At 43.0% G+C, this 288,358-nt stretch overlaps 2 protein-coding genes and 1 long non-coding RNA gene across 5 annotated transcripts; 2 read left to right on the top strand and 1 right to left on the bottom strand.

Annotated features, from left to right (window-relative positions):
- The first annotated feature begins 1,609 nt into the window (after positions 1–1,609).
- Positions 1,610–67,586, top strand: TOP2B (DNA topoisomerase II beta). Of its 2 annotated transcripts, none has more exons than XM_039251933.1 (36): positions 1,610–1,748; positions 17,366–17,536; positions 18,416–18,506; positions 19,841–19,904; positions 24,875–25,020; positions 25,889–25,986; positions 27,105–27,317; positions 30,065–30,238; positions 32,141–32,242; positions 32,325–32,462; positions 34,178–34,316; positions 34,667–34,824; positions 35,104–35,229; positions 40,309–40,419; positions 40,500–40,605; positions 41,800–41,909; positions 42,253–42,345; positions 42,437–42,551; positions 44,143–44,264; positions 44,466–44,614; positions 45,152–45,383; positions 47,089–47,223; positions 47,741–47,941; positions 48,937–49,132; positions 49,278–49,369; positions 52,143–52,298; positions 52,448–52,531; positions 54,359–54,553; positions 56,774–56,918; positions 57,372–57,533; positions 58,987–59,188; positions 60,102–60,181; positions 61,578–61,688; positions 64,447–64,569; positions 66,063–66,157; positions 67,090–67,586. In XM_039251933.1, the coding sequence occupies exons 1-36, from the start codon at positions 1,692–1,694 to the stop codon at positions 67,255–67,257; spliced, it is 4,860 nt and encodes a 1,619-aa protein (XP_039107864.1). In that variant the 5' UTR covers positions 1,610–1,691; the 3' UTR covers positions 67,258–67,586. The 2 variants fall into 2 exon arrangements, with proteins under 2 accessions (XP_039107864.1, XP_039107865.1); XM_039251934.1 differs by having other exon boundaries at positions 17,381–17,536.
- Positions 67,587–67,665: 79 nt separating this feature from the next.
- On the bottom strand, positions 67,666–236,265 carry RARB (retinoic acid receptor beta). 2 transcript variants are annotated; one of them, XM_039251936.1, is made up of 8 exons: positions 236,253–236,265; positions 207,028–207,176; positions 167,685–167,826; positions 93,730–93,890; positions 82,846–83,022; positions 71,637–71,841; positions 70,649–70,807; positions 67,666–69,127 (listed from the first exon to the last, which is right to left on the bottom strand). In XM_039251936.1, exons 3-8 carry the CDS (start codon positions 167,794–167,796, stop codon positions 68,931–68,933), a joined length of 1,011 nt encoding a protein of 336 aa, XP_039107867.1. In that variant the 5' UTR covers positions 167,797–167,826; positions 207,028–207,176; positions 236,253–236,265; the 3' UTR covers positions 67,666–68,930. The 2 variants fall into 2 exon arrangements, with proteins under 2 accessions (XP_039107867.1, XP_039107866.1); XM_039251935.1 differs by lacking the exon at positions 236,253–236,265 and adding an exon at positions 235,410–236,003.
- On the top strand, positions 78,587–82,076 carry LOC120245067. Its single transcript, XR_005531698.1, has 3 exons — positions 78,587–78,964; positions 79,065–79,237; positions 81,875–82,076. It is a non-coding gene; the product is annotated as an uncharacterized LOC120245067 (long non-coding RNA).
- Positions 236,266–288,358: the final 52,093 nt, after the last annotated feature.

Here is a 288,358-nt window from a genome sequence, read left to right on the forward strand (position 1 = left end):
CCCTGTTTTTATTTCGAGCCCATCGCTGAGCCTGGCACGGTTGGTAGGGTGTGCATCCAATCAATACTTGTTGAATGGAACTACATTGAAAAGCAGGGTGAGGTAGAGCCTTCTTCCCTCTGCCAGACTTCGGTGCGGCTATACGGGTAATTTTCTTTCTTAGAAAGCTTTACTGTGAATGATACTATTCCTTAGCGTGCGTCTGAAAATTCCACCGCAAGCAGCTTAATAAAAATTAAACATGCCCTCTTAGAGGCAGCTGGACAGATGAGAATGAAAAGTGACAGTGGCAAATCCGCATTGTTCAGCGAAGAGAGAAAGGTCAACAAAGAGCAGAAACAGAACCCTCAACCCACCCTGCATTCTTTCCCTGGAACGTTCTCTGCGCGTCCCTCCTCATTCAAGTTCTTTAAATGCAGTTTCCTTGAAACTGACCGTAGCCCTTTCGAGGGTGAGGGGAGGACAGGACAGGGAGGGAAAGAGATGGAGGAGGGGAAGGTCTGAGCAGAGGATTCTTTTCGACAGCAGCGTCCACTCGGGGCCCTGGGGAGGCCGGGGTCACGGGGCCCTCCTTGCACCAGTGATCTACAACGTCTTGCCTGCGGTTTACAACCGCTCTTTAAAAATACTTTCCCTTTGGGACTGCCCTCGGCTTCTTCCTGCCACCCCCCCACCCCCCACCCCTTCCCGCCCTCCTCCCCCCACAGCTGCCCTAGGCAAAGAAATGCCTCGGTTCCGCCGACCGGTCTTAGAGTAAACAGCGCACCCGGAGGATTACAATCGACCCGAGGCCAGGTCGACCCTTTCCCTTTGCCGCCCTCAAATGACCCTTGACAGCAGCCCCTGCTCTCCCCTCAAATGGAAAACCCACAGACACACACACAAACAAAAACCCCAAGTCTTCCCTTCGGTTGCTACCCGCAATGACGTTTCCCCCTCGGGTCCCGCCCCTCCGGGGGCTTGGAATTTTAGGATTGGCCGAGGGGTTGCGGCGAAAAGGCCCCGATTGGGCGCCGAGTCTCTGACTGACAGCGGGGCGACCGCCGCTCCCTCCCGCCCTCCTCGGTGTGCGAATGTGTGTGTGCGGTGTTATGCCGGACAAGAGGGAGGCGACCGCGACGGCGGTGGCTCTGTTTATTGTCCCTCTCGGTGTGTGGATGTGAGGAAGTCGGGGTGCAGCACGGCCGACGAAGGCGGCCTTTGAGGCAGCGGCGGCGGCGGCGGCGGCGACTCCCGCTACCCCAGCGGCCGGCCTTCGCGGACTGTGAGGAAGGACAAGGCGCCTTTGCGTCCCCGCCACGTCTGGACGCCCCGGGCTCCCCGGCTGCGCTCGCCGCGCGCGCCTCCCGGCCTCGGCCCGGCTTGTGCGGCGCCCGCGGGCGGGCGAGGAGGAAGCGCCGCGGCTCTGCCGCCGCCGGCCTCCTGCTTCCTCCTCCTCCACCTCTTCGCGGCGGCCCTAGGCCCGGGCGACGCGGCCGCCGCGCCTCGAGTTTGAGGGCGCCGCGCGGCGCGGCCTCCTCGGCGGGCTCGGCCGGGCGTCCGCCCGGGGTGTCGACGATGGGGCGCGGGGGGCGGCGCCGCTAGGAGCGCGACGAGCGGAGCGGTCGGTGCGGAGCAGCGGGGCCCGGCGGCCCGCAGGGAGGCGGGAGCGGCGGCCGCGGCCTCGGGGCCTGTGAGCGGAGGCACCAGCCATGGCCAAGGCGGGCGGCGGCGCGGGAGCCGGCGGCAACGGGGCGCTGACCTGGGTGGTGAGTGGCGGGCGACGGGGGGCGGGGGGGAGGGAGCGGGGGTCCCGGCCGCGGCATTGTTCCCGGCCCGCGGTGGGGGAGGAATTCCGCCGGGCGGACCGGGGATGGGGAGGGAGGGAGCCGGGAGGGAAATCCGGCGACCCGAACGGGCGCCCCGTCGGGGCTTCTGCCAGCAGAATCCCCCGCTCCCCGCCCCTTTTCTTTCTTCACCTCCGTGGAGGCTCCGCTGCGGGGGCTTAATGTGCACTTGAAACTTAGGGGGACAAACCATGGTTCTGATAGGAAGCCCTCGCTTCATCTTTTTTCCTCTTTCTCAAGACTCTTCTAGGTCAGTCAGGCATGAGATGATGGGTCTGGCAGTAATGCCCGTGTGTCTTTGTGGGTCAGCACTTTTATCTAAATGTGGCTTAAGAAAATCCCGGAGAAAGGGTGTGTGTGTGTGTGTGTGTGTGTGTGTGTATTGTAGATGCAAATGCAACCATTTCTGAGGCTCTAAGCTCTCAAAGAAGAATGGGTTTGGTTGGGGAGCGAGTCCAAGGCAATTTACACTGGAGTCCGGAGTCTCCTTCCCATGGAAAGCGCATTCGGCGTGGCAGTTTCCACAGCAGTTACTCTACTGTAGAGCGTCCATCTGTCCGGCTGGGATTATTAAAAGAAGCGTTCACCTGCGTCAGCATCGCAGGTGAAACGGGGCGGGGGCCAATTGGAGGGTGCTGGAGAGGTGACCGCAGGGCTCGGTTCTGGAATTAAAGGATTTCGGCGCTCGCTTCCTGCTGGGAGGTAGTAGGGGAGGCGAGACCTAGAGCGATCCGATTCCCACGGCAGATCGATAATTCACCGGCGTTTCACTTGCTCAGCATAGAGTTCAGAGCAGGGTCATTTCCTACACACACAAAAAAGCCCAGCTCAGCCGACTGACTTGGTTTCCAGGAGGAACATTTAAAAAGCCTTACTTGTTACAGGGACTCTCGATAGATTTTCCCTTTTTCGGAACACCCAAGGAAACTTTCATATTGGCATTTTTTCTTACTGCTTCTTCATTTTCTCTTCTCTTGGGCGACGTTTAGGGGGAGTTGGGTAGCAGTTCTGCTGTGTCGAAAAGTGTCCCTTGTAAAAAAAAAAATAGGTTACGGATAGTAGAAAAACATTTTAACCGTTTATGTTTGGGTGCCGCGGTGCTTTGCAAAGTAACTTGCCAGGCTTTTATTGTTGAATTTTCCGAATTTTGTATGTTGCTCCTATAGTGTAGTATGAACAGAGCCAGGATAGATAACCTGTGAGATTATAAATTATTGGTCCATGGGGTCCATTCCCGGAGGAGAGAATGCGTAAATGCAAAATAATGTTTTTAAAAATGGATGGCCCTTACCCTGTTACTAAAATTAAGTAACTTATGAAAATTGAGTTGGCCAGATGGTTCTCATTCACTGTTTGGAAGTACCCAGGCCTGATTGGTGTTTCTGAGGACTTCTGATTCTGTAATGGTAAATGTTTTGTTCCAGGGTTGAATTGGTTGACATTTGATAGCAATATTTTAATTTACCGTTATTTAACTTTGTAGATAACCAAATGACTGCTTTTTCTGTTAAGCTCAGTAGGAAACTTACATAAAAAATCTCATGAAACTTAGAGGGTCTCATTCAGTACTAAAAATTCATTTGATAATTTTGATTTATTATTAAAGGTTTTTTTCATACAAAACTAATGGGGAATATAGTAAAAGTTAATCTTTTACTTATAGATTATATATTCTCTTGTTGAATTAGAAGTTTATTAAAAAGCTAATCACTTCGGAAGTCCACTTTCAGGTTTGATGCTTGCTTTAAATTTGTCAGGTTATATGAGCATCTTTATGTCCGTAATCTACATCATTGATCATAGACTAATTTTATGGGAGGCAATATAGTGAAGTGATTATGAGGATGGATTTGATGTCAAATTGATGTAGATTCAGATCCTTTCTCCAACACATTGCAAAAGGGACCTATCCTTTCTATGCCTGTTTTCTCATCTATAAAATAAGGTTGTATTGAGAATTAAATGAGATAAACATAGGTAGCCAGTGCTGGGTTTGATAAATGTTTTTTGTTGTTGATGGTGAAGTTCAAGAAATGTACACTCAGAATAATGAAGTTGCTTTTACGTGAAATGCTTTTGAACCAGGGTGAAAGCAAATTATTCCTTTGAGAGAATTCAGGGGTGTGTTTCAGTGGTCATTTATTTCTGAAGAGGGGTAGCTTTGCCTGCTTTATTGAAACTGGTGTTATATTGCCACCTGCTTGTGGGTAACAGAAAGAAATAAAAATGGAATTAGTCCCTGATAGAGTTCTTTTGGGAGGGGGATGGGTAATGCCATGTGTTGCTGGTATTCTGTTGGCATGCTTGTCTGGATGTAGTATTAACACTGTTACTGCATGAAAGTTTACATTTTTTATAGGTATCTCTCATTATATATTTTTAAATGTTTGTTTATTTTGAGAGGCAGAGGGGGAGGGGAGAGAGAGAGAGAATCCCAAATAGGTTCTCACAGTCAGCACAGAGCCCAATGTGGGACCTGATTTTACAAATCATGAGTTCATGACCTGAGCCAAAATCAAGAGTCAGAAGCTCAACTGACTGAGCCAGCCAGGCGCCCTGAAAGTTTACATTTCAATACCTGAAACCACAAAGCAGAATGGTTTAAGACTGACATTAACTTCTCCATATAATACAGTATTTGGTTTGTGTTTGATTTACAGTATTTTAAGCAAATTTTTTGAAATTAAAAAAAGTGAAAAATATAGAACTATTTTGAGTTAACATTAACAACAGCTGTGAAGGCTTCCTGACCCCAGCAGAGTTTTCTTGAATTAACTTTTAGTTTGTAAAGCTTTGATTAGTAGACCCTCTAGTCTATTTCATTCTGTTATTTATCATTTGTAAGTGGTTTTAAGAACTTTTATGGAAATATTAGAGTATAGTTAATTACCATATGAATATTGATCTTTTTTCCTAGCAGTACTCTAATTTGGTAGATTAAAAGATATTATAATTAAATTTTAAGCATATAAATAAGTGGTAGCCAGAATAATATAAGAAGTCTTCCTCTACTTACCAAGTTTCAACGATTACCAACTCAAGGTTACCCAGTTTGCCTCTTTTCATTATTTTGAAGTAGGGCAAATCCTAGAATTATATCACTTCGTCTGTAAATATTTCAGTATTTATCTCTAAAACATAAGTTTCTTTAAAAAATATATAAAACCACAATTAACATAGTGTTTTAAAAAGTAAAATTCAATGAGGGGTGCCTGGGTGGCTCATTCAGTTAAATATTGTGTCTGACTTTGGCTCAGGTCATGATCTCACAGTTCGTGAGTTCCAGTGGTATGTCAGGCTCTGTGCTAACAGCTCAGAGCCTGGAGCCTGCTTTGGGATTCTGTGTCTCCCTCTCTCTCCCTTTCTCCCCACCCGGCTTGTGCTCAAAATAAAATTTCTCAAAAATAAATATTAAAAATATTTTAAATGTAAAATTAAATGAGATACAAAAAAATACTATTTTTTTGTTTACTGTGAATATTTCTAATTCAGGAAACATGATTGTATATTCAAATATTGTTTAAAGATTTTTATTAAGAACATTGCTTTAGGGGCATGTGGGTGGCTCAGTCAGTTGTGTGTCCATCTTTTGATTTCAGCTCAGCTCATGATCTTACAGTTCATGAGTTCAGGCCCCACGTTGGGCTCTGCACTGACCGTGTGGAGCCTGTTTTGGATTCTCCCTCTCTCTCTCTCTCTCTCTCTCTCTCTCTTTCTTTCTCTTTCTCTTTCTGCCCTGGCCCCTGTCCTTGCACACTCACACACTCATGCTCGCTCTCTCTTAACCAGAGTTTCAAACCAGTTCTTTCGTAAGCTATGTGCCTCTCAATTGAAATTTATTTTGTATGGTCCTCATAGTATCACCAAATTCTTACCCTCCAGTTTACACTCATCCTTTCCTGTTACTCTTATGGATCAAAAAATATAAATGTCTTTTTATATAACTTTCATGCATAATTTTGTCTTTAACGATTAAATTATAAACTCCTATAGCTAGAGACTGTCATGTATTGTACTTACTTGTATCCCTATAGGGTTAGCAAAAAGCTGGATTCATAATCCAACCTCGGTTATTCTTAACAAATTGGATAACTTACTAACCTCTTAAAAAGTCTATCATTATTAAGACAGTGGTCAAGTAGCAATATTCTTTAGATACAGTTTCAAGTAACATAAAGCAGCACTTAGAAAATATAGTTATAATTGGTAACTTTTCTGAAGGGAAGTGTTTACCTGTAGTTTTAGATCTGTTAGTTACTCCAGTGCCAGTGGCTGTATTTTACTAAGTACAGTTTTTAAAAAATAAGCCTTTTGGGGCGCCTGGGTGGCTTAGTCGGTTAAGCGTCCAACTTTCGCTTAGGTCATGATCTCGCGGTTCGTGGGTTCGAGCCCTGCGTCGGGCTCTGTGCTGACTGCCAGCCCAGAGCCTGGAGCCTGTTTCAGTCTGTGACTCCTTCTCTCTCTCTGACCCTCCCCTGCTCACACTGTCTCTCTCTCTCTCTCCTAGAAATAAATAAAAATATTAAAAAAAAATAAGCCTTTTTTGTAGATTTTAAAAATAGGGCCCTCTTTGGAGAAAAGGTACGATGGGTATGTTATTTTTATTTGCAGAGAAGGAAATGGGGGTGGGGCTGGTTAGAGAATTAGGTAGCAAACTGTTAATCACCCTACTGAGGCAGAAGTGGGATTGAAACCAGGTTTATCTTTGTAACCGTGATTTAATACAACCTCCCACTTTAAAAACATTAAAAACCAAAAAGTCTCATCTTTTATACAGTGATGTGACAAGATTAAAAATGTCTTCTGGGATGTACTTGTATCTCTTTCTACTAACTTTTCTTTTACTCTCACACAAAAAGCTAAGGAATACATTTCCTTTTTAGGGTATATGTATCTTGTGTAACAATGCTTTTTAAGAGTATGGGCTGTGAACTCAGATCACATAGTTTCATAATTCAGCTTCCTCAAGTACTAGCTTTATTAGCTTTGGGAAAATACTTCTTCAGACTTCCATTTCCTCATCTATAGAAAGAGACTTATGATAAGGGTATCTACTTTGTAGAGCTCTTATGAGGGCTGATTGAGATTACTATGATTCAGATAATGCTGCCACACAATAAGCTCTCAGATGTGTACATACACATGTGTCTTTTTTTTCAAATCTGTTGAAAAGAATTTTCATGTCTTTTATCTCAGAGAAAGTTTTTTTTAATATTGTGAAATCATAATAAGTCAACATCCATCACCACATTTTTAGAATTTTTTTCTTGTGATTGGAATTTTTAAGACCAACTCTCTTAGCAACTTTTAAATTAAATATACAGCACAAGTAGTATTAACTGTAGTCACCATGTTGTACCTTACATGCCAGGACTTCCTTGTTTATAATTGGAAATTTGTACCAATGGGTCACCTTCTGCCATGGTGCTCCCTTCAAACCCACCCAATTCAGGATTCCTGTTTTGTTTTTAGATTCCACGTATAAGTAAGATCATACAGTATTTGTGTTTCTTTCTTTGATTTATTTCATTTAGCATAATGCCCTCAAGGTTCATTCATGTTGTTGCACATGGCAAAAGTTCCTTCTTTTCTTATGGATGGATGGATATTCCTCTGTGTGTGTGTGTGTGTGTGTATGTAACATATTTTCTTTATCCATTTATCAATGGATGCTTTGGTTGCTTTGTGTGTCTTGGGCATTGTAAATAATGCTGCAGTGAACATGGGGGTGCATGTATCTTTCCAAGTTAGTATTTTTGTTTCCTTCAGATAAATGCCCAGAAGTGGAATTGCTGGATCATATGGTAATTTTATTTGTAGTTTTTAAAAATGTTTATCCATTTTGGGGAGAGAGCACAAGTTGAGGAGGGCAGCAGAGAGAGGGAGCCAAAGAATTCAAGCAGGCTCCCCACTGCTAGTGCAAAGCCTGATATGGGGCTTGAGCTCACGAACTGTGAGATCACAACCTGAGCTGAAGTCATCTGCTCAACCAACTGAGCCACCCAGGTGCCCCCTATTTGTATTTTTTGGGGGGAACCTCAAACTGTTTTCCATAGTGGTTGCACCAGTTTACATTCCTGGCAGCAGTGCATGACGGTTCCCTTTTCTCCACATCCTTGCTAACACTCGTTATTTCTTGTCTTTTTTTTTTTTTTTAATGATTTTTTATTTTTTGAGAGAGAGAGAGAGACAGTGAGACAGTAAGACAGTAAGACAGCGAGACAGCATGAGCAGGGGAGGGTCAGAGAGAGAGCGGGAGATACGGAATCTGAAGACAGACTTAAGGCTCTGAGCTGTCAGCACAGAGCCTGTCCCGGGGCTGGAACCCCTGAACTGTGAGATCATGACTTGAGCTGAAGTTGGACGCTTAAATGACTGAGCCACACAGGCGCCTCTCTTGTCTTTTTGATAATAGCCATTCTGACAGGTGTGAGGTGGTTATCTTATTGTGGTATTTATTATTGTTGTGGTTTTGATTTGCATTTCCCTGATAATTAGTGATGTTGCATGTTTTTTCATGTGTGTGTTGGCCATTTATGTCTTTTTTGAAAATATTTATTCAGAAAATCTGCCCATTTTTTAGTTGGATTTTTCCTGGCTATTGAGTTGAATGAGTTATTTATATATTTTGGATATCAACCCCTTATCACATTTATCATTTGTGAATATTGTTTCCTGTTTGGTAAGTTGCCTTTTTATTTTTTGTGGTTTCCCTGCTGTGCAGAAGATTTTATTAAAGTTTATTTCTTGGGGCACCTGGGTGGCTCAGTCCCTTAAGCGTCCGACTTCGGCTTAGATCATGATTTCACAGTTCGTGAGTTCGAGTCCTGCCTTGGGCTCTGTGCTGACACCTAGCTCAGAGCCTGGAGCCTGTTTCAAATTCTGTGTCTCCCTGTCTCTCTGACCCTACCCTGCTCATGCTGTCTCTCTCTCTCTGTGTGTCTTTCTCTCAGAAATATATAAAAAACATTAAACATTTAAAAAAAAGCTTATTTCTTTATTTTGAGAGAGAGTAAGGGAGCGTGAGAGTTGAGTGGGGGAGGGGCAGAAAGGGGGAGAAAGTGAATCTGAAAGCAGGCTCTGTGCTCTCCTGAACTCACAGACTGTGAGATCATGACCTGAGCTGAAACCAAGAGTTGGATGCTTAACCGAATGAGCCACTCAGTTACCCCTGTGCAGAAGCTTTTTAGTCTGATGTAGTCTCACTTAGTTTTGCTTTTGTTGCCTTTGCTTTTGGTGTCAGTTAAAACAAAATCATTGTCAAGACCCACATCAAGGAGCTTACATTGAAGTCTTTAATTAATTTTGAGTTAATCTTTGTGTACGGTATAAGAGAGCACTCCCATTTCATTCATGCATGTGGCTGTCCACTTTTCCCAATACCACTAATTTATTGAAGAGACTGTCTTTCTTCCTTGTATATTATTGGCTCTTTTTTCGTAAATTAATTGACCACATGTGTGTGGGTATATTTCTGGGCTCTCTGTTCCATTGATCTTTGTGTCTGTTTTTATGCCAATACCATACTGTTTTGATTATTATGGCTTTTAATATTGTTTGAAACTGGTGAGTGGGATGCCTCTAGGTCTTCTTTCCCAAGATTGTTTTGGCTATTCAGGGTCTTATGTGGTTCCATACACATTTTAGGATTGTTTGTTCTATTTCTGTGAAAAATGCTGTTGGAACTTTGATCGGGATTGCATTGAATCTGTAGACTGCCTTCTGTAGTATGGACTTCTTAAAGAGTGTGAATTATTCCAGTCCATGAGCATGGAATATCTTTCCATTTTTTTGGTGTGTCTTCAGTTTGTTTATCAGTGTCTTTGTTTTCAGCTAATAGGTCTTTCACCTTTCTAGTTAAATCTATTCCGAAGTATTCTTTTTGATTCAGTTGTAAATGGGATTGTTCATTCCTTTTTCTGATAGTTTGTCCTTGTACAGAAACACAAGGAGAGTTATGTATATTGATTTTTGTATCCTGCAACTTTACTGAATTTGTTAGTTTTAATAGTTTTTTAGTGGAGTCCTTAGATTTTTCTATATATAACATCTCATCTGCAAATAGTGACAGTTTTACTTCTTCCTTTCCAATTTGGATGCCTTTTAGAGAAAGTATATTTTTTATTTTTGCAGTGGACATTTAAACATTCCTTATGATCTTCAGTATCCCTCACCTGCCATCTCTTCCCCCATCCCTGGTTTGGGAGGGCATTTCTTGAGGAGCATAGATGGAAGACAAAGTGTTGGTTTTTGTTTTAGCATGGCCCTCTCTATTACATAGGTGAAATATGAGTGAAACGAACATCAAAGCATGGCAGTCTTGAGGGAGAAAAGAAGGGGCGGAGATGTAACAAAAGGGTAATGTGAAGTCTGAGGAGGTCATTTATAGAAGACGGGAGAAAAGGCTTGTTGCCAAGGTTTTGCTAGTGCCACTCTTGTTGGCTTGGTGATGGTGAGATTTTTTGTGCCGATTATGTGAATGACTGGCTCAGTTCCTTTTTAGCACCAACTGGCAAACCATCTCCTCTCCCCTCTTTGGCAGCAATTCATTCTCTCACAGAAAAACAGGAACTGTGGGTGATTGCCCCAAATTGCTATATCTCACGTGGCAACTCTGTAACTCTACATGGAAGAATCTTTTTTTTTTTTAACAGAATGATCTTGGTATAAACTCATTCTGAAATAAAAAGTTTGTTTTATTGGAATGTTTTTCTTTATGTTCTGGTGGTTGAGAAGTATTCTTGATAAGGTTGAATCTTGGATAAGTATTATATCTATATTCTTTCACTAGGAGTCAGCAATATTGGAAAAATGCTATAAAATAAATTGATATTTCAATATCAATTATATGAATTATTTTGATGTTTTTGTTACAATTTAAATATCCCTTACAATGCATTGTTTAATTTGGCAGCCAGCTTTTGAACTTCAGAAAAAGTCATTTATGGTATCATATGTGTAAACCACGAAGAATAGAATTAAAATGTTTTTAGATATGTGAAGAATATTTTCATATGGGGGTTACTTTGCATTTTCATTTTCTTTAGTTTTACATGAAAATGAAAATGTTACTCTGATTCCTTATGTTCCAGTGTAATTAGATGCTGGATTTTTACTATAAATAGCTTGGCATTTTGTCTGCATAAACAAATTTAGGCAGTAAACTAAATTACAAATAAATTGTAAGATGTCAATTTTATCAAACCTTAAAATTTACTTAGAAGTTTTTGGTAATTGATTATTTTTATGGGCATATTGTGAATTTTTATTTAATGTGGAACACTTAGTGCAAACACAATAGGACAAGGTATTTTACTACTATGAACATATAAGACTAAGAATAGTTTAAATCATCATTTTGAATCGAAAGATCCCCTTCTTTTCAATGTTTCAAATGAGCATAAGCAGGGGCACTTGGGTGGCTCAGTCGGTTGGGCGGCTGACTTCGGCTCAGGTCATGATCTCATGGTTTGTGGGTTTGAGCCCCGCGTTGGGCTCTGTGCTGATGGCTAGTTCAGAGCCTGGAGTCTGCTTTGGATTCTGTATCTCCTCTTTCTCTGACCCTCCCCTGCTCACGCTGTCTCTCTCTCTCAGGGAAAAAACAAAACAAAACAAAAAAACCACAAAAAACATTAAAAAAACCCCCAAAACCCCCAAAACTTAAAGCAAATTAAAAAGACTTAGCGAAACAAGGACTTGAAAAACAAAAAATGAATACAACAGCAACCACAACAGAAATTTAAAAATCAAAGCTCTGTGCCAACGTATACCTGTCTCAATTAAACATGAGGTTGAGAGGGCTATTGCAATTCAATAAGGATTTTTCAACTTCTCAACTTTTCAAATAGTGCTAATCACACAAGAGATTCACTGGGAAAACTTGTGAAGTAAACCAAATAAGTTGTAAGTGAAAACATACTGACATTAATATGGAAAGTTTAACACCTCCCCTCCCAAAATGAAAGAGCATAATTCTTTTATCCTACAGGTATCAAATATATATCAGCCTTCTTTATTATTTGTGGGATTGAGAGTGATTTTATAAACGTGTAGATATGAGTTTCTTGGTCCGTTTCTGTTCAACCTACTTTCGTGATCTTTTCTAAATATTATCAGTAATAGTGTTAAAACTGAAGAACCACTCGTGGTGATTTCTTTCCTTTTCTTTTTCTTCTCTTTCTCTCTTAGCCAGAGATAGTGGTAATAACAGCTGGAGGGAAGATGATCAATAGATTTTTCTCATTTTACTTAGTTCTCAGTCCCAAGTGTTTGTACTAGGGATAGGATCATCCCACTGAGGTTGGAGGGGAGTTGCTCTCTGTCCCCTCACCCCCAGATTTTTATTTTTAACGGTCTGGACGTTAGTCAGGGGGAAACTTTCTGGTAATAAACAGGACATTATTCCTGGTTTCTGTCAGAAAAACACAGACCTCTCAGGAGAGAACCTCCTCTTTCTGTTTGCAGTTAGTGAACCAGTCATTTCTTTTTTTTTTTTTTTTTTTTTTTTACAAATAGTTTATTGTCAAGTTGGTTTCCATATAATACCCAGTGCTCATCGCCACAGGTGCCCTCCTCCATGCCCATCTCCCCCCTCCCCCCCACACCTATCAGTCCTCAGTTTGTTCTTAGCATTCAAGAGTCTCTCATGGTTTGCCTCTCTCCCTCTCCCCCACTATTTCCCCCCTTCTTCCCCTCCATGGTCCTCCGTTAAGTTCTTCCTAATCGTCCTATACGTGCAAACATATGGTATTTGTCCTTCTCTGCCTGACTTATTTCGCTCAGCATAACACCCTCAAGGTCCATCCATGTTGCTACACATGGCCAGATTTCATTCTTTCTCATTGCCATGTAGTATTCCATGGTATAGATAAACCACCTCTTCTTGATCCATTCGTCCATTGGTGGACACTTAGGCTCTTTCCATGTTTTGGCTATTGTTGAGAGTGCTGCTATGAACTTTGGGGTACATGTGCTCCTATGCATCAGCACTCCTATATCCTTTGGGTAAATTCCTAGCAGTGCTATTGCTGGGTCATAGGGGAGTTTTATTGTTAATTTTTTGAGGAACCTCCACACTGTTTTCCAGAGGGGCTGCACCAGTTTACATTCCCACTAACAGTGTAGTAGGGTGCCCATTTCTCCACATCCTCGCCAGCATCTAGAGTCCTCTGATTTGCTCATTTTAGCCACTCTGGCTGGTGTGAGGTGGTATCTAAGTGTGGTTTTGATTTGTATTTCCCTGATGAGGAGGGATGCTGAGCATTGTTTCATGTGTTTGTTGGCCATCTGGATGTCCTCTTGGAGAGGTGTCTGTTCATATCTTCTGCCCATTTCTTCACTGGGTTGTTTGTTTTTCGGGTATGGAGTTTGGTGAGTTCCTTATAGATTTTGGATATTAACCCTTTATCTGATATGTTATTTGCAACTATCTTTTCCCAATCCGTTGGTTGTCTATTAGTTTTATGGATTGTCTCTGTGAACCAGCCATTTCTTGAGAATGGGAAAGTAAAAGACAAAACTGACTACAATGTTAATTTTTATTTTCAACTGTGCCACGCTGCCAGTCTTATTTGGTTTCACTTACCTTTTTACCTATATTCTAGTGAGAAAGTTGGGAGTGCAGAAGTAGTACGTAGGTATTAACAGTGCCACTAGAAAAGAGAAACCTTCAGGTTTTTTCTAGCGTATATACATTTTCACATACATGGGTTAATAAGCCATAAAAATACTTCTATCCATGTTCAATGTAGAAAACTAGAAAATATGTATCAGAAAAGAAAATGAAAGGGGCGATTGGGTGGCTCAGTTGGTCAAGCATCCGACTTCGGGTCTGGTAATGATCAGTGAGTTCAAAGCCCATGTTGGGCTCTGTACTGACAGCTCAGAGCCTGAAGCCTGCTTCGGATTCTGTGTCTCCCTTTTCTCTGTCCCTCCCCCACTAGTGCTCAGTTCTCTCGCTCACAAAAATAAACAAACATAAAAAAATTAAAAAAGAAAATGAAAATAACTTCTATTTCTACTTTCACAGAAAGTTTTGATTGATATTCTGTTGGGAATTTTTTATATTTTTTCCTATGTGTATATATAGTAATTTTTTTCTGATGAAAATGGGCTCATATTTTTTATATACTCTTGTAATTTTGTTCACTGAACAGTGTAGTTTTAATAAGCTACTCATTTAAAAATATTTCATTACTAAAATTTTCACATAAAAGTTTCAGCAGAAGTTTTTATAGTCAACACAAATAATTTTTGGTAAAGTTAATTAAAAATATTTACTCAATGAAAAATCTAGGATTAAAGTTTGAAATGCAAGTTTTAGAACTTATTTAATTGAGAGTTAATATTGAATTATCGACAGAGATCTCAAAACATTTGTTTTACTATATTCTATAAATGTGCTCTTTAATGCCTTTCATTACTTTAAAATTTTTTTTTAAGGCTTATTTTTTTTTTTTTAAATTTTTTTTTTAAATGTTTTTTATTTATTTCTAGGAGAGAGAGAGAGACAGCGTGAGCAGGGGAGGGTCAGAGAGAGAGGGAGTCACAGACTGAAACAGGCTCCAGGCTCTGAGCTGGCAGTCAGCACAGAGCCTGACGCGGGGCTCGAACCCACGAACCACGAGATCATGACCCGAGCGAAAGTCGGACGCTTAACCGACTACGCCACCCGGGCGCCCCTTAAGGCTTATTTTTGAGAGAGATAGAGACAGAGACAGAGCATGAGCAGGGGAGGGTCAGAGAGAGAGGGAGTCACAGACTGAAACAGGCTCCAGGCTCTGAGCTGGCAGTCAGCACAGAGCCTGACGCGGGGCTCGAACCCACGAACCACGAGATCATGACCCGAGCGAAAGTCGGACGCTTAACCGACTACGCCACCCGGGCGCCCCTTAAGGCTTATTTTTGAGAGAGATAGAGACAGAGACAGAGCATGAGCAGGGGAGGGTCAGAGAGAGAGACACACACAGAATCTGAAGCAGGCTTCAGGCTCAGAGCTGTCAGCACAGAGCATGTCACAGGGCTTGAACCCACGAACCATGAGATCATGACCTGAGCCAAATTTGGACGCTTCACTGACTGAGCCACCCAGGTGCCCCTGCCTTTCATTATTTTAAATAAAATGGTACCTTTTTTTCTTAACACTTGTCATATATTTAGGAAAAAATATTTAGACATAAAATATTTTAATTCTATTATCAGACTTATTAAAAAATTTTTTTTAATGTTGAAAAAAATTTTTTTTAATGTTGAAAAAAATTTTTTTTCTTAGAGACAAGACTGAATGGGACAAGGGCAGAGAGAGAGGAACAAAGAATCTGAAGCAGGCTTGAGAGAGAGAGAGAGAGAGAGAGAGAGACACGGAGAGGGAGACAAAGAATCTAAAGCTGGCTTGAGGCTCTGAGCTGTTAGTGCAGAGCCGCCCGACACAGGGCTTGAACTCATGAGCTGTGAGATCATGACCTGAGGCGAAGTTGGATGCTCATCCGACTGAGCCACCCAGGTGTCCCATCAGACTTTTTTTTTCTTTTTCCCTGAGTGAGCGAGAGAGAGAGAGTGTGTGTGAGTGGGGGAGGAGCAGAGAGACAGACGGGGGTGGGGTGGAGTGATGAATCTCAAACAGGCTTCACACTGTCAGCACAGAGCCTGATGTGGGGCTTGAACCATGAACTGTGAGATCATGACCTGAGCCAAAATCAGGAGTCAGACACTTACTGACTGAGCCACCCAGGCACCTGTGAAACTTATTTTTTAACATATGTATTATTCCTGTTGAAAATTACAAGTAATAATCAGAGAAAGTCAACTACGTTTTGCTTGTTCTCTGATTTTTGAGAAATTATCCTGCAAGAATGACAACTTTTGGTTTCTTGTTGTGGGATTTGGAGTAGTAGCCTGGGATCTGAAAACCTTTACTTGCATGGTTATTATCAGTTCCTAACCTTTGTGCCAATGGTTGCAAATAGTTCTAAGTTAATGCTCACTTTTATTCCATAGTATTTATTGCCTTTATACACTTTCTAAAAGAGTGATCTTGGTCCTTACTAACTATTCTGAGGATCCATTATCAAAAATCAGTTATATTTTTACCTTTAGATTTGTTTCTATAAATTAATGAGCTATCTCATGAAAAGCAAGGAACATGATTAGAAATTTGGAGACTGTCTGGTATTTTTAAAATACAGTTCATACTCTGGCCAGTTCATCATCTAACTCTTGATAGAAATAGAATATGAAGACTTCATGAAACAATTATTTTCTTTTATCCAAAGCTATTTTTGATTGAGCAGTGTAATGTATAAATGAGAGAATGTATAAGAATATAGTTTAAAATATAGAAAATGAGTCATTTATAATACTTTATTTTGAAATATTATCAAGTACCTTTACTTTTATGTAAAATTTATGGCACTGGAAGATTTTAATTAATGTTTGAATTTCCATAGGGATTATAATGTTACAATTCTTGTCCTGATTTAGGCTGCTCAGAGATTCTGCATTTGAGTTTCAAACATACATTACAAATATTCAAATATTAACTTCAAAGATAATGGTATTGCTGTATGTAGGACTTGAAGTGGCTTGTTCAAAGGCATAAAGTCTCCTTTTATTGTTTGTCTTCTGACCGCTTCATTTCTACTAAAGTTCAAAGATCTCTGAAGATATCTCAGTTTTCATTGTGTTTTATATGTGAATTATTTTTTGATTGTAAAAAAAAAAGTCATTATAACACCTTTCTTTTCGTGGGATGTCTTATTTGTCAACATTAGGGAAATCCAGAAGGAGAGAGGTGTTTCTCTGCTGCTATTAAGAAGACAGGGAAATCTGTAGACCTTGGGAATATGAGTTGGGGATCCTTATCTACTGTAGGAATGGTTAGGATTAGGATCACTAACCTCTGTCTCCTTGGAAGTGGTGCAGAAACTAGAATCATGAGATGCCTCAGTAATGAGGTACCCAGTACTGATATGTAAGGAATGATGGGCATGACCTCTACAAGTTGAAATTTGAGATTTTAGAAACCATGCTCCGTATTTTCAGCCATCCCAGTGTGTATTGACTACATAGGTTACTATTTTGTGTAGGTTACTTTTGTCCACTCTTTACTATAATCTTCAGTAACTTAATGGCAAGGAACTGGCATGTGGAAGATTTGGGGAGTCCTGTAGCTAGCCTGGTTTGGTCATTGTGAACCTGACCAGAACTCTTGTTCCTTGGAAAGTTTTTGAGGACTATAAAAATTATCTTGAAAACTTACAGAATTGGGAAATGTTTACATTTGTGGATTAAATAGATGCAGGCATATCTAGCTACTTGGGTGACTAGGCCTACGTTTTGGGCTGAGTCAAAACTGCAGTTTTACACTGTACTATAAGAATTGGACTGTCAGTGAATATACATGTGTTCTCTTTAAGACTTAAAAATCAGTGAGCTTGAGAGGTAATTTGATAATTAAAAAGAAAACCTATGTCATGTGTCCATATACATTTTAGTTTACCCCTTGGTAGGTTATTTAAATTTGATTTTTTGGTTAATTTTAGACTCTTTTTGATCAGAACAATGCTGCAAAAAAAGAAGAGTCAGAAACTGCAAACAAAAATGATTCTTCAAAGAAGTTGTCTGTAGAGAGAGTGTATCAGAAAAAGACGCAACTTGAACATATTCTCCTTCGTCCTGATACGTATATTGGGTCAGTGGAGCCATTGACACAGGTAATTATTTGTTAAAATTTGAGATTAGGAGATGTGTATCTATATCTACTTCCTCATAAAACTTTTGTGATTATATCCTTAGTACGTAATTTCATGTCTCTGTGGTCATGTGGAAAGTAGGGAGAGAGATTTAAGAGAGGTAGAAATATCTTCATATCCTGCTAAAGATAAAAAAAACTAGGAGACAAAAACTATCAGAGGTAACAAGTGTAGAGTAAAGTGGTAGTGTGTGAACATTTTAAAAATCCTTAAGTTAATGCTGTGGTTTGCTTCACATTGTAGAATGTGGATGTGTACACACATGTACATATATGGGTGTGTATATACATACATACACACACGACTCTTTATGAATGTGTCTTGCACATACTATCTGATTCTAACAATTTTGGGTTGTAGGTACTGTTACCCTCATTTTATAGACAAGGAAACTGAAGTTTAAATAAATGTAAATAACTTGCTTGGATCGCTCAACTAGTAAAGGCTGGGATTTAAAGCTGTTTTTGACTCTAAGGTCATGCTGTGTTCATATTATTTTACTCTGTGCTCTTTATAGAAAAATACGAAACAGAAGTTAAAGTATGTATATATTTTTGTCTTTTTCCTGTTTTACTTAAATACTGCTTCTAACAATTCTTGGTGCCTTATATTAATAAGCTGACTTAGTGTATTAGAATATAGACTCAATACAAAATGAATAATTTCTCAATTTTGAAACTTAAAATTGGATATAAAGATAGTGAGGATGATTGACATTGAAGTAGTGTATGTTTTTTTACTTTGAAGGTCTAAGTATTTACATAGTATAAACCCTGTGTAAAATTGATGTTAAATGCTTTTTTACTCAATAATTCCTTTTGAATTTTTCTCATAATGCAGCTAATGTGGGTATATGATGAAGATGTAGGAATGAATTGCAGAGAGGTTACCTTTGTGCCAGGTTTATACAAGATCTTTGATGAAATTTTGGGTGAGTACTTGCTTTAAGATTTTCTGTGTCTGTGTCCATTGTTGTGTGTGTGTGTGTGTGTGTGTGTGTGTGTGTGTGTGTGTGTGTGTTTGTATGTATATGTATATAAAGCTAGACTTACAGTCTGAATTCTAAAGGCATACCTTGTGCTTATATGCTGAATATAATAATCTTCAGAAAATTTATATCACTGGCTGTAATATTTTCATATTTGTGCACATATCTTTGAATTTATCTGTAAAATGAATGTGCTGTATTTGATCACTAATCCAAAGTTGGTTTGTATCTTGTATGTGTAGTCATTGAAGGTTGTGTGCATCCCTTTACTTAGGGGGGCATGTAAAAATAGAGATTACAGGGCCTGATCCTTGCAGATTTAGTGAGTTTGCAGTGAGGCATGTAAAATTGTGGTTTTTACCAACAAATCAGGAATTTCTTTTGGGCAGAAGCAATCATTGTTCTGAATGATATCAGTTTTTTCCAAATCACAGGATTAATTAAATCAATGAAGTGTGGATGCTTAATTGATTCCTAGGGAATGCTTGCATATTGGAAATACTTTTAGTCAAGGACTTTCCAGAGACTCTGGCCTCTGCCACCTCATCAGTGCAACTTGAGATTTCCTGGACAACTGGGTTGTGTGGGTCTCTCTGAGCTTCCTCTAGCTTTCCTCTTTTGGAGAAAGGATAGTGGAGTAAATCTGATTACTTGCATTTTATACCTTTTGCTCTTGCTTCCCAGCTGTCCACTCAGTTTTAGTTTTATGTTACACAGCATTTACCAGGAACATAGTCCTTCTGTGACTGAAGTTGAATTTGACAGCTAGCTTGTGTTCAAATTTGTGTAGTCATGTGTCTAACCACAGCAGCGGTTAATGTATGCAAATATTATATGGTGCATAGGATTTAGTTTTGATTTCTAAGGATGCTGAAGACTTTGTCTTTTTAATTTAAAAATAGCTTATTTTATCTCACCCTGTCTATAAAACAAACCACTAGTTTATTGGAGGAGACCAAGAGAGAGAGAGCTACAATATAATTAAACTCAATTTTTTTTCTTTTAGGTCTCACCTGGATTAGGGGGTTATAGCCTGAAGATATTTGGTTTTATTTATTTTTATTTATCACAAAACCTACCCTTACCCTACCTTCCATTTGTAGTAGATGACACAAGTAATTTAGTGTGATGTAAAATTTAAGAATCTTTTTTGAAAAATAAAGTTTTATATTAGAAGCTAGTAGTAATAAATTTCATTAACTATTACCATATGTAAATGTTTATACTGAGTTGGGATGCGCATGTATTTATTACTCATCAAAATATTTAATTTGTAGTTAATGCAGCTGACAATAAACAGAGGGATAAGAATATGACCTGTATTAAAGTTTCTATTGATCCGTAAGTATAGTTTGTTTAATTTTTATGCCAATTGTTTTGTTCTGATAGTTCCCAGCTTATGAATGTCTTCAAATGAATACTGTATACAATTAGTATTCCTGAAGTTTCCCTGTTGCATGAGACCTTGTTATTTTTGCCAGAATATACTATACTTTCACAGTTTTCTCTGTCATTCATGATCTTTTATTCCAAAGTACTTCCTTATGGGAACAACTGGAAACCATTTTTCTCTCTCTTTGGTGCTGTGGCTATTGTTTCAGGTGATACAGTGGTCACTTGATCTTTCCTTTCTTGTCTTTGCTTTAGGAGTTAAGGCTAAGGGCTATTGCTAGTACTATTCCACTTGTATTATGGGTAAAGTTTATTTTTTTGTGACCAGTATTTGGACTTTTCCATTGTTTATAACATCATTTGTAAATTAGGAACTGCTGGTATAGAATATGTACGAAGTGTTCAGCCCATTAGATCTCACTATAGTGATTTGTTTTAGAGAACTGAAAGGGAATGAAAAAAAAAATACAATTTTAAGATAGAAATATTACTGTTAAATTTATCTGTTTTTGCCAGCATGCTTTTGTAAAATATTGCATTACATATATCATTTATAATCTTATTAGTAATTTAGAATGATGATAAGGTTTTTCTCTAATGTGAAAATTGAACAATTCAGGTATTGTGTCACTGTAACTAATTTTAGTTGGTATGGTTAAGATTCTTGTATATATGTATATAAAAGTATAATTTATATTTGGTTACACTATAAAGTTAACTGTCTCTTATATTAAAATATTACCACATAACTATGCTGTTGAAATTCTAGATTTTTCTCTTTTCTTTCCTATTTCCCCCCCTCTGGATCCTTTCTATAACAAATACATTCTTGAGGATTTATGTGGTAAGGTGCATAGGACCCTTTTGAATTGAAATTTATGCAGAGTTTAAATTAAGACAGAAAACAAGCAAAAATTCATAGTTACTTCCAAGGAAGGTGTGAACTTTGCTTTTTTTGCTTAGAAATCATTGATGAGAGACTATTGAGTCTTTCTTTGGCTTTTAATTGAAATATGTATATTATACATTTTAACATGTTTAAAATATATTTAAAATTGGCAGTAGAGAACATTTTGGGAGATGTTGCTGGTCCTTACATTTTATTATTTATTTATATTGTATTTCTGAATTTTAACCATAACATTTTGTCTTTTGTGAATTTCCTCACATAAACTCATTCCTTATTTTTTCTTTTACTATGTATATTACAAAATTAATGTGATTTTTATAAATAAGAATTTTGTTTCAGAGATTTAAATTTTTAATCTTAGATTTCTTTTTTATTTTTATTAAAATTTTTTTAAATGTTTGTTTATTTTTGAGAGACAGAGAGATAGAGTATGAGCAGGGGAGGGGCAGAGAGATGAAGACACAGAAGCTGAAGCAGGCAGGCTCCAGTCTCTGAGCTGTCAGCACAGAGCCTGACACAGGGCTCAAACTCACTAGCCAGGAGATCATGACCCGAGCCGAAGTCGGATGCTCAACTGCCTGTGCCACCCAGGCACCCTTAAAGAAGTTATTTAAAAGCATAATTGAAATGGGAAAATGTGCTGTTCTACTATTTATTTTATTGACCCAGTGTTCTCTGCTGTTCATTTTTGATAATCCTCTGAGTTTCATTCTTTCTGTCATTTTTGTATAGCAGATTTAAAATTTTCTTTGTGCACGTGTGTACATGAACTCTTTGTAAAGGAGAGTTTAAATTTTGATAGATAATGGGTTAAGTGTAGAGGCTATACACATAGCTTAGCTCTTATACTTTCTTTTTCAGTAGTACTCTAACGTGGAGGTAAAGTTTAAATAACAGCCGTGGTTGTAAAAGGCAAAAGAATATATTAGCAAGGGGTGCCATGCAGAATTTGGGCAGCTTTTCTAGAATGTGGAGCAACTGTTTATGGAAGAATTTAAAACTCATTAAGTAATATAATATGATGGTTAGTATTGAAACAACTTATTTGTTGGCAGCTATCTGATTAAAAATAAAATGTGGAAAGCATGTTAACCAGAATTCTAACTGTTCCTCTAGTTTAAGTGTTCTTGTTTATTTAGGGTTAAAACTCTTAAATTCATAGCTTTACAAAATAGTACACACTCATATTAAAATGTGTATATAGATATATTTTTATTTTTTAAACAGTGGGATTATATACTTTTTCTATTTTTATTTGACATGTTGTGGACAGCCTTTGTTATTAACTTACATAGATCTACTTAAATCTTTTTAACTATTACTAATTATTATGTTTATATATTTAACCTTTTTCCAGTTGATGAATATTAGATATTTAGATTTTTTTCCAGGTTTCTTTTTAGCTTTAATTATTTTGAAACTTTATTTGTAGCTCATTCAAACATAGTGTTCTTTTTCCTAATATTTCCGTGAAGATTATTAATGGAACAAAGAATATAATATAGAACTCTGAAGCATTGTTTAGAGCTTACAGAAAATAAATGTCAGATCTGGGAAGTGATATGGATTGAGATTTTTCAATAGAGAAGTGACTTTGATAGAAAGTTCAAATTTCATACTTAGGCTTACTGAATGTAGGAGATGTGAAGCATATTATTATTTTTTTTAAACTGTGATAAGGATAATTTACAAAATGTTTGTCTTCATTATAGTACCATATATGATATGCTAAATTGAATGAAAAACATTTTAAAGGTTTACTCATGAGTGTATTGGCTTTTGTGTCATTTTGGGATATTTATGATCTGTAACTTTCCATTCATTGCCTTTCTTTATTTCCTTCAGAATTCTTCTCTATTAATTTTAAACTCCATAAAGTTTCTAGTAGAAAATAGGTACTTAATAATTACAGGTTTTAAGCTTAAGTAAGAAGTATTTGGAAGTCAAAAAAGTAGTGTAGTTTCTGGCCCTTGTTTCTAGGGCCCACTATTAACTCTGGAGGCAGGAGGCACGAGTGGAAGTACAATAGGCAATTTGAAACTGTTAGATACTTAAACGTTCAGCTGTGTATTCTGTAGTGTTTACCTACAGGTGAGATAATCTAAACATCTCCTAAGGTCCCCAATAAATAATGTAGATTTATTTATTTGCTAATTTGGTATATAAGGAGGGTTGGAAAACATTGTTATAGGCTGGGTAAAAGGCTTAATGGAGAACTGAGGTCATAAGCTGACTTCTCAAAGTTAGGGTGAATTTTGTCTAGAGAAAGATAGTAAAAAGACATTATAGGCAAGGGAAAGACCAGTAAACAAAGAAATGGAAGAACTGAGAGTGAGCATGGACAAGTATTAATAGTGATCTGAAGGAAAAATAGGATATGTGTTGCAGAATAGTGGCAATTAAATTTGATTATAATTAAGGATATGGCTGTGAACATGTAGTAGAGGACTTTTCAGCTTGATTTACAGTATTTAAGGTGATACCAGTCTAGACTTGTATATTGGTATTTGAAATGAAGAAAGGACTGAATACTGATATGAAATGAGTCTAAGGACACTGATAAGTCTTGATGACTAAGGACTCTAGAGAATGATCAGGGGATCGGAATAGAAAATGCTGTCAGAATTTGAGCCTAGGACATTGGGAGAGTTGAACCTGTATTGGAGAATGAGGGAAAGAAAAGTTGGTTGCTGATTTAGGGAAAGAAGAGGATGTGCTAACAGTTATTTTTTAGTGTCTTTTCTTTCTTTCTTTCTTTCTTTCTTTCTTTCTTTCTTTCTTTCTTTCTTTCTTTCTTTCTTTCTGCTTTGATTTAATTACTTGATTTCCCCTTGGATATATGATTTTAATTTTGGCTTTTATAACAATATTTTAGTCATAATAACTACTAAAAAATTCTTCCAAGATTAAGGTATATACATGTGAGTGAAACTCACATGAAAATCTTGGTATATCTAAGGATTATTATGAATCAGATTGGCAAATGGTAACATTTAGAACCAATTCTCAGTGTTGGTTATGAAGCTGTGTTTCCTTGCAAATTGGGCTCTTAAATGGGTAAAACATCATAGTATGTACTACTCAAAATGATAGAGTAGACAAAATTTTCCATCAGGACTATTGCCTGTGTCAAGTTGATGTTAGCTATAGGAGCCTCTACTGTATACCAATGGATGGTTTTGTGATAGGAAAACCCAAGAAACCTAAAATAGATAACATCCACATTTAAAAAAAATCATTAAAATTAGTTTATGACAATGATTGCTACGATGCAGACAACGCTGTAGTATTTAGTCTGAGAATGGAGTACATTTCAAGCTGTTTGTCCTCTTCCATATGTAGTGCAGCAGGAGTCAGGAGATGAGAATGGCAGTGGCAGCTGCTTCTGCAGAGCTTGTGATTCACAGGTGGTATCCTGGTAGAATGAAGCAGGAAGATCATGGCTAACATATTTGAGAAGGAACGAATCTGTAGCTGACTTTTTATTTTTAGGTTTATTTATTTTCAGAGAGAGCAAGCGAGCGATAGAATGCGTGAACAAGTGGGGGAGGGACAGAGAGAGGGAGAGAGAAAGAATCTCAAGCAGGCTCTGCTCTATCAGCTCAGAGCCTGACACTGAGCTTGAATTCCTGAACTATGAGATCATGACCCCTGAGTAGAAATCCGGAGTCAGATGCCTAACTGACTGAGCCACCCGGGTGCCCCTGTAGCTGATCTCTTGTAAAAGCTTCACTGCTTTAACTATTTTCTGGGAGGTTGAGAAGTTTCTTTTCCTGAGAAAATTTTCAGTATTACCTGCAGATCTTAGTGGCCCTGATCTATGACTAGGATAGAAATTTGTGTCCTCAGCAAGTATTTTCTTGAAAGATGAGTGTCTTCCAATTAGTAATGACCTTAGTTAGTTTTGCTTACATTTACTCAGGTTTGTTCTGGATTACTTTATTTTTTTATGGAAATTAATATATCTTTAAACCATTTTAAGCTGTAAACTCTGCTTGTTTATTTACAGTGAATCTAACATTATCAGCATTTGGAATAATGGGAAAGGCATTCCAGTAGTAGAACACAAAGTAGAGAAAGTTTTTGTTCCTGCATTAATTTTTGGACAGCTTTTAACATCCAGTAACTATGATGATGATGAGAAAAAAGTAACAGGTAAAGTCTAAATGGCTGATCAGAATTCTTACTGAATTTTTTATGCTTTCAACATAAAAATTAACTATTCCTGTATTAAATATTACAGAAAAGGAAACCTATGTAGTTTTATTGTGAGAAAATTATTTTCAGAATTAATGTCTATAAAAAACTATCATGTGTAAGTATTATGTCTGACAGAGCCATTTTAAAAGCTTTACTGATAGTACATAGACTCCTGCTAGAACTCCTGGAGCTCTAGCCTGGCTGGCACTTTGAGTTTTGAGTTAGAGTACTGATGAAAGTCAGATGTATGATTCCTGAAGACGTGAATTTCTTGTTGCATAAGCACCATGTCTTTTGGTAACAGTTAAATCACTTCTAAAGTGTTCTCTTTTAAGAGGGTCGAGATTACAAATCTAGGCTTTGTAAATAGAGTTTAAAGTGCTTTGATCAAAACCAAATGTTTCCCTACTTTTTTCCATTGCTCAAGTGGGTTAATTGTTTTTATTTATTTATTTTAAAAACCAAGTCTTTAGGAAGTGATGTCGATTATATCTTTGTAATAGAGAAGTAATTTTGATAGCTCCGATTTCATACTCAGGTAAAGTTACTTAATTATAGGAGATAGCAAGCTTATTTTTTTTGAAATTGTGATGAGTAATAAATCTACAAAATACATGTTAATTATATTATTACATGTGCTAAATCTTAACTGTATTTTTCTCTAAGTGAAAAAATCTAAATAAACTCTGAAATATTCAATTATGATTATTAAGGGAATGCAGTAAGTAGAACTATTTTGCAACTGATCTGCTCTATGGTAGATAAGTTAACCAAGTTCCCTAAAACTTTTCATTAAACCTTTCACTTTTAATTGTTCTTACAGGTGGTCGCAATGGTTATGGTGCAAAACTTTGTAATATTTTCAGTACAAAGTTTACAGTAGAAACCGCTTGCAAAGAATACAAACATAGTTTTAAGCAGGTATGATAGAAATGTGTCTAATTTTTTTTTTTTTGGACTGTGTTTTGTTGCTTTGCTAATAAGATAATGAGAACCTTAGGTAAATTGCAATGATGCCTGTATAACTTTTTTTTTTTAAAGCATTAAGCACATCAATAGAGTATAAAGACTTAAGAATGCGTAGATTTTTACATAAACCTTTTTCCTGTTCATTGAAAACAAAGTGCTTTATTTAATAGACTTTTCCTTTAACCTAGTTGAGCATTACTGAAAATGTCCTTAACCTTACAGATTAATTGAAATGCATCCACTTCGCATATTTGAAGAATTCCTCATTGATTAATCAAATTCATATTTCAGAGTTCTGTTTTATTTTACTCTGGTAGGCTTTTGAAAATAATTTGAAATTTTACATAGCTAAAATAGCTTTGTCAGGAAAAGCATCATACTTATTTTTGTAAAATTTTAAATAGTCATGTTGAAGAATTTGAAAGTTATTTTCTTAAGTGTATAACGTTGTGCAGTTCATTTTGCTTATTTTCAACATGAGGTTATTATAATATAGTGGTGTCCCCCCAACCCCCCTTATCTGTGGTTTCACTTTCCACGGTTTTAGTTACCCACAGTAAACTGTGGTCCAGAAGCAGATGATCCTCCTTCTGACATATCATTGGAAGGTCAGTAGTAGCTTCATACTAGGCCACAGTGCCTACATCATTCACCTCACTTCATCTCATGTAGGCATTTTTCATCACAAGGAGGTTGACTAAGATATTTTGAGAGAGAAGATGACCACATTCATATAACTTTTATTATAGTACATTATAATTAGTTTATTTCTTACTGTGTCTAATTTATAAATTGAGTTTTATCTTAGGTATATACATATAGGAAAAAGCACAGTATATATAGGATTTGGTACTATCCATGGTTGCAGGTCTTGGAACATAGAGAAAGGGGGATTACTATAGTAGTGTTTAAATTTTTTTCATCTCTAATATTATCAGTTTTTAGGAGTTGTTTATTGTGAAGCTGGAAAATGAGTGTAGTTGTGGTAAATAATTATATTTCATGAGCTGAGTCTTTATTATGAAATATAGAAGCATTATAGAAATACTTGAATATTTTTTCTTTTAAAGACCTGGATGAATAACATGATGAAAACTTCTGAAGCCAAAATTAAACATTTTGATGGTGAAGATTACACATGCATAACATTCCAACCAGATTTGTCTAAATTTAAGATGGAAAAACTTGACAAGGATATTGTGGCCCTCATGACCAGAAGAGCTTATGATTTGGCTGGTTCATGCAAAGGGGTCAAGGTCATGTTTAATGGAAAGAAATTGCCTGTAAGTGTCTTCTAAAATAATAAATGCTTTGTAATTTTGTGGGCAGCTTATAGTTAAATCTAACTGCTTTAACCCCTCAGTTATAGAATAATTAAAAATACAACAAAGGGTTCTGTTTTACCTTCATTTATTCCATTTCCAGTGCTTCTGATTTCTTGGTGTAGATTTAAGTTTTGGATCTTAACCATATTCCTTCTGCCCGGAGAGCTCTAATTTCTTGTAGATAGGTCTGGCAATAAATTCTCCCAGTCTGTCTGAAAGAGCATTTTTTTTCAGTTTCAAATGATACAGAATTTCATTAGATAAAAGTATTTTTCTTTTAATGTCATTTTGTTGTCTTTTTGTTTGTATGGTTTCTGATGAGAAGTCAGCTGTAGTTTTTATCCTTCTTCCTCTGTTGGTAAGGTGTTTATTTTTCCCCCTGGCTGACTTGAAGATTCTCTCTCTCTCTCTCTCTCTCTAATATGATATGCTTAGGTGTTAATTTGAGGGTTTCATTTTGTTTTTCTGATATTGTATATTTTTTTCATTCTGTTTTCTGAACTTCTTGGATCTGTTGTTTGGTGTCTGTCACTAATTTTGAAAAGATTTTGGCCATTATTTCTTCAAATATTTCTTTGCTGTTCGTTCCTTCTAGTATTCCAGTTACGCATATGTCATACAGTTTGGTATTGTCCTAAGCTCCTGGATGTTGTGCTCTACTTTATTCACTGTTTTATTTTTGTATTTCAGTTTGTTTAATTTCTGTTGCCCTATTTTCAAGTTCAGTATTTTTTTCCTTTAATAAGTCTGTTGATGAGCCTGCCAAAGGCATTCTTCATATCTTCTACTCTGATATGAAAGTAGAATTTGATTCTTAGCACATCCATTTGATTCATACACCTTCCGTTTTTCTGCTAAAGTATAGCTTTTCCACTAGATCCTTTAGCATATTAATCATAGTTATTTTAAAGGCCCTGTGTGATAGTTAAAACATCTGTGACACATCTGAGTCTGGTTTTGATGATTGCTTTGTCTTTTCAGTCTGATTTTTCTTGCCTTTTGGCATGTCTTGTAAGCTTCTATTGAAAATTGGCCATGTTGTATAGGATAGTAGATACAGGGTAAATTTCAGTGTCAGGATTTGTGTTTAATCTGTACAGGAAGTGGGTTGTGTTTATAGTTCATTGTTGCTGTAGTTGTTCAGTGTTGAAGTTTGTTGTTGTTGCCTATGGGCCAGAGACTTAAAATTTTTCTTGTTTTTGTCTTTTGTTTTGGGCCTTGCCTTAGAGCTGCCCCCTCAAGGAGGGTCTGTCTCTTGCGGCCCTTGCCACTAAAACCCCTAGTTACTGTGTCAGAGGCCTGTTAACGTCGTAGGTTGTGGAATACTCATATCTGATTGGGTCTTAAGACTTTGGAGTACACACTGGGCGTGTGTTTTAGGGGGTTCACTTTCCCAAGTGTTTCTACCTCTCCTCTAGAGCTAGAGACTTTTCCTCTGCCCTTTATTTTCTTTCCCTCCCTGCAGCAAGTATCCACCAGTATTCTCATTTAGTATTCTTCAGGCTCCCTGCTCTATAAAGTAAACCTCTTTTTCTATCCTTAAGTGAGATGGGGGTGGGGTGAGGGAGGGCTGGGTGGCATTTTATTCCTGTTATGGTAATGTTTTCCTAATACTCTCCAGCAGGAGCCTTCCCCCGCTCCAAATTAAGGTTTTGTTTTGTTTGTTTTTTTGTTTTTCCTGTGGATAGGATGGGGGTAAATATGAAGACAGTTCTGGGTAGACTTTCCAGTGGCGCTATTCTCTTCCCCTAACCAGCAGCACCATGGTGGGGAACTTTCTTTAGATTTTCTCTGCCCTTCCCTGTGAGAACCTGCTGGGGTTTCTGGAGGAAGAGCCTGTAAGTGTAGGAACCCCTTATGATGACATCCTTCAACTGCATCACAAACCCACACTGTCCACATGTGTCCTACAACACTTTGTCAAAATTTCTGGTTTACTGTTCCTTTTGGCTGCCTTGACATTAGGTAGCTTCTGCCTCACTTGATCAAATTGGTTAGTATTCTGTGTGTCCCTGTAGACACCTATTTCTCTTTAGAATCAGGATGACCAGTTTTTCGATGAATTCAGTTTTTGACAGTTCTTGAAAAATCAATGTGTTGTCTGACCCGCTATTTTCTTGTATGGGCAGAAATTTCTTTTCTTTTTTTTTTAAGAGTTTTTTTTTTTTTTTAAGTTTATTTTTATTTTGGGGGGCGGTGGCGCATAAGCAAGCAGGGGAGGGTCAGAGAGAGAATCACAGCCAGGCTTGGTGCTGTCAGTGCACAGCCCGATGTGGGCTTGATCTCAGAAACATTGAGACTGTGATGTGAGCTCATGATGTGACCCAAGATCAAGAGTCAGATGCTTAACCAACTGAACCCCCAGGTGCCCCTCTTTTTTTATTTTTTTAAGTCTTCTATATGTGACTTAGAACTAGAAGTCTACTTTGTCGTTTTCAAAACAAACTTTTGAAAGATTTTATAATAATTTACCTGTCCAGCTGTTCGTTTATAACTTCTCTTTATCAAGTACATGTGGAAATGAATTCCTTTTTAAAGGGCAGAGGTCAAGCAATAGAATGGGGGAAGTTTATGAAGGTTTGGGTCTGAGGAGTAAGAGCTGTTGTGAATGAGGGGAAATAAAAGTATAAGAGTATCTGATGGCATTCACCTAGTTGAGCTGCCAGTATAAGATTGTTTATTGTTTTTGGTTTTCAAATTAATAGGTAAATGGATTTCGCAGTTATGTAGATCTTTATGTGAAAGACAAGTTGGATGAAACTGGAGTGGCCCTGAAAGTTATTCATGAACTTGCAAATGAAAGATGGGATGTTTGTCTCACATTGAGTGAAAAGGGATTCCAGCAAATCAGCTTTGTAAATAGTATTGCAACAACAAAAGTAAGTATGCTAGTGCTTTGTTGCCAAGTCAGTGGTAGAACAGTGCTTCATTAAAAACAACAAAATAAACAACAATAACGGTATCAAAAACCCACAAATCTGCTTTTGTAAAATCAGAATTGGCTTCTGAAAATGAAAGCTTATTTTCTGAAAATAGCTGTCTTATAATTTATTTAAACATTCGCTGAGCATTAAGTTTATATGTTTAGTCTTTATAGTTGAATACGTTTATATTTTATGAATTTAGAATGTTGACACATTCCTTATTCTATGTTCCTAGTTTAGAATGTAAAAGAAAGAATAGTAGGAGAGGAACTTGTTTTGGAATCAGACTGTGGAACGTATTTATGCCATCCTAAGGAGTTTGAACCTTCTTCTGTAGGCTTTGGGATTTCACAAGCAAATGAAATTGTTCTCGTCTAACAGCAGTCCGTCAATCATAATACAGTCTTAGGCAATACAAACATGTATCATAGAATCTAAAGCAGTGATTTGATCATTTGTCACTCTAGTTCAAATTTGAACTTTTTTTTTAATATTCAGTGTTTTTTATAATCTAGCGTCATTTTCTCAAGTCAACAAATTTTGCATCAGTTATGGTTGCATTTTTGTCCTATGTAATAGAAACCTAATATACAGTGGCATAAAGGTGTAGAGGTTTTACTTTTCCTCTTATGACTGGGAACTGGGAGTCATCAGTCTTAGTTTGGTACTGTGACTCCACAGTATCATCAGGGACCGGGCTCTTCCTGACTTTCTTTTTTGCCGTCCTTAGTATGTGGCTTTCCTTCTCGTGCTTTTTCTTTAAAAAATTTTTTTTTTAATGTTTTTATTTCTGAGAGAGAGACACACAGCATGAGCAGAGAAGGATCAGAGAGAGAAGGAGACATGGACTCTGAAGCAGGCTCCAGGCTCTTAGGTAGCTGCTGTCAGCACAGAGCCCGATGCGGGGCTCGAACCCACAAACTGTGAGATCATGACCTGAGCCGAAGTCGGGCGCTTAACCGACTGAGCCACCCAGAAGCCCCTTCCTTCTCATGCCTTTAAGATGACTCAGTTCCAAGTTCTAGGGAGAGAAAAAGGGGCTGGGCAAATGTATATACCAACTAAATCTCTCCCTTTTTATGAGGAATACAGTTTAACTGGAAATCCCATCTGGTAGACCTCAGGAACATCTCTGGCTAGACCTGGGTCCTGGGTCAAGTGGCTACCCCTAGCTGCAAAGGAACCTAGATTGGTTAATATTTTCTTTTTTTTTTTAATTTTTAAAATATTCAGTATTTTTGAAAGAGAAAGAGTACGTGCACGAGAGAGAGCGAGTACGCATGCAAGTTGGGGAGGGGCAGAAAGAGAGGGTGACACAGAATCAGAAGCAGTCTCCAGGTTCTGAGATGTCAGCACAGAGCCCGACGCGGGGCTCAACCCATGAACCATGAGATCAGACACTTAACTGATTGGTGCTCCTAGATTGGTTAGTATTTTCAGTTGGGCATGTTGCCAGGTAAAAACAAATTGAGGTTTTTCAATAAAGGGTAGAATAGACATTGGATAGACAATTGACAATGGCTGCTACAGTCCCTAAGTTTAAATCTTGTGAGTTCTGTTACCACTGTCACACCAGTATTCATTCTCACTTCGATGTTTTTTTATTCAATTGTTTTTACTTTGTGTATAGTTTTATGCTGTTGTCGAATTGGCCCTATAACCAAAAATACCTTATTTTTTAAATCCTAACTCTGTAATTCTGAGATTCATACTATGCCTCTGCATAATTGGGTTTGTAATACTAACTCCACAAAGTTGTGAAGATTAAATGCTCATTTGAGTAAAATATGAATATGTAAGTATTTTGCTACCCTGACTATAGATGATTTTGGATTCTGTTTTTTTGTTCCTTTTTAGGGTGGACGTCACGTGGATTACGTAGTAGATCAAGTTGTTGGTAAGCTGATTGAAGTAGTTAAGAAAAAGAACAAAGCTGGTGTATCAGTAAAACCATTTCAAGTAAGTAATGCTCTGTATATTCTGTTGAATTATTAAATAATATCAATTCTGATGTTGACCATTTTTGGTATGTTTCCAACAGGTAAAAAATCATATATGGGTTTTTATTAATTGCCTTATCGAAAATCCAACTTTTGATTCTCAGACTAAGGAAAACATGACTCTACAGCCCAAAAGTTTTGGGTCAAAATGCCAGCTGTCAGAAAAATTTTTTAAAGCAGTGAGTAAACTTTGTATTATTTTTCAGTGTATTTTTATTGAGAGTTGATTGAGTAGTTTTCTTGATTTCTTTATTCTATTTGTGATTAGTTTGTCTCTTACATTAACTGTGGGCATAGGCACTTATCCTGCAAACTAATGGCTTAATTCTGAAAACTGCTAAAGATAGACTTTGTTTTGTAAAATAGTAGGTTGTTTTGCCAAGAATAAAATTAGGAAATCCTGTAACTAATTGTGTTTTAGCTCTTTATTGGTCATTATGCAGCCAGATTTTCTTCTAAACAAATGTAGATAGGTCCTTATAAGACTCTTGCTTTCATTCTTTCTACTCCTTTCACCTTCATATACTGATTTTTACCTTTATATAGTTTTTTTAAAAAGTTGTAACCTGTGCATAATATAAAATTTACCGTATTTTACATATTTTACAATTTCATTTTACTTTGCCGGTATTTATTTAGACTACTTTAACCATTCTGAAACTAGGTGAGAGTACAAATAAATAATCTTAGATTTTTAACTGAGCCTGGTAGCTGTTAATAGTCTCTCAGGATCTGTTGTATATCAGCAAGATTTACTTCACTTCCCTTGTTCTGCATTACTATCAGTAAACATATATTAAAGAAGCATGTGTGAAGTACCTTTAAATATATTTGCACTAGGAATGTAAAGATAAATAAATCACAGCCCCTCCTCTTTGGAAGTTTATAGTTTGGTGGAGTGCCACGCTATTGCCATGGAAATAACTTATTTATCATATTCTGATATTGGAAATTCAAAGGCAGGCTCTCACAAACAAAAACAAAAGTTGTTTTTCAGGTTCTAGCATAAAGTCTGCAGAAATAGTATTTTTGGATCTAATAATGAATTCTGAATACAAGGGACCTTGCATTAATGCTTCTGCAAATTTCTGCCCTTATATAACATTCGTTATGAAGTGATTTGATTTTAGATTTTATACTTTTTCATTTTGAGAGGATTAAGTTAAATTTGGCAGCATAGTCCATCTCTTTTTATATCTCAAACATTCCAAAAAGCTGTTTCATACACCTGAAACAAACTTTTCAGGATAATGAAAAAATAAATAGCTCCAACTTGGAGATTCTTCACTTTTTTCTTTTTGTGTTAACATCTTGTCCCACATTGACTCACTCCATGGTGACATACAATATATAATGTTGGAGTCCTTGTTGCTAAAATTTTTTTAAAGAATGAGGACTATTTATAAGTTCTTGAATTCATTGTAATGTTTCTTACGTATTAATAGTTTTTGTCATGGTGAATTCAGGATTTGTATTTTTGAAGGATACAAGAAATGTCAGTGTCTAGAATTTCCCAGCTACTAAATTTATGGTGGATCAGGTTTTACCTGTTAATTTAACAAAATTAACTTGTAACAAAAGCTATTTGTGTTTTTCATTGAGTTTGTTATAAAAGAGTTTTTTCATATTTAGGAAAGTTGCCCTTTATTCACGTTTACATTTCTGTATAATAGGCTATTGTGTATGGCTGCCTGAGTTAGCTTTACTGAGTTAGAGTAACATTTACTAGCATGTATCATTATTATCATCACCATTATTGTTTGGCTATATAACTGCACAGATTCCAAGTATTACGTTAGCGCGTTGGTGGTATAGTGGTTAGCATAGCTGCCTTCCAAGTATTACGTTAGCTGTAGCTAAATGTATGAACTTCTGGCTTGTTCTTTGTTTTTAGGCCTCTAACTGTGGCATTGTAGAAAGTATTCTGAACTGGGTGAAATTTAAAGCTCAGACTCAGCTGAACAAGAAGTGTTCATCAGTAAAGTATAGTAAAATCAAAGGTATTCCCAAACTGGATGATGCTAATGATGCTGGTAAGGTTCAGATTTTCTTTTAAGATTTTGATTTAAATTTTTATTTATCCAGTTACAGAAAGTATTCATTTTCCACATGTAGTTAGACTATATGATTTCATGTTCAGAATTTAATTTTACTTCATTAGAATTGTCACATGCATCACATATTATCAATTTCCTCAGAATAGGAATTCAATAAAATATACTTAATATTTAAACTATACTATTAGTATTTAAACTCTACTAATATATCATGTTACTCTTACAGTCTTACTGTCATCACTATAATTATTAATTTTTCTGGCTTCATTTTTTTCATTGGTAAAATTGAGGAATTTAGAGTATATGTCATTTTTAATACCTCTCAGGTGGCAAACATTCCCTGGAGTGTACATTGATACTAACAGAGGGAGACTCTGCCAAATCGCTGGCTGTGTCGGGATTAGGTGTGATTGGGCGAGACAGATACGGAGTCTTTCCACTTAGGGGAAAAATTCTTAACGTCCGAGAAGCTTCGCATAAACAGGTATCTATTTCTCTCTCTCTTCCATATATCTCCACATATATATGATATTTTATTACTTTATTAAAATTATTGAATTTTTTAATGTAAATTCAGACTCTTTTTTTTATGTATTTCAACACTTTTTTTAAAAAAAGGTTTTATTTTTAAGTAGTCTCTACAACCAGTGTAGGGCTCAAACTTACAACCCCAAGATCAAGAGTCACATGCTGTAGTGACTGAGCCAGCCAGGTGCCCCTCAACACTTTTAACATACTCTGAATTCTTTTTCTTTTTGCACAGATCATGGAAAATGCAGAAATAAACAATATTATCAAAATAGTTGGTCTACAATACAAGAAAAGTTATGATGATGCAGAATCCCTGAAAACTTTACGCTATGGAAAAATTATGATTATGACTGATCAGGTTGGTTTAAAGGTTGCCACATATTTAAAACTTACATCTTTTTCAGAGTGCCCTTTTGATATTTGTTTCATGAGACTTGCTTCCTGAAAGTAAAAGTGAAAATGATTGTACGTCAAAGGTGGGATGGAAAACATTTAATGGTACTGTTTGTGTGAAGCATATTATACATTATCTGATTTATTGGGCAACTGGCGTTTTTGGTTATTTTAAATGTTTTTAAATGCATAAGTATAAGAAGAGTAGAACACATTGTAGTATTGTACTATCTAGTATTAGGGGGTTGTAACCTATCTAAAAGTTGAAAGGAAATGGTGAAATTTATGAGCAAGAGAGATTAATCCATACGATAATTTTCTTTCAAGATTTTATTTAAATTCTAGTTAACATATATCTAGTGTTGGTTTTGGGGGTAGAATTTAGTGATTCATCACTTACATATGACACCCAGTGCTCATCCCAACAGGTGCCCTCCTTAATGCCCGTTGCCCATTTAGCCCATCTCCCCCTTCTACCTGCCCTCCAGCAACCCTCAGTCTGTTCTCTGCAGTTAAGAATTTCTTATGGTTTGCCTCTCTCTCTGTTTATTTCCCTTCCACTATGTTTATCTGTTTGTTTCTTATGTTCCACATATGAGTGAAATCATAGTGTATTTGTCTTTCTCTGACTGACTTATTTTGCTTAGGATAATGCATGCTAGCTCCATTCATGTTGTAGCAAATGCCAAGATTTTATTCTTTTGGATGGCTGAGTGATACTCCGGGGTGTGTGTGTGTGTGTGTGTGCACGCGCACACACACATCTTTATCCATTCATCAGTTGATGGATGTTTGGCCTCTTTCCATACCTTAGCTATTGTTGATAGTGCTGCAGTAAACATCAGGATGCATGTTCCCCTTCATATCACTATTTTAATATCCTTTGGATAAATACCTAGTAGTGCAATTGCTGGGTTATTGGCTAGTTCTATTTTTAACTTGTTGAGGAACCTCCATACTGTTTTCCAGAGTGGCTGCACCAGTTTGCTTTCCCACCAACAGTGTAAGAGGGTTCCCCCTTTCTCTGCATCCTTACCAACATCTGTTGTTTGCTGTGCTGTTAATTTTAGCCGTTATGACAGTTGTGAGGTGGTATCTCATTGTGGTTTTGATTTGTATTTCCCTGATGATGAGTGATGTTGAGCATCTTTTCATGTGTCTGTTTCTATGTCATTTATTTCTGCTCTAATCTTTTATTATTTCTCTTCTTCTGCTGGCTTTAGGCTTTATTTGCTTTTCCTTTGCCAGCTCTTTTAGATGTGAGGTTAGTTTGTGTATTTGAGACTTTTCTTGCTTCTTGAGTTAGGTCTGTATTGCTGTATTTTCTATATTGCTATATACTTCCTTCTTATGACCGGTTTTGCTGCATCCTAAACAGTGTTGTGTTTTCATTTTCATTTGTTTCCATGTATTCTTTTATTTCTTCTTTAATGTTCTGGTTAATCCATTCATATTGTAATAGGATGTTCTTTAACCTCCATGTATTTGTAGTCTTTCCAATATTTTCTTGTGGTTGACTTCAAGTTTCATAGCATTGTGGTCTGAAAATAATCATGGTATGATCTCAGTCTTTTTGTACTTGTTGAGACCTGATTTGTTACCTAGTGTGTGATCTGTTCTGGAGAATGTATATGTGCACTTGAAAAGAATGTGTATTCTGTTGCTTTAGGATGACATGTTCTGAATGAATCTGTTATGTCCCTCCAGTCTAGTGTGTCATTCAAAGCCACTGTTTCCTTATTGATTTTCTGCTTAGATGATGCGTCCATTGCTATAAGTAGGGGGTTAACATCCTCTATTATTGTATTATTGTCAATGAGTTTATGTTTGTTATTAATTGATTTATATATTGGGGTGCCTCCAGGTTGGGCGTGTAAATATTTACAATTGTTAGATCATCTTATTGGGTAGACCCCTTTGTTATGATATAGTGCCCTTTCCCATCCCTTGTTACAGTCTTTGGTTTAAAATCTAGTTTGGCTGATATAAGTATGGCTACTTTGGCTTTCTTTTGATGTCAATTAGCATGATGAATGGTTCTCCTTCCCCTCACTTTCAGTCTGAAAGTGTCTTGGTTCCAAAATGAGTCTCCTATAGGTGGTATAGATGAGTCTTCTTTTTTTTTAATCCATTTTGACACCCTATTTTTTTGATTGGAGCATTTAGTCTATTTACATTCAGGATGATTATTGAACAGTATGAATTTAGTGCTGTTGTATTACCTATAAAGTCGTCGTTTCTGGAGATTTTCCCTGTTCTTTGTTTCTTTGTTTCTTGTCGTCTTTCTTTCCCACTCAAAGATTCCCCTTGAATATTTCTTGCAGGGTTGGTTTAGTGGTCGCAAACTCTAATTTTTGCTTGGGAGACTCTTTATCTCCCCTTCTATTCTAAATAACAGCCTTGCTGGATAAACTATTCTTGCCTCTGTATTTTCCCCACTCAGCATGTTGAATATATCATGCCACTACTTTCTGGCCTGCCAAGTTTCTGGTGGAGAGATCGGCTGCTAACCAAACTTATTTGTCTTCCCTTGTAGGTTAGGGATTTCTTTTCCTTTGCTGATTTCAGGATTCTTTCTTTATCTTTGTATTTTGCAAATTTTACTATGATATGTCTTAGTGTTGGCCTACTTTTGATGATTTTCATTGGAGTTGTCTCTGTGCCTCCTGGATTTCGATTTCTGTTTCTTTCCCCAGATTAGGAAACTTTTCACCCATCATTTGTTCAAATAAACCTTCTGCTCCATTTCCTCTCTCTTCTGGAACTGCTATGATGTGAATTAACACTCTTTATGGAGTTGCTGAGTTCCCTAAGTTTACATTCATAATCCAATATTTTTCTTTCCCTCTTTTCAGCTTCATTATTTTCCATAATTTTATCTTCTGTGTGCATTTCTGTGCATCTTGCATCATTGTGGTCATTACATCCAGTCAGTTTTGCATCTCGGCTATAGCATTTTTAATTTCAGATCGACAAGTTTTTAGGTCTTTTATCTCTGTGGTAAAGGTCTCCCCGGTGTCTTCTATGCTTGTCTCAATTCCAGCTGGTATCCTTATGATTGTTGTTTTAAATTCTGCTTCAGGCATATTATTTATTTTTGTTTTGATTATTCCCTGGCCCTGGTCTCTTCTTTCTTTTGGGATGAATTACTTTGTCTTGGTATTTTGTCTAGGTCTCTGTCTTCTGTGTGTTAGGAAAGCCTGTTACTGTTCCTGGCCCTGAGAGTAATGGCTATAGTAAGAAGAGATCATATATTGTTCAGGGTCCGGCACTTCGGGAAGTGTTTCTGATGTATGCTGTATGCACTCTGCTCTTGTGTTCTGGCTGTTTTTCTCCCTTAGGTCAATCCTCTGTAGCGTTTCTCCCTGCTTCAGTGGGAAGTGTTTGGACCTTGTCTAGTGTATGGTGAATTTTAACGAAGTATGTTTTGATCTGTTTGTTTCAACAGGCTAGATCCTATTTCCTTTAGAGCTGAAGGCACTCTGTGGTCAGTAGTCTTGGTGGATGCAGTGGGGGGACGGGGATGTTGGCATGCTGGTTTTCTAGGGGTGGGGCCCGCTGTGCTGCTTCTAGGACTCTCAGGCATACTTTCCTTAGTAAAAAAGTACCTGCAGAGCGCAGAGGGGCGGAGCTTGGTGTAAACATTTCAAGCATCCGTTGTGGGCACTGTGCTGCTCACTAAATTTCGTCAGTGCTGATGGGCCAGGACAAAATGACCTCTCTGTTACCACCAGCATCCAGGTTAGCTGCCCTCAGAGGTGCCTCTGCTCCTGTGCTAACTGTAACTAACAGGGCAGCTCAGTGTCACCTGCCAACTCTTGTCCTCTGAGATGCAATGCCTCCTCTCCCAAATCACTCCAGGAAGAGGAACTGTCTCTCCCAGTGCAGTCCAGGGGATCCATAGGCTACGCTGTCTGCTTTCAGGCCTCTACCCTCCTCTGCAACTATACCCCTGGGTCTGCCAGCCTCCACCCTGGAGAAGGCACACACTTCTCTAACTTCGGACGTGGAGCTCTGTTGCTTATAAAAACTTGTAATAATCAGCCTCTCTCTTTTTCCCTTTCAGTGGTTTTGGGGAGGTGTTTTTTTCTTGTGCAGTCCCATGTGCTGTGTGCTCACGAGCTCTCACTTGCTCCCTTGAGCTCTCTCTCCTGTGTCTCTTTCTATCACCCCACCTCCCTCCTCCCTCCATGATCAGGGCTTCCTCCCCTCCGCAACACCCGCGATTCTCTTCTCTCCCAAATCACATGTCTCTGCACCTCCTACCTTCCATGATGTGGACTCTTTTCTCCCTTGAGTTATGCAGTTGCTTTCTCTGTCCTTAGATTAATTTCTTGGGTGTTTAGAATGATCTGATATTTATCTGTTGTCCAGAGACAAGAAAAGCATAGGATACCCTACTACTCCGCCATCTTAACCACTTAGGATATTGGTTAATATTTGTATATGATAATATAATTTGGGATGTGCAAAAAGTAGGACTTGAATAGTAAAATGTCAGTAATTAGGAAAGAACCAGAAAATTGAAAAGGAAAATTTTCATATGCATCCAGCTGCATGTCTCATGTACCCTAACTAAAAGCATTTGTAGAGAAAAATCTTCCACTGAAAAAGCTGCTATATAAGTTTAAGCAAAGATTTAGTTGTTTTTATATTAAGAGAATACTTGTGAATACCTGTACTCTGTGGATTACTACATCTCATTGCTCAGTGGCATTATAACCATGTTTTATGTATTTCCATCCTTAAATCATTCTTTTAGTGAAATCTGTATAAAAGATATAATGATAGTATATTTTGTCATGACAGGAAGATTGTCTATCACTAGCCATATTTGTTATTTGAATTTTAAGAAAATATTTACTGTAATCATCTAAAGGATAATCTTTACTGTTTTATAAAATGTAGTTCCAAAATTTGAATGGAATTTTGCGTGTGATGTGTTCATACTTTGGTTTGAATTTGGTTATGTAAATAATTTTGGTTATGTAAATAATTTTATTTCATAAAATTATTATAGCACTCTGTACTAACATTTATTTAGGATCAAGACGGTTCTCACATAAAAGGCCTGCTTATTAATTTCATCCATCATAATTGGCCATCACTTTTGAAGCATGGTTTTCTTGAAGAGTTCATTACTCCTATTGTGAAGGTACTATTCACATTAATTTATTTTTATACTGTTGTTTTAAAGAATAGCACAAAACTAATTTTTTTTTTTGTTAATTTAAGGCTAGCAAAAATAAGCAGGAACTTTCCTTCTATAGTATTCCTGAATTTGATGAGTGGAAAAAACATATAGAAAACCAGAAAGCCTGGAAAATAAAGTACTACAAAGGTTTGTATTGTAAAATACTTAAATTTTGTGACATTACTACTGACATAAAGATATTTTTGAGTTCAGTATAAAATAATTTGAAACTTTGTTTTAGAAAATCAGCAACAGCTCCCCCCACATCCAAAAGATGTCCATAATTTCATTATCATACCTTTACTTACTAACCTTACATATTTATTCAGTTGTTGTTAAAATTCTCCTAATTATTAAAAAAAAAATTTTTGTTAGAATCCAATCAAGGTCCACAGATTGTACTTCATTTGCTATATCTGCTAACTCGTAATTTATTGTGTCTCTTTCATTTTTTTTCCCCTTGTAGTTTATTTGTTCAAAAGGTTGGATTGTTTGTATAATTTTCCATATTCTGAATTTGCTGATTGTCACTGTAATTTTTTTTTTTTTTTTTTTTTTTACAAATAGTTATTGTCAAGTTGGTTTCCATATAACACCCAGTGCTCATCCCCATGTCACTGTAATTTTATTAAATATATATAGTATGTTCCTTTGTCCCTTATTTTGTGTTAAAAAAAATTGGTGGTTAAATCGGAGGCTTGATACAGATTTAGATTTATGTGGCAATAATATTTAATAGGTGACTTTGTATATTTATGTCAAGAGGCATGTAATATCTGATTTTTCTTTGTTAAAATTGACCCATTGCTATAGGTGTTACCAGCTTGATCTGTCAGCTTTTCACCCAATGGTTTTAAACAGCCATTAATGTTCATAATTCATGTAAAGTTTTTACCTTTATTGAAGAATAATTGACAAATAAAATTATACATACATTTAAAATGTACAACAGGATGATTTGATATATATATTGTAAAATGATTACCACAGTCAAGTTAATTAATGTATCCATCGCCTCACATAGTTAATTTTTTTCTGTTTATAGAACAAACGTTTAAGATTTACTCTCTCAGCAATTTTCAAGTATATAATAGAGTATTATTAAATATAGGCACCATGCTATATACATTAAATCCCCAGAATTTATTCACCTTATAACTGAAAGTTTGTATTCTTTGATGGAACTTTCCCCATATGTCCCTCTCCCCAGCCCTTGGCAACTACCATTTTATACTCTTTCTTTGAGTTCAACTTTTTTAGATTCTACATATAAGTGAGATCATGTAGTATTTATTGTTCTCTGTCTGGATTATTTTCAGCTTTATTTTTTAAATTCTGCAGGGTTGGGTACCAGTACAGCTAAAGAAGCAAAGGAGTATTTTGCTGATATGGAAAGGCACCGCATCTTGTTTAGATATGCTGGCCCTGAAGATGATGCTGCCATTACCTTGGTAATCAAGTTTATTTAAAACATTTTTTCCTAATATCCATCCTCCTACCCGCCCTTCCTTTCTTTCTAGTCTTGGTTTTCTGTGATAAGTCTCTTTTGAACTCTAATGCCCAAACTAGTTAATCTTAGTGTTTCTTCACCGCAGTCACACATAAGTTATGCTGTACTTTCAGAGTTCTTTAATTGAAAGACTTCTGTCCAGGTATATCTCTGATAAAAGCATATTTGAAAAAGCCTTAATTTCTGAGAGATTAATAATTAGCTATTTGCCTTTATAACTTGTAATGGTATAATGAGATTCATTTAATTTTTAATGTTTGAAATTGTTACCTGAAATCTTTCAGGCATTCAGTAAGAAGAAGATTGATGACAGAAAAGAATGGTTAACAAATTTTATGGAAGACCGGAGACAGCGTAGGTTGCATGGCTTACCAGAGGTTAGTCATAAAGAGTGGTGGTTGGGGGGAAGAAGGAGATTAAAAGTCATACAGGACTAATGACTGTATTGCTATGTAACTTTTTTCTTAGCAATTTTTGTATGGTACAGCAACAAAGCATTTGACTTATAATGATTTCATCAATAAGGAATTGATTCTCTTCTCAAACTCAGACAATGAAAGATCTATACCATCTCTTGTTGATGGTAAGTAGGTTTTGTTTGAAAATCTTTCTCACTTTTGTATGTAGTTATTGAGTATATTTTAATTTCATGTATGCTAAGCCATTCTTATAATGAATTTTAAAATTCTGAATTTGTTTTTGAGATCTTTGGTAGGACTGAAATCTTTTATAGTCCTTGAATCTTTAGAATCTTTTAAAACTCTTTTTAAGTTTTTTTAGGAAAATTAATTTTAAGGCAAAGTTTTAAAGGTTTTGCCCCAAGTTGATTGCAGATTTATAAAAAGTAAAATCAGGTTTTAATAAGTTCTAAAATATTTAACTCAAACTTATTAAAAAAGATTTCTTAATTTATTTTGAGAGAGAGAAAGTGGGGAGAAATCCCAAAAGGGCTCTGTGCTGACAGTCCGCAGGGCTCAATCTCCTGACCATGAGATCATGACCTGAGCTGAAATCGAGTCAGACGCTTAACTGACTGAGCCACCCAGGCATCCCCTGAGACAAAACTTTAAAAACACCTTTATACTTCAGTACCCCAAACCTAATACCTTATCTAACTTACCAAAAAATATTTAGAAACTGGTACCCAGTAGTTACAGCAGATTTTTGTCTTCTATCTAGAAATATTTAATTTTCATTTTATAACTTTTAGCAAGTTGATCTTTATGTTCCTTAGGTTTTCAGCTAGTAGCAGATGGTTCTACCCATCCATGTTATTCAGCTTTAAGTTACATCCTTTCTGTGAAGTCTTCTCTAACAACTGCAGTCTAAATTGGTTTCAGATGCCTAGACTTTTATCCCAGTATTGTGTGCCTATAATTTTACTTGTGTCAATTTTGCCTCCTCAATTAGATTATAAAATTCTCAAGGGAAGTGGCCATGTTTTGTCATCCTCTTGTTTCTACCATGCTCTGGGCCCACGATGATTATGATAGCTAGCATATACTGAAAAGCTTATTACTATGCTCACTGATCTAGAGCAAGAAGAATGATAAGGAAGCAGAATGCTTTGCTTGCGTTATCTCATGTAATCCTTATGATCACCCTGTTAGGAAGGTAATTATTTCTATTACACTGATGAGGACACTGAGACTTACTGGCTTAGTAATTTGCAAAAAGTCAAATGGTAAATGGCCAAGTTAAGAAGAGTATACAGATTAGTGGGATTCTAAAGTCTGCATTCTTAACTGCCATAACACACCTCTTCTTTATAAGGGTTTTCTGACTTGGGATACCCTAATATACTTCTTAAGATCACTGATGGTTTGTCGCTACTTTAGTTACAACTGACATTTGGGTGTATGGATGTTTGGCAACTCCTGAGAAAGGGATTTGGTGCCACTGAGCAATTCTTTAAGACCAGAAGGTGGGCTTTTACTTGGTACTTCACTTTTGGAATAGACAGAGATGGTATAAAATGTTACTGTGTAATTACTTTGTTAGAGAATCTCAGGTAACAATTTTAGTTATTTTTCAAAAGCAAATTGTATTTTTGCTTTTTTCTCTTGAATATATAGAACACTGTTGACATTGAAAGAAACATTGCAACTATATCTGGAACTATATTTTTAAAAGAGGGTTTTTTTTGTTTTTGTTTTTGTTTTTTTTGTAAACAGGCTTTAAGCCAGGCCAACGTAAAGTTTTATTTACCTGTTTCAAGAGGAATGATAAGCGTGAAGTGAAAGTTGCCCAGTTGGCTGGATCTGTTGCTGAGATGTCTGCTTACCATCATGGAGAAGTAAGTGTTAAGATTGGGGTCAACTGAGAACTATACTTACTGGCATGAAGAATGATAATTAAGTATAATAAAGTATTTTTTTCTTTTTAGAAGTTCTTGATTCTCTTACACATTTCCAAAGCATTTGGATTTTAATAAAAATTAGGGAATATGTATGCAGAATTTAGAATATTAACATACTATTCTGTTTCTGTGCTGCAGCAAGCATTGATGATGACTATTGTGAATTTGGCTCAGAACTTTGTGGGAAGTAACAACATTAACTTGCTTCAGCCAATTGGTCAGTTTGGAACTCGGCTTCATGGTGGTAAAGATGCTGCAAGCCCTCGTTATATTTTCACAATGTTAAGGTAACAATTTGCTTTTGCTAATACAGTGGTATAAAGTTCTGTTTGAAGTTTCTGTTGGAACTAAAGGTTTAACAGAATTGTAATATGGAGAGATGATTGGGTACTCGGTGAATGTTCCAAATTATTTGATTGCAAATAGAATGAAGTATTTTTGATCTCAGTGTTTGTGAGTTATTGGTGAAACCAGTCCTAATTAACGTAAGGATATTTTCTGATCCAACTTTACTGTATAGGCTGAAGAGAAGTTTTGGGGTTTAGTCAGAGTAAGACAAAATCCAGAAAACATTATTTACCAATAGTAAGAAATTATGTAGGCTAGTAAGTTAGCACATAAGTAAAATAGGGCTATTTTATTCTGGCTTTCTGCCTGAAAAATCTATTTGGTAATAAGTTTAGTAAATTATATTGTTAAGCACATATAATAAAATTTTTTAAAAAATGCGTTCTTAATCTTGGAAATGTAGTCTTTAATTATGTATAAAGTTTTATTTCCTAAAACCAAGCCATTTTTCCATATTTTTCCCCCCCTTTCATTAGCTCTTTATCAAGACTGCTTTTTCCTGCTGTGGATGACAACCTGCTTAAATTCCTTTATGATGATAATCAACGTGTAGAGCCTGAGTGGTATATTCCAATAATTCCCATGGTTTTAATAAATGGTGCTGAGGGCATTGGTACTGGATGGGCTTGTAAACTACCCAACTATGATGCTAGGGAAATTGTGAATAACGTCAGACGAATGCTAGATGGCTTGGATCCTCATCCTATGGTAATTGTTTAGAACTTACTGCTTATATTGTATATTTAACAAATGATAATACGTAAACTAGAAAGTCCAATCATTTTAGAAAAGTATTGGAACCATTTTCATTTTGGAACATATTGTAGACCATAAAGACCTTATTAGTGTGTAGCTTGATATGTGCTTATGGTAAAAGATATAAAGTTTGGAAAAAGCCTGGAGAATAAGGATTATGGAGATAAGGATTTAATTTTCTATTGAAAATTAAAAATACTTCATTTTCAGGCCTTTAAATATCTAAATTATATAGAGAATAATACTTTTATGACAATTATTTGCAACTTTGTTTTTGTTCTAAAAACAAATCCTATTAGAGGTATAAGGACACTTAAAAATACATTGTATATATTTTAATGTATCCTCATAATTTTTATTTTTATCTTTATATCATCCACTGTGCTTATTTTGTCCCAAGCACCCTCCAAGAAAAACTTCTCAACAAAGTGTCTTCCCTTTTTTGACATGATTTAAAATCATTTGGAAGTTTCACTTTATAAAGATATACTTAAATAAAAGTGTATTTATGTTTTAAAATTTTTTTTAAATGTTTATTTTTGAAGGAGAGAGAGAGCATGAGCCCATAAGAAGCAGAGAGAGAGGAAGACACAGAATCCAAAGCAGGCTTCAGGTTGTGAGCTGTAAGCACAGAGCCCAATGTGGGGCTTGAACTCACTAACTGTGAGATTATGACCTGAGCTGAAGTTGGATGCTTAACTGACTGAGACACGCATATGTCCCTAAAAGTGTATTTCCAATACAAAAATTCAAAAATTATAGTGCTCATTGTAGAAAATATAAATAAGCAGAGCAAAAAATACTTCATAAAACCATCTTATGGAAACAAAATATTTTTATGTATTTCTCTCCAAGTTTTATTTCATTTTTTAGTATACGTGTTGCCGAAGCAAGCACCAGGTTTTATTTTGTTCTTATATTTTAATATCAAAACATCAGGTTATAAGTATGATTTAAAATCTTTCCCCCCTTAAATACTTTAAAGTACTCTAAAATGTTTCTAATAGAAGCAAAAAAATGGTTTATGATTATTGTGTCTTAATTTTTTCAGATACATTTTAGAATATTAAGTCAATCTATTTGGTCAGTACTTTTCATGTGCACTCTCTCTCTTTCTATACATATCCATATATGTATCTATCTCTATCTATCTCTATCATCTATCTATCTATCTATCTATCTATATCTATCTATCTATATGTATGTTTGTATTTTAAGAATATTCAAAATATTGAAGGACCGTATGGAAGGAGAGTAGTGGCCTGGAAGGCAAATCATTGGAGAAAAGGTAGAAAGTCACATTGGGTGCAGGTTGTGGAAGGCTTTAAATATAACATCCGAGGAGTTTGATTTTAAAAGATTATTAATCTAGGGGAGAAGGAGGAATAGAGGCAATAGGCTTAAAAACAAAATCTAAAAAGACTAGGAAAGGTGAAGCTAAGGTTTTGAGATTGGGAGATGTTGAGATTATATTCACAGAAGATATGAATTCAAGATTGAGTGATTATTTGGAGACAGACTATTGAGGATGACGAATTTGGTTTCAGTCATGTTGACTGTCAGTAGCAGTAGACCATAGACTAAGGGTCATTCAACTGTGGTATAGGCAGTTAAGAGAGAAGTCAGGGCCTTAAGTTATTTTTATTTTTCTCTGCAGCTTCCAAACTACAAAAACTTTAAAGGAACGATCCAGGAGCTCGGTCAAAACCAATATGCCGTCAGTGGTGAAATATTTGTGGTGGATAGAAACACAGTAGAGATTACAGAGCTTCCCGTTAGAACTTGGACACAGGTTAGTATTCATATGTGACCTGCCTGTCAGGAGGGCAGTGCGTTACGTAATGCTGTCTGGGAAGAATATGATTCCATCATTGTTTGTCCTAAGTCTGTACAGTGTTTAAAAATTCCTTTATACATTTTTGATCCCTCTGATTGAATTTGTGCTTTGAATGTTGAAGTTTAATTTAAAATGTAGAGTGACTTAAGCTAGCTTTGAACCCTTACAAGTTTGTGTCCGTATCAGCTGTTACAGATCTAAAAGTATATGCGTGTCACCTCTTGTCAGATGTTGTTGATACTACCCTCTTCATACTCTCAGCCCTTTCCTTGCCTTGTAGTGTATGAGCAGATCAGAACCCTTACATGTATATCTTTCCCCACAGAGACCCCCATGTATTGTCCTCTGTAGAGCTGGCCAGGAGATGATAGATTCCCACCAGAATTGGGAATATTTTAAAAATTGCGTGACATAGTATGAGAGTACAAGTGTGTGTCAGGAAAAGAATTACTTATTTTTATATCTTTTGTAGGTATACAAAGAACAGGTTTTGGAACCTATGCTAAATGGAACAGATAAAACACCAGCATTAATTTCTGATTATAAAGAATATCATACTGATACAACTGTGAAATTTGTGGTGAAAATGACTGAAGAGAAGCTTGCACAAGCAGAAGCTGCTGGATTGCATAAAGTTTTTAAACTTCAAACTACTCTTACTTGTAATTCCATGGTAATTGATTTGATTTACTATTAATGTAATGTTTCTTCCATGCCATGAGTTGGAATTTTGCAGTTGGCTTCATGATGGTTGTAGCTATGATAAGTCTGAATGATCCCACCCCCCCCCCCCCCCCCCGCCCCGTATATTTGCTGAAGAATCTAGAGGTTCATTCCTTTTCCTCTCTGGTTATCCACTAACTCGTAATCCCATCTCTGCATTTGTGCACCTGGGCTTGAACACAAAGGATATGTACACTGACCAGAAGTTACGAGAATGATTGGTGCAAGATTTTCATGTCCCTTATGCTTGTATCTGTTAGCATTTTAATTGTGGAGTACTTATCTCCCCACAACTCTAACCTGCTTTACTAGTTTGTGTTTGTATGTAGTTGGAGAGGTAGAAAATGAACATGTGTGAGTAACCCTCATTCCATTCCAAATTAGCTTTTAGACCTAAGAAAGAATAAAAGAAAAAGTCCAGTAGCATAGCGGCTAAGACAAACTGCCATAATCTGCTAAGAAAGACAGAAAAAGGAGAACAAGGAATGGGAAGAAGTAAAATTTTCTTCCAAATTGAGGAAGGTTGAATGAATTCTAGCATATTGTAAAAAACAAAAAAGAGACAAATATACCTCTATTGGGTATAATGGGGAGAGAACTTTAACATGTGTAAACTCGGAGATAGAATATGTTTGTTTTTAGTTTGAAAAAAAATCTTAGATGGTTTTGTGTCCATTTGAATAAGAACCTTTTTTTAAAAGGACCTATTTATCTTTTAAAATTATGTTAAGTATTTTCATAGTTTTGAGAATTGAATGTATCAGTTTCTTGGAGTCACTGAAGGAATGTTTACTTAATAATTTTGGCTCTCTTTAACAAGCATTTAGTGGTGGTGTCTGTTCCTTTAAATATATTGTAGCTGTTTTAAATACTGTAGATGTCCTGCAAGTTAAAAAATACCAGTACAGATTTATGTCATCTTCAAAACCTTTGTGTTTTTCTTAGGTACTCTTTGATCATATGGGATGTCTCAAGAAGTATGAAACTGTGCAAGACATTTTGAAAGAATTCTTTGATTTACGATTAAGTTATTATGGTTTACGTAAGGAGTGGCTTGTAGGAATGTTGGGAGCAGAATCTACAAAGCTTAATAATCAAGCCCGTTTCATTTTAGAGAAGATACAGGGAAAAATTACCATAGGTAAGATGCAACCTTTAAAAATTTAAAAATTAGTTAAAATGGAAAAAAAAACTTTATTAATAGAAGACATTTTTATCAGTAGAATATAAACAAATACAAATTGAATCTCTTTTCTTGATCCTAACTTTATTTTTCCCTCACATAGAGAATAGGTCAAAGAAAGATTTGATTCAAATGTTAGTCCAGAGAGGTTATGAATCTGACCCAGTGAAAGCCTGGAAAGAAGCACAAGAAAAGGTAATCATTTGCAGAACAAGACGTTCAGAGAAGCTTTTAAAAGCAAATTCCAAAACAAAAAACCCACCCCCTAAATTTTAAATTTAATACTGCTGTAAAGGTGCTGAGTTCTCTGTATGGAGACTGAAGTCTTCTGTTTATCCACAGAACAGATACAGTTCAGGAATTTGCAGTGCACACCCACCACAAAGCACTTTGCCAGTGTGACTCAACCAGGCCCTGGAGAAATGACTCCAGGTGTGAGAAGGTAGCTCAGTCTTCTTGGCCTTTGTTCTGAGCCTGCCATTAAAGGGTGTTAGTTGTGGTGGCGGTTTTGGTGCGGTGCATGTGTACAACCTGGGAACTACACTGGTAGCACATAAATGATTTCACACTGGTCTGACTATTGCTGTAGTGTGGTATCCAGTCACCATTCGCTTGGTCTGGTTTCGGGTTATGCTGGGAAAACTAGAGACAAAATCTTCAATATTATAGTGTTATTGAGCACCAGGTGTGTGCTCTGTCCTATGCTTAGATCTTTGATTAGAAGTTTAAACCCTGGAACTTCAGATTAAAAGTCTGATATTTATTAGATTGTCCATTTCAGATCATAAAGTACTAGTATTCAGTGAATAGAATATTGAAACTTTGAGATTCTTCTCAAAAATAAGTTTCTGTTGTATATAATTAAAAGAAAAATTTAAAAAGGCAATACAACATTGTGATTGAGAACATAAATGTACAAAAGGAAGAACATTATGGAAATGATTCTTAATTAGAATGTTGTATATACATGACACTGATAATGGTTATGATATAACTTAAAGTGAAACTTGACACTTCCCTACATTTATGAATTCTCAACCCACAATGTTTTTTCCTGTTTTTTATAAACTACATTGAAGTGTTGCTTTTGTTTTTATTTAAGCTTTTTAAAATTTTGAACAGTCCATAGAATGCCAGATATTAGAGTGAATAAATTTAGAATAAATTATATACTTAGCAATTATATATAGATAATCGGCTTATTTATTGTTTGGGGAAAATGGGGGAGGACAAGATGGGGAGTGTTCAAAACTAAGATGATCCAAGTACTTTGCTTTCCTTTCAGAGGTTTTACTGCATTTTTAAACCCCAAATTATGGTTTACACACTGCTTGCCCTTCTGTATCATTGTTGGTTTAAACTATATCTTAAAACAAATTAGTCAGTTAGTAAATTTAATGCTTAGTTTTAAAAGATAAAGATGTTTAGGGTTTGAGAATGCCCTTCCAGTGGAAGTAGACTTCATGGGTAAAACTTGGTGGTTGGTTTTAGTAATTTCATGGTCACCGTCACAATTTTTTCAGCATCTTGGCCATGTGTTCACTTTGGGGGTGAGGGTAACAAAAGGAGCTGCTCTTACAAGAGTGTCCTGTTGTGTAGAGTTGGAGAAGAGAGGATTATAAAGCAGATAATTATAAGATTAAAGTTTTTATTCTTGATTTCTGAAAGTATCCTTAGTTATCTTTATGTTAACAGTGGTAGATACACATATATCCATAGAGTCTTGCCAATGTTCTGGGTGTCATCCAAACCTAGAACAAATAGACTTTTAGAGTGTGGATCTAAACAGGATTTTATGACAGCCTGATAAAATTTTAATAGTAGTGTAACAACCTAAATATTCAATAGAAACACACTGTTTCATGAAGAATTTTTAAAAACAGTAGAATTTACCAATTTATCGTAAGTACTATCTGTCTAGGTACTTTTTAATCATTTATTGGCTCAGCAACAGCATTTCTTATTTGGCTAATGTTGCTTAATTGAATTCATAATTCCGTTTTATAGTGAAGCATGTTGCTTTCAATTTTTATCTTTATCCCTTATTTTAAAGTACACTAAACTTTACTTTGTGTGTATATACATTATTTTACTGAAAATTTTAAACTAAATTGAAAGCATTTTTTTTTCATTTTTTGCTTACCAAAAGTGAACATTTTGTTTCATGGAATGTCATGGTTAACTCAGTCATTTTTTTACTTATCTGAGTGCCTTAAATAATTCAAATGCAGTTTTATTTAATGGTTCTTGTTATTTTAAAAACCTTAAAGGTGATGTCACCTATAATAACTTCTATTAACTTCACTGGATTTTGAAATTTAATATTAGCATAAGCGGATTTTTATTGCAACCATTTCTATGAAAAAAGACCTTATAAATTAAAAATTTAGAATAGTCCTCACAATTCTTACTCTAACTCACCAGCTGTTAGATTCTTAATTGAACTTTCTGTTCATTCTGACATGAATATTCTTGCTTTAGAGAATTTTTATTAAGAAATCCTGCTTAGTGATTTTACCTTAGCATATTTCTATTACAAGTATAAAACATTCTTTATAAGTGATACTTATTTTGGGTTTCAAATTATTAATTCACTCACCAATATAAAAATCTGACAAGATGCGGTGATAAAACATTAGTTCCACTCTATTAATTTCAAGATGTGGTGTCTTCTCATTTTATGACTCAATGCCTGGGCAAAGCAGTTAACTTTTCATCAGATTCCTAGATAAATAGGGACTGAATATACATTCCTTTTGAAGATTTATTGTGTATTTTAGAGACTTTTTATAGTAAATACATTTTTTACATTGTAATCCTGCAGATAGAAATCTAAAATCCCAACCACCCTGAAGATAATAGCATTAAGAGTATAACATTTGTGGAATTTTTAGTTCCATACTCAATAAAAGTCAGCATGATTTGATACTATCCAGGACTCTAATATAAAGTTTATTATTTTTTACAGGCAGCGGAAGAGGAAGAAACGCAAAACCAGCATGATGATAGTTCCTCTGATTCAGGAACTCCTTCAGGCCCCGATTTTAATTATATTTTAAATATGTCCCTGTGGTCTCTTACTAAAGAAAAAGTTGAAGAACTGATTAAACAGAGAGATGCAAAAGTATGAACTTTTGTGGGTTCAATAATTTGAAACTATTTCAGTATTATCCATTCCTTTGTTTTTCTTTTTACAAAAAGAAGTATTTTGATTTACCCTTTATACCTTATCAAATTACTGAATGTTTAAATTTTACTACTTTTTTATTATAGGGGCGAGAGGTCAATGATCTTAAAAGAAAATCTCCTTCAGATCTTTGGAAAGAAGATTTAGCAGCATTTGTTGAAGAACTGGATGTAGGTATCCCTTAAAATATGTTTGGAAAACTATGTTTATGAACTAAAATGAAAATTCTTTATTTCAGTTTCTTTTAAATCTGTAAAGGTTAATGTGTTTATAGGGTGCATTAGGATTAAGCTTCTAGCTCTATGAAGTTATAAAGAAAAGTTTTATTTGGTGTAGATGAGTGTAAAAAGCTATATGGAGTTAAAATTTAGAATAAATTGAATTTCTGTTAAATTTTCTTAACTTCAGAATATTTTATCGATTCAGTTTCTTTGTCCCCAAAGAGGTAAGAACAAAGTACATATGATTGAATATAAGTACTTTAACTTTTACAAAGTGGAATTTTGTCTTTAGGTTTATAACAGAGAAATTTTAATACTTTTTTATAATTTAGTTTTCTCCAGGTAGAATTTTAATTCTTAAAGAGAAAAAAAATGTAGAGAAAGATAAAAATGTAAAGTTTTTCTAAAATTGCCCAATTTGTTATGAAGCAACTGACTCACATAAAATCTTAGAGTTAAATTAAGGTTAGCAATATGATCATGTGATTTTGAGTAGCACAAGGTCAATTATTATTTATTATTACTCATATGATAGTACCTTTATTTTTTCCTTTTAATTGTTTCATTGATTTTTGTCCACATGTTGTGGTTTTATTTTCATGACCTAAATCAGAATTAGGACCCTTACAAATGAGGGTGGTAGCCTTATAGAATTACTGGAATTTTTTAGTGCTGTTGTCCTAGGTTTCCTTAATCATCTTTCAAGTGTCATAATATGACTTAGATTAATGAATTAGATTTTTAAAAATTTGACACTTTATTTTTCTGCTGACACATGAAATAGGCATACATTAAAAGGACATATTGTTTCTGATTAATATTAATGATAGTCTACTATTTTTTCAAGTTTGATCACTGATTCTTAACATAGTGAAAGATAGAAAGCTTTTTGTGGCTATGCCTATAAATTTCCTTGGTATTGAAATACCATCACTCAGAACAGTCCCAGTGAATAACACTATCCCCCCCCCTTTTTTTTTTTTACTATTTTACTTTTAATTCATCACCTTATTTTATACTTGATAATTAGCAGAATAGGTCCAGACAACTTATTTTTTCTGGACATGGTAGCTTTTTACATCTAAAAAGATTTAAACTTAAATTTCATATCCCTCTGTATCATTTAAATCTTACGATACCATTAATTGAATATTTATTGTATATTAGCACTGTGGTCTGTATAATCCTTCTAGATTGACTCCCATCACAACCCCAAATGAGAGAGTTTATTAAGTAGTTATTTAGATGAAGATCCTGAAGTTTAGAGAGGTTAAATAATTTGTTGAGGGAGGAGTTATATATCATTATGGTTAAGAGCAGTTACTCATGTTTGTAGAGTCCATAAAATGGGGATTACATGATTTTTAATCCCTAGAATTTAATAGGTGCTCTATAAATTATAACTTATTTCTTGTATTAGTTTAAGCTGATAAAGTGCTAAGATTGAAATCCAGGTCTGTCTGATTTCAAAGCTTATGCTATTTCCATTAAGCTATTATGCTACAAAGATTTCCTGTTTATCTGCAAGATGAGTGATGTCTTGCAATATGAGTAGTATGTGACACCAAACATCACATGATGACAACTGAACCAATGATTCTTGAAATTTGCTTTGATATACAAGTGCTTTGGATGACAAGCATGTCTTTGGAATGAATTATGCTCGCAAACCAAGGTTTTACTGTAGTGTTAATTTCTTATGCAGTAGGAATTCCTTTTCTAATGAGTTGTTTTGTGCACCCCCCCCACCCTTTTTAAATAATTACTATACTTTAGAAAGTAGAAGCGCAAGAACGAGAAGATATTCTGGCTGGAATGGCTGGGAAAGCCATAAAAGGTAAAGTTGGCAAACCTAAGGTGAAGAAACTTCAGTTGGAAGAGACAATGCCTTCCCCTTATGGGAGAAGAATAGTTCCTGAAATTACTGCTATGAAGGCAGATGCCAGCAAAAAGTTGCTGAAGAGGAAAAAGGTATGACATTTCTTTTGTTTTAGCTCATTGGTAGACTCCATCTTCCTAATGATATATATGTATATATACATATATATATGCATGTGTATATATGTATGTATTTCAGTTTTACCGTGTGCTTATTAAATCATGCTTTGTTTCTAATACATTTCACTGTGCTAGGAAATCATTTCCTCTATGAGAGTAGTTGGTCCATGGAAAGAAAACATAAGTCAAAGATCCACATATATGTAAAGAGCTACTTAGTTGATTGTGTTTTTAAAATGAGAGCTGGAAATAGTCTATTTAGCAGCATTCTGATTAAAATCCTGGGACAACCACCAAAAAAAGGATATCAGCTTTAAAATATAAACTTAAGTTCTATATCATGACCGATTAAGGAAGTTTTTAAGCAGAACGGTGTCTGTTTGGTTTTCAAAGTAAGCTTTCTTTTACTATTTATTTGTTATTTAGTTTAAAAATTATCAAGCACCTCCCATGTCATTGGCATTGATTGATTGTGTTGAGGAATTAAAAGTATGGACTTAAGCTCCTCTTAGAAGGTTGTTAGGCAAGAGGTAGCCGGACTGAGAAGGCTGTTCAGAGTTGAGGAAACAGGAGGCATGATGGTCTGAAAGAAGCAGATTTTTCTGGGTGGGTTGATTTTAGAGCCTAGGGGATAGATAGATATACCCAATAGTCTAATTAGAGCTTGGGAAATGAGCCTCAGAGCTGGGATGCTCTTCCCTTTTAAAGCATAGGAACTTTGTGATACCAGAGAGATCACTCTCTTCTACTGTTCTGATAAACTCATGTTGGTACTGTTTGCCTCCTACCTGGCTTCCCACCACACAAAGATTCTTCCCTAGGAAATGGCTTCTCTCCTTTTCAGTTGGTGTTTGTTCTTAGCACTCTTCTCTTCACCTTACATACTCTCAAGTAACCTCCTCTGTGCCCAGAGCTTTTTTTCACTCGCACCGATGACTCTTAAACCTACGTCCTTAAGTCGTAATGTTTTCAGGAGTGCCAGGTTAATACAGCTACCTGACTGCCCAGAGCCCCCTCAGACTCCATGTAAGTGAAGCTGAGGCCATTATCCTGATTTCAAAACCTCTTCCACATCTGTGCCTTATCACCCATCACAAACAGGCCAAAGACCTGGGACTTTCTCATTCAATCAGTAACTAAATCCTACTAACTGCCTAAGAAGCAGTTCCAAAATCTCTCCCCCACCTTTTCTTGGTCCCCATTGATATTGTCTTACGATTCTGTAAGTTTTCTTTAATGTAAAGTGTTCCTCTTAGTCTTCCTGTTTCTAGTTACCTTATCATGACTTCTACATTTTTGTACTTCATTCTTCTCTCTCTTGTCTCTTACTACCCAAGTGATATTTCCAAAAATAAGTCTGACTTGCACAAATGCTTAAAAGTTTTCAGTGACTCCCCACTGACTGCACACAGTTTCTACCAGTGATAATAGCAACTGTATACCTCCCTGTGTTTCCATGTGCCTACTCTTTTCTTTTCCCTTGAATCCTGGCAGACTATTTGTAATTTGTTAAACATAAAGTGGTGATCGTGCCTCTGTGTCTTTTCTCTAGGATGCTCTTTCCTCCTTTCCGTCTCTTCACTTGGCAAACATTATGATTCTTTCAAAACCCAGTCAGCAAGGCTCCTTTTCCATGAAGTCATCCCTGACCCTGCCTTGGGCAGAGTTGCTCACTTCTCCTCCTGGGTTACTTTTATACCTCCCTCCATATTTGTAATTTGTATTATAATGACTTGTCCTGGTGTCCTTCACTTAATAATCTTAGGGTAGGGAGACTTTGACTAATGCCTAGCAGTGCATGACATGTGTTGCTTATCTTCCTTCAAGAATCTGTGATTTTTTTCTGGTATGTAGAGACCTGAACTATAGGAACTTACTTTGCAGGTACTCATTGGTGTATTTTGCTATTGGTCTGAATGTCCCTTTGATAATCAAAAGCTGCCTTATTTTTTTTTATGGTTGCTTTTAAGTAGCTATTTCATAGAGTGTATCAGAATATTAGAGTGGTAAGCAATATCGTTTGCTCCAGATAAACAAAGTAGAAGATGGTCTGATCAGAGTCTTCTGGATTATTATTTTTTTACTTATCTGATATGAAGAAGTGATCTATTGTCTGGAGATGTAGCTCTAAAATGGATGGTGTTAATTTAATTTTTCTTTTTATTCCTGGTTATTTATTTGTTTAATGTATAGGGTGATCTTGATACCACAGCAGTAAAAGTAGAATTTGATGAAGAATTCAGTGGAACGCCAGTAGAGGGTACAGGAGAAGAGGTATTGATCCCATCAGCTCCTGTAAATAAAGGTCCTAAACCCAAAAGGGAGAAAAAGGAACCTGGTGAGGAATTGTTACAAAGTTTCTTTCTTTCTTTCTTTTTAAGAAAAAATTTTTTGTTTATTTATTTATTTAGAGAGCAAGCGTGAGTGGGGGAGGGGCAGAGAGAGAGGGGGAGAGAGAATCAGAACCAGGCTCCATGAACTGTCAGCACAAGGCCCAATGTGGAGCTCTGTCTCATGAACCTGAGCTGAAATCAAGAGTCTGTCGTTTAACTGATTGAGCCACTCAGGTGCTCCTACCTACATAGTTTTTTTGTGAGGAAGAAAAAAATATATATACAAGGAAGGTATTACTAGATTTTTTTATTGTGCTTTTTCTCTAGTAGTTGATGTAATGTCTTCAATTTTCATAAACATTTGTTATTTTATAATTAACCTTTCACTAGAAGTTTTATTTTTAGTAAAAACATTGGTATAAATATTGATACACATCTTACTGTTCCTTTATTTTTAGGTACCAGGGTGAGAAAAACACCTACATCATCTGGTAAATCCACTGCAAAGAAAGTGAAGAAGCGGAATCCTTGGTCAGATGATGATTCCAAGTCAGAAAGTGACTTGGAAGAAACAGAGCCTGTGGTTATTCCCAGAGATTCTTTGCTTAGGAGAGCAGCTGGTATTTTGATACATTTTATATTTATTTTCTTGTATATTATAGTTTGCCCAAGTTAGTATTACTCATGTAAGTTGGTATTGTTAGTATTCCCAATGCGATTAAAGTACTAAATTGTTAGTATTTCAGAAGTTATAGCTCATGAAGATAAAAAAGTTGCTTTAGAAAATGATTTTAGCAAAGTTGGGCACAGAATTCTCTAAAGTCAATCATGTTTTCTTACTGATTTTTATGTTTGGTTCTTGCCCTCCACAGTTTGAAGATGTTTGTTGAAAATTGTTTCTTGGGAGAATATCAACAGTGATAGATCAGTAGAAGTGCTTCATAGTTTTTGTTTTGTTTTCTACCCTATGGTAGAAAAATTTCATGGTTAGAAGTCTGATTATATGCACATAGCATAATTTATATAATTGCAGTGCTAGAGTTAGGATGAAGATACCATTTTGTTATTCTGTATTGCTGTTACCCATGCAATTTTATCCTAATTATTCATTAATTTGAAGTTTTCAAGTAGTTAAAAATTGAGTGTTCTATTTTAAAGATTCTTGTCAAATTTTATTAAGTCCTAATTTAGTTAAAATGAGTGATAACTTATTATGATTGTTTTATTTCTGGGAGATACTTTTAAAATTCTGTGTCAGGCTTTAAATTCGTTGGTTCTCTAATCACCAGTGATTGAATTTCTCTTCTAAATGTGCACAGGTAGTCAATGTAGGTGAATTTTTAATAAGAGTAACTTATGTGAAAATTAATCTATTAAAATAGATACTTCAAAATTGTATTTAGGACTTTTTCGTACGCCTAAAATGAAGTGTAAAATTACATAGCATCCAAATTATTAAAAAATTTTATTCCATAATATATGCTAGAAATGATAAGACTGACTTGCATTATACCAATGTGCCTTTCCTCATACTTGGTACCTTTTTATGCTTTATATTAACTTATTGTTTAGTAATATGTTTAGGTATTATCCCTATTTCTCATTCATCTAAAGAATTATTGCCTGTTATTTCATAATAAAACTATTGGGAATAGAAGAGAGAAGTTTTTATGTAAGAGCTTAAGAGAAAGTTCAGCATTTTCTAAGACTAGTAAAATTTGTCTTTTGTAATTGCAGAAATGGGAAATTTTAGTAGTCACTTTTACAATGGCCTATATTCCTCACTATTTTTGAGTAATATTTAGGTGTGACAAATTGCACCCTAACAATCTTAATCAGTTTGTGCTCCCATGTACCATGTGTAGCCTTAGCCTCCTGGGCAGCAGGACAAGATTAATCCTTAATGCCATCAAAATAACTGCGGCCAAAGTTGTTGGCTTTTCCTCTGAATGCTTGTCTTTTTTCCCTCTTTTGTTATTTTTAGAGATAGCTGGAATATTTTCAAACCCCGTTACTTGTAATATTTCATGTAGATAAAGCTGGATTTAACATTCATGGTTTTTCTCCTCTTAGCTGAAAGGCCTAAGTACACATTTGACTTCTCAGAAGAGGAGGATGATGATGCTGATGATGATGAAGACAATAATGATTTAGAGGAATTGAAAGTGAAAGCATCTCCCATAACAAATGATGGGGAAGATGAATTCGTTCCTTCAGATGGCCTAGATAAAGATGAATATACATTTTCACCTGGCAAATCAAAAGCTACTCCAGAGTAAGTAATAAAGTAACTACTATTCAGTTATATGGTACAGTTCATTATTTAGGCATCTGTCAAAGACCTCCTACTAAACTGTGTATAGGAATTTATCATCATTTGAGGTAAGGTCCTCACAAAGGAAAACCTCTGGGTAATGTCACAGCTGTTTACAGAACTGTTGTCTATAGTTTAGAGCATGGATTGGCAGTTTTTTTCCCCCCATAAAGGGACCTATAGTAAATATTTTAGGCTTTGCAGGCCATATGGTCTCTGTTGCAGCTACCCAGTTGTTGCCATTGTAGCAGGAAAGCAGCCGTAAGCTATGTGTAACTAAGTGTAGCTGTGTTCCGGTAAAACTTGAGAAAAATCAGCAGCAGCCCTATGGGCCACTGTCTGACAACATGGTTTGGAGAACTGGGAGGATTGAATTTTCTTCCCTAGCTTTGGCCTTGATTTTTTTTTTTTTTTTTGCCTCTGGAGAGTATTGAACATTAATGTGTAGGATGTGAAGTTTGTAAGCTGTTTTAGATTTTTAAAGGAAGTGTTTTACCATATGCAGTCTAGAATTAAAAACAGGATTATTGAGCATGGACACTGACAGAGATTCTGAGTTTTTCCTTAGGTTTTTGGCCATAATTTACTGATGTTGAATCCTGGAACAGTTCTGTTAATCGTAATATTTAATGTGATATTTTGAATAACTTTTGCTCAGTTTCCATTCTGTTAAATCATTGGTTTCTGGTGTCTCTGGGTGTATTTCTATGCACACCTATGCATATGAGATAGAAAAAAAAAATTTGGTTCCCATATCTTTGACAAAGAGAAACCGATGAGAGAACTGTAACTATAATCCTGCCGCACATTATATAACTTACCAAGGTTGAAACTATATTTAAACTATATTGTGATTAATTTTTCTTTCTAATAGAAAATCTTCACATGACAAAAAAGGTCAAGACTTTGGGAATCTGTTCTCATTTCCTTCATACTCTCAGAAGTCAGAAGATGGTATGCTCATTTAGTCTTTTCATTGATTACTTACTGTATTTATCGCTATGGATTTTTAGGAGTGGAAAACTTACCACCTTCTTACATTTCCCTCAATGTAATAAGGTTTATTTACTTTTCCTGAGATGAGTACCAACTAATTGGTCAAAATAGGCATTACGGAACCCATGAGGGTGATAGATAGATGTTGTGTGTATGGAGTGTATGGATGTGGATGTGGTGTTTTAATGAGAGAAAAAGATACCAGAAAAATTTTGGAAGATGAAATTTGATTTTTATGGCAGTGTGAATATATATGTGACAGTTTTTTTTAAAAGCTACAAGAGGCCTGATACTCAGATTTGTTGTGGTAAACTATAGTAGCTGAAAGACTAAAACCTTAATAGAAGCAAATTTAATTGGGGTGTATATGTTTTATTTCCTATACATTAAAAAATTTTTATAATGTTTATTTTTGAGAGTGAAAGAGATAGCATGAGTCGGGGAGGGACAGAGAGTGAGGGAGACACAGAATGTGAAGCAGGTTTCAGGCTCTGAGCTGTCAGCACAGAGCCCGACACGGGGCTCAAATTCATGAACTGTGAGATCATGACCTGCACTGAAATCAGACACTTAACTGACTGAGCCACCCAGGCGCTTCTATTTCCTATATTTTTGTGTGTGGAAGTTTTAAGGTCAAAATGGTCTAGTTACACTTAACAGTCTTGCATTTTTAAAATATACACATACATATAGGCAGAAAGACACAGATCTGGTACATGTTCTAAGTAGGTAGGTTAGATATGCATATTTGAGAGCATGTCAAAACATTTTTTAAAAGTATCACATCCAAGTAGACATATGAGGTCCCCGTTTTGGTTTGACAAAGGGAAGGAGAGAGGGATGGAGAGAGAATTGTTTAATTAATCAGCATTTAGTATAAGAGTAAATTGAAGGTGTAAGCCTACTGCCTTTTAAATTGATCTTCAGTAATTTAAAATTGGTTTTTAAAAGATGAAGTTACCACTTTCTTAAACATTATTACTGATATTCCTGAAATGGTTAACAGCATTAGATGTGTAGATACTAAAATAATCATAGTGAGATACCCCAGTTTAAAATAAATCGTATTTTAGAGTCGGTCAGTTATGTTTTAAATGATTAGCATTTGGGACTATAAAGAATTTTATTACTCTATACATGTCTATATTGTTTTACAACAGAGTTAACATTTTTGAAATATAACATTGTTATATTTGTTTTTAGCTGTTTGTATGTTATGGATTATATGATCACAAAATGGAAATTTATAAGATCAATGAACTAAAGAGAAGTCATCAGTAAAAAGAATCAAAGCTTAACTATTAAGTGGTCCTTGTAGAATCTCTTTATTGAAAGAAAGCTTTCTAATTTTTAGATTCTGCTAAATTTGACAGTAATGAAGAAGATTCTGCCTCTGTCTTTTCACCATCGTTTGGTCTAAAACAAACAGATAAAGTTCCAAGTAAAACAGTAGCTGCTAAAAAGGGTATGTACTTACTTTTGATGTTAAGCATTTCATTAACTACATGTAATTGGTATTAGAAGAAGTTTAATATAATTTATTTGCACATGGATTTCAGTAGAAAATAGTATAAATGTGTATAAAGAGAATCCCTCTTGTTTTCTAACTGTATGAAATAATTATTAAAATGTGTGTAAGACCTTATTGTGCAACTATTGTAATTATAAAATAATCCCGTGTTTTGATATCTAAAAATAGCTTTTTAGGTAAGGTCTCCTATAGTTTTTAGGTTGTAAAATAGATTAAAGTTTTGTCTTGCTAGTAGCCCGATGGTGTTATCTGCGTAGGTCGTCTTCACGCCCCATTTGGACTGGTCAGCTCAGTTCAGTTGGCATCTTTCTGAGTCATGTAGCTTCTTTATTTTCCATAGCCTTAGATTCTCCATAATTCTAAGTTGATTTGACATAGGAATCTGTTATTAGTACCAATACTCTTGGTGTTTTTGAAGGAGGCCAGTATTAGTGCTTTGTGTTTAAAAGATAAGTGCTTCTTATACAGCAAGTAAATAAACTTATAGTATGGACCATCTTTTCAGTACCTTAAAAATGTAAAACACCCAACCATTGTAGACACACACGTATTAGATGAAGCAGAACAATAACACAAGTCCCTACTTACTTTGAGCGCACTAGGATCATGGTCATATAGGAGCTTCTCTGGCCGGCACATCAGGTGCCCTGCCTGTATCCTCTCGCCCGCACCACTTTGGTATACATCAGCCAGTGTCTATGTTTCTTTGCCTCGGGACCTTTTGTTACTAGGTTGGAATATTAATATTTCCCCACCCCAGCCATTCTTTATCAGTAATTGATAAAGTATGTGCTGGTTTGCAGATATGTCAGTGCTCTTGCCTCTCAGGTTAGCTGACTCCGAGATGTATGATTTGCAGTGGCTCAGAGATTGCTCATGATGAAAGGTAAGAGAGAAGCTCAGAGATAAACCCTCAGAGTGATGATAGGCTTGATACTTTACGAGTTGCTGGCTGCTGTCTCTTCAAGGCCTCATTTTTGCACACCTCCCAAATAAGTACTTGTACCGGAGTCTTTGTTTCGGGGTAGGTGAGATCTGCTTCAGGGGAGCTCAAACTGAGACAGGCCTTATAGTTTTTCTTTTTGCATCTTATTTTAAATTGTCTTCATGTGAGCACTTTATAACCACCCTGAGAACTTGGGAGCCATATCACTTCTTTGACAACAACCTGTTTGCTTCACCAAGCCGTTCCCTCCTACTTAACCTAAGGAGTTGGTGTTGAGTATTAACTAAAAGGCTAGCATAGCACAGCAGCTGTCCTAGCTGGTTGTTTCACCAGTTGAACTAGCCTGTGTCAGTTGAATGGGTGATGCCTGTGCAAAACAGTTGAAGCACTCGTCTTCCTCCTTCCATACATACCATCCCCACAAAGTATCATTTCAAGGAGAGGATGTATCCTCTCCCCCATCCTCTGTGAGGTCATCTTTGTTACCTCCAAATTACATATATTATTATACAAGTTAAATTCTGTAGCTCCAGTAGTTGACCACAGAAAAGCAGCTCATGTGGCTCAGATAACCGGACTTACATTTGCTTGGTGGAGTTTTAACTGCCACCTAACACTCAGGCCTAGAAACTCTGATGAAGAAAAAAGGTGGTTCCTGGAACACGCTTCTGTGTCAAGCCTATTCTCTTGCGAGGAGCTGCCTGCCTTGTGGCTCGTGTGGTGGACTGAGGCATTCGGATTCAGGGAGAAGCCACAAAATCTGTGGCTGCCACTGCCAGGGGTGTGGCCTCTCTTGCTGTTCAAATGGGGCCTTTACCCTAGCATCTCAAGTTGGGCCCGGGAATACACTTTCCATATAATTAGCCTCTTCTGGTTTTTGTTTCTTAATTTTTACTAATCACACAAGTAAAGTCTGAGTTACCAGTTTTCACATAGAATGTAAATGAAGCTGGAAAATAGTCTATTTTAAAAGCAAAATTCAGGGGCGCCTGGGTGGCTTAGTCGGTTAAGCGTCCGACTTTCGCTTAGGTCATGATCTCGCGGTTCATGGGTTCGGGCCCCGCGTCGGGCTCTGTGCTGACTGCCAGCTCAGAGCCTGGAGCCAATTTCGGAGTCTGTATCTCCCTCTCTCTCTGACCCTCCCCTGCTCACGCTGTCTCTCTCTCTCTCTCTCCTAGAAATAAATAAGAATTAAAAAAAAAAAAAATTAATAAAAGAAAGGCCTTGGGTCTGTTGTCTTACCTGGAATTTTCATATTTCTACATAAGAGTGCCATGTTTGGATTTCAGCTTTTGAATTGAAGTGAATCAACTTCTATTCATAGTATTTGGGGGGTCCTGTAAAAATGTTTTTTTCTTCCTCTAAAACATTTTAGAAGTTAGAACACAGCATGCGGTTATACTTGAGTTGTAATTAATGTCAAATATGTTACTTTTCCGTCATGACTATACTGTATTTTTACTACTGCTTTTTAAAAGTTACTGCTTGTAATGGCCTTTGTTGAAAATAGCCTCCTATGAAATAGCAAAAGGCCAGTTATTCATAATTAAATAAAAAGCATGGTGTCATCCATGAGAAATTGTTTTGGCTTTATACTGGCACCAAGTGAAGAGAAACCATTTTGTTATATAAGGCTGCTTAACTTCATATCAGCAGTAAGAAATTCCATTGTTACAGGATTCACTTGAGCATGGTTTGTTGGTAAGTATATTACCTTGATTTATGAAATGGAAATTTGCTTAATAGGAAAACCATCTTCAGATACAACTGCTAAGCCCAAGAGAACCCCTAAACAGAAGAAAGTAGAGACGATAAACTCTGACTCAGATTCAGAATTTGGCATTCCAAAGAAGACTACACCCCCAAAAGGTGAGGATTATATTTAACCCTCCGATGTATGCCACATAGAAAATAGTCTCTTCTCATTGAATTTAGAAAGACTGTGTACAATTTTGTTTTCAATTGGTTTATTCCTCAATAAGTGATATGTCAAAGAATCAGTGCTGAATTAGCATCCCAGGGAAGTGTAATACTTTGTTTTATAAATCATGGAATTGAGACTCAGAAGTTAAGTAAGCAACCTGCATACCTAAGAATGGTCTAGAGAGCCCCTGACATGGACTCACCGGAAGTAGTTATTAAAAAGGCAGACGAGGGCTCATTGCCAAGTAGAGTGACATTCACAGGAGCCAGGACTTTTACACTGGGGCTGTTTGCTCATCTAGGAAATGGAATCCCTGTACTCAGGGACCTGTAAGGGCACCAGCACCAGTTCTTCATCCTGGAATCCCTCTTTCCTTCCAGAATCTAGAAAAGTCTTCAATGGTGCTTTTAAACAAGTATGTGTAAAACATAATTTTTTCTAAGGGTAGCTGCTCAACCTTTTCTCCCAGCCGACAGATTTACCATCAGTATAAAGTGGTGGTTGGGATATGGAGATACAGACCACATGGAAACAAGGGAGAATAGGGGCAAAAAAGAAACAGTGACTGAGGACCGGAGAACTTATGTTGTGACTGGTTTGAAACTTTTATAGACTCAGAAGTGCCATTTCATTGATTCATTTGATAAAATAGGACATCCCAAGATCGTTTAGGCTATCTTTACTAGTACAGTCTGGTTAGTCATAGCTCTTGAAGAATTTTTAAAGTTTAGAATGGCAGTTTAGTTCCATTTTCTCTTTCATAGGCATCATTGTGGGATGTAGGATATTTTGTCACCATTTGCATATTACCCTTTCTCCTCCAATGAGAATAAGAGGTTAGGTAGATGGAAAAAAAATAGCTGCATGTTGTGCTTTTAAGTCTGAGAAGGAACATGGATTTGAAAGATTATTGTATGATTAATATTGGGAGTTTATTCTAAGACTGTGCTGCCTTAAGTGGGATTTGCAATTGGTTGTTACTCGTGTATGATAAGTAAAATTTGGAGTACACACTTAAACATAATTTGTGCTAATATGTATTTTCTAGTAATTCATATTGTATTTTTAAAGGTACTGGTCTAGGACAAATATAACACTTTTTTCATCACACACAAGTTAAAAAGCACTCTTCTAAGACATTTTCTTTTTAGGCACATGTTCAAAATGCAAATGTTTTCTCTTGTGTATCAGGGGCTTGGTCATTCAAATTTATCACCAGGACCTTCCAACTAGTTAACATAGTTGTGAAATACTCTTTAGTTACATCAATCCCAGAATGAAATGATGCTGCCAAGTAGTTTCTACATCATTTATATTGGGAGACCAGGATTGCAGTACTGATTGGGGCATGCCAAAGAAGTGAAGTATAATGTTGTGGCAATTATCTTTTTATACTGTACTTAACCTTGGGAGAAAAACCCCATTGTATCATTTTAAGGTAAAGGCCGAGGAGCAAAGAAAAGGAAAGCATCTGGCTCTGAAAATGAAGGTGATTATAACCCTGGCAGGAAAACCTCCAAACCACCAAGCAAGGTAATCAGGAACATCTTTTTAATGCATTGTTTTATGATGATCTATAACTGGCTTAGTTGGCTTATTACTATAAGGTCTTCTAACAGCTTTAAACCTAGCCTCTCGTAGGCATAAGGGGCTTATATACAGTTAAAGAATTATCCACATATAAAATGCATACAATCAGGACTATTTTTTGGATAAAAATATGGCAGAAATTAGCCTCCTTAATTAAAAGCATTCTATTTCATCCACTGAGCCGCAGAAGTTACAGGCTATGTGTCTGAAATAATTATTTTTCAGACCAAATAAAGGCGATTTCTTTTTGACTTTAATTTGACCAGTCTTTGATTTTTTTCTTGTAACTTGAATTCATTTGACTATGGCTAATTTTCAGTCTGACCTTTCTCCAGAAGCACACAATCTTTTTTATAGGTAAAAGAAAAACCTCAAATGTCCCTGTATTTTTTTCTTCTCGCGCTTCCTGTTAAAACTTAAAAACATAAACATAGATGATTTTAACTTTATGCCGCTCTCACCTTGACCTTTTTCCCTCCAGCCTTCCATGCCTCTGCTCCATCTTGGTGACTCCTCTCTGCGTTTTATAATAAACATAGCGTGTACTCCATATTGTGCATAAGTTTTGTTTTCCTTTCATGAATTGATAGATACTTACAAATAAGTAATTTTTACTAATCTGGATACTGTGCATATTTGCTTGGCAATGTAGAAATTCAGAAAAAAAGAAAAAAATCGCCAAGGTGGCAGATTATTCTACTTCATTTCTATAAAGGGAAAAAAGGATTAGGTTTAGGTAACTGGTCTTAACACTTAAGTTGGGATTACAGTTCTGATTTTAGAAAGCCTCATTATCGTAATACTTCTCAAATGTAAGTATAAGGAATAATTCTTTTTAACACTAGTCTTTTTCTTTTTTCTTAAACCCCGTCTAGAAACTGAAGAAAACCTCTTTTGATCAGGATTCAGATGTGGACATCTTCCCATCAGACTTCACTTCTGAAGCACCTTCTCTGCCCCGGAGCGGTCGGGCTAGGAAAGAAGTAAAATATTTTGCAGAGTCCGATGATGAAGAAGATGTTGATTTTGCAATGTTTAATTAAGTGCCCAGAGAGCACAGAAACATTTTTCAACAGATAAATTGTGTTGTCCTTTTGTCTTTTCTGTCTCAGACTTTTGTACATCTGGCTTATTTTAATGTGATGATGTAATTGATGGTTTTTTATTATTGTGGTAGGCCTTTTAACATTTTGTTCTTACACATACGGTTTTATGCTCTTTTTTACTCATTGAAATGTCATGTACTGTCTGTCTGATTGGCTTGTAGAATTGTTATAGACCACCGTGCATTAGCACAGATTTTAATTGTCATGATTGCAGACTACCGACCTGCTTTTTGAAATGAAATTTAAACATTAAAAATGGAACTGTGTACTCTGTGTCTTTACTAAAGATGGAAGTGTAGTAAAAGCTCCCACTCTTTAAAATAAATATATTTTATTCTTTGCCAGGAGACTCCATGGAAAAAGGTAAACAGTATATGAACATAGAAAGCATTGTTAAACAATCTCAATGTACAAACAGAGCCAGTGAAAGTACATCACAGACTTGCTAATATATCAAAAAGAAAAAAAAATTCCACTAGTGCTTAAATGAGAACTAAGAAACTGACACTTGTATCTGTTAACCACTCTACCACAGCTTTCACTCTGCTTCATAGTGACTGAACAAGGTCAAAGGATGCAGATTCTCTGTCCATGCCTTTGGGAGCTCATATTAGGCCCTGGGCACCGAGGAGGTTAGGAACAACCGCCTCAATACCAGGCATGAATGCGGAAGGACCCTGGAGTTACATGGTGTTGGTGGTAGACCAGTCGGCTAATTATCCCATGAAATTTCCCTAATGGCTTGTGAACAAGTAAACAAAAACTTCTTAACACTGAAAAGTGTTTGTGCCTTGGAGGCTACCATTACTGTAAAAATGTATCTTTAAAAAAATCGTGTAGTTATGTCATTAAGATAAACCACTGTTAAAGTGACATTAACAATTGAACAAATGACATCTGATGATTAACTGAACTGGCAGTTACACGGATACAGAATTCTCTTCTGCTAGAGCAGCGAATTTGTATCTTTTTACTGGGCAACATGAAATAGACGCAGTTTGAGAGCGTCAGAGAGAGCAAGGACAAGCTTCTGTACTAACTAAATCAGAATCATCTCTAGCTTTATCTTGTCATACTGTACAACAGTCCCCTTTCCTTACCTTGATGTCCTGATTACTCTGTGAAAGCAAGACATTTATTTTTTTTGAGCCTTTCTTAGCTGGACGCGTACAGTAGTCTGTTTCACAACCTTGGTGTCTTGGTGATTTTGAGTATGCGAGGCAAAAGGAAAGCACCAAACATACAGTATAGAAAGAACAGAGCCGTACTTCTGTATGTACAAAGTCTTCAGAAACTTAACCGGGGTAAATCACTTCGACTGGGTCTTTGCCATGCAATCTTGAGTGTTCAAAGAGGAAAATAGAAGCTTTTAACTAGTTTCTGGTTGCACGAAATGGCTGATTTTTAGAATTTAAAAAGTCTGCATTTCTAGGTAAGTTAGACAGTGAGGAGTAAATATTGATTGATACATATGAAAACTTCTTGGTCCTTCTTGAGTTTTAATAGATTTTCAGTCCAAAAACTAAGCAGCAGTAAAAATGTTTCTTCCTTGCGGTTTAAATCCCGGAACTGAAGGTACTGGGGAATGTTGGAAGTGGCTGGAAAGCGTCTCATTGCACCAGCGGGGACTGACTGACCCCGCTGTTTTCCACTGAGCTGGGCGAGATGCTGGGACTGTGCTCCGCGGGGTTCCCACTCGAACTGGGGGTCAAGGGTTCATGTCCTTCAGAATTCTCCAGCATTTCCTGAATGAGAGGCGGCATTGATCCAGGAATTTCCATTTTCAAGGTAATGACACGTTCTGCACCTTTTAAAGAGAGAATAGAAATCTCGTAGAGACCAGGAGTGAAGCCGAAGACCTCGGAATCAACTTTTCACCTACTTTTACCGAGGGTGAAAACCATGCTCCCCGTGCCTCCCAGAGGCTCCCCTAATTGCACAACGTTTGAATACTTTACTCCATCTACAGAAGAACGGCACCGATGCGGTGACTTGATTAAATTTGATGATTCCATGCCCGAGTTGGTTGCAGGAAACAATATCGATATATATTTACTTAACATAACTTACAAAGAGAAGTTCTTGATAAAAGACCAGAAAGTGTATCTTCAGATGAGACAGTTTCAGAGGATACGGGTTACCCACAAATGAAGGAAGCGAGAAGTAACAAATGTGCAGCGTTGGTCAACTTGATGCAGCACCGCACTGTCCAGTACAATAGGCACTAGCCACGTGCGGCGATTTAAATTTAAATTCGCCAAATTACAATTAGGAAAAACAGCGCCTCAATTGCATTAGCCACTTTTTAAGTGCTCGAGAGCCACGTGTGGCTGGTGGCTACTTGTATTGGATAATGCAGATCATAGAGTATTTCCATAATCACAGTAAATTCTATTAGCACCGGTCTAGCTAGATCTAGAGAATGACAGTATTAAGTTAAACAGCCTCATTGTTTTTAAAATCAAAGACCTCATAATTCTAATGGCCGAGCGCTGGTATCTGCTGTTTGCAGAGACTCTGAACCCCAGGCTAGGGATGAGCTCAGGAGCGGCTCGTTGAGGAAACCTCTTGGAAGTAGCTCAAGAATCAAGGCTTCTCGTTCAAGTTCGCTGTGTTTTTTAAGCACTTTGTGAAAGGCAGAGTTTGTTCCTTGGCTCAGTCTTCAGGGACCGAGCACGCTAATGGGGAAGGAGGACAATAGCAGGCTCGGTACCGGGGGTACTGCTGACTTCTCTCTCTACACAGAAAACCCCCACGCTAGCACTCAACTGAGGTGGCCTCTGGCACTTCTGTAACTGCTCGAGTTGCCACACAAACTGAAACTCCCTAGGCAAAGAATGTTTGTACCTCCCAGGGAGGCAGGAGTTCCTTTGCTGAGAAGTGTGCGGAAGGAAATCTGCCCATACACGAGAGAGCACTGGTGACGCTGATTTAGAGAGAAGCTTCACCAATAACAACTGCCCTAAGTACTGTTCATTTTCCTGAGGTTTGGATGGTTAGGAAAAACCGGAGTCAAGTTTCTATCAACCGGAGCATATGTGTAGAGGAATGAAATGAAAAAGCCTGTCATACATTTTCTTGAACACAGTTTTTCTGTTCACTTAGTAATCTGAGTTATAAACTCAATCTATTAAGATCATTGAGTAGGGTAAGATTTGAGGGTTTTTCTTTTTTTTAAGGGTGAATACTGAATTCCCTTTGATTTCCATAAGAAATGAATCCCAGAACGACAAAACAAGGCAGCTATTATCAAACATCGAGTGAACACATCAGTTTAACCACAGGTCAGGACCTCTTCGCGAATACAACGGGGACTCCCAAGGCCTACCTTTCGCACTGATGCTGCGGAGATCTGTGATTTTCATTAAGATCTTTGGAAACATGTGGGGCTTGCTGGGTCTTCTCTTTCGGATATAAATTTTCAGTGCCTCCAGCAGCGGCTCTTGTAGCTTATCTACTTTTGTTGGTTCCTCAAGGTCCTGGCGGTCTAGAGAGCGGGAATAAAGGATTAAATAATTAGTATCAGGACAGAGAGCCACGCACTTGCCAGGTGAGCGTGTTTTTCCTTGTTCCTAGTATATTATGACTTGATTAATTTGAAGGACTCAGCCACACACACAAGTTTGAAGATACAGGGAACTAACTGCTTGAGGCAGTGATCCTTGGAAATAGTCCCTCTTGCTGGTCAAAAGCACATTTTGATGCCTTGGTTGCTTTTGTTCCAGGGAAAGAATTACTTCTTGTGACCAGAAGGTGTCACTACGGAACTGAATTCAAACAAGCCGCGAGCGGGATGGTGGTAAAAGCAAGGTAAACAGGCCCGGTAATTAAAGCCATTACTTTGTAACCACTTCTGATTCAACCTCCTGGAAGCCAGGAGAAGTACGAAGAAGAAGAAAGCCGTATTTTCTCCTAGCCCTTCAAGGTTTGGGCGTTGGGGAGGGAGGGGGAGGCAACCCAATGACTTGTAGTCCCAGCTGCTAAGTTAGCAAACAGCACGTTTGAGTCCCCTGCATTATCATTAACATGTCCCTGGGCAATTTATCTTACAACGATCTGATCCTACCTTTAAAATAATACCTGCGGCAACTGGAGAGATATTGGTATTTCGGAGCAACAGGATCCCAAATACCTTTCTTTAATTTATAACAGTATGGAAAAATGCAACAAACCCCAAGCATGCCTGCCTGGCTATTCATTCACAGTCTTTTTTTCATGCAAAATAACTCCACAATGGAGATGGGAATTTCCCACAAATGACAAGTGCACCGTTGTTCTTCATGGAGTCTCATGAGGGTTTTCTAGGTAGTCGGTACCTCCACAGATTAAGCAGATGGCACTGAGAAGGCCTGTTTCTGTGTCATCCATTTCCAAAGGCAGGAGCTGGTTGGCAAAGGTGAACACAAGGTCAGTCAGAGGACCAAATCCAGCATTGTGCATCTGAGTTCGATTTAGGGTAAGGCCATCTGAGAAAGTCATGGTGTCTTGTTCTGGGGTATACCTGGTACAAATTCTAAGAATCTGGAAGGGAAAAAAAAAAGCACATATTTGGTGGGTCATCAAAGCCAGCTTGTTCTGACAGCATCAAGCAGATCTAGTCACGAGGATTTCCAAGGACCTCTCGCATCACATGGGGCACAGCGTCCCCCTTTGGGATGTGGCATGTCTTCTGCAGCTCTTTCATTATAAGAACAGAAGTCAAAACAAGGGCCTTCGTTATTTAGGGAACAATAAATAGGACAGAAGAGTTGTGAGAAATACTTGTGCTGAAAGTAATTCATTTGACTCAAATAAACATTCACTGAGTACCTACTTATGTCCCAGGCACTGTGCCAGGTGCTGGAAATAAGAACAAGATTTTTTTCAAAGAGCTTACAGTCTATAAAACAAAAAAACAAAAAACCCAAACAAACAAAAACAAAAACCAGAAGGCAATATCTAACATGAAATGCCTAGTATGTGTCAAATGTTCTCAGGCCCTATGTTCAATCTTTCAAACAACTCACTAGAGTTGAGTATTTATTATTCCTATATTACAGATAAGGGGCTAAAGCTCAGCAAGGGTAAGCCACATGGCCAACGTCACACAATTAACCCGTGGCTGCACTGGGTTCAAACCCAGGTTAGGCCCCCTCTTCCATGACGCCTCTGGTCATACAGCTCCACAGACAAGCAGAGTACAACGAGCGGGGGTGGGACCGGGAAGGCGCTGGGCATCTGGACATCCACTGACACCACCGGGAGGGAGTCTGGTGTACACACACACAGAAGAGGCAACATTTCAACTAAGCTCAGAAATATGGCTGGGATTCCTAGGTGAGCAGCCTTGGTCATGAGGCTGCAGTCTCCCAATGCCACCCGGCATGGCCTTGATAGAAAACTCTGCTGGCCACCCACACCCCCGCTACCAGGAAGTCGTCTGCTCCGTGCTCTGGGCCTTCGGGCCTCGCTCAGCCATGGTAAACTCCAAAACACCCTTCTGTGTACAATCAACCCCGACCAGTGTTCCTGCTGCCCGATCAGCCCTCACTGCTGGCGGGGAGCTCTGTGCGTTCCAGAACACTCGGCCACCCAGGAGCACATTTCTGCACCAACAACTGTGAGGGGCCTTTCTGCCAACCAGGTTTCCACGTGTGACTTTTCCATCTAAACAGGTCTCAGAGCTGCATGAAGCAGAGAGACAAATTTATTCCATCTGGACAGGAGTGAATAACCCAGTAGGTTGAGGGAGCTGAGCGTTTTCTCCCAGATGCTGGTGCTCAGTTTGACTGGGTGTGGTCGCCATGAATCTCCACCGTAGTGTCAGCCGAGAGGAGGACAGACGTGACTAGAAGGGTCTGCGATCTTCCTGGGATGCGGCCGTGTGCGGTGTTGGGTGGGCGGCTCTCGGACAAAGCCACAGGACTCCCAGCTAGGAGGGAGTCCCTGAAGTTTGGCCCTCCCTACTCTCCATATTTTCCCCGAGACGCCTAAAGCAAGGACCAGGTCAGGTCTTTTCTCCTGCAGGGAAGTGCTGGGGGTTTGGGGCAAGGACAGCTCCCGTGCAGGAGCTAAGTGACCGCGGAGGCCTCATATCCACGGGGCCACAGTCAGCCAGGGGGCAGGGCTGTCACACTGAAAAAGTCACGTGTTCTTAGGACTTTGCTCTGGGGTTCTCTGAACCTCCAGGAAGACTGGGCTAGGAGCCAGCCCTCCTCTCACATGCTGGACTCGGCCTTGGACGAGAGCATGAGGGCGCCCTGTGAAGTGAGGGCACGGGACAGCTGTTGATTAAAAAATGTCTGACTCTTGGTTAGAACATCTCCTAAGAGGAGAAAGGTGAAGGATTAGCACTCCCACCCCAACTTAAAATAGCTAATGTCTTATTGATCCATGACTACATGCTAGTACCATGCTGTTAACATATTATTTAATTCCCGTATCAACCCAGGAGTTAGGACTATGTCATCCCAATTTACAGACAGGGAAACAAATACAAATAAATGGCCTGTCCTTGGTCACCTAACTACAAGATGGCATGACCTGCTTCAGGCTCTCTGTCTCCAGCACCTAAGCACTCCACTGTCCTGTGCTCTTAACCTCTGCCTCACGGCGGCCTTGATCCTCTCTCTCCAGGCCACTATCCCCCCCTCAGCTGCCCAGGGTGAGATGACATCTGGCCTAGCATTAATTTGGATATTAGCCTCATTTGTCTCCTGAGCCGGGTGCCTTTGGGCAGTGTGCAACCTGAACAGTTATCCATGGTGACCTACCTTGCATACAGGAGTGCACAGCATGTGGTCTGGAAATAGAAAATTTTACAAACTTTAGGCGAGAAGGGCACATCATCAGACTTAATATTCCTATTATGTGGTCACGTGGTACAGTGACCTGGAAAGCATCTGAGTGTGAGTGGTTACTAAAACATTACAAAGATTCCTCTCCATTGGACAGGTGGCCATTTTTGCTTTTCAGGTATTTGCCCAGGGACCTCTCTGAGCCATTTCCTCTGGGTCCCTGGGTGGCTGACCTGTTGTACTTCATCTCAGTAGCTGACGGGCTATGAAGCCGTTCCCAGGGTCAGAGCAGAGAAGGAACCAAGAGTTACTCGTTATAAAACTTAGCTCCGCTGAAAGCCGTGGCAGGGCTGGGGCGGGGGGAGTAGGGTGCCCAAGATCACACAAGCAATGGTGGCAGGGCGGACCACCCGACTCCTAGCCACCAGCCCGAAGGGTCTCGAGGAAATATGCCTGCATAGGGAGGTATCACGCGATGGGCAAAGCCGAGTAGGCTCGGCACTTATGGGCCTGAAATATCCAGATGCTTTTCCAGTTTGGAATCAAGGTGGTACTAAAGAAACCTTTGTAGCTGTAGCACGCTGCCAAGAAGTGAATGCTCCACAGCTGTCCCTGCAAGAATGAGAGAGACCAGCATTTGCTGGAAAGGACCAGAAGACCAAGATGTAGGCATCCACAAGCTGTCAACAGCTCACTTAGAAATCCAAGTCCAAACGGGAGCACACAGACTTCTCTTTTGAACTCTTCTATTCTGAAGGGGGTCCCTCCTCAAAAGTCGGAAAATGTTTAGATTCTAACAAAGTGTTGAAACTATGTTCTGTTGCCTCTCTCTCTAGAAAAGTTCAAAGCCAGAACCCAGTATTAATGGTTGTCTGGAGAGGAAGGCACATGGCCTGAGATGGAAGAATGGTCAAGGTCTTCTTTTATCAGAGGAGCCTCCACGCCCACCCTTCCCCGGCCGACGCAGTGGGCAGCGGGCAGCCTCCTCAATGCTTCCGGCCAGGCCTGCCTCTGGACACACACCAAGGAGTTTCATTTTGTTAAAGGCGAATGCCAGTGGCAACTACCAAGTGCTTCGCCAGTATTAAAAAACGCCCTTTGTTTGAAACGCAGGTATTTCATCTGGAAAGAGGAGCACGCAGGTCCCGTGAGATGGGTAAAATTAGCCCCAGCAAGGCTGACCCACCCACGGAGAGCCCCGATGGGCAGCACACAGCTCTGCGGAGGGGCAAGCCTGACGCTCTTCGGAGCAGGGAGGACTCCCAGCCTTCGTGCCTTCCGCAAGGACAACGGAGTATCCTGCCACTGCCTTTGGGTGCCCCCTGGGAGTAGACTGTCTGAGGTTGGAGCCGTGGGAGGATCTGAGCACGTGGGATCCCAGGGCCAGAGAAGGGACCTGTCCCCTACTCCCCTCATCCCTGGGACGGCTCTAATCCAAGCCACCATCGCCTCTCGGCCAGTGATGGCCTCCACGCCCGGTCCTACACCCAAAGCACGCAGTTCAAAACGTTCACCAGAGGGGGCCTCGCCCTTGCTAAGCTCCCTCCAATGACTCTGAGCCATTTTAGATCCAGGACATTTAAACTTCTTCCCACAGCAGCGTCGTGGCCTCTGCCTGCCCCCCACCTGTCCCCCCAACCCCGCTCCTCTTTCACTTGCCATGCTGGCCTTTCTGAATCTCTAGCAACTCAATGTCGCAGCAAAGCGTATGCACTTGCTGTTATGTTCCGTCTCTGATGCTTTTCCCTTGACCTTCATGCTTCTTCCTAGTCAGAGCTCAGTTCAAATGTCCCCTCCTCACAAAGCACAGTGAACGCACTTCCTTAAACCCATTACTTTCTATCATATCACCCCATTATTTTTTGAAATATAAAAATTGTTTTAAAACTGGGGTAGAGCCTGTGCAGTGGTTTTAAAACACGCCCACAAATTCTTTGCTACTACTCCTTTTAAGGAGTAGAGCTTCATTCCTCTGCCCCGTTGAGTGTGGGCAGGACCCAGTGACTTGATGCTACCACAGAATCCACTAGAAGCAATGGGTATGACTCTGGAGAGTAAGTCCTAGGAGGCGAGGCACCGGGGACTCCTCCTTGATTGCTCTCCTAAGTTTCCTTTTTGGTTGACGTGTCACAAGAGCACTTGGGCAGCCCCACGAAAAGGCCCACGAGGTGAGGAGCTGAGCCTTCCTGGCAGTGACCAGCACTAACCTGCCAGGCAGCTGTAGGAGCCACCGCGGCCACCCTTCCAGCGCGACATGCCTTCAGAGGACAAAGCCCTGGCCGGTGTCTCACCTGCAACTTTATGAATGACCCTGATCCAGAGTCCGTTCCTAACCCACAGGGACCCTGGGAGACAATAACGCTCCTTGTTTATCACTGCTCAGTTCTGTGGCAACTTGATATGCAGCGTAGATGATGAGCACAACGTACTGGCCTTGAGGGTGCACACGGCTCAAGTGTATGGCTGCGTGTATTCCCTGAAGGGTACCCCCGCCCAGATCAAGGGCACAGACAGTTCCGACTCCTACGGGCTCCCTTGGCCCCTCCTGATCCAATCCGCTCCCACAAGTAGCCATTATTTGGACCTTGATTCCCACAGATTGGTTTTGCCTGTTCTTGAACTTTACATAGATGGAACCCTACACTATATTCTCTCCCGTGCCTGGCCTTTACTTAGTCCCTATCATATCTGACATTCCCCGCCGTAGTGCGTGAAGCTCTGGTGCTTCTTCCTTGCTGGGTAGTACTCCAGTCTGCCCCATCGCCCTGCCTTCTTCCCCAGCAGCACTGGCCCTCTCTGAGCTTGCGACCCCCGGCCCTGGAGAAGATGAGCTTCTAGAGAGAGGCTGCTCTTTATCTGACGTGCTCCCCGCTGTATCTTTAGCATCTAGGGCAGTGTCGTCCACATAGCAGGTGGCTAATGAATATCTGTTCAATTATTAACAAGGTGGACGCCCTCCTCGGAATCTCTCCCACCTCGTAACCCCCTGAGGGGGGCAGCCAGGGACTGCCGAAGCTTCCAGGCAAAGGGGAACAGCTCAAATTGCTCAGGCATCTCAGGCTGTGCACTAATTGCATTTGGCGACGTGTGGGCAGATCCTGATCTGACTTGACTCTCCTCCAGTGCCTGTGGGAACGCTGAAGTGGCGACAACGACAGCAGCACACACACAGCTCTGTGAGGGCGTCTGCCCCGGCGGTACGTGGCACCTCTGATGCTGAGCTCGTTGGAACAAAACGTTTTCCCCAGTGACAGCTGCCACCGGCCTGCCTCTCCTGAGGAGGAAACGCCCGTGCTGGGAGCGGGGCCCCCCTCCCCTTGAAGCGACACCGGCACGTGAGGAGCCACCGTGGGGACGCGTTATGAGAGACGAGAGGAATTACGTTTAATAGTATCTTCTGGGCTACCGCATATACTCAAAATATTTTTCACACGAGTAGATACACAAAATCGTTAAGGAGGTGTTTTACGTTTTTAAATAGTAAGTGCTTGGAATGGAGTGTTGTGTTTATAATCACGGCTCTTCAGACCAGCCCCACTTCAGGCCCTCGGCAGCCACAGGTGGCTTGGGGCTGCCAAACCGGGTAGCACAGCTCCAGCTTGGGTGCGTATATTCGTATGCGCCCTTGTGGGTAAAGGGCTCACAGTACAAATTAGCGACCATCTAATTTAAAGGATGCTAATTTGAAACGCTTACTACGTGCAGGGCACTAGCTAAGGGTTCCACATGCATTAACTGAACTAATTACCCCAACAGCTCAACGAGGGAGGAGCTACTAGTCTACCCCTTCACTGAGCAGATAATGGAGGCGTAGAGAGGTCCCACGACCGCCTCAGTTCATGCAGCGTCTACATGGCAGAGCCGGGATTTGAACCCAGGGAGTCTGGCTCCAGAGCCCGCCCCCTTAACCACCATGCTGACTGCCTCGCGGGGACTTCCGGGGACGGTCAGGGCAATGGCTCTGGACCCACGCGTGAGAAAGCCGGGTGTCAGACACAGAGCCTCGTCGCGGCGGCACGGGTGACGGCGGCAACGCGGAAGCCTGAGCTCAGGCTGTGGGCTCCAGGACCGGAGCCTGCGCCTCTTCGGGCTGGGCCTCGTCCCTGCTGAGCCCCTGGCAGGGGGGAGGACGACAGAGCCACGTGGGGACGGCCCTCCCTGGCTGTGCAGCCACATGGTGCCCAGCACCCCAGGAGCCACAAAAGATGTTCCGAAGTCATGTGGGGCCATCACTTCTGCGTCACCAGAGCAAGCTGCTGCGGCTGGCGTGGGAACGTCTCCTCGGGGCAGGGAGAGCGGTGGGCGGCAGGCGCCACGAAGGCCCTGCGTGACCCTCGGGGAAGACCTCGCGCTGGAGCTCGCCCAGGTGCACCACGGGGAAGACGCACAAATATCCCGGAAGCCCCCTTGTGATCCCGAAGTCATGCGCTCGCCCGCTCACTGCCAGCTTCAACGAACGCCCCTAACGCGCCTCACTTCCGGCGCACCTCCCGGCGCAGTCCCCTCCTCGCCGCTCCTCAGCTGGGAGCCGCCCCGGCCCAGGGCCCTTCAGTCACACCTCCGGGTCCCCCTCACTCGCACACCGCAGTCTCTGACTGGTGCTGTTGACTGTTCCAGCTCTGTCTCGCCCTTCATTCAGGTCTCTTCAAAGGTCATCTGCTTCCTTAACCACCTACAGAAGTCAACTCCCGCCCACCCCAGTCGCTCCCGGGCTGGATCCCGCTCCTGTTCTTCTCTGTGGCCCCGGAAGACCTTGTCTATTCATGTATTACCCACCTACCCCCAACACAAGGTCAGCTCCACGAGGGGAGGGATTCATCGGAGCCTAGAACAGTGCCTGGCACACGGCAGGGCCTCAGTGAGCATCTGTAAGAGGGAGGGAGGTCAGCAGGGAGGAGGAGGGACGAGCAACCGGAAGGCCAGACAGCCTCAAAGGTGGGTTTTGTTTTTTTTTTAATGATTTTTAAGTTGAGAGAGACTTGATCCTAATTACCTGCAGAGAAGAGGCAGTTTCGAGAAGAAACAGGACAGAAAAGCAAGAAGGAAACCATGAGCAAGAGCTCAGCCGAGGGAGCACTGTGGGGCGTCCCTTTCTTGTCCTGAACCACAGACTTAGGACGCCACGACTCTGGGGTGAGAAGGTAAACTTCTGTCCACAAGGGTTTCAAAGATCTGGCCCGTCTTAGGAGAGTCCTCTGGGCTCCCTGACCCCCGTGGGAAACCGTGATGCTCAGAGCGGGGCCCCAGCCCTGACGGCAGCCTGGCTGTGGCCTCCACGCCAGCGGGTCCCCGTGGACAGACGCTGGGACAGATGAGCCCTCTGGAGGGCAGTGAGGCAGGGACCGCAGGCTGGACAGGCTACGGGCACTCTCCCCCCTCGGACCTCCATCTTGAGAGGCTCACACCTCATGATTATAAATCAATCCAGGTCCCCGCAGCTACAGCACAGGCCCCAACAGGCAGCCCTGCGTCAGACACAGAGGCCGGTCTTGGACCACATGCAGCCCGATGCGTGGTGGCTGTGACTGCGCGGTGCTGGGCCAGAGCTGCTCACCCTCAGGACAACCGTGACTTTCCTTTCCAGGAGCTGACAGCCACTTCGGCCTGTGTCTGTCTGTCTGTCGGTCCTCCTGGTCTTTCTGTCTCACTCTCTCCATACATCAATGGCTTAGATAAGAAGATTCTTCTAAATGGCTCAGCCGGTTGATAAAATTCTCATCCAAAAGATGCTCTTTGAAGTTGTGCATTTTTCAGGCTCTTGTGATTAATTGCCTTTGCTACAAATTCTTGGGAACGAGCTCTTGTCCGGGGCCAAGTAAGTACTCCTCCTGCTATGTCTCATGTGACCGGAGGGCTTTGCCCTTCCCCGGGTAGAGCTGTCTCCTCCTGCGGCTGCTCTATGCCAACCCCAAGCCCTCAAGCCTGTAGAGCCCGGGAGGGGTGGTTGACAGAGGTCCCGGAAATCGCCCCCATGTACTTATGACAGTTTGTCCCTGATTTCAACACCATCGACCGCAGATCTACGACATGTCCCGCGTTTATATTCATGTCTGTATTTAAGCCCAGGTCAAAAATTACCTTTACTTTAGTTAACGCCTTATTGATTTATATTGTTAAGTAAATGGCTGGGAGAGGTTGAGTAACTTGACAAAGGTCATAGAAACTATGTTCCTGGGGTCGCGGGTGGCTCAGTTGGTTAAACGTCCAACTCTTAATTTTGGCTCAGGTCATGATCTCATAGTTTGTGAGTTCGAGCCCCGTATCAGGCTCTGTTCATGGTGCAGAGCCTGCTTGGGATTCTCCCTCTCCCTCTCTGCCCCGCCTCCACTCATGCTCTCCTTCTCCCTCCTTCCCTCCCTCTCTCTCTCTAGCAAAATAAAGAAATAAACTTAAAAAAAGTTGGGGGGGGTACTTGAGTGGCTCAGTTGGTTGGACATCTGACTTTGGCTCAGGTCATGATCTCACAGTATGTGAGTTCGAGCCCTGCATAGGGCTCTGGGCTGACAGCTCAGAGCCTGGAGCCTGCTTCAGATTCTGGGTCTCCTCTCTCTGCCCCTCCCTGACTCATGCTCTGTCTCTCTCAAAAATAAATAAACCTTAAAAAAAACCAAACTGGTTCCTTTTCTACCTATTTCCACCAAGGGGCTGAGGGTTGATTCTTGGACCCACAGGCAAACCAGAGGACTGCTTAGGTTTCATTGTAAAGGTGGGACATGGGAAGATGGCTACTGGAGGTGGATAGGGATTTTTAAGGAGGGATAAGCACCGTGACCATTAAGCACTGGGTGTTGTAGAAACAGGATGCTCCACTGGAGTGTCTCAAAGTATCCTTCTCCTTCGACGTTTCCCACGGGGCTAGAGGTGAGGGAACCACAGCCTGTCACCACTGGGCAGCCACCCAAGAGGAAGACTAAGAAACGAGCAAAAAAGCGCAGTCAGAGGCCACGCATCAGGAAGGCTCCAGGCCCTGCCGGTGGGCTGTGTGATGCGGGGAGTCAGAATCCCACCACACACCGGGTGCAGACCCGACCTGCTGCATGCCACCTCCCAGGCCCTTCAGCCGCTGAGGCCTCGGGGCACCTCTCCCCATGTGCTGATAGCTCCAGTCTCCACTAATATCGCGGGGGTGTCCTGAGGCTTAGGTGACATTCATAACCCCTTTTGGTGTTAAGGATTCCAGTAGCTCATTATTAACCTTGTTATTGATTGGCTCAAGTGGCCTCTACCTACCTCCAGTGGTCTGGCTGGTTCTCAGACCAGTGCCCACCTTTATGCTCCTTTTTTTTATTTTATAATTTTTTTTTTTTTAATTTCTAGGAGAGAGAGAGAGAGAGACAGCGTGAGCAGGGGAGGGTCAGAGAGAGAGGGAGACACAGACTGAAACAGGCTCCAGGCTCTGAGCTGGCAGTCAGCACAGGGCCCGACGCGGGGCTCGAACCCACGAACCGCGAGATCATGACCTAAGCGGAAAGTCGGACGCTTAACCGACTAAGCCACCCAGGTGGCCCCCCACCTTTATGCTTCTATTCCTCTCATGGCTTTGAGGTAAAAAGATGTGGAACTTGGGTATGGTTCCAGCAATCACCCACCCAACCCGGGTGACTCACCCAGTCTCCAGCTCCTTATCTGTAAAATGGGCTGAATCACCATACTCAGCCAGGCTGACGGGGTTGTGCATGAGGCTCAAAGGAGCAGAGGTTTACAGCCTCTACAGGGCATGGGGAGGTGGCAGGTGAATGCTACTCTGATGGTTCATTTTTTTTCCTGAACGTCCCTAGGTTCGTCCCAGACCCCCTGATGTCATAAGATGAAAAAGCACCATATGAAGTCCAGCCAGTGAGCGGAAAGATGCGTAAACACCCACGCCTCCCGCACAACTGCCTCATACGGAGGCCTTCTCTCCTCCTGAACAGGACTGTGTGTTTAATTACAGTGAGTAACTATATTTGCTTTGCAGAACCGTTTATACCCAAAGCTATGAAAGACGTAATAAAAAGAGAAATCTATGCTTTTAAAGCACTTCAAAAGCTAATTTTACTTTCTCTATTTCCTGAAGCATCCCTGCAGGCCAGCCTTCCCTCCCACTTGCTCCAGAGGCCCAACAGCATGTACTCTGCTCCCCTCCCCCGCAGGCAGGACAGAGGCCTCCAATGGGAGCTGCTTCCCCGCCCAAGAAAACCAAGCCAGCCAGAATTAATCACATCGTCCTTAACATCCCCACCAGGAAGACAGAGGGTAGGTATCCGGCCAGCAGACCTGAACAGGACATGGTGTGACAGTGTTCTTACCCTCTCTAGGGCTCTAGAAGCCACAGTGTGAAAGAGGCCCCAGGGACTCATTCCTTTTGCACAGATGGGGACACTGAAGCCTATGGAAGGAAGCGATTTTCCCACGGCCACTGACCGGTGTGCCACCTCTAGTCCTTACGACTTGGAGAAGCCTCATGGCTTTTCAAAGATCTATGAGACCGGCCCACGGAAGGGGCTTTGGGGGAGCAAGCAAGCGTGACCGAGCCAGGCTGGGTCCTTCCCCGAGATCAGGCACTGGGGGCTCCCACACCAGGGTTGAGAAGGTGGGAGGTTCTGTCCAACTCGCGGGGGGCTGTCTGAGCCTTTGGCGGCAGACCTGAGGTTCTGGCAGGAAGATGGGGCTCAGTGTGCAGGAGGAGAGGCTGGGGCACAGAGCCTCTGGAGGTCTTCAAAGCCGCTCTCCCACCCCCACCCCCCAAAGAGTTCAGAAGGGCACATACCAGAATGTCCAGGCAGGCGGCCTTCAGCAGGGTGATTTGGTCTGCGATGGTCAAGCCGGTGAAGCCTGGCAGACGTTTAGCAAACTCCACAATCTTAATAATGCACTTGGTGGCCAGTTCACTGAATTTGTCCCAGAGGCCCAAGTCCAGTCGGACCCGATGGTCAGCACTGGAATTCTATGAGGGAAGGAAAACAAAAAACACTGTCAGGGGAAGTTTCTGGAAAGCTCAACAGAAGGCCAGGAACGTAGTATATTTCCGATTCATGTGCTCATACTTTGGTCTTGACCAGGAGGCTTCCTGCTGGGGTGGCTGAGAGTTTAGTTTGGACTCTTTCTCAAATGTTCAATATCGTATCCTTGAACCACTAGATCATCAAGTAACAGGATACATACATGAAGGAACCAGTGAAGTGAACTAGGAACAAGCTAATAAGTGAAGGAATGATGGAATAAAGACTTGCCATTTTAGAACCCTGAGGCATCAAGGGTTCAGGGCATTGCCCAAAGAGCCCATTGGTGGGGGCACCTGGGTGGCTCAGTCGGTTAAGCCTCCGACTTCAGGTCACGTCATGATCTCGAGGTTCATGAGTTCGAGCTCCACATCAGGCTCTCTGCTGCCAGCAGGGAGCCTGCTTCTGATCCTCTGTCCCCCTCTCTTGCTGCACCGCCCCCACTTGTGCTCTCTCTCTCAAAAATAAAAAAAAAAATTAACAAAAGAGGCCATCGGTCATGGACCCACACAGCACCACCTAGGACATACACCACAATCAGAGTGGACCTCTATGCTGAACCACAGGAAATGCACACAGCAGAGCAATGTGCTCAACTACGTGGGAGGCAAGTGTCAGCCCCCAGGATGCTAGAGACCCCATCAAACCAGTGAATAAGCTTCTTCAACAAATGCATTGCAAGGGGATAAAAAGAAATGGAAAGAGAAACCTGCAGACTAAAAGCGATTCAACCTAAAGGCTGAGAACCGGTGAATGGGTCAGTCGTGGACACCACTCTGCCCAGCGGGAATAGCAAAGGGAGCACCCACACAGCCGCGCAGCACGGATGAGCCTCAGAAGCACCAGGCCGAGGGAAGACGGCAGACACAGAAGCCTACACACAGGAGGGGTCCACTTGTAGGACATCCCGAAAACAGCAGCACTCTAGTGGGAGGCAGCAGATCAAGTGTCCAGGGGCTACGTAGGGACAGGGAGGGGACTAAAAAAGTAGGAGGTTTATCAATTACAACGTATAGGCCTTAGCTGACGTGTGATTCAAATAAATTAAAACCACTGACACACATCGCACGGGTGGGAACGTGAGACAGCACTGATCCGATGCTGCTCGAGATGTCGGCGCTGCTACTTTTATGTCACGAAAACACCGCTGCCATGCTTTTGTTAGTGGCAGTTCCCACCCTTGAGAACATTATCATATTTACAGGCCAAATAACATGCTTGTAACTGACTTCCGGGTAACACATAACTGGGAGACAGTGTGACGAGCCTGGAAGATGAAACAAGACGGGCTGGGGAGTGATCACTGTGTTCATTACTCTAGTCTCACTGCTTCCCTCTACTTCTGCGTTGTGTCTGCAGGTTTTCCTAATAAAGGTAAGAGAGGAGAAAGGGACAAGGAACGGTGTGAACGAGAACAAAATGCTACTCTGACAACAGCAGAGCATAGACTCTCTAGCGGACGTCAGTGCTGTGATGGTCACATGAACGCTTCCCTGGGGTGCCCCAGGTCCCACCGCCAGCCTGGGCTCCGGGAACCCGCGCAGAGCTAGGACACAGCCCCCTGAGGGGAGCCCTAGGAGAGCACCGCTGCTCCTCCAGGCAGGGACCAGCCTTCTCACCTCCCAGCAGCTTTCATTCTGGCCCCTGAGTCCCAGGCTCCTGGGGGAGCTGCAGAAATCAGCGGGAAGCCTTCCGCTCATTCCCCTAGAGTAGCAGATTTCAGTCGGACTCCGGGCACCCACTGGCCGGATTCCTCCATCTACCTGACTCCTCCACTGATTCGTGCATTCGCCTTCCTTTCCCGCTCCCGCCTCTGTTCCACCCACGTTTCCGGATCTGTGTCCGCGCAGCCAGGGGCTAGGGTCTAATCGCTGAGCACACCAGACACGCTTCCTCTCCTGGTGAGCTGAGAGCGCCTGACCCCCTGGGGACCTGTCACACAGCAGGAGCCATCCAGGCAGGCCCTGGGCTCTGACCCTAGTCCAACCCCACGGTAACCGGCCAGGACGGGGCTAGCTGCTGTTAGCTTCATCCTGAGACAGGGAAAGCCTTTCAGAGAGAAGAGCTAGCTTGTCGGTGAGGGCTGGAAGGGACTCCCAGGTCTTCCTGAGCCCCGGGGACGGGGGAGCCCTCCGGGAGCGAGGCCTTGGTCCTCCCATTAGGTAAAGAGGGAAGCGAGGCGGCTGCCCTGAAGGGCTGTAATGAGATGCAGTAGCGTCCCGGCTGTGTTCTGGGGACTCGGTGGGTGTCTGACCCCTTTCCTCAGCAGCGCCAATTGCCAAGGGCACTGCCGGAGAGTTCAGACAACAGCAGTGACCGTCTTCTCCTCTGTCCTCATGAGCAGAGGTAACATGGCCAGCAAAGGCCCCATACAGGTCCTCGCCACCTCCGTGGTTCATTACAAGCCTCAACCGAGCTTTCCTCATTTAGTCAGTGAGGAGGATGCTTAGAGTATGCACAGGACGTAGGACACCACTAAGAATTTGCCAGAAGTTACTGAAGGTCTCAGCTTCTGGCTAGGACCACACTGAAGCATACCCAAGAAAGTGGTTTTTGGTTTTTTTCATTTTCTTTCACTTTTCTTCCTCTACTCGCCAGAGCAGGGTCTCTGGTATGGAGTTGAATGACTGTCTTGTATTCTTGCCTTCTGGCCGTCCCTCTCTTCTGCCTCTGGGGTCATTTCAAGGACTGTTTCTCCCTCCCCTCTGAGCCCTTGGCATTCGGCCAGGGCTGTCTAACTGCCTCAAGTGCAGGGAGGGCACTTGACTCTGGTCTGGACAATCACAGTGGGCCCTCCTCCTGACCACAGTGACTGGTTCAGAAAAGAGCAAGTGACTGACAGCAGGCCAGCAAAGCTCAATTCTGAGACTCTGATTGGAACACTTGGGAAACAAAGCTCTCTGTCAGTGTGGGTGGCCAGGAGCTTTCAGGGGCTATCAGGTAGAGGTCTCCCTAAAACTGAAGCCAGATCAGAGGAAAGCTGAGTGAAGGAAAGAGGGAGGAAGAGTGGTCCTGTCCTGATGATACTGAGCTGCTGGATCAAGCCATGCCTGATCCATACCATGCTTTTTTTTTTTTTTTTTTTAATCTAAGTTGATTTGAGTTTGGGTTCCTGCCGCCTATGACAGGAAGGGTTCTGACCACTGTGCAGTTATAGCTAAGATAGTTAAGGTCTAGGAATTTCACATCCTGCCTCCAGGGCAACTGTCAAGAGGTAGAGAAAAGGTCCCGCCTGTACCACCACCATCCCCTGCTGCCTGGATCACTGCAATGGCCTCCTCCCTGGCTTCCCTCATTCCACTCTGGCTGCCTTATAGTCTATTCTTATCAAAGAAATGGACGGGATCCCTTTAAAACAAAAGTCCGAGCAAGCCACTGCACTACTGCAAATCTCCACTGATCGCTCATTTCATACCAAGAGCCAAAGTCATTTCATTGGCCTGCAAGGTCTCCCTGCCCACCCTCCTCCCGATCCAGCCTCTGCTCTCCGACCTCCCGTCTTCCCACTATTCTTCAGCTCACTGCACCCAGCCTCACAGGTCTCTTGCCTTCCCTGAACAGTGGGCATGCGCCTGCCTCTGGGTCTTTGCACGGGCCATTCCATCCACCTGGACTGCTGTTCCCTCAGCTACTGACATGATGCCCTCCTTCCTTCCTTCAAGCCTTCGATCAAATGCCCCGCTCTAGCCCACTCCACTGAAAACTACAGGACTCCCCCCACCCCAGCGGGCACCCCAGCTGCTCCCCATCCTGCGTGGTTTACAGTACTTGTCTCCTAGCCCACTAGCGTCCACTTACTTACACAGGGTCTTCCTGTCTCGTTTCTCACGGCTGTATCCTCAGTGTCCAGAATACTGCCTGCTACATAGCGGACACAGGTTCAATAAATAGGTGGTAAGTGAATCAAGGAGGAATGAAGTGTCTCCCAACCCTTGCTAGTTGCAAATGTCTCAGGAAGACTATCATTCAGGGGTTGAGGCTCTCCGGGCTGGGGTCCAGAACCGGTCATGAGGCCGCTGCTGCCTCCAGACGCAGGACTGAGCCACCCCGATGAACGGGGGAGGTTCCCTGGGCCTGGCGTTTGGGGCTCTGGCAAACGTCAATAGTTCCGGGAAGGATGCTGCGAGTCCCAGTCTTGAGTCCCTCACCTCCGTGAAAATCAGCCCAAGGTGTCCATAAAACAAGCTTTCATTTTCAATGCTGGGGGCGGGGGGGCACGGGGGGAAGCCAGAAAGGAAAATTTGCACAGGGGATGCCACATAAGTCTTTAAAAGGTGGCCGCCAACGCTGCCTTCTGCGACCCCCCCATCCCCTGCAGAAAGTAGGCACGCGGCGTCCAGATTGATTTCCTTCCTTCCTCAAGGACCTTGGTGGAATACGGTACACTCGGGGGAACAGAAGATCAAGATGCGCGGCCGTTCGGGCTGTAATTAAATTTAATAGGCAGTTTATCCAGTTTGTAGGAAGATGACACGGAAGAGAGGGACAGAGAGGCGCGCTGGCGGCGGGAAATCATTTCACAACAGAGTATCCATCTGGAAAAAAAGACATTGCCCCGACCCAGCGAGTGTGAACGCAGCCTTCATCAGCATCCTACGGGCCTTACTTCATCACGCTCCGGGCCGAGGGAGAGAAGCCTGTCGTCCCTTCTATTAAAAATAATGCACCGCCGTCTTAATGGCATGTAAATCTAACTCACAATTATGCAAACTGAAGGGAAGAGGCAGTTAATAAAACACAAAATAACCTGGTGTTTTATTATACTGGTTGCTCGATTCATAGGCGTGAGGTTTAAAATGGCTTATATATTATCTGTCAGCTGCCGCAAACGGAGAGCCCTGCTTGTTTGAGCTGGTAAGGAAGGCGGGTAGGCGGAGCGCGCAGACAAGCGTGGGTTTTCCGCAGCATGTCCGAAACTGGGGTGGAAGGGGCGTGAGAAGCTGGGGGTGGTGGGGGAGGCCCTTGCTGACAGCTGAGGAGCTCCGCCAAGACCAAGGGGGACAGGCAGGCCTTCCTCAAACCCTCGCTCCCCCACCCCCTTGTCCCCACTTCCCCTCCCCTGCTCTTCCTCAGTGAGGGGGCAGGAGGGAAGCCCGGGCTCTAGGTGGGAGCCCCAGCCTGCCTTCCCAGAATGCTGGGGGGGGGGGGGGGCTATGGAGGCCCCCTCCCCCCCCCGCCATCTTTAGCAGCAGCAAAGCCCAACCCTGCCACGAAATCCAATTATACGGCCATTCTTGTCACGCAGAGGGGTCCTCCCCCCTTTTTTTTAAATCAAGGAGGCGATGCAAAATCTTCCAAACAATGAGCAGTTGTGTCTCCCAGGGAACCGGGCCGCACCTGCCGGGGGCCCCCCTTCCCTAGGCCCGAATTTGCCCGTCGACCGCCCGGCAAGGCCGCTGGCCACGGCGTGGGTGCAGGACGCCCCTGTCTTCCACGCCCCAGGTCTGCGCCCGCGCAACGGCCCCCAGTCCGTCTCTCACCGCACTCTCATCGGGAGGAGCTGTTCTCACCCCATTTGGCTGGGGCGGCGGCTGAGGCCCAGAGAAGTCACGTCATTTGTGCGAGATGCCCCGCTGTGGAGTGGGGGGCACCGGAGTCCCAGGAGGCAGCCCCGTGGCAGTGTTCGCGCCGCCCGCGCCTTTACGCCACGTCACCCGCCCTCCCGCTCCAGGGTCACCTCGTATTCTGCTTCCTGGCCCGAACTTGCGGTCTTCTAGCGCCTGTTGTTGCACTTGCGATGTCCCTCCTGGCTGGAAGTGCTGGATGCTTCCGGGAGGCGGCCAAAGGATCCCTGGCACCATTATGAAAGGAACATATGCGCCAGGCCAGCCTCTCCCTCTGTACGGCCAACAAACACGCCTCTAGGCACTATGAGGACATGGCCTTAGGACTGTACCAGCTGGGGGACGTCCGTCGGTGGGAGGAGGGAGGCACAGAGGCCCCCAGCACACGTCTAACATTCTCTTAGAACTGGATTCTTCCAACAGGTGGGGAAAGGCAGCGTGGCAGCCTTCCAGCCCCGTGGGGGCAAGGACTGGCATGGCGCAGCCTCTGGGTAGACAGAGCCGAGTAACAGCCGTAGGCGGTGGGAAGGGGGCAGTGATAAGGATCTGGAAGCCAGGACCTCCCCAAGAGTTTCTTGGAAGTCGGCCTACAAGCAAGCAAGATCTCCCTGAAGGTGACGTTTGAGGGGTGCTCCTGCACCCCCATTGCCTCAGATTCTGGACATGAGGCTCCCCTGGACAGCTGCAGCCCCTTCAGGGCTGGTGATCTTAGAGATTCAGGGGGACCTTAGTGGAGTGTCCGGGTACAGCCACAGGAATATACCAGCCAGAGGGTGTGGATCAAGGTTCCGGAGTATGTCCAGAGAAGGATGGATTATGGGGTGGACTCAGCTACTCTGAAAGGCCACTGATGGCTTCTGGAACTCCAAGGGCACATCTGAGAAAGAACCAGAGCTCCGCCCTGCTGACTGGCCAGGCACGGAACGGCCAGGGCTCACCCTCTTGGCATTGCTTCTCCTGCCTAGAAACCTCGCTTGGCTCTCTATTGCTAATGCTCATACACTTATTCCGCCAGCCAGCCCTGACCTGTCTCCTTAGGCTCTGCCTCAAGTCCTTCCTTTGCCAAACTCCTGGCCATGCTCATGCGATTCCCTTGACCGAAAATGTCTTTTCCTTTCTCCACCACGCAGTGAGATCCAGGGAATGCAGCACAGTGCCTAGAGGGCATTTTTCATTAAAAGCCAAAGACTTGTGATGTGTACTGCCAGAGGTTTCTAAAAGCTCGCAGAGCATGTGACAGCATTGGATTTTCAGCCAGACTTCACAGAAGAGCTGTCCGCACGGAAGGGTAAACGTTGGTGCACTCCAATTCCATGCTCGGCAGGTGTTACGGGTTGAATTGCGTCCCCCTCCCCCCAAAGATATGTCGAGGTCCTAATGCCCCGGAACTTCAGAATGTGACCCTATTTGGAAATGGGGTCTTCACACAGGTTATCAGCTTAAAATGAGGTCATGAGGTCAGACTCCATCTAGTATGACCGGTGATGACAGGAAACGTGGACAGAGAAAGATGCGCGTGGAGGGAGGGTGATATGGAAATGCAGGGACAGGAGATGATCACGTGAAGACAGAGGCTTGGAGTAATGCTTCTGCAAGCTGGGGAGTGCCAAGAATCGCCCTCAACAGCAGAAGCTATAAGAGGCAAGGAAGGATTCTTCCCTAGAGCCGTCAGAGAGAGCATGGCCCCGCTGACATCTTAATATTGGACTTCCAGCTTCCAGAGCTGAGAGATAATAAATTTCCATTGACTTACGCCACCCAGTTTGTGGCACTTTGTTATGGCGGCCCAAGGAGATGAATACAGTAGGGATACAGTAAACGTGTGTCAGAAAATCAAAGTGCAGTGATACACACAGGGCAGGTATGTTTACTGGCAGGAAACAGGCTCACCAAAGATAAGAGCTGGTTCAAGGTCAGACAGCTGGGAGGTGGCAGAGTGGAGATTAGAACTCGGGCCTCGCAACGCCCCCATCATCCACCGCCACGAGGTATATCTCTCCTGGGGGGAGGAGGCTGACTTCCCCAGTGTCAGGTTCTGATCCTTGGGCTGATCCCAGTGTCAGTTTTCTAGAACGAAGGCCAAGTCTGTAAATGGCCGGAACCACTCACAATACCCTTCTTTTTCTTACGCACTCGTTTCCTGGTAGGTCTTTTGGAGGTCTGCGTAATGTTTCTGTTGGTGGTCATGTTTCTGAGTTGACTAAGGGCTCTGTAAATCTCCACAGCGCAACCACACGAGCCCCGTGGAGGGCAGCGTATGTCCACACCGTGTTCATCACCTGCTCGAGAGGGCACCTGCCCATTTCACAGCTCTCGCCACCAGGCCCTGCTCTGGGCATGCTGCTGCAGCCGTCTCACTTAGCCTTCCCAGCAACCCCGTGGGGCGGGCACTGGGCAAAGCCACTTCTACAGAGGAGGGGCCGAGGCTCCTGTGGTGGATCCAAGGTCACCCAGTGCTGTGGCCCAGGCAAGACCCCAGGTCTACGAAGCCCCCAAACCCAATGACACGGTTGCTGGAGTTGGACCTACGGAAGCAGAGGGAATATCCTCGGAGCTAGGACGCTGCCTCTGGGTTGCTTCTTCATTCTGTTTTGGAGATTCCTCTAGAACTAGGGGCCCCTGCCCTGTTTCCCACCCTTCCCCTGGGATCCCCTCCCACTCCTCCTGGTTTTTGCAGGGGTGGTCATTGGTTAGGAATCTTCCCAAGGACACTAACTCTGAAGCTTGGAGGTGAGTGCCCTGGCCCAGGCCGGGCGTGGAGGGCGGGGGCGGGGGAGCATATGTTCCCGCCTCCCCACCCATTTCTGTTGCCTCCTTAGGCCTGACCACTTGTCCCAAATCTACCCTAATTTGAGAAGAAAAAGAACTACTCTTTCAAAGGTCTGTCGGTGGGTGGCTAGCTGCCTTTTTAATTCCTCTCTGCCCACTTATTCCAATGGCATCCGACAGGGATGCCAGGCTAGTGAAGACGGCAGGAAGTTCCCTCCAGTGGGAGCAACTGGCTGTCTAAAAAAAGCTCTTTATAAAAAAAAAAAATGCTCAACTCGGAGCTAAGAGCTTGCCGAGAATGTGTTATGGCTGCTGTTATTTATTTATATCCCCGCCCACTTCCAGAAAGGATTTGAAGTTGCTTACAATAAAAACTGAGCTAGATCTGTGTATGGGGAGTAGAAATGAAGAGAAAAGCCAGATGAGAGGCTGGATCAGAGCAGCCTTGATCCTACAAATGGGCAGAGTGCTTCTGGAAGGAGGTCGGCTGCACTCTAGTTAAGGATCATCCTTTGGAGAGGGAAGTGTGTTTCCATTTTCCCTGTTGGATCAAAAGAGGTGCAGAAAGTTCCCACAAAGTGCTTGGGATGATGGGGATGGACAGTGTCTCCCCAGAGAGAGGTGGACGGGGAAGGGTCCTTTTGGATCCCTCTCCAAAGGATGATCCTTGTCCCCAAGGGTCTGGGTGAGCCCCAGAGTCCTCCCGGGTCTGGCTACTCAAGTCCGGCTCATGGCCTTTGCCATGCACAGCATGGTCACCGAGAAGCTGGTTAGAAACACCCCCGCACCCATCACTACCCTGACCGGCTGAGTCGGAATGCGCACGGCAGTGAGACGGCCAGGTGCTGCCAGAAGCGAGCACGCCGGGGTTCGGGGAGCACCACTCGAGGTCCTCCCTGAGCCAGAGTCTTCCGTCTGGCCCCGTCTAACGCTGCTGCCACCCCTGTGCGGCCTCGTGGGCACCCAAGAAGCTGCCCCAAGGTGTTCTTGAGCCAATCTCCAGCAAACCCTCCGGGCCTGCCCCTGGTTACTGCTCCATTTCACAGAAAAGCAGTGACAGCACCCCTCCCCCAAAGTCACGTCCGTGAGCTCCCCCTGTGCTCACTGCTCTTTCTCTCTCAGCGTCACTGTTTCCTCTTTATCTTCAGGAGCTCTCACAGTCTCCTCTTTCCAGCATGCCAGTCACCCACCGGCAAAGGCTATACTTGGGTTTAAAAATTTTTTTAAATGCTTATTTTTGGGGGGGGGAGGCAGAGAAAAAGGAAGAGAGAGAAACCCAAGCAGCCTCCATGCTGTCGTCATGGAACCCGATGTGGGGCTCCATGCACAACTGTGAGATCATGACCTGAACTGAAATCAAAAGTGGGCCTCTTAACCCACTGAGCCACCCAGGCGCCCCAGATAATGGGATTTTTTAAAAAAATACATTTTCCAGCATCTTGGGCAAGCCACATGCTACTTAAGGAGGCCAGAACAGCATTCTAGTTATATTCAATCATTCGTTCGTTCATTCATTCAACAAATACTTAATTGAGTACCTATTATGTGCCATGCCGTGGAAATCGGTATCAGTGAACATAATACAAGCAAAACCCAGTTTAAAAAAATTGAAGTACTTCCTGGGTCGTCCATGACACGTCCTGGACCAGATCAATATATGCCACCAATCCTTGAGCCCACATCCTCTCCTCCTACCTTCTCTGCATATCTACCAGCAGCAAAAGCCATTTCGGGCGCATCAGGCACTCCCGCCTTCTGGGGGAGGAGTCACGCCTGGGCCTTCCCCAGCCCTGGCTTAGGGGTTGGACACCCTCTCTCAAGCCAGGCCATGGCCCAGTCACGGGCCCCCATAATGTTGGCTGGACTGTATAGCTGGATGGGTGCTTTTACAAGCCTGCCCCCTTCAGGTGACACTGGGCTCTGTCCAGGCACCTGCATGATTGGTGCAACCCCTCACTGGTTTCACTGGTCTCCCTCACCAGACTGTATGTCCCTCCGAGGAGCGACCTTCTCGTAGTCACTCGTGTCGCCAGTGCCTTGCACACAGCCTACAGACAGGAAGTGCTCAGTCTGTGTTTCTTGAGTGCACACAGGCTTGTGTGACTGGAGCGGGGGAGACATCCAGCCTACTCAGGGAGAGTGCAGAGGCTGCCACGCGGATGGGGGTGACCACTGCGTTGCCCCGCTCAATCCACCGGCATGTTCTGGGCTGAATTTGGGGGGACATCCCCTCCAGGGCAAGGGGAGAGGGAAGGAGGGAGCGAGCATGCACACAAGGCACCTACCCTCCCAGCAGCCTCGGGCGGAAGCATCTCTTACCGTGGTGTATTTACCCAGCTGGCAGAGCGACGGGAAGGTTTCCTGGTGAGCTTTTCGGATCTTCTCTGTGAGATCGTCCAGCTCAGCTGTCATTTCATAGCTTTCCGTGCATTCCTGCTTCGAAGGCTCCTTCTTTTTCTTGTTCCTGTCATTCCTGACAGCTGGAAATGAGAGAGAAGTCAAATCAGGGGTCACAAACGGCCGGGCCTGTGTGGCCTGAGCTGGAAGCTTCCATCTCCTGATGCTGCTGGGACTCACTCGACACTTAGAATAGGAACAGTGGGAAAAGGTGCCATGAACACATTTCCCAAGAAGAGAGGCTTGGCGGCCAGAGGGGCCAGGCAGAGAGGAAGGTTTGTCTGTGTGTATAACTCCCAGGTAATTCTTAAAGAGTGACTGTAAAGATCACCCAAAAGGCTAAGAGCCTCAGTTCGCTTGGATAGAACTTTCTATGTGGACTAGTCCTCAAAAGATGGATTTTTCAAATGCCCCCTCATTCCCACCCCCTTGTTCCCCCACCAGGTTCCAGAGGCTCCGAGGGAACCACTTAGGCCTGGGAGACACATTGCTGAACAAAAGCCTTGTTGCATCGTGATTCATGATTCCTAGCTAAGCCTTCTGGTTTTGTTGTTGTTGTTGTCTTTTAGTTTTCTGAATGGACTGACGCTTCTGAAGAGAGTCATCTTAAAGGCGATAGGACAGTGATTTTTGTCCCTTCATGCTTTTCTGCTTCCTAGACTTTTGGTATTAATCATATAATCGTTTATTATTTGTAAATACTATACTAATATATTACATATTATACACATCACATATAATATTTAAGTAAAATATTAATACTCATTAGTTAAAAAATTATTTTAAAATAATCATTTGTGCATTATGAGCCCCTGGCCTGAAACACGATTTGTCCATTCATTGGCTTTTTCATCTATAGCCGCTCGATTCCACATCTTGTCTGGCCCACTGACCCCTGGGCAGGGGGTGTGTCTTTGCCTCAGCACTTTCGCAGCTGAGCCCGGTGCCAGGATGAGTCGGGGCCCAGGATCTGGGGCTGCGGAAAGCCACGCTTCCCCTCACAGCACGCAGTGCTCAGATGACTTCAAGCCTGACTGTAATGCAAAGCTCTGGCCTCTGGGATCTCCTGGGGCAGGAAACCGAAACCCAGGGAGGCCAACAGGTAAACCTAGACTATGCAAGCCCCTTCGGGGAGTCTGCGTTCCCCGGGGACCTGGAGGTGGCCAGGCTGGACACCACCTGGCCGTGTATGCCACCGCCGTGACCTGCGAATCTGTGCTGCAAAATGACCCGGGTCATAATCCGATCTGCCCTAAGAGGATTTGGCTTGTGTTGCCTCCCCTGAGAGCACCCACGGTGATCTGAGAAGTGGCCGTTCCCGGGTCTACACTGTGAGGATCCCGAGGCCCCATATGGGGCATACTAAAATGTAGGCTTGAGGAACGCAGCAAGGCGCAGCAAGGCGGAAGGACAGGGATGGGGAGGGGAGGGTGTGAATGGTACTGAACGATCCCAGTGTCTGCATAAGTCACTTACTCCTGACAGGAAGGGAGGGCAGCCAGGGAGAGGAGTCCCATTTCTTTTTTTTTAAATTTATTTCTGAGAGAGAGAGACAGAGACAGAGACAGACAGCGTGAGCAGGGGAGGGTCAGAGAGAGAGGGAGACACAGAATCTGAAACAGGCTCCAGGCTCTGAGCTGTCAGCCCAGAGCCAGACGCGGGGCTCGAACCCACGAACCGTGAGATCATGACCTGGGCCGAAGTCTAACACTTAACTGACTGAGCCACCCAGGCGCCCCTAGAGTCCCAATTCTTGAGCACCTTAAGCACTGTACTGGGAACTGTACACCTCACTGAATCCCCTTATCAGGTAGGCGATTTTAAACTCATTTTACAGATGAACACACTGAGTGTCAGAGAGACTAAGGAATGTTTACACAGTCGACAAGTTCTTTCTTCACCTGGATTCACTCACTCACTCTGAAGGGAGTGGACATGTTTGAGAAGAAAACTCTACCTCCCCAGAGGATTTTCTGCCCCCAGGACTCTGAAACGACACTGTTCTTTGGCTCAGAACATTTCCAGATTAAGGTGAGTGGTAAAGACGGGTGTGAAATAACTTGGCCTCCAATGTATTCCTTTTCAGTGTAGACTGGCCAAGTGCCCAGACCATTCCTAGCAGGTGTGGGATGCAGGGGGAGGGCAGCATGTGGTTTAAAGCAGTTAGAAAGCAAAGAACACAGTCAGCAAAGGAGGGAGCATGAGGGAGGAAGGGGGTAGCGCATGGCAGTAGAGACGCCCCCGCGGCTCTCCTCAAGGATGGGGTCTGGATCTGTGAGGGGAGGCTGGGGTCTGAAGCCTTGTGTGTTCACCCCAGGCTCTCCATGCCGGTCAGCGGGCTTTCCTGGCTCCTTCCCATGACCCTCCTCGTTTGCTAACACAAAAGTCCTATCTGAGCTGTGAGGGTCCTTCTAAAACAGGGCTCTGAGGAAAGCAGTCTGGCAGTCCCTTGAAAAGCTCAACACAGAGTTACCACATGATCCAACAATCCCGTTCCCACCCAAGAGAACAGAAAGTAAGTGTGCATGCAGAACTTGTACACAAAGGTTCATGGTGGCCCTTCTCGTCAACAGCCCCACAGTGGAAACAACCCACTTGTACATCAACTGACAAATGGATAAACCACTGTGCTACATCCACGCAGCAGAATATCATTGGCCATAAAGGAGTGACGCACAGAGCCCACGTCACAACGCGGATGAACTATGACAACATTATGGTCTGTGAAAGAAGCCAGCCACAAAAGGCCACATGTTATGTGACTCTATTTATATGAGATGTTCAGAGAAAGCAAACTCATAGACAGAAGGCAGGTCAGTGGTTGCCAAGGGCTGGGGCACATGGAAGATAGGAAGTGACTGCTAATGGGACTTCTTGTTAGGGAGAAGTGAATGTTCTGGAATTAGACAGTGGGAATGGCCGTACAACCTTGTGAATATACTACAAACCACTGAACCGCATACTTTAAAATGATGAATGCTTTGCTCCGAGTTATACCTTAAAATAAGAACAAAAACCCAGCCCCTTGAGGATGCCACAAGTCACTGAATATGAGGAATTGTTCTGACTAGAATCAGAAACCAAGATGGCACCTCTGACCGCTTAACACAGCAGTGACAGTAATGCCACTTTTTGATTGCTTAGCAAGGACCAGCCGTTGCCTTAAGCAATTCAGGAATTCTAGTTCACTAAATTCCACAGTGAACCGGGTGAGGTAGGCATTAAAATTCCACTTCTACACTCTCAGAAGCTTGAGGCCCAAGATCACCCTGTTTGAAATTAGTCAAGCCAAGATTTCAGTGGAATATACAAAAAAGCAGACAGAGGCACCACACACACGCAATTACCCAGAATCGCATTCCCAGGCAAGTCTGTAGGACCTTGAGAAGTGTCTGTGCTTCTTAGCATTCTGCTTCACTGTCCCTCATCCACCCATGGCCCCCTGGCCCATTCCCTGGAAAACTCATGTGGGAAAGACAGACCTGGAGGTTACCTGGGAGGCGGGAGGGGCACTCGTGAGCTGCCCTCATGGAGTATCTGTACCAAGCCCAAAAGTGAGAGGTGAGGTCAGGTGGGAAGGGGACCTTGGTGAGCTAGCTGTAGCAGGGCACCGAGTGGGGGCAGTTGGGTTGTGCAGACGGCACCCGCCATTTGCAAAAATAACAGCTGTAAAGCCAGAGCTCTGTCTTCTGCACTTTGAGGCCCAAACTCGGACCCTCTTATCAGCTGACTGGTTGGCAGGGGACAAGCATGTGACACCACAGGCTCCCTTCCAGACAGCTCCTGCCCTTCTGAGGCAGAGCACCCCTCCCACTGTCTCCATGACCAAAGGGCCCCTGGGACTCTTGGGTACTCCTCTCCAACTGCAAGACACGATGCCCCCCTGGGAATGACACCCCCCAGCATGGAAAGGTTCCTAAGTTGATGGATGCATCTCATAAGCATGTGGCTTCAACAACTGCTTTGCTCAATGGTTTTAAACTGGCGTGGACTGCAGATGTGGTATCTGGGCTATGCATGGGGATGGCTCCCAAGAGCTGCCGTGATCCAAGAGGTGATGCAGGACATGGGGCACTGTGAGGGCCTAGGGACAGTGGCTTCGTCCACCTTCGGGGGACTCATGGTCAGCAGCATCTGCAGCAGGGTAGGGGCTTAACCCCTTGTAGGGTACTGGTGCGGGGCAGGGGGTGACGCAGGTGCTGCAGGGGGCCAGCTACCCGGGGCATACGCTGGCTCCACCACCATCCCAGGGGATTCCGCCCCTCTCAGAGCCTCTCCAAAGGCAGCAGCGCCCTCCCAGAGATGCACGGACAGTCTGCTAGGCAGGAAACAGCAAGTCTACCATCAAGGTGCATACGGCCTGCCATACAGGAAGAAGAACTGAAGGCCCTTCCATATGCAAATGGTGGACCCGAACACTGACGATCCGTGGGCTTTATCACAAGGTCCAGGACTGCAAGTGGCAGTGATGCTTCTCAAGAAGCCACCTGGTAGCGACCCCCAAATGAACAGATGGACTCATTTCTTCATTTTCTGGCCATTCATTCATTCAAATGGTGTTTGAGCATCTAGTATGTACCATCTGCTGCAGGGATGAAGTAACGGTGGAGCCACACAGGTGGTCCTGCTGCCGGAAAGCTCACTTACGGTGACAGACAGACATTCATCACCCAACAGCAACATGAACAATAATAATGAGAACATGGCATCGCTATTAGTGTATGTACCGGGACTTATCCCAGAGAACTCTTTCAACACTGAAACTGTTAATTCCAGACACCCAAGCAGCTATGGGGCACTTCCGGAAGCTTTCTATTCATATTAGGCCATTCAACAACCTCATGCCTATCATTATTATGCTTATTTTGCAGATGAGACAACTGAGGCACAGAAAGCTAAGTACCCTGTCCAAGGCCTTGCATCTTATAAATGATGTAGTGGGGATCTGAACTCACAAAACTTGGCATCAGAGTCCTCATTCTTTTTTTTTTTTTTTTTTAACATTTATTATTGAGAAACAGAATAATAGAGCATGAGTGGGGGAGGGGCAGAGAGTAGGGGAGACACGGGATCCGAAGCAGGCTCCAGGCTCTGAGCTGTCAGCACAGAGCCCGGCGTGGGGCTCGAACCCACAAACTGCAATATCATGACCTGAGCTGAAGTTGGATGCTTAACTGACTTCTTAGTTAAGTGCCCCCAGAGTCCTCATTCTTAACCACTGTGTTTGGTCACGGCATACACATTCACAATTCTACCACATGGTGCCGTGAAGGATGGTGCATGTGTACCACTGGCGTGTGTGTGTGTGTGTGTGTGTGTGTGTGTGTGTGTATGTGTGTGTAAGGGCAGGGAGGCCTGATCCAGGATGGGGAAGCTGGTGCTGGGGAAGGAGAGGACCAGCTGAGGGGAGCGAGGGGAAGGCAGGTGGGAGCCTAGGGAGTCTGAGCTGCACAACTGGACAGTCAGCTCCAAAGGCTGCCTGTGATGTTGGTGGCTGGGCTCTGGGTCCACTCCCACGGAAGTAATGCTGGCTGGCATGGGCACCAATTTGCCTCTGACGGACCCAGTAGTTGACCGTTTGCTTTCACACACAGTGCATCCCTGGAAGGCATGGTGGTGGTGGGGGGAGCACATACCTCTGCTCAGAGCCCCTATCACAAGGTGGGGGCCAATTACTCTTCCACAGAGCCCTCCCCTCCTGGTCTGAATATCTGGATGGCCAAGGTCCCATTTTGTCTCTGACTCCTAAAGGTTGAATACAGTTTCTGGCCCACACTGGGGGCTAAAAAACTGTTCTGTGAAGGCCAAGGTGAGGACATGGGGTCTGCCCTGTGTGCAACAAGAGCTCCCCGAGCCTCTTCCTTCCAGAAATCAGAGGCCTCATCTCCACGTCAGGGCCCACGGGGCATTCGAGAACTACTCTCCACCCCTGCAGTGGGGCCAGCAGGCTGATGAAGCAGGAGGGGCATCTGAAGGGTCATGAGTGTGATTTACACACCTGCGAGAGCCGGGCCTGATGTCTGCAAAGCGCTTCTCGGACGCAAGGTGCTCCATAAATTATCAAGCATTCTTCTTGTGAGGGCCAAGCGCCACAAATCAGATTTGGTGGCGTAAAAGTAACATATTTATGATCCACTATCATATTGCAAATGAAATGAATGTAATAAAAGTGTCACTTATACAAATACCTCTGATGTACGGATCTCGACCTATGAATATGAAAACAGACACCCAAGCACTTTTATTTGAATGTCTAATCATGGAAATAAATGAAGTCATGTTCATTTTAATGTGTGCACTTGTGCATGTATCTAGAATATTGATTTCCACGCACATAATAAAAATGTAATGCGGAAAACATGCAAAAGGTGTGGATTTCACTTGGATTCAGGAAGAGATGAAAATCCTTCCCGAAAAATTCCATGACTTCAAAAAGAAAAAGAAAAAGGAAAATACAATTGACAGTGGTTTTGCCCATAAAGTTCCCTGTGTTCAGTTTAGCAAAGGACGCATAATGGTCTGTTTATTCTTGTTTGAATACTAAGGTCTGGAATTCGCTCATCTTGACTCTTCACCCCGCTAACGGCAGAAATAATGGGTCACGGTTGGTGAGTTGAGCTATCTGGTTGCTGTGCATGGGGGAGAGCCTGTAACTAACATACCCATACACTTAACAGAAAACCACAAACAGAGTTTAGTCTTGGTTTAAAAAGAAGTTTTCTGAATTAATTACGTAAACAAACTGCAAGCCAATGGATTTGAAGGCAGGTGGGTCTATGAGTAATAGGGACAGACATTTCCCATTATTTCAGGAGTCGGGGTTGGTGCTCAAGGTGGAGCACCGCCGGTCCCACGGTACACATGGGTGGAGTTGGGGTGAGTGAATATTCAAGATCAACATCTCCTTAAGGGTGGAGCCCGTGTCTTGTACATAACACACAGCACTTGCCATGTAAGCACTAGTAGAAGTTTGAGCAAATACACAGAGAAAGGTTAGTGAATGAGGCTGCAATGCAAGCCCCCTGCCCTTCTGCGCAGTGACACACGCCTTTGGGACCAGACTGAGGGCGGGGCACCCGAGTGTCTGTTGAGTGAATACAGTCCTGTGATTGGACAGCTCCAACCGGGGGGCGGGAGCAACACGTGGGCAGGGGCCTGAAAAGGTGCTGTGCTCCTCCAATTCCATCGCCACCAATGCAAAGTTTAAGGGATGGCCTAGCGGTCACAGTGACAGCGGCCGAGCAGGGATGCATACTTAGAATTTTTACGGAACATTAAATATGCAAGTCATAGGAGAAGTAGTTGGACATAGCATTCGCAGAGTTTAACAAGGATCTACCACCCTAGCTCAGCTGCTTACAGTTATTCAAAGCACTTACCGAAAATCCCCGAAATATCATAATGTACCAATGCCAAATACCTCTTTCTAGTTAAAGTGGTATATTATACTAATAAAACTTTCAAAACCATTTTAAACACATTTTTCTCTCCCCGGTCACTTTTCGATATGGAGATTTTACCTCCTCTCAAGTGGAGAGCCCTCCCCTTGTCTTTTATTTCCAAATACTTTCTTCCTCCTCTGTCTCGCCTGCCGTGGCCAGCCCTGTCGCGGCATGTTCTGTTCTGCGCAGGCCCGGCGTGGTGGCCATCCTTGCAAGGCAAGAGACTTGGAGTTTAAAGGCTCTGTTACAAGTGACAGATCCTTTCCTTTGGAGGAGAGTCATATGAACTCTATGAAACATTCTAAGTTCAACTGCAGAGATGAGGGACCGTAAAACATTCCTGCATGATCTATAAAAGCAGGATCCTTGACAATGAGCAGGTGAGAAGGTGCCCAGTGCCTCTAAGACACCTTCCTTTAGAATTAGTGGAGCTTCTTTGCATGTTCCCTTGGGCATCAATGGGCTACTATCAGTGACGGCTTTCCCCAAATCCTGTCCACTGGAGGCGGATGCGTCCATGGCTTTGTGCTTGTGGCAGAGGTAGCCCACATGACGACGGCTGAGAGGAAGGTCTTAACTGATGGTTTATAACTGAATGTTAAAAAATGGAAACTCAAGGGGCGCCTGGATAGCTCAGTCAGTTAAGTGTCTGACTTTGGCTCAGGTCACGATCTTGCGTTTTTGAGTTCGAGCTTCACATAGGACTCTGTGCTGACAGCTCAGAGCCTGAAGCCTAGTTCAGATTCTGTTTCCCTCTCTCTCTGCTCCTCCCTCCACTCACACTTTGTCTCTCTCTCTCTCAAAAATAAACAAACACTAAAAAAATTTTTTTTAAAAATGGAAATTTAAGACACAGAGGTTGTCCTCTGTGTCTTACTCAGGAGTAAACCCGTACACCTTTGGCATGATCAGCTCATGTTGTTTGTAAGTATCTCCAGTTTAGAAAAATGAGAATTCAGTATCTGTTCCCGTAACCCATACCCACAGGCAGGAAGTTCCTTGTTACACCAAGCTGAAGTTCACGCTGTTGAGTTCAACCTGCCCTCGTGTATCTGAAAGATGGGTGCCCCTTTTTTTTTTTTAATTTGAACTTCTTTGTAAAAATGCAAGCAATCTCAGATTCGGGAATCAATCATCTTCAAGTGAGGATCCATACATCTAGGGTACATGATGAGCCGAGATCCAGGCACACGGACTGCCTTTCAAAGCAGTACTGACTGGGGGGTGGGAGATGACAAAAAGAAATTTCTCAGTAGCAGACTGTTCCAGATGAACCTGTATCATGCCAAGTTACGTGCTTCCAAATATTAAACAACAATTTCTACCATGATAAATTCTAAGGGTCAAAATTTTTATTCCTGTTCTTTTCTAAACCCAAGTCATTTTCAGAAAATGGACTGCAGATGCTTGACATTTAAAAAAAATTTTTTTTGACATTAATGCATTTTTGAGAGACAGAGAGAATGAGCATGAGTGGGGGAGGGGCAGAGAGAAGAAGGAGACTCAGAATCGGAAGCAGGCTCTGGGTTCTGAGCTGTCAGCACAGAGCCCGATGCAGGGCTTGAACCCACGAACCATGAGATCATGACCTGAGTGAGCCAAAGTTGGACGTTAACCAATTGAGCCACCCAGGCACCCCTCTTTGACACTGTCATATTTTCCCTCTTAAAACATTTTTTGAAGGGGCATCTGGGTGGCTCAATTGGTTAAGCGGCCAACTTCAGCTCAGGTCATGATCTCGTGGTTTGTGAGTTTGAGCTCTGCCTCTGGCTCTGTGCTGACAGTTCAGAGTGTGGAGCCTGCTTCCGATTCTGTGTCTCCTTCACTCTCTGCCTCTCCCCTGCTTACTCCCTGTTACTCTCTCTCTCAAAAATAATAAACATTTAAAAAAAAATTTTTAAAATGGTGTTTAAAAATAGACAGAAGGTATTTTACTTAGCTTGGAGAAAGCTCTGAGAAGGAGGCTCAGCAATCCCTCTTGGGGAGTATGACCCTTTGACACACCCTGCGGAACTGGAGCATTGGATGGTGGGGGGGGGGGGAAGGGGTGGTGCCTGAAAACGGGAGCCATGTTTGCATGGTGGTTTGACTGCAAGCATGGTCCCAATCCTCTGTGCCTTCCTATCACGCCCAGTTGGCATGGACTTTGCAGGCTTTCCCATCAAGAGGTGGCAACAATGCCACAGCCCACATATCTGGGATGGCTTGTGAATCACTTTAGCCAACAGAATGCAGTCGAAGTTAACGCTATACCATTTCCAAGACATCTTGCACACTCGTGCCCACCCCTCTCCGAACCTCATCACAGTGTGTGAACAAGCCTGCTTGTGTGGGCTGACCTGCTGGAACGCGAGACACCATGCGGAGGAGAGGCCAACTAGTCCAGCTAAGACCATCTGAGATCAATCTAGAGCCAACCTGCCCAGAAACCTGGGCGAGTATTCAGGGAAGATGAGCAGAACTGCCTACCCCATCTGAAGCTGACTAGAGTCTCATGAGAGAGCCCAGTGAACCCAGAAGTACCACCGAGCTGATCAAAAGTTTTCTAAACAATAATACATGCTTATTGTTTCAAGTCACTGAGCTCGGAGTAGTTTGTTATACAGCAACAACTAGCTGATACAGTCTGGATAAAGAGTGTGTTTACGCAACTGTGGCATGTACCCACATATTCTCTTGCCCCGTGGTACGTCTGAATCAATGCTTGCTTTTATTCAGTGGTTAAGGCAAGAAAGAAGACAATTTGTTATCCTTCTAACACAAGGTTCAAGATCCTACCCATATCTGTTACAACACACAGAAATTATGAAAATTTTCTCTGTGGGTTTTAAACAAACATGAAAGGTACAATGGATAGGTGGGAAGGACTGGGCTAAAATTCCAAAGTCTTGCATTTTAGTCCATCATTTATTGCCTGTGCAAACTCAGTACGTTCCCTAAATGTTCCTGAGCCTCAGTTTCCTCATCTGAAAAACAGGGACATTCTTTTTCCCCCATCACACATAGAATTCTGAAATCTATTTAGACATGTAAATAACTGCCACACACTGTAATATGTACTAAAATAGTGGGAGCCCAACACTGATGTCTTATTCACCAAACATTTATTGGGTCCTGAAGCTACCGAAAATTCTAAGTCAAATAAAGCACATTTTATTTCTCAAATGAAATGCAAAAGGTATATAATATAGACTGTGAGTGTTTAATACACATGGAATGTTTTGAAATGTGAAATGTAATACAGCAGTGGAGAAAGAAAAGAGAAAAAAAATAAGGAAAATAAGGAAGGAGATATAGGGAGGAAGAAAGTGAAGGAGGGAGGGAGGAAAGAATTTTTAGCCAAGGTAAGAGCAGTGCTCCAGCCTGGGGCCCATGTGACTGGAGACTGAGGGGAGGATGGATGGAGGAGAGGTAAGCGGAGCAATCTGTAAACTTTCAATGGGTTCATCTCGATGGCAGGAACTTCCACGTGAACTTGACTTAGTAAACAGATGTGGCCATGTTCATCTCCTTGGGCTCCAACTTTGCCAGATACTGACTGACACACCTGATGGATCTCTGTCTGCACCATCCGTGTGTCAGTGAGGTATCCGAGAGAGAGCGAGACAAATGTCGGCACATTTGAGGATGTGTGCCAAATACCCTATTTAGAATATTACCGTAGAGAAGTGCCCGCATGTTGTCCAATCAATTTCAGAAACCCAAATCATCAGAGCAAGGGTCTACAATATGAATGTGGGGATGAACATATTACATGCCTAGTTTAAATGAAAGACTCTCACCTTAAGGTATTCAAATGATTGATGCGAGCCTATTTATCCCTGAGTGATTCTCACTGGTATCCCTGAAGCTGTAAGGCTTCTGAGGGTTTTCAGAATCACCAAATAAGTATCGTCCGGTACAGCTGGTGTTCTAAAAGCTTTCTATTAAACTTAATTTTTAAAGAATTGGCAATCCATGTATGAAGACATATGCTAGCCTACTATGGGATATGATTAGTCAGTTAACCAGAAGCATCTTTCCTATGGCACCGGGTGTTATATATAAGTGATGAGTCACTAAATTCTACTCCTGAAACCATTATTACACTACATGTTAACCAACTTGGATTTAAACAATTTTCTTAAAAAAAAAGAAAAAACTATAGCTAGTCAGTTCAGTTTGAAAGCAAAAAAAGATCCTGATATAAAAATTTCTGAATTAATTTAAATTTACCGTTAATGTTTTTGAAGGCTACCTTAGCTCTCAAAGTTATTTTAAGAGGTTTTCTTACGATGGATGGGAGGGTTAGCACGGAAGTCTCTCTTAACTGTAGGGGATTTTTCATCCATCCATCCATCCATCCATTTATTAATCCATCATCCACCATCTATACATCTGTCTATCCATTCAGTTATTCATCTGTCTGTCCATCTATTAGTCCTCCCTCACCATTTTTTCCCTCCGCTGAGCTGCCTATCCATTTATTCATCCATTTGTCTAGCATTTCATCCATTTATCTGTCCAGGCACCCATCTATTTATCGATCCAGCCACCTATCTATTCACCTGTTTATTTAGCTTTTTATCTGTTCAAATATGTTACTGAGTATTTTTAAGAGATTCCCACTCTAGTAAAAGATCGTCACCTAAGCAAATGAGTATCATGCGGTGAGTTCCATGTCAGAACATTAATTTGCTGACTGAAGCAGCAGGAATATGAATTCTAACGTATATGTTGTGAGACGGTACTTAGACCCACAAGACGAGGAAGCTGACAGTTCAGTCTGTGGGAGTCATGAAAACATCTCAGGGGAGAGGAGTCCTGAGCTGAGTGCCCTAGAGGAGAAGCCAGGTTCTTATTCATTCTGGTGTCCCCAGGCTGGTGTCTTTTCCAAGGACACTCAACAAATATTCAACAAAACTTCGATAAGGCTTAAAGGGGCAGGAGACACACTGGATGACGAGAACAGTCTGCAAAAGGCCCAAGCGAGGGCACAACACAGTTATAGGAGAGGAGTCTGACTGCCTTCAAAGGACGGGTCTCAGTGGGGAAGCAGAAGAGGTGGGAAGAACGTTCTGGATGGGGGACGGGGGGATACGAGGAAATGCTTCCAGGTTGTCTGTGTCAGGTTTGTAGGAGAGCAGGGTGGCTGGTGCGCCCGGAGGAAAAAGTGGAGACAGGATTGGTAGGGAGGAAAAATGAGATATATGTATCTCATCTATATCGGTATGCTGAGGAAGGGCGGGGGGAAGGGATACGCAGGAAACCCTGCAATGAAAACATGAGTTGGGCTTGGTAATGGGCTCAATATGGAAGATGAAGAAAAAGACTTGAAGCTAACGGTGCGATTTTAACGCTGGCACTGGTGTATGGATGGTATCCCAAACAAAAGGACACTGGGGAAGCCGATGGGGAACAAGGGATCCAGTGTGGGGCCGGAAGATAATGAGTCTGGCTTAGGGGGAGGGAACCAGCAATCCGGATGGCAATCCGGGAGGCTCCTGGAGTGACGGCACTGCGGATCAGGCCAGAGAACAGGTCTGAGGTTACATTTCTTAGGCTCTGAAATCTTAGGACCGGCTCAAGTCACAAGGGAGACAGACAATGTGAGAGAGAGGAAGGGAAAAATGAGGCTAAGGAACTGGTCCTTGGGAACTGCCAGTGGTTGGTGGGAAACGAACGGGACACAATGACACAATGACGGAGGCAGGCGAACGGCAGGCAGGAAACCTGGGATGATAAAAAAAAAAAAAGCATGGAGATGGATTTCCACGGAGAAAAGGATCTGCAGCAGCAGCAGCAGCCTGGCCAAGTGTCCACTGTGGCTGACAGTCAGAAAGAATGAAGAGGAAGCAGAGTTCACTGGTTTTGGCAATGGGGAAAGCGACGACTTTTTCACAGCAGGACCTTGAGGGGGGAAGCCAGACTGGGGGTGGGGAGGGTTAAGAGGAGGCCAGAGAAAGCCCTTCAAAACTCAACCTAGGAAATACACTTGAGTCCAGGCACTTGAAAGCTTGTTTTTCTATAATCAAACCTGGAAGAGAGGTCAGTGGAAGCACCCATGTTTACAAACACGAAAAGCTGTATGAATCTCCCGGGGAAAGTGAAATTGTTCGTTTTTGCAGAGGCCCACGGGAAGGGCAGGACGGAGCGGGGAGACCTTGGAAGATGCATTCGCCTCAGATCTGTCCACGCAGGGAACGAAAGCAAGAGGTGGCTTGAGCCGCGCGAGGCTGGAAGATGGGAGGGCCCTGCAGGCAGGGAGGGCGGAGCAAGTGTGGAGTTCCAGACAGAAGCGGCTTGGAAGGTCTGCACACAGGGCCAGGACTCAAGTTCAGACTCGGGCTGGGCCGCAGCCCACGGGATCCTGTGAACATCGCCAAGGAGACTTGGCTGTTAAGTTCATTTGGGGTGACAGCGGCAGTGATAGGATCAGACCTGCCTTTTAGGAAGGTGGCTCTGTTCACCTTCTGGGGATGGAGAGAGCACTGAGCGGCTACTAGAGGCTCCAAGTGCAAGGAGATGGCTGTCTGAGCCGGGGAGGGGCTCTGGGGAAGGGTCAGGTTAGGGATATGTGGAGACAGGTGGTGGGAAGGGGAAAGCGGTGGCCAACTCGTGTCCGGGTTGGAGAATGACGAGGGGACGAAGAAGAAGGAACATGACGTGAAGACTTCCAGGTGCCTGTGCGCCTTAACTGTCACAGAGTCAGTCACCGACAGGGCCAGAACTCGAGCACGGTTCCAGCTCCACACCGTACACTGCTCGCAGAGTAATTCCTGAATTGGTTGGCTTTTTAAAAAGATTAGTGTTCCCAAGAATGTAGCACAGACTATAATTATAGGAATTTTCCTCCTTGGCCTTGGCTGCCACGGACGCTAGCAAGAGGTCACTCTCAGGCCGCATGTGTGACTCAAGGAAAACCTTAAAAATGAAGCGGCAGAACTAAGCCACAGCCCCCAAGTTCATCTCAGCACGTGAAGTGCCGGCCAGATCGGAGCCAACTTAGCCTTCCCTCGAGTGAGCTTATCAGTTTCTCAATATACATAAATCATCCCAAATTGTCCTCATTTGTGAAGGATTGCTAACATGCTATTTAGTTCACAAAAAACCCTCTTTCTGGCCTACACTATGTTAATTCTCAGGTACTTATTTCTCCAGAGAGTCATTTGGAGAGGAAATAAAGCCATCTTCCCCGTCCTCTGCATACTTGGATGCCTGACGCAAACAGAGAACCAAGTCTTTTTCCTGGGAACGCTTTGGCTGAGGGGTCAAAAACAAAAAAAACAAAAAAAAAAAAAACCAAAAAAAAAATGCGAGAAGTCCAAGAAATGATACACAGCGTTCCTGCCAGACCTGCACAATCACTTCCCTCTGCCCTTCCTTTAACGCCCACACCCAGAACATGCTTTTACTCTCCTTTTAATCAAAAAGACATCTGCTCATGCCTTCTGCGGGAGACACAGGACTCAGCAGGGAGAGGAAAGCAGCGCCCAAAACAGAAAGCTAGACGGGAGTGGAGGAAGCCCACCTATTTCTTACTAATCCGTTGGCTGGGGTGCAACCATCAGGTCAAGACAGCGTTTGGGATCTATCAGGAAGGCAGTTCACACCCAAGAAACCGGGAGAGGACATACCAGCGTGCCCTGAGCTACCTGCTGTCAATTCTAAATGTCGTCGTTAATTTAAAAATATTTACCCGGTGCCCATTATGTTCCAGGCACTGTTGCCTCTGCGCTGACAGCTAGCTCAGAGCCTGGAGCCTGTTTCAGATTCTGTATCTCCCTCTCTCTCTGAACCTCCCCTGCTCATGCCATCTCTTTCTCTCTCTCAGAAATAAGTAAAACATTAAAATTAAAAAAAAAAACAAAAAACAAAAAGCCAAAACAAAACACTTTAATACCCACTTTCTCCCATGATTGCTTTCTGGGTTTATTTCAGTTATCAGGCAACATAGCAAGTGTTCACTGTTCTTTCTGCCCAGCCACAAACCCGTGAGCCATAGATGTTTTCTTCTAGGAAATCTTGCCTCCCTTGCCCTGATAATGGCCTGCAATGTTTCCAGACCCCTGGTCCAGAGGACATGCAGATGCTCGTCACCCAAGGACACATGGAATGATGGGTTATTATGCCCCACAGCAGTAAGGGCAATAGTGAAACAGAGAAGGGGAACATCGGCTTCCACTCAATGGGGGGGTGGAGAGGGGAGGGTAAATCTTTGCATGAGAAGGAAGATCTGAGCTGAGTGGCAGATGAAGAACATTCTAGGCTGAGGGGAAAGCAGGAGCAAGACCTTGGGAACATGCAGAGACCCAGGGCCCTGAGGCTGTGGTAGTAGGAGGTGTTCTGGAGATACAAGAATATTTCATTTCTTGCCAAGCCTCGTAAAAAGCTGGCCTCCAAACCTGCCAAGTTACAGTGACATCCAGATAGTCTCCTCCCCAAATTCTAATTCCTCTTCAATAAGCACTCACAGTTTGTCCAAAGTTATTGCATTATGTGCCGGTGTTCTGGAAGGCAGCTTAGTCAAAAAAGGAACCTCACCAAGAGCTAAATCGAATACACGCAGAGCTGGAGGGGAAGATGGAAAGATCCTGGGAATTCTCTAAAGAAAAGCGATCTGCTGCCCTGCCTGTCATCCTCCCGGCACTGGAGGCAAAGGCCACCCTCCACCCTGAAGACTCCCATCCAACGCAAAGTCAGTAGGAGTTCGGAGAGCCAGCTAAGTGCATACATTGCCACTGTTTTATTTACCCAAGTCTGTCCTGGCAAAGCCCACGAAAGATGGCAGAGAACTATTATCTCCCTGGGAGTGAAATTTTCAAAAATTTAAGCACTGTTGCTTGTTGTATGTTTCAGAAGATTCATCAAGTGAATTATACTTGCACATCCTCCTTTGTAAGGCTTCTGTTTTTATATTTTAAAGCTGCAAGACACAAAATCATACCTTAAAGTGTCCATCATTAACTTTTCCTATCCTGACAGGTGACAAATGTATTTATATTTAAGGATATCTTTTATAGGAAATTTCAAACCAAATTTCTACCAAAAGTAGAAAAAAAAATATATGAAATGAGCCCCCATCTACTCAATGCTCAGCGTCAATGATCAGTTTATGGCCGTGGTCTTTCAATTTCCATCCCTTCCTCCAGATTATTTTGAGGCAAATCTTTGACGTTTTCATCTGTAAATATTTCAAACTCCTTTCTTTCGTCACTTTTGATCACACCTTTGCTTCTTGTGGGGGAAGGGGAGATATTATCCTTCAAGTAGTTTTAGTAGCGGGAGAGGTCAAAGGTGAGAACTGATCGGTAAAAACGCATGAGGGAAAACCAAGGTTAAGGGGCTCGCTTGACCTTGATATACTCAGTGCAGAGGCAGCCATCCTGGAAACATCCAGAACATAAGCAGAGAGAACAGGCTGTCCTAACCACCATGGACATGAGGACGCTCCCCTCCTCTTTACCAAGTCCTGACCACATAACAACCAAGCTGCAGGGGCAAGGCTTGGCTGCCCCTGGCCCCACCGTCACCTGCCCCCTTCCTAGCCATTTTTATCATCTTGAGAAACATATGGCATAACTTTGCCTGCATCTAAGGATGGCCAGACCTTAAGCTGGAAAGGAGTGCTGTGCTCATAATCCTTTTCTCATTAATGGCACTGAACCCGCTGCCCGGCCTCTTCCCCCACTTACCTCGCAATCTTTTGACCGAATTCAGGAAATTGCGCAATGGTTGTTCAGTTCCAGGAACGGCCATTTTCAATCACGTAGATTGTTATTGCTACCATGTACCTTCACTGCAGAGGGACCCGTGCTCAGCTATGATTATCAGCCTCATCTTGTCCCAGGGCTCTAGCCAATGCCCACATTTATTTAAAAACAGCGAAAGGTCGGTGGGTCACGGGACTTTCTTAGGATGTATCCGGACTTAACAAAATAGCAAGAATTATGAAGCATGGTTATTAAAAAAGGTACTGCGAAAAGTACGTTGAGTGAACTAACTTCAAAAAGAAGAACGTTGGTGGACATGGATAGTGTTCTCCTCTCTGAGAGTTGCGGCTAGATCAGGAAAGCGAAGAAATGCTCTGCTCCGACGCCTTCCACCGGGGAGCCGCACAAGGCCTGCTGAACGGATCCCTACCGCTGGAATCCCTAGCCCTCCCTCACTCTTCATGGGTTACCAAGTCCATGCCCAAGGCCTCCTCTGTCAAGCGCACACACCCAGAAGGCTTGAATCCCCAGCACCAGCCCTGGCCTTTCTCCTACGCCTCAGATAGGAGCATCTGTCTTCCCACTAGACACCTCCCAGCCCCTCACATTGACTGGCTGGCTCCTCAAAGGGACCCTGAGCTGCCCTTCCTGACTCCTCCTCCACGGACGCCGCCATGTCTGTGACCAGAACCACAGTCCATCCAGGGGCCCAAATCCCAGGGAAAGAGGCAGGCCCATCCTCCTCTCTCCTTCATCCTGTGTGTCTACCAAGGGCCACCTAGTCTACCTGCTGTTGCCCAGGTCCCTTCTCTCTCTGAATGATGCTTTGCAGACACTGGCTGTCTGCAGGCAGCAGGAAAATACAGTGCAATAAGAAGTAAAAGTAAAAAATCTTACTGTTAGAGCTAAAACGGGCTATTTCCACAGCTGTATCCTTATGCTCTCTTGCTAGGGCCCCATAACACCCTGTGAACTCAGATAACCTTTGGTCCGTACCACAAGGACATCATTTAAAGCCTCTCTTTCCCACTATAAGCACCCAGCCCAGACTGTCACTAAAGCCTTTTAAAAATGTCTTTTCTCATTAATTTTATAGGCCATCTCTTTCTCAACACCTTAATATAGACAGACAGACAGACACACGTGCGTGTGCACACATACACCCTTTCCTTGGGGCTCCAGGAAATTTCATGGTGGTAAAGCAGCATCAGGAGCTGCCATCTGCAACAGTGTAGAGAATTTTACTGCCAGTGTAGACAGCTTAATTGCAAAGGTGTCTTCACTCTCTCATCCTACATTTATTTAAGCACCAAGTACTCCCAGATGAACCTCATCTTATTTTGGGTGCTATGAGAGAGTACTTCCTCCTTCTGCTTGAAATGTTTCCAAATATCAGGAAATGATTTTGAACATGTATTCTGAATAGAGACCTACCCAAATTACAGTTGGAAGGGAATCAGTAATCCTCCAGAATCAGTCAATGAAGAGTCACAGTTATGGCATTTCCCAAGTGACCACGACTGTGACTGCTCAGTTATGGTGATCACAGGGGATAGGCTTTCCTCTCAACTCTGTGGCACAACAGTTGTGTCCATTTGGGCAGGCGAGCTGCCATGACTATTAAAAAATGGCTCCTCTAACAGAAGCGTTGAAAAGTTCTAGCACCCAAGAAATGGTAGCAAACTTTTTGTTTTTGCTCATGACTTCTCCAACAGGTTCGAATAATTATCTTCTCTCAACATCTGGTTTTTCTCCACCCTATGACTTTCCAGGTACATCTCAGAGCAGATAGCTTGATGAAATCAGGCCACCCTAGTCATCCTGGTTTGGAGAATATCCAGTTCGAGATAAAGTAACTCTTATTTTTTAAAAAATAAACCTGGAGAGAAAAAGAGAGAGAGAGAAAGAGTGTGGCTAGGGGAGGGAGAGAGAGAGAGAGGGAGGGAGACACAGAATCTGAAACAGGCTCCAGGCTCCGAGCTGTCAGCACAGAGCCCAACACAGGGCTCGAACTTAGGAACCATGAGATCATGACCTAAGTTGAAGTAGGACCCTTAACTGACTAAGCCCCTTGGGTGCCCCATAAGATAAGTGAACGCTTAAAATAAGGTGCTTAGAACAAAAATCAAGAATGTCCCAAGATGTGCTCAGACCAGGCACAAACACAGAGGGTTTGGGTGGTCTTGCATGATCTGATTAGCCCACGGCTCTTAAGAAGGAAGACCCATTACTACCTGAGTTAGATCACAGCAAGCCTCGGCCATCCGGTCCTCACCGCTGGCTTCCCCAGCCTGTCCTGCCACCACTGACCTGGCTGAATCTGAATCAGGATTCAACACTCATCTCTGTTAAATGGTTTCTTGTTTGTACTGGCTTGTTAGCTGCTCCTGTCGAGATCTTCTGGAACCCTGGGATGGTTTGAGGTTCTCTACCAGGTTCATACTTGGGCCGATGTTAGGAGTGAACCCTCTGTCTGAAGCCTGTCCCTTTAGTCTCTAAATGTCTTGAGTCCTGCCAGCTCCTTGGCCTCCTGTGTTCCTCCTGCTGCCCCTGGACACCCTCGCCAAAGAGCACAGCACAAAAGGGGACACTCCTGAAGTGCTATTGCTTGTTAGCTGCTCGGGTTTTGACACCATTTCACACATGCCAGTCATCAAACTGAGCCACAAGATGTAACAGAGAAATTCATATAGTCCTAATCCAGACTGGGACATGACTGGAGTTGATGAGAAGCCGCACATATAAAAAGCACAACTTGCTTCCTATAGTGAGTCAGGCCTCTTAAAGAGGAAACAACACCATCAGGTAAATATTAGGCTCTAAATAGAGAGTCAAACCTCCTTAAATTTTGATATCCCGTGACTTACTGTGAAACATCTGTAATGTCAGCGGCCTGCTACAATGGATATTGGAAAAATATTTAGAACTAAAATATGGTATTTCTCCAGGGGATGTATATCAAGAAGGGGGGGTGGTGAGAGCAGCAATTACCAGAGAAATTCAATAAATAACTTGGCCACCTGTCACTTTTCTCCAGGCACACCAATAACATATATTAAAAAGATTCAAACCTTGTGGTTTCCTCTCAGATTTTTTTTTTTTTTTTGGTCAGGTCTGGCCAAACCAGGAAAAAAACTAAACACCTTTATGATGCAGTCAAAGACTCAGAATGTACGCCACATTTAAAGGACCGAGCCTATCTGAGACCTTCCATTGGCACTGCCTTAAAACCCAATGAATATGAATGCTGGCCCTCCTGTATTATTCATTACATAATTGCTGTGTTTTATTAGAAATATGATCTATTATAACCTTGAATGCAGTACATTAAATGACATTGAAAATTAGATTATTCTGATTATTAGAGAAGTGAGAAATGTGCTAAACATTTGTAAGACTGATAATCAATCAGGGTATCCATTTGAGTGTAATAAAAATCAATCTGGAGCCAGTGTGTTTAAATCTAATTTTTTAAGCATGACATTTTCCTCAGAGTTTCTTTCTAAAATGTCATCATCTTCTGCAACGGTGATGGATTCTGCCTCTAGGGAGAAGCACTCACTCCAATTACTTCATCCACTGCACACAAACCATAGTCCACTTCAAAAAAGCGTCAGATGAATCACAGCAATAACAGTATATTTGATGGGGGGGCACAGATTTATGTCACTCAAGGTAGAAAACCAACCCCATCTTTCCCCCCCAGCTGAAATGGATAAAATATGCTACTTAGATCATAAGATGACTCTACTTTTTTCCATCAGAAATGAGGGATTTTCATATTGGGTTTTTATTTCACCTGTGACATGGAAAAGACACTGGCTTGTGTAAAAATATTATTCCACTTTCATCTTTTCAGACAAAGGAAAAAAATATCATAAATGACTGTGTTGATTTACCCTTCCTTCAATCATCCACCCTCTCTCCTCTCCTTCCTTCCATCCATCCATCCATCCACCCACCCACCCACCCACCACACCTCCTCATCCACTCATTCACCAATAAACAATTATTCAACTCCAAATGAGGTTACTGAGAGACTGGCCCAGGCAACTTGGGGTTCTTTTTTCTCTAGAGTATATCCAAATATGGCCCAGGTGAGAAGGACGGCTAATGAAATTATATCGAAGGAAGATTTACTGAACTGATCCTACAGTCTATAGAGGGCTCACTAGATTGGCAAAAATAGAAGTGCCTATCCACTCACTCATCTTGTGCCTTTACACTGGCACATGTGAATATTTACTTTATGCAGTTTTGGTGTTTTCCTGCAGTTTTGGAATTTTCCTGACAATTGTAGGGGAAGGGAGAAGATGACATTTAGCAAACAGGTACCATGACCGAGAACTTGACATTCATTACCTATTAAATCCTCAGTGGTAGGAAGGTACCTCTGTTTCTCTGGCCTTGGGTTTCCATATGCAGGTCTTTCGGTAGGGTGACATTCTTGACCTTTCTCCCTATTTCTCTTTCTGCTTTCCCCAGGGAGGAGCAGCGATTGGTCTTGGTGAGTCTGAAGGAAGGCACTTAGTGCTTTGGGCTCAAGCCCCTCTGGGACTTCTCAACATCTACCTGCCTGCAGCAAAGGGCACAAGGCCGGGGTTCCATGATGTGGAAGTTCCCAGGGGCAGGCTCTGCCCTGGGAGGGGCCTTCAGGCATCAACCCTGCCTATGGTATAGTTGTGCTTATCTGCTTTGGGGGTGTAGTTTAGGAAGTCTATCAGGGCAACACAGGTAAGCCACAGCCTCCAGTAAGCAAATGACTATATAAATTAATTTAAAATCAAATGAAAGAACATTATGTTGCTATTTAATAACATGGGGGAAATAGCCACAATGTTAAATTTAACTAAAGTAATAAATATGTACACATATGCGAACAGAAAAAAAGGAAAGAATGAAATAAATCAAAATATTAATAGGGCTCATATCTGGGACATAAGATTTTGATTTTGATTTTCTTCTTTATAAGTTTTAGTACTTTCTAGATTGCCTGTAGCAAGCCTATGCTGTTTCAATTATTTTTTAAACCGCAGATTTTTTTTTCCTTTTAAAAGAAAGTAGCTTTTCTCCAGCACTGGCAAGCTTCTCAGACTCTAAGGGGACTCTTGGAAACAAGCTGCAGACATTTTGATCTCCTTCTGATTTATGCAGTTACTAGGCATGAATCCATGAGGGAAGAGAGCATGTGATTTCTGGAAACCCCGCCCCCACTTCACTGCCCCACCTGGTCAGAGCCGGCCAACCGCTCTCTCTGCTTCTGCCCTTAGCTGCCCCGTGGTCGAGTTTCAGCCTCCAGGCCATCTCAAGCCTCCTAAAACCCAAGTATGTCACCCTTCCGCCCCAGCACCCAGCAGCCTCCCGTCAAACCTGGGGTAGGAGCTGGTCCGTGCAAAGCCCCCTGGGGCCTCTCGGATTCTCCCTCCTATGTTGTGCCCATTTGTTTATTCCCCTCTTGACACATGGGCTTCCTCGTTGGTCTTCAAACATACAGGGGAAGGCTCCCACCTCAGGGCCTCTGCACTGGCTGCTCCCTCTGCCTGGAGCCCTCCCCCTCCCCCCACATATCTCCACACCTCTCTCCCTTGCCTCCTTTGAGTCTTTACTCAGAGGTCATCTTCTCAAGAGGCCTTCCTCAGAGGCAGTATTAAAACCCTAGGGAGGGGAAACCAAAAGCACACTGTAAACACTGTATGTTAGCCAGCTTGACAATAAATTATATGTAAAAGAAAAAATAAGTAAACATTTAAAAATTAAAAAAAAAAAGAAATAAACTTTTTAGATTATTTAAAAAAAAAAAAAACAACTAGGGAGGGGCATCTGGGTGGCTCAGTCAGTTGAGCGTCCAAACTTCGGCTCAGGTCATGATCTCATCCTTCTCGAGTTCAAGCCCCACGTGGGGCTCTGTGCTGACAGCTCAGAGCCTGGAGCCTGTTTCAGATTCTGTGTCTGTCTCTCTCTCTGCCCCTCCCTACTCACACTCTCTCTCAAAAATAAATAAACATTGAAAAAGTTTTTAAAAAACTAGGGAACAGTGTATCTATCCATAGTCAGGCGCCATCAGGCTACTTCATCAAAAATCACAACTTCTACCTCCAACCATCATATCGCCTTTGCTGGTTTTATGGATCTCCTTGCTGTATTCGTCTTCTGTCTTATCTTTCTCCTCCACTAGAATGGAAGCTCCAGGAGGGCGGGAAGTTTAGGAGTTGTTCACATGCTATCACCATCGTCCACAACAGCGCCCAGTGCCCTTGACGAATCTTGGCTGTCGACAAGGCTCTGGAATGGGAGCCCAGCACCAGGCCAGGAGGAGAGGCCCAGCTCGGCCCTGCGCGCAGGAGCTGTGGTGAAGGCGAGGGCTGCAGAGAGACAGTCTCTCTTGAGAGCCCCGGTCCTGAGGCCGCCCTGCTTTTCCCCTCGTCAGCCGGCCATGCGCCCAGGGGCACGATGGCGATGACGGCAGAAGAGCATGTGAACAGCTGGCCACTGGCTGGGCCCGTGGAGCAAGGCCCATCCAAGTCCGACGGTGCTGAGCAATCCCAACCCAAGTGCTCGTGTGGCTTCTGCTTTGGGAGAGAGGGACAGCAGAGCGAAGCGCTGTGGGCAGGTGCCCGAGTCACCCCAGGCACCTTTACTAGGCTACGCGCCCAGAACAGACAAGAGAAAGCATCCTCCTGGTTAGGAGAGCCCACCGCTGCCACCTTTCCTAAGAGCGCAAAGGTACGCCAGGTGGAAATGCGGAGAGAACGGAACCAAACCCTGGGCACGGTTGCACCTTCTTTCTTGAAACCAGCAACTCAGGTGAATTGAATGCAACTCGGACAACCACAGATCGACCATAGGCAGCTGCTTACAAAGGTGCCTTCCGTTCAGAAAAAAAAATCTATTGCAGAGCGAGGCCAAGAAGGAAGGCGGCCTGGACGTGCTCGGGAGGGTGGCACCTCCCGGAAAACACTGCCCACAACGTGTACGTGCTGGCGAAGCACTTCCAGGATGATCCAGTCAAAGGAGTCAGACAGCAGCGTTCATCTGTTTTCCAAGTTCTGGACAGCGATGTGATTCACAGGCAGGAGGAGGAGGGCTCTCTGCTGTCCAAATAAATACTAGTGTCGGCGCGACAAGGGGCGTAAGGCACAGGATAAACTGAACTTAATTTTTCAGGTAGAAACTGGTTTTTGGGGAAGGCAGCGGCTAAACTAGATTTTGGGCAACTAGTTTCCTAAAGTCTCCGCACAAAATATGAGGAACTGACTCTTTCCTTTGAAAGGAAAAGGGAGCACCTTTTTAAAAAGAGCAACAACAACAAAAATAATAAAATGAAACAAAGTAGAATAAAATAAAGAAAAGAAAAGAAATAGCAATAGAGGTTCACTGCAGATTATTTGGGAAATGAAACTGGCAAGGAAGAAAATATGAATTGTAATTAATCCGTGTCCCAGAAAGAAGCCCTTGTTGATATTTCGATTTATTTTATTCTGCTCCTTTTTATTCATTCATATATTTTTCAAAAAATTTACAGATCACAGAATACCCAAATTTTTAAATCTTGGTTTTCATTTCAACTCAGCATTGTGGATACTTCCCCATATCCTGAAAAAATTGCTTTTTCAATGGCAGCATAGTGTTCCTTTCTATGGGTGTGAATGAATTTAAATAGCGATTCTTTTCTTGTTAGTCCTGTGCTTTTTATAGATATACATATATATATGCTTTCATATATATATATATACATATATATATATATATATAATGGTGCAATGAGCATCTCTGTACATCTTCTGTGCACATATTTTTAAATTATTTCTTAGCACTGGACGTTGTACATTAAGTGATGAATCACGAAATCTAACCCCCAAACTAAGAGCACACTGTATACACTGTCTGTTAGCCAACTTGACAATAAATTATATTAAAAAAAAAAGCTTTCAGGAAAGAGACCATAAAGGCATTTGAAATACATGGCCAAATCACAGGCAGTTTCCAGTATTAACCTTGGGTCAATCTGCCATAGACTCAGTTCTTGCCCTTCCTTGCAGATCATGGGATACATTCTACAGAAGGAGGTTAATTCTGCATTTCCAATCTCATTCGCCTTTGTGGGGAGCAGAGCAGCTCTATTCCTGTCAGAGAGGCCCATCTGCCAACCCCCCGTTAGCAGGGCTATTACACAGTCTCTCTGGTCATTCCGTCGTTCCAAGGAACATTGCTATCGTCCATCTCACTTAGGTCAGTGCCGTTGGCTTAATAGTTCCCTATTGGGCCACAGATGGCCAATGGTCGGATATAGCAACATAATCTGATTACAGGACAACTGTGACCGCTTTGGCCAACCCTCAGCCTTGCTTTGCAAACAGCCACTGCCCAGAGGGAGTAGATTTGCCAGGCTCTCTGGCCATGGAGAGTTATTGAGACACTCACAGAGGGCCCGGCCCACCCTGAACACAGGGCTTCATCAGTTTCACTGCCTGGGCTGGCCCACCGACCCTTGCCTTCTTTGGAGGATGTGGGGCAAGGGAGAGTAGAAGCTGGGGGTCTTTGGGTGAGATTTAGCTATGGCAATTCATAGTTAATTAAGACAGTATTAGCAGCTGATTCCCACTCCCAGTGCGTTTTATCGTTGAAGAGCCAATTCATGTGCATGTTCAGACCCCACAGCACCATGGGTACTTCGTGCAATCACAGACCACGTGTCCACGTGTGTATATTTCAGGCTTTCTCAGCCTCAGCATGACTGACCTCTGGGACTAAATCCCTTGTCGTGGGGCCTGTCTTGTGCATGGTAGGACATTTTAGCAGCACCCCTGGACTCTTCCCACTAAAGCCAGGAGCACCTCCCCCAGCGGTTTGTAATAACCAAAACGTTTCCAGACACTGCCCATGTTCCCGGAGGGCAAAACTGCCCTGGGAGGAGATCCACCGGTGTACACAAATGTCATCATCTTGAATTAATGAGCGATGATAGCACCGGCTTAGGAAGCAGACCTGTCACCAGCACTATGTGCGCGAGCCACTTAGCTTTCCTTGCCTCTGATCCTCACCTGCAAACAGGGACAATAATATATACGTCACAGTGCTGTAAGGATTATGCCGGAACATGGTTGGAAAGGCCTCGGAAGGGTCCTTGAAAAGCACTGCAGAGACGGCAGGTACGAATATCACGGGCTTCTTTGCCGACGTACTCCGGGAAATGATGACAGAAGCTGCAAAGCTTCATTACATCAAATTTGGTAACGTGGCCAAATTTCACCTGTCTTGAGCCATTCTTAGATCTTAGATGTATCAAGACCCAACTGAACAGACCATTCTTAGATCTTAGATGTATCAAGACCCAACTGAACAGAACAGCATTTTTTTTTTTTTTTTGAACAGGAGACTCTTGATAGCACCCTGAAATAGACAGTAGAGAGCTGGAGGGATGGGGTCAGTTCTTAGTATCAATTTCTCCTTCCTATCATTACCTTGATTTCCCTTGGGGAAATTACCTCTGCCCCACCGGGTACAATTCTGATAGGAAGGAAGATTTAGGTACCTGCCCCACTGAATTATTATAGAGGATACAAAGACCCAGTCATCCCCCCGACTTTCCTCTGTAGGGTCAGAGGGGAGTGGTCCCAGTCTGCCAATGGGGCTGTCTTTCCTGGCGCCGAGAATCTGAGAGATGAAATAGGTGACCCAGGTTCAGTCTTTTTAATGGCGGCATTCTGGCCAAACTGTCCACAGCCCCACTTTGTTCCTTCTTTTCCAGATCTGGTTCTCTAGCCTCTAGTCCATTCTGGGAGCCTCCAATTGGTCTCCAATGAATTCCTCTTTGCTTAATGAAGTTGGCCTAGGTCGTTTCTGTTGCTTAGGACCAAACAGCCTTGACTGATACACACTCACAGAGAATTCTACGGTGGGGACAAAAGAAAACTGGGGAAATGGTTAAGGTGAAAGAGATACAAAAACACTTTCTGTAGAAACAGGAGCTGGTTTAAATGCAAGATAATATGGGAGAGGAATAGTACGATGAAGAAAACTCTTGCTTTTGCTACTGTGATCAGTCTTAAACTCCACATCTGTGGAGACCAATGGCACATCGAGAACAGGGCCATTGCTGTTCCCTCAATCAGTGACATCTGTTATATGTCTAAAGATTACATTTTCAACTGGAGGGCAGATGACCACAATTTCCAAGATTATATATATATATTTTTTTGTTTTTAAAAAACTTTTTTAAAGGTTTATTTTTTTGAGAGAGAGAGAGAGAAAGAGACAGTGTGAGTGGGGGAGGGGGAGGGGGGGAGAGAGAGAGAGAGAGAGAGTATCCCAAGCTGGCTATGCACCATCAGCACAGAGCCTGATGCGGGGCTCAAACTCACAAACTGCAAGATCATGATCTGAGCTGAAATCAAGAGCCGGAGGCTTAACCAACTGAGCCACTCAGGCACCCCGATCTCTATATATTCTTCTAAGATCAGTAACAGAAACAGCATGATTTCCGCCCCCCTTTGACTTGCTCTGTTCCAGCTACAATGGCCTCCTGGCTGTTCCCTGACTGCACCAGGGCCTTTGGACTTGCACTTCCTCATGCCTGGAAAGCTCTTCTCTTAGACACCCACTGGGCTCACTTCCTCACCTGCAGGTCTGTAGTCAACTATCACCTTCCCAAGGAGGCCTACCTGAGCTACCTGATCTAAAATAATGATGCTCCCCTTCCAGGGCCCGCATCATGCTCACTTTCTCCTTTGCCTCTTTTCTTTTTCTGGAAGCCACAACTCCCTTTCTTTCACACCTGTGCAGACACTACTAATTGATTATAGGTCTTGTTGACGCTGACCCTGAAGACAGCCTCAGAATCCTTCTCTGCAGTGACCCAAGTAGATACCAGCAACCACTACTAATTGATCAGCAGTAACACAGAAAGCAAAACCTCTCTGCCAACCTTGACCTTAATAATAAAAGACTTATGTTCGCTTCCCTTTCTCCTTCCCACCTTCTTTTTCTTCCTTCCTTTTTTCAGATGATGATTTGTTTGAAACCATAATCTAAGTCAGCTATACCAACAGGGAAGGCAAAACTAAAACACTTTCCACAACATGAATGGCAGAGTCACGTTCATCTATTTATTAGGGTGGTGGCTACAGAGAGACGCAGGTGTCTGAAGAAAGGGGCCAGAGAACCACTGTATGACACCTTCATGTGTTTCACTTTCTCTACTCGTGAATCTTATCGGTTCCAAGCTACTCTTCTCCTTTGTGTGATCTGAGAGACCAGACCAAGTGTGGACGGGAATAGAGGGGGATTTACAGAAGCACTGCTACCTTCATGCATCACACACACGCTCTATCAGAATAAGGGCTCGAATGCTGGCACCAGTTAAATGGAAAGCAGTGCCCTAAAGCCCCAGGTCTTGGCTGTGTAAGGGGGAAAGTTCATGACTCCAAGCTAAACTCTTCTCTTCAGACCCTTCCTGGGATACACCTGTTTACCTTTGAAGTCAACAAGACTGCTCTGGGGGCGCCTGGGGGGCTCAGTCGGTTAAGCATCCGACTTCAGCTCAGGTCATGATCTCACGGTTCATGGGTTCGAGCCCCACGTCGGGCTCTGTGCTGGCAGCTAGCTCAGAGCCTGGAGGCTGCTTCAGATTCTGTGTCTCCCTCTCTTTGTGACCCTTCCCTGCTCACGCTGTCTCTCTCTCAGAAATAAATAAAACATTAAAAAAAAACTTCAAACAAGACTGCTCTGCAAGGTGATGTGACCAGCAGAGCTGTGATCAACCTTTTTGTTTATTCATTCATTTATTTTTAATGTTCGTTTATTTTTGAGAGAGAAGAAGAGAGACAGAGTGTGAGCAGGAGAGGGACAGAAAGAGAGGGAGACCCAGAATCTGAAGCAGGCTCCAGGCTCTGAGGTATCAGCACAGAGCACAACGTGGGGCTCGAGTTCACAAACCATGAGATCATGACCTGAGCCAAACTCTAACACTTAGCCAGCTGAGCCACCCAGGTGCCCCTAAATAAATGCACTTATTATCACAGAACAAGGGTCAGCAAACTGAGTTTGGGAAGGACCAGAGAGTCATACTTCAGGCTTTGCCAGCTGTCCAGTCTCTGTTACCACTCCTCAGTTCCGTGGTTGTACTGGGACCACAGCCATAGACAATCAGATTCAACAAACATGCATGGCTGTGTTCCAATAAAACTTTATTTACAAAAACAGGTGCGCCACTGGCTTTGGCTGAGTAACACAGGCTGTAGTTTGCTGAGTAAACTTGGAAGAAGCATTTATTCCCTCTGTAGAGTATAGAGACCAGAATGTGAGGAGTCAGGAAAAGAGTGGCTCATGAGTGAGTCAGGTGGCCACGGAGAGAGGGGCATTCTATGGACTGAACTCCAGCCAACAAGCCAGGAGGATGACTTCTTTCTTCTTTTGTCTTTTCTATCATTACCTTTCTTTTATTTTTTTTAAATATTTTTTTATTTATTTCTAGGAGAGAGAGAGAGAGAGAGAGAGACAGCGTGAGCAGAGGAGGGTCAAAGAGAGAGGGAGACACAGACTCTGAAACAGGCTCCAGGCTCTGAGCTGGCAGTCAGCACAGAGCCCGACGCGGGGCTCGAACCCACGAACCACGACATCATGACCTAAGTGAAAGTAGGACACTTAACCGACTAAGCCACCCAGGCGCCCCTCATTACCTTTCTTAATTGCAGAAGTCATATATGCTTATTATAGCATGTGAAATGGTAATTTCCCTCCTACTCCTCTTCCATCTCTGGACCCCCCGAGGCAACCCATGTAAAATCTCTGGCGTGGTCCACAGATGCAGTGATCAGGCCATCAGAGGCTGGGATGCCGGGCACAATCAGAGGCAGCACATGGATGGTGTGGAAACAGATGTCACAAAGGTCACAGCAAAGAGACCTCCTTGATCAGTGTTTCTGAAAGGGGAGGAGGAGGGAGGCAGCTAAAACGAAGGGAGTGTCTACCTGGGCAGCTCACTGATAAACCCAGAGAGTTCAGCAGCTAGTTGGAATTTTGTCAATTAGCTAACCACACTCTAAGGCATGGACCACAGGCTGCTGCCTACCCAGACACTGGGACTCCAAATCAAGTTAACCAGGAGGATTAAATGACCTGAAACCGCTTTTCTTCTACTGAGCAGTAGTTTGTCCCAAAATAAATTACAGGATTAAAATCCTAGAGCAGGTGTTATGGATGTTCATATCAGAAAGCCATAGGATCTTTATCTCATTACAACACAGCCAAGTGATATGACAGCAAAAGAGGTTGTACAGTCTTAGACTACATTCTAGGAAACAAGGTGTGGATGGAGGGAAATGGTCCTTTCCCCGTAATCTCACCAGACCACCTTTGGAAGGCCAGGCTTAGTTTTGGGGTGAGGGGACTCACCCACTTAAGGATAGACCATGACTAAAGAGAAGGCAGAGCGTGGCTAGGATGATGAGGTTGGGGTGGGGTATTTTTGAAGTCCTACCAACCAATGAAGCCTTCAATCATCTAGAGAGTTTTGCCTTGGGTGGAAGAAGATGGTTCAGGAGTGGCGTCAAGCCTATAACTAAATACTGAGACTCGTTCTTAGGATCTTGAGGAGGTAGATGTGGGGCCAAGAGGCAAAACAGAGAAAGGGTAGCCAGGACACAAGGAGGGACTTCGTAACTGTCCCTGATTCTCCCAACAGTGTGCTGTCTGGTACGGCACATTCCTCCCATGGTGAAGGGCCATCCCAGGTGCTGTCGAGGGGTCAGTGCCAAGGCGCTGCATGGTCCCCTATGTGCTCTTCCAAACCTTGAGCTTCTTAGCAGTTATTATCCACTGACCACTTTGCAAAGCCCAGGAAATTAACCAGTCTGTTTTTCTAAATTAGGAGAACGCCAATGTTATCAAAGGTTATCTGTTCGTAGATCATTCAAGGTCAATGGTACACAGAGATACCTCCTTGAAAAAAGAGCTTAGGCACAAGTGTATGCAGATGACCCTGCTTTAACTGGTCTGTGATTAGCAGAGTGACACCTGGGTCAACTGCTGGCTCAGGGTAAGAAGAACTAGATCACAACACCACACATGTGATAGGCCAGGTGTTTTTACTTCTCTGAGCCTGGCCTGGCTTTATTTATCCATAAGATAGACCTTAATATGCGACCCTGACGTCCCTCACAAAACTGTAGGCAGCGTCAAATGAGATGCTGGATGTCTTAACCATAGGTTTTCTCAAACTATCTTTGGGGAAGGACCAGGAAGAAGAGAGACAGAGAGAGAGAGAGAGAGGATGGAGGGGGGGGGGTCCATTTCTAAGCGATGATAAATACTTTAATAAAGAGACATTGCTAGGAAAATGAAATGCTGCTTGGAGGCTATGGTGTGTGCAAAGTGCTAAGAGTTTCTAAGTGCATGTTCTTAATTTCTGTAGCTATCTTATCAGGTCTGGTAATGGTAACAGTATTTGTGGACTGACTCTGGTCTACAGGTACTTTGAGTGACGCTACTCTAAAAGGTTGGACAGTATGATTATAAAAGAGCATTACTATAATGTTGAGACATTTAAAAACCCAGTGGTGTCCAGATGGCTCAGTCTGTGAAGTGCTTGACTCCTGATGTGGGCTCAGGTCATGATTTCACAGTTTGTGAGATCAAGCCCTACGTCGGGCTCTGTGCTGACAGTGTGGAGCCTGCTTGGGGCTCCCTCTCTCCCCCTCTCTTTCTGCCTCTCCTCTGCTCTCTCTCTCTCTAAAATAAGTAAATGAATAAACTTTTAAAAAGACAATAAGAACCCATAATTATAAAGACATCTATCCCCGATGTAGAATTCAAAATGATGTTTATAGTAGCCAAAAGGATCCTTTTCTCATTTGATAATCAGTTTGGGTTTAATGATATTTACTGGGTCAAGTTACAGGAATAATAAGGACATTCCGTAATCATGAAATGGGTCTAAGCCTCCCATTCTGTCAGGTGCATTCCGATCCTTCCGGACATTGACGCAGAAGTACTGGGAATTTCACTTACAGCCCTTCCACCACGCCAAAGGCTGAATTGATTTAGTGTCTGACAAAACAGTTAAAAAGAGAGACATGTGTTACCGGGAAACACCATTTCTAAAAAAAGAAGGGTTTTCATTGTTTGATTTTAAATCTAAGTGATTACTTGGAGGCCTCTGAAAACTTCCAGAGAAAATGCCCTGGACACAAGGGACTCTGTTTCTATAAAGCACTGAGGCAGCAGTTTGTGCAGAGTTAACTCAATAAAATAACACTTTCTACTTGGATAAGCTGACCTAGATTCTCTGACTTCCATGGGGAAGCGCAATAGGCTGGTGGACATCTGGGGAGCTGTCCGTGAGGTGAGCAGAGGGGGCCAGACGCCGGGCAGCAGGGATGGGACAAGGTCCGGTGTGAAGAACAGCAAGTTTCTTCATGATGATTAAGGGAGCACTCCCATCCCCAGGTTTGAGAACTGAAGGGGTCTCTGCCAGGCTTTCCAGACGGGAGTCCTAATTCAAAAGGCATCACCGTCGAAGGCTGGCCGATGGAGGAGAGCCTCTTGTTGAAAGAGCTCAGAAATGCACCCTTGTCTGTGTGTTTCCCTCACCCCACGGCGTTTTCAGGACCCGGCGGCATGGGGTAAGGAAAGGAGGGCACCACAGCCAAACCGCCCTGTGAGCGACTCGGTTTTGACACCTGCACTATGGGAATCATACTATCTGCCACATTAAGTAATGAATTGTGAAAACCCAGTCCATCGGGGCGCAGTACCGGGAAGGCAGGCTATAATCTATGCGCCATGTGTGCACACAGGCCGCAACAGCCCACTCGGAGTCTATTCAGACACACAACCATTCTTGAACCACAGGGTAAGGCAATCTCAGGGGAAGAACTATATACAGTTGAAATAATTTACAAGAACATGTGCTCACATTACTCAATTAGCTTGGCATGAGTTTAAAGCATTCAATGGCCCTTTCCAGATGCTTCTTGTTTTCAGCCGCCTTTCTATTAGCAGACCTCTCTTGACCAACCTCCTTTCTTTTCCACTAGGGCCAAACCACACTTTCAACTCCCTGTGTCCCTGTGGGCTTGGGGTCTTTTCTGGACTCAGTTCCAAGCCTCCAACTGCAGCCGGCGCCCCCGTCAGCAAACTGTGGAGATCCCTTGGGTCAGTGTTTGATCTGGGTGCTCCCCAGGGAAGTCCTAGACTAGTTTTTTCCCGTGATTCTGGGAATTTTGTCTCTTACTCAATTCTCTGAACTGGACTGGGCCATCTTGCTCAGCAAAATGTGACTTTCTTTTCTTTCTCAATCCAAAATGTCACCGGAAAACTCCCCAACTTTCTTTTTCTCGGGTTTCAAAAGTTCTTGCCTCATGGTGATGCACCCCCCGCCCCTGAGCAGCAATGAAACTCCCGTGGACAGGTCCCCTGCCACCCCTGCCCCCCAGTTTACCTCACTAACCTCACCCCTCCTGCCTCCAGCCACCAATGAATTTCTGAGATACTGTTTCTTCCAGAAATACCCAGCCACATCTGCTCAGCATAGCAGGATATCTGCATTTTATTTTTCACTGCACTTCACCTTTGTTAGCTGTGCCAAACTAAATTCCCCATATTTGCCGGAGCCTAAAGATTTACAGAAAAAAAATCAGTGTTTTTTCTCGAAACCACACGTGTTATCTCGTTTTGCACTCCACTTTGTGAGGAATGGTTTGACTTGGAACATTGTTCACCCTCTAAACGTCTCAATTCCATTCTTTCTCTCCAGCCCCATGGGCTTTTGATAAGCCATCTACGTAGTGGATATGAATGGGTATAATCTAAATTCTGTTCCATTCTTGAAGAAACTGGACCAGTTAAGTCTTCTTGGGCATTTAGACTTTAAAACGCCTTATTCCGGGGGGAATTTGGCATCGCCGATGGGATTCGCACAAGAGGGGAATTTTGTAGACCACAGTTTTAGGCCTGGCTTTGTTCCTAACCGGCTGTGTAACTTTAGAAAAGACACTTAACCACTCTTTCTAGCCTCATGCCCTTAAAATGAGAGTAGATGCTCTTTTGTGTCCCCATAGGCCCTAACATGGGTGAAGCGGCAGGTAGGAAAAAAAAATTTGTGTAGTTGGAGTGAGGGTGCATTGGGGACCCCGGCGTCACCATCATGATCTCTGACAGTCTCCTCACTTTGGCTGAACACTTACAGAGGCTTCCTCGGTGCCTAGCACGCGACAGTAATTCCCATCATTTGCAGAGCAGCCTAATGCCATGGTAATCCCTATCCCCTCCTGTTAAGAGATAAAGACACTGAGGTCTGGAGAGGTTTATGGCCCCAGATCACATGGCCAGTAGGTGGTAGAGACGGGAGCTAAAGCAAAACCCCAAACAATGCTGTCCTCTCTGGCATCACCCCAAGCAAGTGACCACGGAGCTCAATGAAGAGATCTCTAATTCAGAACCCATCAGCACTGGTGGACAGGGGAACGAAAAAGAGGATTGAGTGCTAAAGTTACTGACCCAAAGCCCTGAGAAATTAAGTGACCAACAGCACATTCAGCTGGCCCAACTAGTGGCTAAATTAAAATCAAGCCTGCATCCTTACTTTTTCTCTTCCACTGGGAAACCCAAAAATGATTATTGTCTCCTACCCCCACTCTGTATCGTTAATACAATAAATCTAACCTGCTCTTATTTTCTTTTCTACCAGTGCAACAGCTATATTTTGATAATTTCATTTACATTATTGGCAAGCATAAAGAATATGGTTTTTGCTTCAGAGTAACACAGCTGGGCCCTCTAGTGAAGGAGTCTTTGGAGGGGCTAAGTAGGCCCCTCCCTCACCCCAGCTCAGTGGAAGGAACTTCTTCAAGTCTTCAGGGCACTGGCAGTCCTACACCCACCTGACCTTTCAGTTAAAGATGATCCACTTTGCCAAACCGATCTTGAGAAAGAAGAACGAAGCTGGAGATACCACAAGTCCAGATTTCAAGATACACTACGAAGCTACAGTAATCATAACAGTATGGTACTGGCACAAAAAACAGACATAGAGATCAATAGAACTGAATAGAGAGCCAAGAAATAAACACATAACTATTTGGTCAATTAATCTACAACAAAGAGGCAAGAATATACAATGGGGGAAAAGGTAGTCTCTTTGATACATGGTGCTGACAAAACTAGAAGCCAGAACTTTGTTTTTTAAATATTTTTAATGTTTATTCATTTCTTCTTTCTTGAGCGAGACAGAGAGACAGAGCATGGGCAGGGGAGGGGCAGAGAAAGAGGGAGACATAGCATCTGAAACCGGCTCCAGGTTCTGAGCTGTAAGCAAAGAGCCTGATGTGGGGTTCGAACCCATGAACCGTGAAATCATGATCTGAACCGAAGGTGGATACTTAACGGACTGGCCCATCCAGGAGCCCTGAAACTAGACCACTTTCTTATGCCATATACAAAAACAAACTCAAAATGGATGAAAAACCTAAATGTGGGACCCGAAATCATAAATCTCCTAAAAGAAGACACTGGCAGTAGTCTCTTGGATATCAGCCTTAGTGACATATTTATGGATATATCTCTTCAGACAAACAAAAGCAAAATAAACTACCAGGACTGCATCAAAATAAAAGCTTCCACACAGCAAAGAAACAATCAACAAAACAGAAAGACAATCTACTGAGTAGGAGAAGATATTTGCAAATGATATATCAGAAAGGAATTAATATCCAAAATATATAAAGAACTCCTATGAGTCAACAGCAAAAAAATCCAATTAAAAAATGGGCAGAGTAGCTAAACAGACAATTTCCCAAAGAAGACATGCAGATGGCTAACAAATATATAAAAAGATGCTCATCATCACTAGTAATCAGGGAAATGTGAATGATAACCACAAGGGCACACCATGTTACACCATGTCAGAATGGCTATTATTAAAAAGACAAGAGATAACAAGTGTTGGTGAGGATGTGGAGGAAAAAAAAACCCTTGAGCACTGTGGGTAGGAACACAAACTGGTGCAGCCACTGTGGAAAACAGTATGGAGGTTCCTCAAAAAATTAAAATAGAAACACCATATGTTCCAGTAATTGCACTGCTGAGTAGTTCCCCAAAGAAAATTGAAACATGAATCCAAAAAGATAAATGACCTACTATGTTTACTGCAACATTATTTACAACAGCCAAGATATGGAAGCGACCCGTGTCCAGCCACAGATCACTGGATAAAGAAAATGTGGTATATATACAATGGAACATTACTTGACCATAAAAAATAATGAAATCTTATCATTTGCAACAGCACAGATGGACCTAAAAGGTACTGTGCTAAGTGAAAAAAGTCAGAGAAAGACAAATACCATATTTCACTTATATGTGGAATCAAGAAACCAAATGAACAAACAAACAAAAAGCTGTTAAATTACAAAGAGCAGATTGGTGGTTTCCAGAGAGGACATGGATGGGGGCAGGGGGTGGGCAAAATAGATCATGGAAATTAAGAGGTACAAACCTCTATTTATAAAATAAATAAGGGAGATGAAAAGTACAGCATAGGGAATATGGTCAGAAAAATTGCAATAACGTATGGTGACTCTATTTATCATGGTGAGTGGTGGATAAAGTACAGAACTGTCAAATCACTGTGTTGTTTACATGACACTAATGTCACATTGCATGTCAATTATACTCCAATTAAAAAAAAATCCACTCATTGCTTAAAATGCAAACTTGAAACCTGGCTAGATGTGTTTATTTGTAACATTTTCTCTGAAAAGGAATATATTCTCTGACAAGAAGTCTGCATCCAGGATGGGTGTGTTTAGCAAAGACTATGCCAGAGGGACCCAGGAAAATCACACTCAGGACACTGGTTGTGTGCTTATTATACTCAGATACTTAATGGAAGGGGGGGGGACGGATGTGGAAAAGCACATGTTCTATTGTCACAGGATTTGTGAAACAGGGACTGTTCTCTGCTTTTACTTACAGTATAAAATCAAGCTTAAGAACCCAGAATACCCAGATCAGAAACTGAAGGAAGACCCATTATTAAAAATAATAATAGTAATAGTAATGATAAGTATTAACATTTCTCGAGTTGAGTAGTTAATCTAAGTCAAGTACAGAGAACCTACCCACTTTACACATGTTCCCATCTACCCTTCTATACCCTGGAAGTAGGTACTATTATTACTCCAATTTTACAAATGCTTTGGTTATTTGCTCAAAGTTTTATGGCCAGCAAATGGGGAAGCCTGGTTTCTGACTCATTCCAAAATCTATACCCACAACGTTCTTGCTTTCTGACAATTGGTTATAAAAGAATAAATGGAATGCTTAACACTACAAGAAGTTAGAGCTGAGTTAAACATGATCTGGGACCTTCAAGTAGCACATGGCAAAAGTGTTTCTCTCTTTTCCTTTTTTTGCATAAAAAATTTTTTGTTTACATTTATTTATTTTTCAGAGACAGAGAGACAGAGTGCGAGCAGGAGATAGCACAGAGAGAGTGAGACACAGAATCCAAAGCAGGCTCCAGGCTCTGAGCTGCCAGCACGGAGCCTGATGCAGCGCTCGAACTCATGAACCATGATGAGACCATGACCTGAGCCAAAGTCAGAGGCCTTGTCAACTGAGCAACCCAGGCACCCAAAAAGTATTTCTTAAATTAAGATACACGGAAGCCATGAGGAGGGACTTAACTTCGCTTCCATGGTGGATCTGTGAGGAGCCCCAGCAGGGCACCAGAAGACTCTGTGGCCATCAGTGTCCCTACCACAAGACAGAAAAACTGGGCACCTCAGTGACTCAGTCGGTTAAGAATCCAGCTCTTGATTTTGGCTCAGGGATTCTCTCTCTCCTTCTCTCGCTGTCCCTCCTCTGCTCGTTCTCTATCAAAACAAATAAATAGACACTTAAAAAGTAAAAAAAAAAAAAGAAAGAAAATCAATGTTTACTTTAAGATTACTTCCAAAGAGTTAACGTGTTAGAAGGATGGTATTAATTTTTGCCCATGAGCTTACATTTCTTTAAATCATGCTCTTGATTATACGACTTAATAACTTTTAAAGGAGACAGTCCCTCCTTTTAACCTAAACTTTGTCATTGGTTTTCTTTATTCATTTAGTACTAATCAAGTCCTATGGGTTACTTTTTGCTCCTCTATTAGATCATTTTATGATTTCTGCCAATGACTGAGCAGAATCAAACTGACCAAGTAGAAGCCTAGATATAGCACTGGTAAAGTAAGTACTTATTTATATAATTTTTAAAAATGCTTTTTTTTTTTTAAATATTTTTTTATTTATTTCTAGGAGAGAGAGAGACTGCGTGAGCAGGGGAGGGTCAGAGAGAGAGAGGGAGTCACAGACTGAAACAGGCTCCAGGCTCAGAGCTGACAGTCAGCACAGAGCCCGACGCGGGGCTCGAACCCACGAACCGCGAGATCATGACCTAAGCGAAAGTAGGACGCTTAACCGACTAAGCCACCCAGGCGCCCCTAAAAATGCTTTTATTTATTCTTGAGAGAGAGACAGAGAGATAGAGACAGAGTGCAAGCCGGGGAGGGGCAAAAAGAGAGGGAGACACAGAATCCAAAGCAGGCTCCAGGCTCTGAGCTGTCAGCACAGTGCCTGACACAGGTCTTGAACCTACAAACCATGAGAGCATGACCTGAGCTGAAGCTGGATGCTCTACTGACTGAGCCACCTATTTTATTTTTTAAGTTTACTTTTCTATGTTGAGAGAGAGAGAGCGTGCACGTTGAGTAAGGGAAGGGCAGGGATAGAGAAGGGGACAGAGGTAATCCGAAACAGGCTCCGTGCTGTCAGTGCAGAGCACAGTGTGGGGATCAAACTCATGAACTGTGAGATCATGACCTGAGCCGAAATTGAGCGTCAGATGCTCAACCAACTGAGCCACCCAGCCACCCCCATAAGTACTTATTTTATTTGCTGGTATATGAATGCAATCTCTCCTCTCAGCCTCAGAGATAAAATATATTCAAACATTAATCCATATTCTACATGCTTGTACTACCCATGGAAAACCAAAAGCACAAAATGTAAAATAATATTTTAATCCTCTTGTGAAATAACAAGCCAGGCAATTCATTAGACGTTAAGTTTGGCTCATTACTTTTGTAATGCTTTAGATTTCCTTTAATACTATTATAATCTTTCTATAGTCTATTATTTCCTGACATCAATATATTTATTTTATCTATGAGCTTGCTTATTCAAGGTTATTAAAACATAACCATATATCCAAAACTTGATACAGCTTGTTGAACTGTGGCAGAGAACACATTGTGTTTACATAAACACAATAATATCCCCCCTATAAGACTACATTATAATTAAGTTCATCATACTTATAAAAATAGGTAAAGCTTTCCAGGAGCACACATTCACATGGCCTTGACAATGAATGTGTTAGAGTTAAAAGTGGGGGCGACCTCTGTAGTATTTTTACCAAGTGTTATTTTTTCATAAAGAATCCTCTTTTGAGTCCTCCATACTTTTCAGCTCATAGCTACACTGAAGGATACCTACCTGTGCAGAATAGGAAATGTGGCATGACTTCAGGACGGCCTGCCACCTGGTGTCAGCATGCTGAAATTGCAGGCATAGGACTCTAAGCAGGTTCAGGAGCACTAAACCTGGGGAGGTCAGCCTCTAAAGTGAATTTTAAATGTCCTGGAGAGCAATGCCTCTTTCCAAAAATACTTAGTTGTGTTCCCTGGAAGGAATTCCCTCATCTTGTGGCTCAGTGCCTGGGCCACTTGCCACAAGAATGAAGCTAAATTCTCACTTCAGAGACAGTTATAGAAAGCCTCTTCAGCCATTTGGACCATGTTCTTAATCATCTGAGAGCTGGGTCATTAATGCTTCTTCCTGGATCGTGGCCAGAGAGCACTACTAACCAAATCGGTTGGTCAAGCATATTTGCGTGATATATCGCAGATTTCAAACATATATCACTCTTAGGAGATAAAGGGCCACAAAAAATAAAATAAATCATCACCAGAGAAACTACCAAATGCCTCTAAGGACTCTTTCCTCTTTTGCCGTGGGGAAGCAGTATCATAAACAGAAGACATTTCTTTTAAAATAAAAAATACTATTTGTTTTTTAACAGCTCCTCTCACCTGGTTCTGCCCCCTCTGCTGTTAATAACATCTGATCTTACATTTAAGCAGGAAGAAAATGGAGCCACATGATTTAAAAAGCGTGTGTTTATGACTTGCCATGTTTAAGCACTGCTGAATAAATGTATATTGAAAACATATTTCAAGTGAGAAGCCGTAATAAGGGGTTTGGAGATATTCAATATTACTCTACTAATTCATAGCACACCATAATTATGGAATATGTAGACTTTCTAGATGTAAATTATAATCCACGGCTCGGCGAGAGGCCTTTGCTGCTCCCCACCCCCCACCCTGCAACATTACACTCTTCAGGCAAATTGACACAAAATAGAATAAATTATGTCAAAAGCTATATAGAACCATTATTTCAGCCTTAAACATTTCATTAAAACGAAACAGCCCGAAATCTCCCCTCCTCACTCCTACCTCCCAGCCTCTGTTAAAATGAATTCAGTCCAAAGATCCTGAACAATGTCGCTTTTTCACAATTTTTTGGTGGAAAGATTATTTTTATCAACAAAACTCAATCCAGATTTCTGTTCTTGTCCCTTCAGCGAAGACCCTGAGAGCAATTAAACTGAGCTCTTCTTTGCTCCCCAAATTCCTACCTAGCAGAAAAGATTCCTGACACACAATTTTTATGGTTTGTAGGTCAAGAATGTGCTTTTCCTGTCTTTTCTTTCTTTTCTTCCTTCCTTCTTTCTCTCTTTCTTTCAGTGTCTACATCTTTTCGTTCTCTCAAACAAAATCTATCAACATAGAAAACAGAAAACAAGAGCGCTTCTGGTTGAAGCAGGGGTAGGTACGCTAGGGACTTTCCAGCAAGGAACCTTGGGACTTCTCTATATTATCTTTCAGAAAACAAGTTGGAAAGTTGATAAACTACCACTAAAGGAGCCCATTTAGTTACTCGGCGTCTTGATTTTAATACATTCAGATTTCCAAATTCCAATCCCAGTTGTAACAGACATTGCCAGTACCCCCTAATATATATATATATCCCAATATATATATATATATCCCTATCCCTAATATATATATATATCCCCTTATATGCAATATGTATATATATATTCCCTTGGCCTTGACTTTTTCAATGTATTCTGACCTGACTTCCAACTGCCAGCACTTTGCTCAATGGCTTTCTTTGGCCTGGAGTGTACATGGTCCAAAGGTCCTGGGAACTAAATTCCCCCAAGAGCAGCCTTGCACCAAAAACTAATGCTTGTTGAGGGGTGACTCTGAGGCTCACACTCCCCACTGTTCTCATAGCTCCCAGATTAAGTCCCACTGCACACACGATAAGTACCTTGATAACACACTCTTTACTGCAGTCTTTGCCTCCCTATCTCCCTTCACTTCCCATCAGTGTTTCTGGGGATTATCTAAAAACAAAAACCAAAAACAACTGTATGCACTCACAAAAACAAAAACCAAAAACAACTGTATGCACTCACATCTTCTGGGTCGGTTTCTCAGGTGCTCAGACTTAAGTCCAATGACATCCTGAAACTAGGAAGCAGGTGCTTTGCTAGAAGTTGTCACTCTCTTAAATTTCAGTGGACAATTTCACTAGTTCTTTACTACATGTGCTGGGGACGATAGTGTCCCCCGACCAAGCTCCCTAAAATGTCTACCTCCTAATCTGCAGAATGTGCGAATGTATTCAATTACATGGCAGGGGGCAGGGGGGAAGGCCAGGAAGTGAGGTTGCCGATGAGATTAAGGATGTGAATCAGCTGGCCTTCAAATAAGGAGATTAGTCTGGATCATCCAGGGGGACCAATCACAAGTCTTTAAACGTAGAAGAGGGGCAAGAAGAGTTAGAACCAGAGTGACAGAGACAGTGTGAGAGAGACACCACCAGCCTTTGCTGGCTTTCAAGATGGAAAAGGACCAGAAGTCAAGGAAGGAAGGCAGTCTCTCAGAGCCAGAAACGACAAGGAAATAGATCGTTCCCTGCAGATAGGACACCTTGATACGAGCTGAAATGCATTTCAGACTTCAGACTTCCAGAAATAAGAGATAATACATTTGTGCTGTTTTAAGTTACGACATTTGTGGTGGCGTGTTACGAGGGCCATAGGAAACCAATACACAATATAACCACGGAGCTGGCAACTCTGCAGTAAATGCCACCACGCGTCATTTTCCTCCCCCACCCATTTCTTCCCCTTGCTCCAGCTCCTACAGTATCGAAGGGGAGGCCTGAATCTTAACAAAACTACACAACTCTTTGAGTTCCTGTTACGGATCAGACCATGCGTCAGAACTGGGGGTGTGATGGGGGAGATCCTGCACAGGCAGCTCCTAGCTTAGTGGGAGACAGAGCAACCCGCGGATGATTACAGGCCAGCAAGGTCAGCCCTGCGCTCAGACAAGAAGGACTGTGTGGGCACGTGTGTCTGCGCAGGGCAGAGGGAAGAGGGGTAGCGCAGGCAGGCAGGGTGGGGTGAGACACGAAGAGACTCCTCGTCACTCATTGTAATGGTGTGAGGCTAACCTGAGGAAAATGGCATATGCTTCGGGGGTTTCAAAAATTGGTTTGGGGGGGTTGCCTGGGTGGTTCAGTCAATTGAGCATCTGACTCTTGATCTTGGCTCAGGTCAGGACATCACAGTTTGTGGGTTTGAGCCCTGCATCCGGCTCTGTGGTGATGGTGCAGAGCCTGCTTGCTTTTCTCTCTCCTTCTGCCCCTCCCCTGCTCACATTCTCTCTAAAAAATAAATAAGCATTTAAAAATTACTTTTGGGTAGACTATAAAAAAATACAAATTCCAATGAAGTATATATTTTAAAAAATCACACTATAATAAACATACCATGTGCCTACCATATGCTTTTTTTTAAAAATGTTTTTTATTTATTTCTGAGATAGAGAGAGACAGAGTGAGGAGAGGAGGGTCAGAGAGAGGGGGAGACGCAGAATCTGAAGCAGGCTCCAGTCTCTGAGCTGGATGTCAGCACAGAGCCTGACGCGGGGCTCGAACCCACAAACTGTGAGATCATGACCTGAGCCGAAGTCGGCTGCTTAACCGACTAAGCTACCCAGGTGTCCCCATATGCTTTTCTTTAAAAAGGATTGTTTTCGGGGTGGCTCAGTTGGTTAAGTGTCTAACTCTTGATTTTGGCTCAGGTCTTGATCTCACACTTGGTGGATTGAGCCCGTGTCAGGCTCCACATACTGACAGCGCAGAGCCTGCTTGGGATTCTTTCTCTCCCTCTCTCAAAATAAATAAAGAAACATTTTTTAAAAAGTGTTGTTTCAATGGAACTATCATTTACATACTAAAAATCTCACCCTTTTGGGTATATAGTTCTATACATTTCAACAAATACATACGGTCATGTAAACACCACCAAGATCAAGATATAGAAGAGTTCCACCCCCCCCCCCCCACGCCCATACAAATTCCATGGAGTATTTTTTAAGACAAAGCACACTTTGTCTTCCTTGGGGGTCTCCTGGGTGCCCCTCCTATTCTCTCTCATTCATACATGTATGTATATATATATGTATGAATGAAATATGTATATAAAAACATATATATTTTTTCTGTGATCTAATCCTATGTTAGGATGCAGTCTAGGATTCACTCAAGTTCTCTACTGTACAATTTCACTGCTGTACAGTATTTCACAGTTTGACTTTATTTATGTATTCTGCTGTGGAGAATGGGAATCCCTTCCAGCATTTTGCTACTTTGACTAGCAACATTCTTGTATACACTTTTCTAGAAGAAAAAATACATATATACCAAAGACATTTATATCCAAGAGAGAAAAAGAAACAATATGGTTGGGTCACCCCGTATATATACCTTCCAGTTTACCAAATGATGCTAAATTATTTTTTCAAAGCTGTTGCATTCACCCTCCAAGTAGTCGTGAATAATATTCCAGTTACTCCTCATCTCATTGTCCTATTGAACAATTTTCAGCAAGAGAGAGCCATAGTTGGGCTTTTTGCCTCAGAAAGACCACTATGACCAAGAGAAAATATGAGAGAATGAACATGGCGGAAGACTATAAAAGACAGACTATTCTAACTTGAGTGGGTCAGGTTCACAGAAGGGTTCAGAGTGAAGTGGGTCTTTCGGGTTCGGTTTTAAAAAGAGGACAACCGGGGCGCCTGGGTGGCTTAGTCGGTTAAGCGTCCGACTTTCGCTTGGGTCGTGATCTCGCGGTTCGTGGGTTCGAGCCCCGCGTCGGGCTCTGTGCTGACTGCCAGCTCAGAGCCTGGAGCCTGTTTCAGTCTGTGTCTCCCTCTCTCTCTGACCCTCCCCTGCTCACGCTGTCTCTCTCTCTCTCTCCTAGAAATAAATAAAAAAAAAAATTAAAAAAAAAATAAAAAAAAAATAAAAATAAAAAGAGGACAACCTGTTAAAAGTTGCTGGCCCGCTTCTATAAATGGACCCATTCGGGGATGCTATATAGAGTGGCCTACTGGAGATGAGAGAACAGCCGACTCAAAACCTTTCTCCTCTGTAAGCCTTCTCATTCCCAGCTTCACTAGCATAGGGAGTATGATGTGTGAGTACCTCAGCTCAACCCAGAAGAGGGCCGGTCCTAGGCTCCTGACCCACCACTAAAACGCCGTAACAGGGTCTCAGGCTAATGTTACGTGGAGCCGTATGGCCCCAAGAGGGCGCACCTGATACTCCACTTCTCTTCCTGCCTCACCCATCTTGTGGTCCCACTCCGCTGGAGCTCATGCTGGAAACTTAGGCCAGCTGCCCTTCAGCGGTTTAATTGGCTATTTCAAAACTGTTTGACAAACTTCCTTGAACTCCATGTTGGCCAGGCTCTTTCTCCAGAATCTCGATGCTTGGCTTCTAGTTTGTCTTTCTTCCTTCCTCAACATCCACCAGCCTCTCTACTTTCTTTTCTCCTGGTGCCAACTCCCCAGACATTACCAATTAGTCAAACATCAGCGTTTGGCAAGCGTTTTCCTCAGGCTTTTGGCTTGGCCTGTGGAGCACCTCATCGGCAGGCCTCCTGCCTGGCTTTGTGAGGAGCCTTGTTGTTGGAGCAAAAGGCTGGAGCCTTGTTGCTCATTATGCTCTGAATAGGAGAGACTGAGGTAAAGAAACAAACAAGCAAGAAATAAGGGGGAAAGGCCCTTTTTCTGAGGTTTATAGAGTTATTTGGTTTTTTTCTCTTAAGTTGTGTGGAGGAAAAGGTAATTACCTACAGTTAATTTTTATTCACTCAAGAAGAAATAATCACATTTAGATTTGTTAGAGGAATGCCAACAACATCGTTACCCTAAAAAAAACAAAACAAAACAAAACAAACCCTCCTTGCCTTAAGACATAAGAGTAATAGTTGTCCTTTGTTCTACTTACCCCGTGCTTGGAAGGCTCCAGACTAAACGCTTCATGTATAAGCTAATCCTGTTACACACTATGAGGTTGGCTTAGCCCCATTATGTACTTAAGGAAACTCCAATTCACGGAGAGCTTGGAGCTGGAATTGAAACCACAGCTGACCACCTTCAAAGCCCAGCTTTCTTGGGGCACCTGGGTGGCTCAGTTGGCTGAGCATCCGACTTCGGCTCAGGTCATGATCTCATGGTTTGTGAGTTCGAGCCCCGCACTGGGCTCTCTGCTGACAACTCAGAGCCCGGAGCCTGTTTCAGATTCTGTGTCTCCCTCTCTCTCTCTGTCCCTCCCTGCTCATGCTCTTCCTCTCTCTGTCTCTCAAAAATAAATGTTAAAAAAAAAAAAAAGCCCAGCTTTCTTGTCTTCTACCCTTTAGAGAACTGGTCTACTGGAAACATACAGTGCTCTTTCACTACCATTTTTAGTGCTTCTCAGCTGAGGGATTCCCAGCTAAGTCTCCCCAGGGAGGAAACTGTGTCACGGTGCCCACCACTGGGTTACATTGGCAGTGGCTCACGAAGATCTCTGAAGAACTTTGTCTCACTGAAGAATGAGCTAGAACGGTGAATGTTTAGGGCTATGGCTCAAAGCTGCGGTCCTTAAATTAACATGGAAAATCAGAAGTTGGGGGACTGGCACATTAGAATAGACACAGGAGGTTCTCAAGCACATAGCTGGGTTAGGGAAGGAATCATTCCTGCCACTGACCCACTGTGACCTCAAGCAAGTGACCTGCCTTCTTTAAGCTTTAAGGGTTCCTTATTTGTATAAGGGGCTGATGTCAACCTTATAGGCCAGTCCTAAGGATTAACTGAAGTAAGCCTACAAAACACAACCAGCACACCACCTGGCTCAATGCAAGCCTGCGAAAAAGCTGGCTCTTTACACACTTTGCTCCCAGGTAAGTACACACACCTGACCATTCACCCAGTTGCATGCCTAAAGACAAGTAAGGTTTTCTGGCAAGATCACTGGTAAGTAATACCTTCACCAGCTGAACTCCATCACTAAAATCATGAGTGAGGAATCATGGGAAACTAGGGACCCACATGAGGAAGGGGAACATTTCCAGAAACCAGCTTAAATATTACTCTGTCCTCTTGAAAAGGTTGAGACTGGCCTGTCAGAATTGTACTGAGGCCAAAGAACTAGTAGCCACCCATCCACCTGTCCATTCACCCCCACATCTATCCATCCTTTCACCCACTCACCTATCTATCCAAACACCCATCCATGCAGCCATCCAGCTATCTACCCACCCACCCACCCATCCATCCATCTGCCCACCCACCCATCTATCCAACATTCCCTGTGTCCCTTTTAAGTGCTATTATCATGTTGGGTCTACCTCTTATTTACCCAAATCCATTCGCTTCTCTTTATTTTCAAATTTCATTTTTCGTTTTCCTTTATCTTCACAGCCACCATCTCAGTCCAAGCCATCATCAAGCCTTGCCTGGACTTCTTAATTGGTGGCCCCAGCTCTTTCCCCGAACGCATTCCCCGACATAGTAGGCTGAGCAGTTAATATTTTAAAACCACAGATGTGAGGTCTCGCAAGTTTATCACGTATCAGCGGTGCCACGTCACAAGAAGGACAAAATCAAAGCCCGCTAACGTGGCCTCTGGCTTCCCCTCCAATGGCAAGCTAGATCACGTCTCCCCCTGCTCACTAACTCAGCCTCAGTGATCTTCTTTCATGTGGGCTCCCAGAGGACACCAGATTTACTCCAGCCTCAGACCACCTCTCCAGTGGTTCCCACAGTGCCTCCCCTCGAAATACATGATCAGCTCCTTTTCACACTTGCCTCATGGAGGTCTTCTCTTAACAGCCAATTCTAAGTCCCTTCTCCTAGTATTTTCTACTATAGTTTGACTTTATACTGTTGACCTTGAACAATATGGGTTCGAACTGTGTGGGTCTACTTACACACAGATTTTTTTTCGGTAAACACGGTACAGTATTTTCTTAACATTTTTATTTTCTCTAGTTTACTCTATTTCCTGTGAGAAGAGCGTATAAAATATATACAATGTAGAAAATAAATTAATTGACAGCTTATGTTACTGGTAAGGCTTTTGGTCACTGACCAGTAGGCTATTACTAGTTCAGTTTTGGGGGAGACAAAAGTTATACATGGATTTTTGACCATGCCGGGGGGGGGGGGGTCAGTGGCCCTAATCTCCATGTTGTTCAAGGATCAAATGTATATATACTTCTTGGCCTCTTAATGTCTACTTGACCTGCAGAATGAGAGTACAGACCACGACTGACTGAGTCAGTTGCATTTACCACCCAGTCTTCAGCATATAGCACAGAGCTTTGTACCCGCTCTTCCTCTGCCTGGCGCACTCTCCCAAATATCTACCAGGCTGGCTCCCTCATTTCCTGCCTGAAGAGTACCTTGCCGGACAGAGCATCCCTGTTCATCCTTTATAAAATAGCCCCGTCAACCCCAAACACACTGCTTTATATCTTTCTTTATTTGTGAAGTGCTCAGGAGCTGTATGTATTGGTGACCACTTTGTATGGCCCAGTTCTTTTTTTTTTTTTTTTTAATTTTTTTTAATGTTTTATTTATTTCTAGGAGAGAGACAGCGTGAGCAGGGGAGGGCCAGAGAGAGAGGGAGACACAGACCGAAACAGGCTCCAGGCTCTGAGCTGGCAGTCAGCACAGAGCCCGACACGGGGCTCGAACCCACGAACCACGAGATCATGACCTAAGTGAAAGTCGGACGCTTAACCGACTAAGCCACCCAGGTGCCCCTGTATGGCCCAGTTCTAAGCAGGGGCTACCATCTGATGTATTATGTAACACCGCTTGGGAGTAACATCTGTCTACCTGCTCCCCCACCCCCAAACAAAAGCTCCGTGACAACAGGGACTTTCTTCATTGTTGATTCTCACCACCTAGGACATCTGACATAGAGTAGGCACACAACAAACATTTTTTGTTGAAAGACAATGGTAAACACACAGGAAATATGTGAATAGAAACCGTATTTGCTGGATGCATGGGGGGAAGTATATGAAGATGATGAAGTTAAAATTTCCGACCTCAAGGACCTTACTGTTGAGGACAGGAGATGGGCAACCCGGTGTCACATCAATATTTGGCATTCACCCTCCTACCTGCATCCCCTCTCTGCTCCTTCCACATCAGCTCTATCTGCGCCTTCTGCCCCCTGCCTCTCCCTTCAAAATGGTATCAGGCTTTAATTCTGTGTATCTTGCTTCTGTTGTCATGTGGCTATTGGGTGTTTTACTCCAAGATGGACAAGAGAATTATATTTTCACGAAAGATCTGTGAATGTTCTTGTTGTGGGGGGATCCATGTAGCACCCGAATTTGGGGATTTTTGAAGAGCTCCGTCAGAATATTTTATGAGGTTGTGAGATAAATTGAAAGCTGAAAAATTTCCACATGAAACCTCATTCCTGATTATATTCCCGAGCTCTAAAAGCAAACCTTTCAAAATGTAGAAGAGAGGGAGGCGGAGAATGAGAGAACTTCTTTTGAAGGTGTTTGTTAGACGACGGTTTTAATGCTTGCTGGTAGGAGATGAAAACGATCTGTACTAAATTACTCAGAAGCTTCCTCTTTATTCCAGCCAAGATGGAGAAGATGGCGGGAACAATAGGGCTCTGGGCACTTGTCAGATCTGACCCTGATTCCTACTGGGAAAAGGCTCTGGTTAAATTATCCTTTGATCTTCCTTTTCTGGCCAACACCCTCACGAAAGGGACCTGAAATCTACTAATGCATTTTACCTTTTGTTCAATCTGAATTTTCAAGGAGGTCGTTTAAAATGAACACTGATGCTGGCCGCCGTGGTAACAAAAGTAGGTCACCATGATTTGGTTGCGTGTCTTTCTGACTCCATTAGAACTGTCAGGTGACTATCCAAGCTCAAACTCCTCAGAAAGCTAGGGTTTGCATCCGCCACACGTTCTACAGAGGGAAAGGCAGTGTTCCATTTAGCTCTGACTTCAAAATGCTTCTTAGAGATCTCAAGAATTCCCTTTACTTTTTAAACACATTCCCTTCCAGCTGCAATGAGCAGCCTATTCTCTATTGAGGGCACAGCAGTGAAACCCCGCAGAAAATTAAATGTGCATCAGCCTTAGGCACTGCCCATAGGATGCAATGCTACAACTATTAAAGAGACAGTTTTCAAATTGTACTTTATACGGCAATGGGAAGGAGACACGTTTTTCTTCGACTTCTCTTGCTAAAAATGGCCTGTTTTAAGAAAAATATGCAACGTTACTAATAGGTCCTGCGAAAGAGGAAGAGTGTAAAAATGATGGCAGAAGTTTTACGCCTGTTCTTTTCTCTCTTTTAATTCAGAAAGTGTAAGGACTGACTTTTTATTCAAAAAGGAAAGTGAAAGGTAAGCTTTTTTTCTCATTGTTTTCCAAAAGCACTTGTTTAAGCACTGTTTTGAGGAAACCATATAAAGTACATGGGGTAGACCTGGCCCCTGACTTCTAGATGCCCCTAATTTGTAGTTTATTTGGCTCGGCTGGTGACATGCTCGCCCGAGAGCAGGATGCTGCGGGATAAGGGCACTCCCCTCTGAATCAGGACATCCTCGTTCTATTTCTGGCATCCCTGCTATTAGCTGTTGACACCGGCCAAGTCATTTTCGTTCTCCACATCTTACACTCCTGAGTCTCACAGGATTTTTCCACAGCTCCCTTGCTTGCTTCACATGACACTTGCCAAGATTCCACTACTTGAAGGTGGTGATTGCTCATGCTCAGGACCATGCACTTCGTAAAACTCTACCCTACTCCTCCTCTGAACAGCGCCTGGCCTATCTCAATCACGTATCTGAAAATACTGTCTTCCTATTTATAAGGATTTGATTTATCCTCCAACAGGAAATCAAAAGATTAGAAACCAAGTAGAAACAAGGGTGGAAAACCATCCCCTCCCCCCCACAGACGTCCCTCAACTATTCACATGCAAAGAGAAAATGCTTCAGGTTAAGTCAGCAGAACTTACTGGAAACCGGAGATATTTCCAATATGTTGAGGCACATGTTTACTGTGATACCACTACATGGTGGGTGCTGGGTTTTGAGCAAAGTTGTCACCAAATGAAATATTTCCATGTGTTAAAGCTGAGGTGTGGTGACCAAGAGAACGTTCTAGATAGCATCATAAAAATGTTTTTTATTTTTAAGTTTCTTTATTTTGAGAGAGGCAGAGACAGTGCAAGGGCCAGAGGGGCAGAGAGGGAGAGAGAGAGAGAATCCCAAGCAGGGTCTGTGCTGCCTGATGTGGGGCTCAAACCCATGAAACTGTGAGATCACAACCTGAGCTGAAACCAAGAGTCAGACACTTAACCAAGTGAGCCACCCAGGAGCCCCAAGATGTGGACCATTTGTTTATTTATTTTTTCCTAATTCCTTTTTTTTCTTTCTTAGTTTATTGTTAAGTTGGTTTCCATATAACACCCAGTGCTCATCCCCACAAGTGCCCTCCTCCATGCCCATCACCCCCCTTCACTAGCCCCCATACCAATCAGCCCTCAGTTTGTTCTCAGCATTCAAGAGTCTCTCATGGTTTGTCTCCCTCCCTCTCCCCAACTATTTTCCCCTTCTCCTTCCCCATGGTCCTCCGTTAAGTTTCTCCTAATCCTCCTATAAATGAAAGCATATGGTATCTGTCTTTCTCTGCCTGACTTATTTCGCTCAGCATAACACCCTCGAGTTCCATCCACGTTGCTACAAATGGCCAGGTTTCATTCTTTCTCATTGCCACGTAGTAGTCCATTGTATAGATAAACCAAGGATGTGGACCATTTAAACTGGATTCTGATCGTGCATTTGTCTGAGGCCATGCCTCGATGGACTCTTGGAGACCAACCAACCTGGGTCTCCTGCTCAATGGACAGAACCCTGAGCCAAGAATGTGGGGCCCTAACTCGTAACATCCAAGCCACCTAAGTTTACTACAGGCGTGGGCATGGAGGGCAGGACAGAGGCCCCTCAGGAATGGGGATGCCGAGGGCTCTGTGAGGCTCTGCAGGTCTCTCACCTCCCCAGAGCTGGGCTTCCAGGCCAGATTTCCTGCCATGGTTGATTCTGGGCCAGACCTTCCTGGTGTTTTCCATCTCTGCGCCTCCTCCAACGTGCCCCGAACCCTCTTCCTCCTTTACTCCCTCTTCCAAATGTGCTCACAAAACACGAGCCAACACTTACTTCCTCTAAAATAGTAAAAGAAAAGCGCTTGAACTTGCCACCTTTCCCTGAGAAATCTTGCTTTCATGGAATGACAAAGAAAATCTTACTACGTGTAGAACCCTTCAAAATCAGGGATGGGAGGCCAGCGACCTAGTGGGCTTTGCTGCGACCTGGGGTGTGTGCGTACTGCCTCCCGCCCACAGATGTGTCTGGCTCCTCACACCGCCTCAGAGGTTGCGGACACCCATTCTCTTAGTTTCCTCCTTCCCAACCAGTGACTAAAGACAGTCTCAAGACAGAGCAAGCACAAATCTTCTCAGGAATTTTTAAATCTACATATTCACACCCAATCCCTACAAACTACAAAACACATAGTTACAACTTCACTTCTCTGGTCTCCCATGTCCCACCTCTTGACTGCTTCTGTTTATTATGTATTTTATATTATCTTGGGCATCGCAATTAACCCTTCTGTGTCTCAGGTATTTCATCTCTGACACGGTGTTACTCTGACAGGAATGTTCAGAAATCCTCACAGGGACCCCTGAGTCGCTCAGCGGGTGAGGTGTCTGACTGGGTTTGGGCTCAGATCATGAGCTCACAGTTTGTGGGTTCGAGCCCTGCGTCGGGCTCTGTGCTGACAGTACGGAGCCTGATTGGGATTCTCTCTTCCTCCCTCTCTCTCTGCCCCTCCCCTGCTCACCTTCTCTCTCAAAATAAATGGAAGGAAGGAAGGAAGGAAGGAAGGAAGGAAGGAAGGAAGGAAGGAAGGAAGGAAGGAAGGAAGGAAGGAAGGAAGAAGTCAATCCTCACAGAAAGAGGTGACCTATGAAAAAAAGGCAATAAGCAAAGTCAATCTTGTATGTCGTATGTTCCCAAACCACTTGACAATTCTCTATTTTATTGGGAGCAGGGCACTGTATAAATTGGGTTTCACCATAATTGTGTCCTGGAAGTAAGTATGGTTTTCAGTGAAGAGGTCTTACGGAGTCTAATGAAAGAGATGTTATAGTCTTCTGTCTCAGATGGGGCGCTGTCTGGCAAGGACCGTACCAATCACTGCCTCAGTGCCCCTGAGTTATAGATGTTCAGATACGAAGTTACAGATGGAAAGATCCATCAGTTACAGATGTACAGATGCTCCGGTAGGTGAGAAACTTGCACGTGGTCACCCAGCTAGCGAGGGCCATGGCTACTTTCCAGGTCTCACCTTTGAATTTCTGAGTGTACTGCTTTTTAACAGACTGTGACCTCAATAGGTTACGGAGGGTAGACGCACGCCCAGTGCGTAGATCTCTTCTCCATTTATTAATGAGTTAGTCCAGCAGAGCTGGAGCCCCTTTTGTTTTTTGGTTGGCTTGCTTGCTTGTTTGCTTTAACACGCTAGAAACTGTCAGAGGCACCAGGAATAACTCAAAAGCTGTCGGCTCCCTGCAGCAGCAAAGTGCACATGTAAATTCCCCCTGGAAGCAGAAACCTCTGTGATGAGTTCAGATGTGAGGCCATGTTCAGCATACCCCCGGTTTCATACAATTTGATTCTAGGAGGAAACTCTAGGAAAGATGGTTGTATGCCTTCTATGAGCCAAGTTGGAATGCTAAGTAGGTTGAGGGAGTTCTACTGGGTCAAGAATCTGCATAGAGTCCACTTCCCCATGGGAGATGGGCTCTGTGTTGCACACATGGGAAGTCGTGGGTGATGGGATTTCAGGAGAGAAGTACTGTCCTGTCCTCTGATGAGGGGTCCCTCTGTAGCCATGGGCCAGTAAAATCAAACACAATTATGTTTCCTGTTTCTCAAGCATTTTGATTCAGAGCTTTTCCATACTCTTGACACTTTATTCTCACAAACTCCTTAGATATCTAGTGGAAAGGGCAGAAATGCATACTACAGATTACAAGTTATACAAGAGGCAGCTGTCTGTCCTTCTGCCTTTGGGTCCATCTTTACAATGGACCAGGACACCATGCTAGTTTACTGAGTGTATTTAAGTTCCTCTCTGGTGGTTTATAAAAGGTGCCGGTGGAGAGGAATGGGTTTGTCACGGGTAGATACCAACGTTAAAGCATTTAGCCATATATAATGTATGAGGTTTAATGTAACATGGGACCATTTAGATGAAGAGACATCATCCTGGGAAGTTACCTGTCTCCTCTCTGATGCTACTGCTCACATTTCTCTCTCTCTTTCTAGATCTGCTTTCAGAGACACTTTCTAGACACGAAAACCAGGCTCATTTCTTCACTCGCCACTTATCTTACCTCAAAAAGAATTATCAGTCGCATGTTTAAGTTCTCATTTGTGTATGTTGAAAAAGATGAATGGCTTTATAGTTAGCTGCATTTCTACAGGGAACGAAAAAAATTTAATTTTCCTGCATCGAACATGAAAGGATTTTGGGGTGGTGCTGAGAAAGGATTTGTTTATGAATTCTCAGTCCAAAGCTGAAATTAGATGTGGTCTCTGCTGAATTATCGAGATACGACTGTAAGGCACATAACCACTAGTAGCTTATATGAACTGGACAGAAATGAAGGCGCAGTTATAAACTGCACATATGTTTGGCATGAAACTCAACTCCCATAACCAGTGCTTGAATTAAAGTAGAAAATTTAAAGAAAGTGAACGGCTTATGCCAGGGGTTGGCAAACTCCTTCTGAAAGGGCCAGACAGTAAATATTTTTGACTTTGCAGTCTGTACGATCTCTATCCCAACTACTCAATTCTGCCGTTATAGCATGGAAGCAGCTGTAGATAATATGTAAATGAATGTGCGTAGCTGTATTCCAATAAAATTTTATTGATAAAAATAGGCGGTGGGCCAGATTTGGGTTATAGGCTTAAGTTTGCTGAGCCCTGATTTATGGTCTATTAAATTGAGGTAAAAATGGATGTTGTCCTCAGAAATCAAGCCGTCTAAACGTAGAGAAATGGATTTGTTCCTCTCCAAAGAAACAAACAGACAAATGCAAAAGAGTATTGGCATCTATTTTCTCAACCATTTCTAAGGCATTGTCAATTACTCAATGTTACTTAGCCTAAAGTGCTAAACAATTAGGAAAACAGAAGTTCCACCTCGATAACTCTAAAGGTTAACCTCTTTAAAAAAAATACCTTATCTTTTTTATCACACAACTAACATGTGTGCGCAGAGGTTAAATAATAAAATAAAAATACAGATAAGCTAAAAAAATAACAATAGCTTTTTAACATCTTGAGCTATATTTTCCAACCTTTGTTTCTATAAATACGAGATCAAACTATGCCACGTTTTGTTTTATATTTTCTAATTTAACAAGAGATTGCACTTTTGCTAAATTAAAAAGAAATGCAGTATCATCAGTTTTTAGGAAAACTCAAACTAGAACCACAATGAGATATTGTTTCATACCCAGTATGATGTCAAACTTTTTTTTTAACTTTTTTTTTTTTCTTCTGAGAGAGAGAAATAGCATGAGCCTGGGAGGGTCAGAGAGAGAGAGGGAGACACAGAATCTGAAACAGGCTCCAGGCTCTGAGCTAGCTGTCAGCACAGAGCCCAACGCGGGGCTCCAACCCACAAACCGTGAGATCATGACCTGAGCTGAAGTCAGCCGCCCAACAGACTGAGCCACCCAGGAGCACCAATGTCAAACTTAAAAAGACTGAAATATCAAGGCTTGGCAAGGACACAGAATACCTGGAATTCGCATAAACTGCTGATGAAGTATAAATGGTGGGTAGAACCACTTTGGAAAACTGGACATTTTTTAATGCCCCAAGGACCCAGTAATTCTACTCATCAGTATGTACCTAAGAAAGGTAAGTCTATGTCCCCCACAAAGCATTTACAAGGATCTTCATGACAGTCTTAACTATAAGCACTCCAAACTGCAAGTAACCCAAACATCTACTGTTTGAGATGGTTTGGGAACACATATCTATCAAGCAGAATTCCACTACACAAAATAAGGAGCGAACAACTGATACTAGCACCAGTATCAAAAACTTCCACAAACAATGTTGAAGGAAAGACATGGGACACAAGTGAGTGCAGACTGTATGGTTCAATGCCTGTGAAGTTCAACAAGTAAAACTAATCTCTGGTGACAGACATCAGAACAGTTTACCTTAAAGCATAGCCACCACCAAAATCAAGATATGGAATGTTCCAAACCCAGAAAGTTCCCTTAGTCTCTTTCTGCAGTCAAATGCTCTACCCCTGAATTCTACCCCCTGAGAACTCAACCTTTAGTTTCTAATATCTTGACTTGAAAGGTGGTTAGAAGGATGTATACTTTTATCAAAACTAATTAAACAGTATATTTAAGGTCCGTACCATTAAGATATGTAGATTATACCTTAATAAAGAAAAAAATATTCTAAAATATTATTGACTTTTGCCTTAAAAGGGAAGATCAAACAGAAAACCGAGGAGATACTCAGAACGGCAATATTTGAAGGAGAGAGCTTTTATAATTTTTTTAAGTTATTTATTTTTGAGAGAGAGGGAGAGAGAGAGCACATGTGGGGGAAGAGCAGAGAGAGAAAGAGAGAGAAAGAAAGAGACAGAATCCCAAGAAGACTCCAGGCTCAAGAGCCGTCAGCACAGAGCCCAACACAGGGCTAGAACCCAAGAACCGTGAGATCATGACCTGAGCCTAAGCCAGACGTTCAACTGACTGAGCCACCCAAGCACCCCAAGGAGAGAGCTTTTTAATGATAAAAATTTGAAATGGAAGAAAGAAGACAGCCAGCCCTTGTTTTGAGGTGACTATTGACTCTTCAATTTCACATCCATAATTACCTCTTTTAGAGTCTACGGTCATAAAGATCGTCTTGCGTTTCTAGACTCTTTTTATTCCAATTTGCAAAACAGATGAGATTTAACTACATGGAAGGATGTCCTAAGGAACAGCAATGAAAAATGTCAAGGACACCCTAAATGACATCTCCCAGTATTCTCTTTATAAGGACCCACAGGAGACATTCATCTCCAACATCAGTGTCTGGAAAAATCTGTGATTCTTCCACGTAACGAGGCCGTTTTCATCTTGTAGACACCAAGAATCCTGCCACAGACTTCATCCCTGTTTTGCTCTACCAAGAGCACCAGAACCATATGGGGCCCTGGTCTAACCTCATCTGACTCCAAAGTTCATTCTCCTCTTTTCCCTTAAGTCAATTAGCCTAATCATTTTTCAGTGCTATGGTTGTTGTTGTTGTTTAAGATATAACTCACATTTTATAGAGCTCACCCTTTTAAAAGTGTGAAATTCAGTAGTTTTGAATATATTCATGAAGTTGTAGTACTATCTCTATAGTACTATCTTCCTCATTAGCAGTCACTTCCCGTTCCCCAGGATCTCCAGCCTCTGGCAACTATTAACATACTTTTTATGTCTATACATTTGCCTATTCTGAACGTTTGATAGAGGTGAATTCATATAGTACATAGCCTCGTGTGCCTGGCTTCTCTTGCTCGGCATAACGTCTTCCAGGGCCATCTATATTATGCCATGTATCAGTACTTCATTCTTTCTTATGGCCGAGAATTCCACTGCCCAGATGGACTACCCTGTATTGGTCTCGTCATTAATGAATGGACATTATGACTGTTTCTCCTTTTCGGCTGTTGAGAATAAAGCTGCTATGAACATGCCTGTCAAGTTTTTATGTGGATGCATGTTTTCATTTCTCTTGGGTACACATATGAGTAGAACTGATGGGCTATACAGTAAGCTCTAGGCTTACTTTTTTTGAGGAACTGCCAAACTATCTTCCCAAGTAGCTTTGCCATTTTGCCATCATTTTATATTCCCACCAGCAGCGTGGAAGGGTTCACATTTTTGCTTATCTTGGCCAATGTCTGTTATTGTCTTTCTGATGTGGGTGTGAAGTGACGGGTCATTGTGGTTGTGATTTGTATTTCCCCGATGACTAAAGATGCTGAGTGTCATTTCATGTACTTCTTGACCATCTCTGTATCTTTTTTGGTAAAATGTCTTTTCAAATCCATTGTCTGCTTTTTAATTGGGTTGTCTATATTGTAGAGGTGCACTCTTTTTTTTTTTTTTTTAAAGCTTATTTATTTATTTACAGAGAGCGAGTGTGAGTGGGGAGACGCAGAGACAGGGAGAAAGAGAGGATTCCAAGCAAGCTCCATGCTGTCAGTGCAGAGCCCAATGTGGGCTCTCACAGTTACTGAGACCATGACCTGAGTGGAAACCAAGAGCTTAACCCACTGAGCCACCCTGGTGCCCCAGCTGTAATCTTTTTTAACAATACTTTTTATTTTTTTAAATTTTTAATTAAAAAAAATTTTTTTAATGTTTATTTTTGAGAGAGACAGAGGCGAGTGGGGAGGGGCAGAAAGAGAGGGAGACACAGAATCTGAAGCAGCCTCCAGGCTCTGAGCTGGAGGCACAGAGCCCCATGCAGGGCTCGAACTCAAAAGCTGTGAGCTGAAGTTGGAAGTTCAACGGACTGAGCCACCCAGGTGCCCCAGCAATACTTTTTAAAGCTCACTTCCATTCTTGAAAGATGGCACTGAGAGATAAACTGATCTCCATAAAAAGGGGTGGAGTTTGTTTATACTTACCTATTTACAGAAAAGCTACTTACATTCATTTTGGTAGGTTTAAAGTCTTATTCTATATCCTAACTTAGCTCTAATACACTGTCCCACCAAGCCTATGTCTTTATGTCTAAATTTCAGATGCTGAATTTATTGTTCAACTGCCAACAGGTATTAGGAAAGGATTTGCCACTTTTACGGCTTTCTTTTCTGCTGTCACTATATATTAAACACTTTTTAAAAAGTAATAAAAAGGACAAGGAAATTAAGACAGGCTTTCCGTAAATCCAGAATCTTTTCTTCGATTGAACAATCTCACAGAGAAATTACTCTGATGGCTGTTAAAAAAAAAAAAAAAACACAACAGAAAAAGCATGTTGTCTATTCTATCCGTCAAGCCTTCTGTTCACTTTTCTAAAGCAGTCTCAATTTGATCACCTACTGAAGTACCCAGTTGCCTTTACTAGGAGTCAACATGAAAAGACATCTTATTTTGATTTTTTCAAATTATGGGGAAAAAAAGGACAGTCAGCTAATTCTTCAACTAGTAGCTAAACAGGCTCATACATCAACTTTGCTTATCCTATAGACCTGAGCGGAACTTACGGACACTTCTGATAATTTAACATTTAAAAGGAACAATTCTCATCTTTTTAAAAAACAGTTTATGGGGCACCTGGGTGGCTGAGTGGGTTTAGCGTCCAACTTCCGCTCAGGTCATGATCTCACGGTTCATAGGTTCGAGCCCCACGTCGGGCTCCGTGCTGACAGCTCAGAGCCTGGAGCCTGTTTCAGATTCTATGTCTCCCTCTCTGTCTGCCCCTTCCCCACTCACGCTCTGTTTCTGTCTCAATAATAAATAAATATAAAAGAATTAAAAATAAAATAAATAAAAAGCTGTTTATTATTTGATAGTCTTCCCAAACACAACAAGTTGTAAAAGGATCCTGGGTTATTACCGAGCAGTGAATGGGACCAACAGGAAAAAGCTCTTTAGGTGAATCGACAGGATTACAGGTATTACATAACCATCCTGGAGAACTCAGAGTAAATCGCGGATAATATCCCATCTCCGAGGCTCCTTGCGCACTCAAAGCTGCAAGTGAAAAAGGTCCCAAATGAAAAGAAAAGGTGGAGGGAGAAAGGTCAATATACTTTCAGAAGATATTTTAACGTGTTGAAAGGGAGAAGGATTCTTTTAGTGAGAGGATGTTACTTCTCATCTGTGATAATGCAATTTCTTTACGCACAGGATGGCGTGGCCCTCTCCAACATTCCTTCCACGTTTCCATCTTTTTTTTTCCTCTTTTGACTGAGGTAAAACATTACACATGTAGTTAAGTACCTACCAGTTAAGTATGAGAGCACCTAGCACTCCGCACGTCTCCTGGTGCCCCTTTCAAGACCAAGATTAACCACTGCCCTCATCTCTATCATGTACATTAGATTTGCTCATCTTTCATCTTTTTAAAAAGAAATTTTTTTTAATGTTTATTTATTTTGAGAGTAAGGGGGAGGTTCAGAGATAGGGGGAGAGAGGATCCGAAGATGGCTGTGAGCTGACAGCACAGAGCCTGACGCGGGGCTCAAACTCGTGAACCCGTGAAATCATGACCTATGCCAAAGTCAGACACTTAACCGACAAAGCCACCCAGGCACCCCCATTTTTAATCTTTAAACAAATGGAATTATAAAGAATGTTCTCTTTTAGGGGTGCCTGGGTGGCTCCGTCAGTTAAATGTCCAACTCCGGCTCAGGTCATGATCACATGGTTTGTGGGTTCGAGCCCTGCATCAGGTTCTGTGCTGACAGCTCAGAGCCAGGAGCTTGTTTCAGATTCTATGTCTCCCACTCTTTCTCTGTCCCTCCCCAACTCGTGCTCTGTCTCTCTCTGTCTTAAAAATAAATAAAACAAAAAAATTAAAAAAAAAGAATGTCCTCTTTTATTCTGAGCTTCTTTAATTCAAGATTATGTTTATGAGATTCACCTACGCTGTCCGCATTTACCAGTAGTTAGTTCCTTTTTTATTAACAGCTATGCATATTCCATCATTTGAATATGTCACAATTTATTTCCACATTCTACTACCGATGGATATATGAGCTGTTTCCAGCTTTTGGCTATTATGGGCAAGCTACTGTGAACATCCATGTATATATCTCTTTTGATGGGTCTGTGCACTCATTTCTTTTGAAGATGTTCCCGGGACTAGAATCACTGAGTCCTTGTGTAGCTTTAGGAGCCAAAATTCTGGCTCGATTTATACTTTCACCAGCCGCTTCTGAGAGTTCCAGTTGCTTCACACCTCGCTAACACTTGGTGTCGTCAGTTCTTTTCATGTCAGACTTTCTGGTGGAGTAAAGCACCACATTTCGATTTCATGGACGTAACTCTATCATTCAGGAACACAGAGCCGTGAAAAAGGCACTATTCATAACAACAAAATGGGGCTTTGCATTCTGTAGACCTGGATCCCATCGTCATCCTGGGGGGTGTGGGGAAAGCCATCTCCAAGGCTTTGGTCAGCCCCAGGAGGCAGGAGGAAGTCCTGATGTGTCTCTTCCAGAAACAACTCACTGGGCCACATCCACTAGGAGGGGGGAAGGGGGGAGGTGGGGAGTAAATTCTGGGCCTGCATGTTTTCACATTTCTGAGAGCTCAAAGTCCAAGGGCACCTCCACCGAGTTTCCATTCAGTTTAAAACCGCTCAAGCGCTTTATCGTCACTTCCAGGACACAAACTGGGATTCCTTCACTCATTACATTTTGCACCAGATTCTCTTCCTGTCCTCAGTAAATCCCCTGAGTCGGCAGAGTTTACTAGAGGCAACTTTTATCTCTCCCTTTGGAAGAGCTAGATCATATGACTGGCTCCTAAGCGGGTCCATTTTGAAGCGCCAGTGGAATTCCTTAGTGCTATTTTAAAACCAATTTAAACAACGCTTGCTGAATCAGAACACTGTTTCAGAAGTCTGACCAAGAAATGTCAGAAAACACCCCACCCCCCCCAAAACAAGCAAAGAAAAACGGAGGACTTGCATTCTCCAACATCAAAACGGAATATTTCTGTCCTAAAAAGTATTCTGAAAATCAAACAATCAGAAATTTTTAAAAGCCACATACGGATTTTATGCTGGTGAAACGAAGTGCGTGATTTCGGGTCACAAGCATTCTTTCTCACGAGGAAGTAGGGTGTTCATGCTCTTCAGTCCCAGTACTAAAAAGATGCCTGTCTCCATTAATCTAGTTCATCGGATAATTGCTCAACTCTCTGTTTTCCAGCTTTAAAGGGAGACGGATGAGAGAAATAACCTAACGGTGAGAGTTAATATTTTTCGATGGCACAGGGAGAAGAAACCGGTTTAAGTGCTCAATACCACTCGAGGAAGAGCAAATTCAGACTGTACTCTATGCACGGATTTATTGAGCAATTTAGGGAGCCACCCTCCAGAGAATTGCTGTCACTGGGAGAAGGTACTTAAAGGGCCATGTTCATCGCCCCGGAACACAGGGACTGCGGGGAAATTTCGGGTTGCTATTTTCATGGAGACATTTGTTTCCAAACAAAGGGCTCTCTGCCAGCTATTTTAGAAGCACTTGCATATTTATTCAGTCAACTCTGGGCTGGGGATTGTCCCTGGGCACTGAGGTTTTATCAATGTCTATTTAAAGCAGAATGAAACACCGCTCAAGATGGAAACACAGAGTATTTCCAGCCTAGAATGTGAGGTGCTTCCTTTTCTTACAGGGCTGGTATCTGGTTTCTCCCTCACTCCCTCTCTGAAATTGCCACCTGTCTCACAATCTTTGGCGCGTCCTTGTTTAATTGCTGCTGTTTTGTTTTTAGTGGCACATAAAATAATAGTGCGCCTTAACAAATTACAGAGTTGATGAAATGTGGTGTGTGAGTGTGTGTGTGTGTGTGTGTGTGTGTGTACCTGTTTGGGAGAGAGCAAATCTTCCCTGTTAGGACATACTGACAAGCTCCATCTGGTTATATCCACCATGGACCTAGACAAGAGTGAGACTTCCTGTTATGCAAGCGATCATATGCTAGAATTTGTATGGTGCAAGTTAGGGAAGGACGCAAAAGGGAAAAGGTAAAAACAGGCTCATTATGTCAGTGGGACCGAATTCAGAACTCGAACTCTAAGAAAAGATCAGATGTAAGTTCCTGACTCAGAATCTCTATGCTTCAATTTCTCTTTACCTCCAGTCCATTTTAGAAATACCTACTAGGTACAAGGCACCGGGCTTTCGGTTGCAGACTCAGATAGGAAAGCCCGTGCCTGCCCTCAAGATGCTTACAGTCAGTACAGAGAAGACCTGTGTATGTTCTCTCTTTCTATCTCTCTCTCTCTCTCTCTCAAACACACACACACATACCCCTACCTATTTCCTGGACTCAAAAACAAGTCTGACTTTTGAAGTCACCCAGCAGAGGGGTCACTACCATGTCACAGTGTAGAGAGGTAAGAGTGACCCACACCTGCCTCCTGTTGTTAGACAAACATGCACGCGGATTTAGGAGCAAGTGGGCTTGCAAGATGAGCAGGACGGAAAGCAGGGGACGGGCATCACAGGCAGAGAGGGCGCCAGGCACACCCTGAGGCTGCGTCACACGATGGGCATGCCGAGTGGTCAGCAGTGACTCATGGGGTTGGGGGACCTTTGGAGGAGCGTGACAGGAGGTCAGTGTCCCAGGCAGGCGGGGCCAGGATTACAGAATCCTCGAAACGGATTCTGTAAGTGATGCAAGGCCATGAGTCCCAGGGTCGCTTCTGGCTGACGTGACCCTTTGCTTTGTGGGTGTCAGGTCTGAGCTCCGAGGACAAACATCAAATTCAAGAGTACTTTCTGTTTTGAGTAGATGGACCACTGGGCCGGAAGGAACATCAGCTATTCTGCATAGTCACTAAGGACTAAACTGATGATCCAATCCCTGGAGGCCAGAAGGGGTCATTACCAGAGCGGACGAAGAGAAACAAGAGCTAACACAGAGCTAAGAAATGCCTTTAAGAAATGCCTTTAGTTCCTACTCTAAATTAACTCATTTATTCCTTACAATACCCAAGCGAGGGAGGTACTATCATCATCTCGGTGCTACACACACAAGGGACCCGAGGCACAGAGACGCTAAATCACCCGTCCAAGACCACACGGAGCTCCATGAGTAGTGGGCTGGGATCAGGACCCAGGCTGTCCATCAAGTCTGTGCTTTAAGCCACAACAACACCTTGCCGCTCGACGCTCTTCAGAAGAGGGAGCAAGCAGTACAGTTTGACGTCTTCCCTGTTTCTTATATTCCACCCTCCCCCCCCACCTCCCCAGTTCGCCAGATCCTTGAAATCCCTCCAGGGCAAATCCACCCACTCATTGGCCCTTTGTTATATCAGGACAGGATTAAATCCTGAGGATCCAAGAAAGGCAAGACCCAGCGGCCCATCTTCGAGGTGTGCACAGCTCAGGATGGAGGAAGGGCGGAGGGGACCTTGGCGATGCAAAGGGTGGTCAATGGGCTACCCACCACCAACTGTAGCAATACAGGGGGCTCTGGAAGGGACTGAGCCCCCCCCCCCGCCAACTCTCTCTATTCCTGTCAAGATACAAGAACACCTGACCAACTAACACATCAAACCAGTTTCTCTAACTTCTGTCCTTCCTGTCTAACCCTTATGAGATCCCACATTAGAGGCCGCTGTGCTTTCTACATTGATTCTTTTTTGCCTAAATAAAGTTCAGAGAATTTCATATTACTCCTATAAAGGTAAAAGCAGTATTGTTTGACATAAATAGGAGTTAAAGGTAAAAATAAACAGGGTTTTCAGGTTCATTGCCTGAAGTTTCACTGGAACAAAGCCATGCTCGTTCACGAAGCTCTTATGCTAAAACGGGAGAGCCAAAGGGTTGCGATAAGCAATGAATGGTCTGCAGGGCTTCAACTATGCAGCGTCTGGTCATTTCAGAAAGTGTGGATACCTCTGAAAGGCACAGTGCTTCGTCCTAACTAGGTATGGTTGCCTGTCTTCTCTCCATCAAAATGAGAGAGTAGCAAAGGTTCAAGAGGTACTAATTAAGGATGGACTGACATCAAACTAAGCTTTTCCCATTTGTAATAAATAGATGGAATGACTACTGGAAAGCGAATGACTTAATCACTATATGATCTGGTATTCTTGCATACTATGTTCAGTACTCCCCCAAACTGGGTTTCGTCCACTGTCTGCAGAATTTACTGTAGGGAAAATCCTGTATTAAACCAGTATGTGCATGAAATTAAATCATATGTACATGATAGAAAATGTGATTTCGGAGCAAAAGTGGGTGAAGGTACTGAAACTGTGTAGCATCAAATGCACATACGAACTGTATTGTTAGGGAAGCAAAGTGTAGTAGAAAAGATACTAGGAATTGGAATTAGGACCCATGGGTTTAAGCCAGCAGCGCGACTGCAGGCAGGTCTCTTAGTGTCTCTGAATGTCAGGACACTGAAGATCCAAGTATTCCCTTTCTACCTGCCATGTGAGATGACTCAAAGTCTTGGGAGGCTGTGCTGTTGGTAAAGCGCTTCATGACTATCAACTGTCATTTTTTTTTTTGGTTAATTTTGTTAATGTTTATTTATTTTTCAGACAGAGAGAAATGGAGCATGAGTGGAGGAGGGGCAGAGAGAGACACGGAGATGCAGAATCTGAAGCAGGCTACAGGCTCTGAGCTGTCAGCACAGAGCCGAGGCGGGGCTCGAACCCATGAACCGTGAGATCATGACCTGAGCCGAAGTTGGACGCTTAACTGACTGAGCCACCCAGGCGCCCCTACTGTCATATATTATCACCCATGTCCTCTGCAGCCTCCCACCATATGGCTAACAGCCTGGGGAACAGACCAGCGGGTAAGATTTGGGTTCAAGAAGGGTGATGGACTCAGGCAAAGTGGGCCACAGAGTCCCCAAATAAACGTTGGGGAGAGATGGCAGGTGTCACAGGGGCAAACAAAGGAGGAAGCAAGGAGTGAAAGAGACTTTGCCTCTTTGGTGATCTAGTGCGAACCGGACGCTGCCTGGGAGACCCGGATGGCCTCACCTCGAGCTGACTGACGCAAGGAGGGGCCCAGGCGTCCTTTCTAACACCCCAGTTCGGTTTTCCCCGTGGAGTTGGGTTCCGCGATACCAGGATCCCACCCCATTCTCTGATTACACATGTCCCAGCATCTCCGGGCAAATGAGCCATCTGCCTCCCAGTTTACAGTAGCTGAGGAAGGCGGATATTTATTTTAGAAACGATGCCTGCCAGCTTTATTTTTAATGCTGTGACATAATATTTGGGGCTGTATATCTACACCGTGGTGTTATAAACAATTCGAAACGAGTACTAGCCTCTGTCCTTCACTTCTCTCCTGAAGGAGAGCAGGGCTTGTGGAGTTATTCAAGTGAAAAGCAGCTGTGGCAGCGGTAACGATGGCACAGAGCAGAGCCTGGGTGCCCCACCAGCAGCAGAACCCTGAGAGAACACTCCGTGGGCCAAGGAGGGTACCAGACGCATCATCCTCATAAGGTCCAATGCACGAAACAATCCAGCAAGGTCGTCCCAGGTTGTAGTTAGCCAGTTAGCCCCGTTGCACTTGAAACAAAATTACACATCTTGCAAAGATGAAGCAGCTGGAGGGTGGAGCCAAATCTGAACCCAGCTCAGGCTACCTTCAAAGCCCTTTGTTCCTTTGCTCTCCTCTGTCCTATGGTGTCATGGAAAGTTCCTTTTCTAAGGTGAGAATGTGCTGAGCGTCCCTTTTCCAGGAGACAGGCTGCAGGGAGAAATGTGTTAGTAAAGCTGAAGGCATTTTAATACTTGCGCTGCAGTCTGAGTGTTAATGGGCTCGAAGTCCCATGGTGGTACTGACGTCACTGGGCTGCCAGCACCCAAATGGAACTCGTCTTTGGGTTTTTTTTTTAAACGCCCAAACAGATGCAGGAAAACCTTAACATCTGGCAAGTGGAAAGGGACAGCAGATTTGTACCTTCCAGCTTCTGTGACATTTTTAGACCGAAAATATAAAGTTTCCAGGCTTTCATTTACTTTTGGGGGAGCTCTTTGGGGATTTGTGTGTGGCGGGGTAAAAGGAAAGGTGGGAGTTAATGCCGCCTCTCTGTTGAGCAGAACAAAAAGATCACGCCGCACCTTGGGAACGTGGTGACGGGCGAGGACGTAACACAGGAACAAATGAAGAAATAAACTAAAATTAGAAAGACATTAAGTGCCCTGATGATGATTTTTATGTAATTTCCCAAGTACACAAGGCAACCTACGATATGAATTCCCTCGTTATAAAGCCAGTAAAATCCAGCCACAGAACCAACGAGCACATCGATATAATTTGTGCATCAACCAAAGTGATTTTAACCGAGGTTAAGTGCCTTTAATCCAAAAGGCTTGTTTTAATGTAAGTTTAACAGTAAAGGGGAAATGAAACACAGAACAACAAAAACCTCTCATGGAAGTATCAAAGTGTCCGTGCAAAGCGTATTCATTCCATCCAATCGACCCATGGGGACGTTCACGTCCAAAGTATAAATCAGAATTTAGAGACTTCGTAAAAAGCTCTTTTTGAGCTCAGTATGCCCCAAATGAGAAGGTGTCAGTGAGCACTTAGGGACTACTAAATTCAGAGATTATTCAATCGCTTTATTCTACAAATATACTTAAGAGACTGTCCTAGGGAAAAAATGCTGTGAAATTAACACTAAACCACATTCTCAAACAAAATCAAAGGCATGTTTTGCCCACCACTCAAAAGCATGGCCCACATAAAAAGAAGTTCAAAGGCAATTTGAAGAGGCTCCTTTGGAAATTAATGGCCAGTGGTTTTCAGAAAGAAAAGAAATAGAATGGGGGTGGCAGCCACAGTAACCTCCACAGAGTTTGTGTTACACACACGGGGCATAGGCATCCCATCTCTAAGCCAGAGGCCCAGGGAAACCTGGGCAAATGTGAGAGGCATTCAAAGCACACTATTTCCTCTTTATCAGGGCACACAGTCTTGCTTCTGACCTACTTTTTATCTTTCATTTTCCTACTGGCCTCCTGACCTCAATGTCTCGCCCATCCTTAGATCTCCCTTTTTGCCAGGGGACAACTGATAGCCACGGACTGGCCAGGTGGGCCCCAAATCCCACCTCTTACCCATGTCAGCCTCTCTACTTTTTGGACTTCAGCCATGCAGAGTTACACAAGATGCCTGCTCAGCCCAACCACTTTCCAAAGCAAATCCATGAGAAGCTCTAATGTCCTCTAGGGGAGGGAACCGGCAAGAGGAAGCTCATTGTGGAAATGCTGTTGTCTAAACAGGATTAAAAGCATCAGCTCTCACATCATGCCTGGGCTGTCCGTCAACACTCAAGTCCCTCTTACTCAGGTAGAAAACACAAGCTGAAAGAAGCTGAATAACTTGTTCTGGGCCCTCAGCAGTTAAATGAATGACTGAGAGTTCAAGAGAGGCATGCCCAGAACTGTTTTGCGCCTCACAATTTTTCAGGAAGTGAAGCTAGGGAGATGTAAGATTTAGGCGTTTTTTTTTTTTTTTTTTTTTTTAATAGCCACATTTAGGTGACACCTGGGTGGCTCAGTCAGTTGCACGTCTGATTTCAGCTCAAGGTCACGATCTCATGGCTCATGGGTTGTAGCTCTGTGCTGACAGCTCAGGGAACGGAGCCTGCTTTGGATTCTGTGTCTCCTCTCTCTTTGTGCCTCCCCTGCTTGTGCTCTCTCTAAAATAAATAAATAAACTTAAAATAGCCACATTTAAGGGCACCTGGATGGCTCAGTTGGTGGAGCATGTGACTCTTGATCTCAGAGTCATGAGTTCAAGCCCCACATTGGGCATAGAGCCTACTTAAAATTTAAATAAATAAATAAATAAGCTACATTTAATCACTTCCTTAATCTAACTTCATTGACCAAAAGATCAAGCTAACTCCCAGGGCTACAAAGTGAGGAATACGTGACGCTTGCCTTGCCTTTTAGGAGGTTTTAATCAAGAGAGGGAGCCTTGCAGGTATGTGGAGATTCACACTGTAATAAGTTGGCAGTTCATGGAGGTATATTTGAAGCTCTATAGTAACACGGGAAAGAATGAATTATGTAGAATGTAGGGTGTGGTTCAGGGAGGCTTCTCAGAAGGAGAGACATTTCTGCTGGCTCCTGTAACTCAAGTCAGGGCACAGCCTCTACAGAAACATGGAGCTGTGAGGCTTATGAGTCTGCCTGGTCCTGTGTGGCTGGAAGCTGGGGTGTCTGTAGGTAGGAGAGGAGCAACTGTCAGTGGGAGATGAGCTGACCATGAGATCCCAGAGCAGCCATGAGCGGCGTATGTGACCATTGGGTGAGCCACCTAAAGCAGAAGTAGGCAAGGTATGCCCTTTGTGCCACACCCAACTCTCTACCTGTTTCTGTATGTTAAGTTTTATTAGAACGCAGCCAATATTTGTTTACATACTTTCTATGGCTTTACAGAGATCACATGGCCCACAAAGCCAAAAATATTTTCTATTTGACCCTTTCCAGAAAGTTTGCTGATCCTTGGCTATAGATTCCACCCACTCATTTAGATGCCTATAGCTGACCCAGATGCATATTGCCAGGCCTTCTCTACTCCGACAGCTTCTAAGTGGCGTCGTCTTATATCTTCTTCTTCCCCATCATGGACAATTAGTGGTCTGTCTGTATCCTAAGCTCATCGGGACATCTCTTTCACAATCCCACATTTTATGTCTTCCTTTATTCTTTTTTATTTCTTATTTTAGGGCCACATACTCTCCTTTGTGGACATCATTTCGAGCCTACCTTCCCACCAGCAGAAGCTCATCACTCAACTTTGCGACATTTTGCTTCCTTTGCCTCCTCCCCAAGTTCTTCATAAATTTTTGTACCACTTCCAGAATGCTGCTGAAAATCGATTTTTTTCCACTTGCTGCCACCACTTTCGGATCTCATGCTTTGACAAATAGCTGTTTCTCTGCAAAAAGGCTCCCCTAGTTTTACAAAGCCCTTGGCAAGTATAAGGTATACCCACCAGCACTTATGGAACAGAAAAGCGAAGAAGTAATCCTGCTTTCCTGATTGCCCACACTCAAGGATTCCTTTTACTAGTAAATCCCCTTATACATTTAAAAGCAAATTTGGGCTATAAAAATTAAATTTGCACATGACTTTCTAGGAGGTACATCTCCAATATACAACAGGAGTGTATTATTGTTTAATTAACCTCTTGAAAGACAGTAGAGTCAAAAAGGGAAGTCAGAGTTTTAAAAGCTACTTTTTATGGCACGTAGTATATATTACTATTGGGATCCAAATCCCAGCACCGCTCCTTACTAAGTGTGTTACTCTAAATCAGTTAACCTCTCTGTACCTTTGTTTCCACATCTGTCCAAAAAAGGGGAAGAATGGGATTAGAACTAATCTTTCTCATATGGCTGTTGTTAGGATCGAATGGGACAAAGTATTAAAAATGGTGAAGATGTGTCCCTGGCCTATAGAACACACCTTGCTTATGTTAGCTATTGCTATAGTATGATCCTGAGGTTTCTTTCTTTCCTTCAAGGGCGGCACAAAGAATAAGTACATACTGGGAACAGCACTGTGGGACCAGAGAGGTCTTGGTGGGGACATTGTAAATTTTGGCCTCTGGTCTTTCTGATTGGCGACTTAGGGACTCTTTCCTCCCATACTGCTGGTCCACGTGGTTTGGGTGGGGTGGACCTCAAGGCCCAGCTCCTGGGACTGGTACATAATTGAGACCTAGCCAATCACAGCAGTCTACCCATCCACCACCCCCACGGGGAGACAATTATACAAGGGCACGTGACCCAAGTTAGGCCAATGAGAACCAGGGCCTGGGCACTCACGAAGTGATGGGGGACTGTACCTCTCTGTCAGGTTGAGTGCCATCTTGAGTTGCCACTTGTAAAATACTCCAGGAAACCAACACAGTAAAAAAAAAAAACAGCCATGGGACCCAAAGAGGAGCCACACCCCCCAAAAGGAATTTGAGCCCTTACATGCAATCATGTTACTGGGGACTGTCCAATTACATGCACCGATTTTTTAAGCTTATGCCAAGCGTGAGCGGAGTTTTCTGTCGCTGGCCCCCAAAGAGTTCTGACACAAACCAATGAATCGTCATGACCCGTGGCAAGCAATGAATGCAAATCTCGCGAATCTTGGGGACGCAGAGAAAGCATGGCGAGAAGATGAAGCCCTGAATTATAATCTTGGTTCTGTCTTTGGCCAGTTGTCGATTGCTGAGAGAACCGGTTCACCTTACTAGGTCCCAGTGTGCTTGGATGTCAAATGAGAGAGGTGAGTGAAAATCAATCTCCAAGATACCTTTTCAGTTCTAACATTCTAGGAGTCTCTCATATTCTTGGGTTCATTTCAGTTGCAAATACCTTGGTATAACTGCTTACTGATTCTCCTATTTTCCTGCTTCTTTATGTTTCAACTTAAAAAATCTTCCATCAGACCCTAAGTCTCTCTACCCCAAGTGTTTATTCCTTCCCCTTCAATTTCCTTCAAAGGAAAATATATTTATTTCTGTATACTTGGGCATAATGATCCCATTTTCTTCTCATTTCTATATTTTTAAATCTAATTAAGGTGATAAGTTCCTTGAGGGTTGAAACTAGAGTTTTCCTGTGGGTGTAAACATCATTTTTTTTTTAATTGGCAACCAAGCTGCCAGTTTTTACAGAGCAGCAGGATATGGGTTTTAAGTAATGTAAGCAGGAAATGGGTCTCCAGCCCACACAAAATAAATGCAAAAGTACTGATTTACCCCGAGTCCACATCTGGCTTACTCATTTATAATTTCAGCCTAGACTAAAATTCTCCCACAGAACTGCAGGGTGACATCCATGTCTACAGAATGTCACACCGAAAATGGAGTGTCAGGGGATCATCCTGTGAGGCTCACTTACACATAAAAAAAAAAAAAATCTGGCTATTTCAGGGCAACCCTGTGCTTTTCTCTTTAGCGGTAGGATCTGGGGCCTGAGCGAAGTGACTGTTAGCTCCGTGTCTTCACATTCGTTGATTTGAAGTAACTGAGTCACTCTAACATTTGGGGGGAGCAAAGAGAACTGGCTGAAATGTGGCCAATTGACCCATTATCCACAGATAGGACTTTCCAGAGGAAAAAGACCCTCCAGGAGGTGTGTGGTAGGATGCTACCCTATCTGATGGTCCAGTCCATTCTTGCCCACCGGGACCCTAAAATATGAACAAGACCCCAACCTCAACTGCCTCAGTGGCAGCTCTTGGCAAATTAGCTGGAGGCAGAGGTTGAAGGGCTGATTGGTTAGCAATTCAATAATGTCCTTCAGGGCCCAGTTTCTGTCTGTCTTTCCATTCTTTCATACACAGTGCCTTCTTGGGTCCGCAAGGAGTTGGAGGACAGCTACCAGGGGCACGTGTGCCTAGGTGCTTCCTTGTTCACATACATCAGAAAGGAGGGCACTTCTGTCCCGACATTCTAAGCATGCGTCTTTTGTCTTGTTTGGGTAATTTTTTTTTGATAAAGTTTCGAGTTTGCTCAAAAGTTGCAAGAACAGTACAAAGACCTCCTGTACAGCCTTCATCTAGATTCACAATTCTTCATGAGTAATAACATGCAACAGGATATTACAATGCTATAATCTATAGTCCATATTCAAATTTCACTCACTGTCCCAATAATGTCCCTTCCAGCTATTTTCCCTCTGATCAAGGATCCGATCTGAATTATGCATTGCATGTAGTTGGCATGTCTTTTTAAATCTGGAACAGTTTTCCAGTCTGTCTTTGCCATTTATATAATCTTGGCATTTTTGAAGGTACCAGTGTTTTTTTTTTTAATTTGGTCATTTGCTTCATTATTGAGTGTTCAGAGGTTCGTATATTTTAGATACAAGTCCTCAATCAGATGTGCCATTTGTAAATAATTTCTTCTAGTGTGTGACTTGTCTTTTCATTAATTCCAGAGTATCTACTGAAGAGCAGACACCATTTTTATTTTTGATGAAGTCTGCCTTTCTCTTTTTACTTTTTGTGGATGGTGAGCATGAGTTTTGAAATCATTCTCGCTGGACTGGCCTACATCACAGGGTCCACCATGAACCGGTGACACAGAATATGATGGGGAGGCTGGGACGCAGAATAGGATGCTTGACTTGAGTCAACAGAATTGTTCCCCGTCCTGCTATTTTTCCCCAAATACAGAAGCCCAAGAAATGGAAGAGTGTATTAAGCCCTGTACACGTTTAAGAGGGGTGAAGGGATGGAATGGATACTAGGCAGTAAGCAGCATTCCCTAGAAGCAGCTCCAGCCAAAAAGCTGGTCGACCAGCTAAGCAGAGCCACTAGGCCCTTGGGGCTTTCCATCCTCAGTCTCCCCACCACCCAATGGCCACATTTCCCAGTTCCCAAGTCCGAGAGCCCTGGACCTATAACGTAAGTCTCTGAACCAGGCTGCAAGATGGTGGCTGAGGTTCCTGGCTTTAGAGGGTGGGGGCCGTGTCTCCGCCTTCCCAGCACTCCCCGAGCACTAGTCCAGGGCCTCACTCACACTCTGCCTTCAGGAAACCCCAAAGTAAGGGGACGAATGAAGCAGCAGTGAACACATTCAGTGCTGCACCTGGCACACAACCCTCCGTCTTCCTTAGGCCGGCCCGAGCCAAGCCACTTCCCTGTCACTCCCTCGCTCCCTTCATTTGGAAGCACCGAAGAGAGAAATGTAAGTAAGAAAAAATGTGTGCAGCGTATATACTGTCTGTATTAAATGATGTATATTTCAAGTGCCCATTATCAGATGTTTTTGGACCACTCATTTTTGATTTATTAAAACGTTCTCTTTTGCAAAAAAAAAAAAAAAAAAAACCCCGCAGAATTATTTGGAGGAGGGGAGTGGCTGGGAGAAAAAAAAAGCTAAATCGAATTTGGAAAAAATGCCAACGCATCAAGTTTCTAGATATTTTCTCCACAACAAAAGTTTTACGCTCCCTTCCCTCGGAAAAAGGGCTGATTATTACTACTGTTAATAATATTCATGCCTCTCATCTCCTTTTGTCCTCACGGACACAGACACAACTCTGTTCCCACTGTCAGGATGGGGAAATGGAGTCTCTAAGTGGCGATGTGACGTGCTTGAGCTACTGGTGGTCCCGCACCACACGGGGCGTTAGTACTGCTCTGAAACACACATCTGCCGGCCATGACACACAGCCCCTGCTTTGTCCCCAACTGCCACTCAGGTTTGATCTGAAAATCCCCACGGTTATTCTGTTTTCAGCTCACCTCTGTTTACACTGGGCCTTGGCAATATATCCTTAGTGCCCGATCTGAATCCCACATTCTGTGTCCTCCACCGCTCGATTTCGGATGCTGAGTGCGTGCTATTTATAGGTAAGGCAAAGAAGGGGGAAAAAAAGTTTTTGAGATTCCACTTACATTCTTTGGACATTCCCACTTCAAAGCACTTCTGGAGTCGACAGTACTGGCATCGATTCCTGGTGACTTTATTAATAACACAGTTCTTATCTCGGTGACAAGTGTAAATCATGTTCTTCTGAATACTTCTGCGGAAAAACCCCTGCAAGCAAGTGAGAAGATGAGTAAGTAAGAAAACTGGGAAGTTTCATGAGAAATCAAAGCCAGCCTTATGGATGCATTGATTGCTTGGTCTGAGTAATGACGTGATGGCAGCAGAAAAGTTAACTTATTTAAGCCTTAAAATCCTTGTGAAATATTAATAGTCAGCTTGCCCTTTGTTGCAAATCAGAAAGCCCCTTTTAATCAAAACTAGACACAACAGTATCTTGCAATAGGGAAATTGATACCAAGCTGATTCACTTGAAAAACATAATGTAAGACCTGGGTTCCCTCCAAACAGGCTTAACTTCATAAGCAGCCCCCTTGCTGGCCAGGACAATTTCAGGTGCGCCCACTATCAAGAAACACAATATAAGAGGCATCACATTTGCAAAAGAAATAAGATTCATGAACGAATCTGGTCTTTTCAAAAAAGAAGTCTCTTCCAGTCTTTTTCCCCCCACATATTTAGCACATTATCATATTTAAAATATGATTTAATTGACAGAGTGTTTAGACAAATACTATCCAAGACTGGAAACAAGGCATCAAAATGACTGTCCATTTAATGCCACATGGGAGCTGTCCTGTCCAACATGGTAGCCACTAATCACATGTAGCTACTTAAATGAAGATAAAAATGAAATAAAATTTAGAATTCGATTCCTCCGTTGCACAAGCCACATTTCAAATGCTCCATAGCCAGATACAGCCAGTGGACAGCACACACGTAGAAGATTTTCATGCCGACAGAAAGTTCTATTCGGGCAGTGTTGTCCGGCAACATCGACTTTTTGACAAGCTTACCTAAGAGGCATCTAACACTCTTAGGAAATGTAACTTTGTTTGACTTACTATTTACTATTGATTGGACACAGACTGTGTAACGACTGTAGAAGACTGGTAAATGACAAATATATTTGTAACGATAGGTGTAAAGATTTCTGTCTGGCTGAAAAAGAACCAAGAGTATTGTTTTACTGTCTTGTAGGACATTAACCAGTATTGTATCCAACTTTGAAGTCTTACGCCGGCATTCTCTTTTCCTTTCACTCTACCAATCAATCGACCTGCCTACCTAGATATTTTGCTCAAATCCCTCTTTGAACCAGTTTTGTCATCCTACGATTTTTCCCATTGCTGAGTTCAATAAGTCTTCAAACACATGCTTACTGAATATTTGACGGAGTTACCACTTTTCAACCTTCTGAAAATTTTATTTTGGCAAAAGCAGCAATTTATCCTGATTTCTGTGAAATACTGGTGACATAAAGCAGACTGGTGGCTCACGAGCACACGGTGGCCACCATCTCCCCTGCGTCCTCCCCATTTCTACTGCACACTTTTGCAGCCAACGGATAATCGAGGGATGCTTATTAACACACAGACGAATGAGTGGTGAGTGAAGGGCATACCTGCAGTCTTTTCCCTCTCTAATTGCCCAACAAAAACCTCTATGTGCCCAGGAGGATTAAGAGCAAGGAGTTCTTTTGCCTTCTCAACTGTGATGTGACTTTTACCTACATTAGAAACAATTCTCTTGGATGTAAGAGACACACCAACGAATGTGCTAAACAGCACAGAAGACTCACTGCCTGAGTTCAACTTTCCCTGTCATACATTAACACTCCGAGAACCAGAGCTGAAAACATTTAAAGCTGAGGCACATGAATAAAGACAGCTCGTGTGACACACACTGTTTAGGATATTTACGTGGGCACCCTAGGATTTTAATGTCTAAATAAACATATTCTTACTGGCATGGTTCAACTGTAAACGCCTGGAAATCTTGCTTAAGGTTGCAACTCTAGTCACACATCCCAGACACATGCATTTTCCAAGAAAATGCAGTTTATTTTTGTACCCCTGGAGCTACAAGTATGGCCCAACTCTAAAATAACAGGTTACAAATACTCAGAACCTCTAATAGCATCTGTGCAGAGCGGTCACCTCAAACGTATCCTTTTATGCAAGAAATACACCTCGCAGGACTCTTTTGGCCGCCAGATGCACAGACTCAATTTATAGCACCTTTCTTGCCCTCCTGCCAAGAAACACGGACCCGATGGAAGATCCAGTCTTTTCTGCATGTGTGAAGCAAGTGGACAAAAGTGACCTCCTCCACTGATTAAAAACCAAGTATTTAGGTCAGCAGATGCTCACTGAGTGACCAAGAAGGGGTCAAAAACAATCTCACGATGCCCAAATGAAAGAAGAGAGAACTGAAGAACTTCATATTGTCACTACTTATAAAGTAGTGACAGTGTGGGTCAGTAACAACGATGGCAGAAACTAAATAGCACTTGGTTCTCCGAATCAGATTTTTGGCTAGATATCAGGAGAAGGTCCAAGTTTCAGTAAATCATTTCCACCAGGGTAGAATACTGGGTGACGAAAATAGATGCTAGGAGGTATTTTTACACATGGGCTGGGTAAACAGAAAACCCCCTGAGGCCAAAGGGATATTTGCATTCTACAAATTCCCTTCCCCGTAGGAATTATTAATTAAACCTCGTTTCCTTGACTGCTCGGAAGACCTAGTGTGTGCACGTGTGTGACACTGCGCCCCCCTCGCCACCTAAATTTTACTTGCTTAATGTTTTTTCTTAGGTTGACTCTAAATTCTCAAGTTGCTTAAATGGAGACCTTTCATCTTTGGCTTCATTTGAAAGCCAGCTCCGGCGGTCAATATTAAAAGGCAAATAAAACACAAATAAAAGTCCAACAAAACAATACTCAGATGTTATTTTGCTCTCACTGGATACTGGATCTCCTAGGGGCTTAAAGCTCCAGGCCTTCTCACTTCCTGAGACAGACTGGCACTGACCTGAGACTTTATCTTTGAGGAATTCAGAGAAAATGTTTCTCATTCAGTGATTCAGTGAGAGTTAAAGCCCATCTGTGCCACCTAAAATTGGAAGCGTCATACTTTGAGAAACAAAACTGTAACCTAAAACTTGTCATATGTAAAAATGGGCTTTAGAAGTACTGAATTCAGGGGCACTTGGGTGGCTCGGTCGGTTAAGCATCAAATGCTTGTATTCAGTTCAGCTCATGATTTCCTTGTTCCTGGGGATCGAGCCCCAGAGCCTCATGTCAGGCTCTCAGCTGACAGCATAGAGCCCGCTTGGGATTCTCTCACTCTCCCTCTCTGCCTCTCCCACCCCTATCCACCCTGCCTGCAAGCTCTCTCTCTCAAAATAGATAGATAAACTTAGAAGAAAAAAAAAAAAAAGGAAGGATTTGGTTCCATTCGAGGAGTAGCCCACGGTGGGGTACGGAGGTAAGGAGGAGGGGTAAGGAGGAGGCAGTGGAGGAGGGGCACTGGAGAGGAAGTCTAGGTGCTGGACTGTAGCCACCTCATTATCACTGTGTGGCCTTGACCAAGTCACAGCCCTAGGAGGCGAAGCTCTCTCATCTTCTAAGTGAGGGGCTGGGTGGCTTATTTCCAAGATCCATTCAGGGCGTACACTGCGGGGATTCCAAGTGTGTCATCATACCAGAGGGTGACAAATTGGGATGCCTTGAAAGTGAAGTGAGCAAAGAAAATGGCCCAGGAAAAGATGGTGTTTGAAGACTACGGAAGAAGAGCCCCTCCCCCTGCACGGGCAAAAGCTGTAATCTAGGGGGGACTAGTCTAGAGTGGCTGACACCACAATATTATTCCTACTTTCTCTGAACATTCTTTCCCCAGTAAAGCCAAAAACTTCTGTCAAGTCTTCATGATCTAGGTCACCTCATCCAGGAACCTTTTTCTGACTGATCCAAGCACACATGAATGCTGCCTCTTCTAGGTAACCTTGGTATTTTGCTTATCTTTCTGTATTATTCCTGTTCAATTATAATATTTAAAATAATAGACAATAGTACTGTTCACTGCAGAGGATACATGGGTGCCATGGGGGAATGCCAGCCTATGGCCAGTAGTCATGGCCTCAGGGAGCCAATGGGCATCCTAGTTTTCTACAACTGGGTGTCACAGTACCACCAGCAAGTGTGACATCTTCCTTGCTGGGACCTAGGATGTCCTGACAGAGGAAAAGCAGGAACATGGAGGCCGGCTTCCTGGAACTAGAGTGTTCAGGCTGGTTGGCTTCCAACGTGGCCTCGAGACAGTACTTAATGTGTCTTCCCCAGAACCAAGATGGTGGATGTGGGTGGGGGGTAGGGAAAAATTCAAGGCAATGGCTATTCTACAAATGTAGGCAAGTACTTCAGTATTTCTTTTTTTTTTTTAAATAAATTTTTTTAATGTTTTTTATTTAGTTCTGAGAGAGAGACAGAGAGACAGTGTGAGGAGGGGAGGGTCAGAGAGAGAGGGAGATACAGAATCTGAAACAGGCTCCAGGCTCTGAGCTAGCTGTCAGCACAGAGCTGGATGCGGGGCTCGAACCCACGAACTGTGAGATCATGACCTGAGCTGAAGTCGGCCACCCAACCAACTGAGCTACCCAGGTGCTCCTCATTGCTCTAATTCTTATAATTTTTTTTTCCTTTCACGGACCATGTTTTGACTTGTGGTTTTCAAAATCTTTTTTCTTTTTAACGATTATTTTTGAGAGAGAGACAGAGCAGAAGAGGGGAAGGGGCAGAGAAAGAGGGAGACAGTATCTGAAGCAGGTCTCAGGCTCTGAGCTGGCAGCACAGAACCCAGTGTGGGGCTTGAACCTTGAAATGTGAGATCTTGATCTGAGCTAGTCTGACGCTTAACCTACAGAGCCAACCAGGTGCCCCTCCACCATCTCCCAGATAGAATGATTTGAATTGGTTTAGACACCAGCCTAGAGATTAGGAATTGGGCTCTAGAGGCGTTTTGGTGGCTCAGCTGGATGAGCCTCTGACTCTTGATTTCGGTTCCGGTCACAATCCCATGGTTATGGGATTGAGTCTCAAGTCAGACTCTGTGCTGAACTTGGAGCCAACCTGAGATTCTCTCTCTTACTCTGCCCTTCTGCCTGTTCATGCACACATTTTATTTTTTTTTTTAATTTTTTAAAAATAAAAAAAAAATGATTGGGCTTTAGCTTGAGAACCTGTGGATTTGAACTCTGACTCTGCTGCTTACCATCTTTGTGACGTGAAGTGAGTTGCACCAAGGGCTGTTTCCTCATTTGTAATGTGGGGATAATGAAAACACCTATGCTTCATGGCATTAATGAGTGTCCCCAATTAGGAGACACATACAAAGTGTTAACCCAATGCCCAGCACACAGCAAGTACCCAGTGAATGGTAGCTTTTGTTAATGATGAGATCTCTTCTTTCCAAAGCTCTCTTCTGGACAGTTTCCAATATACATTTTGTATTTAAAATAAAGATTCTCAAATAGGATAGAACACTGTTCTGAGTTTCTGAACAATACAGGCTATTGTGGGTGGACAACCTCATGATTCCAAAGGCCGCTTCTATATATACTCATTCCTGTCCTGATTCATTCATCCAATGTCAGTGAACCGGAGTGGATGTGGTGGGCTCTCCCAGGGCACACAAAGATATAGAAGGCATGGTTGTTGCCCTTTCTCAACTTATCAAGGACATGAAATCAAGCCCTGGAGAGGCAGATGCCACCACATAGTGTGATAAGAACTTTTAACGGAAGCAGAAAAAGTGCCCAGGATAGTACCTGGCACTAAGTAGGCACACTTAAAATATTTACTGAGGAAAAGCCATAGGAATTGCAAAGAGTTGGAAGGGAATCAGCACTTGATTCTTGCTCTGATGAAGGGATAGGATTCGAACGGCAATTTTTCCCTCAAGGAACATTATGGGTAAGTGGTGAGATCAAGGGTGAGGAAATACAGAGAAGGACTGATGGCCCAGGCTGGCAGAGATGTAAATGATGGTGTGTGTGTGTATAAGACACAGCCAAAGCAGAGTGATTTGGATTGGGCAGGGTCTTGATGTCATTTACCGAGGAGACACTTATTTTTCTGTGCAGGAGAAGGCTACGTTCAGAATCATATTCTTCCAAGATTGTTCAGGAAGCTGCAAATCAATGAATCCATCAGACTTTAAGTTAACCATACTAAGGTAGATAGTTCTGGATATGACCACAAATACAGAAAACCCTAAACTGGCCCTCAGGTCTGGTCAAGAATGTAGCCCAAGGATCCATGATTTCTGAAATAACAGTGCAATCTGGCCCATATTTAATCATAAAGTTACTTGTGAGAATTCATGCTGCGGTGTTTTGAAGGCAAGTAGCTTTTTAGCCTCAGAGCCATTTACGTCAGGTCTAACTTGTGTGGAATGTGTTGTGACTGAAGAAAGGCACAGGGTAAAAACTTCATTCTTGTATTTTATTTATGGTACGATATTAGTCATAAAAAGCACTAGATCAGGAGAAACCCACCCGGAAAGTAATGTGGGAAGCAAATCTATTTGCACTGGGCTTTCGCAGAGTTAATTTCTATCCCATGCAAAGTTCCGAAGGGTAATTTCTCTTTCTTTTTTTTTTTTTTTAAATTTATTTCTAGGAGGGAGAGAGAGAGACAGCGTGAGCAGGGGAGGGTCAGAGAGAGAGGGAGTGACAGACTCTGAAACAGGCTCCAGGCTCTGAGCTGGCAGTCAGCACAGGCCCGACGCGGGGCTCGAACCCACGAACCGTGAGATCATGACCTAAGCGAAAGTCGGACGCTTAACCAACTAAGCCACCCAGGCGCCCCCGGTAATTTCTCTTTCTAGAGCAAAAGAAGAGAAAGACCGTGAGGAGTGCTAGTCCTTTTCCATCGGTCATTAAAGGGAAAATATTTAGGGGCACCTGGGTGGCTCAGTTGGTTGGGCGTCTGACTTCGGCTCAGGTCATGATCTCATAGTTTGTGAGTTCGAGGCCCTCATTGGGCTCTGTGCTGACAGCTCAGAGCCTGGGGCCGGCTTCGAATGCTCATCTCCCTCTCTCTCTGACCCCCACCCCTCACGCTCTGTCTCTCTCCCCCCAGAATAAATAAAAACATAAAAAAAAAAAATAAAGGGAAAATATTTCAACCCTATCTCAATCAAAAAGTAAGCAGGGGGCTGCCCCAGGTAGTCGTTCCCAGGGACTGGGTGAACCCCTGCCACAAGGCAGGGACCCGCTGTGGTGCGGCCCCAGGCCAGCATGGAGCTGCGATTCCCATCTCCAGCCAGAGGCAGAGAGGCCTCCTGTGGGAGGGGAGTATGGAATAATCCCACAGCTACTTTGGGAAACACGGTTTTCAGACCAGGAAACACGTTGCCTTAAACAAACAAAAAACACCCTCTGGAGCGAGTGGAAGCCTATGCGTGACAATGTCTGAAAAGTTATTAATAGCAAGATTTGTGGGGGAGAAAGAGAAAAGTGAAGACCTTTTCACCCCACTGAAAGACAATGGGTGAGAGGGAGGGAGAAAGTAGAAAAACAGCCTACTATTTTGATGACAAACAGAGTTTCCTCCTGAGCAGGGAAGGGTGGGCATGAACGAAACTTCAAGAACACAGCAAGTGAGGGAGGGGTCCACGCTTGGCCCCGCAAAGAGGAAAACAATGTAAGATTCATACTCCAAATAAGAAAGCTGAGTTGTCCCAAGGGGTAGAGGCTTAGAGTTGTTTATTTTTTTGTTGTTGTTTAAAAAAAAATTCCAACAGGATAAAGTTCCACTGTTGGGGATTCAATATAGATGAATGAATGACAACAGTGAAGCCTTAGTGCTCTGCTGTTTAATAGCCATGGCTTCTAGAAGGCCCATCAGTCCATAGTGCCTCCTGGCTGCTAACTCGGACAGTGTCTCCTGTCCTTGGGCTTAGAACCTGACCATGTGTCTTAGTCCTGTCTCAAGTCCCTTCGACGAGAAGCTTCCTTGACATGACTCTTCCCTGGATTAATGAGGAAAGCCTTTATTTTGGGACAGGTCTAGAAAGATGGTACTAAAAAGGCAATGATTACAGATGTAGTGAAAACAACATCTCTGTGGGAACCGGTCGTCCCGGAAGAGTGCGATGATGGCATTTTCCTGGACTGTCAGGTGAGCCCCTGAGAGCTCAACCCCTGTGGGACCCACAGGCCAATGTTCTCAGTCTTTTTAATCCCCAATTAATTAAAACTCCATGGGAAGAAATACCGGTGAATAGGCAGCCCGTGTTCTTAACTAAGAACCTGAACTCACGACATCAGAAATTAAGGTCTATCCTTCCCAAGTTTTCAGTGTCCCAGGAAGGGCACTGAGCCAATACCTTCAGCTCACAGTGTCCTTTATTTTAGAGGAACATGACCTAGGGAAGAGATGCTACCAGGTAACAGAAACTGGAAACCAAGAGTAAGGAGACATTAATCAGTTGGATAAAATGTCTTTCAATTTAGGTGAAAATGTGTGTTTTTTTATTTCTAGAACATGACCTTGGGTAAAATAATTTTTTGAAGTGATCAGCTATCCTGTGGGTCTAATTATTATAACACCATTCTGATCCATCAGGTTTTGGCACCAATGATCGCCAACCAAGATTGTGGGGGAGAGCATTTCATAAGGCAGGTACACACTACTAGTTAAGCTGGCTGTTTTCAGAAAGTGAAGGGATCTAGTCTGGGCAGGACCAGTGTCACAGGCAGGTGACCTGGGCACACTCAGAGCCTGGTACTTGGAAGGGCCTAGTGCTCGGTTTACTGGTCTGCTGTCACGGTCTTGAAATTCTCAATCACTTTTGAACAGGAGGTCAGCATTTTCAGTGTGTGCTGGGTCCTGCAAATCACGCAGCCAGTCCAGGCTCTAGAATACCCTCTATAGCAAAGGTCCCCAATGTTTTTCCTTCGTGAGGACGTGGAAGTCCTAGGTAATCTCTCTTCTTCTCTGGTTGACCTTAAGGGTATTTTAAGAGTGTAGAGGAGACAGAATTCTACAAGTCAACCACAGTCACACTATCCCAAGGACCTCCGTGGGTTGCTTCTCAACAATTCGACAAGCACAGGAAGAACCAGAAAGGAAAACCACCGGGGAAGCATTTTATGTTCTACGATTGGGCTTCATTTCCCAAATGGATAAGGGACTTTGGAGGGGGCTGGGAGGAACAGGAAGAATACAAAGAACTTTTTCACAATTGGATACAGTTCCCTCCCAAAGAGCATGTGTATTTAGGTGGAAGTTCAAGAGGGTGCCCAGCTCATTCATACACCTTCTGGAAGTCTCTGACTCCCCCCCACCCCCCCCCGCCCCACACACTTGGAAGCCACTGAAATAAAGAGTGAATTAGGTCAAGCAGTTCATCTGTTACCCAAAGAATTTCTGTACCGGGGGTTAAATATTATGAAGACTGGATCTTGGGGACCCCTTCCCCTCTTCTCAAGAATTCGAGTTGAGATAGGATAGGGAAAATGACCCTCAGACAGGAAAAAAAAAAAGTCTGAAATGGATGATTTAACCGAGCTCCACGTAGCTTTCTTTAGATCTGGTCCTGAGAATTCGCTTTAAACCAACTAAAGACATCTGTTTTCTAGATTACTTGGGTCAGTTATTTTGTGCCCTTCCATGGTGAAACCCATAGTTACCGATTTATTATCAGGATTACTCTAAATATAACTGGGCAAGAAGCCAATGCATTTTAAGTTTTCTAAGTCTCAAATATTTTACTGAGAAAATGCCCCAAAATAGCCCCTCAGCTACAGCCCAGGAGTTAGCAGACCCCAGGTGCTTTGCACATTAATTACTAAATCTCATCTGGACCCAAACTCAAGATCCTCATCTGTACTGAAAGACAAGGTGAGGGCAGGGGGACGCATGCAGAAGAAGACAGAGCCAAAACATGCTCAAATATGCTTCAAATGCTTGCAGAGGAGCATAAATTTTTAAACGTCTTTTAGGAGTTTGGTATGCAACATTTTACCATCAACAAAGCCGAGTCTTAGCTCTGTCATAACACGCGGGCTGATGACACCGGACATCACCATGGCAACTCTGCACATCACAGAATTCAAAAGCCTTTCACAGAACCCAATAATCATGAAGCACTTATATTATTTCATGATGCTAAGGAGGACCTACATTAGAAAAAAAAAATGCCTGTCCACAATTTGTTGCACTTTTCTTAAGTAAATTTAATTTCCAGGGCCATTCTGGGATCTTCTCACTGGAATCTTTTTTGCTTATTTTACAGGTGGTTACGTCCTGAATCTGAAGTGAAAAGGACGAAATCATAGAGATGTGGGAGCAGAGGGAAGCCAGTCAGGCATTTACATTTAAGTCCTCAAGAGACCGACAACTGTAAAATAACGGGCATTTATCGGATGTAGCCTTCTGCTTCTCCTCACCGCAGACACTGCTCTGCTCAGACGGTGCAAAACCCTGCTAACAGTTTATTGAGAAAATACTGCTTATGTTCCTGCTCTCAAAATGGATTCTGTCCTTGTATGGAAGAGCCATGGCAACTCCAGGCTAAGACCTGATCTCCCATATTATCCCAAACCCACGGGGTCTAAACAATGGTTTAGATCATCAGTGAAATGGTGTAGAGCCCGCCTGTCCCTCAAAGTCCCATGAGCCCTCTGTGCATCACACTTAGCCAGGCTGTCCAGTCTACAGTGCCCTCCTTTACCTCCATACTTTTACACATGCTGTTCCTTATGCCTGAAAACGCCTTTCCCTGCCCTGTCCCTTAGTTCAGGCCTGCTCATGCTGCAAGATAGGGTCAGGGACCTGTGGATCCCATGCCACCACACAAGCAGGGGCTGTTGTAACATTCACTGCACAACACTGTAACCATCCATCTTTGGGTCTCTTTCTTCCTCCAAGGAAGGAAAACTTTAAGGGTGGTATCTTAACCATCTTTGTGATGGAGCATGTGCAACTTTGATAACTGGTTAAGCATCCGACTTCGACTCAGGTCATGATCTCACGTTTCGGGAGTTGGAGCCCTGCGTCGGGCTCTGTGCTGATAGCTCGGAGCCTGGAGCCTGCTTCAGATTCTGTATCTCCCTGTCTCTCTGCCCCTCCCCTGCTCACGCTCTCTCTCTCTCCCTCAAAATAACTGAACATTAAAAAAAAGTAACATGTTGCAAGTTATTTTGCTTTTTAGATATCACACTGCAGTGGGTTCATGTAGAAGGGGAGTAAAAGGTTAGCAGAGAAACCTACCTTCAATAAATACAACCACCATCAAAATAAATTTAAGGGAAAGGAAGTTATACTTTCAATAGTGAAACTCCAATATCATAATTCAGACAGCAAGGCTAACTTCATGATTTATCCCAACCTCCCTTCTTTCTTATTCCAAATTAGCAAGAAATAGGCTCAAATTTCACCCATAGCTCCTCTTTCTTGATCTTTAAAATTAAAGTTGCTATATAATGTCAGCGCAGTGCCAGGATTTGAAACGAAATAGGTCCCCGATGAAAAAGGTAAAGTTCTTTTAAACAACATGAACTTGCCTGCAATTAAGCACATAATAGCTTCCACCTGCTATATAAAAATACACTCTTGGAGCTTCCACTGTTCTGAGGACCTTAACTTCTGTACTTTCTATACCTACTTTACAAGAGAAAATGTGGCGGAATACACACAATTAATTTCTAAGTGTTGCTTTTCGGCTTTTCCCATTCACACCTGTCTTTGGTTGATAGAGAGAGGAACAGTCTTTTGATTACACTGGAGAGAAGGGGAAAAATAGGCCCAGTAATAAAAGAAGTACCTGCCAATTAGTTAGATTGCTCTCCAGTTTTCAATTAAAGGCAACCTAATGGATGTAGGGGGGCCTGTTTTATTTTCCCTAACAGAGCCCTTAGTTTTAAACTCTTAGCTTCATTTTCCAAAATTGCTGGCTTTAGACAGAAGAAACATATACCCTGAGTGAAAAGCTCCGTGTTCTTCTTCTAGTTCCTGTATCAAAATAGTATTTGCCTCCTCAGTGGCTACTTCCCATTTGGCTTCAGGATGGGCTTGCTAATGGACAGGAGTCTCTGACATTACCCCCTGCTCTAGAAGATGGGGGGGGGGTCAGATCCGGCCCCCAGCCTATAAGGCTCATTGGGAGTTTTGGGGGTGCTTCACCTGATCTTTCCTCTCTTCAGATGATCATTCCCTGGAACTTCACTTCCCCTCCTCATTTTCTGCGAGAGGACATGAAAGCTAACTTGGGGAGGGCGTGCTTCTTCTGAGCCCATCTAAAAGAGCTTGCCTCTCTTAAGCATCGGCCTGTGCATGGAATTTGGGAAGGATTTTCCTTAGATCGAACAGGACTAAAAATTTCCTTGGACACGGTTGGCCTTCTTCCTTGGAACACACATGTTTCAAGACTGATATTTTTATCCAGAGTTTTCTCAAATGAATAATTAAGAGATGTCCACAGGCAGGTGTAGGAAAAAGAGCTGGGCCCCCATAAATCATGATCAAGCTATATTTAACCACCAAAGGACTGAAGGACTTTTTGTAAATAGTTCAGCAGTTTTGTTTCTGTGGGACAGCACTGCCCCTAGACCTCGGGGGTTTGTGGGGGCAATTCCCTTTGCTGCCGACAGGAGTTACAGCAGCTGGATAAATCCTTCAGGACTGGACCAAACACCCCTTCAGGGATGGAAAAGCAGCCATGAATCGCATGATCCTGGTAATTTGAGAGTTAATGTATCTACTGGGGTGGGGGGAAGACCTAATGTATCATATATTAATTCCTATTTGTGTTTAATATCACCGGACATTTACTTGGTTCAGACCAAATGCAGCTGCCAGAGACACATTAGGACTGAGCATGACACCTTAGCGGGCATTAGAATAGACCTTGTAAATACACCAGGCAGTGACACAAAAGTCATGTTTTAATCCTGCCAAGAAAACGGAAAGGGCTCTTAGAAGCCGCTCAGAAGGAGATCCTGAATTAATTTGTAATTTTAGGCTTCCAAATGGCTTTTATGAGCTTGCTCACCCAAAGTATTTCAGAGCATCATCTCTTTTAATTTTTAATTTTTATCCACGCGGCGCTCCAAAAATACGCCGATCTGAATCATTGCCCCCTCATCTTGTTATCTTAATGGGGGAAGGATAGAGTATCATGCCGGCCATTCCGCATTAGGTGTCCTCATTTACAGATTGGGGGAAAAAAAAAGTGCCGGACATAAATTATTTAAAATCTATTGTATCAGTGTGTGTTCTGTAAGCATTCACTACCGGCAAAGCAGACAGATTATTTTTCACTTTTAATTGTGTTGATACCTTATCTGCTTTGTTGAAAGTAGAGAGCGGTATGTGAAACCCTCTCACACGCTGAGAATCAGAGAAGCGATGGGGTCTATTATTTAAAGCCAAAGTAACCCATTTAGTGGAAGTGCCTTTTAACACACTGCTAAGGAAGAGAAAACCTGGAGTTGCTGTTTACGTTTGTGATGTGTGTCTATTACTGTGTCAAACAAAAACAAGGGTATGACAGAGCCAGCTTCTTAAAGAAGCTCTGAGCTAAGACAATCAGTGACAGCAGATGCGTCACACCAGCCTCCAGGCACAGAGGCACCCACTGCGGAGGAGTGACATGGGGGCTCACCCAGCATGCCCCCCCCCTCTGCCCTCCACCTCTCAAGTGGTTGGTAAAAAGTAACATAAATTAGATGAGATCATCTCTGTGCAGGCTTGAGGACATTGTCCTAAACAAAATATTCAGAGCAATGAAAATACACTTGGATAGTAAAATTACTAATCTGTGATTGGAGCCTGACTACAATGAAAACCCTACATAGGATACAGGGATTCATTACTAGAAATTCAAAATGAGCCCTAATCCTTCGCCTCCCTTTGGACCTTCAAAGGCCATCATTGGGAAGTGACCACAGGTACTATAGGTAGGTCAGCGTGTTGCCCAAAAGTATCTCACCCTTATCTGAATTTAAAATATTCCTCCAAGGGGCGCCTCAGTGGCTCAGTCGGTTAAGCGTCCGGCTTCAGCTCAGGTCATGATCTCAGGGGTTTGTGAGTTCAAGCCCCACATCGGGCTCTATTTGAGACTGCTTCAGATTCTGTGTCTCCCTGTCTCTCTGTCCCTCCCCTGTTCATGCACTGTTTCTCTCTGTCTCAAAAATAAACATTAAAAAAGTTAAAATAAAATAAAATACAATTTTCCTTCAAAAGATGGCAACTCGGGGGCGCCTGGGTGGCTTAGTCGGTTAAGCGTCCAACTTTCGCTTAGGTCATGATCTCATGGTTCGTGGGTTGGAGCCCCGCGCCGGGCTCTGTGCTGACTGCCAGCTCAGAGCCTGGAGCCTGTTTCAGAGTCTGTCACTCCCTCTCTCTCTCTGACCCTCCCCTGCTCACGCTGTCTCTCTCTCTCTCTCTCTCCTAGAAATAAATAAAACATTAAAAAAAAAAAAAAAAGACGGCAACTCGGAATTCATTTGGGTGAACCTCCAGATGAGTGGTACAGGATACGCAGATCATGACTCGAATTGTTCCGATGTAGCTTATTAAAGCTGGAGGCTTGTCATAACTCCTGAGCTTCTGTCTCCTCAGCACCAAATCCAGTATCTTACCCTGCTTTCAGTAAATATTTGCTCCGAGAGATGGGTGGAGGGTTGCGTGGGGAAATGACTCAGTGTGCCACAGATCCTCTGCCAGCACGGGGGACGGCCAGAGAGAAAAGCACCCAAGTGCACGTCCAAAGAGTTGTGGGCCAGCTTATGCTCTGCCTTTATCTGGCTCTGGGACGTCGGGGCAAACTACTGAACTGTCCCTGTGGCTCCATTTCACATGTTTGAAATGATCTCTGTGACTTCTAGTGCGGACACTTGAGATTTCCTCATCTCTGAACAAGGCAACACAGATTCCTACGTCCTCAGTATGAACCTTGGGTCTGTCCGTTTTGTGGGACGTGTCTGGTTTGGTAAGAAGTACAGAGCTGAAGACAGCCAGAAGTCTCCCAAATATGGGTCCTTTACACACGGAGTCAAAACCCAGCAAACACCTCCGAGCAAACCAACCAAGTCAATACCAGCCCACAAAAACGGCCGGCATCACACGTGATGTTTGTGAGTTGTGCTTCCTCGCTGTCCACTATAATCGGTGACAAGCCATGTCGTGAAAGCCCCAAGTGAGCCACCACCCCGCACTTATTCTCCAAACCCCACCACCCCGATGGGGTGTGCGCTTCGACTTGAACTCCTGACCTTTCCAGCAATTATCCCCGGAATCTAGACAGCCCCGTCGTCACCTCAAGTCAGTGTGTGAGAGGAGCAGGGCCAGGAATGTTCTGCCTCTGTTCCCGAAGGGAAACGGAGTGAGGGAGAGGTTCCTGCCTTCCTTTCCATCTGGTTTCTCCAATAAAAGGGAAAAAAAATAAATGGAAATGAAAAGTATACAATTAAAAAAAATTACATTTAACTTCCTTTTGCTAATGTCTGTAAGATGATTTTTGGCCTGGCAGGAGATTCCAGATGGGCCGTATAATGGATATAATTTAATACGAAAAACCGGAGTTCAAAGAAACACATTTTTCCTAGTCAGAAGGTTGTCTCACACTGTTTAATGCGAAACACCGGGGCAAGTCATTACATTTCTTTTCTTACTGCACACTGGCCTTTCAACCCATTATCGGTGTGGCCAGACCCGAAGCCATCAAAGCCAGAAGCTGTCACTCTCTCAGATAGGTGTGTACCACTACACGCTCACCTAAAGGGCCAGAGACCACTAACCGTGCAATGTGTTTCCCTCCAGGGTCTCAGAATTTATACCACCAATTAAGGCCATAATGAGTGCCCCAAGTTGACTTCCTAGGAGCAAGAATTAATTAAGCACAGTATTTCTTAGGAAAGAATGACAGTTTTCCAAACGAGTTCTATAAGGTGGCCGTATTTCTGGTATTACTGTGCTTCCAAGTACAATCCTTAATTGTGAATACAAATAAATAGAATGATCCAGGAACATGGCTTGGTTTATGTTTTTAATTTGACAATAAAGGAAAACAATCTTTACTCTTACCTTATTTTGGGGGCACAGAGAATGTTCTGAGCATATTGTGTGTATGCGAGGCACAAAATTATTTGCCTTAGTAATATGGTATTGCTTCTTTGAATTATCAACATCACCACAAAAGAAGGAAGCCAGCGCTCCTATTTATAATTTCTTTTTCACCTTTCAAAAATGGAGGGTTGTGTTTTAAACCCATTTGCCCCCCAAATTGCTTATGTTCCCATAAATCTTGTAGAGAGTTACACACACACACACACACACACACACACACACACACACACACAGGTTTAGGATTCATTTCATAAACTACACCTCTGGTAGTCTGATCCAGAGGCTGGAAGACTCCTATAAGGGGCCAGATGTAAACTTTTTAGGGTGTGGGCCATACGGTTTGTGCCACAAATATTCAACTCCATCATGGCAGCGTAAAAGAAGCCCCAGACGATTCATAAACGAATGGGCCTGGCTGTGTTTTGAGAAAACTATATTCATAAACACTGAACTGGAATTTTACATAATTTTCATGTGTCACAAAGCAGTCTATTTTTTGCATTTTTTTTTTCAAGTTTTAAAATGTAAAACTTATTCTTAGCTTTAGGCTCTACAAAACCCGGTGGCAAACCAGATTTAGCCTGTGGGTGGGAGTTTGGCAACTGCGAATCTAACACGTGTACATTTTTAAAGTAATCAGTAAGTTTGGGAAAACACAATCTCTGTTTCTCTCTCTCTCTCACACACACACACACACACACACACACACTGTCACACACAAACACAACTTTGCTCTCAACATCATGGTCTCTGAAACCACTGAGGTAGTATAGCAACAAGGCGGCTTCAAGCATGTACCTAGATCTGTGAACCAGAACGTGAAGAAAATCTCAGTGTTGAAGAAGCATGACCAGGGTGGCAGGAAAAAAGACCTCTCTTTCCCCACCCCTTCTTGTGAAGAAAATTCCCCTTCTAAAATACAAATCATGTCCTCTCCTCCTCGAAGGAGTTAACATAGCTGGCACAGATCTGGAAATCTCCATAGCCTACTTGCCAATTAATGTATTTAACTCTAAAGAGCAGGGGCTTTTTAATTTAGCTCATCCATCACTAACAGAACATTTTGGTAGAAAATATTAGGATTTCCAAATAACTTTATAGCTCTGTAAATTGCCAACATACCATCTGCAATTGAATTAACATTTATAACCAAACTGAAATAATAAATAAAGCAAATTACGCTGCAAATATTCGAGAGTGCCCAATATGCACTTGAGAACGATAATTAGCATTTTATAATCACGCTTCATTTTCTTTATCCAACTCCCTGTCACATTAATGATAAAATATTTTAAACTGTGCTCTATCAGCAAACGGCAGTACAATCTCTAGATTAGCCATTAACTAATGTGGAGAATGAAAACAGTTTGTGCTGCTGACATTATGTGTCCAAAGAAGTTTTACTCATAATCACATCCTCCAGTCTCCCTGGTTCTTATCTCTGTTATTTTTTTTTTCCCCTTGCTACCAAAGCTTTTTTGTCCCATCCAAGCTCAAAGCTCCATGAGAGCTGAAGGTGCGTGTTCTTGCCAGGGAAAAAAAAAAAACCCACTATGATTTAAACACCTAATATGCACATCTGATCCAGAAAACTGAAAGGGTCTGTCTGGAGGTCAAGAAGCTTAAGTCACTCAAACGGAATAACTCTGGTCCTCAAATAATTCTTTCTGGAGTTCTCTCTCATTATGATCTGACACCCTCAATTATGGTATGTGTAAGTTTTTCCCCTAGCTTCAAATAAAAATCAACTTGACCAAATAAATCGGTGAAGAGTGAATATATATATTTTTTCCAACTAGATTTTCCACCAATTGGCAACATTTCCCCAAAGTTTCTCATTATCTTCCTCTAAAATCACTCCTTTATAATTACATCCAGATGTTTTCTTGATTCTTCTCTCCTTTGTGGCTCCTCTCCCATTTGAACTTGACATTTCGAGGTTTTCTCATGGGGTGTGATTCCCACATCTCTTTGGGGCAGTACTGTCCTGGCTAATACAATAGCCATTAGCCACATATGGCTACTGAACATTGAAATGTGGCTGACTGAAACTGGGAGGTGCTGTCAACATAAAAGTAACCACAAATTTTGAAGACTAAGTATGAAAAATAAGGCAAAAATCTCTCTCTAGTTTTATATTAATTGCTGAAATGCACAGTACTGGATTGTGAGCTAGACAATATATTGATAATATAAATAATACATTGAAATTGACCCTATTTCCTTTTACTTTCTTAAAAATGTAGCTATTAGAAAATATTTATTTTTTTAAAATTTAAAAAAAAATTTTAAATTTATTTTTGGGAGAGAGAGACAGAGAGACAGAGCATAAGCAGTGAAGGGACACAGAGAGAGAGACAGAATGGAAGCAGGCTCGAGACTCAGCTGTCAGCACAGAGCCCAAGGTGGGACTTGAACTTATGGACTGCGAGATCATGACCTGAGCCAAAGTCAGATGCTTAACCCACTGAGCCACCCAGGTGCCCCTTTATTTCTTTCTTTTTAAGTAGGCTTCATACCCAGTGCAGAGTCCAAAGTGGGGCTTGAACTCACAAGCCTGAGGATCAAGATCTGAACTGAGATCAAGATTCAGATGCTTAGCCAACTCAGCCACCCAGGTGCCCCTAGGAAATTTGTAGTTATATATCTAAATTGTATTTGTGGCTAGTATTCTATTTTTATTTGGTAGAGCTGGCCTACTGGGTCCTAAATGCAATGATGCCTGAAATTTTTTATGGAGTACTAGCTATGCTACCGACCAAAATGATTATTATTTAGGGGCCGAACCAAGTAAAGCCTTTGATCAAATAAATCCTGCATGAGTCCCATCAGGCAACTCCAGACATTTCAAAGAGCGGTAAGCCTGGTCTCACACGGTGCATAATCACATTTTTATTGAGATAAAAGTTTGATGAGCCAGACGTTCACTTGGAGATACAGGGAAAGAAGGATGATTGCAATGGGCTGCAGGGGGCTCGGCCTCCCCACTGGTCCGGGTCCTACGGGACAAACAAGGGGCTGGAAGCCTTAGCACAGAGTCAGGCTAGTGGCTGCAGACTTCGGTCCTGCTGCTGGTTGGCCTGGAATAAAATCCCATCTCTTCTTATGATTAACTGTGTGATCTTCGACAAGTCACACAACTTCTCTAGGTCTGGTCTCCTGATCTTTATTTTTTTTAAGATTTTAAAAAATTCTTATTTATTTATTTTGAGAGAGGGAGAGGGGAGGGGCAGAGAGAGAGAGAGGGAGAATCCCAAGCAGGCTCCGTACAGTCAGCCCAGAACCTGACACGGGCTCGAACTCAGAAACCATGAGATTATAACCTGAGCCCAAACCAAGGAGATTCAACTGACTGAGCCACCCAGGCACCTCACTGTTTCCTTATCTTTAAAATGGGGATAGTAATACTTCCTATCTCGTGAGGCTGTTAGGAAGATTAAATAAGCAAACGTGGGCAGCCGAAAGCAGTATCATTGCACACAAATATTAGCTGGTGTCATTATAACTATTACTAGTCGAGCTGTAAGGGTAGGCAGAAGCTATCACAATGCAAATGGAAGTGGCAAACGGTGCAAAGGGAAGCTGAAAGCAAAACTAGAGCGAGATCAGGAAAGCAGGCAAGCTGGGTGTAGGTGGAGCTCAGGAAAGAGTCCCTAGGAGGCGCCGCAGGCAGGTCAAGGTGAAGATGAGAAAGACACTGGCCCATGAGGAACTTGCGCTGAGCCCTGCCTGGCGCTTGGCTGCATCCGCCTAACGGAGGGACTGATCTATTGTGCATTTTAATAGTTTATGGATTTGCATTTCAGGTTATAAAAGCAAAGGTACATGCTGTGGGTTTCTGGACTAGCTTTTCTTTCACTCTGCTAAAATTTTTCGTAAGATTTTTCATCACAGATATTTTTTCAAACTTTAACTCTTTTATTCTCATTCACTGCATCTTCTTAGCATCTAAAGTGGAAGTTGCAAGCGGCTGATCTGTAAGCTGAACTGAGCCAAAGGACATGTTTATGTGTGGCTGAGACAGCGGTGGCCGGCACAGACTTTTAAAGACTTTGAAATGCGTTGCCAACATTTAAAAAGTAGGAGATTTCAACTGCAGAAGAGACTGACTTGATGTTTCTACCTAGTGTTTCCTTGACTGATCACCGTATGGTCTGAGTGGTTTTTGGTAGTGATGTGTTTGGAGAACCAGAAAAGACCCTGAAAGAGCCACAGTCCTCAAGTAACAGTCTCATGTGAACTACCGGAAAACGTGGCAGTGCTAGTCCCACATTCTCACAGGGCACGACCTCTCAAAACCTGGCCCCTGGACCAGCACCCCGCATCACCTGAGAGCTGATACGTGCAAATTCTCAGGCTCTACCCACACCTCCTGAACCGGAGACTCTGGGGGGTGGAGGGGGGAAACCCCAGCAATCGACGGGGTCATCCTGGTGAGTCTGATCCATGCTAATGCTTGAACTCCACTAACACAGGGACGCAATCAATGAGGAGATAGCTGTTGTCTTGGTCACACTCCCCACCACTCTCTTATCTCCAATTAGCCCACAATGAAGTCCTAATGAATCGGTACTTCAAAGATGACAGTTAGCAGCCTCACTTATCATCTGAACCTAACCTGGCTCCCGTCACAGGTGCAGAATCAGGTCCACAAAGAAAAGGAGTGAGGGAAATGAGCTGGAAAATGTGAGCGGTAACCGTGCTCTCTTGACAGAGCTGTTGTGAAGATTAATCGAGTTAAAATAGATGTCCAGCACACTGTAAGTACGAGATGAGTGTTCTTCTCACTCAAGAAATATTGGATATACACTACAGTGTTTCTTCCTCAAAATGACACTCTGCTGTTATTCTCTTTATTCTACCGAAGATGAAACTAGGTTTCAGTGGCTTGTCCAAGAAGGTGGACCAGCCGGGATAAGACCCCAGCCACCGGATTCCCAATCCAACGGCAATCCCTGACTCAGGCTGAGGGGGTGCTAACCATTCATCATAAAAGCCAGTAAGAGATCTGAAGGCTTCCAAGATCTTACAGCTACCCAACAATGAAAAACACTTCGATCGTTCCACAGATCTCTTCAAATCCACGAAATTTGCTACTTTAGAAGGTCATTGCAAGTATTTATGTATAAAGACTTGAATAAACCTCAGCACATCTCACAATTTTATGTTTAAGTTTTAAACAGGAACAAATTAATAAAATGGCGGGGGGGGTAATGTAATTTGTAAGAAAGGAAAATAAAACAGTCAGAGAGGAGCATGGGCTGCCTAACACTATACTATGCACAGCAAGGCATATAAACACATAGAATATACTATATAAACACAGTAAAACGCCTCTCATTTCAGAATATGGTATATCGTACTAAAACCAATGATCGCACTGTGATGGATTCACTAAGTAATTTTTAAGTAAATACCCCTGCATATTTTCTCACTGCCCTTCCCTTGACATACTGTACTTTACAAAAAATCCATGTCCAAGTTCAAAGAGGGGGGAAAAAAAGAAGACAGACAGACAGCATTTTTTAAACAGGCCAGCCTTGGAAATATGTACAGAATTTATGCATGTTTCAAGCACTCTTTCTCCTTTGCCAAAGGGTGTAATTAAAGGCCCACAGACAACTTCAAAACTGAGGCCAAAGAGGGCTGCAGTCAAAGTCAGTGGGAGTTCAACACCCTGACCATGCACAGGAATAGCTCGCCCAAAAAGGAATAAATAACTATCCTGCAGGGAGCGCAGGGAAACACAAAGATGGGATCATCAAACAACAGAACTCACATTTAGTAAAACTAAAAATTCATTCAGTGGCCTAGAATCAATAAGATAATAATTGTATGATCTGACAAGGGGAACGCAGGGGGCCTGAACCGGAGGCCATTCCCGGGGAGATGAGCTGGCCGGCTGTTTCAAGATAGCTGGCCAAACTGGGGTCTCACTTGGGCCTTCTGGTAAATTCTTTCCCTCTCTGTTGTCATGGACATGATCACACCCTGACTGTAGTTCATATTTCCTAGTTACTTGTGAAGCAAGAAACCACTCACAGCAGCTTAAAGGTGGGGGGTTTGCAGATGTTGACCTGCCTGTTAACTCGGCGAGTGTGTGTCCTACAGCGAAGGTTCCCTGGGTCTCTCTTGGTTCCTACCTGTCTTTCACGGTGAGCCGGGAGCCTTGCTAGTGTACAAAGATGCATGTTTTCCCTACAACAGGCTCCTAAGAACAGGCCACTTACCTCATCTGGCATCTCACTACAGAAAGAGCCTGTGGCTCAAAACAAAAGCCCAGTTTGCTGCAGACTGGGTTTTTCAAAGATGGCCACAGTGAGATCTCCCTTCCCGGAAACTCTTCTAAAGCGACCCTGTCGCTGTCCCAATGAGACGAGGGGCTAGGTCCCCTCCCCTTGAATCTGGGTGGGTTTGTGACTGCTTTAACCAATAGAATGTGACAGAGGAGACTTTATGGGGCTTCCAAGACTAGCAAATACAAAGCCACATGTCTTCCGTTTTGTCTTCTGCAACCGTGGCTTTGAGTACCACTGAACTACCACGCAGTAAGTCTGGTAACTCCGAGGCTGCCATTCCGTGAGGAAGCACAGGGCACGGCACGAGGCTACGTGTGGGTGCTCTGCCCCACAGCCCCAGCTGAGGTCCTGGTCAACACGCGGCGTCAACTACCGGGCGCATAACTGAAGACACTTCCAAATGATTCCGAGGCTTGGAGACTCTGCCAGGTGCTGAATCTTTTCAGCTGAGGCACCAGAGCCCATGGAGCACAGACAAGCCACGTCCGCTGTGACTCGTCGGAATTTCTGACCCGCAGAATCTGGGAGCAAAAAGGACAAGTTGTTCTATGTCTCTAAGACTCGTGATGGCTCAGGACAATGTTTGGATGATTCCGGGTCCTTTTAACCCTGTACAATTCCCACCTCACACACGGACTTTAGAAACTGAACCCTAAAGAGGAAGGGACAGCATCCTCCCCTCTTACCTACACAATACGACGATGTGAAGCAAGGAGATGCAGTATTTGGAAATCCTCAGTGAACTGCGGTATGCCCTGTGCTTATGGTCCTACGATTTATCAATCCACCGTGAAAAAAAAAAGAGGTATCTGTTATTTCACTGGTGTATATGACAAATGGGGAAAGACCAGTATTTGAAATTCAAAACCGGTTCAACTTCAGGCCAAGAAGTGACTTTAATAATTGATAAGCAAACAGTCACCCTTGGCAGACACTAACGAGCCACCTCATCGGGTGGCAAAGCGAACCCAAGCATCGTACCCGCGTCATCGACCCCCCTGCCAAAGAGCTGTGCGGCACCAGGAAGCAGGAAAGAGGCGGTCTTATCTGTAGGACAGGTTGGGGGGGGGGTTGCCCCTGTATAGTGTGGAGTGCTTAGAGGAGGAATCTCCTAAAAAAAAAAAATGGAGTGGAGAGGACACCTGCTGAAACTGTCATTCTTCCTTTCTTGTCCGTCAGGACATTTTCAGTCAATGTTGTCCTAAACACCTTCTCTTCCATCCACCCCTTAGCCTCTGCCCTGTGCTTATAGCTCAGACTTAACACTCTCTATGGGTATGAAAAGAGCTCTAATCCCATTTGGTTTTTTCCTATTGCCTCTAATTTTACATATTATTAATTGATGCAACAAATATTTATTGAGCGCCTGTATCAGGCCAAGTTTGTCACAGGCACTGGAAACACGGAGATGAATACAACATACAAAGTCCCTATTCTCATGAAGCTGTTATACTAGTGGGAGAGAAAACCAGTGAATAGTAGACAATGAAAGAATTCCAAACAGTCGCAAGTGCTACAAAGGAAGTTCCACTCCGCTGCAGGAATCCTGGCACATCAGGACGGTTGCCAGCACCTTCTATTTCAATGAAGACTCAGCAGGACACAATGGAGAAATGTTGATTACACAGAAAACGATTAAGTTGTAGGCCTGGACAGGGTCGGTCACATAAAGATAGAGATATTAGCTGCTCTTTAACTTCCTGGGGAGTTTCCCAGAGGGGCACAGATTTATTTAAGAGGCACCTAGGTGGCTTAGTCACTTGAATGTCCGACTTTTGATTTCAGCTCAGGTCATGACCTCACAGTTTGTGAGATCAAGCCCTGCGTTGGGCTCTACTCTGACAGCACTGAGCCTACTTGGGATTCTCTGTCTCCCTCTCTCTTTGACCTTCCTCTGCTTGCAAGTGCTCTTTCTCTCAAAATAAACATTTAAATTTTTTAAATTTGTTAAAAAATAAAATAAGACATATGTTATAATAAAGTTCAGAAAGGCAGTTTGGGGTAGGACATACTTTTATTTTTGTAACTTTTTTAATGTTTATTTTTGAGAGAGAGCATGCACGCACAAGCATGAGTGGGGGAGGGGCAGAGAGAGACACACACACAGAATCCGAAGCAGGCTCCAGGCTCTGAGCTGTCAGCACAGAGCCCAACACGGGGCTCGAACTCACAAACTGTAAGATCATGACCTAAGCTGAAGGTGGATGCTTAACTGAGTCACCCAGATGCCCCTGGGGTAGGACATAATTTTTTTTTTTCTAAATCTAATCTGTGAACTATGCTTAAGGAACCTGTAAACATTTGGCAGAACATTTTTTTTTCTTTGGCAGAGACTAATGGTATAAAAAACAGAAGGCACAGACAAATGAGTGCTTCTACCCAAGGGGTTTTACATAAACCTCTTGCTAAGGGCCCCAAAGAGTTTGATACTGATGGGGAGAGGCTTCTTCTTCCAGGCATGTGAATGTAACCATATGTATCAGACAAGTGCACTAATAGTCACATGGATATGGGAAAAAAATAACACCTGTGGTGATTCTTGAAGCAGAGGGTGGGAGGCAGACACTGGTGATATACACCAATGTCCCCCCCCCCCCCACAGTATGACTGCATTGCTCTATTCCATGTGTATGAGGTAGGGCCATAAAGGTTACTTTACTCGATACATTGTGCACAGAAGTAACAGAGCCTCAGGGCACCTGGGTGGCTCAGTCCATTAAGCATCCAACTTCGGCTCAAGTCATGATCTAGTTGGTGAGTTTGAGCCCTGCGTCAGGCACTGGGCTGACAGCTCGGAGCCTGGAGCCTGCTTTGGATTCTGTGTCTCCCTCTCTCTCTGCCCCTCCCCTGCTCCTGCTGTCTCTCTCTCTCGAAAGTAAATAATTTTTTTAAATAAAAAAAAAGTAGTGACAGAGCCTCCAACAAAGAAAGGGCTTTCATAATGGGGAGAAGAGAGGTGGCTGGCGCTCCAGCAGATTTCAGAACTGCACATGAACCCACGCCACTTGGTGCTCCCAGGTGGCTCGGATAAAAATCAAGGGTTCCAAAGATACCAAGTTTGAAACACCTAAGCCACTTTTTCTATCCAATTTTAAGTGTTTTATGTGTCCTTGTAAGAATTTCAGCTTTATTATTTTAAAATAAGTTATTCAGGGGCACCCGGGTGGCTCAGTACGTTGAGCATCTGACTTCCACTCATGTTATCATCTACCGGTTTGTGAGTTCGAGCCCTGCATCAGGCTCTCTGCTGTCAGCGCAGAGCCTGCTTCAGATCCTCCATCCCTGTCTCTCTGTGCCCCTCACCTGTTCACACAGTTTGTCAAAAATAAACACCAAAATAAAGAAGTTATTAAAATACTAAATACTATAAAACTTAAACATAACTTCCGTTTCCACTGCTGCTCCGTGGGCCTGTCTACAGTAACTGACAACATCTTCACGTTACAGAAAAGATTAGTTCCTTGGAGGTCACTATCATCTCCCATCCAATGCTCTTATTTTTCCTGCAATAGTAGAGAAAAGGAATGTACTATTTCTGAGGCCTAGAGCTATAAGATGGATGAAACAGAATCAAATAATAAAGGAATACCTGATCCAGACTAATTCAAAAATACTCTTTTATGTTTCTTAAAACACCAGATCCATGATCTCAGTCCTGTGCACCCTCTCCCAGCAAACCTCCCACACGTGGGCGACACCAAAACAAATGACCTCATTATGAGTCCGTGTTTAAAAACGAGTGTACTTGGTGGTGGCAATTGGACTCAGTTAGGCTTGCTATGTAATTCACAATTGTATGCAGATCTCAGCTGCGAAAAATATTTACAGAAATACCATAACCGTATGTGTGATATGTACATGACATTGAAGTAGCCGTTCAACAGGCACGAATTTGCGCCAAATACGCATTGCAACAGAACCTCTTTCCCACCTAGCTCTTAAAAGCAGGAAAGAATCACTTAAGGCCAAAACACCACTGAATGACAAATTTTACATTTAATTCCATTTCGGGAAAATAACCGGAATTCATGGACTCCATTTCTAATACCCTCTTCCCACAATGTCTGGCAGCAGACTGGTAACTCTCAGACATTTTCTATCCCAATTCAGCACAACAAATATACTGAAAACTGTTCACGCGTTTTAGCCTGATGTTTCTGATGCAATCATAAACATCATAAATGGTACATTCACATGGAATGGATGCCATCAGAAATATCTTACGGAACCCGTTGTCTATAAATTTGCTAACTTAGGGTACCAATCAGTTGAAGGCGCATCTCAGACAGCAGGGGATGCCCCTGGAGACAAATATCAGAAACATGCTTCCCCACAAATTCTATTATTCTGAAACTAATTCTTTATGTTAATGAGGGGTCATATAAATGAGGGCAGCAGCTTCCAAAAGTACTTGTTGGTTAAAAGTAAGCCCACACTCCCAAAGTCCCCGGATATAGTAGGGCTCATCTACTCTTGGAGTTTGACATAGGGATGTGAGATCTACCCTCAAATTCTCATTTCCCTGAGGAGCAGTCAGATGATCCCTGCTGGGTCTGACGGATAAGGATAATTTTCATGATTTGGGGGACTTTCCAAGCCCGCATGAATGGTGCTGTTGTATACTCAGGAGGCGGCTATTTTCAGATTCAAAGGCACAGACTCGCTTGCTCATTCCGGCTTCTCCAAATTTGTTTAGCCATGAAAATCCTTTATAAAACCAAAGCCTTCTCCCCCTCACTGACCCACCTCAGAGTGTTCTACTGCTCATTATGTGAAAGCTCACAGAACCTGGGACGTACATTTTACATGCTCCAGTTCAGAGCTACAGCCAGTATAAAGGATTTCTTTGCCCAGACACAGAAAAAGTCTCCACAGGAGCAGAACTGGGGGCGTCACTGAAGATTTTGCTTTTCCTTATTGGAATATTTACTCTGCAAATCCACCCATCTCTGTTATAAACGAAGCATTACACGAAATCCTGAGGAGGAAGGAGGTGGCCCATGTTAAAACCCAAAGGCTGCCACGGGAACACTTGAGGATGAGTTACTATGCTAACTGCGCTATATCCGACTTTTCGCATTTTGACACCGGTGGCTAGGAAGCAGACGGGCCACCTGGACTCTACTCACAAGTTCACCGACAAGCCTCTATCAAAACAGTTCTACCTTGTACACTCCTGTAGCCCGCACTTTGCTGCTTGTGAAAGAAAACAAAACCAACCCAAACAAAAATGCCCCGGGCGACCGTGCTGGCCACAGAACTGGTGCTAGAAATCTGGGCAGGACGTTGCTAGCAAAGGAATGTCATCTTTTCAATATGGAACAAGGAACAAGGCTCTAATGGGGCCCGCCTGCCAGGGCCCTGCTCCCTCTCCCCCCCCCCCCAACAATGCCAGCATTGTACAGGCGGAGAGGCACACAGGGCTTCATTCCCCTCCCCTTCTAGAGTGTTTTCAGGGATGAGTTCTAGGGTCCACGGAACAACATTTTCCCCGTTCTGGCAAGGCTCCTCCATATGACACATTCAGCCGCCCCTGTGAAGTGGAAAAATACTGAACAAAAACAAAAAAAAAACAAAAACCCAGTCTGTGTACGGCACCATAGAGATGCCAATCCCAAGGAAACTGTTATGGGAAGAGCAACTCTGTAACAAAGAAGTATCTAGAAAGACATGTGACTTTCGTGACGCGGGTACGATTCTCAGGCTTAGGGACGCATATGTTGGGTACAACAGGAAAACAAAGCAATGGCGTCATTGGGTGCTCCACAGAAGGGGCAGCAGCAAGCTTCCATAGCCCGAGCAAGAAATGGCTTTGTAGGCCTTAATGAGAGACCTGTGTCAGTCTCCGCAAGTCCGCTGGCCACAGGGATTTTCTGGGGTTGTTCTGGCTACATGTGATTTTTGCCTTGTGGAATCTAACCCCTGTGAAGGTCTCACTCTACTGGGTAAGCCTTGCCAGCCTCTCAAAACATCAAAACAGAACAGACTGGGAATATGGAGATGTTTAGAATCATAAACTTTGAAAACACAGTTTGATAAGATTCAGGAAAATTAAATGCAGAAACGTGTCCAAGCTGGCTTCCCCAATAACCACGTCAGTAACAGAAGTAGATTATAAATCGAAAGCGTGGATCATGGCACTCGGTCCCAGAAAATTGAAAGTTTTCACATCTGAGAAATGGAGGGGGAAACCTACGCCACCTACTTCTCTAAATGGTATGAAGATCAAATAAAAGCCTAAGGCAGGAACTATTAGTGCTCCACCAAATTCATTATTTCCTTCCTTGACGACAAGTCTATACCTGGGCAAGAGGCTAGACTACACATCTTGCACCTGGTTTTGGTCGTGCGAGCAGTTCTTGCCGAATGATGCGTGCTGCTTCAGGCCCTGGCTTCTAAGAAGCAGGCGTGCCACCTCCCCCATGTTCTCTTTCTCATCCCAGAAGATACTAAAGACCTAGTGGATGCTGAGCTCTAATGCTGGAAGGAGCCAGTCTTCCTAATCCCTGTACAGAAAAGAGAAGATACCAACCAGATATACATGCCTTGAACTGATAATGTGAGAAAGAAAAAAAATTCTGGACAAGATAGTGCACATTATGGAGTGTTTTTGGTTTTGTTTGGTTTGGTTTTGTACTGCAGCTCAGCTGAGCGTGATTTAATTCCCTATGTGAACGTGCTTTAGAAACTTTAAGAGGCACTATCAGTATAAGATATTTTCATTGTTTCTGTGCTCACACACAGGTCTAGCAGGTGCGGAGAGAGGCAGCCACACAGAGGGGGAAGACCAGGGCATCACAGCATACCCTTGTGAAGAGAAATAAGGGGGCTTCTAGAACAGGACGCTCTGGCCAATTTCACTTCTCATTACTTTTTTCCAGAATTCACCCAGGAGAAGAAAATACAGAATTGAAAGCACTCTATTTACCCTCTCTAGTCAAAGGTTTAGAAAGAGAAAAGGCCGCAATGCTCATCTCCCAAAAGTAACTAAATCACCACTATGACGGTATACATTTGATTCAAATGGAAATGGTTTTCAGTCATAATTTATATCACTCTCAGGAAGCCCTGAAAGTATTCTCTTATTTCTCTGACAAAAATACATTTTTTGTTTTGTCTGGTGTAATTGTAATACATTGTCACAATTCATTTTTAGAAGAGGGTCTCTAGAAATTTCGTCAAAGCAACTTCTCTTGCTTCCCACCACCCACTGGCTTCAAATCAGAAAAAAGAGTGTCAGTTTTTGATAATTTTTTTAATTGACCAAAACATGAAACCAGCACTTGAGACATCACTGGGAGGTGAGTCATTTTCGAGTCAACATGTCCGCTATGAATATAGAGAAGTGCTTCTCTAGTGTAGGACACCGGTAAAACTCCTACCAAAAATGGCAGACCGTTAGCTTGTTTGACAAAGACAGCAAAGGAGAGCACCCCAGATATTTTTAAACAACAAGCAAAGTATGCATTTCAACCAGCATTTCTAAACTCTTAACCATTAGAAAGTGAATAAACCATTTAAAAGCACCAAATTAAATCAACTGTTTTCACCAAGCCAACAAGAGAAAACAAAATACAGGGTTGTAGGCTAATGAAGAATTCGCCCTCTGCTTACTGTTTATTCATACACCAGGGGGAAAAAAAGACTTTTCTGCCTTCTTAACCCAAAATGATTTTTCAGTTTAGAATAACATTTATCCAGAAGAAAAAAATGTGTTTTCTTCTTCAGCAGGATATATTACTAGGAGAAGCCAGACTGCATTTCAGCTCTCTTCGTGTTTCTAGACATGGAAGTAGGTTTTGGATGTTGAGATTTAAAAAAAAAATTTTTTTTCAGTGTTATTTATTTTTAAGAGATAGAAACAGAGCATGAGCAGGGGAGGCGGGGGACAGAGAGAGAGACAGAGAGACAGACAAAATGCAAAAAAGGCCCCAGGCTCTGAGGTGTCAGCACGGGGCCTGATGCGGGACTTGAACCCACTCACCGCGAGATCATGACCCGAGCTGAAGTTGGGCGCCCAACCGAATGAGCCACCCAGGTGCCCCAAGATTTTTATTTACATTAAAGCACTAAGAATTCACAGTGTTCTTGAGTATATCCTTGCAGTTACTAGTCCTTAGAGTCTGCTTAAAGACAGTACTGAAGAGAAGATATCTTTTGCACAGAAGGGTTAACTCTGAGGTGGAAGGCAGAAATTACTAAGAAAATGAGCTGCACTTTGGCCGTAAAAGGCCTTTTCCTGTTTATAAAATTTATAAGCGTTTTCATTAATGCATCATTACAAACCCTATATAATGAGATGCAATTAATTATATTAGATAGGCTGTATAAAATTATACTATTGTGTGCATTGCCATAGAATTCTATCTGCTTATGTCATTTATTACTGTATTAATTACTGTATCATTAGAACTAATTTGTGATAAAAAAAATCACTCATGCCCTGAAGCCCTACTATGTGCAGAGCACTGTGCTGGGCACTGAGACCAGCCCCAGGCTTCCTGGAGCTTATAGTCTGAAAGAAGAAGGGGATATCAAACCAATGACTCCACAAATAGTAACTTGATTACAGTCGAAGTGCTACAGAGGAGAACAATAAAAAATGTGAAAGAGGGGGATCTAACTGGGGGGTTCTGGAAAAGGCTTTTCTGAGGACACGATATGTAATGAGTCTTCTGGAACATCTTTCATGCCTGGCTGATACCCAGTTACTTGCACAGGACTAAGCAAAACGAATGCTGACAGAATGAGTATGTTTCCATTTTCCCACCTAATTCTTCATAGGCTATTCCAAGTTCCTTTGCCTTCAACTTTTGCCTCAGACGCTCCTCTCCTCTTCCCCAGCTGGAAAATGCTAACACATCATGTTAAAATCATAAAATCATGACTTGTATAACTCCCTCCCTGAATGTTTCAGAGGGATGTGAGACCCAATCTCTGTGCTCCTCAAAGCCCCTAAGGGTCACAGTGCACGGTACACGCACTGTTTGTCTACCCATTCAGGCCATAAAGATTTACCATGTACTTATCCAAAAATAACTGTTACACGTACTTCATACACACTGGGATACAACTTTGAGAACAAAATATATAAAACCTTTCACTTCTGTACCTAAGGCCTGTTGCAGAAGGTGTTTAATAGATGTCTGATTAATGACAGAATAAGTCAATTCTCCATTAGTGGCCGATTTTAATAAGAAGAGCTCTTTGGGTCTATGAGGGGACCTACTTTGTGTGATTCAAAAACTTAATAAAGAGCTCGATGGCGAGCTTTGTAATTCAGCTTTAGCTCTTACAGCATCCAGACATTGTCCACTTTTTTGCTATTGCCTTTAGCATGGGGCCCAGGACTACGGCAGACCTCTGAACAGAAGCAAAGATCAGGGTGGAAAAGCCAGGAATGTTCTCTAAACAGAGCATACCTCTTATGTTTATCTGTGCCAAAGAAAAACAAAACAAAACAGAAAAAAACAATGTCGTTTTAAGTGGCCTCAGTCAAATAAAATCACTAAGCACATTTATAGTATTTAATAGAAGTTCTAAAATTAAGTGCCGACATCCATCTTCCTGATTGCAAAACTTTTTGTGACAGAGCATACTACTTGCTTTCTGCCAGGAAAAAAACAGCCCAGCGGCCGGACACTGTCGTGGAGATGAGGGCCTCCCTTCTTCAGAGGCAAGGAAAACAAAGGCAGATGAGAAAATGGACAAAATTAGCCCTGAGGGACTGAGGGGGCTAGTGGAGTTTAAACTCTTAAAGGCTGCTTTAAATAGGCTACCAACGTGACCTTGAGCGAGCATTTCCTCTGTGCCTTCGTGGGTAAGGCTCACCATCATGGTAGCACCCAGGGGCTCTCCATGGGGACTGGACAGTGGCTCCCAAATGGTGGCTTACAGATGGGAAGTTTCCACTCATCAAGAGCAAAGCAGAGAACAAGGACACAGCACCATTTGGGAGCGTGCCCGAGGGTGGGTCCCGTCTGTTAACCAGCCCTTCTTGGGAAGGACTGCCTCATAAGCTCTTCCTTTTTTTTGCTTTTTGTTGTAAAAATGCCATTTCTTTTATGAAATGATGGAGACAAGAGGGTTGTTCTTCTGTTTCGTATTCTCCCACCCGCTTTTAATTTGTTAGCTCATGAAACCCCTACTCTAGAACGTAACACATAACTGCTTCCTACCTTCTGTTTCCATGCAGCTCAAGTGGTGGAGTGTTTTCCAAACAGCCATAACATTTCAATCGTAGCCTTCAAAAAGACAAGCTGTGTGACCCTAACGAAGTTCCTTTACCTCTCTGAACCTCAGTCTCCTCATCTGTAAAATGGGCATCAGTAAGCCTATTCCCTAGAGTGCTCTTATGAGAATTAAACAAAATAGGAGTATCAAATGCCCCAGTGCCTGGTATAGAGAAGGTATCCAACAGGACAGTTTCCTCCGGCCTTACCCACGCCTCCACGTATAAATACCCACACCACATAAGCCATCCCTAATAAGGAATGAGTACAATAACTGGGTTCACAGTTTTACCTTAACATTTGGTGTAGGACTGGGTTCATACCTTGGAATTAGAATTTCACAAATTTATTAACACCCACAGAAGGTAATGGATATAGCAAAGGAAGAAGAAATTGCCCTCGATTCAGTTTCTGACCTAAAATGCTTTCCCCTGTTACATAGCTGGCTTCTTCCAGTCATGAGATCTCCCCTCACTACTGAATAAATCAGATACCCCTCGACTGCTGCTTACCAGACCATTCTGTTCCTCTTCTTCCAACTTTGAGTGGTTTATCATCTGTTCCTCATTTGGATGAGACAGTAAGTTCTAGGAGGACTATCTCTCTTGTGTTCACTGGTGTATCTCCAGCGTCTGGCATACGCCCTGAAACTTAGGTCAGTAATTTTCTGCCAAAAGATGACAGAATGGCGAATATAGTTGACCATGTATCATGAAATTCCTGCTATAATATACTCCCCTGTTTGCAAGGTGACTTGGCCACTTTTTCTCCTCAAAGGTGGAGTCTATTTCTCTGCCCATCAGACTGGGGTTTAGCCACATACCTTGTTTGACCAATAGGATGTTAGCAAATGTGACGCAACCAGGGGTTTGCTCACTGGTGCCTGTCCTCTCGTGATGGGAATCCCTCCACCACCACGTGAACGAGTCCAGTCTAGGCTAATGGACAAGGAGTGGGAACCCCGGAAGAGGGCCAGTCATTCTGCCAAGGACTCTGTCATGTGCGGCCACCTAAACCGCCTGACCCGAGACAAGAAAACCTGCACAGAATTGTGACAAATTAATACATGTCTACTGTTGTAAGCCAACAAGCATTTGGGTTATAAGCAAGAAAAGCTTACTAGTACAGCAGCTCATAAAATATATCACAGCAACGTCTCCACAGTAGGATGCTAGGTGTTTCTGGAAGCAGCTCACTTATAAGGACTCTGGATGACAAAGGAGTGGGAGCGGAGTGGGAATGAGGGGTTAGAGTAAAATTAGAGAGAGAGAGAGAGAGAGAGAGAGAGAGAGAGAGAGAGAGAAGTCTTGAAGCTCCCATCACGGAGCCCTGGGCAATGGACATCAACTTTCGTTAAACAATATTTCTGAAGCAAGTGGGAAGGAAGCACCACATTCCCTGGCCTACAGTCCACCAGAAACAACAGGCCTGGCATCTCTGGCATGAGTCCTTTGGACCACCAGCCTTTGAGCTTTCTGAATTGTAAGAAAGAACATACCACCATGTACCTGAGCATAGGTCCAAAAACCGGGTCCAAGGGCCAAATGTGTGCTTACTTTTACAAATAAAGTTTTATTGAAACATATCAATGACCATTCCTGGACATACTGCCTATAGCTCCTTTCCTACTACCATGACAGAGTTGAGTAGCTGTAAGAGAGACCAGATGGCCTTCAAAACCTAAAATATTTACTACCTGACTCTTTACAGAAACAATTTGCCAACCCCTGTACTGGAATGATCAGTGTGGGTTCCAAGGAGTGGTTGGGTCTTAACCTGAGTCTTGAAAGAAAGGCAGTGTTCATTGCTGGTATAAGGGAATGAAGAATTGCTGAAAAAACATTACAAGAAAGAATACCAAGAGTACACACCTGATGTTACACCACTGTGCAAAAGTTATTAAGTTAATGATAACACAAACCATAACTGAGTGTAAATACCACTTATCGTGTGCCAGGGACTGTCTGTTTGCTTTATAGTCACTCATTTTATACTCCCAACAATACCATGAAGTAGAGACTATTATCATCTCCATTTTTCCAGATGAGAAGAGAGAGACACAAAGATGCTTGCCCAAAGTCACAAAGCTGTCAACTAGACTGACTAGGATTCAAATACCCAGTTAGTCTTTACATGTATAGTATTTATACCAGCCTAACTGGTGTTCTCACTCTAAACTCCATAATCAATATAAAACATGAGGAAGGCCAAAATTATGCATAAATTCTAACTATGAGCAATCAGATGATTTCTGGAAGACACATGAAAATCACCCTTATCACTTTATGTTGTTCAACCTTCTTGGCTAACCACACTACACGTTCACTTTATGTCCTCTTTGTCCCTTGCAAAAAACTGTCATCCCTCAGCCAGAAATCCCCTCAACGGGACCTCCCTACGGTGCATCTAGTGGTGATGTTGCCATAGTGATGCTGTGTCAACACAGTAGCCACTGGCCATCCCCAAGGGAGACTATGACCCATTCATTAAATTCTGAGTCTGAGATGGCCACCTATTCCCTAAGATGAAGGTTCTCTTCCCTAGATAAGAGTCAGTAATGCCATCCTGGTCATGACAGGCGGAAGCCACCTTGGGCATTACTTCTTACACACATAAACTGGGTTCTGTTTGGGAGTCCTATTTTAGAGCAGAGGCTCCCAACCCGAAACAGTGATCTTTGTTCTCTAGCCAAAAAATGGGCCAGCCCTTATAGGTTGATCAGGGTCCTGTGGTGCACCAGTTGGTAGCCCCAAAAGATAACATGCATGGGGCCCACTATAAACAACCAAATTCAACACAGGCAGAATTCCAGGAGAAAAGTTGTCTCTTGATTCATTACCTTATTAGCACATGGGAGAGATTCCTACTAGATAGTCTCTAATACGACTAACTTTTAACAGACTAACAGACACTAAATTGATATGCCTCTTTTAGGGGGCATTTTGGCAATCTGTATCAAAAGCCTTAAAAATGTACAAAGCCAATGACCTAGAAATTCCGATTCGACTAATTTATCCTAAAAAAAATGATCATAGATATACCTCAAGGCCATACGTTATTATTTGTAATAGAGAAAAAACTGCAAACCCCTTAATTGAACACGTATCATTAAATAAGTTACGATATAGCCATAAATTACTACATGAATGTTATAACCATAAACGCTATGCACTTGTTTCAATTTTGGTCACGAAAGACTATTTAATTTAAAAAGCAGATTAAAACCAGCATACATTTTTTTTGTACAAAAAGCAAAAATAAAACCACATCCATGTACATGCATGTACTCATAGAAAAATAGATTTAACATAGGTTTTTCTCCCGGGGTAAAACTATGGAGGTTTCGTCTTTTTTTTTTAATACAATATACTCTGCACCGTATTAGTAACTTTTAAAAATGACGAGAGTTACTGTTAATTTTTCTTTGTTATTTCTTCTCCTTTGGCCGTTATACTATATTTCCATCTTGGGCTTTTCAGTTCCGTGAATTTTATCACGACCTTTTCCCAGCAAACCACTACGCAGGCCAGGCTTTCTCACCAACCTAGGGAAAGGCAGCCCACGTTTTCAGAGCTCGCCCCACCAGACAAAACCCTCAAATTCAACAATTGGCCGGCCAGCCTTCCTGGGCTTTCACTCCGTTCAAAAAGTGACGGCATCACAACACTCTGAACAGCTGAACCAAGTTTATCAAAGTCGCCTGGGCTGGGCTGGGTTTTTGCTTTCCTTGGGGTTTTTCCTAAAAAGAGTCTGAAACCCAAGTTACAACAGGAGGTCGGGGAATGAGCTGACTAAGAGCTGATGAAAATGGCGTGTACTGTACAGACCGTGAAAGGGGTTAATGTGTAGGGCCTGGAATCTGGGCAGGGAGAGAGGTGCTGCACCACTTCTTTTCCCAGGACATAATGGGAGCAGGTAGGCTGAGTCACAACACGCCACATTTGGGTTTCTGGACAGGACGTGACTGAACTTTTTTTCAATGTTTTTTTGTTTTTTTGGTTTTTTTTCTAGGAGAGAGAGAGAGACAGTGTGAGCAGGGGAGGGTCAGAGAGAGAGGGATCACAGACTGAAACAGGCTCCAGGCTCTGAGCTGGCTGTCAGCACAGAGCCGGACACGGGGCTCGAACCCACGAACCGCGAGATCATGACCTAAGCGAAAGTCAGATGCTTAACCGACTAAGCCACCCAGGCGCCCCTGAACATTTTTTTAAATAAAGGAGTGCTGGGGCTCCTGGGTGGCTCAGTTGGTTGGGCGTCCGACTGTGGCTCAGGTCATGATCTCGCGGTTCGTGGGTTCGAGCCCCGTGTCGGGCTCTGTGCTGACAGCCAGCTCAGAGCCTGGAGCCTGTTTCGGATTCTGTGTCTCCCTCTCTCTCCGACCCTCCTCTGCTCACGCTCTCTCTCTCTCTCTCTCTCTCTCAGAAATAAATAAAACATTAAAAAAAATTTAAACAAAGGAGTGCCTTCTAAATTCCCACCCATCATTAGGAAAGGATTTATTTGTGTATTGCCCAACAGGTGCACAGAGTGAACTGGTGTTCGGCCACGGATGTCCCAAATCTCAGGATAAAACCAGGCAGGGTCTGCTAGCAACCAGTACTAACAGTGACCACTGGACACACAGATGCTTCCCATTTCATCCAGCTGCCGACTGGCTGCTGTGTGAACTTCCCTGACCACCTTATCTGAAGCTACTGGAGGCAAGGACGCTCCTTGAAAACAACCACCACAATCCCAGAGGGAGAGAGCTGTTCCTAAGCCGTCAGTGGATTTCACTCTGTAAAATGATGCATGTTTACTGAAAGGACTTGAAAAGAAGGGAAACCTCACATTTCTTCTTCAAGGGCTGAGTGACATTTATGTGTTTGTGCAGCCTCGATCTTTAAGCACCCACTATATGCCAGACTGTGTGCGCTGCTGCGCTGTCATGCTGGGGCCCCTGTCCACTTTGGGTCACAGATAAGAAGGCATTCAGTGCACTAGACTGGATGCAAACATGCCTCTGCTTTTCCTTACCCTGTATTCCTGCCTCTAATAATGTGACTTTCCAGCTCCTTGCCTTAGGAAGTTGAGTTTACATTGGACGCCTGGGGGTTCAGTTGGTAAATCGTCCGAGTTCGGCTCAGGTCATGATCTCACGGATCGTGAGTTCGAGCCTCGCGTCGGGCTCTGTTCTGGCAGCTCAGAGCCTGGAGCCTGCTTTCGATTCTGTCTGTCTCTTTCTGCCCCTCCTCCGTTCACACTCTGTCTTTGTCTCTAAAAAATGAATAAATGTTAAGAAAGAAAGGAAAGAAAGGAAAGAGAAGGGAAGGAAAGGAAAGGGAAGGAAAGGAAAAAGAAAAGAACAGAAAAGAAAGAAGGAAAGAAGAAGGTTGAGTTTATGTTCCTACCTCCTGACCATCACTGACTGGTCTTATGACTTATTTTGGTCAACAGAATGTGTCAGAAGTGACAGTGTACCACATGTGAGCCCAGGCCTCTGGAGACCTGTGTGTGTCTGTTCTTTCTTCCAGAATCCTGCCTGTGCAAATAAGCCAGTACCTGCCCAATGGGCATGAGAGATCACATGAGGCAAAGACCAAAGTACCCAGCCAACAGGAGCCTTCGGCAACCCCCCAGAAGCACGGGCCACAAGCGAACCTACAGCTGACCAGGAGCACATAGGGGAGCGTGGCTGGGAGCGGATGAGCCACACGGGGCACCCGGCCTGAAGTGCTGACCCACAGAACCGTAAGCTACATAAAACCTTGTTGTTTCAAGCCACTTGGCTTTCAGATGGTCTGTTACATGATGGTGCCTAACCAGTACATACAGAAATAATAAATAACTCCAACAAGCCAAATACAGAATGTCTCTGAGCACCTGATGGGAGCACCTGTAACACTATTCCAACATGTGTATAATTACAATGTGCCATCCAGTGTAGACATAAAAAGAACAGATCTGACCAACCATCGGAGAGAACATAAAGAAGCTGTGTATCTGGGGAAGGGCCAGCTCAAGACGGCCATAGTGCCTTTGAAAAATGGCCTCTGGATGAGTTGGATTTGCCTATGAAGTCATTCTTTGTTTCTTTTTTTTTCTCTCTCTCTCGAAAAAAAATAAGAAGCTCATTCATTCAATTAAGACTGTTGGACTCGATAGCAATTGTCTAACTTGATTCAAAGCAGCCATACCCTCTGTGACACATGTTCAGCCTCCCCTACTCTGTAGGCTGGAATTTTAAATCCAGCGCTACAGAATTTACGACATACACACAGTAGCAAGTCCCTACAGGCTAAAAATCAAACTGTAATTCAAAGGCCACAGGGCTGAAGAAATAGCCAGAAGATAAATCCCAATTTCTAACCTTGGATTCTCAGCAAGTTGATTTAGTGGACTGTCAGTCATATTTAAAAATAAAATAAAACCACAAAGACAGCAGACGGCATGTTCCAAAGAGAAACAGGGTGAAGCTTTTCAGGACTCCTTCAAAAAGCTCTGGTTACCTGAAAAGAACTGTTATGTTATTTTAAGGGCCCTAGAGCGTTTGGCCCCAATCAGTCACTGGCAGAAGTTTCTCAATGTTCAACTCATGAGACAGAAGGAAGAAATGAAACCATCCAACATGGCGCACCACACTGGAGGTGGCACTGCCCAGGGCAAAGCTGGCTGTTTCTGGAACTGAGCGGGTCACGCCCCGCACCCCACGGCCCCACCCCGAGGAGCGCACGCTGGGCGCAGAGGCCTCTGGGTACTCACCTTGCAGCCCTCGCAGGCGCTGACCCCATAGTGGTACCCGGATGATTTGTCCTGGCAGACGAAGCAGGGTTTGTACACACGCGGGGGAGGAAGCGGAGACGGAGGGCTCGGGACCAGTTCCTCAGAGCTCGTGCTTTGTGTTTCAATCGCTAAGGTGGAGGCGGGGTCGGGGGTGGGGGCAGAAAAAAGAGAGAGACTATCAGTTCACTTCTTTTTCACCAGTGACATCCCCGGCCTCTGCCCCAAGTTGAGCAGTAACCCGAGCAAGAACGCCTGTCCCGTTGGGCACAGCGCCGGGGACGAGGCAGGGATGCGGGCGCTCCAGGCCACAGGGGAAGCCCGAACGCCGCCCACTTGCAGCGCGGCGCCGCGAGGGCCAGGGTTTCATCGCCAGGCTCCCCTCGCGACGAGCAGACGCTCGGGAGCGCAGGGGCTCGTCCCAGACCCACAGCGTGGCGCCAGGGCCAAGACGCACAGTCCGATCTTCTCGCTGCAGACCCCGAGTTCTTTTCGCTCTTCTGTTGCCCCTCGCGTCTGATTCACGGGGAGTCTCTGAAATGCCTTGTTTGACCCCGTTGCTTATTTAATTAATCGAAAGTAAATTTCCTGCGACAAATGAAGAAGATGCCCAAAGCAGCCACTGGAGAAGCACAGGGGGAGGGCCTGTTGCACGCGGCAGTATAAGGGACATTCATCAATAACTCGGTAAGGCCTTTGCTACTCCGGGACGAGTCCTTGGACCAGCAGCATCAGCATCACCTTCTAATCAGCATCAGCATCACCATCCACTAAGATCTTACTGAAAAACATACCATCAGGTCCCAGCTCGAGTCTATGGAATTTTAACAAAACTGCATTTTAACAAAACCCTCAGATTGCCGAATATGCAACTTATGTTTGAGAAGCAGTGGGCTATCCTGATAAGGAGAGTCATACCGCTCTTTATTCTAAATTCGAAAATACACGGGGCCGCTTGGGTGGCTCAGTCGTTAAGCATCCGACTTTGGCTCAGGTCATGATCTCACGGTTCACGATTTCGAGTCCCATATCCGGTGAGCGCAAGACTCGCTTCGGGTGAGGATGAGCCCTCCTCTGGGTAAAAACACGAGCCCCGTGTAAACCTCTCTTCTCTCTCTCTGCCCATCGTTCACTTGTGTCCTGTCTCTCTCTCTTTCAAAAAAAACAAACAAACAAAAAAGCCCAAAAAACCCCATGATTCCCCATCTCATTTTCTAACCACCCAATTCCATGGTTAATTCCATGGTTAATAGGAATTCATAGAATTTAAGACCCAAAGGTTTTCCCATCTCTTCTCTCCAGATACATGCTCAAAGTCAAAGCAAGTCCTGGCCCATTTCCCATCACAGGCAAAAGAGCTCATGAAGTATGATGGAAATGAGGAAGGGAGTGACTTACTCAAAGTTGTCGAATAATGTTCCAGAATCTTCCAATCCCCAAATTACTTTACAGTACACAGCATATTCCCCAGAGAGTAAGATTTCTAGTTGTTCCACTATGTACAATCTTCCAGACGAGATATTCTACCGACGTTACCGTCTTACAGCTAAACCTTGAGGAAGCCCAGGGCAACTCTACCCCTTCACACACTATGAATAGACCCTCATTTTATAATCTTGCTACCGTGCCACCGTCATCTCCCACCTTAGCTACTCAAGGGTCTCGCTGCGCCAACGCTTCTACCCTAGGGTCCCTTCCCCAAATGTGCAGTCAGGTAAATGTTCAAAAAGTTAAAGTCAATCCCTCTCCCTTACTTGTCAAAACCCCTCCACTAGTCACCAGTTAGATGAAAGTCAATCTCATTACTGTGTTCAACCAGGCTCTTCATGATACAGCCCCTTAGCAACATCAATGCCACCGAATTCCATCATTTTCATTTATCGGCCTCTAAACACCTGCCTTCTATTCCATCTCTTAGGTAGGCCGAGCTCTCCGACCAACTTACGCCCATTGCACATAAACCGTTCCCCCTACCTGGAGCTCTCTTAGAGCAAATATCACCTCCTCAGAGATGGCTTTTCCACAGAAGAGGCCCCTTCCCACCTCTGATCACTACATCCCATTCTTTTCTTTTCTTTTCTTTTCTTTTTTTTTCTTTTCTTTTCTGCAAAGCCCTAACTAGTATTCAAATTTAGAAAGTTTGTATACAACTGATATTCCATCTCTGCCACCTTCCACGTATGGGTTTTGTGAGGCCAAGGAACCTACCTGCAGCATTTACAGCTATGTTCCAGGCCTGGTGGTGCTGACACACAGTAGGTAGGCAATCGATAAATACTTGTTGAATTAATACATGAACCTTCCCCTGTTTCTTTTTCTTCTTTATTCTAAGCACTAAGGGCCCCTCTAAGTCGTTAGGTAACACGATTACAAACCAAAGAGATTTATATACTCATTTGCTTCCTCAAAAAAAAATTACCCTTTTGGAGTACAATCAACTATAATTATAGTATTTTCATAATTCAGAAGTTTCTTGGAATGGATTCCTTAGAGTAACACAGGTCTAGTAGATAAATCGATTGCAGTCCCTATCGGTTAGAAGCAAGGTATCTGGGGCAAAGACAGCTCTTACTCCGGACAGCTTGGCATTATTGTGACAAGTGTTCTGCAGAAAGCCTGGCATCCGACATGTCACAAAAGCTTATCAGATCAGCTCTCAAGCTGTAAACGCAAAGGCAGTGCCAACACTAAGCTAATCAGCTTCACTGAAAGCAAATGAGAAATAATGACGTCAACAAGAAAACAGAACTGGTTAAAAGTACACAGTGATATATTGCCCGTTGTTAAAATCTAAGAAAGCAAACACACAGAGCATTCCCCCCAACCCTTCTACTTAGAGAAAGGTGCAGTCATCATCCTAGCAATATACTTCCAGGCCCCTTTTCTATGCATAGAAATGATTTTGTTTGGCTTGCTTGTTTAACCAAAGTGGACTTAAACTGTAGATTCTGTTTGGGACTCTGACTTACTATGTCATGAGTTTATTTCCTTGTCCATAAATATTTTTCTTGCACAACATTCCATTATGATGAACCTCTTTGTAGCTAATCTCAGCACATGCCTGTTGAAGATCAATTCTCAGACGTGGAATTGCTAGCTCCAAAGGTAGGGTTATTTAAAAATATTTTGTTAGTTTTGAATTCATGTTGATACAGACTTCTAGAAAGGCCATGTCACTCTTAATACATTAACATAAGTGAGTCCTTCCCCAAATGCCTCCCCAAACTCTCAGATTTTATTTGTAGGACTCCACTTCCACCCAATCGTTTCAACAACTCTTGACAGACCTGTGTCGTCACTGCCATGATCAAGACTGCACTGTGTTCTCCACAGAAGCAACGGGTGGTGTGTGTGTGTGTGTGTGTGTGTGTGGGTGTTTTAATGTTCTACTCGCTTGTGTAGAACAGCTAATCTGGCCTGTCTAGGAAAGTTGTAAATAGAATTCTGTTAGGGCTGGATTCAGCTGTCAGAGTTATGTCCTGAATTTCAAAAGTGGGTGGTAATTTCCATAAATATGTCACTTTAAATACATGTCCTAAAGGGAATCCGGCATTTCACTCTCCCAAAGAGAGGAAACAGAGCTTGGGCAATTTAATACCCAAGAAATTCAGGGCAAAGCACGCTTCTGAAAAGGGCAGCAGCCTCACAGACCCCAGAACCTTTTACAAAGTTTGGTAAAAGTCTTTTCCCATGGGTGAGAACCACTTATCACGACTGAATGAATTCAGAACGTTTTTCCTGAACATTAAAGGAAAGGTTCTATTGTAAGCAATCAATAGTGACGGCTCTACACTTTTATTGAGGTGGTGGTGGTTTCACCAGCAAATGCTACAAACCTTCCCATATTTGTACAGTGGCTGTTCATGTGTCCAATCTTTTTATTTTGCTGACTGGAACATGTCAGGCATTGCGTTATAGGCTATGGACGATTCATGGAAGAATCCCTTAGCCTTGACGGTTTCGCCTCATGGAAGGTAAACCAGCGATGAGAATGGGATACGGTGGTTCTCAAACTACTTGTACATCAGAACTACCGAGGGTGCTTTTAAACATTCTAATGCTCCAGTTGTATCCCGGAACCATTATGCCAGGACGTCTGGGAATGGGGGCCGGTGTCAGTGTTTAAAAAAAAAAATCCTGGGGGGCTCTGACTGCTGCTCAGGGCATGATCTCACGGTTTGCGAGTTCGAGTGTTCATCTGGCTCTGTTTTAAGCATGGAGCCCACTATGGGTCTTCTGTCCCCCTCTTTCCCTGCCCCTCCTCCACTTGTTTCCTCTCTCCCCCCCCAAAATAAATAAACTTAAAAAAAAAAATCCCAGGTGAGTCCAAATTGCAGCCATTTGGGGAACCACTGATACAGTACAATGACAAAGAGAGCAAACAGCCCCATTGAGCTCAGTGAAATCCAAGGAGACTTCCCAGAGGAGGTGACCAGACTGTGTTTTGAAGCATGGTTCTTTCTGTTGTGGGGTGTAATTTGAATCCTACAAATGCCATAAATGAATCCCACACCAACATAAATTGAAGACTTATATGTGACCGGAAAGAGTCCTCTTCAGAGAAACCATCCCACTGGTGGTAAAGAATTCAACATCGGTGCTATAGATATCAAATACCCCCTCCAAACTGATAAGCTGTGGTCCTGTATTTCCTTTGTGTGGCCTATACCGCAGAGAACAATGCAAAGCAAAACAGAAAAAGCAAATCTCGGTGGTATGGTTGAACGCCAAAGCTAGCCTTAAGCAAACAGGTGAAGACAAGTTCTAGAATTACAACCAGGATATGGCATCAATATAAAAGCAGGTTTGTGCTTTAAAAAGGCCACCTCTAGACTTCTCAGCAAAAATATACTTTGGCAAAGTTCATTAGTGCGCCCTCCTCCCCTTCTGTCCTCCCCTCCGACCACCACCAGTAATGACAGCGGGAAACAAGGGAGGGGGACAGCCTCGGGGTCCCCTCTCACTAGCCATTGTTGGTATTTAAGAGAGCTACACGGTGCTTGGCCATTGATCTGTTCACTGTCATCCTGCTTAAATCAATAATCTATTAGTCCCTTTAAATTAGAGTCAGATTCATCAAATGCCCTTGAGAGGTCTCAAACATTTTGTTCCTCATTCCAGGCAAGCACAATCAGTCTATGGAATGATAAAATTTTTGCTCGAAAACTCTGCAGGCTCAGCAGACAATGCGTCCTGTATTAGCTCATTCAGCGATCTCGGGCAGGCCAAAAAAGCAGTTTTTAGACTTCCCAGGGGGAAAAGAGGCCTTGTGTCATTCAATAAAGCAACTGCACTCCAGCCATCCTGATGTGATTTCAGTTTGAGGAAGCAGTCTTTGAGGAATAATTTGGAGCTGCTTTTTGCCTCCTGCTTTTATTTATTTCCTTGCTTACTTATGGACTCATTCCGTTCTGTCTGGTGACAGCAGCAGCCTCCGATGTGGCGTCCGAGCTGCTGAGCAGATGGGCTGCCTTGCTTCATCAGGGAAGGGCCAAGACAGAGGAACTTCTGCTGCCCGGGCGAGATGGATGCTGGGCTCCATGGGTCCCTGCCCAGAGCAGAGTCAGCACCAGAGGTGCTGAGAGGGCTTCCCCGGGCTGCGCACATGCGCAAGGAGACAGTGAGCTGAACCAAACCTGCAGAGACAGAAGCTTCTAGCCCGTATTTGAAACCTTTCCATCCTTGCAACACAGAGATAGCTGTCACTGGGGAAACAAAGCCAGAATCACCTTCCCTCTAGAAAAAATTCATTACGGGCCTTGTTTGCCTTTAAATGAATGCTCCTCAAAGTGTGGTCCAGACCAGCAACCAGCAACAGAATTCCTGAGGGTAAGGGGGGAGGTGAGGAGGAGAGCCTGGGCTTGAAACCCGTGATTTTCAGACTGAGGATAAGGACCCATTCTAACTCCCCCAGCCCAGTTCCTCACGGAGTGGTACAATTCAACGACAAATCCCTAGGAAAAGAACGCAGAAACAAAACATTCATTTTCAGAAAAAAAGGAATTAGAAAGAAGATGTCTAAAACACAAGCTACGACTCAAAGGAAAAAGAAAGGTGTAGTAGACATAAAATTACTCTGTCAAATTGCCACGAGAGTTTCTAAGCGCTTGCTCTCAGTTTCTGCCTTTATCTCACCGACAGACCGGAAGTGGGCAGTTTGGGAACTGGCCCGCGGTCCGCAGACAGCACTTTGAGAAGCGCTACTCTGTGAAGGGCTTCAAACTCAGAGGTCTGCAGACAAAACAAAAACAAACTAAAGGGAATCTCTACAGACTGAGATGGTGTGAAAGCAGAATACCAGTGCTCCCGAGTGACACAGCTTTCTTAAACGCTGCGCAGCTCCGGGGCTCAATTCATTCCCCAAATAAAAGAAAACCAAAGAGAATTAACGCTGTTGCCTGTTTAAGAGGCCTTGGCACTTGCGAACTTAACTCACCTGAGAAAACACAGTATAAATGTCCTTGTTGTTACAACACACCTGAGTGTCATTTAAACACACAGAAAGTCTCCAACAATAGCTCCCTTCACGATTCCTAACATGCTTGGCATTTTTCTAAAGGTTAGATTAAGTAGCAGATAACATTTTTAAGAGAGAGCACTGTATACTATTTTTTTTTTCTTTGTAAGAACTAATTGAGTGCTGCCTAAACCATGTTGACAGATTTCAGGGTTTTATGTTGGGGCTGATGAGCGGGGGCAGGCATCAAACATTATGAAAGCCCTGCCTTTTTACTAGAACCTTCTATGATTAAGACAGTACTTTAATGCACTCTCTGGGCAGCTGAGCCTTAAAAGAAAAAAAAGGAGTTGTAAAGCAAAAGGCATTTCCTGCATGGCCCCAGGGGAATTTTGAGCCCAGAGACCCGGGACCGGTGGGAGGGAGTAATTTCAGCTAATTAAGGGAGAATAGCGAAGTGTTGCATTTGGTCAAAACATTCAGTGGGGCTTCATTTTTGTTGGCACCAGAGACCTGGTCTGGATTTTCCCCCCCTTTTTCTGTGGACTCACTGCAGGACTGCAAGGCCCACAGCTCACATACATTAGGGAGAAAGTCAAAGGAAACGCCAAAGTTCAACTAAAGTACAAGTAATTAGAACCAGATTCTCCTTTGCCTGCGTGTGCGCATGCGCGTGCCAGCGCGGGTGTAGACATTTTATTAAAATGTAATTTACATGGCTATGTTAGGAAATGTTAGCGTGGGGGAGGGAAAAAAAACACACCGTACAAACCGTCGCTCATTTAATTTTCCTGTCTCCTCTTCGTTGGGGCGGGAGGTGGGGGAGGAATTGGGAGGATCAGCTCTTTTAATCACCTTTCAGGAGAAGCGGTTTGTTTCCACACACATGGGATTTGCAAATCTGTGAATCGCATTGTGAAATTAGGTAATAGCCGAACAAGAAAAACTTTGCTTTGAAACTGCCTCGCCTCACTCTGCTGCTGGCTTTGTTGTTATTAAGCAGCTCCAAGACTCGTCCCGGGTTCGGGGCAGGCAAAGGAGGGAGGGGGGTGGGGAGAGAAGGAAAACATCAACGCGGGGCTTTGGCAGTCTTGACTCAGTAACCTGCCCGTGACCTTGAAGGAGTGTGTGTTTGCCCGGGTCACCCGGGATCCTGGCCGAGGGCTGGGGCTGCGTTATGAGAATCCCTGATATTCCAACCACACATGCAACAGGTGCCGAACACAGGCAGGGGACAAAAACCGGGGCTGCGGCCGGCAGGCCAGGCTTTGATTTCGGAGTCCTTAAAGAAAACCTTGCTTTTCCAAGTTCGGTCCCCAGACCAGCAGGATCAGCATCACCTGGGAATTCGTTAAAATGCAGACTGTCAGCACCACCCCGAATATGCCTGCTGCATGGAAATAGGCATCTTAAAATCTCCCAGATAATTCCTAACCTAAGCACGTTAGCAACAATCGAGACACCATGACATAAAAATGTCTTGTTACCGTCCTAGCCTCACAAGAACCCAAACATTTTGCTGAGTCAATTTGGCATGGGAACGCTGTCAGCTTCCCCTTTGCCCAGGTCCTTAGTAAATACTCCACCTTGCGAAGTACTTAGTACACTGAGAACTTCAGCTGTGTGTGTGTGTGTGTTAATGCTCACCAGAAGCCCTCCTTCTCTCCCACGGAATTCTGGCAGTGGCTTTTAGTTGGCAGTGGGTTCAAAGTTGCACAGGAAAAGCCTGAACTAATAGTAATTGCTATTTACTGAGCACTTACTAGGAGCCAGGGGCTGTGCTAGTTGCTTAGCAAGTATTAACTCATTTAACTCCTCCCCAAAAGCAAGGGGAGGGGAGGGGCCAGGAACTCGGCACTTTAGAATTAGGAATTTAAAGACACAACACTGCTCTCAGCCTTTGCGAAAGAGACTGAAATGGCTTAATACATCACTATTACATTTTCCATCTCCCTCATTTATTTTCTTTGCTAGAAACATCACTGGGTATGGTCTGCTCAGGGTTATTTACTCAAATTTGAGAACTGCAGGATTATGTACCTCGCTTCCTTTTAATTCGTGGTTATAATTTTCTAAACACTGATTTGATTCCAGACATGGTTAAATGTGACAAGATAGTTCGGGCTTTAAAAAGAGAGAGAGTGGCTTAGCATCTACTAATCACTCTGTATTACAGCTGCACCTGCCTGGGCTCACGGCCAGCAGGAGAAATTATTCCTGGGACTGACTTTTACCATGGGAAGTGCTGTCATATTTTCATAAGGGACCATGACACGCTTAACACCTACATTTCATTTTTATAATACGCCTTCTTGCTTCAAGGAACATAGTTGAAAATTATCTCATAGGTTGTTTTGGGTGACGTTTTTAACAGACGATGCTTTCTATCACTATTTTCCAGGATGTACTAAGATAGCTTATGACAGGGTTCAAATAAATTCTCCCTTAAAACCACTTAACAGGCCGCCACATCTAACTACTTATTAATGATCTGAACTGTGAGGCATCAGAAATGGAGCTGCATTAGCTGAACAAATGCGGGGATGGCCTCAGGAGTCATGTACAGATGAGGCTAATTGCATCGCAATATTAAGGTCCCCCTGAAGAGTTTATCTGAACACCGAATGATTCAGTTCAATATCCCAGTCCTAATCAGGAGTCCCATAACTTCTAAAAAAGCAATTATTGCACTAATAAATGACATTCTATTATCTGTTCAAATTTCCTGCACATAAAGTTGATTAAAACTAGGGCATTAAAATATATATCATCTCAGATACAAAATTCTTTGCTTATGTACTGTTAATATATGTGAAAAACCACGGTGATACCAGCCTAACAGAAAAGTTATGAACAGATACTTTCTCAAATCCTGTATTTAAGGAAGAGGACGATGAAGAAATTAGGCTTCATCACGTGGGGAATCCTTGCTATCTTCTCAGGTCTGAGAAAAGTTCAATGTGATGACACCAAGATTTAGCCAAAGCCACCTTTCTCCACAAAATGATGCCCCACTTATGCTGCAAAGAAGGTTTGGGGCTTTGTTTTGTTTTTACAGGTATACACTCATTTGAGTGGCCTCAAAATAACTTCGAAACCAACGTGATTCTCACTGTGTGGGTTTTCTTGAAACCTAAAAAGAACTAAAACACCAGAAGCCTGCAAAAAAACTGTACGTAGGAAGCGTTGGGAAGAGTGTGGGCTTTGCTGCTGAATCCCTCTTGTGCCCTTAATGTAATGGCCATACAGTTTTCATTACTTCTCTGAGCCCTAGTATCTCTTTCATGAAAATGCAGACAATCCTAAAATTCCTGTTGGTGAAAGGGAGATAATACTTGCAACTTGCCCGGCACCCAGTAACGGCTTAGCAAGTGAGCGCCAACCCCTCCTCCACCACCCTCCCGGCCACCATTTCCTTCCATCTTCCTTAATCAAGGGCAGCGGTTTTGTTGTTGTTGTTGTTTTAACGTTTATTTATTTTTGAGAGAGACAGCATGCATGCGGGCAGAGAGAGGGGGAGACACAGAATCCAAACAGGCTCCAGGCTCTGAGCTTTCAGCACAGAGGCCGATGAGGGGCTCGAACTCACGAACCCTGAGATCATGACCCAAGCTGAAGGCAGATGCTTAACTGACTGAGCCACCCAGGCGCCCCAACAAGGGCAGCGGTTCTTAACCAGCATTGGTTTTGCCCCACAAGAGACATTTTGTCTCCAGACCGCGTGGCTGTCATAACTGGGGGCTGCTACTGGCATGTAGTGGGTAGAGGCGGGGGATGCTTCTAAAGAGGCGACAGTGCGCAAGCCTGGTCTGCTCCACGCCCTTCCCCAAATGACTTCTCAGGCCCAACTTATAAATAGTGCTGCGTTTGAAAAACCCAGATCTAGGGTGAGGATGTTACCCGTGGGGAGGCTTTAGGACAAAGCAGTGGGACAGCAAGTAAGAGGACTTCCTACAGTGCCAGAGAAGTGGGCCTGGCATCCCGGCTGACAGAAGGTATGACCTAAGTGCCTCGCCCTGCCGCGTACTAGCAGTTACTTTGGCTTCCGGAGCCTCAGCTTTACCGATCTGAAAAGTGGACACAGAAAGCATACTTACTACATACACAGCAGGATTCCCAATTGGTGAACTCCATACAAAATACAAACATAAAAAATAACAGCAAACACTTAATTATTGGAGTATTTGGGAAAAGATGGGTAAGTCTTATCTGAAGAATGTGACTAATAGATGCACCTGGGTGGCTCAGTCGGTTTAGTGTCTGGCTCTTGGTTGAGGCTCAGGTCATGATCTCCTGGTTCGTGAGATCAAGCCCCCGTTGGGCTCTGCACTGGCAACATGGAGCCTGGTTGCAATCTTCTCTTCCTCTCTCTCTGCCCCTCCCCCACTCTCACACACTCACTAGCTCTCTCAAAATAAATACTTAAAAAAAACAAGAAAAAAAAAGAATGTGACTAATATTGTTACCTAAGAAGATGACAGAAATATCTCTGGAGTCTAGTCAAATATTGACATTACGACAATATTAACAGCTAACCTTTGTGGAATATGACTTATAAGCCAGCCGCCGCCCCCCTCAGGCTCTAAGCATACTCCATATATTAACTCACTTGACCCTAGGAGATAGCTAGTCTTAGTATTTCATCGTCACAGGCAGGCAACCGGGCACAGTGATTCTGTAGCTGTTCAAGACCACACAGAGGAGAACCCAGGAGCAGAGATCAGAAGGCAAAGGGTCTGGGGTTCAGGACGCATGTCATCCAGGTGTCGGCGGAAGCCAGGGACATCCCTATGACCACACAGAACTCCTTCGGCAGGAGGCTGGCACATCCCTGTCAGCAAGTTTGAGAATAATATGTAGACTATGTCTAAGCCGGATGGACGCACACACTTGTCCCAGCGTGAGGACCCCAAATAAAACTGGGAAACGAAAAGAGAAAGAAGCTAAGGGTACAGAAATAAGGCTCGCTTTTCCTTCCAGTCAGAGCAATCAAGCAGGAAAGTCCCCCAGAAGCAAACACAGGAATTAGAAGGTGCACGCGCCTGCACACACACACACACACACACACACACACACCCCTCCCACATCTTCCCTGCCGAGAAACCATCCCCCAGCAGGCAGAATGGCAGCAGCTAAAACGAGGTTCCAGAGGCCTTTGGCGGTGCTCCAAGGGCGTGTTTCTACACAGTCGAGAGCGGGAACTCAGGCCAAATGTGGCCTTGCTCAACTGCCAGCTTTTGGGGCTGGAGGTGGGGGGACAGCTCTGGACACCCCACCCTGGAGCTGGTTTCCTCTCTCTTGCCAGCGGGCCATCTATACTCCTTCGACCAAAGCTTAGCTGGCACAAGAAAGAAACCAACAGCCAAAATTCTAAAGTTGGGCCTCAGCCCCCTCGGTCACTGTCTACTGGCGTCTCAAAGCAGGACAGGCCTGAACACCCTCTCCTCACCTTCTACTTGACTAACAGGAAGATTCTGTTAGTGCCAGGGTTGAGCATAACACATCAGGTCAAAAGGACGCACTTGGGTGGCATTCTGAAAGATTCTTAAGTTTCCATACGGAATTAAGTTGACGGACATGCTGTGACTGCGGTGTTTTCTCTTTCGTAAGCAACTTTTCAAAATTTCTTGACAAGAATGAGAGGTGCAAAGTGTTTTAGCTGTGGTTCTTAAAAAAGAAATTGCTACAGAAAACTTGAAAAAGCAATGAAATTTTCTCCAAGCTTCCCACTGTGAGCAGACCCCACGCTCAGGTCTTTTTTGGATATTCCTTCATTGAGGGAACTTCCCATCTCTACAGGTAAGTTGAGGCAGGCAATTGGAAGTGTGAATTCTGAAGCTAGCCTGTCTGGGTTCAGATCCTAAATTCTGCTACTTACTGTGTGACTGTGAGTGAGTTACTTAACGTCTCTGAGCTTCCATTTCTCCTTGTATAAAATGAGAGTGTACCCCTCACGGGATCATGGTGGGCATCGGATGATAAACCATTGTGAAGGGATGCAGTGACACACACAGGCACCACGCCTGTGACACAGCAGCGTTGCACAAGGAGAGGCACCATCATCAAGGCATCAACATACTTGCACTGGTGAATCTCAGTGTTATTCACCTACCCGTCGTTCTTGGGACACCAATCACATCTGGATTGGCTGACCCTCACTTCCATTTTCCTTTCCCCAAATGGTTGTCCCTCCTTACAAAAGAGATTCTCAAAAGCCAGTACAAGTAAAGCAGTGTGCATCAGCGTTGCCTCCCTATGCTCTCTCTGAACGGTCCCTTCCTTCCCAGCCTCTCGGGCATTAAGCCAAAGTGCCACTACAGTCCTCTCTTCATGGCTTTCCCTGGCCCATCCGCAGTCCCTGTACCCAGGACCCTTGGAAACAGCTTCTTCATACCCCCCCTTAGACACTTCTCAGTGCCCGGAAGGGTGCCTGGCACACAGGAAGGACTCAATGAACGTTAGTTGAAGAAACGAGTGAAAGGATAAAATCTGCACAGAAATTCTTACATGGGGCACCAAGATAATAAATGATGGGGTGTCTCGGTGGCTGAGTCGGTTAAGCATCTGACTTTGGCTCAGGTCATGATCTCATGGTCTGTGAGTTCGAGCCCCACATCGGGCTCTGTGCTGACAGCTCAGAGCCTGGCGCCTGCTTCAGATTCTGTGTCTCCCTCTCTCTCCTGCCCCTCCCTTGCTCATGCTCTATCTTTCTCTCTCTAAAAAATAAATAAACATTAAAAAAAATTTTTTTAAAAAGATAATAAACGATGATTGTTGTGGCCAGTCCAGCGGTATCTGCCAACAAGCGCATATTAGCCAGCGGCAGGACTTGACATGTGTTTGCACTCACATTACCCCGTTTGCTCGCCTATGACAAGAGTGTGAAGAAGAGCAGGAATTATACTCATTATCCGTTTTCTCATCTCCATTAGTCACAGGAGGAAACTGGAGCACAGAGATGTTAAATGACTTAGCCAAGGTCACCCGGTTGGGACGTGGCTTGATGTAGAATGGGCTTCCTGAATCCACATGGCGGGGTGATTAGAAACGAGAAACAAAGCTACTTATTTCTATTCTAGGCCGTTTTATTCATTTGTTACTGTTTTAGGACAAGGTCAGCAAGCTTTTTCTGCAAAGGGCCAGGTAGTAAATATTTTCGGTCTCGTGGGCCATATGGCCTCTGTCACAGGGATTCCGCGTGGCCACTGTAGGGAGAAGCACTAGACAAGACGTAAATGAACAGGCGTGGCGTGTTCCAATAAAATGTTATTTATAAAAGTATATTCTGAGCCAGATTTGGCTTCGTTTCCTGACCCTGCTTTAAGATAAAGGAAATTAAAACTATCCTTTCTTATAGCAACTGTACATGTTGCTATAAAATCCATGCTCTCCTTTGCTTCCAGGGTAAAGATAGAATGTGACAGCCATATGTCACAGGAAATATTTTAAGGATGCTAACACTATAGTGCACATAGTATTTATATGCACTATAAATGTGTAAGGTCTGCACATTTCCTTCAAAACTAACCTCGTGTACACATTTTTATTAGTTAGGGAGGTCAATATGTCTATCATAAATACATTTTAAAATTCCTTCCTACATAGTCTGTCTATTGGGATTATTTACTGTGGCTTGTTCCCTGGCCTGGAGCCAGGCAGAATATGGGAGTTTTAATACCTTTAATCCATTACATGGATTTTTTTTTTTTTTTTAGAGCGCCATAAGACAAAATAAAATGCACTCTCATGGTCATATATGCAATAAACCTAATATGCCACTTAATATTTCATGTCCCATTTTATATTTCAGTTGTGATGGTCCTCAGCTTTCTACATGCAAAATGACATCATGTCAGCCATCTTTTTGCTCTGATTTTGTTGTTGTTGTTGTTGTCTAGAGAATAGATAGATCATAAACAACAAATCTTAATGGACTCTGAGGGGTGATTATTACTGCTCCCTAGTATTCCAAAGAGGTACTGGAATGACTGTCCACTGATGTAGGCCACCCCGATCATTGCATCGTGAACCGGCCATGTTTACTTTCCTTAGGCCATGTTACACTGCACTGACAAGGAGGTATATGTGTATTTTTATGGCTCGTTGTATGGTAAGCGGCCTCCAAAGATGGCCTGGTCAGTGAACCGCACCTCCAGGAATCCACACCAATGTGTGAGGCCCTTCCTCTTGAATCTGAATCCAGGATTTCTGTCTGATCAAAGAATGCGGCAAGAGTGATGCTGTCTCACACTTGAGGCTAGATCCTAAGAAGCCTGGCAGCTTCCACAGGGGTTTCCTGGAATGCTTATTCTAGAGCAAACCACGTACAGAGCCCCGTGACCACCGTGCTGTAAGGAAGGCCGTATGGTAAGGGGAGGCCATGTGGAGACAAAGAGGTCATGGCATCCTCCAGCGGCTGTGACCATCTCAGCTGGGGAAGAGGACATGTGAATGGAAGAAGCTTCTGGAACATCCATGGGTCAAACCCATAGACGAGTCCAACCTCAGTCACTTTTTCATTTTTTTAAAAGTTTATTTATTTATTTTTGAGAGAGAGAGAGAGTGAGAGCGAGCGCACAAGTGGGAGATGGACGAGAGAGGGAGAGACAGAATCAACAAGCAGGCTCCGTGCCATCAGCGCAGAGCCCGAGGCGGGGCTCGAACTCACGAACTGTGACATCATGACCTGAGCCGAAGCCAAGAGTCGGACGCTCAGCTGACTGCGCCTCCCCAGCCTCAGTCACTCCTGACTGTAGGACCCTGAGAGAGACAGAACCGTGAAAGCTAATAATAAATTGTTTTAAGCCACACAGTACTGAGTTGCCCTGTTATATGGCAATACATTAATTCTGTAATTATTAATTAAAGATTATTTTGGCGAAGCTACAAAGAACCTGCAGAAAGGGCTCATTTCAGCTCTTTTGGAATCTGGTAGAAGAGAATTTGACATCACACGCACTGTATACCGGGCATGCATCCATGCCAGGTACAAGAGCGACGGAATAATTCCATCTAAAAAGTAATTGAGAAATTCTGCATAAAAAGGAGTATGATAATTGCTTGGCTACAAATTCCAAGACAGTCATGATTAAAATATCATAGAACGAGGCTCTTTAAATATTTTTTAAAAGTTGGCTGTAACGCAATGGGTCTTCTCCCCCCCTCAAATTGCTTATAAAACTCATTCATATCCACCTGAGCCCACATGTGAACACCACCTGCCTCTCACCTGCACACACCCTCTTTTATTTTGAGATGCAGATGTCTGCCAATAGAGTCGTTGTATTTTTATTTGTTCCTCCAGGGGACAGATTGAATTCTCCTCCCCACACTGGACATTGCCATTCAAAATAATCGCAAAAGACTTGCAGGTAATGGGGCTATAATACTCACTTGATACCCACTAAAGGAGGGTTTAGATCACTTGCTCTCTGGTACCTTTCGTGAAACATCTGTTTCATATGAGCCAGTTAAAAGTGCGTACATCTGTAAATAATAAGCCTGTGTGTGCACATAATTTAATGAATTAGGACATAAAAAGGAATTGAACAGTAGGGGCACGGCAATTAGAGTAACTGCCCATTTTGTTAAAAATGTATTGTTTCCAGCTTTCACTTGGAAACCCTCTTATTATTCTGTGGGTTCTGAGACTTCCAACTTTCTCGTTCCCCCTTCCTGCAAAGCAAATAGGAGTTTACTTTGCAGAGTGGGCAGAGGGAAGGCGACCCACATTATGCAAAGCTGGGATGGGAACTTCTAACTGGCTGGCTTCTACTTGGGAGACGGGAGTTGGGTACCTGACCCAGTCTCTGCCTGCGAACTCTTGTCCGTAAAATGGAGCCATAACAGGGCCTTCCCAGATGACATAATTCATTCTGTGTACTTGGCAGACAATACGAACTTGATAAATATTAATTATGATGACGGTGGTTCCGCATTCTAATGAAAATCCGCCCCAACTTGTGCCCAGGTCCAGGGAACACACCTTGTTCAACGGTTTCTCTTGACTGTTGATTTGGTCTCATTTCTTCTTACCTTCTTTTCATCATTTCTAGGAATCGACACCAAAAAGGTAGGAGGAGTGACCATGTCCTAGTTAACGGGAAAGACCATCAGAAAAGCTGCTCCTTGGATATCAAAACGAATGCCAGAAGCCCAAGGAAATATCCCGTACCATTCAGGCCTTCAACACATGGATAAGTGCTCGCCAGAACAGCCAACTTGAACTTCCCAAGTTCTGACAGCTCCCTCGAAGTTTACCTTCAGGTGTTCTCTGAGTGACCCCAAAACATACAAGTATATCAAAGCAGAAACCATCTGGGACGGTCTGTAAGTTTGTTATTACTGAACTATTCTCAGCTTAATCTACTGTGTGCCAGGCACTGGGTTACAAAGCAGAGCACACATGTATGAGCAGGAGAAGGTCCTCTTGGGAGACACAGCATGGCATTTTCTAGAACACATGGTGAGCCTTCCCCAGAGCGTGGCCTGTTCCTCTGCGCCGCCCCTGAAGTTTAAGATGTTTCAACTGAGTTGAAAGTAGCTTGAAAATGGTGGAAGATGTGTCCCTTTGAAAGCCAACAAGGGCATAGGAGCACAGGAAGAGAATCTGATGCCACAGTGATGTGATTACTACAAGAGATATAATTGAAGTCCAGCCCACTGGGATTCTGTGAAAACCTTGGCTTTGCTCTGTAAGATGCTGGTAAAGTCAGTGCTATGCATTTGCCAGGCTCCTAGGAAAAATAGTTCCACCCAGAAGGAAAACAAGTTAAACAATGACCGAAATCCCCACCCTCTGGTATTCTGTTTACATTCTCCTGCAGTCTATTTACCATCTACATAAAGAGATAATTAGAGCTCCTTAACAGTGATAGGAAAGAAGAATAATGGCGAAAGGGAAAGGGAAATAAAGAGAACGAACAAATATTGAAAAAATTATTAAAAGCTCCATATCGCTGCATTGTTCAATACAGCAGCCACTAGCCCCATGTAGCTATTGAATCCTTAATAGATGAAAATTTAAAAAGCAAAAATTGCAGCTCCTCGGATGTATTAGGCACATTTCAAGGGCCACCCAGGGCTGGTGGCTACTGTACTGGACCACACAGAACTGCAGATCATTCCCATCACTGCTGGAAGTTCTACTAGGCAGTGCTGATCTAGTGCACCCCAAAGGTGATGCCCTTGAACGTACCCGCTGACTTAACCATGGCTAACTGAGTACTGACCAGGTTCTAAGCACCATACCAGGACTGGAAAAGAGAATGACACAATCGCTGATCTCACAACCTTCCCAGGTTAGTAAAGGAGCCCTGTTAGTAAAACAGAACTCCCCCCTCCCCACACACACATGAGAAATGGGTAGAAACACAGAAAAGAAACCTGGTAACTTTAATGGTACGTATGGTAATGAGTATTCAAGTGTTTGCCGTAAAATTTTTCAGCTTTTCTGTGTTAAAACAGCTTTTCATAATAAAATAAGGGAGAAAGAAATCTAGTCACTGAATACTACCTATCAGATATTTTAAATACACTCTTCTTTAGGTCTATGGTAAGCTTGCAAGGTAAACATCGCGGATCCATTTTATAGATGGAACAAACTGAGGGAATTGGAGCTCCAGCTCCCGGAGCAGAGGCAGTGCACGGAGGATGCCCAAGTCCAGCAGGTCACACACCGCCCAGGGCCACGCCACACCCCCCAACACAGCACGGCATCTTATAGGTTCCATCCAGAACCTACGACATGACTCCTGGTGAGTCACCTCCATGCATCCATCTGTCTCCATTGCCTCAAAATATGTAATTCAGTGACAATCAGATTTCAAACAAACAAAAACAGGTAGAACATGGCGTATAAAAATCCAAAGCGGAGAGTAATACATCGCATTTAAAATCTATTTCAAATCACCGAAATAAGAGCGTTATGGGAGAGGCCAACAATCATAATTATCGACGCGAACTTCATTAAACGGTTCTAGTGTTCTTAGGTCTGCGACCCTCTAAACAAAACAGATACTTTAAAATACACGGCACATTCCAAAAGGGCAATTCCACTTCATTCTCTCCTAGAAAGCTTTCTCCACCCGCCCACCCTCCCTTTAAAAAAAAAAAAAAGTATCTCATCTCTCAGTAATTACAAGACTGTCCCGACCGTGACTCCGGTGAGCTACAGAGGCAGGGAAGGGGCCGGGGCAGAATTCAGCCACAAAGAGGGTGGAAAACAGGACGACCGAGGCGAGGCTGTGGCCGCTATTAGAGAAATCGTGTCGTCAGAGGGACTTAGGTCAGTGACAGTCCCTTACCTCTCTCTCGTCTACCTTACCCCCACGCCAAACAGCCCGCGGCCCCTTCTCGGTAGTATCAGGGCAGAAAACGTTTCCCAGGAATTCCATGCGCATCAGACACAGATGACGGGTCTACACTGGAAGGAAGTGACTCCACACAGATGATGGAGAAGGGACCTTCAGGTGGTGCGAGCCCCAGCTCTGAGACTTACTGTGTGACTTCAGACCCACTGCTCACCCTCTCTGAGACACGGACTCTCCTAGAAAACAAGCATGATTGTACCTTCCGCCGGGTTAGCTGCAAGGGCTGACTGATATAAAACGTCTACAGGCATTAGGGTAGACTTTTGTAAAATGTGTAGCCAGCCAAAAAATTAAAAAAATCCCAAAAAAACAAAAACAAAAAAAAAACCCGACACACGAAAACCCCTCCATGGGGCTTCAATTGCAGTCTCTGTTGTCAGAAGACGATCATTTCTTTCTTAGAAAGCTGCCACTTCCTCTGTCACTCCCGCAGGGAGAGGCAGCGCTTTTGGACGCGGGCTGGCCCCCGGTGCCTGCTTCACCAACGCACTAGCGCGGGGACCGGGTGCCAGCTCTGGCTCTCGCCCTGTGGGGACCTGGGGGCTTCCGCCTCCTCCTCCCTCCCTCCCCAGACACTGCTGCCAGGCTGGGACGGGCACCAGCCACACGCAGCCACGCCAGTTAATGGCCCCAGCTGAGCCACGGGAGGGAGCCTGCGGGGACTTGGCGCCGTGCAGGCCTCAGCTGACACCACGTGCAGCAGAAGACCTGCCCAGCTGAGCCCAGTCCATCCACAGACTAATGAGATAATAAATCGTGAGGCCACTAAATTTGGGGGCCGCGTGGCACAGAGCGGGAAGCCACGGAAGTAATCATCAAGAGGTGAGCGATCATTTTTAAAAGCTCATCTCATCAGACCCACCCAAAAAGAACACCATTTAACAAACACTCCAGAAACATCCACCGGAGGGGCTTCAAGAAGCAGCGTTGGAAGGCATGCGCTTACTCCACTGCTCCGTACTCCGCGTGTGGAAGTTACCCAGGAGGCCTCCCCTCGGCAAACCTGTGACAAAGTCGTTCCGCCCACCTGATCCTCACCTGCCGCAGCTGCGGTTCTCTGTGGTGTTCTGGTTCCTTCCATCACCACACTCATGTTCAAAGCCCCGGGGAGATACATGTGTTTGTGTTATCTAAGAGGGTTGTGTCCCAGTGACTTGTGTACGCAATTTCTCCATACATCGGGAGTCCAGAGAGAGCGGGGACAGGGTGGGACTGATGTTGGTGTCACCCACAGAACAGAACGCATCAGGGAGCCTGGGACATGGGGGACACCCGGGAGCCGCTTGGCCAGGAACCCCACAAGATCTAATCCATCAGCAAGCGATGAAAAGGGACTGTACGCCGGACAGCACCTTTGGGTGAAGCTCTACTGTGACAATTTCAAAGGTGACAATGCTCCCCTGTAACAGTCATTCATTTGCAGTAAATCTGGGGGCTTGGTAAATGGGTGCCACTTAATTAGAGCCCATGTTACCCACATGGTGACAAACGGGAGGGGCTGTGGCCTAGGTTATGGGCCACAGACCGAGGAAAAGAGGTACCAGCTACAACAAAAAAATAAAGTATGCTCACTAGAGGCAAAGACACGCGAACCACAAATGTCATGCCGGACTCAGAGCACAAGGAGGTCTGCTCAGGGGCTTCCGTTATGCTTTCTGGCTGAGAACAGGCTCCTCATTTACATGATCTCTGATCTTTCTACAAATTCTCCACTGTAGACATTATTATTCCCATTTCATAGCTGTAGAAATCGATCCTGTGTCAAGGCAGGCTATTTTCATTATCTCAGACCATCAGGCAGTGGCAGGAGCGCAGGGAGGGAGAGGGAGAGGGAGAGAGAGAGAGAGACTCACGGGAGGGGAATAGATGCGAGGGGGCGCTCAGGGCAGAAGCAGTACAACTCTCAGAGAGTGACAACTTTTCATAGTCTCTGGTCTGGGAGCAGGAAAATCACGAGCCCTTCTTCTCCAGAGAGCTCTGGGTGCGCGGGCGATTGGCGAACCTTGGTAAGAGCACGCGCAACTTGTGTCTGCTAGGCACCCCGCGTGGGATTCTGGAACCTCTTGCCTACGTAGCAGAGGGATGCCCCCTGTTCATCTACATCCTCCAACTTTCTCTGCAAATCCAAACCTGTTCATCCTATCTCTAATTCCTATTGTTCCCTCTGATAAGCAGGGCCCCAGTGAACAATTAAAGCTTTCAATAAATAATCTCTAAGCACATTCATTTGATTGACTGTTATTTGATACAGCAGTTAGTTTCAATGGGGCAGTTAATATTGATCACATAAAGTACTCCAGACAAACATGAAACAGTTCCAGAACTCCATGGATTATTACCCTTTATCTGCCAGTCATCTGGGTTACTTGTAATGGTCACGGAATTTAAAATCAATAATAACAATTAGTGTTCTGTACACCAAAACGGATGAATCATGTGAAATGGGTTTTCATATAAAATCAAAGGTAAGGCAGCCTGCACCATGGAGAAAGGCTCTCTGAATTTCTGGTACACATTTGGCAAGGTACTTTCAGGCAAGTCTTCCCAACGGGCAGCAAGAGAGAAAGCAAGGTATTTAGGAGAAGAAGTGGCCATAAACACGCATGTGAAACCCCTGACAGTTTTAACCCAAAGAGATGAAGTGTAAAAGATAAAAGTGATCAAGTGAGTGCTAACAAACGTAGTGAAATTAATCGGACTCGCAATTTACTTCCTCTGAGAAGCGCTTCTAGCTACCTTTTTCGGCTTCTGATTCATAGGCATTAATTGTGATTTTTTTGGGTAATAAAATGGCAACAACGGTATTTTAGCTCCATGGCACCACTACTGTAATGTCTGGATAATTAAAATGCAAAGCAACAGAGAAATGTTTCATCATTAAACTGTAACCAGCGCACTATGTGAAATCATCCATTCCAAAGACTTGTTTTTCATCAATTATTTGTTATTTATCTGATGTAAATATAAGGAGGACTAATTAAAATCTATGCCTTTTTATACAGCTTCTTGTCATTAAAGCCAATGAAAGCATTCTGAGGACCATAATGAAATAATTATGTTTGCCTTTAAGAATTCTCTTCAATAACACATGGCAGTACTGAGCTAAATTAAAACATCAGGAACTAAATTTCGCTTGCCTCCATTTCCATTTTAGTTAATTATACCCCCAAGCTTTTCAATAGACCAGACCCTAAAAAATCTTTTGAAGCTGAAACAGCCCTCAGATCATCAACCTTTTTTATAATTATGGACTTTGATAACAAGACGTAGGTACCGTAGCCCCGAAAGCTTTACAGTTTTTGAGAGGAGGCATGGGTTAGATAACGTCTTCAGTTGCTCTGGAAATCAGAGAAAAATTGAGATAAACGTGATCCAAATCTTCTCATCCCAGTTAACGGATGTCCCCATCTTATCTGGTCTTGCCTGCATTATTTCTACCAGAGTATTCTGGATCCAGCTACTCGGGGTTTTCTGATCTGGTAACACGTTATCTGCGACCGACGGTAATTGATCAATAATAACAGAACCAAACGTTTCACTGCATCGGAGTCAAATTAGGACGGTAGCCCTTATTCAATACTTAACAACCACAGCAACAACTATCTTAAAGAAAAGAGTAGTTTCAGGAGAACCTCTGAACTTGAAAAAATAAAAACGGGCTCTTTCATTCGAGTTTCTCCTCCAGACCTCAAATCGCAGATACCTGTAAAGGCAAGAATCATCTGAGTTGAAGAAAAAAGGAAGGCGGAAAGAGGAGAGCAAGCACCGCTGGGGGCTGTCAGAGCTGGTGGCAAATGGAATGGCTTTAGCAACGCTGTCATATGATGCGGACGGGGGTGGGAACTGGGTACTTAGGAAAGTAAATAGGAATACCAGGGATTAACTGACAGTGTGAATTCCTTCCCATTTTGTTATACAGAGGGAGCTGGCGGGGCTCACAGGGGCCTGGATTTGGTGACTGCTGGACAGACCTTCTCCAGACACATCAGAGGGAAACTGGGGACAGCCGGGAACCAAGATCTACCCTAGGACAACGTAGAGTTGCGGTTATATTCTCAGAATCCGCTCTTACTAAAATCACTCCCTTCCACCCAAGTGACTCTCTGTTCTGTTTAGAGAAATTTCCTTTTGGGCGCCAGGGACATGGTCACCCACTATGGCTCCTGTTAAAATTAGCTTTCTTCATGCCCCCCACCCCCAGCTGGTTCAGTGTGTCCGCGATGGGGCAGGCCTGGAGTCTCCTGGAATCCATGTGCCCTGACTAGAGGAAATGCTGGGCCAGGCTGGCCTGCCTGGCTGACGTCAGTTCCTGTTATCCTGGCCTTATCATGCAAGGGACCGAGAGTCTTATCTTACTGAATGGCCCCCCTTTCAGCTCCCCACCCTGCACGTACAGAGAAAGAAAGCAAGTCAGCAGTTCCACTGCCTGTTTGAATTCTCTAAGAAGCTCTGAAAGCTCAAGATAAATAATATAATACCTGCAGACTCACCCTTACGGTCTCCCAGGTCGAGAGAACTTGTACAACTTTATTTTTTATTCTTTGAAGGGGTTTTGGGGGCGGGGGGTGGGGTGGTGAAGCGGGGATCATAGTCCGTAACGACGGCGAGGCAAGGAAGCCAGAAAGGAAAACGGGAGAATTCGGGGCAACGCACTGACTGATGAGGCTGTGTCATTAGATCTTACAGATGGGGAAGGTTATCTCATGTCCTATTTAACAAGAGTTACTTAGGCCAAGCCACTTACAGACAGGATGCTGATAAATCTGGAACCTGAGTTAACTCCACTCTCCATCCCCGCCCATTTCAACTTTTTAAGGAGAAGCTGGCCAAGAACTGATACACCTTTGTTCACAGTAGTGCGAGTTAATAATTCTACCCCTCCCCCACTCCCAGTACATACAACATGCTGGAATGAGAAGCCCAGTCGTCGTACTTGAATCCGTTTTTGCAAGGGATGCCTTCTATTTACAGATCTACAGCGCGCCACACAAGGAAGTCACATTCGGGAGGATGATCCAGAAGCACCAGGCGATCTTCAGTCACAGTGGAAAAATTAAGCTGTGAGCGCTCTGGCTATATTGACCAGGGAAGCCAAACAAAGGCGTTCTGTACCACTCCTGGGTTCAAGGGGCAGCCTTGGAAATGTCGTAATATTGAAATATCTGGCATATTTCAATGATTTATGTGGGAACTGTGGCAGTATATCTGCAAGTGGGTTATTCTAGAAAATCGGAGATGTACGATCGCCCTAACTACCCTATAATTTGAAAGGCAAGATGCTGCATTAATATCTTTTGGAAAGGTTTCCAGCCAAGATTTTTCGGATTAACCTTCATCAAAAGCTCCCATTTCCGAAAGAATGTATTTAATTGATAGTTAACTGAATCTCTAGCAGAACATTTAAAGTACAAAAATGTCATTTAAAGATAAATTTATTGGCACTTACATGTAACTCAAACTCTATAGAAGATTCTTTTTGAGACGTTCTAAAATGAATACCGCATTTATTGTTCAATAAGCTCTATGTGATTCGAAGAGAGTTATTTTGCATCTTGGTTCCACATCTCCATCTTCCTCCTAGAGAGTAACTGTCTAATTTAAAAATTCCTAGCCTTTTGTTTAAAAAAAAAATCTGATTTCAAAGATTATGAATGCCTTGAGAGCAGAATCGACCATCTTTATCACTCATCGTGTATTTCTCTTCCGAGATAGTTTACAGATGCTTGTGGGAGGTACAAAAGAGAAAACGGTAAGATTTTCTTCCCTTTTCAGTCATTTTAGGGGCTTACCAAGGTCAATTACAAGCATCTGATATCCAGAAGAACTTTCTGTTACTTTTATGTTTTAAAGAAAAGGTCATGACAAATCTGACTGGTTATGTATGGTGAGAGCCAGGCATCCAGAAATGAGAAGAAAACTTCTGATTCAGATCAGTTAGCCTATCAGTAATGGCCATTCTGGTCATTTATCTAATTAGAACAACAACAAAAAAAAGGCCTGTTGCAAAGCAACAGCTTTGCATTTGGCCTGGCAAATCAAATTCTAACTGGTGCTTCAGATTGATTCTATAGCCTAAGTTTAAGCAGACAGAGGTCTACCTCTCTGGTTTTATTTTCTGGAATCTACAGTTTTCTGGTGATAAAATTTAAACTCAAGTGGGTTTTTTTTTTCTTCTAGTTTACACATCAACACTTTCCTACCCAAGTACCAAGGTATCAGCATACGGGCAGAATTTTTAGTATTTCTATTTTTTTCTACAGGGAGGAAAAACTTCGTGAATTTTCCACTTCTCTTCAGACGACCCTATCCTGCACTCTGAGATGTAAGCAAAAGTCCCTTTTCTTTCTCCTTTCTGATGGTATTAGTTACCACTGTCATGTGGCCGAGAAGCAGAAAATTATGTCCTACTTTAGAAAAACAATTGAGCCTTTTCATCGAAATATTTATTCAAAACCCCATTCAATTCATACGGTGGCTGTCAGTCTTTACTTAGTCTCTCTTTCAGAGGGTATCTTTGATTTTGCCACTTTGACCCCAATTTATATCTCACTAGGAGAGGATTTGGATACTGTTTAATACTTAAAATTCAGGTCCCAGGGCTTTGAGAAGGGGACTTTTCTTCCTTCCTTAATCACACATCACTGTTTGTTTTTAAAACAGATTATTTCTCCTCATTAATGGGCAAAATACGATTTCAAAAAGAAAATATTTCTTTTCCCTTTCTTCTTTTGATGTGCTGAGCATGGAGAGCACAGGGAAGAGGGCCAAGAAGTTGTCACACTCATGATTTCACTGAAAGCAACTATATTTAGACCACAAATATTAGGATTTATCCTATGCCCACTGAGCAATTAATGCTGAAAACACCTGGAGGCCCGAAAACCAAGATAATCCGTAAGGCATCTGAATAGAAACTTTGTGACTATGATACCTACCAGGGGCAGTCTTAAATCGTATTATTTATACCACATTCCCTTAGTAGCTGGCTAATCCTGACTTCGAATTTTATAACAAGCGATTCACAGGCCCTACTCAAACCGGTAGCTGGTTGGCATGGCATTTCTCTGACGTTAAAATTACAAAAGAAACTAAAGAGTATATTCTAACACTTTTGCTTCTGGTGTGTTTTACATTCAAAGGGTTTACTCTGATTTCTACACACATACACATGTAAAAAAAAACCAGAATCTCAAGGCAGAAAATACTGTTGGTTGCATTTAGTGCGATTTTTTTTCCCCTCCTTGCCCACTGCTTCCTCTGTGCTATGAGCGCAAACAGATCTGCTTCTCGTCAAAACAGTCATTAAGTAAAATGGAAAAGCTTGTAGTTTTTATGCTCTTATCTATCCAAACGAAGCCCTAATATGCTTTTATTTCCAAAGTCCTAACAAGCTATGCCACCCTGAACCAAATACCATGTGGCAGACATTTGTGAGAATTTTTATTTATGCTTAAAAACTTAACTCTCTTGAACAACTAAACGGACGGTCATAAAGTGGTTTATGACCATTGCAGGGGCAAAAGCAATTTTTACAATTTATTCATTTAGCCTATAGCTGGGATATGCTTTTCCAACCCTTGTGAAATTGACCACAATAAACGCTAATTGCCTTGCTTACAAAAATAAGACCTTGGAATTTCTGAAATCCCTTTGTCAAATGCCTTTATTTACTTTTTCTAATGCAAGTTTCTTTGATTAGCTGAACTTTGCTGTTATCAACACTTCTTGCTTATCGGCTGGCCCTAGGCAAATGACACATTCACCACTCGCTCTCCCCAGATAAGGCAAATCCCTTGTTTAACTTGTTCAAGAACAAACAAAGCTTTTCCCCCTACTCCTACAACTTAATAGGCATGTTTGGAGGGTTAATTACAAAGGGAGACTGTCTACTTGTAAAGGCTCTATTAGGTCTAATAGCTTTCCGCCAAGGGTCCTGGACATTTTTTCCCCTTTGTTAAAAAATACGTTTCATAGAACTTTTTCCTGGGCCAAAAACTTTTCTCAAGAGCTCGGGTTCCCTGAGATTCCAAGTGAAATTGTTCACACTGTTTTAACGGCTACAGAGGACAGGTCCAAAAGATCTGTTAGCGGGTTGTAAAATTATTTTGCAACTCAGTTTCTTCAGAAAGAAATCAGGCAGCAGGAAAGAAAAGGCATTTGAGGTACAGCTAAACGATGAAGACGCCTTCTGAAAATTATATTCTTTTTGCCCTGGTTATGGCTGTAACAAATATTAAGTCAGACAGCCGGACAGCTGGCATCAAATGGTTATTGATTTTTCAGCTACAAACCTGTTGATTTCCTGGCCCAAGTAGCAAGTCTTTATTGCTAAGAACAAGTTTCACAGAGAGCAATTTAAATCTGGTCACTGTCCCCCCCCCCCCCCCCCCCCCCCCCCCCCCGCTGCCTTTTCTTCTCCCTCTTTACATAAGCCACCATGTTATTAGGAAAACTCAATTTCTTCCAGTTAAACTTTGACCTCTTTGAAAACAAAGATTTAAAATGTCATTTTCAGGCTAATGCTCCAATGAATTGTCAAATAAAGTACTAAAAACATTTTGATAGATAGCTGAGCCATTTATCTAAATCACTGTCAGGGCAGCGATGCATCATGCCGGCTCCCACTACAGCCACCCGAACGTGGGATTTTCTGGGACTTCTGGTCATTTCTCAAGCCTGCAGCCGCACTACTGTTGACCAGATGCGTGCCTCGGCGGCATGTCAGCATCAGATAACCAAATAGTCAATATTTTTTTAAAAAACTGGGCTACTCCACTTAGATTTCCCTTCCTTTAACTGATGTCCAGGTTCTGGGCTGAATTGCAAGATATGGAAATAATGGATGGCTCAGCCCAAGGGGTGTTCGTTGCCAGTAGTTTTCTAGCAAAACAGCAACTTCTTAGAGCAACAAAGTGACTCGGAAAGGTGGCAGCAGGGTCAATGCTAAGAAATATTGCCTTTCCTTAGCAAGGAAAACATTGGAAGCAGCAGCTTTAACTGGTGGTTTATGAACTTCAGGAGCAGCAGCCACCCTAATTAGGCTAAATTCCTTGCAAGGACGATGTGATATTTTAATTACTTGGGACTGTTGAAACACACAATGGGGGATATATACAACTAGCAGCTAATCCAAAGAACAGCAAAGTTAAATTCCCCTCTGCATACATCTCAGTAAAAACTGCACAATGTGTCCAATTGCCTTACTTGAAGAATGTTTCAAAGTCCTGTGGTCACACTCTGCTTTTCTCCCCCCTCTCCCCCCCATGCATCTTTTTAAAACTGTTTTCCAGAGACTGGAAGGTCGGTAAGGAAAGGAGCGGGGGTCGGGAGGGGCTGTTTGGGAAGAAAACATCTAACAGGAAATTTTCAGCAGAGGGAAATCAATATGCACGCCAGCATATCACACCCTTTCAGCATTAAATCATTAAATCCTTTGTCTTGCTACCAATGCAGTTTGTTTCCAATGTCTTTATTGCATGCAAGAGAGACAATTCATTTTTTTTTCTTGGAAGAAGAAGGGAAAAATATAAACCTACATTGAGCAGTGTGCCGATGCTGCCATTCGGTGTGGGTCAGTCCACTGAAGCATGCTTTGAGAGCTTTCTCCTGGAGCATGCAGGAAGAAGGACTCGCAGTGTAGAAATCCAGGATTTGCCCAGGACTCACTGACAGGACATCCATACAGTCAAACATGATCTCCCCTGCACCGAATGTCTGCAAAAGTGCTTATCCTCTAGGTGTGGAGGCAAATGGCATAGAAAAGTCCACCCAACTCCATCAAACTCTGCCCCTTTTTTGGCACGTAGGCTGTCGGTCTTTTTCCCAGCCCCGAATCATGAATTATGACAGACAAGCCAGCTAAAAGCCTGTAATTGATCCAAATGATCATTTACCATTTTCCAGGCTTGCTCGGCCAATCCAGCCGGGGCGGGGGGTTCCCAGAAAGATCCCAAGTTCTCCTTCCGAGCAAATGCCTGCAAAAAGCCTTCCGAATGCGGTCCGGATCCTACCCCGACGGTGCCCAGACAAGCCCTGCCCGGCTCGCTCGCGTCCTCGGCATCCCAGTCCTCAAACAGCTCGCATGGGGGAATTCTGGTCCCCCCTTTGGCAAAGAATAGACCCTCCTGCCTCCGAACAGCTCACTTCCTACTACTTCTGTCACACAGAATGAAAGATTGAATTGCCTAATATATGCGAGTGAACTTTCGGTGAACCCTTCCCGGGCTGCTAACCTTCAAATGACCCAACGAGTCTGACATCACCAACTCCCAGGATTCTCACAGAGCTTAAAAACTCCCAGCAGCCCTGCAAAAGCAGACAGCCAGAGAGGCAGGCAGCGGGCGAGCGCGCGAGCCGCCGCTCGCTTTCCCATTTCTCACCTGAACAACAATGCAAGAAGTGCTTTTAAAACGGGCAGGGGAGGAGCCGGGGCAGCGCTGCGGGCTCACGTGGAGCGCCGACTTCGCTCCCCCTCCCCGCCGTTTCATTCGCAGCGGCTTAGCGTGGAAGCGCGTGTCCCCCTCGCCCGGCTCGCCCCCTGCCCGCCCCCGCGCCCCCCAGCCCACCCTTTGCATTCCTCCGTGCGCCCGGCCCCGTCTGTTAAATTCCTTGTAACTTATGTATTTTTCCACTCCCGAAAAAGCACATGCAAGCCCTAAACTGTCGAGCAGAGAGGAGAGTTACTCCTCGGGGAAGCCTGGGGTTGAGAAACTTTCCATTTGATTTGATTTTTTTTTTTTTTTTTAACCCGTCTTTAGCCCTCTTGCAAAGCCCTGGCTGGAGGGATTGCATTTGCCCTGCAGTAATAATCTAGCTTTCTGGATTCATTTACTTAAAAAAAAAAATTCTCTCCAGTCTATATGCAGCAGTCCAGAACTAGTTACTCCTGCCCCAAACACACATGGAATCACACGTGTGTACAGGATTTCAGGTCCTGATCTGAGAAAACACAGAGGTCAAGAGTGGGTGTGGGACTCCCAGTGAGATTGATGTCACTTCCAGTTCTACCTTTTAACCAGCTGTGTGATCTGAGACAAGTATTTGAGCTCTGTGAGCCTCAGTTTTCTCATCTGTAAAATGGGGCTAGAGGACCACCCACTTCAGTGGGTTGCTGTGAGCCACCACTCTGCCACCCCCCAAGAAGTATCGTGTGTCAGAAGACACCGTATCCTGAAACAAATGCTAACTGGGATTTTATCCTTTTATTTTTCGCCTGGGGAAATGGAAGCCCAAGACGGGAGACCGAGACCTATCAGAGGCCACAAAACTCAGAGCCATGTCTAGAACCTAGCTCCCTGGAATCCTACTCCAGGGTGATTGCTTTGCTCTTCCCACAGCCTTGCACCCCAAATAGCATGTTGGTGACCTCCGTCATCTCATGCACATACGCACACGCACACCCAACCACCACATAATTAAACACATATTTTGAAAACTGGTTACATGTGAAGGTTTTATATTTCCAAGGGCCAGTTTTCCCCAATCCTAGCCTCTGCTCAATCTTGGTTATTTATTAGAATATTTTGAAGAGGAAGAGATCCTTTTTTTTATCCTGGCCATACTGACCCAACTGCAAGGGAGGAGAAGCTTTTTAGCCAGTCTTAGAAGACGGAGAAGGACACATGTAGTATTTACAAGTAAACCCAGGCAAAGAGCTTTCAGAGGCAGAGTCAATCCACATTGCAGCCATTTTGCACAACTTGTTTAAAAGGCTGCAACGTACATCCGAAAGAGCAAACTGGGGAGGAATTAAAACACCCTGCTTCCTCCACTACCTCTCCGATATTTACTTGTAATTCTCCAAACAGGGCAGGTAAGTGGGTGGGCAGGAGGGAAGGTTTCCTGGCCCCCTGCAGGGAAGAGTGCTTCTCAGGTCTCCTTTCTGTGGACAGTGCTGGAATGTGCATTGGCATCTGGGCCTTTTAGAAGCCTGGGGTGGGCGGGGGGGACACCATGCCCCATGCTGAAAGCTTCTCTGTCTTCAGGAGTTGCTAAGTGGTACTCATGGTATAACATGAAAAGTATGCGTCGCACACACTTGCTGAGTCAAAGACCCTTTTATGAAAGGTACATTAAAACAATTTTCAGCCCAGCAAGCTCAGCCCTCGCTGTTGAGAAGTCCGGGAAGACAGAGGGGTGAGATTCTGCTGAAACTGTGTTTGTTAATTCTCTCTCTCTCTTTTTCAGTTGTCCGTTATTTGATAACAGAGGTTTATAAGAAACCCTTTAACTACAAAGGAAACACACACCTTAAGCAAGGAATACAGAGAAATACACAAAACATTTAACACGCTGCCATTAAGATGGTTGTAAAGATGCAAGCAGCACCGCATGATGTGCCAATCTCTGTGTGCCTGGGCTTACAGCTCCAAATGCTTACTTCAGGTCCCGAAGGGTTCCTCGGAAACTCACACATGGACCCACAGGTGAGAATGCAGGTGGATGAAAAGGTATTCGAGGGGAGAGAAGGAAGCAGCTACATTTAAAGGATATCGGGAAGAATTAAGAAAGAAGCATGGTCCCCACTGCCAGCTTCTCCGGTATCTTTCACCCAGGGAGGCCACAGCACCCCTTCTTCAATCATCCTTCCAAAGGGCAGGGTGCACTGATAGCAAGGTGAAGATGGGGAAGGTGTCCCCCCAATTCTGCTGGGTCTCATTTCAGCCTCACCTAGGGAGGGAAGTGACTGTTCCCACATTTCTACCCTCAATTCTCTGTCGTGGCACAAGAAAGAGTAACAAAGTGCGCAGGGGTGGGTGGGGAGGGACGGCACTAGAAGATCTGGTGTGTTCTTTCTTGGCATCAGGAAATTCTAAACTTATAATCACCTTGGGGTTCTCTTCACCGTAGAGGAATAAACTTGGGCTTTTGAATACTGCTCTTTTATTTCAATCCGTGTGAATAGAATATTATGTGTTTCTCATAGTGCAACAGCACTTACTAGTCTATTCATCATTTCTCATCATGAATTAATTATGCTGATTGTAACTATTAGAGCTATTATTTTATCCAAGTTTTAATTTACAAAGCAGCCCCCAAATTTAGCTACATGTTTCTTATCATTTCTTCATCGGGGAATCTAATTCTCATATTTCTTGAAAACCTGTCTTCCTCTAAATTATTTCTCTTTAAAAATTTTTTTTAATGTCTACTTATTTTTGAGAGAGACAGAGTGTGAGCAGGGGAGGGGCAGAGAGAGGGAGACACGGAATCTGAAGGCGGCTCCAGGCTCTGAGCTGTCAGCATGGAGCCCACCATGGGGCTCCAACTCACAAGCCGTGAGATCATGACCTGAGCCCAACTCAGAGGCTTAGCCGACTGAGCCATCCAGGTGTCCCTCTTTCTCTTAAGTACTATTTAGGAAAAGTTTACAAATGAGCCACACTTCTTTAAATACATATCCGCGTACTATAAAGACTAATGAATAGGCAGAAGGTAAAAAATGGCCTAATTTGTTCATAATGAGATTTAAATAATGGATGCCTATTTTAAGCATTAAACAAACAGAAGAAACCTTCCCCAGATATTCTCTTGGTACGGCATAAAATAACATTCTGATACGTGCCATCTCCTCTATTTTGTGTTTGATCAATGACAAAAGAAACTCTAATAAAAGTATTTCCAACCACAACCAAAAAAACAAGTTTTGAGACCAAAATCCATTTTGTTTCAGAGTAACTGTATATTTGTCAGTGTGACACAGCACATTTGAAACCCATAATCATAAAACAAAAATTTATAGCCAAGGTTCAGGGTCTACATCTGTTTCTCTGGTTTTCGTACAGCAATTACCCACTGGACAATCCAGAAAGAAACACCATGAATCACGCTCTGCAAACATGTTTGAACTGGAGAGCCTTGTGAAGACAGAGCCGGCGTCTCTGTGTACCAGGATTGAAGCCGGCCGTGTTCAAAACTGGTCAAATGCCTTGTGATGTCTAAATAAAAAGATTCTCGCAGGCACAGACATATCCACCCGAGGCACAAAGTCATGCAAAGTGCAGGCAGACGTGGGGGTGGGGTGGAGGGAGGAAGACACGGAGAATTTTAAAAGATACACCTGTCTCCTCCATGGTTTTTTTGTTGTTGTTTGTTTGCTTGCTTTATGTTATTTATTTATTTTAACCATGAATCTCCCATCAACTCCTCTTGCCATAGTTTTGCCAGAAAAATAGATGGTGGGCACTGAGCCATGTGTGTGTCTCGGTCAGGAAGCCAAGGCAGGGATGTGTCACCAGCACCAGGCAAGCACTGACGCTGTTCCCGGGACTTGCGCGCCACCAGGCAGAGCTGCCTGCTGTGTTGGTGGCTGGGAGAAGTGGTGACACTAATCGACACATGGAAACTGCTTCTGGCCCTCCCATCTGAACACCTGCTAATGTACCAGGACTGCCGATGGCCATGAATCTTCTACCAGAAGACGTTAAGGCACGTCGCAAACATGAACTTGCAGAGCGGCTCGACGCATCTGTTACAGATGGGGTCTTCTCAGAACCCCAAGGAACATCTGTTCTTCCTCAAAAATGTTTCTCCATCTTGAGTGTTGGCCACGGTGTCCTTCTTTCGTTTGGTTCCTTTCTCTCCAGTTTCTGTTTTTTTCCAGTTTCCTCAATGAAGTCTTCCCACCTGGGTACTTAAAAACACCATTACCCAGGACAAGGGGCACACTTCTGTCTTTCCACTCTTGATTTGTTTCTTTAGCGCTTCTCTGCCTTGCCATGCAAGACTCATAAAGACATCTCTTCAAGTCCCACAGTTTCTGTCTATCTCAACTTGAAACTTAAATGCTTGCCTTCCTAAATGTCTCAGTATTGAATCCCTCAGTTTGGGAAAGACCGATCTTCGGTTTTCCTCTCTTGTTCATTTTTCCATTTTTTAAAAAAAAATTTCCTCTTTTTTTTAATGTTTGTTTTTGAGAGAGGGAGGGTGTGAGAGCAGGGGAGGGGCAGAGGGAGATAGAGGATCCGAAGCAGGCTCTGCACTACAGCACAGAGCCGGATGCAGGGCTTGAACCCACGAACTGTGAGATCATGACCTGAGCAGAAGTCAGATGTTTAACCAACTGAGCCACTCAGGTACCCCTATTTTTCCACTTTTCTAATTTAGACTTTTTTTTTTTTAAAGTAATACATTCTGCAACAACATGAATGGATCTATAGGGTGTAGATTTGATAGAGATGCTACATGCAATAAGGCACTCAGAGAAAGACAAATACCATATGACTCCACTCATATGTGGAATTTAAGAAAGAAACAAACCAAATGAACAAAGGAATAAAGAAAAAAAAGAGAGACAAAGCAAGAAACCAGACTCTTAACTAGAGAGAACAAACAGATGGCTACCAGAGGAGAGGTGGGTGGGGGGTGGGGTGGATGAAATAAGTGAAGGGGATTAAGGGTACACTTACTATGACGAGCACTGAGTAATATACAGAATAGTTGAATCACTATATTGTACGTATGAAAGCAATACAATGCTGTATGTCAACTACACTGGAATTAAAATAAAAACTTTAAAAGTAATATACATCATAAAAACTCATAGTCTGGTCTAGAAGGTATAAAATGAAAAGTTGCTGGGCAGCGGATCTGTATATCTTTTGTGGGGGCTGTCTGCTGCTTTTACACACATAATATATACCGATTTGTAACATTTTTCTATTTGGCAGTATTTCTTGAGATCCCGTCATAATAAACAGTACACGTAGAACTCCCACTAAAGAACAAAACCCCAAACCTGAATAGAATCTCTTTACATTAATGCACTGTAACTCATTTAGCCAGTGCTCACCTACTGGACATTTAGCCTGTTTCCAGTTTTTCAGTGTTTAAGAAGCCCTGTGGGCATGAGTCACAAAACATGTGCTGGATAAAATTCTAGTAGCTGTAGGGTCAAGTCAAAGATGATGTGCACGTTAAAATGTGATGACTACACAAAATTGTACTTCAAATTGTTGTGCTAATATACATTCCCCTTTTGTTACATATATATATGTGTAAACGGGCATGGGTGTGTTCAATAAAACTTTATTTACGAAAACCAGCAGTGGACTGGGGTTGTCTCATGGTCTATAGTTGTCTACCTCTGTTCTAAACCATTTTTTCTTTTTAACAATGTCACCAAATTGTATCTTGCCTTGTGTCTATCTCCTTAAAACTTAGCTCGGGGTATCTGGTGGCTCATTCGGTTGACCATCAGACTTTGGCTTAGGTCATGATCTCAAGGTTAGTGGGTTGAAGTCCCGCATTGGGCTCTGTGCTGTCAGCTCAAGCCTAGAGCCTGCTTCCAATTCTGTGTCTCCCTCTCTCCCTGTCCCTCCCCCACTCACGCTTTGTCTCTCTCGCGCGCTCAAAAATGAATAAATGTTAAAAAAGAAACCCACAGCTCTATACTTTTGTGTTTTATTAATACTTTAATTGCCCCTCTCCTTTAAAGCTTTACCCAGTTTCAACTTGTATACCACATGAAGAATGATATGGCCCTTTTTTTTTAAATGTTTTTTTTAAATTTATTTCTAGGAGAGAGAGAGAGAGACAGCGTGAGCAGGGGAGGGTCAGAGAGAGAGGGAGACACAGACCGAAACAGGCTCCAGGCTCTGAGCTGGCAGTCAGCACAGAGCCTGACGCGGGGCTCGAACCCACGAACCGCGAGATCATGACCTAAGCGAAAGTCGGACGATTAACCGACTAAGCCACCCAGGCGCCCCTCATATGGCCCTTTTATTCTATGGCTTCATCCAGACTTCCCTCTTCTCTCTTGGTTCATCATTTCCCACTTTCCTACTTCGCTCTCTTCACTTCCTTAAGAAGGGAGTGCAGGATGGCATCTCCCCTTCCCATGAGCCCGGATGTCCCTGTACTATCTTTCCTCCACCACCAAACCCTGCTTTAAAGTGCATTATTTCCATCAACTTCTTTTCCCCCTTATGATGGCAGTACTGAGGGGATGGAAAATATAACAGTGACTCCTGAGAATAAACACCAATGGCACCGCCACGCTAAAACTTGCCCATGATGTCCCTGTAGTGCTGTGCCTAAATTATTTTTTTCTGTCTCATCTCGATACATCTTCCCATGAGCTAAGAGGAGACGTGCCACCTACTTGGCAGAGGGCTTAGCAGAACGGCGAGACTTTTTTCAATGATGGAAAGAAGCACAAAGGTTTCTAAGAGTGCCTTGTAATTATTTCACGTTAACATTATTAATAAAGGAGAATGTCTATAACCGAAATGCCTACCTTAACACCTAGTTCAGCACTTCATTTTTTTTGAAATCATATGTATGAAGAGAGGCCATTAGTTGGCTCTTAAACTGTGCTGTTTAAATTAATTAAAACTCGGTACAACTACAAACTTAGTTACTTAGTCACACTAGCCACATTTCAAGGGCTCAAAAGCTTCATGTGGCAAGTGGCTCCCATGTTCATGGGACAGCACAGATATAGAACATTTTCACCATCACAGAACATTTTATTGGGCCACAGTACCCTGAAAGGTCAGTTTAGGCGTCAGAGTGGTGCATGTTGAGTGGAGCCATGGAGTCTGGACACTGACTGTATTAAGCTGTGTGACCCTGGGCGAGTTACCTAACACCTACATGCCTTAATTTCCTCACCTATAAAATAGAGATATTCATGGTAAACATATTAAAAAGGTTGTAGTAAAGATTAAATGAGGTAATACAAGTAAAAAGCACTTACAACACTGCCTGAGATATAATAAGTTCTTAAAAAGTGTTAGTGGAATGTCTGCAAGAAGAAAATTAAGTCAGGAACCCAGAGCTCAAAAACCTACTGCTACCAGGCACAGAGACTATTCTATCAGGGCAGTTAAGTTTCAACCAGATTGCACATTTCAGGGGCTGGGGTCCAGGCCTATGCAATTAGGGCACATTCCCCAAGAGATTTTGCTGTGTGTGACTGGTTGAAGAGCATTGCACGGAAGCTTTTTTATATATTTGTTTAAGAGAATGGTTTATTTTACAAATCAGACACTGAGTCAGAATGGCAATGAATTGTTCTACAAGCCCCACCCTTCTCTCTCCCGTGGGATGCAGGACACGATAATGACTTGCCGTTTTCTGCAGAAATGGTATTCAGCCTCAAGAACACTAAGGCCAGTTATAGTTAATTACATGGTAAGGACTGTACAAGATGGAAGACTTGCATATTAACTATCTTTCCAACCATCCATCCATCCGTCCATCCTTCCATCCATCCATCCATCCTAACCTCTTATTCATTCATGTACTTCACCTATCCACCCATCCATCCATTTACCCATCTAACAATCCATCTGCCTTTCTAGTTATCCACTCATCTAATTGCCCGTACATCTATCTATTCACAATCTACCCATGATCTAACAACCTAAATTATGGCTTTTCAACAGGCAATATAGAGAGAGAGGGACAAAAAAGTAAAGCTTCTCAGACTATGCATGTCTTTCTCTAGACTCCTTGAAAAGGATTTCCTGATGAGATGTGCTGGCAGAAATAAGGTCAAAGGCACAGGCCACTGGAGATTTTAGTTAAACAAGTTTGATAAATCAGGTTGTGGCTGGGGAGCCCCTCAGATCTAACACACAGATCTCTAAGAGCATCTCAGGATTTGAAATGCTAATGAAGCTGAGTTCTATTAGCAACACAAAAGTTTTTGACTCTGAGGGAAAGCTAAAGGCTCAAAAGGAATTTCCATCAGATTCTACAGGGAAAGGGAATGTAAAAAGTAGCAAATACATCAGAGAGGCCATTGGAGAGGGATTGGGAGTTTAAATTCATCCTGGTGTCTGACAGAGAAAAAGGCAAATAAAAAAGCCCAATGTGATTTAATGGGAATTGAGGGTAACATAAAGCCAAGTAGAAATCTCTGAAATTTCTGTTGGGAAACAATGATATGTATATATGTACCTTACCTATACCTATACACACACACACAATATGAATACAATATCGGTATTTTTGATGAAAAAATAATGTTCTCTCTCCTTTCAAACTGCAGGGTATAAAGCCACTTTCTGAAGAGCTACCTTAACCAAGGGCTTTGAAAAATTCTGTGTGAAAGGATACCATGGTGGCTTCCAAAGTTCGTTTTTGACATTTTGTCTTGTTTGCTTTTTCATTTTGAGTTAGAGATGCTTCAAAAGAGATTAGCAAAGATTTTTCAGAAGCAATAGTTCCAAAAGTTAAGGTAATGCGTATAAGCAAGGGAAAAACCAGAGAGAAATATGAAATATCTCCTCTGTGTGTTCAAGCAAATGCAATGATAAAATGCAAGCTCACTGCAATGATTCCCAAAGCATTGCAATTCTAGAGCTTCACACCTAGGGCTACCTAAGGAATATATCTCAGGTTCTGGGAAAGTAATCTGTATTTTAATCAAGGTCCTTAGGTACTTACTCTGCACACTACCGTGTCAGGCCTCTGCTACCATGGGACATTCCATTCGGCAAATGCCAAAGAATGGGAAAACCTTTGGAGGATTAGGTGTTAAGAAAGATTGCTAGGATGGGAAACAGCAGAGCTCTGAGCCTGGGCTAAAGTCTTGGCTGTGTCTTCTGTGGATGTATGCCTTTGGGTGAGCTCATCATCTTTTGGAGCCTTACTTACTCTTCTCGTGTATGAAGATACTGTCTACTTCCAACAACAATGTCTAGTTCAAAGAAGGCTAATGTTAAAGAATTAAGCGAAATAATGTATGAGGAAAACTATTATAACTCTCCAAAGTATTGTGTGGCATCAGGCATTATTCACACACTCGGTGAAAACAGACCAAGAAATATTTCCAACTCCTTTATAAACTCTGTGGGAAACTGTTAACTCCAGCCTCTCACCTAATTGATAATCCTCTTTAAAAATCCACAGTAGATTATTAATTAGCTGAACCCATGGCTACCCAGAGAGAGGCCACATTTCCCAGCGTCCTTTGCAGCTAGGTGTGGCTACTATTGACCATGCTCTCAGTGACACAATATGATCAGAAGTGCTGTGCCCTCATTCTACATCACTTCCTGAAAGAGTAACTCCCCACCTCCCACTTGCTGTTTCACCCCTTCCCTGCCGGCTGGAATGCCACGGGAGCAGGTACAGACCAAACAGGTAAGGACACCTGCCCAGGGGAAGGCAAAGCCATGAGATGGGAGAAACCTGGGATGTGAACGTCCGTGTGGGGCACAGCCATGCTACCAGCTTCGACTGTTTATCTCAGGGCAATTATGTGAGAGAAAATTAAACCTCTGTGATATTTACGCTATCGTAGTTTGGGGTAAGTGTTAACATCAAGTTTAGTCTATAGTCTAATTAATCAAATCTCTTTTGATGTGTTTAAAATTTAAAGTAAGAAAGAGAAGGGGACCTGGGTGGCTCAGTCAGTTAAGCATCCGACTCCTGATTTCAGCGCTCCTGGCTTCAAGGCCTGCCTCAGGCTCTACTCTGAGAGCACGGAGCCTGCTTGGGGTTCTGTCTCTCCCTCTCTCTGCTTCGCTCTCCCTCTCTCTCTCTTGCTCTTTCTCAAAATAAATAAACAAACTTAAGACCCTTTAAGAAAAAGAGTCATCTTGGTACCCCCTTATACAAGTGCCCAGCCCCTTGCCTTGCGTTAAAGACCTGCTTTTCTTCCCTACTTGGGCCAGGCTCCTCTCCCTTTTCCCACGGTGAGGACTGGTCAATAGCAGGGGAACACAGCTCATTTCCACTGCCCGAGGTGCTCCGGATCCAGATAGAAATGACAAAGTTTCATGTGCATTTCTGTGGCCCAGGCGGAAGGTGAGAAAGATCCGCAGAAGCCCTCATTTCTAACCCTGGACATTACCAACGGCTTCCCAGGAAACACTGCCATCCAGGCCTGGGCTGGTTCTAGCCAACCGAGCTGCACCTGGAGAGGGAGGTAACCTTCAGAACTCTCTTACTGTCCTCTTTGTAAAGTAATTCGTGGCAAATCTGAAGAGGTAAGGGCAGGCGAGTGTAAAAAAACTGAGCCGGGAGCCCAGAGATCTAACTTTCCACTAACAGCTTGTGAGAACCTGTCCGGTCTAATCGGTAACACGAGGAGCCTGTTGTAACTCACAGTGGCACGTACTCGACTCTGGTGCTCCGTGCAAGCCCATGACAGACTCTCTAAGGTGCTTCCCTTGGAAAGATCCCAGAAAGGCTGCTCAGCAGCATGCCGGCCCGGAGGTTGGCAGCCTCCAAGGGCCCGGTCCGGCCTACCTTCTGTTGTGAAATAAAGTTTTATTGGAGCACAGCACACTCTCACATGTGTTTGTTTATGTATTGTCTGTGGCTGCTTTTATAAAACAACAGAGGCGACTGAAACATTATGTTCCACAAGGCTGAAGATATTTATGGTACGGATCGTCACAGAAAAAAGTGGCTGAGTACAGCTACAGGCATTTACTACCAATCCATTTGAAGTGGCTTTGAAGATGAAATCTACCGGCAATCCTAGAACTCGATAGTACTGATGGTTTCCTCAGGGTCTAAAATTCTTAATTCAGGGGCGCCTGGGTGGCTCTGTCGGTTGAGCGTCCGACTTCGGCTCAGCTCATGATCTCACGGTTGCTGGTTTGAGCCCCGCCTCGGGCTCTGCGCTGACAGCTCAGAGCCTGGAGCCTGCTTCGGATTCTGAGTCTCTCTCTCTCTCTCTGCCCCTCCCCTGCTCGTGCTCTGTCTGTGTCTCGAAAATAAATTTGTGTTAAAAAAAGTTTAAAACAATAAAATAAAATTCTTAATTCAAATACCTAAGAATGCTCTGTGCCTATTTCTAAAATGTGCCAATATATTTCTTCAGTGTCTCTGAGTTTATCTTTGCTCTGCCTGGAATACTTTGTTTAGATATAAATATGACTTATTCTGTCCCTTTCTTTGGATCTTTTTTAATATGTTGCCTTAACTGAAACACTGATGATTTTAAAAAACAAGACCCCTAGGTCATGTCCATCACTTTCTGTTCCTTGAGCCTACGTTTTAGAATGTATAGCCTTTAGAACTACCTGGCAAACACTTATTGTTTGTATATCTCCCATAATTGAAAGTAATCTCCGTGACGGCAGGAACTCTATCCACTTCACTGCAATAACACTAATAATAAGAACATTACATGGCATTGAAATCCTTCAACAAATGTTTGTCAAATGAATAAATTGAATGAATAAATGAACACAAAGCCCTTCTTAGCAGACACTGTTTAGTAGAGCCACATACAACTTGGTAAAAATTTAAAATTGGTACCAACTATCTATTGTTTCAAGGCAACTGAAATGGCCCTACTATGTGCAAAACAAAATTAGGACTAATTATTAAATGATACCATTTTAAAAAATGCAGTCTATGGGGCATCTGGGTGGCTCAGTCTGTTAAGTGTCCAACTCTTGATTTCAGCTCAGGTCATGATCTCACTGCACAGAGCCTGCTTGGAATTCTCCCTTTCCCCCTCTCTCTGTGCCTCCTCTGCTCACTTTCTCTCCCCTCCCCCCTGTAAATAAATACATGAACAACAACAACAACAACCAAATAAAATCCACAGCATAAGCCTTGTGCTTTAATTCTTTTTTTTAAATTTTTAAAAATGTTTTATTTATTTCTAGGAGACAGAGAGAGAGAGACAGCATGAGCAGGGGAGGGTCAGAGAGAGAGGGAGACACAGACTCTGAAACAGGCTCTGAGCTGGCAGTCAGCACAGAGCCCGACGTGGGGCTCAATCCCACGAACCGCGAGATCATGACCTAAGCGAAAGCTGGACGCTTAACCGACTAACCCACCCAGGCGCCCCTTTAATTCTTTAATTCAACCTATATACAGGCCAGAAGAAAAAAAAAAGTTTTTCAAAAAACAGAGCAAGCACCTTGCAATAGCCATCGCAAAAAAAAACCAAAACCAAAACCAAAAACGAGAGAACAGTATGGTTTGATCCAAAGCCCACACTATATACAAAAATTAGCTCAGCATACATCAACTTTCAAAAGAAAAACATAGGAAAAGTCTTATGACCTCAGGGTGGGTGTAGGTTTCTTAGAAATAACACCAAAGTATGAGATACCAAACCAACTTAACAGTGTGAATCTTATCACAATTAAGAACTTCTTTTTTTTCGAGGAGCACCTGACTGGCTCTGTCGGAACATGGGACTCTTGATGATGGGGTCATGTGACCCCGGCCCGCGGTGGGTGTGCAGCCTACTTAAAAAACAAAACAAAAACAAAAATGTCTATTCTTTGAAAGACTCTACATTATGAGAAGATAAACCAAAAAGTAGGAGGAAACCATGCAAAACATGTATGAGATAATGAATTTATATCCAGAATAAAGAAACTCAAATTTGAAACTAGGAAAGCAAACCCCCTACCCTCCATCCCTAGTGAGCAATTCGAGCAGACATATCATCAAAGATACCACCTCACACCTGTCAGAATGGCTAACATTAACAACGTAAGAAATAAGAAGTGTTTGTAAAGATGCAGAGAAAGGGAAACCCTCTTGCACCTTTGGTGGGAATGCAAACTGGTGCAGCCACTCTGGAGAACAATACGGAAGTTCCTGAAATAACTGAAAACAGAACTACCTTACGACCCAGCAATTGCACTTGGGTCCTTACCGAAAGGATACGAAAATAGGGATTCAAAGGGGTACATGCACCTCAATGTTTATAGCAGCATTATCAACAATATCTAAACTATGGAGAGAGCCCAAATGTCCACAGGCTGATGAATGGATAAAGAAGATGTGGTACAGACCAACACACACACACACACACACACACTGGAATATTACCGAGCCAACAAGAAGAATGAAGTCATGCCATTTGCAATAATGTGGATGGAGCTAGAAGGTATTATGCTAAGTCAATCAGGCAAAGACAAATACCATATGATTTCACTCATGTGGAATTTAAGAAACAAAAGAGATGAATTTAGGGCAAGGGGGAGGGGAAATAAAAATATAGCAACAAACCACAAAAGACTTTTAATGATAGAGAACAAATTATGGGTTGATGGGGGGAGGTGGGGGGGGAGACGGGCAAGATGCCGTGATGGATACGAAGGAGGGCACTTGTTATGATGGGCATTGGGTGCTGTATGTAAGTGATGAATCGCTGCATTCTACTCTGGAAACCAATATTGCATGTTATATTAAAATTTAAATAAAATTTAAAAAAGGAATGCCATCAAATATATGGATGGCAAATAAACACATGAAAAAATGTCAACATTATTAGTTCTTAGTGAAATTCAAATTAAAATCACAATGAGATACCACAACAAATCTACTGTAATCTCTAAAATGAAAAAGGCCACCATATCAAATGTTGCTGTGGATGTAGAGATACTGAAACTCTCAACCAGTTAGAAGTGTAAAATCATACAACCATTTATTTCTAGCCCCAAACTGGAAACCCAACTGCTCATCAGGTGACTTCATCACCTGTGGTATATCCATGTAATGAAAAACTCTTGGCAATAAAAAGGAATGAACTACTGATACATGTTACAACCTAGAATGAATTTCATAATAATTATGCTGAGTAAAAGACAGACACAAAATACATTTAGCGTATGGTTCCATTTATATAAGGAAATTCTAGAAAACTCAAACTAGGGGTGCCTGGGTGGCTCAGTTGGTTGGGTGTCCAATTTCAGCTCAGGTCATGATCTCACCACTTGTGAATTCAAGCCCCACATCAGGCTCTGTGCTTGCAGCTCGGAGCCTGGAGCCTGCTTTGGATTCTGTGTCTCCTTCTCTCTCTGCCCTTCACCTGATCATGCTCTGTCTCTCTCAGTCTCTCAGAAATACATAAATGTTAAAAAAATTTTTTTAAAGGAATTGTTTAAAAAAAAAGAAAAGAAAACCCAAACTAATATGTGGTGGCAGAAAGCAGATCATTGGTTGCCTAAAGACAGGATTTGGGACAACAGAGAGGGACAGAAGGGTAAGATTACAAAAGCATATGGAGAAACTTCTAGGGGTGGTGGTGATATATTCATTATTTTTAAAAATTAAAATATAGCTGACATATGATAGCAGTTTCAGGTGTACAACATAATGATACAATTTATGTACATATTGTGAAATGACCACTACAGTAAGTCTAGTTAAGATTCATTATCGTACATAGTTATACATGTTTTTCTTGTGAGGGGAACTTTTCAGACCTATTCTCCAAGCAATTTTCAAATATAAAATAAAGTATTATTAACTACAGTCACTAGGATGTATGTTACATATCCAGGACTTACTTTACAATTGGAAGTTTCTACTTTTGATGACCTTCGCCTATTTCTCCTACCCACCACCCCATGCCTCTAGCAACCACCAATCTGTTCTCTGTATCTACGAACTCAGTTTTTGTTTTTAGACTTTACATATAAATATGATGGTATGGTATTTGTCACTTGGCAGAATGCCCTCAGGGTCTATCCATATTGTCCCAGATGGCAAGATTTCCTTCTTTATTTTTTAATGACTGAGTACTACGCCACTGCGTATACATACCACATCTTCTTTATACATCCTTCCATTGAGGGACACCTCATTTCTTCCATGTCTAGGCTACTGAAATAATGCTGCAATGAACATGGAGGTGCAGGTATCTTCTCAAGTTAGTTTCTTTTCCCTCAAGTCAGTGTTTTTATTTTTCTTTGGATAAATACCTACAAGTAGAATTGCTGGATCATATGGTAGTTATATTTGTAAGTTTTTGAGGAAACTTCATTTTTTTCCCCATGATGGCTGCATTAATACTCCCACCAATAGCGCAAAAGGGTTCCCTTTTCCCACATTTTCTCCAACACTTATCTCTTGTATTTTCTATAATAGCCATTCATGGGGTGCTTAGGTGGCTCAGTCAGTGAAGGGTTCAACTCTTGATTTTGGCTCAGGCCATGATCCCAAGATTGTGAGATTGAGCCCTGCATCAGACTCCATGGTGAGTGTGGAGATTGCTTGGGCTTCTCTTTTTCCCTGTGTCTGCCTCTCCCCTGCTCATGCTCTCTCTCAAAATAATAAATAAATGAACATTAAAAAGGAAATAAAAATTATAATAGCTATTCTGACAGGCATGAGATGATACCCAATTGTGACTTTGATTTTCATTTCCCTGATGATTATTGATGTTGAGCACCTTTTCATGTATCCATTGGGGATCTGTATTTCTTCTTTGGAAAAACCTCTATTCAGATCTTTTCTCCATTTTTAAATTGAATTGTTTATTTATTTTTTGCTATTGAGTTGTAGGAGTTCTTTATATGTTTTGAAGATTAATCACTTACTGGATACATAATTTGCAAATAATTTCTCCCATTTGGTATGTTGCCTTTTTATTTTGCTTATGGTTTCCTTTGTTGTATATGTTCATTATTTTGATCGTGCACAGGTCTATACCTATCTCAAAACTTAGCAAATTTTATACTTTAAAGGCATGCAGTTTAATGTGAATCATACCTCAATAAAGCTGTCATAGAAAACAATATTTAACAACCAGTATAGTACAGACATTAATCTGTATTATGATAATGTTGGCTCATGTGAGTGTGGTTGAGCTGAATACCCACCAGCCATGGCTGCAAAGGTATTCACTGGTTTTCTGGGAAACAAAATTTAAGACCACAATGAAACAGCACTACATCACCATGGCTAAAATTAAAGCAAATAAACAATGACACCTCGGGTATGAAGAAATCTGGATTTTCATATATGGCTAATGGGCATGGACATTTGCATAACTATTTTGGAAGACCATTTGCCAGTATCTACTGAAATCTGACATTTTTTGAACTCTAGGATGTGGTGATTCCATTCCTATGTGTACAGCCAACAGAAATGTATATGTATGTTTACATAAAAAGACGTGTACCAAAAAAGTGGTCAAAGCAGCACTAATCATCATAGTGCCAAACAGAAAACTACCCAAGTATACATCAATGGTAGAATGAATAAATAAAACATGAGGTATTCATGCAATAGAATTCTCTCCAGCCACAAGAATGAACTTCACTATATTCAAGTGCAGATAAATGCCACAACTAATATTCAGTGATAAAAGCTCCAACAGAGAAAGTACAGCTCAGTGATTCTATTTATATAAAGATCAAACACAGGCCTTATTAATCTATACTATTGGAAGTTAAGAATCCTGTTATACTTGTGTCAGGACTGGTGAATAAATGAAGGTACAAAGTGGCTTTTGGTGCTCGGGTCATATTCTGTTTCTTGATCTGGGTGCCGGTTAAATGTGTATGTTCAGTTATTAAAAAAATCCATCATGGTGTATACTTATGATTTATGCATATCTTTGTATGTATATTGCAATGAAACAGTTTACTTAAAAAATAAAAAGTGGATGAGACGCATGAGTCACAGAATTTTTAAATAAAATTCCTCTTAATTGGTCCTTGTATTGAAGAAGTTTGAGAACAACTGCTCCAGCCAACTATCTTTTTTTTTTTTAATTGTTTTAATGTTTTATTTATTTCTGAGAGAGAGTGAGAGGCAGCGTGAGCAGGAGAGTCTCAGAGAGAGGGGGAGACAGAGAATCTGAAACAGGCTCCAGGCTCTGAGCTGGCTAGCAGCACAGAGCCTGATGCGGGGCTTGAACCCACGAACTGTGAGATCATGACCTGAGCTGAAGTTGGACGCTTAACCAACTGAGCCACCCAGGCGCCCCTCCAGCCAACAATCATGAGAAGGTAAAGAGTTTGTACCATGAGCAGGCCAAATACTGGATAAGTGGAGATGGGGAGGCTAGGACTCACTACAGAACTAGCTTTGAATATTTAACTCTAAAGTGCAAAGAGCATTTTGATGAAACCTTATGTCAGCATCTATATAACTACGGCCCTTGGTTAATTAGCAACACCTACTGAAGGAATGCCAAAGCCTCAATATACCAGCACATAATTTTTATCTTTTAAATAAGTAACCAAGAAATTAAATGCAGCAGAAAAAAAAAAAAAGGCAATGAGGCACAGAGGACAAAAGAAAAAGCAAATACTAATTTTCCTTTAGGTAACTGTCTGCTATCCATTCTCCACTAAGATACACCTTGAGCACAACGTATTAATAGAAGCCAAGAGCCATTAGGTAATTTACAGAGTTATTTCCAAGGAGTCCCCAGCTCTGTAATGCCCCATAAAGACTACTTCTCATGCCACCCACCATTCCTGGAGAGCACTCCATTTTTATAGCTGGACTGGCTCTTCCATTTGGAGCTTACCGTTTTCCCCAAGTCAGCTGCTCCCACCCTCTTCCTCGTCCAGCCTCCTAGTTCCCAGGCTCCTGCTACAATGTCCCTGCTAGACAGGAGTCTTTTCTGTACTGTCCCCTTCTTAAAAGCCCCCTGCTAGGTCTCCCAGTTATCTGTGCACCTGTTCAACTTGCAGAGCGTGCGGGTAGCTTGGGACCTCGTCTCTGGATGCCTAGGGTTCACCATCCTTTCAGCTGGTAAATTCTCCATTTTGATATCAACCCATCAAAGCAGAGGGGTACAGGTCAGGCCCTCGAGGGCAAGTCTTTGGTCTGGATTTAGAGTACTGGTTCTCCACCAAGGCTGCCCTATTCCTAGGCTGCTTTGTGAATCTTTGGGAGATATTTTTGCTTGCCTTTGTGACCAGGGGTACTGCTGGCATTTGGTGGCTGCTACTAGAACGTCAGCTGTTCTGTGTAGTGAAGAGCTACCTACATTCCACACAACTTCAGAATGTAGGTAATTTACAAAAGTAAATAACCTGAACCTAGAAATGAGTTCTTTCTTATACATATACACAGACTATTTCTTTGTATGGTTTTAATAGGTACGGGAACTTCCAAGATGCAGTAACCTTGTGCACGGAGGGAAGATTACATTCTGTATTGCAGAGAATTTGACCAAGTGCTCACCTTTTCAGAAAATGACTTGGATTCACCAAAACCTCACTTCATCAGTCTGCGTTGTAGCTGATGCTCTCATACCAGTTCTACATAAGGGTATGAGCATTCGGTTAACCTCATCCTGTTTTCCAGTGTAGTCCTGCTCATACATGTACTTATTAAAGTACAAATTTACTGTAAATCATTTTTATTTTTCATTTATATTATCATTGGAGATTAGGCTGATCTCTTTACAAAAGTTTTGTGCAGATAGAGTATATCATCTATGCATTTCATTTCAGAATGGCATAGAATGTGTAATAAAATATCTAGTACATAAAGGAGACACTGGGTCTGAAAGGGTTGGGATCCATGGATTTAGAGAAACAGCTGCAGTTTCCTCTGAAACATTTTCAAACACTTCTGTAAAATCCTGACGATGCCAAATATAGGCTGACCTTTGCCCAGTGGTGTTGCTAGCAAATATTTAACAACTGGCTCTCTGGGTAGGGGGTGGGAGAGCCCTGATTTGCAGTGTTTGCTGATTTCCATGGGGTAAATACTCCGATCATAGCCAATTTCAAGAATCATCTAACATATCATTACTGGACACAGAAGAGAGGTGGGTAGGGATACCCAAAATTCGCTCCTCTGATCTTTTGCAGGTAAGAAGACCCCATCACCCATTAGGCACCAAATTTATGCTTAGATACCATCCCAATTTCTTCTGGGTTTTCTCTAACAAGGTTCAGGGGACCAGGAATCAAGGTAAGCAAAGAATAAATAAATGACACAAACAAGTCACAACCAGATATGGGTAACAACAGATACCACCAGGCTCACTGCTCCAAGAATCAAAAGAAATGAAGACAGGCAGGGGTTGAAAAATTCTTCATAAAATCAGCTGCCATCAGTTGGGGTTCCAGGCTGAAAAGAAATACCTCGTCCAGACAAGAACTAGGGGACATGGCAGTACGTTCTTAGCATTTCTGCTGCTGCTGATTTGAAAGAAAACACTGGAGACGCATTTGTGAAACAGTTTAAGGGAAGCACCTGAGAAAGCATCACCTAATTAGCCAGGCAATGGAAATTCATGGGCTGCAGACTAGGCTGACTTGCTTTGCCTTAGCTTATAAATGGGTGTTAAATCAGAGGAAGGACAGCCTGTGGCGAGCAGTGGGATAACCCACGTTCAGTTGTCCGGTTACTGGTCAATGTCAGGACTGGAGCAGCCACACAGTTTGGGCCAGAGGACAAAATCTCACCAAGAGAGAATGACAGATGGATTACCGGCTAACAGAATGGATGAAAACAAGAACTGAAATGGTGTGAATGGTGCTCCAATGTGAAAAAATGATCAAGATCGGCAGCAACGGGAAACTGCCTGGTGTAAACACATATTCGTGTCTGATTTACAATTCGTCTAAGACCAAAATGAGCAATACTTCTATTGTTTCCGAAACTCCTGACAAAGATTACTGAAGCACATATGGGATGCAAAATTGAAATCGCATTGTATAAATGGCATTAAAGTATTTCGGTATGCAAGGGGACATGAATAGTCAAATTTCTAGAGAACAGGCATGGAGAATTGCTTGGCTGGCTTAGATACGGATCTCAGGTTCTACTGGCTACTTCATTTATTTTTCTTTCGTTCTTTTTTTTAAGATTTTATTTTAGAGAGAGAGTGTGTGTGAACGATGAGGGGAAAGGTGATGAGGGAGAAAGAGATTCTTAAGCAGGCTCCGTGCTCACACAGAGCCCAACGTGGTGCTCAATCCCAGGACAGCAAGATCATGACCTGAGCCAGAATTAAGGGTTGGATGCTTAACAACTGAGCTACCCAGGCACCCCTCTACTGGCTACTTTATTTATTTTAAAAAATATTTTTTAATATTTATTTAATTTTGAGAGAGACAGTGTGAGTGTGGAAGGAGCAGAGAGAAAGGGAGGACACAGAATCCGAAGCAGGCTCCAAGCTCTTGAGCTGTCAGCACAGAATCCAACGCGGGGCTCAAACTCATGAACCATTAAGATGATGATCTGAGCGAAGGTCGGACACTTAAATGACTGAGCCACCCAGGCTCCCTTCTACTGGCTACTTTAAATTCTGCATATTATTGGAGAGGACACACCACCAAGTCCTTTGTAATAAAGAAAGCAAAATTTCAAACAGTCTACACTCTGCATACCTTTTTAATGCTTTTGTGTGTTCAGAAACTTTCCAGCACGGTCTCAACTTAGAGATTCTAATGGCCAATGTTAAAAAAAGACACGATTCCAGGGCACTGCCTTCTCTATGAATCCTGACTATCCAAGCTGATCAGAAGAGGTCCTTATGCCCCATGGCACTACAGAGTTAACACAATTTTGAATGCAGCCTTGAGTTTATGATGAATGTGTTCCAGACATGCAGAAGTTTACAGCGACTGTCAACCAGGAAACGTGCAATCGCAGCAGATAATGGCATATGGTGTGTGATCTGATGAGGGGAAAGAAGGTTCGCAGAACCTTCGCTAGCAGATGCTCAATGACAAAAGCAAAGTCAGTTGTATGGTCTCTCAGGAAAACCACAAGAATACAAAGGTACAAAAATTCTTTTCTGTTGTGTCAGTAAAAGATACTTGGGAGCGACACTCTCTCCTTCTGGTATCAAAGAACGAGGAAGAGAGAGCACACGGCAGTGGGCTTAGGTCAGCGGGCATCAGGTCATCAGAATCACAAAGAGCCTGCTGCATCGGCGCTGTCACTCTTGAACATTTAACGGCATCCTACTTGTCGTTGTTGTATCTTATAGGCCATGGTGGCATTTGTCATGCCCTCGCTTGCTTTACCTGCTATGTGGGGCCAGTGGGTCTTTCTTCACAATTCATTAATGGAAAAAAGAACCTCTGGTAAGGCTGGGGGTGCATGAGTTCCAGCTGTCTGCAGTAAGCACCAGGCATTTGCAGCCCACGACGCGAGGTGCTACTGAGCAGTCCAGGCGTGAAGGACTGAGCCTATTCTGCGTAGGTGGTGAGAGCAGACAGCTGCCAGGTTTGGATCTCAGGTTGGGTTCTCCCAGACACAGACACCGAGAGAAGGTTTTCAGGGCACGGAGTTGATCTGGGGGAATCCCAGGGAGTGGTGGTAAGGGAAGTGGGGAAGGGACAGATAGACACGGAGTGTTACCGAGAAGGTGCCATTGTGAGTAATGGGAGTTCGATCTATCTGAGGACTTTGGGAAAGCATGTAGAACACGCTGGAAAGTTATCCTCCCAAAAGAGCAAGAAGGCTCCACCAGCTCCCATCTGTTCTTGCTGAGGGCCAGTTTCATTTTCTGCCACTTCTGGCTTGCGCTGCAAGAGAGCCAAGAATGCTCTCCTGGCCGGGAAAGACGCCATCAGGCACAGAACTGCAGGTATTAACTTAAGCGACCTCCAGTGTGCAGAAGGGAGGGTAGAAGGACACCAACAGGACTGACAGTGTTCTGCAACTGTGTGCATGTGTGTGCGCCCACGTGCACGCACAGACATAAAAAAAGAGATGGACCTTGAAGAACGGAACTAAGATAGGCATGGAAAGCAGAGAGGTCACAGGCAGCAGGTGGAGTAGTGTGCCCGAAGGAACAGAAAGAAGATACCAAAGTAGGTCAGGAATGATAATAATTTTTGCACCTTTAACTGAGAAGATATTAGAGTCAAGCAAGCACCTTCTATAGATTATAAAGGATCTTTTCCAGTGACACTCAAGGTACACATTATTATTTTCGTCTTATAGATAAGGAAACTCACTTTCACTTACCATGCCTCAACTGCCAGTGAGCAATCTGAATTTGAACCCACGTCTGTTTTCACTCTAAAGACTGTGTTCTTTTGACTACCACCCTGCCTGGGAAGCTGGCTTATTCATCTGTAATGAGGCTTGCAGCAGATACTAGAAAGTTATCTTCTATTGAGAAGCAGCTTAAATACTGGACCGAAGGCAGCGGGGGACCGCTGAAGGCATGTTCAAGAGAGAGGCACATGATGTCGCTGGCAAAAAGGTCCTGAAAAGATGAGATAATGGGGGAGGCAGCCAGGTAGGTAATGGTCAAAAAGAGTGGGTGGTAGAAAAAGAAAAAAAGATAGTTGAGAAAGCCAGTGTTGACTCCAGAAAATCTGACGGGAGTGGGAAACTGCTCCACAATCAAGACAGACAGAGGGAGGCGAGGCTAACTTCAAGACAAGAAGACAAGGGGGGAAGTGGGGTGATGAGCAGCCATCACCATGCCTTGGCTGGAATGATGAACTCAGCTGTCATCACCATGAGTTGATGCAATGCAACATCTTTGAGCATAACGATCTGGTGCAATGGTGGTGGCTGTGGCCTCTGTCACCCCGCCCAGTCAGGAGGGTGACTTTGGTATTATTGCTACTATTTCTACCATCAAACATGCTTTCATAGCTCCTGTGGCTTCCACTATTCTTCTGGAAGGTCTTTCCTTTTCCCATTAGGGTGGCACCCCTCTGCTAAAAGCTGCCTTCTATGCCACATCTTCCACGAACCCTCTGGGGACCACATTAACAGAACTACTTTCTTATCTGGGATGATGCTCTAGAAGACTGTCATCATTAGCCACATCTGGATACTCAGAACTCAAAACATAGCTCGTGTGACTGAGGGGGAGAAATTAAATTTTATCCCTTTTTGTTTAATTTAAATGTAAATAGTTGCATGATGCTAGCGGCTAACATGTTTGACAACACAGATCTAGAGCATTTACTAGACCGCCGCTGGCCTCACCCCACACAGCAGTGGGTAGCGGGTATTTCTGCACATGTCTCAGCTCTCTCGCCATACTCTCTCAAGCCAGGTGAGGGGGGTGGGATGTCTCTTAATGATATATTCCCCTAACAACAAACTCAGTAATGATGTATAGTAATACTTATAACATGTTGGTGGGTATATTTTGGTTGCCATTTTATCTCTGATCACCGCTATAGATTACTTATCCATCGTGTGCCTCAAAAGAACAAACATTTAATGGCTTTTCTGAGTTCCACTAGATGTTGCAGTCTCTGGAGATTAAGTCCTGGTTAAAATATAGCCTTAGCCTCTAAGGGCTCAGGTCGAAGGGAGCAGAGGCCGAGGAGTGAATGCAAATACCATTTAGGCAGACCTACGGTTTGCCTGAAGGACCTCAAGGTTATACTCCTAGTATTTTTCTCTTAGAGCCGATAGAATCAATTTTCTTTTTCCTCAGACTGAAAAAAATATATAGAATAAATGCTGATAGGGCACGAAGCCTTTTAGGATCCTTGGCAAAATGCAGTAAGCAAATTATGTTCCCTGAGAAGCAAGCAACAACTGAGGAGGAATGAGGGGTAGCCTTCCAGGAGAGTGAAGTGAACTTATTTTATGTAACTGTAACTGTAACATTGGTCTACCATCAAAGAGGATCTTTCTCTTTGTGGGTAACCCTTGAAATACAGAGGTCATGCCTACTTCATTTGGCCCCCTTCTCTTTATTCTATCTTTACCCCCTACTCTAGGGATCTTGCCAAAATCGTCCTTAAATCATGTCTGCTAGAGAATGAAAAGGACAGAATGTTGAGGATATTCATGCTTATTTTCTGTCCAGTGGGTCCGTCCTCCATTTCCCAGAACGCTCTCCTTTACAAAAATGGAGGCTACCAAGTCAGCCATCTGGTCTTCCTTTGGTCTTATAAAGCAGTAACTCTTGGGGAAAAAAAAGACCAGTGGCTCCGGGGAGTGAAAGGGGGATAGCACTGGCAAGTCAGCTTTCTACCAGGGAGCATGTTGCTGTTGGCTACAGGATACTCCAGGCCAGCTAAGCTAACCCTGTTGGAATGTTAAACACAGGGCAGCCAATACCTTGTGAATGTGGAAGGAAAGCATCGGGCCTTTGCCAGGACTCCTCATCAGTGAGAAGAGTCCACCGGAAAAAAGGAAGTAATGAAGATCACCGAAGAAAGTGTAAAACAATCTGAGAATCCACTGACATGTTGACAAATATCACTCCTCCCCGCTTTCCTCGAATCAGAATCAAGCAGTGAGAGCGTGAGTAATTTCTAAATAGTCTTCAGAGACCAAGATGGGGCTCTTCCTTGCCTCATCAACAGTCTCTGAAAGACTCTGGGTGGATTCTATCCAGGAAAAGAAGAAATCTTGAACTATTCAGTAAAAAGTTATTAGGGAGGCTTTGCCCTTTAACTGTAAGCTTCTGGGGGGAAAAATTTAGATGGAAAAAAGAAATCTAGTTTTTTTTTTCCCCCTGAAAGAGGAATTCACAGCTTGTAAAACTGGCACCTTTTTTTTTTTTTTAAAAAAAAAATAAAGATGATGACTGATTTTATAAAAGAAAAAAAGAAATGGAAATAAAAGTGCTAAATGCCAATACTCAAATGTCAAAAATACAAGATTTTCCTGGAAAATATTAGAACTGCTTAAAAAAAAAGAGCTGAGAAAGTTATTAGGATGGCAGTAGACTTTGGGACACAGTCTCTTTTTACTTCAGAACAAATTAAAACAAATAAAATCACAGAGCTGAAATTTGTATTTTTGTTCTGGTTCTAAAGTTAAGCCAGAGTAACTTTATCCTAACTCAATCTTCCTAGGTTTACTCTGGTTTAAAGGCAAAGGCAAGGTCAAATTTAACACGAGTATCTTATTCTCCAGCTGAAATCACATGTATTCAATGAAGCTTCACAAAATTTTACTTCTAAATCATGAACAAATCAATAGTGTTGAATGAAACTGGCCTTAAGTGATTAGGTTTTATTTAGCTTAGGGTTCAAATTATGTTTTTTAACCTGTAGTACTGTCTTCCATCAATTTTGGAAAAAAAACCATGGTCTTTGTCTCCTTGAAAATGTTTCTGTCGCATTATCATTCTTCTTTCCTTCTGGGAATCTAGGATTCCATGTATGTTAAAATTTTTCAATATGTCTCCTCTTTTCTGTACTTTCCATCCATTTACTCTGTGCTTCAGTCCGAATAATTTTTCTTGACCTATCTTACAGGTCACTTCTCCACTCTTCAGTTGTATCCAATCTGCTATTAAACATTTCTATTGAGATCTACATCTTCACTTCAATTCATATATTTTTCATCCCACAATTTCTATTTCATTCTTTTTTAGTACAGCCTAGGTTTCTGATGAAATTCTCTGTCCTGTCACATATTTCTTGAATATAATGATCATATTCATTTTAAAGATAAGTAGAATGTATGGATCATCCATGGGTCTGTTTCTATTATCTATTGCATCTCGGTCCTGTTTCGTAATATGTCTGGTAAGTTTTGATAGAGAGATGATGTATATGAAAATTTTAGAGGTTGTGGATATTATATTCCTTCAGAAAGTATTTTCCCTCTATGAAAGCAATAGGTAAACCTAGTTATCTAGAATTGGGGAAGTTTCCCTCAATCTAATTAAGGGATCAGGTGACCAGAGAGTTTTACCTTTCTCAGAATGAGTCTACTGTGGGTTCACCCTCTCCTAGGGTGTTGCTTTCTAGGCATCCTAAGAGAAGTCTGGGATATTTACAAGAGCCTCTCCTCCTGAATTCTAGTTTTTGTCTTTCAGCACCATAAGATTCTGAAAACTTCACTCTGCTTTTTGGAAGTGTTCATGGGCTTGGCTTTTTAGCTCCTTGCCTTATGCAATGAAGAATAAGAAAATAAGCGAGAGGGAAAGAGTTTGGGGCCTTCCTTTCTCAGAGAGGTTGGCCCCTCAGTCTTGGATGCCTTCGAAAAGACTGCTGTTTTAATTTTCTCTGGTATTTCTAGATATTCTCCCTGGGACCATCGGTCTGCTATAAGCTACTTCATTGGTTCCATATGTAGAAGTGTTGAATAACTGTGGTTTTTTGCAAAAACAAGATCCCAGAGGCAGAAAATGATCAAAAAACCCAACTGGGGAAATTCATTCTCTGTGTACTTGTACTGGGGTTTTAAAAGGAGTAAGATAATATCCTTACCCTGGGAGCATTCACATCCTATCAGACCTCTTCTAAGGTGTATTTAATTCCATTCCATTCAGATCCTCCTGTTTTGCTCAAGTTCAAGACCACCAATAAACCTTTCCTGAAAGACTTAGACAGATACTGAGAACTTCTTCTCTGAAACTTCTGTGCTATTTATTATCAGCACCTGGCTGAGCAAAGCGCCACACAGCCCGAGTCAATACACTGTCCCCTACTCCCTTTCCCACATCAAACGTGTGTTCTTTTAAAGAGAAGATTAGATTTGATACTTAACGCTGTAACCTGCAAATCACCGAACGGTGTATTTTTGGATTTTATTTTATTTTTTAAAATGTTTTTTATTTATTTCTAGGAGAGAGAGAGAGAGAGAGAGAGACAGCGTGAGCAGGGGAGGGACAGAGAGAGAGGGAGTCACAGACTGAAACAGGCTCCAGGCTTTGAGCTGGCAGTCAGCACAAAGCCCGACGCGGGGCTCGAACCCACGAACCGCGAGATCATGACCTAAGCGAAAGTCGGACGCTTAACCGACTAAGCCACCCAGGCGCCCCTGGATTTTATTTTTAATTATGATAATTTCCTGGGCAAACTTCCATACTTCCAGTATCTTTTGTATGGGAAAGAATGGAGAGAAGGGATGGATGCTTTTTTTTTTTTTACAGGCTCCGGTCTGTAGAAAAGGGAGAATTGCTGTGACTGTCTCTAGAAGTTAGTTCTCGCATATGCAGAATCAATAACGATTGGCCTCTCCTTTCCCAGATCTTAGGACAGCATTTACGAAGTCTTCTAGTATGCTTGGCATTATTCTCAGTTCATTACATGTATTCTCTCATTCAATCTTTAGAGCAGTCCTAAGAGGTAGGTTTTATCATCAGCTGCATTTTGCAACCAAATGAATAGGAGTATAAAGTAGCAACAGTACAAACACTCAACCCCAGGGCCCATTTCTCTGCAAATATCAGCTGAGACCCTAACTCAAGGCTTTGCCTGTGGTGGACCCTTTTCCTAACCTGAGCCATTCCTGGTGATGGCCTCCAGGCATGGTTAGTTGGTGGGAGACTTGCTAATTATATATAACAATCCTTGCCTGAGAAGTAGACCTTGGGTTTTCTTCTGGTTCCACCTAACATTTTCTTCTTCTCATTTTTAATTCCTTTTATTCTGTCAGTGGGAACTAAATTCAGTCACAGCAGCTATGGTGGCTTAATAAGCTAAGAGTCTCTCTCTCTCTCTCTCTGTATATATATATGTGTGTGTGTGTGTGTGTGTGTATGTATATATATATATATATATATATATGTATATATATATATTTTTTTTCCTTAGAATAAGAAATCTGGAGGTAGGCAGTTAGGTTTCTGATATGGCTCCATCACACTGTGAGGGATCCAGGCTCCATCTACCTTCCTACTCTGTTAATTAAATACGTAACTTTTACGCTCATGCTTGCAAGCTGGCTGCTCCCTCTTCAGCGTTATGTGTGTATTTCAGGCAGGAGGAAGGAGAGGGTAAGATAGACTGAAGCCAATGATTCTGTTCCCATTTAAACAACTTTCTGAGAAGCCCCATCTGGGGACTTTCTCCGTATCTAACTGGCCAAGTCTGTGTCACATGGCTACCCCTACCTGTAAAGGAATATGGGAGACAGGATATTTTATTTTATTAAAAATTTTTTTTAATGTTTATTTATTTTGGAGACAGAGAGAGACAGAGCAGGAGCTGGGGAGGGACAGAGAAAGAGGGAGACATAGAACCTGAAACAGGCTTCAGGCTCTGAACTGTCAGCACAGAGCCCGATGCGGGGCTCGAACCCAGAGACTGCAAGATCATGACTTGAGCCGAAGTCGGAAGCCTAACCGACTGAGCCACCCAGGCGCCCCAAGATGGAACATTTTAAATGTGTAGATTGCTACACTGAAGCAAATCAAGATTTTGTTTAAGAAGGAAGAAAGGGCAACAACAATACAAAGTATTTGCTGTGATTAATGAAGTTCTAGCTAAAGGTAGAGGAGAGAACTTCATCAAACATCAGCATGCTCAGGAGGCCATATTTCCTGATGTCACATGGGGCTTGAGCAAGGAACCCATGTCTCCTGGATCAGGTCTCTGTATCTACCATCTGTGAATCATCTCATGCTATACAACTATGATGGTCTGGAGAGAACAGCTCGGAATTCAGAAGCAGAAGAACACGGATCACATCCTGCTTTTACCACTTATAGTCTGTGGGACCTTGGGTGAGATATGCACATCACATTCCTTATCAGTAAAATGGGCATAAATGCGTGTGTCCTACCCACTTCACAGAATCTGGACAACCGAAATAATAAATGTGGAAAAGCTGTGAGATCTACTGACCTGTGCACCTTATTTCTCATGAGATACTTAAAAATTGGAAATGGAAAAATATAAATGGAAACCAGCTCATTATTTCAATAACCTGTTTAGAAGTCCGTCTAAAATTATATATGCATATATACATATGTTTCAACATTTTGTATATATAAGTAAAATATGAACATAAATTATTGTATAATATTATAGCATATACACACACAAAACACACACCTATATAGTTATTTGCTTACTGAAGTTTTATGATAACTCTGTAATGGAATGTGGCAGAATTTATGATGTTCAATTTTAGTACTTAAGCTTCTGGAACCTACCTAGCTACCTAATCTTCTCTGGCTTTTCCCACATAGGGGGGAAAAGGAGAGGGCTTGGAATTATTGGTGCATCTCAACATTAAAACTGTCATCTCTCCCGTTGGAAATATGGCAACTACGCTGTGTTTTCCAAGATATATGCCAGCAATATTTCAAAATATGATTAACAGTGCCAATACCTTGTAAAGTTGGGCACATCTTTCCTTGTTTTGTCTTAGTGATGCCGTCTATCTTTGTGAAAGCTGATATATTAAATAGCTTTTTAAGAGCCTTATTGTGGCCTTTCTCTCCCTTCGGTATAGTAGTGTAACTTTTATCGATAATAATGGGAGCTATGTGGGAGCAGATGGGGTGGTTATGTGGCTCTTATAGTTTATGGTGATCGACCAGCCTTGGAACCATGGTTTGGGGTTCAGGAGCCTCACTTATTTAAGCTCTGGGAGAATGTTAGGTGCCCGTTCAGCAAGCCCCTAAACTTGGAGCTTCTCTGCCTTTTTATCGGGGCAGAAACTAGTGCACAAACACATAAATTAGGTGAGATGGAATGACAACAAATTTCATGTAAAATTGTATGATATCCAAAATGTAAAATCAGGGGCATTTCCACCCCAAATATTTACCTTGGCATTAGCCTGAATTTTAGTTAAAGAATATATGAAACGTTATATAATCTTCAATTAATCTTCACATATGGGCATCAGTCTTTGAGATGGATACAAGGAAATATATTTTTTTGTAATCAAAAGAGCCCACCTATTTTCAAAAATCACACTTGTTTTTGAGATAGACTAATTTTGTAGAGAAGGAAAATGAGGCCCACTGAGGTTACATGAATTACCCCTAGTCATGCAGTTCATTCTCATCCCTGACCATGAATACAGAGATTATAATGTGGAACTTGACCAACAAATATATATACATGCATACTTGGGACAGAGTGGGGACCCAAGAAATACTTTTTAAATACATTCATTACTGGGTATTTATTTACTTATTTAATATAATTTGTTGTCAGGTTAGCTAACATACAGTGTGCTCTTGGTTTCGGGGGTAGATTCCCGCAATTCACTGCCTACATATAACACCCAATCCTGGGTTTTTAAAATGCCAAGAACAGAACTAAATATAAAATTGTAAAAATATTCATGTTTTACTAAAAAGGACTAGAAAAAGTCAAACTAACCTAGTCAGGCCAGGTTTAGCAGGATGCTTAGCTCATAATAAGTGAATAAATAAATATCTGTTGACCAAAGGAAGCGTGTTAAAAGTTTATAAAGTATCTGAGAAAATACCTCAAAAAAGTAATTTTTTTTAAGTAGGCTTTGTGCCCAGTGCAGAGCTTGAACTCACGACCCTGAGATCAAGGCCTGAGCTGAGATCAAGAGTTAGAAGCTCAACTGACTGAGTCATCCAGACGCTCCACTTTTTCCTTTGATGACAACTGCTACTGTGAATCTCAAACTTGATAAATATATAGGATATACTTTTGGTTATTCTATTTGGAGTAGAATCCCTCTATGTACTTTAAAACCTGTACTAACCCAGTGTTTACAGCAGCACTATCAACAACAGCCTAAATGTGGAAAGAGCCCAAACGTCCATCGACTGACTAATGGATAAAGAAGATATGGATTATTCCTCGGTGATCAAAAAGAATGAAATCTTGCCATTTGCAACAACATGGATGGAACTAAGAGTGTATTATGCTAAGCGAAATAAGTCAGTCAGAGAAAGACAAATATCATATGACTTCACTCATATGTTGACTTTAAGATACAAAACAGAGGAACAGAAAGGAAGGGAAGCAAAAATAATATAAAACAAGGAGGGGGACAAACCATAAGAGACTCTTAAATACAGAGAACAACCTGAGCGTTGCTGGAGGGGTTTTGGGTGGGGGGATGGGCTAAATGGGCCAGGGGGAATTAAGAAGCACGCTGGTTGGGATGAGCACTGGGTGTTATTAAAAAAAAAAAAAAATTGGATTCTACTTCTTAAGTTATTATTGCACTACGTGCTAATTAACGTGGATGTAAATTTTTAAAAAATTAATAAATAAAAACAATTAAAAATACATAAAAATAAAAGTAAAACCTGGGCTATATTTTTGGAGAGGAAACATCAATGTGCCACTCCTAGTCACCCACGTACCGCTAGCATTCTTGCATCTCACAGGTGCCTGTATCCAGTAGGTCATCTCAAACTCCAGAGGCCTTCAAACTCCTCTGTCACCAGCCTCACTTTACCTCTTTAGCCCCAACCAAGTCAAGTTGCTTGGAGCTCCTTAACATCTGTCATGGAATCTTCTGCCCTGCTATACTATCTGTCTCGGTACTTTTCCCCACCCACTTTGCCTTTGTTCAAGATTCAAAGATTTATTGCCTTCTCTTCTAGGTTTTCTTAAGCTCTCTCAGGCTTTTCCCTCTGTGACCCTGGGCAACCCAGGCATAGCCACTATTATTTTAATTATTCTTATGCACACGATTTTCTTTTCTATTAGATTGTGGTTTCCATGAGATCAGATACCCGTGCATTCTATTTTTTGCTGTATTCATAGCAAATAAGCTCTACTGAAAAGCGAGTGGATGGACAAGTAATATCTGAAGATGAATGAATTGAACAACTCCAAGCCCTTCGGCACACCGCATACCCGGTTCTCCGCACTGGTCCTCTCCTCCGTGTACCAGGATAGTGATGCTTCCCGTGTGCTTGCAAAGCGCAGGTGGGCACACATGACCACATTTTGCCTCGCTGCGATACTACTGCTGATTCTATCACTAGCACCCTTTTACTGAAGAGGAAACTGGGACTTAAGTGATACTTGGTGACTTTCTCAAAGTCACACCGCTAGGCAGAACGACTGTGCCCTGGAAACCCCGGGGAAGGAACGTGAAACACACGGACGGGCCTGGTAAGAGCCCCAGTATTCAACAAAAGCAATCCAGAGCAGGATATCACTAGGGCAGGGGCAGAACAAAAAGCCCAAGTTTATTACCAGGTAAAACAAGGAAGGCGGGGCGGTCTACTCTGATACCTGGAATTTCATCAGGAAGCTGTCCAAATGAAGACTTTGTGCCGCTTCCTGTGGGGGTCCCTCCATCTGGAAAGGTGTTCTTTAGTAACCTGGGTTTAGCATGTTGCACTCCGAGGACAGCTCAGAAGCTACACTCCCCCTCTTCCTTTCCTTTTTCCTTATAACCAGCAATTTGGTTCGGTGCCATGATTCGAAAGGGTCATGCGTTTCTATTCAATAAAACAGATGAGTAGCATTTTCTACCCCTAAATCAAAAATCTCTCTCTTCCTACAACTTCAAAGGAAACCCTGGTAATATCCAAAACAGTTGCTAGATTTTTTTTTTTTAATGCCTAGAAATTCACATGACAAAGGAAATAGGAAAAACCCTTCCCCACCTAGCCCATGTTTGTGAGTTTACAATGCCATCATTGTTTATGTTGGGCTCTATTCATTTTTGTCTGCAGACTTCCTCTGTACAGTTTAACTACTTTCTCATGCTAAGCTCTCTGCAAATTGTCACAATGGTTAATGGGAAATTCTGTACCAAATACTATTTAATTTTAAGGCATTTGTGCCTCCTAATTTATTACCAACTGCAAATTTCATTCTGCCAGGGCAAAAAACAATTTGTTTGTTTCAGGTTGAAAATAGTTTTTCAAATAAATTCTGATGGTACACTTATCAAGCCCTCTTATCTTTCATTAAACTAATGCTTTCAAGCATAATTAAGAAGGGGCTGGAAAACTAAGTATAATGTAATGCTCTGATATTAAAGAAGACATATCAAAATAAATTTGCAATTGTATCATCCCATCAATCTCTACTATGACTGCAATAGTATTATAACCATAATTAATTAGCTATGGTACAAATTACCAATAAATCTTTAGAAATTAAATGCCTAATTTTTCAAAACCATATGTCTTCATAAATTGATTATTTAGAATTTAGAGGCTTTTTAATTAGGAAGAAATTTATGCAATGCTGTATGTAATAATTAGGAATCAGCTTTTCTGCGATACTTTTGAACATCAGCAAAAAATTAAATCTTGAGAAAATAGTCTGGGTTAATTATAGTATTTCACTGTCAAAAATCAACATATAGGTAAAATTTAGAGGTTAATGTGGCTTTTCATTTCTTTAACTTCCACCTACTCTTATGTTCTCAGTGCTGGAATCATTAACCGAGCCCAAAAATCAATGAGAGGGGGAGAAATCTCCCCAGTGATTTATGCCTCGAAGAAAGTTTTCATTTTATCCAATAGTTTCAGCAAACCTCATCAATCCAGGTTACACATTTAACACTCCTTTTTTATATTCCCTAAGGTTAAGGCAGGGATATTTCTGAGCCCAGCCATCATTTTGGGTAAGTGATTGTTCTGACATAAGACACAAAAGCCCCTGTGTCGGGAGGGTGGGAACATCATTTGGGGTCGAACAAAGGCACTGCTGAAGTACGACCTCATTACGTGTGTGGTCAAAAACCCAAAGAGATGGGGAACGGGACCTGATGGCGAGCCGTTCTGCACGCACAGGGGCCTGCTGTCAAAGCCATGGCCCTCCGGTGTCCTGAAGACTGGGTGGGAGATGCCTGAGCCCATGTCTTGTCCCTGCCTACAAAAGGGTAGGGAAACACACAGACCGGGCCACAGAGACAATTCTACACAAACTGCAAAGACTGCCTACACAATCCAGGAGCCAATTGTTTACTTCTTCTTGCTTCTTCCCCGTCTCCCCGCTGCAGTTCCCTCCATATAATCCGGCGAATGTGTTTCTCATCTATAGGTGTGACAGGAACAAGGCCAATCTGGGTGAAAGTCAGTTTTGCTCATCTAAGCACTTTGCCGGATGTCTTCCACTTGAATTTCTCTTCCTCGATAAAGAGTTGGATCGGGAGTTCTCCCAAAGCCAGTGTCCCTTTGTGTGCCCAGGAAACAAAATGATTCTTCCTTTGCTAGTTCCAAAAGGAGCTAGGCCACTATTTTCTCCTTTCAGGTCTTCGCTCTATCTCCCCAACCCATTTTTTCATCTGAAGGTCTTCCGGCAAAACCAGTGAGGCAAGTGAGCACGTGACTCCGGAGTGACAATCGCTAACAGATGCATTTGTACTTGGGCAGAATTGGTCTCTAATTGCTGCTTGTAGGAGAAAGGCAAGGCGACTGTAGCACCGGAGTTCTCTGTTGCTGGCAGATAACAAACTCGAGATGAAGCCACATTTACAGGGGAAAAATTGCTTACGCCCACAGAATGAAATTTCAGGCTTTGACAGCTGCTAGGTAAGTAAATGAGAATCATTTTATTCTGGGTAAGTGCAACACAGCACATCTTGAACAATGAGGAGTTGATGGCCCGAGGGCGGTGACACCCAGGTTGTATGCCTTCAGAAGAGTCTCCTGGGAGAAGAACTATGGAACAAGTGGCCAAACAATTGTCCCCTTATCCCAGCAGGGCTCCTCGCAATCTCAAGTGGGAGGCGCGAGTCCCTTCAAAGGAGAAAATGGCTTCAATTTTCCAATTCACAATTCGACAGACAAACACCGCACACGGGCTCAGAGAAAGCCCTATTAGAAAGCCTGAGGCTTCTGCCAGAGTTCAGGAGCCCTTCATCTCATGCCTGGATGCTCTTAACAGCCTCCCGACTGGTTTTCTGACTTCAGTCTCCACCCTGCAGTCAGAAAACAAGGGCTTCTAAAAGGCTCCTTACTCCTCTGCTTAAAATCCTTCTTGGGCTCCGACTTGCCATCAGAAGGCGGGCTTCCAAGGTCCTTCTTTAGGCTGACTTACAAGGTCTTCCCACACTGGTCCTTGTTAACTTCCCAAACTCGGTTCTCACCTTGACCCTCCGGCCTCCAAGCCTTTCAGAGGCTGTTCCCTTTTCAGACCATCTCTTATTTGTTCCATTGATATTAACCTAACTGCTCCTTTCTCCAGAAAGCTTCTCCGATGCTACCAGCTGGGTTAGGTCCCTTCTTGATCCTACAGCCCCTATTGTGCCCCCAGGATAGCGTTCTCAGATTGAACTGCCTCTTTATTTAAATCTTGTCTCTGGTTTTTTCTTTTCTCAAAAAGAAATGGGGGTGGGGGCAGAGAGAGAGAGAGAGAGAGAGAGAGAGAGAGAAGACACAGAATCTGAAGCAGGCTCCAGGCTCTGAGGTTTCAGCACAGAGCCCAACATGGGGCTTGAACTCACAGACTGGGAGATCATGACCTGAGCAGAAGTAGGACACTTAGCCTACTGAGCCACCCAGGTGCCCCAAGTCTCTGTTTTTTTCAAGATTGCAAAGGATAGAAACTCAGCTCAAATCAGCTTAAGGTAAGAAGGAAACTTCTTGGACACTAGGTTAGCTCATAAAACTGAGAGAAATACTGACAAACCAAGTTTGAGGAAAGCAAAAACTGGAGACCCTCCCAGATCACTAGATACTGTAGTAAGGACCTGCTCTTGGTATGTCCATCTGTTTCTGCTTCCTGCCTCTGTCTCTGTCTCTCCCCTTTCCTCTGTTGGCGATGTGCTAGCTCTCACCAGAAAAGAGGAATTGTGTCTGCCAGGTGGGCATAGGCTCACATTTTCCTTATCGAACATTAAAGGTCTCACAGAAGAACTGATTGCTCCTTCGTGGGTCACATGCTTGCCCTACACTAGGGACTATGGCTCTAATTCAGGAGGAGATAAGACAATGGCTTCTCACGGAGGCATTTCAAGCTCTTGGGTAGAGAGAACATGGAGGAGGACAGAAAATAAGACTGAGAGCCAGTAGATGGATCACCTACTGCTGGGAAGCCAACAGCCACAAAAACTCAATGGCAAAATATAATAAGCATTTATTTTTTATATAAATTGGTTGGCCAGAGGTTGACTGATAAAGACCAGGGAGCTCTGCTTTAAGTGGCAGATGTGGCTGGAAAGTTCTTGTGGCGGATTAAACTCGGGCATGTTCTATAAATATGTCTCATTCTAGTGACCAGGCTGAATGGGAAGGTGGTCTTACGGCAGTCACAGAGGTGCAAGAGAGGAAGTGGGAGGCCCTGATGGATCTTAACGACCAGGCTCAGAAGCGGCACATTGAACTCTACACTATTCTCTTGGCTAAAGCAAGTTATGTCACTGAGCACAAAGTCAAAGAGTACTGTACCACTAGTGGGAAGGATGAAAGCTGTCAAAGGGCAAAGGGCATGGATCCAAGAAGGGGTGAAGATAAGGGCCTGATGGTTCCAATTACTAGAGGAATGACTCTTTGAAGGAAGGATGCTATAATTTCCACAAGAAGGAACAGGTGCTAAGCAAACAAAACGATAATGCTCATTACTTTCTCCCTGGTTATTCTGTAACTTTCGTGCACGCAAAAAATGTGGTTATATACCTGTTTCTGTAGGCCCCATCTACCACAGTGCTTGGCACATAGAAAGCACTCAGAAATTCTATGTTGAATTCAATGTAAGCAATTAATGGGTTATAGAGGACAGACGCCTGAATCATCTCCTCTATGGACTTGAAATCTCATTGAGGAGGCTAAAGTCCATGGAAAGGACTGGTCCAAAACACAAAGAAACAGATGTTCCTTTAGTTCCGCCCACATGCTATGGGCATGATGGAGAGAAAGGGATGAATTTCAACTAGGTAAGCTCAGGAAGTGTCCTCTGAACAGGTGGGATTTAAGCACAACTTTAAAGGGATGGAAGGGACTCTGAGCACTTACTACATGGCCATTCAACTAAGCGGAGGCCGTGATCTCATTCCCCTGTGTGGAGAGAGAGGAGTGTTCTCATGATTTTCCACATGGGCTTTGCTAAGTCGACCATCCAGAGCTATCCAGCTAGAAGGTGACAAAGCCTGATTCGGACACAGAAACCTAGTCTGTCATTTTCTCATGGTCTGTGTCTCACTCGGTGACTGACAGGACAGGTGTTCTGTAAATGTGAGTTGAACAAGTGAGCGAAAGTCTGGAGCTCAGTTCTCTTTTTTGAAACCTTTGGCAAGTGGAGAAGTCAGGAAAAGGCAGAGAGACAAATGGAATAGCCTGGGTTCCCTGTAAGAAGAGAGAGGGCTCAGCTGAGAAACAACCAAGAGATGTGTGTAACTAGAGTATCACATATACGGAGCACATGGCAAGCCACAGGCTGAGAAGATAAATCGGAGACAAGCATGGAGTGGAGGGTGTATGTGTCATTCTGTCTGCAAGCGCCTGTTAAGGCCATGGGTACTACCCAACATACAACCTCACAGGTAAAAGCTGATGATGCATTAAAGCAACACGACGGTAGATGCGATGCAGCATGGAACGATTTGGATCCAGTGCACCTCCCAATTTTTTATCATCAGCATGTTGATGCAGGAAATAGGTGCACTTAATTGGGAAAACAATGTATTTCTTATTCCCTTTATGCATTGTGAATGGGTTTGGCTAGCTGGTCTTCTACCCTTAAAAGGAGAAAGAAGGCTGGTCTCCCTAACAGGGCTCAGAAGTGGAAAGGATGCAGACTGCGGAGATGAACTGCAATTCACGTTGCTGAATATATCACACATCAGCCCACCTCCTGCCAGGGCAACTCTTTGCAGAGAACAGAACAGTCTGGCAGAGAAGAGAACAGTCTCAGGTGAGGGGGAACGCCAGCCCCACTGCAGAGAAAGGGGAGCCACTCTTGTGTGTGGGTGAGGATGGAGCTGGGCTTCTGAGGCTCTGAAGGGAAAAGAGAACCAGCTGGGAGACTGGTCGCTACCCCAATTTCTAACAGTCTGTCACCAGACTACTATGTAGGACCATCACTGTCTACTCCTTTTGCTTTGGAAAGCAGGAGTTCAGAGTCCAGTTTATAATTCTTAACACAAGGCCTCTGTCCAACGCAGAGGACAGCTCTTTCATTGTTAGTCTATACACTGGCTCTTACCCCACTCTGTTGGTTAATAGGAAATGACAGTAAACAAAGCTTGCTCAAAGACAGAGTGAGAGAGACAGACAGAGAGAGAACCACTGTACTGACTTTGCAGATAACAATCAGACAATTTAGTAACTGTCATGCTGTAATGGGACTCTGCTGGGCGCACATGTCTAAACAGACACGTGAACAGTTGGGGGTAAGTGATTTTGTCTGAGACGTTGAGGGGATAGAGGTTAAACTATTTTTATTTCCTTCAGGTAGAACCCATGCAGCACCCAACTAAAAAATGATCTTAGAGGCATGTGTGGTCTAATATGGTAGCCACTGCCTACAACTATGGCTACTTAAGTTTATACTAAGTTCATGTAAATATTTAGTTACTCATCTAGGAGCTACTATATTGGGTAACAGAGATGCAGAGCTTTCTCTAACCACAAACCTTCTATTGGAAAGCACTGTGATATACAAATGGCGGCCATCCTCTCTAGCACTGCAAGCTCTCTAGTTCTCTCAAGTTACAGACTGGGAAAATTATTGGCAGAGAGCAGAGGCTAGCAACACATGGGCTGCCCAATCTAGTGAGCAAACCACCTGTTCCTTTTTAAGGTTTAGAAAGGGGCCTGCCCATCGTGGACCCATGCTCTTTTTCTGCTGAAGACCTATAGGCCATCCTATGTTGTGCACTGGCAGAGGGATGCCACAGGGTGAAGTGGGATGGGATTCTGGGGACCTGGGCTCTCACTTTGGCTCCATGACCAGTTTTGTGCCTTGTGTCCTCATAGCCTCTCTGAGCCTCAGTTTCTGGATCTCGAAAATGGAGATAACCAACGAATCTGTCTGGTTAAGTAAATATAAAGGTAGAACATCCTAATCAAATGCAAGAACTTGTCCTTGCACAATGACTGCACTGGTAGCATCATTCTGGAATTATGGCTCTAAGACTGCAGTGTAGACACTGGGCCTTCTGGCCTGGACACCCTTGTGCTGGTTCTTCTATGAGGATTCCTGAGAAGTCTCCTGTCTCTTTGAGGATGTCAGCAGATGTCGTCCATCATCTTGAGCCAATTAAAAAAGGTGTATGTGACCTTCCCTCATTTTCAACAGAGAGTTTCACAGGTCCTTGTGGATCACCGAGGGTTCATCAGGACACAGGACACACATGTCATACCTACGGGCGTGGCTACAAAGGCCATGTACGTTAAAGGGGAACTTCAACCAAGAGACTCCTGGTGATTTATCCTAAATATCATCAACTTCAAAATATCCCAGACATACCTCAAAATCAACAGCATAGAAACATCAGGGATCATTGCATATTTATTGCCAGGTAACCTGATTATTTTGAGAGGTGAAAAGCACTAATCTTGAAGTCTATGTTTGGACCATCTCGTCTTACTGACCTGTTCCATGAGCATGAAAGACATCCTTTGTTCTCATCCACTTTATGATTTGGGATCCGACTTTTTGGATCCAAAGAAATAAGCAATTCACTACTGTGTGCGAAAGGAAGAGATGCTGCTAATATTCCTCAGTTGAATATAGCTACTTTGTGCTCATTTAGCTTGCTTGTCTTCAAGCTGTTCCAACAAGCATGACCATGGAGCATTTAGAGGCTCGCCATGTTGCTGGTGGTGGTGGGTTGGGTGGATACAGTTACACTCTGTGTTTTGAATGTTCCTTTAGAATACTGATGATATTCACCACAGTACTGGGCTCCTCAAATGTTAGCATTATCAGGATCACTTAAAGCTTGAATTGCCTGGCCCCATTCAAAGTTGCTGATTTAGGTGGCTGGGGGTGAATCAGAGGTAGGGATAGAGAATTTGCATAAGAATTTTTAACATGTATTTATTTTTGAGAGAGAGAGGCACACATAGGATGTGGGTGGGGGAGGGGCAGAAGAGAGAGGGGAACACAGAATCTGAAGAAGGCTCCAGGCTTCAAGTTGTCAGCACAGAGCCCAATGTGGGGCTTGAACTCACAAACCACGAGATCATGATCTGAGCCAAAGTCAGACACTTAACTGACTATGCCACCCTGGCACCCCGTGAATTTGCATTTTGTAATAGGTTCCTAGATGCTACTGCTGCTGGTCCAAAGACTAAACTTTGAGAATCACTACTTTTAAGACTTTTCAAACTTGTCAGGGTGCCTGGGTGGCTCAGTTGGTAAAGCATCCGACTTCGGCTCAGGTCGTGATCTCAGGGTTCGTGGGTTTGAGCCCCACATCAGGCTCTGTGCTTACAGCCTGGAGCCTGCGTCGGATTATGTGTCTCCTTCTCTTTCTGTTCCTCCCCCCACTTGTGCTCTGTCTCTCTCTGTCTCAAAAATAAACAAACATTAAAAATAAATTAAAAAAAAAAAGAATTTTCAAATTTGATCCCAGGTGGACACTTGCCAGAGAAAGTATATTTCCCAAAGTGTGTGTTTTCTTATGCCTCACGCCAACTCAAGTGACTTAGGCAAAAAACGATAATGGTTAATACTTACATAGGTGTTATGTTATGTAGGCCTGTGTTATAGGCACAGTTCTAAGTGGTTAAATATACTACCTCATTTAATTCTCACAAAAGTTGTATAAGAGAACTATTATACTGTCATCTCTATTTGGCAAATGTGGCCCAGAGAAGTAACTTTTCTGATGTAACACAGCCAAAGTGAAAAGGAGAGCCGGGGTTTGAACACGGGAATTCTGGCACCAGAGGCTAGAGCCACTAGACAATGCTACCTCTCCCTCCCACCCCCATTTCTTTCCCATCTTTGTACTCATCCCCGGGGCAGAGAGAGGACAATGTTCCTTTAAGAGAGCTCTACTGTGAGCCTCCCTTAAGTGCAATGCTAACAGCCTCCTTGACCAAGGAGGGTGGCCGTGGCCAAGTTTATTTTGAATACCTATAACTTTAACAGAGCACAGTTTCTTATTTGCTACACCTTGACATTTTGGGAGTCCCGTCGATTAAATAATTATTTTACGCGTGGTGTAGAAGGACTTGACAAACAGAAAAGTGGAAACCTGAGTGAAGGAAGAGAAATGGTAAACAGGAAAGAGAAAATAATAAAGCAGTAGGAAGAAGGGTAAAAATAACCAGATGGAAAGGTCGAGGGAGATAAAACGTGGGAAATAAGAACTCTACAGGAGGAAAAAAAGTCCTAAAAACCAAGTGTGCATGATAGTAAAGTTAAACTCTGAGCAGATGTCCCACCGAGAAAACAGAAATATAAGGAGTAGAACCAGTCAAGGCGAGAGAATACAGGAAACAAGGAGGGGAAATTAGGAGGGGGAGGGAAACGAGAGATGCCATTAATTGGATTTTAAACTCCAGTTATTATAATTGGGCATTTAAGCTATATCAACATTATTCTTCATCTTTAGAATATTTTGCAATCTTTTAAAATACAGGAAATGCCATTTGATTTTGTCCCAACTCTGGCCACTCAAGTTCTGGTTGCTTGTTTATTTTTGCTGGAGCAAAAGACGTTTCACTAAAGGTTGGCATGTGGGATAAATCTCTGAGAGGAAAGAGGGGGAAATATTTCAGTGGGAAGGAAGGATTCATTATGACAAGGGCCAGGTCAGGGAAATGGCCACATCGCCGCATTCCTGAGAGGAAAGGCCTGCGGAAAATGAAACCTGCCATAAGGCTGTTTGCCCTGCCCTGGGATCGAGTCAGGGTCGCTTCAAAGGCCAGTCACCGAGCCCGAGAGTCTGAACGTTCTGTTTTAGATTAAGAACTGGGTTCACGCAAGGGGTACGGCGTGGGGAAGAGTGTGGATGATGTCAGCTCCAGTCTTGAGGGCCTGCGTCCTTCATGGGAGCATCTCAGCGCTCTGGAACCTCTCTAGAAGGTGGCTGCTCTGTTAAATGGGGCAAAGGATGGTGGGTGGGGAGGAGGGCAGCGTTCGCTTCTGACGCTACCTCCTGATATCCGTCGCCTGGTTCTTTTCTACACATTTCTCCTTTGAGGTAAGGGGAAGCTCTTGACTTTGAAAACGAAATGCTTGCAACATTTATGATCTTTCCCTCAGAACTAACTCCTGGCGAGCCCCGCACCTTCCAGAGTCACTTTTCCTGCAAAGTCTCTCAGAAGCTGTCCTCTGGGGATCCATCTCCCTCTTCCCCCAGTCCTAGACGATAATGATCTGCAAGGCCATATTACTATATTTCATTGAATCTAAGACAACACGGAGTATAAGAAAGAGGCATCATTATTTCATGTGTCACCGAAAAAGAAAAAGCCTGCTTATTTAACCATGATACATCGTTGGTTATGAGATTTATCTCAAGAAGAGAGAGAAGTTACAAAATGTGAAACAAAAACCGTCTTAGGCTCCATGAAATGTGGAATCTCCTCTATTAGACTGCAAGTCCTTTGCGAGTAGTGACTGTGCCTTAGTCTCTCATCACTTAAGTCACCCCCAGGAAGAGAATAGCTTTTTGTACTTCCGAAGCTATCTTGCTAACAGCTTTAAATTGAGAGACAGATGGACAGGCAGGGTCTGCGTTTGATGATGTATTTGCATAGCACCCTGCACTCATTTTGTCCTTAAATTTCCCCCAAGAAATTTGGGTACCAGGCAGGTACTGGATTTTTCCGGTCCGACGGTTGATCGGCTCAGAGCTGTGCTACGATACACTCAGTCACATCACCAGTGGGAGTCAAAGGCAGAACCTGAAGCTAGGTCTGAGTTTAGCCCCCCTTTTTTTGTGTGTGTGTGTGTGCTTTCCATGTTCAAGACACAGTAGAAAGTAGAAAGATACAGACTGTTCACCTCTCATTCCAGTTCCTAAGAAACAGTCTGCATCTGAGAACGTTCCCCTGCTTCCCCATGTTCCAGCATAGGGTCCCTTATTTTATCTATGTGGTGGGCTACCTGTCAATGTGCGGTGCTCAGAGCTGAAGGTGGGGAGTTTGTACACACCAAGACTGAGCTGAAGGTGGGGAGTTTGTACACACCAAGACTGTCTAAACAGGCCGTTAAGTGGTAGTAAAGTAACACATGGGAATGACAGGTCAATAAATCCCCAACAACTTATGTTGCCTCCAAGGAGCTGGCTGTTGCTGAGTGTTGCTGTGTTTACATAAAATCAATTTTACAAGCGATCTTAAATAATTAGGGAAGACGCTATCATACAGAGGATATTCTACATTCATGGTAATAGCTTCGGCATTCACCTCATTGATCCCTTTTGTTTAATATTATGTGTATGTGGTTTTTTTTTTTCCCCCAAAGTGGCTATCTTCTCTGATAGCTTCTTTAAGAGAGGCTGAAATTCTACCTTATAAGGAACTGAGACACACATTCTTCTCAGTATTTTACAGACTAAAGACCCTGAAGTTACCCATTAGCAGAGTCTTCATGAAGCTCAGTTTTGTTTTGTCATGTTTTATTAAGGTTGCCTTTTTAGGGGTACCTGGGTGGTTCATTTGGTTAAGCGTCCAACTTCGGCTCAGGTCATGATCTTGCGATTCATGAGTTCAAGCCTCATGTCGGGCTCTGTGCTGACAGCTCAGAGCCTGGAAGCTGTTTTGGAATCTGTGTGGTCTCTATGTCCCTTCCCCACTCACGCTCTGTCCCTCTCTCTCAAAAATAAACAAACATTAAAAAAATACTCTTAACTTGGCTTTGAATGTATTTTTCCTTTAATTCCCTAATCTTAAGTGCTTAAAACATTTGGGGGTAAAGGAATGAGGGGGTAGAGGTACCATACCTACTAAACCCGGAAGTTGAAGGAAAACAAAAACTAGGTTGCGTCAATGACGATAATGAACATTCAATCTCACGTGCGTTTTTCTCTTAATCTTCTGGCCTTCTGGGTGACGTCCATTTTCCCTTTATACAGTTTAAGTACACTGGATCATTCATTGACGTCAACCCCCCATGAATGATGCATTGCATGGGTTGGGGATAAAGACAATATTAGCACTGGGGGTGAAATTTCCTCGGGGGACTCCTGAGCTAGCGATTCACAGACCAGAGGCATCACATCACTTCAGCTGCTCCGTCAGGTAGAAGAGAGCCACTCTGGCTTGTGACTGTGGTGCTATAAATCCCCATTTACCACGGGACGCCATGAGTTCCATCTGTTCCCTAAAGTGCCTACATAAACTAAGTCACCATCTGCAACGTGCCCCCGTGCATGCGTGCTGGTGTCTTGCGCTAATGCAGTGTGATTTTGCAACTTCAAATAAGGCTCATTTTAATTGTCATTGTTAAGATCAAATGCTTTGCAGCTGTCTCTCTGCTGCAGATGAAAAACATTACTTTGATGGCTGACGTGATGAACTCTCACGGTCTACTTTCCCATCTAAAACTGCCACACTTCGGCGCCTCTGTCTAGTATGTGCTTAACAAATATTTTTGATTAAAAAAAAAAAAAGACTGTGAGTAGGAAGAGGTGCTGGGCAGCAATGTGGGGAAAAAAGAAGGCTCTCAGATAAAAAAGTGGGTTCTGACTATTGCTTAGCTACGGGTGAACCATGTGAGCTTGGCAAGTGACTGAACCTTCTGGGCCTCATTTTCCCCATTTGTAAAATGGGCATGTTGGGGGCATCTGGGTGGCTCAGGCAGTTAAGATCTGACTTCCGCTCAGGTCATGAGCTCACAGTTCGTGGCTTTGAGCCCCGTGTCGAGCTCTGTGCTGACAGCTTAGAGCCTGGAGCCTATCTTCAGATTCTGTGTCTCCCTCTCTCTCTCTGTCCCTCTCCTCCTTGTGCTCTGTTTCTCTCTCTCTCAAAAATAAAGAAACATTAAACAAATTTTTTTAAATAAAAAAAATGGGCATATTGGATTAAGTGACTTCAGGTTTCCTGCTCTACAATAGCTCTACAATTTGGATTTTAAATTTTACCAATATTGTCTCATAGGTAACTCTAATCTTATTTGAATTTTCTCATCCGGGGAACATGACTCAATTGGGATGTGTATCCTTCCTTTTCCTTGAAAATCCCAGCTAAACCTTTGTAGAAACCAGCCTAGAGATTTTAAGTTATCATTAATCACCTATTTTAAATGAAACTACATACTATAAGAGATGACTTAATTAACTCTGGCTTGTCATTTTTATCTGCTTAAGAAACCCTATTTCCCATTACCGTACTTTAAGTAAAAATAAAAACCAATTTAAATAAAGAAATAACCGACCTACGCAGTGCCATGCCTAACACAGAAGAATGCTTCTATTCTGTTAGGACTGTTGACGTGACTCCTCATATGCCTATCTGCACATTTCTCCCATTGTCTGCCTCAGGGAGGACAAAAGTAATACACAGCTCGGAACACCTTTTTGTCCAGTCCCCTTTTCAGGATGGCTGGTATTTAGTGTAACAAGAAAAGCAAAGAAGGGACAATTAGACAAAGTCTAGGAATACCTGTTCTTTCAGTGCTGAAACGCTCCATTGCGTGGGGCATGTCTGAGCGGAATCTGTCATTAACACAATGTACTATTTGTTCAAACATCTGTAGGTCACGTTATCTCTCTATAAGCCAGTGAGAGCAAAAGTAAGACCAAGACGGTTATTAATCACTTACTTAGTACTTCTCAAACAACATGGAAAAAAAAAAAAAGAACGTAATGGATTGCGAGAAGATAACACAGAGGAAAAACAAGGCATTTTTCACTATTGTGAAATGAGCCCACCCAACTCCCCCCAGGTGCATGTTTTAGAGCACAGTGTATTGGGTAGGCTCTGGGGACCGTGAGGAGTTAGAAATGGGACCAATGCCGAACTAAGGACACCCTGGTAGTTCTCATTTCCTCCAGAAGGAAACCAAGTTCAGATCTGCACGTCTTCATTATTTATGTTGGAATTGCTTCCACCAGGAAACCCAGATGGATGCAATGAGCCAAACAGTCCTTGGGTCAGCCTGATGTCATCAGAAACAGGTAGACCCGGGAAGAAAACCTCAAGTGTCCACTCATGTCAAGGAAGAAGAAAGGGTGCAGTTTCCTGGCTGTCCACAGCTGTCAAGGCAATGCAGAATTGTAGAGGTAGGTGTACTTCTACACATCTGTCAGCAAAAGCCTGCTTCCAAATAAAAGAAAAAAAGTCTACTACTCAGAAACAGCATGTATACTGCGGGCTTTCCCAGGAGGGCTTCAGATTTAGAGGAAAGTGTGGGTTACAAGGTGACGTGAAGACATGGTGGTATCTGGGACCACAGGGACTGGTAATTACTCACAGACGAAAGTTTCTCCCTCTCTCTGTGTTCTCTACAGTCGAGAGAACAGTCTGATATAAACAGTTTGAACAGTTTGGAAGCTTGACTTTTTGGCCTACTTGCGTCCCACAAACATTAGTGGAGTCCCTACCACGTATTGCGCACCAGGCACTCTTCTAGGGGGGTGGATAGGGGCTTACAGGGAGGTAGGAAGGTAACATGGTGGTGTAGGTAGAGGAAAGGTAAGGTATCTAAAGTGGAGTGAGAAAAACACCATTTTGTGTGGCTGATTCTACACACGGAAATAACAGTAGCTTATCTTTGAGGTTTCCTTAGTAAACAGGGCAATGCATTAGACCTGCAATAAAATAGTACTCTAAGACCTAACATTTACGGAGTACTCCCTATGGGTCAGGCATGGTTTTAAGGGCTTTACATGGATTAACTCATTTCTTCCTCATTAATCCTGAAGAGGTAGGTGTAACATTATCCCCGTTTCACAGATGAGGAAATTGAACCACTGGGAGGTTCAGTGATGTCCCTCAAGGCCATGGAGCGAGCAAACAGTTGGTAGAAACCTGAATCCTCAGAGTCTGCCTATTGAGTCCATGCTTTTAATCATGCTTACTCACAGAAAGTGTACTCACAGAAAGTGGTACAGCTAAAAGACTAGCTATCATAACCAGAACCTCAGTTATGATCGTGGTACAGGGGTCCCAGCGTACATCTACGTTCAGGCCTGGACAATTTACAGATAAAAGGGATTGTGCAGATTTTCTCATCCAGTAGGTGGTAATCATCTACTAGTTGCTAGATAACAAAATAACAGGCCCCCAAAGGATCTAGATTTGCTGCAAAGAAATGCATTCATTATTTCACCAATACGTGACAGCCCCTCCCTTTTGTCTTAAATAGTTTATTGTCAAGTTGGTTTCCATATAACACTTAGTGCTCATCCCAACAAGTGCCCTCCTCCATGCCCATCACCCCCCTTCCCCTCTCCCCCACCCCTATCAGCCCTCAGTTTGTTCTCAGCATTCAAGAGTCTCTCATGGTTTGCCTCCCTCCCTCTCCCCAACTATTTTCCCCCTTCTCCTCCCCGACAGTCCTCTGTTAAGTTCCTCCTAATCCACCTATAGATGCAAACATATGATATCTGTCCTTCTCTGCCTGACTTATTTCACTCAGCATAACACCCTCAAGATCCATCCAAGTTGCAACACATGGCCAGATTTCAAACTTTCTCATTGCCATGTAGTATTCCATTGTATAAATATACCACATCTTCTTGATCCATTCGTCAGTTGATGGACACTTAGGCTCTTTCCATGTTTTGGCTGTTGTTGAGAGAGCTGCTATGAACATTGGGATACATGTGCCCCTATGTATCAGCACTCCTGCATCCCTTGGGTAAATTCCTAGCAGTGCTATTGCTGGGTCATAGGGGAGTTCTATTGTTAATTTTTTGAGGAACCTTCACACTGTTTTCCAGAGGGCGTGACAGCCCCTTTTAACCATCTTATCCATCAGAAGTTTAAAACAGGACTGCTCCAGTTCCAACAATGAGTCACAAGAGTCAAAGGACGCAAAAGAAACCCATCACTTTGCCTGACTCAGCAATCACCAGATCATGGCAGAGACCCTCTGTCGGGTGGTGACCACTGGTGATAAAGCAATAAGGACACCCCCAGCAGGAAATGTCACAGTGGAGGACTGACAGCTCTGATGTCCACACTTACCCTTTCCTAGATATAAAATAGGTCATTATTAAGAGCCCATTGAACTCCAATGACAGGGTGGTAGAAACACACCATTATTATGGAGAGGGTACTGGCTCACCCAGTATGCAGAGGGGCCTGTATTTATTCCCTAGTTTGAAGCTAATGGTTTTTCGGAGGCGGAATGTGCTGATGGAGAATTTTCCAGGCTTTATTTTCTCCCTGTCAGATATCCTGTCACAGTTTTGGTGCTAGCACCTTAGAGTAATGATTTTTCATTGTTTTTTTGACAACCTGGTTCATTTCTCTCTGCTTTCAGTTTTCATAAAGGCCCTTCTCAGCCCGGAAGATAAGCAGCACTTCCGGCACTAAATCAAAGGTATGGGTTTCAGAAAAGACACTCAGGAAAACGGGAGAAACGTAACACAATCATAGAGTCTATTCTCCCTTGTGGAGTTTTTCTGGATGTTGTCCTGTAGTTCCTCCCCAGGCAAAGTCAAGGTTAGAACTTCTCAGTGTAGCTACATTTCTGCCAAAGCCATTAACACCTGAAAACAGACAGCTAGTTGACTCTCAAGAGCAGAACAGACTTGTGAGGCTGACTTCATTCATCCCAGAGGGAGTCTGTGGGGGACATTCTATATTTGTCCCTCTAGAGCCCCTCTCTACTTTTCTTGCCCCAGGAGGCTAACATCTACTCTGGCTTCTGGCTGGAGACTGATTGGCAGGTAAGAGGAAACGGAGGTTGAGGTGCCCCCAGCTCCCTCTCAGAGAACAGCAGGCCAGCAGCATTCTGTCACCAAGGCCCCAGCTCCTGTGGGGGTGGCTGTCTCCTACCCTCTCTGTGACCTGGTCACTCCTTCCTCCCCTCACCCTTAAGGTCTAGATGTGATAATGAAACCCTGCTACTGCTAGTACCAGAATACTTCTTCATCTCTTGCTGATCTCTCTCAACTCTACCCACACCTTTATCGTCCCCTCAGTGAACCAACCTGCCTTCCACAGGGAGAGGGCTGATACAAAGCTCTGTCCTCAAACAACTGATCCTGAGACTTGCTCATCTATTCCCGGTCCTCGGACCCTGTTTCACAACAGGAACGTTGCCCATTGTTTCTTCATGCATGATATATCATGTGAACAAATCTTCATATCTGATTATGCTTTTTGTTAAGTTTATTTATTTACTTATTTTGAGAGAGAAAGAGAGAGAGAGAGAGAGCGAGAGAGAGAGCGAGCACACAAGAGGAAGCAGGGGAGGGGCAGAGAGGGAGAGAGCGAGAGAGAATCCTAAGCAGGCTCTACACTGTCAGCATGGAACCCAACTTGGGGCTCGATCTCACGGTTCCTGAGATCAGGACCTGAGGTGAAATCAAGAGTCAAGATGCTTAACCAACTGAACCACCCAGGCACCCCTAATTATGCTCTTTAATTGCTGACTCCAGTCCTTGGATTCCACATCCGGCTGTGTCCACCCAGCCTCCATACTCTGACCATTCACCCTGCCCATACTTGCGTTAGTGCCTCTGAAGGCTGAGGAGGATTCCAGTTCAAACCTGACCTTCATTGCCAGTGGCTTTACATATTAAAATACACCCGAGGGCTTAATGTAATCACAAACCTCCTTCACTGTTTGTTTGTGTTTGCAATTTAACTTCGAATGGTTTCCCAAACATGTACTCTATTGAGCCGTATATCACCCTGGTTTCTCATCTGTGAGCTACTCTGATTTCTGATTCATTTTTTCCTCTTGCCTATGAGTTCACCATCACCTGAGGGGGAGACATCACACCATGGCAAAGAAAAATGGCTTTTGCTCTGGATAGAATTGAAGTCACTGATGGGCATATAACATGGGCTCACAAGTTAGAAGGAACTATGGGAGGTTATGTGGTCCATCTTCTGCCATTGTAGTAAAAGAGAGTCTACAGTTCCTTTTCAATTTACCAGAAAACAATACCCCCAAAATGCAGATTGTAACATTATGAAGCAATTAGTTCTTTAAGTGATTTAGGATATTAGGCAACTACCTCATAGACTGGTCTTTAACACCAAAAATAGAGAAGATGAAACATTTAGGATCTTTCAACACTAATAGGATTGTGTATTCTCACTTCTGGCAAGTGCTCCTCATTCCTTCTCTTTCTAGTCCGAAAAAAGCAACATTTTAGAATCATAAGGGCTTTCGTTTGCCTACTAATGGCCGTCACTGTTTTTCTAGACCCTCCAATTCACTGGGCCCTCTCTCCTGATTTTCTTGATTTCTTATGTTGGCTTCTTCTCTGACAGAACTTCAAGATCAGTCTTGGGACCGCTTTGCCTCTACTCTACTCTTATTCTTTCTCTTCTTTCCCTGCCCAAGAAATCTCATCTTGACTGTGGCTTTCAAAACCTTCTATGTGCCAAAGACTCCAAAAGTTATACCTTTAGCCTGACCTCTCTCCTGAACTCTAGACTTCTGTATCTAACAGTGTATTTGACTTCTTTTCTCCCTTGGAAGTCTAATAGGTATTTCAAATGCATACATCCACATCAGAACATGTGCCTTTCCTTCCCACCAGGGCTTGCCAGCCAACCTTGCTTTTTTGTCACTCTTTTTCATGTCAGTAAAAAAAATACCACTGGCTAGCCAATCACTTACGCCACAGAATTTCTTTGATTTTTCTCTTTCTCTTATACCCACACTTCTAAACTGTAAGTCCTGTGATTCCAGGTCTAACATACATCCCAAATTCACTTATTTCACTCTTTTTACAGTTAGAAAGCATCATTTTCTCTTGTCTGGCCAATACAAAGCCTCCTAATTGGTCTTTTGGCTTTGGCTATTATCTCCCTTGCAAACATTTCTCCTCAGGGTAGACAGGTAGTGATTTATTTAAATCAGTGGTTCTTATCTGGGGATGATTTTGTCCCCCAGGGGACATTTGGCAATGTTTGGAGATCTTTTTGGCTGTTACAGCTGGGGAGAATGGGTTCCATTGGCATCTAGTGGGTAGAAGCCAGGGATGCAGATAGATCTCTTACCATGCACAGGATGCCCTCAAAACAAAGAATTGTCTGGCCCCAAATGTTCACAGTGCCAAGGTTGAGAAACTAGGCTTTGAACAGAAATCAGACCACGTCATGCATCTCTTTAAAATGCTTTTATGGCATCTGCATCTGCTTGGATTTAAAATCCATACTTTTACCATGGCGTTCAAGGCCTTACATGATATGGTCCCTAAATGGTTGCTGAGCCTCATTCCGTAAACCTTCTCCCCATTCTCACCACCCCTCAAGGGGCCCAGACTTGTTCCTCAAAGTAGCTGCAAGGCTGAAATGCCCATCACCCAAAATTTCCCAGGGTTCAAGTTCAAATGCACTTCCTTGGCAAGGTCTTTCCTGACCACCCAACCTCAAATATCGTCATATTTTCTTTCTTTCATGCCATATTTTATTTTAGTTTTGCATTTATTACTCTGTTATTTTTTTCTGGTTTACATATTGCTTATGATGATTGATTATTAGCTCATGAGAGCTTGGGATATTCTTACCCTTTGTCTACAAAGCTACAGTAAATGCTCTATAAATATTTGTTGAATAGATTAACTTCATGCTTGTACAGGAAAGGCTCCCTGGCTTTGTGTGTTTTTGAGTGCCCTACTAAAGAATCATTTTTGCTCTGGGACCAACAGTTTTCAAAAACACTTTCTGAGGGGCGCCTGGGTGGCTTAGTCGGTTAAGCGTCCGACTTTCACTTAGGTCATGATCTCGTGGTTCGTGGGTTCGAGCCCCGCATCGGGCTCTGTGCTGACTGCCAGCTCAGAGCCTGGAGCCTGTTTCAGAGTCTGTGACTCCCTCTCTCTCTGACCCTCCCCTGCTCGCGCTGTCTCTCTCCCTCTCTCTCTCCTAGAAATAAATAAAAAAAAAAACGTTAAAAAAAAAAAAAAAACAAAAACACTTTCTGAGCACCTCCCATAGGATAAGTTCCCTTCTCATCTCTAAATGTCCTACAATCTTTTCTGCACTGGCCTTGCAGATTTATCCATGTGTTCATCATTTCAATAATCAGCATGTCAGACACCATGGAAAGTCATTTGCTCTTAATGAAAGACAATAAACAACTCCAGTGCTTGAGAAATGTCTCAGGCGTGGCTTGCCTGCACCCCCTTCCAAGAAATTGAATATGATAATATTATTTCTCTGTGTATAGTTTGCCACATTGGCACTGTAGTGAGCTGGATGGTATCTTCCATAACATCCTTCACC

This window comes from Hyaena hyaena, unplaced genomic scaffold, assembly GCF_003009895.1.
Source record: "Hyaena hyaena isolate Hyena2069 unplaced genomic scaffold, ASM300989v1 scaffold_403, whole genome shotgun sequence".
NCBI classification, from domain to species: Eukaryota; Metazoa; Chordata; class Mammalia; order Carnivora; family Hyaenidae; genus Hyaena; species Hyaena hyaena.

Bases quoted from the DNA above. Each gene is read 5' to 3' on its own strand.
- TOP2B (XM_039251933.1), top strand. From the start codon at position 1,692: ATGGCCAAGGCGGGCGGCGGCGCGGGAGCCGGCGGCAACGGGGCGCTG. The intron at 25,021-25,888 runs GTAAAGTCTAAA...TTGTTCTTACAG, and splicing joins TGATGAGAAAAAAGTAACAG to GTGGTCGCAATGGTTATGGT. The intron at 64,570-66,062 runs GTGAGGATTATA...TATCATTTTAAG, and splicing joins GAAGACTACACCCCCAAAAG to GTAAAGGCCGAGGAGCAAAG.
- RARB (XM_039251935.1), bottom strand. From the start codon at position 235,566: ATGTTTGACTGTATGGATGTCCTGTCAGTGAGTCCTGGGCAAATCCTG. The intron at 167,827-207,027 runs GTGAGTACCCAG...ACTTGCTTGCAG, and splicing joins GCGCCTGCGAGGGCTGCAAG to GGGTTTTTCCGCAGAAGTAT. The intron at 70,808-71,636 runs GTACCGACTACC...CCCGCTCTCTAG, and splicing joins CATCTGCTTAATCTGTGGAG to ACCGCCAGGACCTTGAGGAA.